Below are 288358 nucleotides of genomic sequence, written 5' to 3' on the forward strand. Positions count from 1 at the left end.
CTATGATGCGTAAGGATCAACGCAAGTGGGAGTATGCTATGCAATCAGAGATGAGTTCACTTATGAAGAATAAGACTTGGGACTTGGTTTCTTTGCCACATGGAAAGAAAGCATTGCCATGTAAATGGGTCTACAAAATGAAGGTCACAGGTGATGATGTGCCTAGGTACAAGGCCCGTTTGGTTGCTAAAGGGTTCAAGGGTGTGGACTTTGATGAGATATTCTCTTCGGTTGTGAAGATGACCACACTTAGATGCATGCTTGGACTAGTGGCATCAGACGATATGGAGCTTATGCAAATGGATGTCAAGACAGCTTTCTTGCATGGGGATTTGCATGAGGAAATTTACATGGTGCAGCCGGAAGGCTTTGAAGAAAAGGGCAAAGAGCATTTAGTTTGCAAGTTGAAGAAGAGTCTCTATGGTCTTAAGCAAGCACCTAGAGAATGGTATCAGAAGTTTGACGCTTTCATTCAGTCCCAGGGTTTTAGAAGGAGTGAAATTGATCACTGCCTCTACACTAAAAGGGCTAAGGATAATAGCCTGATAATCTTGGCACTATATGTGGATGATATGCTATTGGCTAGCAAGAATACTTATGAGCTAGATGCATTAAAGGCCAAGTTGCATGAGGCCTTTGATATGAAGGATTTGGGACTTGCAGGTCATATTCTTGGTATGCGCATCACGCGTGATCGGAGTAGGAAACTCCTTTGGCTTTCACAAAAAGAGTATGTTACAAAAGTATTGCAGCGTTTCAATATGGAGGGGGGGAAGGTAGTGAGTACTCCATTGCCTCCATATGTGAAACTGAGTCATACAGATAGTCCCAAATCAGATGAGGAGAGGGCCATGATGGCCAAGGTTCCTTATGCATCAGCAGTTGGGAGTCTTATGTATGCTATGATAGCTACTAGACCAGACATTGCATTTGCAGTGGGAGTTGTTAGCCGGTATATGGCTAATCCAGGAAAGAGGCATTGGGAGGCAGTTAAGTGCATCATGAGGTACATGAAGGGTACCAAGGAGATGTGCATTTGCTTTGGTAAAGGAGACATGCGTGTACTTGGGTACATAGATTCAGACTATGCAGGGCATGTGGATAGTAGGAGATCCACTTCTGGTTATGTGTTCACCTTTGTAGGTGGTGCAGTGTCGTGGATGTCTCGCGCACAGAAGTGCATTGCTTTGTCTACCACAGAGGCTGAGTATGTTGTAGCCACAGAGGGTTGCAAGGAGGCTATATGGCTTGATCGGCTAGTGGGAGATTTGGGGATTCATATAGGTGTACTGACATTGCATAGTGATTCCATGAGTGCTATTCAGCTAGCACGGAATCCGGTCTTTCATGCAAAGACCAAACACATTGAGGTCAGGTACCATTTCATCAGGGAGGTACTTGAGGACAAGCGCATAGAGCTTGTCAAGGTTCATACAGATGATAACCCTACATATATGCTGACGAAGAGTCTACCTAGTCAGCGGTTTGAGTATTGTCGTGTATTGATGGGCATTGGATAGTATGCTCACTAGTTGTTCTCTCTTAAAGGCACATTGTCCTTTAAGTGGGAGGTTGTGGGGGTTAAAGGTCACTGTGCCTTAACCCCGGTTATGTACAATACTCAAACACACATATAAATGAATGAAAAAGAAGATTAGGGTGGTTCTGCACCCACCAAAACTTGTGTGGCTCTCTGTCTCTCTCTCTCCTTCTTCCGTTCTTGCTTCCGTTGAGAGCACTCTCACCTTTGATGCAGCCATAGCAATGGTTGCTCTTACGGTTGCCATCCTTGCAACCGGGCTGAAAGTTTCTTCATAATCAATGCCATATGTCTGTGCATACCCCTTGACAACTAATCTTGCCTTGTATCTATTCACAGAACCATCTACATTGTGCTTGATCTTATAAACCCACTTACAGCCAATTGCATTCTTGTCTTTAGGCAAAGGCACCAATTCCCATGTAGCATTAGTATCCAAGGCATCCATTTCTTCATCCATGGCTTTCTCCCATTTTTCATTTCCCATGGCTTGCTCAAAAGAAGTGGGTTCTGGTTCCTGTATCACTTTGACCATATAGGCATAGTGAATGGCTGTAAATCCATCATATTTCAGCCTATCCACAGGATACCTAACCCTGGTAGACCTGCGCAAAATAGGCTCACTTCCAGATGCTCTCAAAACATCCCTAGTCTTCCTTACTCCAGGTGTAACAACAGAAGGAATACCCAACTCATCATCAATGCTCTGTTCTGAGCCACTAGATTCACCATCCACATAAGAGTGACCTGCATTCATATCAAACATGGGTTGATCTACCTTATCTTTTCCTTTTCGTGATACCTTCATACCACTCTGTGCATTGCTTTGAGGAGATTCTCCTGATCTCAATCTACTTGTCCATGGCGAAGTATGTGAACCACTGCTAGAGGACACTATAGGTCCACTGATATTTTGTGATTGCTGCTGTGAATTTTGTGCAGCATTACCATTTTGTGCATCTACATCAATCATCACATTTATTGGTTTATACCAGCTGCTCATCTCATCAAAAACAACATCTCTGCTCACTGTGAACTTACGTGTAGAAGGGATATAGCATCTATACCCTTTCTGCTGCAGAGAATAACCAATAAAGACGCACTTCTCAGCTTTTGGATCCAACTTGGACCTCAACTCATCTGGCACATGAACATAGGCAATGCAACAAAAAATTTTCAAATGAGAAATGTCTGGTTTCCTACCAGTATACATCTCCTCTGGTGTCATGCCATGTATTGCTGCAGTGGGAGTCCTGTTCATTATATAAACTACTGTAGCAACTACTTCAGTCCAATAATAATCTGGTAGATCTTTTTCATTTAGCATGGCTCGAGATACCTCTCCAATATGCCTGTTTTTCCTTTCTGCAATTCCATTTTGCTGTGGGGTATGACTGCATGAATATTGCTGCTTTATACCATGCTCCTGCAAGAACCTTGCAAACTCATTTGAGAGGTACTCTCCCCCTCCATCTGACCTTAGGCATTTTATTTGCAGGCCTGTTTCTTTTTCAACCATAGCTTTGAAAGCTTTGAAGTGCCCAAACACTTCACTTTTCTTTTTCATAAAATACACCCAAAGTTTTCTGCTGAAGTCATCAATAAATGTGACAAAATAGTGACAGCCTCCACTAGATGCAACTTTAGTAGTCCACACATCAGAGTGGATTAATTCCAATGGCTTTTTACTCTCTTGAACATGCCTAGGAAAAGGTTTCCTTGCCTATTTCCCAAATTGACAGGCTTCACAAACCTTGTGCATTTCTGCAACCTTGAATTTAGGCAATCCTGCAACAATATTTTGGGCTTGCATTGATTTAAGTCATTGTATATTAACATGACCAATGCGTTTGTGCTAGATATCAATATCTGCAACTATACCGGTCCCATGTGCAAACATTGCTGCACTCAATTCAGGCATGTCCGCATCCAACGTAAACATCCTGCCCTTCTTCTTTCCTTTTGCTATCAAGCGACCATTATTTTTCATATCCTCAACAAAGCATCCATGAGGATTGAATTTGACCTGCAAGCCCTGCTCAACCATTTGACCAACAGAAACCAGGTTCTTGGTGATGTTCGGGACATGAAATACATCAGACAAGTATTTCTTTTTCCCATCCTGCATAGACAAAGGAATTTTGCCAATTTGCACAATAGGATGTGCAGTATCATCACTAGTCTCCACAAATCCTGGTTTTTCCATTTTCCTTGCATCTTGCATCCATTCAGCATGACCTGTCATGTGGTTTGATGCACTTGAGTCAACATACCACACATCATTGCTTTCTTTTGCACTTGTCACAGAATTTGTCATATGCTGTACCATAAACAAATGTTCATTTCTGTCATCACCCTGTCTACTAGAGGATGCATAATTGCCTTGCTGCAATTTTCCATTCATAATGTCATTCTGCTTTTTGTAGCAGTCTTTAGCCATATGCCCCATTTTACCACAATAGTAGCATTCAACATTGCTGTTTGCATTTTGGCCTCTCTGCCATCCACCACGACCTCTTTGGCTCCCCCTGCCTCTAGAATTACCACGTCCTCCTGCATAGGACTGGTTTTCTTGAGTTTGCTGCATATTCTGATTTCTACCATGGCCTCCAGATCAGCCTCCTCTACCTCTGCCTCTACCCCTTCCAGCATTTGAGTAGAAGACAGTTTCTTTTGAGGTTCCTCCTGAAGAAGATGCACCACCATTTCTCTACTCTTCAGAAATTAGAAGAGCAATCAACTCCTCAAAATCAAGAAATTCTTCACGGATGGCAATGGATGTCCGGAACTGTGCATAATCCTTTCCTAGACCATTCTGTTAGAGTTAGCTCAAATGTCCACCTCTCATGTAACCCACCAATATTCTGTGTACCCAATGTTGTAAGGCCCCCATATGAGGAGAAGCCATGATGGGTATCGGATATTGGGAGGGATCCCCAGTTTAGACACTGGAAGGGGTCTTAGAGTAGACCAGATGGTTATGAGACGGCTTAGGAGCCAAGAGTAGATACCCGTCTGCACAAAGGGGGGGTTCGGGGGGGCGATAGCCCCCCCGATAGCAGGGGGTCCGGGGGGCGCAGGCCCCCGGTGGGGGTCTGGGGGCAAAGCCCCCAGCGGCAGGGTCCGGGGGCTGCCGGTAGCCCCAGGCCCGACGGTATGACCTATGTGCGATCCTTCATCTGCCCGACGGCATGTTTTCTGAAGGGTCGGTGGTCTTCCAGGCCGACTGTCTATTAGGCCGACTGCCTATTACAGGGCCGACCGTCAACCACTTACACTATATAAGTGGCCACCCCCTATCATCAGATCACCAGTTCTTCATGCTCATAGTCCTCCGTCCAGCATCTGTCTAGATCACCATCGAAGCTCTGTCTGTAGAGCGCACGGGTGGACAGCCAACCATCAGTTGTATCAGCAGTTTGGTATATCAGAATTTTTGTATTCTCTCTAGCTTTCCATCGTGTACTTGCGTTTTGTTGTTATCTTCCGCTGCGTACTATTTTCTTACATGGTATCAGAGCTCAGGCTATCTAAGTAACGACTTTATTGCAAGTTCAACGAGCTTTGTTAGCAAAGGCTACTAGGAGTGATGGCTGCACCAACCCCGTTGCGAATTCGTCCACTTGCCTTCAATGAAGGCAAGCTCGATGGGACGAATTATACTTTGTGGAAATTCAAGATCAGCGCGATCTTGGATTCATATGAGCTTCTGGATACTGTTCTGGGATTGGATCCAGAACCGGTTGGATCACCGAATCCAGACAACCCCAACGTCATAACGCCACCGAATGCAGATCTTCTTCGGGCATGGAAACGAAGGAACGCAGATGCACTCTGTGCTCTTGTTACCAGTTCAAGTGATTCTGTTTTGACTCTGATTCAGCATATAGACAAGGCAAGTGAGGCTTGGAACATACTGAAAGGTCAGTATGAAACGCGGAATCAGACCAGAATTCAAAATCTGGAGAATATGCTTGCTGCAGAGAGGTGCTCTGATGGAGAATCAGCTGAGACATTCATCACACGGATCAAGAATCTACGTGATCAGATGGCGGCGGTTGGGATTACAAAGACCAGCGAAGAGTTGGCCAGAAGGTGCATTCGGATCCTTCCACAAAAGTACGATGCGTTGGTTACGACACTCAACACGCAGGTAAGAAATCCACCCCTCACTTTTGAAGAGTTCAGTGCGATGCTTCTAGAGGAGGAGATGCGAATGAAGACCCGCGATGGCGGAAGTGATGCAGCATTCTCAACCACATCCAAAGGGAAGGGTGGAGAGAAGAAGAATGGTAAGAAGAAGAAGTTTTCAGGTAAGTGCCACTACTGCAACAAAAGCGGTCACATGATCAAGGATTGCAGAAAGAAGCAGCAGGACGAAAAGAATGGCACTACACAGTCTTCTTCGAAAGGCAAGGAATCTGCCAACACAGTTGAAACTGAGTTGGAGCTATGGGTTGCAATTGAAGAAATATGCTCCTCAACAGAAGTTTCAACAACGAATGATTCGTGGCTCCTTGATAGTGGAGCGTCCCGTCACATGACCAGAAAGAAGGACTGGTATAGCTCTTTCAAGCCTCTACAAGAGCCCATGAACGTGACGGTTGGTAATAATGCAAAATGCCCTGTGGAAGGTACAGGTACTATCTCTCTTTCCATTCAAGAGGGTGAAACTAAAGAGCTTTCTGATGTATTACTAGTTCCTCAGCTAAAGAAGAACTTGCTTTCGGTTGCTGCGATAACTGATCGCAACTTGGAGGTGCGTTTCAAGAGGACCGGAGCAGAAATCCTTAATGCAGTGGGCAAGGTGGTCGGCAAGGCAGTAAGGAAGAACAATCTCTACGAGCTGACGGCACTAACAGTCTCTTCAGGAGTGGGCATCAGTAAGGTATGGCATGAAAGATTTGGTCATCTTAGTTATCCTATTCTTTTGGAAATGCAGAAAACAGGGATGGTTGCACACTTGCCTGCACTCTCAAAGGTGCAGGAACCTTGTGAAGCTTGTATGATGGGCAAGCAACAAAGGAAGGCTTTTCCACATGAGAGCGGCTATCGGGCAAAGGCTCCTCTACAATTGGTTCATGCTGATCTCAGTGGGAAAGCTCCAACTCAAGCTTTGGGGGGATGTAACTACTATATGCTTATCGTCGACGACTACAGTAGATACATGTGGGTGTATTTTTTACGAGATAAGGCTGAAGCTCTTGGAAAATTCAAACAGTGGCAAAAGATGGTGGAAAACGAAAGCGGGCTGAAGGTAAAGAAGCTTCGCACGGATCGAGGAGGAGAGTTCCTGTCAAAAGAGTTCGACACATACTTGCACGAGAATGGCATTAAGCGCCAACTCACGACTGCACATACTCCGCAACAAAATGGTGTTGTAGAGCGTCGCAATCGTACTACCATGGAGATGGCACGATGCATGGCACTAGGTAAAGGATTGCCTAAGTCTTTTTGGGCTGAGGCAGTCAATACAGCAGTCTACATCCTCAATCGAAGCTTCACAAAGGCCTTGACGGGCAAAACACCTTTGGAGGCTTACTCACGTAAAAAGCCTTCCGCTTCTCATTTCAGAACATTTGGATGTGAGTGCTTTGTTCATGTTCCAGATAGCACCAGAAAGAAATTAGATCCAAAGAGCAGAAAGTGTATCTTCATGGGCTATAGCCATGAGTCAAAGGCGTACCGGCTATATGATCCAGAGGCAAAGAAGATCGTGGTCAGTCGTGATGTGGTGTTTTGGGAACAGCCACATACAGTGGAGGAGGAGGTATGCCCTTCCACTTTATCATCAGCCGTAAAAGTAACTCACCTTGTGCCCGTATCTAAAGCAGAGTTGCAGAATGAGGAGGAGTACTTCGAGGAACAAACTCCACCAACACCACAACATGCCTTGGCTCCACAAGGTAAGCCACTTCCAAAGTGGGCAAGGCAGCTCTTTGATGAGAAGAATCCGGTTCCAGACTTGGCGGAGTCATCTGCAGATGGACTTCGACGATCAAAGAGGATAGAGGAGCAGAAAAGGGCTTCTGAACACATAGTCAATATGGCCTTGATGGCTGAGATTATGAAAGTTCAAGAGCCTACGAATTTGGATGAGGCAATGGCGGATCCAAATTGGAAAGCTGCCATGCAAGAGGAGTATGACAGCATCATGAAGAATCAGACTTGGGACTTGGTTGATCGTCCAGAAAAAAGGAAGATCATTGGTACCAAATGGGTATGGAAGGCCAAGTACAAATCTAATGGATCTTTGGAAAAGTACAAGGCTAGGCTTGTTGCACAAGGATACTCTCAAGTTGAAGGCTTTGATTTTGAGGATTCCTTTGCTCCTACAGCAAGGATGACAACTATTCGGGTGGTACTTGCCTTGGCTGCTCATAAGCAGTGGCCGGTGTTTCAAATGGACGTGAAATCTGCGTTCTTGAATGGACATCTCAAGGAGGAGGTATATGTGTTCCAGCCACCAGGATTTGAGGTGCCCAATTCAGAGAACAAGGTTTGCAAACTAAAGAAGGCATTGTACGGGCTGAAATAGGCCCCAAGGGCATGGTACCAACGGATTGATAGCTTTCTCATATCTATTGGTTTCTCAAAAAGTGCTTCTGATGCTAACCTGTATGTTTGTAAGCAGGATGGCAAGTATGTGGTAATAGTCCTTTACGTGGATGACTTGATCATCACAGGAGATCATGAGAAGATGCTGCAACAGTTGAGGGAGTCGTTGAGTTCCGAGTTTGAGATGACAGATTTGGGGCTCATGCACTTTTGCCTCGGCATTGAGGTTTGGCAAAAACCTGGCAGGATTTTCATCTCTCAGCAGAGATATGCTCGCGAGATCTTGAAGGCATTCGGTATGACCGAGTGTAAGGACATGGTCTCTCCCATGGAGGTGAATGGTAAGCTCTCAGTGGAGGATGCATCACCACTTGTCGACATCAAGGAGTATAGGAAACTTGTGGGGAGTCTCATTTTTCTGTGCAACACTAGACCTGATATCAGCTTTGCAGTTGGTGTACTTAGTAGGTTCTCAAATCAACCTCGAGAGAACCATTGGAAAGCAGGGATGCGTGTGCTAAAGTACGTGAAAGGTACACTGGAGTATGGCATTACCTACAGAGCAGGGAAGACCTTGGCGGGTTACTGTGACTCAGATTGGGCGGGAGATTGTGATTCTAGAAAGTCAGTTTCTGGATATTGTTTCTCACTTGGTTCAGGAGTGTTCTCTTGGATTAGCAAGAAGCAACCAACAGTGGCACTATCTTCGACGAAAGCTGAGTACAAGGCAGCATGCATTGCTGCTTGTGAAGCAGTTTGGCTAAGGAGTTCCAATCGAAGATGCGACGGTTCTAAAATGCGACAATCAGAGTTGCATGGCCATTGCAAAGAATCCTGTGTTCCATGCTCGTACAAAGCACATAGAGATCCAGTATCACTACGTACGAGAGCTCATCGAGGATGGAGTCATAGAGCTGGAGTATTGTCCCACAGAGGACAATTGCGCAGACATCTTCACGAAGGCTCTTGGGAGTGATTTATTGTTGCGGCATCTACATCGACTCGGCATTGGTCCGAACACGTAGTTCATCTTCGGGTGAACATTGAGGGGGGGTGTTAGAGTTAGCTCAAATGTCCACCTCTCATGTAACCCACCAATATTCTGTGTACCCAATGTTGTAAGGCCCCCATATGAGGAGAAGCCATGATGGGTATCGGATATTGGGAGGGATCCCCAGTTTAGACACTGGAAGGGGTCTTAGAGTAGACCAGATGGTTATGAGACGGCTTAGGAGCCAAGAGTAGATACCCGTCTGCACAAAGGGGGGGGTTCGGGGGGGCGATAGCCCCCCCGATAGTAGGGGGTCCGGGGGGCGCAGGCCCCCGGTGGGGGTCTGGGGGCAAAGCCCCCAGCGGCAGGGTCCGGGGGCTGCCGGTAGCCCCAGGCCCGACGGTATGACCTATGTGCGATCCTTCATCTGCCCGACGGCATGTTTTCTGAAGGGTCGGTGGTCTTCCAGGCCGACTGTCTATTAGGCCGACTGCCTATTACAGGGCCGACCGTCAACCACTTACACTATATAAGTGGCCACCCCCTATCATCAGATCACCAGTTCTTCACGCTCATAGTCCTCCGTCCAGCATCTGTCTAGATCACCATCGAAGCTCTGTCTGTAGAGCGCACGGGTGGACAGCCAACCATCAGTTGTATCAGCAGTTTGGTATATCAGAATTTTTGTATTCTCTCCAGCTTTCCATCATGTACTTGCGTTTTGTTGTTATCTTCCGCTGCGTACTATTTTCTTACACATTCAAGGTCACAGAAACTAAATCGTCATCATCCATTGGTGACCCAATGGAAGCAAGTGCATCCGCAATTTTCTTCACCTTCATGTGGTAGTCATTGATGCTCATATTTTCTCTCTGCACATTGTGCAGCTCCTGTTTGAGCTGCATTTTCCTGGCATGCGTATTTGTGCTGTACATTTTAGCCAAAGTATCCCATGCCACATTTGGCGTACTTGCATCCTGAATATGCACAATCATTGAATCTGAAATACTGATAGACAACCAGTACATAAATTTTCTGGCTCTCTCATGCTATCCTTTAAATGCTTGCATTTCCTGTTGATTGGGAACATTAGGAAGAACTGGTTCTTCTTCATTTCCTGTAATGAACTCCCAGTAGCCTTTTCCCATAAGGAAATTCGTCATTCTAAACTTCCATGCTTGGAAGTTGTTCTTGTCAAGCTTTTCAGTGACAATCTGTGAAAGAGAATCAGATGCCATTACAGAACACTGCAAAATATTCTGTCACTGCAAAAAACACAGCTTTTGCCTCCCAAGGGCAAATCTGCAAACCTGACGAAAGTGGTTTTTTGACCACACAGTCACTTCCTAGTGACGATTTTGCATCAACAGGCAATAAGGATGATTCTGCAACTCCCAATATCTCTGCGCACAGGCATACGATGCAATTTCTGCGGCAACTTTTCACCGACCTATAGAACAGTGGTCGCACAGCAAAAACAGGGCCTTTTTCTGAGTGCTTGCGGAGAACTTCCGCCTCCAAAACGGGCCCCGAAATGACCTCGAATCCAAGAAATAAAGTCAGCAAGGGCTTTGCCCTATCCCGCAGCATATAATGCCCTCTCACCACACCACCAAGGGCGTCTCAATCTGAGACAGTGCACTCTTGCACTTTCGGCTGTGCTACCTGCAGAGATTTACTCCCAAACTCGAAAAGGAAAAGCAACACTGGTCCTCTTACCAGGACACTGCGAACTTGGTTTGCTTTCTTGAGCTCCTTACCATAAACAAGGCTCTGATACCATGTGAAGATAGTGGGAGAGAGGGAAGGAGTCTCACTTGAGGCTTTCTCACAAGCACAATGGGGGAATACACACAAAGGTGGAGGCTGAAAACAGTTTTCCTCTTCTTAGTTGTGAAAGCCAAAAGAAATCTAGTACAAAGAAATAGAAGAACCCTATATGTGGGTCTCAAACCAAACTCAACTAACTAAGGTGGCATACTAACTGAGCCACGAACTAGTGTAGATAAGGATAGCTGTCATCCAGCTATTATTCGTGGGCGGTGTACCAACCGCATCTGTAGCTAACAAGTCGGTGACATAAATGCACAACGGTCACTCTGACATATCGCGAGTGGAGCTTGATATCTCAACAATATAAAGTACTAGAACGTGACTCATAATTTTTGTACCTTATAAATGTTGGTGCCGAATGTTGAAACCATTGAAACTAGGCTCTCATGACCAAACAAGTCCATCTTCTTTAACTACCATGGTGATTGAATTCCTAGGATGAACTCACTCAAACCATCTACCCTTTGTACTTTGTATGCAAAGACATTTTTCTTGTTTTCCATGACCCACATGGAACACCTATTTCATTAATTTTGGACTTTTTCTGTTGTTTTTGGACGAAGCCCAAAAATCCTTCCCAAATGAAAAGTTTACTTTGTGAAAATATCCTTTCCAAATCAAAATTTTACTTTATGAAAATATTTTTCTCAAATCAAAAGTTCACATTGTGGCACTATCATATTCACATAAAAATCTTGTTTTTTCAATCTATACTTTTGTACCAACATGCAAGAATTTGAAATAATCCTATTTTAGAAATTCTAGCTATACCTAAGTTATTTGTTAATTTAATTATTTTTAATATTTTTCCTTGACGTGATAAATTTATAAATCCATGAAAGGAGACTTGAATATTTCATGTAAATAACATTGTCACTCGCAATATACACAAAATTTTTAAAACTTTTAATAAATAGAAAAAAGACATGATGCCATAAGACCCAAGTTTTGTATTGAACCAAAGAATTATAATAACAATTATAGCTATCATTATATGTTTACATTGAGAGACATTGCTCTCAGCTGGAGTCTTTGTATAAAATGATATAGATTGACCATATGTTTACAATTTTAATTGTTGCTCTTAAAGAGCCTCAATTCATGCCATCTGCATAATTTGACTCCCGATTGTCTTATTGCTCAATGTGACAGTCCCTTGCCAGGTGCCATCTGCATTAGCTCCCACTTGTCTTGCCAAGCCTTGCCCCTTGGGTGCATTGACTCCCCATTGTCTTATTGCTCAATATGATAGTCCCTTGCCAGGTGCCATCTGCATTAACTCCCTATTGTCTTGCCAAGCCTTGACCCTTGGGTGACATCCAGTGCATATTTTGACTCTCATTTGACATAGGAGGTGATGACTTTGATTATAATTGTCAATTGGCTTCTTGCCTAGTACCCAAATAAAATCCTTCAATGGACTTCAATACAAAGCTTTAATCATGGACATTCTTCATTTGCGCTATCTCCTTCTCCTTCCTCCATGGCGAGCATCCTTAAAAATTCGTGTATATGCAAAATACTTTGCTGTGGTATTTTTATTTTTCCTTCTACCTCATATCCCATGCGCTTCTTTGATTTCTTTGCCCTTGAATGCCAAGACACTATGATTGTCTCTGTTGAAACTTGTGAGACCGCTTCATCATTTAGGACCCACTCCTTCATTATACAATTAGTATACAATGTGTTGTTATCCATATTCTCCTTCCTGCCCTTTGGCTCATACCATACCGCTGTAAATATTGTAGCTCTCCCTTGATCATCTCTTTTCACATCAACTACTTTTACAACCCAAAACTTCACATTCTCATATTCATCATGCAATGGCCGAACCACAACAAAACAATTGACCTCTATATCTACTTATGGCATAAATTCTCTCTTCTTCAGTCCACATTATGGACGTGGGAGTAATGATACAAATTCATTTTCAAAGACTGGAGCTGGGCGCAAATCGTTATGAACATTTGGCCAAAACATATTGCATTCTTCCTTGACATCCTTTGAGCCTTGCATTCTCTCAAGGTCCTTTATTAATTTTCGTGTCTTGTTAATTACAGTGGTAGTGTGTTCTCTCCAAGTAGGCTTCGAATCAGGATATCTCCGGAGCATTTCCTCTTTATATGTAATAAATGCTTTTAATCCTTCTATTTCACAGTTAGACCTCTCATTGAATTCTTGTATAGGAGCCCATGTTGGATACCTTTCCTTGCTAGGAATTGAAGTTAAGAGATTGTGAGGTTCTTTAGGTTCCCATTTTGTATCATGAGAATACTGTTGCCATTGCATTACAAGTTTTTCATCTTAAAAAAAAAAAAAGAAAGTAGTGTGGATTGGTATGACCTGTCAATGCATCACCACCCATTTGTATGAAAGGTAGAATGAAGCTCTTCTAATCATACATTCTTTCGAGCCTCTTACATACTGTACTTTCCTTACGACCACCAACTTGCCTGCCACATCTTCTTACCAAGTCATCTATTGTCTCCACATCCTTGCATTTAAGCTCTCTTGAGATTGTGCTAAAAGCCTGATCAATATCCTCATGTGTATGCCCAACATACAAAAATCCACATTCGACCTCATTGAAGATTCGATGAGCAACTAGCATGGAGCAGAATGCAAACATGAGTACATTCTTATTGTCTCACCAGCAATTATTAGCTTGTATTCTCAAAGTCGGTGGTAGGCGACCTTTTTCTGCATGTACATTGCGAATTGCCTTCATAATAGATGTTACAACTTGATTGCTATCATGCAGATGCAAGGAATCAATCCCTATATCTACAAAGAACTTAATTCCATGCACTAACACTCCACATAGATGTGTCTTTAGAAAGTGCTTTCCTTGTAATTTAGGTGGAGTGGCAACAAAACGAGGCAATGTTGTTGTATTCTGATCCATGCCATCTACAATAAGGCACATGTAGTCATCGGGATGTGAAATAGCTTGCTCCTTCCAAAATGCATATTTTTGTCTGGAATGTCGAATAAGGTCATAATGAGATTTTTGGTTTTTTTTGTATAATTCCCTTTGATTTGAACATGTTGCACTCTCAATCGCTCGCTTTAAATCATCATAGACATTGCACTTTGACATTTTTTGCCTCCTTGGGATTTTAACATATCCAAAGTTCTTCTTCCAAAGAGTATACAAAGTATGAGAAGAACCTATGGCATCCCCTCTTTGCCTTTGCTTTTCTGCAATAGAGTCAAATACTTCGAGCTTCGTCAAGCCCATTGGAAGGTGCATTTCAGTGATCGCATCACCGTTAGGGAGTTTGGTAGATATATGGGGTTGAGGTAAAGCATTTTCATGTATGAAGTCTTGCAAAATTGCTGCTGCCTTGACAGTTGAGATTCTTGATTTGGACCTTCCTCTATTACCACGAATGCTAAATTTGTTGCCGCCCTTTGCCTTGGTGACTAAATCCCAATATGTACCATGGGATAATCTAGTAATATTGTGATATGCCTTATTGCAAATCTTTTTTCCATTTATGAGAGGTTTTACCTTTTGTCTTGAACTTAGCCTTTTATTGCCATTCTGAAGAAAGCAAGAGAGACTTGTGAGAAGGTATTCATTTCTTTCGCTTTCTCTTCTTTGCCACATGTGTCCTCTACATTCCTTGATGTCTGCAAGATTAATGAAGTGCATACATTTTCGCTTGCAACATAGATATCCCAATGCATTTAACATGTTCTCCTCCTTCATTACTCTCTTCCTCTTTGGTTGCTTTTGTGAATCTGCCTGGATTCGCTTTCTCTTCATGCATATGTATGATCATTTTCATTCCTCGTGCACGTTGTTATTTGTATTTATGCACTTCTTCTCCTCACATTTGTTTGTAACCAAGCATCCATGATTGGTTGCTACATCCTTGGCCATATCGCAATCAAAGTTAAATACTGAATAATCCTTTGTTGATCTCATCCTCGTTTTTAACATACTCTTAGGACCATTCAATGAATTCAATATTCTAAGAGAGTATCGAGAACCTTGAAACTCTTCCAATCCTGAGAGAACATCGCTCATTGGGACATCTTGCATGGCTTTCACAAATCCACAAGCTTGATTGACACCAGGTTTGTTAATATGCATGAACTCATCCACACTTGACAAGACATTGCCATTGAAACCTTTGCCCTTCTCACTGTGCAAGAATTCATCCACCCCAGATAAGGCTTCTAAAATAATTTTGTTTCTCGGAACCAATGAACTCATCCACTCTAGATAATATGTCACTTCTATAATTGAGTACATTGAAATCATCCACATTTGAAGTGATAGAGCCTGGCACATGGGCACGCTTTTTAGGTCCTTTGATATTGTATTATACCTTGTCTTTATCATTGAAAACCATGTGCCTCTTTCTCATGTTTAAAAATTACATGCTCCATCTCATATTCTTGCCTCCTCATAGAAGGGATCACATAAGGATGTTATGTTATCAACCATACCATCATCAGTGACTTTTAGAATCCTCATCTGTGCAAATGACCATTGCTCCACTTGTTCAAATCCCAATACTTCACCTTCTGCTACAGTCTTATTTGCAAATGATCTCATTTGTAAAATGTCCCCTATAGTAAAATCCAAGGTGGTGCACTTTGTATTCTTGATAATGTCTGTTGCATAAGTCTCATCTTTGTCCCATGCTATAAATGATTTGTTGGATGTATTGTAGGGCATAACATCTCCAAGTGTTTCCATATCTCCACATTTATACTTTAGCTCAACATGTGCGCTAAGAATCTTTGATACAGTAACTGCCACCTTATCTTCACCAAGTCTTCGAAAGTGGCAAACTGAATTGGGATCACTATCATGGATTGTAGCAAATGCAACTAGTTCTCTTTTGCTACATACAATCACATCCATCCCTGGAACGAAATCTATAGCCATCTCCTTTGTGAGAGTCCTTTGCAAGCAAGCCATAGTAGTAACAATTACATAAATATTAGTCTCTTTTTAATAATCTACTCATTTATTATAATTTTTAATGAGTACTTAATTTATTGGTGGGAGAAGTTATCCGATCAAGTACTCATCAGATGGACATGCCACTTTTCATGCAACTCAATAACACCTACGTTGAGGTGCGTGCAAAGTATTGTGCCCATCGTCAATGCTTTGCATGGTATATCATGCATTAAACACCATTTGTGCCTCAGTGTCATACACAACCATAAAAAACACGGTCCTAGGTGTGTTATTAAAACAAGCACTTATTGAATGGGGGCTCCACTTTGCACGCAAGTCAGATATGCTTCGCATGGTCGATCACGCATTATACACAGTTTCCCCCCTAATGATATGCACATCTATAAAAAACACGCCCTTAAAACAAGTCAATACCACCAAGGTTGAGGCATAGGAAAAGTATTGTGACCATCGGATATGCTTTGCATGGTCGATCGAACATTAAATACCATTTTTGCCTTAGTGTCATGCACATTCATAAAAAAACATGCTGCTAGTTATGTTATCCGATCAAGTACTTATGGGATGGGCATGCCACTTTGCATGTAAGTCAATCCCACCTAGCTTAAGGTGTGTGCAAAGTATTGTACCCATCGAATATGCTTTGCATTGTCGATCAAGCATAAAATACCATTTTTGCCTTAGTGTCATGCACAACCATAAAAAAACACGGTCCTAGGTGTGTTATTCAAACAAGTACTTCTCAGATGGGGGATCCACTTTGCATGCAAGTCCATTTTAACTAGGTTGAGGTGCTGCAAAGTATTGTGACCATCGGATATGCTTTGCTGGTCGATCACGCATTATACACCATTTTTCCCCTAGTGATATGCACATCCGTTAAAAAGCACGCCCTTAGGTGTGTTATCTCACCAAGTACTTATCAGATGGGTGTGCCTCTTTGAGAACATGTCAATACCACCTAGGTTGAGGCATAGGAAAAGTATTGTTCCCATCAGATATCCTTTGCATTGTTGATCGAGCATTAAATACCGTTTTTGCTCTGGTGTCATGCAAAAATACACTGCTAGGTATGTTATCTGATCAAGTACTTATGGAATGGGTGCGCCACTTTGCATGTAAAATGATTCCACCTAGTTTAAGTTGTGTGCAAAGTATCTTACCCATCGGATATGCTTTGCATTGTCGATCAAGCATAAAACACCGTTTTTGCCTTAGTGTCATGCACAACCATAAAAAAACCGGTCCCAGGTGTGTTATTCAAACAAGTACTTCTCAGATGGGTGTTCCACTTTGCATGCAAGTCTGTTTCAACTAGGTTGAGGTGCATGCAAAGTATTGTGACCATCGGATATGCTTTGCATGGTCTATCACGCATTATACACCATTTTTTCCCTAGTGATATGCACATCCATAAAAAAACACGCCCTTAGGTGTGTTATCCAACCAAGTGCTTATCTGATGGGTGTGCCTCTTTGAGAACATGTCAATACCACCTAGGTTGAGGCAAAGGAAAATTATTGTGCCCATCGGATATCCTTTTCATTGTCGATCGAGCATTAAATACCGTTTTTGCTCGTGTCATGCACATCCGAAAAAAACACGCTGCTAGGTATGTTATTTGATCAAGTACTTATGGGATGGTCATGCAACTTTGCATGTAAGTTAATTCCACCTAGTTGAAGGTGTGTGCAAAGTATTGTGCCCATCGGATATGCTTTGCATTGTCGATCAAGCATAAAACACCTTTTTGACCTTAGTGTCATGCACATCCGTAAAAAAACACTTTGCTAGGTATGTTATTCGATCAAGTACTTATGGGATGGACGCTCCACTTTGCAAAAAAGTTTGTTTCAACTATATTGAGGTGCATGCAAAGTATTGTGACCATCGGATATGCTTTGCATGGTCGATCACACATTATCCACCGTTTTTCCCGTAGTGATATGCATATCCGCAAAAAAACACGCCCTTAGGTATGTTATCTGACCAAGGACTTATTGGATGGGTGTGTCTCTTTGAAAACATTTCAAAACTTCCTAGTTTGAGGTATAGGAAAAGTCTTGTGCCCATCGTATATCCTTTGCATGGTCGATCGAGCATTAAATACTATTTTTGCTCTAGTGTCATGCAGATCCGTAAAAAAACACGCTACTAGGTATGTTATCCAATCAAGTACTTATGGGATGGGCGTGCCAGTTTGCATGTAAGTCAATTCCACCTAGTTGAAGGTGTGTGCAAAGTATTGTGCCCATCGGATATGCTTTGCATTGTTAATCAAGCATAAAACTCCGTTTTTGCCTTAGTGTAATGCACAACCATAAAAAAACATGGTCCTAGGTGTGTTATTTAAACAAGTACTTATCGGATGGGGGCTCCACTTTTCACACAAGTATGTTTCAACTAGTTTGAGGTGTGTGCAAAGTATTGTGACCATCACATATGCTTTGCATGCTCGATCATGCATTATACACCATTTTTCCTGTAGTGATATGCACATCTGCAAAAAAACACGCCCTTAGGTGTGTTATCTGACCTCTATCTGACCAAGTACTTATCGGATGGGTGTGCCTGTTTGAAAACATGTCAAACCCACCTAGGTTAAGGTGTAGAAAGAGTATTGTGCCCATCAGATATGCTTTGCATGGTCGATCGAGCATTAAATACCATTTTTGCCTTAGTGTCATGCACATCCGTAAAAAAACACGCTGCTAGGTATGTTATCCGATTAAGTACTTATGGGATGCGCATGCCACTTTGCATGTAAGTCAATTCCACCTAGTTGCATGTAAGTCAATTCCACCTAGTTTAAGATGTGTGCAAAGTGTTATGCCCATCGGATATGCTTGGCATTGTCGATCAAGCATAAAACACCATTTTTGCTCTAGTGTAATGCACAACCATAAAAAAACATGGTCCTAGGTGTGTTATTCAAACAAGTACTTATTAGATGGGGGCTACACTTTCCATGCAAGTATCTTTTAACTAGGTTGAGGTGCGTGCAAAGTATTGTGACCATTGGATATGCTTTGCATGGTCGATCACGCATTATACACCGTTTTTCCCCTAGTAATATGCACATCCGCAAAAAAACACGCCCTTAGGTGTGTTATTGAGAGTGCTCTCAACGGAAGCAAGAACGGAAGAAGGAGAGAGAGGGACAGAGAGCCACACAAGTTTGGTGGGTGTAGAACCACCCTAATCTTCTTTTTTCATTCATTTATATATGTGTTTGAGTATTGTACATAACCAGGGTTAAGGCACAGTGACCTTTAACCCCCACAACCTCCCACTTAAAGGACAATGTGCCTTTAAGGGAGAATAACTAGTGAGCATACTATCCAATGCCCATCAATACATGACAATACTCAAACTGCTGACTAGGTAGACTCTTCGTCAGCATATCTGCAGGGTTATCATTTGTATGAACCTTGACAAGCTCTATGCGCTTGTCCTAAAGTACCTCCCTGATGAAATGGTACCTGACCTCAATGTGTTTGGTCTTTGCATGAAAGACCGGATTCTGTGCTAGCTGAATAGCACTCATGGAATCACTATGCAATATCGGTACACCTGTATGAATCCCCAAATCTCCCACTAGCCGATCAAGCCATATAGCCTCCTTGCAACCCTCTGTGGCTACAACATACTCAGCCTCTGTGGTAGACAAAGCAACGCACTTTTGTGTGCGAGACATCCACGACACTGCACCACCTGCAAAGGTGAACACATAACCAGAAGTGGATCTCCTACTATCCACATGCCCTGCATAGTCTGAATCTGTGTACCCAAGTACACGCATGTCTCCTTTACCAAAGCAGATGCACATCTCCTTGGTACCCTTCATGTACCTCATAATGCACTTAACTGCCTCCCAATGCCTCTTTCCTGGATTAGCCATATACCGGCTAACAATGCCCACTGCAAATGCAATGTCTGGTCTAGTAGCTATCATAGCATACATAAGACTCCCAACTGCTAATGCATAAGGAACCTTGGCCATCATGGCTCTCTCCTCATCTGATTTGGGACTATCTGTATGACTCAGTTTCACATATGGAGGCAATGGAGTACTCACTGCCTTCCCCCCCTCCATATTGAAACGCTGTAATACTTTTGTAACATACTCTTTTTGTGAAAGCCAAAGGAGTTTCCTACTCCGATCATGCGTGATGCACATACCAAGAATATGACCTGCAAATCCCAAATCCTTCATATCAAAGGCCTCATGCAACTTGGCCTTTAATGCATCTAGCTCATAAGTATTCTTGCTAGCCAATAGCATATCATCCACATATAGTGCCAGGATTATCAGGCTATTATCCTTAGCCCTTTTAGTGTAGAGGCAGTGATCAATTTCACTCCTTCTAAAACCCTGGGACCGAATGAAAGCATCAAACTTCTGATACCATTCTCTAGGTGCTTGCTTAAGACCATAGAGACTCTTCTTCAGCTTGCAAACTAAATGCTCTTTGCCCTTTTCTTCAAAGCCTTTCGGCTGCACCATGTAAATTTCCTCATGCAAATCCCCATGCAAGAAAGCTGTCTTGACATCCATTTGCATAAGCTCCATATCCTCTAATGCCACTAGTCCAAGCATGCATCTAAGTGTGGTCATCTTCACAACCGAAGAGAATATCTCATCAAAGTCCACACCCTTCTCTTGCTTGAACCCTTTAGCAACCAAACGGGCCTTGTACCTAGGCACATCATCACCTGTGACCTTCATTTTGTAGACCCATTTACATGGCAATGCTTTCTTTCCATGTGTCAAAGAAACCAAGTCCCAAGTCTTATTCTTCATAAGTGAACTCATCTCTGATTGCATAGCATACTCCCACTTGCGTTGATCCTCACGCATCATAGCCTCTTTGTAGCAAGAAGGCTCCCGGCAATCAGTAAGCATCACATAGTCTACCCCTGGAACAAACCTATCAGGCGGTCTAGACACTCTAGATGATCTTCTCAAGGGCATTTCAGCTTGTTGTCCCACTTGCATATCAGCCACATTTGGCTCATCATTTCCACCAATAGATGATCCATCATCTACCCTTGATTGTATACCTGTGGGAGTACTTGGTTGTACCATTTCTTGCACATTTGGTGCATGGACAGCTTGCTGTCTATCAACATATGCAGGTGGATTCACATCCTGGAAAGTGATTCTCCTCATTTCCACATTCCTCATGGGTGCCTTATGCATCTTCTTCTCATTGAAGACCACATCATGGCTGCATATGATCTTCTTTGCTTCTGGATCCCAGAGACGATAGCCCATCTCTCCACTTTCACCATAACCCAGAAAGATGCATTTCCTAGACTTAGGATCTAGCTTCTTTCGAAGCTCTTTTGGCACATGTGCATATGCCTCACACCCAAATATATGCAAATGAGAGTAAGAGGGCTTCTTGCCACTCCATGCCTCTTCAGGAATACCACCATCCAAACTCTTACTAGGTGATCTATTGATCACATGCACTGCAGTCTTCATTGCCTCAGCCCAAAAACCACCAGAAAGACTTGCATTGGAAAGCATGCATTGCAACTTTCTTCAATGGTACGGTTCATCTTTTCTGCAACTGGATTTTGCTCTAGAGTATGAGGGGATGTGAGCTCCCTCTTAATCCCACGTGTATCACAAAAATGCTGAAAGTCATGAGAGAGATACTCTCCACCATTGTCAGTCCATAGGCATTTAAGCGTTCTACCTGACTGATTCTCAACCAAGGCCAGCCATTTCTGAAATACCTCGAACACATCACTCTTTCGAGCTATAGCATAAGCCCACACTTTCCTAGTTGCATCATCAATGAATGTCACATAGTATTCAGCCCCGCCTAATGACCGTGTAGGCATGGGACCACATACATCTGAATGCACCAAATCAAGCTTTTCAAACTCTTTCTTTCCCCTTCTTTTATGGGCTGATTTAGTCTGCTTCCCATAGAGACAATGCTCACAAAATTCAAAATCAGAGAAGCTCAAATGCGATACATAACCCAAACGGCATAAGAGTTTCATTCCATTCTAGCTCATGTGCCCCAACCTGCAATGCCACAAAGAAGTGCTTGGCTGCTCGGTTATTGCAACAATATGATCAAATACCCCTGATACATGTAAGGGATACAAAGTCCCACACTTGGCACCCCTGGCCAAAAGCATGGCGCCCTTCTGAATTTTCCAACTCTGAAAGCCAAAAGTGGTGTGAAAACCAGCATCATCTAGCTGACCCACTGAAAGAAGACTCTTGGTCAGCTTAGGCACATGTCTCACATGTTTCAAAACAAATGCAGACCCATTTGCAAAAGAAAACTTTATGTCACCTGCTCCCACTATGTCACATGCATAGTCATTTCCAAGATGCACACAACCTGTCTTTCCACTATCATAAGTGGAGAACCATTCCCTATGGGGAGTAACATGGAATGAAGCACCAGAATCCAAAATCCAATCCTGGGAATATGCATCATCTGAAGTGGTAAGCAACTCTGCAGATAAAGTAGACATGAAGAGAACATCATTGTCACTATCATGTGTGACTGCATTGATCTCCTCGATCTTCACTTTTCCTTTGTCCTCCCTTGGACTCTCTTCCTTTTGATTTGCACCCCAATTTGCATTCTTTTTCTTATCCTTTTGCTCTCTTTTCAGCTTGTAGCAATCCTTTTTCATATGGCCCTTCTTGCCACAATGGTAACACTCAATGTTCTGTGCCCTGGATTTGCTACGAGACTTTCCTCTTTCTTGGGACTTCCCCCTGAATTGTGATCTGCCCCTTTGCACATTTAAGGCTACATCCTGCTTGTTGCCATCCATAGACTTCCGTCTAATCTCCTCGGCCAACAAGCTACCCACAACATCATCAAATTTCAATACTCCACTAGGTGCAGAGTTACTAACAGCTGTACGGAAGGTATCCCATGAGGATGGCAATGAACATGAGAGAAATATTGCCTTAGTCTCCGCGTCAAAATTCATCTTCTGAGCCTGAAGCTAGCTGAAAATAATATTGAATTCATTCAAGTGAGAAGCAATGGAGACCCCTTCCTTCATCTGCAGCTCAAACAACCTCTTCATGAGGTGAACTTTATTAGAGGCAGTTTCCTTCTCATAAGTGGCACACAGTTTCTTCCACAAATCTTCCATAGTCTGCTCATTTACTACTGTGAAATAAACTGACTCTGCAAGATGAAGTCTAATAGTAGACTTTGCTAATGCATCCAACTCATTCCAATCGTCCTCAGACATATTTGCAGGCTTAGCTTCAATCCCTACCAAGGGTTTAATCTGCTTCTTTTGAATAAGCACATCCCTTATTTGTTCTTTCCACAAAGAAAAGTTTGTCCCATCAAACTTTTTAATGCTGAAAAACTCCTTTTCAGACGTGGAAGAGGATGCCATGATGCAAATGAAACAAAATCCCAAATGCTAGTGCCTGCAAGAGAGAATCACACCAAATACTAGGTGCACCCAAATGTGTATGCCACAATAGAGTGAAATATCACCAAAATTCAAAGCTCAAAGCATCAAAAAGATGCATCTGACTCATGTGCATATACTATGCATCCATATGAGCAAATCTGACCCAAAAGAAAATGCTAATAAGTGCCAAATGACTCAAGCATAAACACTGTCCACTGGCATATGCATCAATAATGTCTCATCCAAGAGAGCATAGCACTATCAGTGCATCAAAGCTGTACCTCAGCATAAAATAGCATCCATGTGCAAAGCGTCCATAAAAAATAGCATCCCACAAGGCAATTTGGGCCTATCAGCGCATCCAACAAGGACCGCAATGCATCCAAATGGCCTATAAATCATCCATTGCAACCCAATGCATACCACGAATGAGCGCACACTGCTCAAACCTGCAACCAGAGTGATCTGCATAAGGTATGCTCAAGAAATCATAGGCCCACGGAAATGAGCGCTACTGAAAATAGAACCTGAGATGCTTCAAAACATGGGCGCCATTGCATAATCGGACTCAGCAAGAAAATTTGCAAATATCTCTCTTCTGCCAGAACTCCAAAATCCCAACCGATGAGTGAGAAATGGGAGTCAACACTTATCCACTGCCATGTGGCATAAATCTAAGGTTTCAAAACCTTAGTATGAAAAATGCATAACAGAGAGACGAAATCGAATACACAGAGATTTATAACTCTGAAAATCCTTCACCGAATCGCGCAAGAACTGATAGGTAGGGGTTTTTGGGCGTCCGGAACGCAATGGGACAGACGGTTTTGGAAACCGTGGTCTCAATCATTGGGTCCAACACACGGACTGAAAAACGTTTTTTGAAACAGAGCTATCTGTAAACTCCACCGGAGTGCGAATGATGAGCAACATAGAAGTTTTAGGACCTCCTGAGTCCACCGGAACTGACAGATCTGCAAATGGTTGCTCCAAACTTGAGTTCCAACACCCGGGCAAAAAACGCAGGAACTGACACAGTGACTCAGAAATCCAATGAAATGATCCCAGATTCAGGAATGAAGGTGTTTCCAGGCTCCTGAAGTAATGTGGACACCAAAAGCAAGCAATAGTTGCCTCTACAAGTCAATACAGAGTCTCTGTCATCGAACGGAACAGGGAAAAGCTCAAAAAACGACTTTTTCTTTGAAAGCTCTCAAAACCACTTCGCAAAGCCAAAGTGACTTTTCCAAAGGTTCCTCCAAGGTCTCTGCACACTCGGATACAAGTAAAGTCACCCACAAAGCTTCCCACAAAGCTTCTCCTTCCTCCCACAGAGCTGTTGAGCTTGTAAGCATTCACGCACGCTCAGCTAGATCATCCGGGCTCTGATACCAGTTGAGAGTGCTCTCAATGGAAGCAAGAACGGAAGAAGGAGAGAGAGAGACAGAGAGCCACACAAGTTTGGTGGGTGCAGAACCACCCTAATCTTCTTTTTTCATTCATTTATATATGTGTTTGAGTATTGTACATAACCAGGGTTAAGGCACAGTGACCTTTAACCCCCACAGTTATCTGACCAAGTACTTATCGAATGGGTGTGCCTCTTTGAAAACATGTCAATACCATCTAGGTTGAGGTGTAGGAAAAGTATTGTGCCCATCGGATATGCTTTGCATGGTCGATCGAGCATTAAATACCATTTTTGCCTTGGTGTCATGCACATCCGTAAAAAAACACGCTGCTAGGTATGTTATCCGATCAAGTACCTATGGGATGGGCATGCCACTTTGCATGTAAGTCAATTCCACCTAGTTTAAGGTGTGTGCAAAGTATTATGACCATCGGATATGTTTTGCATTGTCGATCAAGCATAAAACACCGTTTTTGCCTTTGTAATGCACAACCATAAAAAAACACGGTCCTGGGTGTGTTATTCAAACAAGTACATATCGGATGGGGGCTCTACTTTGTATGCTAGTTTGTTTCATCTAGATTGAGGTGCATGCAAAGTATTGTGACCATCGGATATGCTTTGCATGGTCGATCACACATTATACAATGTTTTTCCTGTAGTGATATGCACATCCGCGAAAAAACACGCCCTTAGGTGTGTTATCTGACCAAGTACTTATTGGATAAGTGTGCCTATTTGAAGACAGGACAATACCACCTAGCTTGAGATGTAAGAAAAGTATTGCACCCATCGGATATGCTTTGCATGGTCGATCGAGCATTAAATGCCATTTTTGCCTTGGTGTCATGCACATTTGTAAAAAAACATGCTGCTAGGTATGTTATCCGATCAAGTACTTATGGGATGGGCATGCCACTTTGCATGTAAGTCAATTACACCTAGTTTAAGGTGTGTGCAAAGTATTGTACTCATCGGATATACTTTGCATTGTCGATCAAGCATAAAACACCGATTTTGCCTTAGTGTCATGCACAACCATAAAAAAACACGGTCCTAGTTGTGTTATTCAAACGAGTACTTCTCAGATGGGGGCTCCACTTTGCATGCAAGTCCGTTTCAACTAGTTGGAGGTGCATGCAAAGTATTGTGACCATAGGATATGCTTTGCATGGTTGAGCACACATTATACACCGTTTTTCCCCTAGTGAAATGCACATCCGTAAAAAAACACACCCTTAGGTGTGTTATCCAACCAAGTACTTATGTGATCGATGTGCCTGTTTGAAAACATGTAAATACCACATAGGTTGAGGCATAGAAAATGTATTGTGCCCATCGGATATCCTTTGCATTGTCGATCGAGCATTAAATACCATTTTTGCTCTAGTGTCATGCACATCCGTAAAAAAACACGCTGCTAGGTATGTTATCCGATCAAGTACTTATGGGATGGGCACGCCACTTTGCATGTAAGTTAATTCCATCTAGTTGAAGGTGTGTGCAAAGTATTGTGCCCATCGGATATGCTTTGCATTGTTGATCAAGCATAAAACACCGTTTTTGCCTTAGTGTCATGCACAACCATAAAAAAACATCGTCCTAGGTGTGTTATTCAAACAAGTACTTCTCAGATGGGGGCTCCACTTTGCATGCAAGTATCTTTCAACTAGGTTAAGGTTCATGCAAAGTATTGTGACAATCAGATATGATTTGCATGGTCGATCACGCATTATCCATCGTTTTTCCCGTAGTGATATGCACATCTGCAAAAAAACACGCCCTTACGTATGTTATTTGACCAACTACTTATCAGATGGGTGTGCCTCTTTGAGAACATTTCAATACCACCTATGTTGAGATGTAGGAAAAGTGTTGTGCCCATCGGATATCCTTTGCATGGTCGATCGAGCATTAAATACTATTTTTGCTCATGTCATGCACATCTGTCAAAAAAACACGATGCTAGGTATGTTATCTGATCAAGTACTTATGGGATGAGCATGCCACTTTGCATATAAGTCAATTTCACTTAGTTGAAGGTGTGTGCAAAGTATTGTGCCCATCGGATATGCTTTGCATTGTCGATCAAGCATAAAACACCGTTTTTGCCTTAGTCTCATGTACAACCATAAAAAAACATGGTCCTAGGTGTGTTATTCAAACAAGTACTTATCAGATGGGGGTTCCACTTTGCACGCAAGTATCTTTCAACTAGGTTGAGGTGTGTGCAAAGTATTGTGACCATTGGATATGCTTTGCATGGTCGATCACACATTATACACCGTTTTTCCCCTAGTGATATGCACATCCGCAAAAAAACATGCCCTTAGGTGTGTTATCTGACCAAGTACTTATTGGATGGGTGTGCCTATTTGAAAAAATGTCAATACCACCTAGGTTGACGTGTAGGAAAAGTATTGTGCCCATCGGATATGCTTTGCATGGTCGATCGAGCATTAAATACCATTTTTGCCTTGGTGTCATGCACATCCATAAAAAGACACACTGCTAGGTATGTTATCCGATCAAGTACTTATGGGATGGGCATGCCACTTTGAATGTAAGTCAATTCCACCTAGTTTAAGGTGTGTGCAAAGTGTTTTACTCATTGGATATGCTTTGCATTATCGATCAAGCATAAAACACCGTTTTTGCCTTAGTGTCATGCACAACCATAAAAAAACACGGTCCTAGGTGTGTTATTTAAACAAGTACTTCTCAGATGGGGGCTCCACTTTGCACGCAAGTCTGTTTCAACTAGGTTGAGGTTCATACAAAGTATTGTTACCATCGGATATGCTTTGCATGGTCGATCATGCATTATCCACCGTTTTTCCTGTAGTGATATGCACATACGTAAAAAAACACGCCCTTAGGTATGCTATCTGACCAAGTACTTATCGGATGGGTGTGCCTCTTTGAGAACATTTCAATACCACCTAGGTTGAGGAATAGGAAAAGTATTGTGCCCATAGGATATTTGTTGCATGGTTGGTCAAGCATTAAGTACTATTTTTGCTCTAGTGTCATGCACATCCGTAAAAACACACGCTGCTAGGTATGTTATCCGATCAAGTACTTATGGGATGGGTGCTCCACTTTGGATGTAAGTCAATTTCTTCTAGTTTAAGATGTGTGAAAAGTATTATGTGCATCGGATATGCTTTGCATTGTCGATCAAGCATAAAACACCGTTTTGCCTTAGTGTCATGCACATCCATAAAAAAACACGCTGCTAGGTATGTTATTCGATCAAGTACTTATGGGATGGGCAGTCCACTTTGCATGCAAGTCAATTTCAACTAGGTTGAGGTGCGTGCAAAGTATTGTGACCATCAGATATGCTTTGCATGGTCGATCATGCATTATCCACCGTTTTTGCCGTAGTGATATGCACATCTGTAAAAAAACACGCCCTTAGGAATGTTATCTGACCAAGTACTTATTGGATGGGTATGCCGCTTTGAGAACATTTCAATAGCACCTAGGTTGAGGCATAGGAAAAGTATTGTGCCCATCATATATCCTTTGCATGGTCGATTGAGCATTAAATACCATTTTTGCTCTAGTGTCATGCACATCCATAAAAAAACACGCTGCTAGGTATGTTATTCGATCAAGTACTTATGGGATGGGCGGTCCACTTTGCATGTAAGTAAATTTCACCTAGTTTAAGGTGTGTGAAAAGTATTATGCCCATCAAATATGCTTTGCATTGTCGATTAAGCATAAAACACCGTTTTTGCCTTAGTGTAATGCACAACCATAAAAAAACACGGTCCTAGGCGTGTTATTCAAACAAGTACTTATCGGATGGGGGCTCCACTTTGCACCCAAGTCAAGTTAAACTAGGCTGAGGTGCATGAAAGGTATTGTGACCATTGGATGTGCTTTGCATGGTCGATCATGCATTATTTACCGTTTTCCCCCTAGTGATATGCACATCTGTAAAAAAACATGCCCTTAGGTGTGTTATCCAACCAAGTACTTATCTGATGGCTGTGCCTTTTTTCAAACAAGTCAATACCACCTAGGTTGAGGTGCAAGTAAAGTATTGTGCCGATCGGATATGCATTGCATGGTTGAATGAGCATTAAATACCGTTTTTGCCTTAGTGTCAAGCCCATTTGTAAAGAAACACGATCCTAGGTGTGTTATCGGATCAAGTACTTATCTAACTGACACGCCGCTTTTCATGCAACTCAACAACACCTAGGTTGAGGTGGGTGCAAATTATTGTGCCCATCGGATGTACTTTGCATGCTATATCACGTATTAAACTCCGTTTGTGCCTCAATGTCATGCACAACCATTAAAAAACACGCTTTTAGGTGTGTTATCCAACCAACTGCTTATCAGATGGGTGTACCACTTTGCATGCAATGCAATACCACAATTGTTGAGGCTCATGCAAAGTATTGTGCCCATCGAATATACTTTGCATTGTCGATCGAGCATTAAACACCGTTTTGGCCTTAGTGTCATGCACAACCGTCAAAAAACGCAGTCCTAGATGTGTTATTTGACTAAGTACTTATGGGATGGGCATGCCACTTTGTATGTAAGTCAATAACACCTAGGTTGAGATGTGTGCAAAGTATTGTGACGATCGGATATGCGTTGCATTATCGATCAAGCATAAAAGAGCGTTTTTGGCTTAGTGTCATGGACAACCAATAAAAAACATGGTCCTAGGTGTGATATTCAAAAAAGTACTTGTTGGATGGGGGAGCCACTTTGCAAGAAAGTCAATTTCAACTAGGTTGATGTGCGTGCATAGTATTGTGTCTATTGGTTATGCTTTGCATGGAGGATCACACATTATACACCGTTTTTCCCCTAGTGTTATGCACATCCGTCAAAGAACACACTTTTAGGTGTATTATCATACCAAGTACTTATTAAATGGGCATTCCACTTTGCATGGAACACCATACCACTAGATTGAGTATGAAATACCGTTTTTGCCTTGGTGTCATGTAGAACCATAAAAAAACACGATCCTAGGTGTGTTTTCCCAACAAGTACTTATCGGATGGGGATGCCACTTTGCACACAAGTCAATACTGCCTAGGTTGAGGAATGTGCAAAGTCTTGTGTCCATTGGATATGCTTTGCATAGTCGATCGCACATTATATAGCATTTTGTTCCTAGTGTTATGCACAATCGTCATAAAATACGTTTGTAGGTGTGTTATCTGAACAAGTACTCATGGGATGGTTGCACCACTTTGTATGCAAGTCAATACGACCTAGGTTGAGGTGTACAAAGTTTTGTGCCCATCGAAGAAATGTAGATGCGATAATATTAGCGAATTCTCAGTATGTGTATATGTGTGTGTGTGTGGCAAACAATTTTGATACAACAAAGTAAACACCTAGTGCACAAATTATGCACTTCATACCTTGAGTATTGTGTCAAAATAAAAGCTGAAATAAGCTTGTTGATGAGGATAAATACGCCCTTGAATAAAACCACAGTTGTTGTATGACCATGATAGGATTGCTTTGACACCTATGATTTTGCCCACATGTAAGTTTGCAAACAGTATAAAAAATCGTATAATAATATATTAATAGTTTGCAAATGTGTATAGCAAGTGAGTAATGGGAAGTGGAAGTGGGAGTGAGGAGGGAGGAGTGGAATGGGAGAGGGGAGGTAATAGGGGTGTATGATAATAAGTATAAAAAATAGTATAAGAATATATTAATAGTTTGCAAATGGCAAGTGAGTAATGGGAAGTGGAAGTGAGAGTGGGGAGGGAGGAATGAAATGGGAGAGGGGGAGGTAATAGGGGAGTCGGATAATAAGGGAGTGAAATGAGAGGGGAGTTAATAGGGGATGAAAAAGAGGAGGGTGAGATGGGGAAATATGGGATTTTAGGAAATGGGAGGAGTATGGGACGTGGTGGAAATGTGGGATGGGAGTGGTGGCAATGGGGGAGGAAGAAGAAATGGATGGGGGGAGGGCCAATGGAAGATTGGGATGAGGGATGGGGGTCCAATGGGAAAGGGGGAGTAATGGGAGCCAATGGGAGAGGGGAGGAATGGAAAGCCAATAGGAGAGGAGGAGGAAAACCTAGTTTTTCTTATATATAGTCTTCCTTCTTCATTCATACTCCCCTCATTTCATTCATTGAAGCAAGAAAGCATGGACGAGCAAGAAAGCAAGGAAGGAAGAGCAAGAAAGCAAGAAAGAGCAAAGTTACAAACTTTTTCTAGGTACTTGTAAAATTTTTTGATTAATTCTTTATCTGAGTTTTGTAGATTTATTTTTTTTAATTTGAAGAGAGAGAAAAAAAGAAAGAGAGAAAGGAACTAGAGAGAGAGAGAAAGTTAAGAGAGAAGGAGAGGAGCCTTGGGGGCCGCGGCCTCCAAGAGGAAGAGGGAAGTGGAGGGGGGAGAGAGAGGGAAGAAAGGAGGGAGGGAGGAGCGACGGAAGAGGGAGGGAGGGAGGGAGCGGCGGAAGAGGGAGGGAGGGAGGAGCGGCGGAAGAGGGGAGGGAGCGACAGAAGAGGGAGGGAGGAGCGACGGAAGAGGCAAAGGTAGGGAGGCAGGAGCGACGGAAGAGGGGAGGGAGCGGGGGTAGGGGGAGGCGGCAGGAGGGGGGAGCGGGGGTAGGGAGGCAGGAGATAGGAGCGGGGGTAGGGGGCGGCAGGGTAGGGGGAGGTGGGAGGTGGGAGCAGTGGTAGGGAGGCGGGAGGGTGGGAGGCAAGAGGGGGGAGTGGGAGTGGGGAGGTAGGAGGGGGGAGCGGGGGTAGGGGGAGGCAGGGTAGGGGGCAGTGGGGTAGGGGGAGGCGGGAGGGGGAGCAGGATAAGGGAGGCACGAGGGGGGGAGGCGGGGTAGGGAGGCAGGAGGGGGGAGTGGGGGTAGGGGGAGGCGAGGTAGGGGGCGCAGGGGTAGGGAGGCAGGAGGGGGGGGAGGCAAGGTAGGGGGCGGCAGGGTAGGGAGCGGGGGTAGGGGGAGGCAGGAGGGGGGAGCGAGGGTAGGGAGGCAGGAGGGGGGAGTGGGGGTAGGGGGAGGCCGGGTAGGGGGAGGCAACGGGAGGGTGAGGGGGCAGCGAGAGGAGTGAGGGGAGGGAGGGGAGGGAGAGAGAGAGAGAGAGAGAGGGGGGGGGGTCCTGGTGGCTGTGGCCCCCAGGGTGAGAGGGAGGGGAGGGAGCGAGGGTAGGGGGAGGCGAGGGAGGTAGGGTAGGGGGAGGCCAGAGGGGGGAGCAGGGGTAGGGAGGCAGGAGGGCAGAGCGGGGGTAGGGGGAGGCGGCAAGAGGGTGAGGGGGCGGTGAGAGGAGTGAGGGGAGTGGGAGAGAGAGAGAGAGAGTGCGAGAGAGAGAGGGGGTTCGTGGCAGCCGCGGCCCCTAGGGAGGGGAGCGAGAGAGAGAGAGAGAGAGAGAGAGAGAGAGAGAGAGAGGGAGAGAGAGGGGGGGGGTCCTGGTGGCTGCGGCCCCCAAGGTGAGAGGGAGGGGAGGGAGGGGATGGAGAGAGAGAGAGGAGTGAGGGGAGGGAGGGGAGGGAGAGAGAGAGCGAGAGAGAGAGAGAGGAGGGTGAGAGGAGTGAGGGGAGGGAGGGAAGGGAGGGGAGGGAGGGAGGGAGGGGGCGAGAGAGAGAGAGAGAGAGAGAGAGAGAGAGAGAGGGGGGGTCTTGGCGTCCGCGGCCCCCAGGGTGAGAGGAGTGAGGAAAAGGGAGGGGAGAGAGAGAGAAGAGTGAGGGGAGGGAGGGGAGGGGGAGAGAGAGAGAGAGAGAGAGAGAGAGAGAGAGAGAGGGGGGGGGGGGTACTAGCGACTGCGGCCCCCAGGGTGAGAGGAGTGAGGAAAGGGAGAGGAGAGAGAGAGAGAATCAGGGAAGGGAGAGAGAAAGAAGGGGGAGGCAGCATAGAGAGGGAGGGCAAAGAGAGAGAGGAGTGAGGGGAGGGAGGGGAGAGAGAGAGAGAGAGAGAGAGAGAGAGAGAGAGAGAGAGAGAGAGAGAGAGAGAGAGAGAGGGGTCCTGGCGGCCGCGGCCCCCAGGGTGAGAGGAGTGAGGAAAAGGGAGGGGGGAGAGAGAGAGAGGAGTGAGGGGAGGGAGGGGAGGGAGAGAGAGAGAGAGAGAGAGCGAGACAGAGAGAGGGGGGGTACTAGCGACTGCGGCCCCCAGGGTGAGAGGAGTGAGAAAAGGGAGAGGAGAGAGAGAGAATGAGGGGAGGGAGAGGAGGGACAGAGAAAGAGAAGTGAGGAGGAATACGGGGAGGAGAGAGAGAGAGGAAGTGAGGGGAGGAGAGGAGAGAGAGATAGAAGCCTTGGCAACCGCGGCCCCTAGCAATGAGAGGAGAGTGAGAGGAGTAAGGGAGGGAGAGGAATGAGGGCGAGGAGGGAAGGGGAGGGGAGGAGAGAGAGAGAGAACGAAGAGAGAGAGAGAGGACTCCTGGGGGCCACGGCCCCCAGGGATGAGAGGAGAGTGAGAGGAGTAAGGGAGGGAGAGGAGTGAGGGAGGGAGAGGGGTGAGAAGACGTGATGGAGAGGGAAACACTAGTAGAGAGAGGAGAGATGATAAGACTTTAGGGAGAGGGGAAGATAAGCGACTAGAGAGAGAAGAGAGATGAGAAGACTTGAGGGAGAGAGGAAGGTATGCGACTAGAGGAAGGTTGGGAAGGTATGCAACTAGAGAGAGAGAGAGATATATGCGACTAGAGAAGGAGCTCCATTAGAGAGAGAGAGCCCACTACATAGAGAAGAGGAGAGAAGTAGAGGGAGAGGGTCGAATTCTTACAACTAAGAGTAGAACGACCACGAGCAAGAGCGACAAATAAGAAGAGACTTATGAGAAGAATGAAGAGGGACATACGAGAAGAAAGTATCAAGAAGAATGTTGAACACAAATTTGAATTTAATTTTATCTACAAGAATGAATTCAAATTTCCCTCTCTTTTTTAAAAATTCAAATTTATTCATGAGTGGGAAGAGTGGGCTAGTTTTTCTTACATATACTCTTCTTTCCATTCATTCATTCTCATTCTCTCCTCATTTCATTGAAGCAACCAAGAGCAGAAGAGAAAGGATAAGTAGAGCCTTACTTTTTTCACTTTTTCATGGTACTTGCAATTCTTTTTCTTTACTCGCAATTCTACAATTTGTCTTGTAATTCTTTCTTTACTTACAATTCTTTTTTAATTAGTTTCTTGTTAGAGTTTTTGAGTTCTATTTCAATTCATTTCTTATTGAAATTTGTGTTCTAAATTTGAAAAGAGAGATAGAGAGAAAGAGAGCTAGAGAGAGAGAGAAGATAGAGAGAGAGTGAGAGAGAGAGAGTAGGAGATTAAGAGAGAAAAGAAAGGAGGGAGAGAAAGTAGGAGAGAGAGAGACAGAGAGAGAGAAAGAGAGTGAGAGAGAGAGAGAGAGAGAGAGAGAGAGAGAGAGAGAGAGAGAGAGAGAGAGAGAGAGAGAGAGAGAGAGAGAGAGAGAGAGAGAGAGAGAGAGAGAGAAGAGAGAGAGAGAGATTAAGAGAGAGAAGAGGGGTGGAGGGAGAGAGAGAGAGAATGAAAACTCAAAGAGTAAAAGAGAGAGAATGAAAACTTCTGGCGACCGTGGCAGCTAGAGGAGGGGGTTTTTTTAGTAGACATTACAATTCTTTTTAAATTAGTTTCTTATTTGAGTTTTTGAGTTCTATTTCAGTTAGTTTCTTATTGAAATTTGAGTTTGTAAATTTGAAAAGAGAGAAAGCGAGAGAGAGAGAGAGAGAGAGAGAGAGAGAGAGAGAGAGAGAGAGAGAGAGAGAGAGAGAGAGAGAGAGAGAGAGAGAAGAGGAGAGGGGAGGTAGAGAAGGAGAGAGAGGGAGGGAGATTAGGAGAGAGGGAGGGAGAGAGAGAGAGAGAGAAAGAGAGAGAAAGAAAGAAAGAAAGAAAGAAAGAGAAGGAGGGAGAGAGAGTGATTAAGAGAGAGATGAGGGGAGGAAGAGAGAGTGAAAGAGAGTAGGGAGAGAGAGAGATTAAGAGATAGAAGAGGGAGGAGGGAGAGAAAGAGAGAGAATGAAAAGCCTTGCCGCCAGAGGAGAGAGTAGAGCGTAGGGAGGGAGCTAGAGAGTAGAGAGTAGGGAGGGAGCTCCTGAGGAGGGGAGAGAGAGAGAGAGAGAGATAGAGAATGAGAAATGAGAGAGAGAGAGAGAGAGAGAGAGAGAGAGAGAATGAGAAATGAGAGAGAATAGGGAGGGAGAGAAAGAGAGAGGAGAGAGGGAAAGAAAGAAATTAAGAGAGAGAAGAGGGGCTCTTGGCAGTCGTGGCCACCAAAGGGAGAGAGAGAATGAGAAATGAGAGAGAAGAGTAGGGAGGGAGAGAAAGAGAGAGCGGAGAGAGGGAGAGAGAGAGAGAGAGATTCAGAGAGAGAGGAGGGCTCCTTAAATGAGAGAGAAGAGTAGGGAGGGAAAAAAAGAGAGAGAGAAGAGAGGGAGAGAGAGATCAAGAGAGAGAAGAGGGTCTCCTGGCAGCCGTGGTTGCTAGTGTTGAGATATCGAGCTCCACTCATGATATGCCAAGTGACTGTTGTGAATTTATGTCACCGACTTGTTAGCTGCAGATGCGGTTGGTACACCACCCACGAATAATAGCTGGATGACAGCTATCCTTATCTACTCTAGTTCGTGGCTCAGTTAGTATGCCACCTTAGTTAGTTGAGTTTGGTTTGAGACCCACATATAGGGTTCTTCTATTTCTTTGTACGAGTTGTTTTGGCTTTCACAACTAAGAAGAGGAAAACTATTTTCAGCCTCCACCTATGTGTGTATTCCCCCATTGTGCATGTGAGAAAGCTACAAGTGAGACTCCTTCCCTCTCTCCCACTATCTTCACATGGTATCAGAGCCTTGTTCGTGGTAAGGAGCTCAAGAAAGCAAACCAAGTTCGTGGTGTCCTGGTCAGAGGACCAGTGTTGCTTTCCTATTTCGAGTTTGGGAGCAAATCTCTACAGGTAGCACAGCCAGAAGTGCAAGAGTGCACTGTCTCAGATTGAGATGCCCTTCGCGGTGTGGCGAGAGGGCAGTATATGGTGCGGGTGTGGGCAGAGCCCTCAGTGACTTTATTTTTCTGATTTGAGGCCATTTCGGGGCCCGTTTTAAAAGTGGAAGTTCTTTGCAGGCACTCAAAAAAAGGCCCTGTTTTTGCTGTGCGACCACTACTCGGCTGGTTGGTGAAAAGTTGCCGCAGAAATTGCATCGTATGCCTGTGTGCAGAGATATTGGGAGTTGCAGAATCATGCTTGTTGCCTGTTGATGCAAAATCGTCACTAGGAAGTGACTATGTGGTCAAATACCACTTTCGTCAGTTTTGCAGATTTGCCCGTGTGAGGCAAAAGCTGTGTTTTTCATAGTGATAGAATATTTTGCAGTGTTCTGTAATGGCGTCTGATTCTCTTTCACAGATTGTCACAGAAAAGCTTGACAAGAACAACTTCCAGGCATGGAAGTTTAGAATGACGAATTTCCTTATGGGAAAAGGCCATTGGGAATTCATTACAGGAAATGAAGAAGAACTAGTTCTTCCTAATGTTCCCAATCAATAGGAAATGCAGGCATTTAAAGGATGGCATGAGAGAGCCAGAAAAGTTATATACTGGCTGTCTATCAGTATTTTGGATTCTATGATTGTGCATATTCAGGATGCAAGTACGCCAAAGGAGGCATGGGATACTTTGGCAAAAATGTACAGCACAAATACACAAGCCAGGAAAATGCAGCTCAAATAGGAGTTGCACAATGGGCAGAGAGAAAATTTGAGCATAAATGACTACCACATGAAGGTGAAGAAAATTGCAGATGCACTTGCTTCCATTGGGTCGCCAATGGAAGATGATGATCTAGTTTCTGTGACCTTGAATGGTCTAGGAAAGGATTATGCATAGTTCCAGACATCCATTGCCATCCGTGAAAAATTTCCTGATTTTGAAGAGTTAATTGCTCTTCTAATTTCTGAAGAGCAGAGAAATGGGGGTGCATCTTCTTTAGGAGAAACTTCAAAAGAAACTGTCTTCTACTCAAATGCTAGAAGAGGTAGAAGCAGAGGTAGAGGAGGCCAATCTACAGGCCGTGGTAGAAATCAGAATATGCAGCAAACTCAAGAAAACTAGTCCTATGGAAGAGGATGTGGTAACTCTAGAGAAAGGGGGAGCCAAAGAGGCCATGGTGGATGGCAGAGAGGCCAAAATGCAAACAACAATGTTGAATGCTACTACTGTGGTAAAATGGGTCATATGGCTAAGGACTACTACAAAAAGCAGAATGACATTATGAATGGAAAATTGCAGAGCAAGGTAATTATGCATCTTCTAGTAGACAGGGTGATGATAGAAATGAGCATCTATTTATGGTGCAGCACATGACCAATTTTGTGACAAGTGCAGAAGAACGAAATGATGTGTGGTATGTTGACTCAGGTGCATCAAACCACATGACAAGTCATGCAGAGTGGATGCAAGATGCAAGGAAAATGGAAAAACTAGGATTTGTGGAGACTGGTGATGATACTGCACATCCTATTGTGCAGATTGGTAAAATTTCTTTGTCTATCCAAGATGGGAAAAAGAAATACCTGTTTGATGTATTTCATGTCCCGAACATCACCAAGAACCTGGTTTCTATTGGTCAAATGGTTGAGCAAGGCTTTTAATCCTCATGGATGCTTTGTTGAGGATATGAATAATAACGGTCGCTTGATAGCAAAAGGAAAGAAGAAGGGCAGGATGTTTACATTGGATGCGGACATGCCTGAATTGAGTGCAGCAATGTTTGCACATGGGACTGGTGTAGTTGCAGATATTGATATCTTGCATAAATGCATTGGTCATGTTAATATACAGCGACTTAAATCAATGCAAACCCAAAATATTGTTGCAGGATTGCCTAAATTCAAGGTTGCAGAAATGCATAAGGTTTGTGAAGCCTATCAATTTGGAAAACACGTAAAGAAACCATTTCCTAGGCATGTTCAAGAGAGTAAAAAGCCATTGGAATTAATCCACTCTGATGTGTGGACTACTAAAGCTGCATCTATTGGAGGCTGTCACTATTTTGTCACTTTTATTGATGACTTCAGCAGAAAAGTTTGGGTGTATTTTATGAAAAAGAAAAGTGAAGTGTTTGGGCACTTCAAAGCTTTTAAAGCTATGGTTGAAAAAGAAACAGGCCTGCAAATAAAATGCCTAAGGTCAGATGGAGGGGGAGAGTACCTCTCAAATGAGTTTGCAAGGTTCTGCAGGAGCATGGCATAAAGCAGCAATATTCATGCAGTCATACCCCACAAAAAAATGGACTTGCAGAAAGGAAAAACAGGCATATTGGAGAGGTATCTTGGGCCATGCTAAATGAGAAAGATCTACCAGATAATTATTGGGCTGAAGCAGTTGCTACAGCAGTTTACATAATGAACAGGACTCTCACTGTAGCAATACATGGCATGACGCCAGAGGAGATGTATACTGGTAGGAAACCAGACATTTCTCATTTGAAAATTTTTGGTTGCATTGCCTATGTTCATGTGCCAGATGAGTTGAGGTCCAAGTTGGATCCAAAAGCTGAGAAGTGCATCTTTATTGGTTATTCTCTGCAGTAGAAAGGGTATAGATGCTATAACCCTTCTACTCATAAGTTTATAGTGAGCAGAGATGTTTTTGATGAGATGAGGAGCTGGTATAAACCAGTAAATGTGATGATTGATGTAGATGCACAAAATGGTAATGCTGCACAAAATTCACAGCAGCAATCACAAAATATCAATGGACCTGTAGTGTCCTCTAGTAGTGGTTCACATACTTTGCCATGGACAGGTAGATTGAGATCATGAGAATCTCCTCAAAGCAATGCAGATAGTGGTACGTAGGTATCACGAAAAGGAAAAAGGAAGGTAGATCAGCCCATGTTTGATGTGAATGCAGGTCACTCTTGTTGAGAGTTCATGCTCAACATCATGTGATCATGTGTGCATAGCACCATCACGTGATCATATGTGCATAGCACTAACCTTATAGAGTGCTATAAAGGAAAGGGTTAGCTTCCCTAACCCTAACCCTAAAAGGGTTTGTATATATTCTATTTTTTCAACTAATTCTAGTGTACAGTTAGTCATTTGTGGTGTGCTCTCTAGCTGTGCCCTCTCTCCTCATCTCCACTCTTCTCCTCTCCCCTCTTCATATTTTGTCATGGTATCAGAGCTCCCTTGTCTTCCGTTGAGACATTGCGATTCTTGAGAGTGTGAGAGAGTGATTGAGAGGTTTCTATCTTTCATTCCGTTGATGAAAGATTTTCGTTCATGTGAGAGGAATTTCCGTCCATTCATTTTGTGAGAGTTTCATTGAGAGATTCATTCTCTCTATTCCGTTCATTCTTCCGTGAGAGTGAGTAGCTCTTCTTGTGAGAGATTTGTGAGTTTGTTCTTCTACTCTACCTTCCGAGAGAGAGAGAGAGATTTGATTCTTCTCCTGTAGGGAGAGAAAGAGATAGCTTCCTTCCATGTTGAGAGTTTTTTGAGTGAAAGGTTTGTATTAAAAGAGAAGAAGGGAAAGCCGAGACTTCTCCAAGGAGCCCTTGAGCACGGGGACTGTCTAAGGTAGCAAACATGCAACACAACACTTCCAACAAAGACTTCGAGTGTTCCAGAGAACCTACAGCTCAGGCTTCTACGATCGAGTCGAGGCAAGCCTATCTCCTTGAAAGACTTCTTTGTGATGTCTCCATAGACTCAGCAATCAACGCGAGCCGCCAGCCCATCTAAAGCCTTCAAACAGTCATAACATCGAAGGTGAAGGAGATGGGGAGGATGACGAAGATGACCAGGATCCATCGAAACTTGACCAGGTAGTCGACGTAGGTTGTCTTGCGCTTGGGGCGGAGAGGCTAGCGAAGCTCGTCCGACATGGTTGCGACTCAACTTGTTTTTCGGAAAAACTTCGACGGGTTTCCCTCGCTCCGCACCTCAGACCTCAGTTTTGCGACTAGTTTCGACCTCAAACCGACGGAAGCTTCGACCGAAACCTCAGATCTAAACTAACAGCTGCAAGTCCAATTGAGCTCCTTTCAACACCATCTACTGCGAGCTCCTTCTCGGACTCCTACCTCCCAGCGGCCGTCGACCCAGCTCAACAACAAACTCAACGCAACGACCGCCGACAACAAGCTCTACACAAGCTACGCCTTCAACCTCCAGCCACGGACTTCAGACGGGCTCCCGGCTCCTGCCAGTCCACCGACGGCTCCATCGCCAGCGCCACAGCCCTACGAGCTCCTTGGCCTGCTCCAGCAAAAAGCGTGCCTCCCCCAGACATCGGCTCCACGAAACAACGTCGCAACGAATCTCAACCGCAAACTCGACTCGACAAGGTAGTCATCTATGAGCTCACGGGTGACATCTATGCTCCCGACGACCTTCAACGAAGAGCGACACACACAGTACAGGTAAGTGGTATTGTAGGCACCAACTCAAGCGAAGAGCCTCCAGCAGCCTGCAACAACAGCTGCCTACGGGCACGCCTCCACGAAACAACGTCGCAACGAATCTCATCGCAAGGCGCCATCTCCATCGCATAATCCCGTCATCGTCGTCGTCGACCATCGACCTCCAGAGTCTCCTTCTCTGAGAGAGAACCTGCCACGTGGCAGATAAGGCCACGTGGCACTCTTCAAACCACACCCACCTTGGGTTCAGATTAACCCAGGTGCAGTTAGGAAAGGATAGGGTTGATCCACGTGGCATCTTATCATGCCACGTCAGCAGACTCCAGCATCTGCCACGTCACCACCTTATCCATCTGCCACGTCATCAGTGACACGTCATCTGTGCCACGTCATCTGCCACGTCACTTGTGCCACGTCATCATTGCCACGTCATTAGTGACACCTCAGCACTGCCACCTCAGCACAGAGCTTCACTGGCACACCTCTTGCTAAGCACAGTGCCACATCATCACTGCATGTGACTCACAGTGACACATCATCATTGAGCACCATTTGCACTCCTTTTGCCCCTCCACCTAGATCAAGTCATATCTCTTGATCCAGGAAGAATTTGAGGGTGCTCCAAAAAGGAAAGTCGCTCGATTTTTTGTGCTCTACGCGCTCGTTACATCACGCGCACATTTCGGCGCAAGTTACACTCACATTTAAGCCTCGCCAACAAAACCACTTCCTTCACGCACATTTGCCTCTACATCGACGCATCTGACCCAGCACTTAAAAAGAACAAAGGAAAAGGAATTATTTGCTGCTCTTTCATCGATCGACGGTTGGTTTAGATCTAGATCAGAGTAGACTAGATCGCCATAGAGGGGACGCTTTGAATTCCCCAAGTTGCCAATCTAAGCCATGCCCGAAATTCCCGACTAGTACCTACTCGGAGTCAGTCCATACGCTCACATCCGATTTCACATCATTACATTACCTGAAATCTTACGTTCATCAGTTCAGTGAGCAGACTTCAGAGTTCAGAGGCATTGCAGATTGATTCAGTGGGCAGATAGCACTTGATTTCACACACACATGCCACCATTGTAAAGCCTATTTGGCTATCTCACGGCATAGTGCACATCATTTTTCAGCCTTGTAAAGCCTCTTGGCTATTCCCGGCATCATTGCCACAAGCCTTGTAACACAGGTCAGATCTTATTTACTGCAGTTCTATCTTCACCGACGGTACAGAGATTTCACTTGGCATCTTCAGTGTATTTGCAGTTGATTCATACAGAGTTTTTTCAGGACACTTTTGAGTACATTGTTTGCACCATGTCGACTAGCAACCTCAATCTGGAGGCATCTGCTAAGTTAGACAACTCCAATTACGGTACATGGAAATACCGAATGGAGACCATTCTTGTGCTTCAGGACAAATGGGAGTATGTTGATGGATCCATACCTAGACCATTGGCCGATCCAGCCACCAGTAGCTCTACTCCATCTGTTGTCACAGCACCAGCAACGGGATCTACATCGGGATCTACATCTACACAAACAGTTTCCGCACCAGTAGCAGATCCTGCCATTGCCCGAGCTCAAGCAGAATGGGATAAGAAAGACAAGTATGCCTATCACCTGATCAAGCAGAATGTGCAAGATGTCATGCTAGCACAGCTCAACACAGTCAAGACATCAAAAGAAGCATGGGATATGTTCGCAGCTCTTTACGAGTCCAAGAACACATCCAGGATTCTCACCCTGAGAAACCAGATCAACCAGAGTTTCCGCAATAGCAATGAAACTGGTCATGCTTATGTACTCCGCATCAAAGACTACAACAATCAACTTGCAGCAGTAGGAGAGACTATGAATCCCGCAGAAATGGTTCAAGTAATCCTGAATGGACTAGGAGAAGGATATGAGAATCTGGTCCAGAGTATTGCCATCCAACGGCAAATTCCAACACTGGAAGAACTTCAGTCAGTTCTACTTGGTGAAGAACTCAGGACTCAGGCCATTCAAGCACGTAAAGGTCATTCTAATGATCAAGCATTCACAGCTTCAGACAGAAGCCGAGGCAAAGGCAGAAACAGAGGTAGATCATATCAGAAAAGTGGTCAAAATCAAAGTCAGAATCAGCATCAGCATCAGCAGCATCCTCAGCAACATCAAAATCAGCAAAGAGGAAATCATTCCAACAGAGGAAGATTCCAAGGACGAGGGAATGCATCCACCAATGTGTCAAACATTCAATGCAACTATTGTCATAAGTTTGGACACTATGAAAGAGATTGCCGCAAGAAGCAGTATGACCAAGGCGGTCAATCCAGCAGTAATCGAGGGAATTCCCGAGGAAGAGGAAATCATCGTGGTGGACATTCTAGTCACAGCCATTTTGCAAATGAACATGGCAATATGTTTCTTGCAAGCGAGGAATTGCATCAGACTGATACAATGCACCAAGACACTGATTTCAATCCCAAAGAGGATTTCAGCTATCAAGTCGACCAAGTGGAACAGGATCCTTGGTACATTGACAGCGGTGCATCATCTCATATGACAAATCATCAGGAATGGTTCACAGAAATGAAGCCATTAGAAGGTCAAAAGAATGTCATCTACACAGCAGACAATACACCGAATCCGGTTCAAGGGACAGGGGTTATCCCTATGAACAATTTCACTGGTACAAAAGGATTAGTCAAAGATGTGCTCTATGTTCCGAAGCTCAGCAAGAACCTTTTGTCAGTAGGTCAAATGACGGAACACAACTACAAAGTCATCTTCGACGGTGATGAATGCACTATCAGAGACAAATCCAAAAGAGGTCAGCTAGTAGCAAAAGGTGTCAAGGAAGGACGCTTATACAGGATGCTAGCTACAGTACCAGATCAACATGCCATGTCAGCCCAAATGCAACAGATGCCACTATCTGCAAAATGGCACAAGAGATATGGTCATGTGAACTTCAAGTACTTGTTAGATCTAAGGAATCAAAATATGGCAATTGGGATTCCGAAGCTACAGTTTCTTGGAAAAGTTTGTGAAGCATGCTGCTTCGGCAAACAAAAGCGAACCAACTTTGTCAGAAGTACCTCTCGTGCACGAGGTATTCTTGATTTAATTCATACAGATGTATGGGGTTATGCCCAGACCCGCAGCATCAATGGTTCACTTTATTACTTGACCTTCATCGACGACTACAGCAGATATTGTTGGGTCTACTTTCTGAAAGAAAAATCTGAAGTGTTTGCCAGATTTCAAGAATTTAAAGCCATGGTAGAAAACCAAACAGGCAGAAAGATCAAGGTCATGAGATCAGACAGAGGAGGTGAATACATGTCTTCAGCCTTCATGAACTTTTGCAAAACTCACGGCATTCGAAGACAATTCACATGTGCAGATACTCCTCAGCAAAATGCAATAGCTGAAAGGAAGAATGGGACTTTAGCAGACAGTGCTAGAGCAATGCTTAGTGAAAAGCATCTTCCGAATCAGTATTGGGCAGAAGCAATAGCTACAGCTAACTACTTGCTTAATCGGCTCCCTACTGAACCGCTACAAGGTATGACTCCTTATGAAGCATTCACTGGACACAAGCCACGCATTGGGCATCTCCGCATATTTGGTTGCATAGCATATGCCCACATACATGATGATCATCGCAGGAAATTGGATGCGAAGTCACGCAAATGCATCATGGTTGGCTACAGTGAAGAAAGTAAAGCATACAAATTGTATGATCCCATCAACCGCAAAGTCATTATCTCCAGAGATGTAATCTTCGATGAGGAATCAGAATGGAAAACCTCACCTACACAGGAGATAGAAGCATCGACTTCACAGTCATCTACAGAACAGGTTGATGAAGAAGAGCAAGAATTGCCAGCAACACCCCAATCAGCGTCACAGCAGCTCAGACGGTCTACTAGGGAAAGCAGACCACCAGCCAGATTGACATATGCTCAGAAAGGCAAAGCAATTCAGGTGGAAACCACCAACTATGCTCTTATGACTACCATTATGGCTACAGAAGAGCCAGTGTACTTCGAAGACGCAGTAAATAAGCCAGAATGGCAAACTGCAATGAATGAAGAAATGGATGCTTTGTATAAAAATAACACTTGGGTATTATGCGATCTTCCACCAGGAAAGAAGGCCATAGCCAACAAATGGGTATACAAAGTGAAGTACAATCCAGATGGCAGTATTCAAAGATACAAAGCCAGATTAGTTGCAAAAGGATTTGCACAACAATATGGCCAAGATTATGATGAGACTTATGCTCCAGTAGCAAAGATGGATTCCATACGGTTCTTGATATCACTAGCGACACTCAGTAAATGGAATGTGTATCAGCTCGATGTCAAGAATGCATTTCTCAATGGTTATCTAGACGAGGAAGTCTACATGCAACAACCAGCCGGTTATGTTGAACCAGGACAGGAGAACAAGGTTTGCCATCTCAAGAAAAGTCTCTATGGCTTAAAGCAAGCACCCAGAAGTTGGTACAGCAGAATTGACAAGTATTTTGCTGATCTGGGATACTTGAAGTCAAATGCAGATCATACTCTCTACTACAAAGTTCAAGGGGAGGATATTACTATTGCACTTTTGTACGTAGATGATCTGATTGTGACAGGAAGCAAGGATAGCTTCATCAGAAAGCTAAAACAAGACTTATCTGCAGAGTTCGACATGAAAGATCTTGGACTTATGCACTATTGTCTTGGAATTGATTTCTGGAGAGATTCAGATAGCACATTCATGAGTCAGCTCAAATATGTTGACAGTCTCCTGAAGAAGTTTCATATGGCAGATTGCAAGATTGCAGCCACTCCCATGGAACAGAGTTTGAAACTTACTAAAGATTCAGAAAAGCCTACAGTCAATGACAGATACTACAGGCAACTCATTGGATCTCTTATATATCTGACAATCACACGGCCAGATATTTGTTATGCAGTAAGCTCACTAGCACAGTTTATGGCAAATCCAAAACAGTCTCACTGGAATGCAGCCAAAAGAGTCTTGAGATACATCAGAGGTACAAGACAGTTTGGGATAGAATACAGAGGAAGTCATCCACGGTTGCATGGATACTGTGACAGTGACTATGCTGGAGATCATGAGACCAGGAGATCGACACAGGGATATGCATTTTTCCTTGGTCACGGTGCTATATCATGGTTGTCAAACAAACAGCCAACTGTTTCTTTGTCTTCGACTGAAGCAGAATATAGAGCACTCACTACAGGTGCATGTGAGGCTATATGGCTCAGAAGACTATTGTCAGAAACAGATTACTTTGATGAGTCAAAGCCAACAACAATATACTGTGATAATCAATCGGCTCAAGCATTGGCCAAAAATCCAGTATATCACTCCAGGACAAAGCACATTGATGTCAGAGAGCACTTCATCAGAGAAAGAGTGTTACTTGGTGACATCACACTGCAGCATTGTGATAGCAAAGAAAATGTTGCAGACATCTTTACCAAACCACTCGGTAAAGAGCTATTCGAGAAACACCGACTAGCTCTTGGTTTGATGCAGAGGAAGGACATTCCCATTAAAGGGGTGTGATGGAATGTAATGCTCAGTCCTTCTTCGATTCCCCAGAATCATCATCTTGAGGGAAGGCCTACTTCATGATGTTGATCTTGAGGGAAGGTGTTGAGAGTTCATGCTCAACATCATGTGATCATGTGTGCATAGCACCATCACGTGATCATATGTGCATAGCACTAACCTTATAGAGTGCTATAAAGGAAAGGGTTAGCTTCCCTAACCCTAACCCTAAAAGGGTTTGTATATATTCTATTTTTTCAACTAATTCTAGTGTACAGTTAGTCATTTGTGGTGTGCTCTTTAGCTGTGCCCTCTCTCCTCATCTCCACTCTTCTCCTCTCCCCTCTTCATATTTTGTCAACTCTTATGTGGATGGTGAATCCAGTGGCTCAGAACAGAGCATTAATGATGAGTTGGGTATTCCTTCTGTTGTTACACCTGGAGTAAGGAAGACCAGGGATGTTTTGAGAGCACCTGGAAGTGAGCCTATTTTGCGTAGGTCTACCAGAGCTAGATATCCTGTGGATAGGCTGAAATATGATGGATTTACAGCCATTCACTATGCCTATATGGTCAAAGTGATACAGGAACCAGAACCCACTTCTTTTGAGCAAGCCATGGGAAATGAAAAATGGGAGAAAGCCATGGATGAAGAAATGGATGCCTTGGAAGCCAATGCTACATGGGAATTGGTGCCTTTGCCTAAAAACAAGAATGCAATTGGCTGTAAGTGGGTTTATAAGATCAAGCACAATGCAGGTGGTTCTGTGAATAGATACAAGGCAAGATTAGTTGTCAAGGGGTATGCACAGACATATGGCATTGATTATGAAGAAACATTCAGTCCGGTTGCAAGGATGGCAACTGTAAGAGCAGTCATTGCTATGGCTGCATCAAAGGGATGGTCTTTACATCAGATGGATGTAAAGAATTCCTTCTTGCATGGTGATTTGCAAGAAGAGGTCTTTATGGAGCAGCCAGCAGGTTATGTTCATGCTATTCATCTTGAGTTTGTCTATAGGTTGAAGAAAGCCTTGTATGGCTTGAAGCAAGCACCTAGAGCATGGTCTGACAAGATAGGACAGTATCTTGTCACTATTGGCTTTCAGATTTCCAAGGCAGATTTCTCACTCTATGTGAGAAAAACAGAGAAAGGGATTATGCTGCTTGTCATTTATGTTGATGATTTGATCATCACAGGTGATAGTGATGAAGATATCCTTCATGTGAAAATGCTATTGAAGTAGAAGTTTGAGATGAAGGATTTGGGAGAGCTACGTTATTTCTTGGGCATTGAGGTGATTAGATCACCAAGTGGGATACAGCTCTTGCAGAGGCAGTATGGATTGGACATGCTGTCCAAATATGGGATGACAGGCTGTAAGCCTCTTTCAGCTCCTTTGGAGTAGAATGTGAAGCTGAGCACAGATGTAGGTGAGCTTCTGGAAGACCCTACTATGTACAGACGCATAGTAGGAAGTTTGATTTATATGACTATTACCAGGCCAGATTTAAGCTATGCTATTGGATTGGTAAGTCAGTTTATGCAGGCTCCAAGGAAACCGCATTTGGATGTGGCTAGACGCATACTCATGTATGTGAAGTCCACATTGCAGTATGGACTATTTTATGATGCTGGGGTTCAGATACAGTTGCATGGATACACTGATGCTAGTTGGGTTGGTAGTACTTCTGATAGACGATCTACCAATGGATATGTGTTCTCTTTTGGGAGTGCTACAGTCACTTGGAGCAGCAAGAAACAGCCTACAGTTGCCTTGTCGAGCACAGAGGCTGAGTACAGGGGTGCAGCAATGGCTGCATGTGAGGTAGCTTGGTTGCATAAGCTACTTTATGATATGCATCAGTCTACAGATGGGCCAGTTGTCATTTATTGTGACAACATGAGCAGTATACACTTGGCAAATAACCCAGTCTATCATGCTAGAACAAAGCACATTGAGGTGCATTATCACTATGTGTGGGAGAAGGTTTTACTAGGTCTTATTGATCTAGTTTATGTCAGCACAGAAGATCAGGTGTAGCTGACATATTCATGAAGGCATTGGGCACAGAGAAGCTGCGCAAGTTCAGAGACCTGCTTGGTGTGCAAGAATTGGGATTGAGCTCGAGGGGGAGTGTTGAGATATCGAGCTCCACTCATGATATGCCAGGGTGACTGTTGTGAATTTATGTCACCGACTTGTTAGCTGCAGATGCGGTTGGTACACTGCCCACGAATAATAGCTGGATGACAGCTATCCTTATCTACTCTAGTTCGTGGCTCAGTTAGTATGCCACCTTAGTTAGTTGAGTTTGGTTTGAGACCCACATATAGGGTTCTTCTATTTCTTTGTACTTGAGTTCTTTTGGCTTTCACAACTAAGAAGAGGAAAACTGTTTTCAGCCTCCACCTGTGTGTATTCTCCCATTATGCATGTGAGAAAGCCGCAAGTGAGACTCCTTCCCTCTCTCCCACTATCTTCACAGCTAGAGGGAGGCAGAGAGAAGGGAGGGAGAGGGGGAGAGAGAGAGAGAAAGATGAGAGAGATGAGAGGAGGGAGACTGAGGGAGAGAGAAAGGGAGAGAGAGAGAGAAAGAGAGAGAGGGAGAGAGAGGGAGAGAGAGAGAAAGAGAGAGAGGGAGAGAGAAGGAGAGAGAGAGAAGTTTCAAAGAATGAAACTTTTGGCAGAGAGAAGAGAGGGAAAGAGAGAAATTAAGAGAGAGAAGAGGGGCTCTTGGCAACCGTGGCCGCCAAAGGGAGAGAGAGAATGACAAATGAGAGAGAAGAGTAGGGAGGGAGAGAAAGAGAGAGAGGGAGAGAGACAGAGAGATTCAGAGAGAGAAGAGGGGCTCGTTAAATGAGAGAGAAGAGTAGGGAGGGAAAGAAAGAGAGAGAGGAGAGAGGGAGAGAGAGAGTAAGAGAGAGAAAAGGGTCTCTTGGCGGCCGTGGCTGCTAGAGGGAGGGAGAGAGTAGGGAGGGAGAGGGAGAGAGAGAGAGAGAGAAAAATGAGAGAGAAGAGAGGAGGGAGAGTGAGGGAGAGAGAAAGGGAGAGAGAGAGAAAGAGAGAGAGGGAGAGAGAGGGAGAGAGAGAGAGGGAGAGAGAGGGAGAGAGAGAGAAGTTTCAGAGAATGAAACTTCTGGCGGAGAGGAGAGAGGGAAAGGGAAAAATTAAGAGAGAGAAGAGGGGCTCTTGGCAGCCATGGCCACCAAAGGGAGAGAGAGAATGAGAAATGAGAGAGAAGAGTAAGGAGGGAGAGAAAGAGAGAGAGGGAGAGAGATAGAGAGATTCAGAGAGAGAAGGGGGGCTCCTTAAATGAGAGAGAAGAGTAGGGAGGGAAAGAAAGAGAGCGAGGAGAGAGGGAGAGAGAGATTAAGAGAGAGAAGAGGGTCTCCTGGCGGCAGTGGATGCTAGAGGGAGGGAGAGGGAGAGAGAGAGAGAGAGAGAAAAAAATGAGAGAGAAGAGAGGAGGGAGACTGAGGGAGAGAGAAAGAGAGAGAGGGAGAGAGAGGGAGAGAGAGACAAAGAGAGAGAGGGAGAGAGAGGGAGAGAGAGAGAGAATGAAACTTCTGGCGACCGTGGCTGCCAGAGGGAGGAGAGAGTAGGGAGGGAGAGAGAGAGAGAAAGAGAGAGAGAGAGAGAGAGAGAGAGAGAGAGATGAGAAAAAAGAGAGGAGGGAGACTGAGGGAGAGAGAGAGAAAGAGAGAGAGGGAGAGAGAGAGAATGAAACTTCTAGCGGCCGTGGCCGCCAAGAGAGGGAGGTAGAGAGAGAGAGAGAGAAATGAGAGAGAGGGAGAGAGAGAGAATGAAACTTCTGGCGGCCGTGGCCGCCAAGGGAGGGAGGGAGGGAGAGAGAGAGAGAGAGAGAACGAGAAATGAGAGAGAAGAGGGGAGGGAGAGAAAGAGAGATTAAGAGTGAGAAGAGGGACAGAGGAGAGAGAGAAAGGGAGAGGGGGAGGGAGGGAGAGAGAGGGAGGGAGGGAGGAAGGGAGGGAGAGATTAAGAGAGAGAATTCAGAGAGAGAGAGAGAGACATAGAGAGAGAAAGAATGACAAATCCTAGACGCCAAGAGGATAGAGGGAGGGAGGTAGAGAGGGTAAGAGAGAGAGAGAGAGAGAGAGAGAGAGAGAGAGAGAGAGATGAAGAGAGAGAATGATAAATCCTAGGTAGAGAGAGAAGAGGAGAGAGAGAGAATTACAAATCCTAGAGAGAGATCAAGAGAGAGAGTAATAAATCTCTAGAGAGAGATGGAGAGAGAGAGAAATAATTACAAATCCTAGGGGGAGAGAGAGAGAGAGATGAAGAGAGAGAATGATAAATCCTAGTGGCCATGGGAGGGAGAGAAAGAGAGACTTGAGATAAACTAAGAGAGAGAATGAGTGGGATGAGGAGAGAGAGGGAAAGACATAAGAGTTGTCAGAGAGAGAGAGAGAGAGATTAAGAGAGAGAATGAGGTGTCTTGACTATGGCTACAGAGAGAATTAGGAGTCGAGAGAGAGAGAGAGAGAGAGAAAGTTCAAAGGAAAGAGAGAAAGTTTTATATATTTACATGTTTTATATTATACTTTTAAACAATTATAAACGAATGAATTTATGGTTTGTTTTGAAGGTGAGATAATATATATATATATATTCATCTTTTAAATTGAAAAATGTTAACTTTTCTTTAGATACTTGCTCTTCATTTCTCTCGCATGCAGGTTTAGCCTCTATATCAAAACCCCTTCTTTTGCATATTTAAGCCTCTTAAACCCCAACACATTAAAATGAACACAGAAAAAGAAATTATTTATTGCTTTTCTTCGCTTCGACGGTTGGTTTAGCATAGATTAGATTGCCTTAGAGGAGAGACAATTCTCCAAGTTGCCAATCAAAGCCATGCTCAAATTTTTCTAACTAGTTCCTAATCGTTGTTAGTCCCTTCGCTCACATGTGGTTTCACACTCATAACATGCTATTAAATAAGACCTTTTACCATTTACCAAGAAGTTTATCAGTGGGCAGATTGCATGAGTAGATAGCAGATATCAGTTGACAGATTACATATAGCAGTGGATAGATTACATGTCATGGGGCATATTGGAGCTTGATGATTATAGTGGTCATTTTATTTCATTGTAAATCTTTATTGGTTATTTTTATTGCATTTGTACAAATATTTAAGCTCATTTATTGTCATAAAAAAACTTGTAAAGCCTTCTAGGCTATTTGTCACATTTATTGCCATATGAAGCGCCTTGTAATAAACTCGACGATTCACTATTTAACGAGTATCAGTGGGCTGCATAAGTGGATATCAGTGGAACAGTCTTTAGTGGGTAGATTGCATTAGTTGGGTATCAGTGCACAGATATCAATGGATGGACAGGTTACATGTCATCACGAAGATTGAAGCTTTATCACTAGAGGGCATTTTATTTCATTGTAAAGCTTTATTGGCTAATTTTCTTACATTTGTACAAATATTTAAGCCTTCTAGGCCATTTTCCACATTTATTGCTATAAAATACTTTGTAAAGCCCTCTCTGCTATTGGTCACATTTATTGCCATATGAAGCCTTGTAAAGCCTTTTGGGCTATTTTCCACATTTATTGTATCAAGCGTTGTATATTGTACTTTACTTGTATGTATCTAAATTCTTCATTATCTTTTCTTGTATGATAATGGAGCAATCAACTAATGTGGGGGCTAGCCTAAATGACTCTGAGACTAGAGCATGGGCCTCTGATGTCACTTTGAATTTGAAAGGAAAGGAATATAGCCCCAACGGCTTTGGTAGGTGGACTCAATATCACATGGGCAGAAGAGCTTGGTTTCTTCATCAAAAGGAAAAGAGACTCTTTCTACTTATGTCAAAAAGGGAGTTCAATGATGTTGACGATCCATGGAATGCTACATTCTTCAAAAAAGATATGACTTCAAGCCTTGTAGTAGGCATAATGATAGAGTTAAAAGAGACTTTTATGGATATTTTCATAAAGAGTTCAGATCCTAAAGTTGGCGGTCTTCATTTTGTTGTGTCAAGGAGAGACTCAAAGACATTTGCGATGCCTCATCCTCAACATCAAAGTTTCCAGAGCGGCAAAGTGCATTGGAGGCTCTTGCATATACTTGGGAGCGATTTCCTAGTGTGGTGGCAAAAAGGATCATGCAAAGATTATGTTTGAGTACTTTTAGGATGCACAATATGCTCCTCAGATTCAAGGATCTTCACATGAAGGAGATCAAGCACAAACTTCGATGCAGGGGCAAGAAGAACATGCACACTATCACAAACATGTAGAACATGAGCGCAAACTTCTAGAGCAAGAAATGGTGGATGTCACTAAGGATGATGAAACACAATCCTTAAGTGCATGGGAATTAAAAAACATTGAAGAAGATGAAGGTTGATCCACTGCAGTTATGCAAGAAGCTCTTGCTAGCAAACCATGACGTGAAATGCAAAAGGCTAGTACTACAAGAGCCACGGTTCCAAGTAGTAGAAAAAGGCATCGTCCCACTGTAAAGAAAGATCATGTGGATGAAAAACGGTTAAAAGAAGAGAAAGATGAAGAAGACTTAGAACCCGAAGCTGAAGATGATCAGGATGAACTCACATCAATCAAAAATCTCAATCTGCGTCTTAATGAAGCAGTAACAGAGGATGATGTGGGATATATCTGGGGTCAAAGGACGTGGTTTGTGAATGCCAAAGATGTGGAAGCTGCAGCTGTCTTTACTAATAGCTGAAACCTTGATATATCCTATGCACTGCAAATATATGAGGCTTTGAGAGATGGAAAGAAACCTGTGGCAAGCAACGTGGTCCTGCATCCAATAATGTTTTGTCCAATCAAAAATAGCTTTTTGGATCAAATTACATTTACAGGGCCTACACATTTTGAGGAAACCTTCACTCAATTCTTTAAAGACAATCTTAAAAATATTCCACATGAACAAGGCCAAGAGGCACAAGGTGAGAATATGTTAAAGGAAGCAAAGAAGGAATTCCTCCTTAATTGCAGATTCCATCCCATTGATGGTCAACATTGGGCTTATGCTTGTCATGAGATCGCCAAAGAAGCAAAGGAGGTCAAAAGACTCACTTCATAATAATTTGCAAAGATAACTTCATTTTATTGTTATCCTACGACCATCTATATATTCAAGCATGAGATCAAGTATTTGATTGAGTCCAAAAGACTTAATCATTATGTCCATGGAAAGCGTAAGATATCCTCAACATCAGAGGTTTTACAGAAGGCAAGGGTTGTATGGACAACATTTGGTTCTCCAAATCGTGATTTGAAGAGAAAGGTCACAAAAGCAGATGCCGACACACTCACAAACTTCTATACTTCTTTGAGTGCAGTTATGCTTAGGGGAACTCAAGAGCGAGAAGAAAATATGACAAGCCTCAAGGTGGTGAGAGACAGATATGCCGACTACACTTCGATCATTTTTCGTCCTGTTGAAGTGTTCAATGAGATGCTTGAAGCATCCATTGCATGTGAGCATGGAGAGTTGACTTATGAAGCTCCTTTGTTTGTCTCTGGAAAGTCAAAGGTAATGGATAAGAAGGAGTTGACGGTAAGGATGTGGAGGCCTATAAAGTACTTACCTGACAAGTATGCATCCATGGTAGCACAAAAACTTTTAAAGAAAGAATGGTTTTTTGAAAAGAAAGACAAAGACCACTGCTTGGAAGAATGCATCAATGTACAGGTGAGGCATGATGCAGTGCATAGTGCCATTAAGTATTTGCTGTCAGAGAAACAAATCCCACTTAGTCATTGTAATATTGACTATAATGTGGTCAAGCATATAGCTTCTTTGTCAACACCCAAGGTAAAGATATGGGCAAATAGGTGGATTAAAAAGGATGAAGATGGGTTAGAAATAGTAACCTCTTACATGAGAAAAGAAATCCCACAATAGGTGGTTGCATATGTGGAAAGATTAATCAGCGAGATAAGGATGCTAACAGCAAAGCTTTCAATTCAATGTAGAGGTTACGTCAGAGTTGGAAAGCTTGCTTTAGGGGAGTTTCATAAGATGACTTCATCAAGAATGAGTCAGCATGGGACAAGCCACAACTATTCTTCATCAATGAAGTTTCTAGCAATGATATCCATAACTTCATTGATAGAATAGTATATACCACCATTAGCAAAGTGGCAATTTGCAACATTGTCATTTTTGTTGATAAACAAGACAAAGAAGCCATGCAGGTTACTCTAGAGCGAGCATATTCATCAGATTTGAAGATCTATAGTGGTGTTTATGTAGCAAAGAGAGGCAAGAGAGAATGTGGCATAGCGATTCAATCTCTTGAATCATTCTTCTTGTGTATGCAGAGTCCCAATCCTGATCACTCCTTACAAAAGAACCTAAGAGGGAATTCAAATAATTTGAGATTGATGCTAGAAGAGCAAGATATTCCCAGGTCCATACATTATCAAAAAAACAACTATGGAAGTCCCGCAAAAAGTGGGAGTCTCTTGCTTACCATGGTGGAGAATTTGCTACCGGCAGGTTGGGAGGTCACCTTGTGCAGGATGGGATATTTATTTGAGGATCTCCTCAGAAAAGGGAACTCCACAAATATTATTGAAAATAAGCATTTCATGGCCTATTTTCAGCTTCAAGCAGATCTAACCATAGGCTATGAAAAAGAGGTAGAGCACAAGGAGACTGATGACATGGATGATGACCTTGAAGATCATAATGTCCCAGTTGATGATGATGAAAAGATGGACTTACATGACCCGTTCAGAGAGAGGTTGGTGGATGAAGAGAAAGATGATGATGCCTTCTTTGATAATTATGGCTTGCAGGGTTATGTAAAAAGGCCACTACGACAATACTTAGCAGTATGAACTCTCTATTTCTCAACTAAATACCATTTTTTAAATAAGATTTAAATTTAAAGATAATGAATCTAATCTCTCATATTTGTTTACAGGCAATAGAGGGAGAAGAAATGGATGAAGTCAATATGGAGGCACTCCCTTCTACTTCAGCAATGCAACCACCTCTAAATTTGGTTGAAGAATCCCATGAGCACAAGAGCTTTAAAGACACCATGGAAAAGCATAATGACCGCAAACATAGAATACAAGCTATGATAGAGACCCGTTTTGCAAATTTAGCTGCATTGGATAAAATGGAAAGCTCATTTGAAGTTAGGATCATTTTGAAACGAGAACCTTAGTATTTGAGCTTTGGTAGAGAGGAGGTTTCAATCCTCTTCAATCCTTTAAAAGAGGTTAATAACAATGTTATCCTAGCCATTCTTAGGTAATGTTTGTTTATTTGTTGCTACTTCAATGAGCTAACATTTGTTTATTTGTTTACAGTGTAGTTATATCATCTCAGTTTCCTAGTGCAAAATGCAAATCAATTCTATGAGCTAACGTTTGTTTATTTCTTGGTGCAGTGTAGTTATTTCTTAGCTTCCTAGTGTAGTGTAGAATCGTGTCTACATGCTCGATGCTCTCCTTTCTTCTATTCTTAGCTCTCCTCAAAAGACTATAGAAGATGTTTGTACCTGGTTAAGCCCTTTGAATTTAGATGGGGTGTGAGTCATCTCTATGCCTTATCATGAGGAGTAAGTATCAACTCCAACCTTATTTTTACTATTTCTTTGGCAAGTTTGTGTAAAACAATAATCATTTTTGATCTGCTCGTGTACTCACATTGGAGTCTGATCGCTTGGGACCTTGAAGTCAACCGTTTGTGGTTTGAATTCAATGGAAGGTTATCATGCCAACTCCCCAAGGTAATTATTCTCTTAATATTTTTGTTACTTTCTTATTTTGTTTCTTATGATCATGACATATTAATATATTTCATATGTCATGATGGACAGTGCTACATATCGGCTAGTATCTGCTGTCAGAGGGAGCAACAAGACCAAGTAGAATTCAAACGACATCTACTAGTGAAGTAAAAAGATGGGCACAGCTGTGGGTGGAGAGTTACCTACAACTGCATGTTGTTGTTTCTTAGAGAGATTTTTGATTTGGAGTTACCAGTCAAAATGGAATCATGTACAGAAGCCGATTTACTAGTGTTTCAGGCTAAGAGTATTCAGCATCTAATTGCTACCATTGGGAAACAACCTGAAAATATGACTACATTATAGCATGTATAAAACCTTATCTTTATACTTGTATGCTTGTTCAAGCCTTTAATTGGGATGTGTAAATCTCATAACTTTTTTATATTTTCCTCCAAGAGGAGAAGAGACCGAGTCTAATGAAAGCATGCTATCTTTATACTTCTATGATTGTTTAAACCTTTATTTTTATGTGTAAATCTCATAACTTTTTAAAATTTTCCTCCAAGAGGAGGAGAGACTCACTCTAATGAAAGCATGTATGAAACCTTACTTTTTAAATTTTTGCTCCAAGAGGAGGAGAGACTCACTCTAATGAAAGCATGTATGAAACCTTATCTGTATACTTCTATGCAGTCTAATGAAAAAACCATTATTAATGTTGGGGAACAACCTAAAAATATGACTACATTGCAACATGTATGAAATCTTCTCTTTATATTTCTATGCTTGTTTAAGCCTTTATTTGGGATGTGTACAGCTCATAACTTTTTTATATTTTTATAGCATAAGGAGGATGTAGAAGACATAGAAGTGAAGAAGAATACGATGTAGACTACTCTCTCAACAAGATGAGTCATGAAAATATGACTCTATTGCAGCAGATTGGAAGTTCATTCACCACTATGTTGTTAATTCGACAACAACCTCATTTTTTTGAATTTGGTAAAGAAGAGATTTTAATCATCTTGAATCCTAAGAAAGAGGTTAATGTCAAAGTCATTACAACCATCCTCAGGTTTGATGCAACCTTTTCCTTGGCTTTATACTTGCGTATTTTGATTAAACCCAAGAAGCGAATTATACTTTTTTTTAAAAATATAGTAATGTTATAGCAGATTTTCCTCAAAATATACAAAGAGTTTCATATATGCTCGATCCTCTTATTTCTGAAGTGCTTAGCAACAAAAAAGAAACCATAGAGGATGTTTGCAAGTGGTTGAAGCATGTTCCTATGAATGAGGCATGAGTTATCTTTACAACATATTATGAGAAGTAAGCATCAAACCCTACTTGTTTTTTCTATTGCATTGCTAGAATTGTCTCAAACACAGTAATTATTCTTTATTGATAATGCAGCTTAGATTGGAGTTTGGTGGTCATGGACATCTTTGCTAAGAAGTGCTTCTTTGCCAACTCAATGACATCCGTCCATGGCACTGTGTTAGAGTAAGTATAGACTACACTTGTTGTCACTTCTTGACATGTAGATTGATATGTAATGCACATATTCACTGTTGTTATATGTTTTGATGTGCAGATCGGCTCAAAAGTTGGTAGGTACTATCGACATAGTAATGCGGCAACATGACTTGGCACAACAAATAGAGTATATAACATGTTAGGTATCACATCAAGAGGATAGCCACATCTACAATTGTGGATGGAGGGTGGGCTACAATTGCTTTTTGGTACTTGGTCAAATTTTTGAGATACAAAATGACATGACACTATCAACATATACAGACTTGCATCTCTATGCATTTATAACATGTACCATTTGAGCAATCATTAAGGGCAACATTATGGACCCTAATGGCTCAGAGGAGTGCAAAATGAACGCCATCAAAGAGTCAAAGGGGATAGAAGACCTCAACTCTACAAACATGCCTTCATTGGAAGAATTGGGAAGCTCTTTTAATGTTAGGGTTATGATTCAACATAGACCTCAGTATCTTGAATTTGGTGGAGAGGAGATTTCAATCCTCTCTAGAGCTTCAAATGAGGTCAATAACAACATTATGATGGCCATTCTTAGGTTTGATACAAACTTTTTCTCTGCTTGATAATTCAATATTTTGATTAAATCTAATAAGCTAATATTCATTTATTTGTTGGTGCAGTATAGTCATCTCACGATTTTGTAGAGCCGTACAAAACCATGTGTATATGTTGGATTCCCTCCTTTCTCCTATACTTAGCGATAGCAGAAAGATAATAGCTGATGTTTGTAAATGGTTATAGCCTTTACATTTACATGGTGTGCGAGTCCTATTTATGGCATATCACAAGATGTAAGTAGATCATGGCAACTTCATTTTCATCTTATACTAGCAACATTGTGTTAAATAATAATCGTTCTTAATTATTCGTGTAGGGAACATTGGATTCTGGTGGTTTGGGACCTTGAAGACAACTATTGTTGGTTTGTCAACTCGATTGCAGGCTTTCATGGCTCAGTGCAAATGTAAGGATTCTATTAATCTATTGTTACTTCTATATTATGTACCTTATGTAATAGACACACTAAGTTTTTTTAATATGTCATGATGAGCAGGTCAGTTGAGAAGTTGGTATCTGCTATTAGAGAAACAGGACAATACAAAGACTCACTAGACTTCCAAAAGCATTTAGTAGTAGAGCAAGAAGATGGGCATAGTTGTGGGTGGAGAGTTGCCTATAACTGCATGTTGATTTTCAAAGAAATTTTCTCACTTAAGCCACTGGTCTCATCGGAAGACTCTTTGGAGCTCAAATATTCAGAGGAGGATATATAATTGTTTAGGGCTGAAATCATTTGAGACCTAATTGCTGCCATTAGAATACAATGTGCAACTGAAGCAATATCAGAGCTTGCATTTAAGGAAGAGGAGACTGAGTCTACTATGAAAGCACTGCACACTACAGAAGAAGTAGAGACTCAGTGTACACCTACAGCACCACAGCCTCCACTAGAAGCATCAAAAGAGTTGCCACAGCCTCCACTTGCATTTAAGGAAGAGGATACTGAGTCTACTCCGAAAGCACTACATACTACAGAAGAAGTAGAGACTAAGTGTACATCTAGAGCACCACAGCCTCCATTGGAAGCATCAGAAGAGTTGCCATAGTCTCCATTAGAAGCATCAGAAGAGTTGTGATGCATGTATGATGTTGTGTTTGTATATAAGCATGAGGAACATATTCTCATGATGTTGTTTATTCCATGAATATTATGGTTGACATTTATTTGTTGCAATGTATGAATCATGATGTTGTTTTTGTTGATTATACACCAATTTGTGACTTATTACTTAAGTGGCATTTAGTCATGATATTTATATATTTATTTCATGCACACAATTTTATGATATGAATGTGTGATGATGTGACTATTTGGAAATATAACCTTGTGTGATGAGAATTTTGATATGAATATGTGATGATGTAATATTTCTAATATATTTCACTCCAAAGTATCATATCCCAATGCTCCACTCACTTAAAGTACAACATTCCCAATGCTCTGCAAAATTTTATTCAGTTGGACAGTCTCCACTCACTTAAAGTAGAGCATTCCCAATGCTTCTCTCACTTTATTCCAACCCTTATCCTTATCATAGCGAACACATCGTGCCTTAGTGCACTTGTATTCTTCCATCCTAGTCCTTCCACAAACACTCTCTTATTTCTTACATCCTAGTCCTTCTAATTAACTTGTATTCGTCTTTCACTTTATGTCTTCCCTCACTTTCTATCACTCTTGAAGGAGGGGCAGCTCACTGTGCATCCCTTGCTATCACTCCCTCACTCTCCTTCTCCCACTTTCCGTCTAAGACAATGACTAGTTACTACGCGACTTCATTTACTGAACTCAAATTCTATCTTAGATCCCTTTTGTATGGACCAATGAAGGGAAAATCATTTGAGGAGGATATGTTACGCACATGGCTGCTTGATTTGAACTCAGCATAAGAGGTGAATATCCCTAGCTTTCTTTTTTGCTTCTTTTAATCACGTACTTCTTATGCTAAAGAGTTAAATTTTTGTACAGGATATGGCGGTGGCTAGAAGCTGTATTGAAAAAAATGGTGAAGATGAGGAAAGCCAAGAGAGAAAAGAAGAGTTGTTGAATGCTTACAAGTCGGTATAAGATTCGAAACAGGTTGTGAGGAGAGTCTGTGAGGAGATTTGCAATGCCAACCGTGGTTACGCATGGCTTGCAGGTTTAAAGTCTGCTTGTTTTCATGAAGCCAATGCCATAGTAGGCACTTTCGAGGACATATGCTCTCTCTAATGACTTAATAGTCAAGTGATGGAAATTTAATTCCATAGAGACATGTGTTTTCTAAAGTAACTGTGATAGACAAGAAATGAAACTACAGTTCCACAAAGACTTTTAGTTCTCTAATGTAAAGTTATAATAGACAAGAGAGACAAATGTGAGATCTTCTAGGCTGAGCTAATGGAAGGTGTTTTTTGACACCATATGGCTTTGAGTTATATGATCTACTTCTTGTACAAATGTATCATGCTTTTTTTAAAATGTACTCTAGTTTTAATAACATGTCATGCCATTTTTTCTAATTTGATTTTTTAAAATCTTACTTTTTGTCTCTTTTAACAATGTGATGTCCTCTTTTTTTAATGTACTCTAGTTTTAATAACATGTCACGTCATTTTTTCTAATTTGATTTTTTAAAATCTTACTTTTTGACTCAAAGTTTTGTTTTATAAAAGCCTCTTTTTTTTAAATGCTTTATCCAAAATTATCTCACAAAACGAATTTGGATAGTGCACCAGTCCAAAATTAATGAAATAGGTGTTATGGGGATGCTTTGGGCATCATTACAATGTAGTTGATATGCATCCAATGCAAGGCGCTTTGCAGTATTCAATATATCTCACTACTACACACGGGTCCTATTTCGATGCTTAAGGATCGACGATTAGTGCGCACGGGGTGCTAATCATTGATAATTAAAGCGGAATTCGTTAAGGGTCACTATATAGTGACTTTAGGCAAACATCACTATATAGCAACGTTTAAAGAGCATCGCTATATAGTGACCTTTATTAGACTTGTAAATGGTTGCTATATAGAGACACTTATTAGACTTGTGAATGGTTGCTATATAGTGACATTGAGATAGTTTCCTATAGCGATGTTTTACAGAGAGTGTTTTTTCTCATACTGACCTTAAAAGATAGTTTTTCCCAATGATAAATTCTTTTCCTTTTCATACATGTTTGATTCTTTGAGAGAATAAAAGTACAAGAGCATGTACATCAAGCCTTTGAAGCTCATATATTCATGTCTAAGTTTGAGATGAAAAAAATCAATAGAGAGCATTTACATCAATGGCTTCATCCTAAGCCAAGTCTAATTCACCAAACAAGTCTATCTCTAACTTTGTACCGAGTTGATCTCCTATATCGTCATCATACTCTAGCATCGTATGTTTGCCTAAGAGTACTTGATCATCTTCTTCAATAAAGTGTGGTGATTCTTGATGATCGTCATCTTCTTCCTCAATATCATGATCTTCATCTTCCTCCCGTACGATGTCATTATGCACATCTTCCTCTTGGCTCATATTGTGATCTTCATCTTCTTCGCTAGATCCATCTGGATCAATTGGATCCGGCATTGGTAGTGGCATCTCCATATCCACATCTCTATCTTCAAAAATTTTCATACTTCGTGGTGCGACTTGGATCATGTACTACCATCTTCGATCAGAACGATCTGGATGAAAAACCACCTATATTGAGGATGGGTGCCAAATGCCATCAATTACATATATGAAATTATGCTTAAGTACATGTATCAATGGATCTTTGAAAATGAAAGCTTCGATTAATTAAATCATTAGTATGCACTTGCTCACAATGCTCGAGAAGAACAAAAGTATCACTTTCATCGGTCCAAAGTTTGGTGGAGTTTATTGCAAAGAAACCGCTACTGTCTTTTCTCACTGTCGCATGGGGACCATTGTAAATATTTCTAAACCATTTTACATAAAAAATGAATATAGGGAAATAGAAAAATAGGGAAAATAGGGAGCATAAGGAAATAGAAAAATAGAAAAAAATAGGAAAATAGAACAAGATACATATAGGATTCCCATGCCTGAAATAGAGAAATAGGAAAAATAGGGAAATTAGAAAAATAAGAAATTAGGGAGGCTAGGGAAATAGGAAAATAGGGGAAAATAGATAAATAGGGTAATTAGAAAAATAGAAAAGATAGGAAAATAGGAAAATAGGGAAGAATTGATAGGGGTTAGGAAATTAGGAGAAATTTAGGGGGAAATAGGGAAATTAGGGAGTGATTGAGAGTGTAAATGTAAGGGGGGAGAGGAATTTAGAAAAAAGGAAGAAGGAAAAAGAAGGGGGGGGGGGGGTAGAGGAAAAAATGTAAAGTAACTATATAGGAGAAAATGAATAGGAAGAAGTGTGTGTGTGTGTGTGTGTGTGTGTGTATTTTTCTATGAGCTCAGCATTGCCATGACTATGAAGGGTAAATGACTCTAGAAACAAACAAGTTCCAAGAGGATTTACACAACCCTTATATGACTATCATCGATCAAGATAGTGTTTGTCTGGTCATATTGTCCTTTCCACAATTCCCACATGCTATAAAGTGGCTTGAATAATGCTTCTACATTTTGCTTGTCTGGTCTAAACAATGGAGGATTTTGCCTTTTTTAACATTCCTCTTGTCCCCATACTACCATGAAGAAAGGAAACTTTTTCTTTGTTACCTCTTCTTATCCCCATACCATGAAAAAAGGAAACTTTTTATTTGCTACTTCTTCTAGTAATTCAATTCTCTGCCCATTCCATAGCAATATCTTCTCTCTCCCAATGTTATAACATATATTATCAAAGAAGATCTTATCAACCTTGCATAGCAACAATCCATTTGAGTTTAGAATGATGGCTCATTTATGAATTCTATGAGTCTCCTTTGTGTGGGATGAACCCTCCATGCATTCTCGCATTGAATAATTTGTTTTGGAGGACCATTCTATAGTTTCTCTTGAATCCTATTTAGAAATGTCCATCTCAATGTCCTCTTGTACTAGTAGAGTATTTGCATCATCCACATCATGGTTAAATAAATCATGTGAGCAATCACTAAATATACACAGATTCCCTTTCACTTAATGTGCAATATCCTACACTATGGGATTCTTCTAATGTCGAATAAGCCACAATCCTATGGGGATTGTTAATATCTAAGTTTTCATGCACATGAACACTTCTATAAGGATCTTGTATATCTTTATCTTCTTGAACATTTTTCTTGACAGTAGTTATTAATTGAGAAGAGCCTGTCAAGTACCCAAATGAAAAACAATATAACTTGTGTCATTTATATATTAAACAAACTTTCAAATAGATTGTGCCAATTAAAATAAAGCAATCTAGGGGTGCAAGGATTATGTGTCTTACTTAGTGCTCTTCATATGATTGCAAATTGCATTTACATATATTTTGAACACATAAGAAAAGTTTGACATTCGATATATAAAGATGCTAAAAAATTAAATGACAACTAATATCAAACTAATGAAGAGAAAATACAAATCATCAGATGTACCAAAAATAAATGTCAAATATTTCATATATCATCACTATCTTGTATCATTACGTCTAGTATGCTCTTCATCATCTGAACTACTTGGAGATGTTGGATGAGGTTTGTTTACTTCATTGTATATTTGTTTTGGAATCTCAACACTTGTTATTGGAGTTTCCTGAATGGATGCCTTGCCTTTAGGAGTGTCTATTCCCATCCACACCTTCAGAGACTCATCAACCTCAATAAGCTATGCACACATTGCCTCCAAATCTCCCATATCACCTTCTGATTTTGTGAGGGCTGGACATTTTCTTTTCTTCAAGACAGCTTTTCAAGTGACAATCCCACTTGTGAATACATCCACAACATGTTGTTCATCATGACAGTATGAATCAATTAAATGATCAACATGTTTTGAATTCCATCTTTCTTCTACATTCTCTATTTCTATCCCCAAGAGAGATTAGGTTCACAGTTTGATGGCATGAGTTGGCCACAATTATAATCATCTCCTTTGTAAAAGTAGATGCAGAGCACCATGTATTGGTGTGATGTTGAATTGGCACTTGTATCATATGAACCCCATGCAAGATGATTTTCTAGTTTTGTTGCTTTTGCACATTCAATTAACTTCCAAATGACTTCTTAGTCCTTAACAAATGCAATAAGGACAAATTGATCATGCTTATTAATAGAATCCAAGAGTGTGAAGCGGGAAAAATCCTCTTGACTACATTGATGTGATTCTTCTTCATACACCGTGTTGAGGACAACAAGGCCCAAAACAATATCGCATGGCAACTTATTTAAAACATCTGTGGTTTCAAAATGTGCTCCTACTACAGATACTATCCATGGCATCTTTTTATCTAATGGTCCTTTAAATCCAACATGTCGCTTATAGCATGAGGTGATCATATATGTAACTAGAGCAGGCAATGTTGTAGGTCTCTTCATCTTGCTTAATGCATTCTTAATCCACTCTTCAACATGGATGTTTTTATTGAAGCTATCCTTATATATTAATATAAAATATTGGTGAAAGTTTTCAAGCTCATCTTTTTAGTTTCACAATATTTGTAGAATGTAGTACTTTTTAATATATTTTCTTTTCAATTTTGAAGAAAAAAATGTAAATCCTGGTGAAACTTTCAATTTTCTTGCATAAAAGTTTCACATTTTGGTGAATTTTCAAACATTTATTTTTATTACGGCATGCAAACTTTCGATGCCAATATAAAAGTTTAGCTTCTTAACAAAACTAACTTGATAAAATCATCCATGCTCTTCAAACTATCTACTTATTTTGTTATATTCATCATCTATAATTGCACAAGTATATACCACAACATCCCATCTTTGCTTCTTATTACCTCTAACAAGCGTACTGAAATGTGCTGCAACTGCTCCTTGGTGAAGTTCTTCCATACCTACCAAATTGCTCTGCCTTCTTTGACTTTCTTAAGACAATGGTATGCTTCATTATCTTATCTTGTAATTCTCAAATGTTGTCCTCAGATAGTCTCTCCAAACAACGAAACAAGGTTCCATAAACATGAACTGTATGTGGTGCTTGCCTGACCTTTGCAAAGTCCTATCCCTCTTTGATCACATCTTTTGCTTTTTTTTCTTCTTTCAGTGGTTCAATTTTCCCCAGTGTGTTAGGGAGTTGGCCAGCTATGTATATTTTTGATATTGTCATCCACTTTTTGAAGATATCTTCTGAGGATGTGATCATGTGGATGTTGTGTTAAAATGTGAGCTTGGCAAGGCTCATCTTTGTCATCTCAATGAATTTGTGTTATCATCACATGACAAGATTATTGAGAATTCTTGATGCATTAGAATATTTAACATAAAATCAAGCCATAAACATATATATATCTTAACAAATTATAAATACTCACATCCCATAGATCACTATGTTCACGTCCTTCTGTTGGCCTTGCTGGCTTTTTGAAAGCTTCCCATTGTTGCCTAGCATGTGCCAGCTGATCCAAGTATGGGGACCTTCTCATAGTCTTAGCATGTACAATGTTTGTTGGCTGCCGCGAGCATTGAACTAGCTCTATATTTGGACAGTTCATAATTATGAGAAGGACACACACCTCTGGAAATGAAGCAAGAAGAGGATGAGGAAAAAGGAAATGGAAAAGGTAAAGTGGAGGCAAAAACAAGAGGAAAAAAGAAGAAAGACAAAGTAGAGTCAAGCAAGAGAGGCAAAAAGAGCTCTAAAAAGTAGCACTTTTGATTGTATTTGAAACATGTAAAAGAGAATGTATTTCCTATTACTATTTCCCATCAATAATTGACATCTACGGGCATGTAGCTAGTATACTTTCTTTATGATTTTCATAAAAATAACTTTGAACAATGTTGTAAATATTTTAATGGACTATGCATTATGATATTTTGTATAATATGCATTGACTTAGCTTTTCTTCTCATTAAGCCAATGATAAATCAAATGATATGGGAATCATAATTTTATTGTTGGTGCTTCATTTAGATTGTGGAGAGAGATAGTAAATTGCTTTTTATAACTTGTATTTTATAACTTTATTGAAATTGCTTTTTGATTGAAGATAGTAAATTTAAAGGGATAGTTCAATTTTTGGTGCAAGGGCTATCAGAACAATCACCAATTTTGTTGATGAAAAGGAGGTTGTAGGGACATTCTTTCCCTTGTCAGGGAGAGGGAAGTTCAAGCAAGAAAGAGAGAAATGATAAATTGAGCTAGCAAGTGTTCAAGGCATGTATTTTGTAAAAACAATAGTCTCGTTCAAGAGGAAGACATTAAAAGCAGTGCAAAAGCTTGCAGGTTTATTACTTTTTGATTTTCTCGAGAAGTGTGATGCTTAGCAGGATTACCATCTATTTTATGAGATGTGGAATAAAGAGCTCGATTATGCTGCCATTTTGGAGACCCACAAAGATTTTTTAGCAGACGAGCTAGCAGAATTTTATAAGATTTTTGAGAAACAGAAAGTAAAAAGGGAGGTCATTGGGAGAGGAGTGGATAAGAGGGAAGAAAAAATATAAGAAAATGTGGAAGGAAGGGAATGTGAAAAGATTTTTAAAAGTTAAGAAATGGAATTGTACCTCTTTTGAAGAGAAGTGAGCCATAAGAAGTTGAGGAGTGAGTCATATGAAGTCATATGAAGTAAGAATGAAAATGAGGAGAAGTGAGTTGTAAATAGGAGGAATGAAATCACAAGAACCTAAAAATTCAAAATTTAAATTCCTCTCCCTCATCTTGCCATGTGCACCTCCCTTCCCGTTTCCCCTGCCCCTCCCTCATCCTGCCATGCTCACACCTCCACCCATCATGTGCACACCCCCTCCTCCCCAACCCTCCTTCATTTTTTGAAACAACCTATTTAAACATTTAAACCCCAGCCCCCTTCTTTATCCCACCATGCTCACACCCCCTTGCCATGTGCACACCCCTCCCCCCCAACCCTCATTTTTTGAAACAACCTTTTTTAACATTTAAAATCCTAGAGAGAAGAGTATCTTAAATTTTAAAATCTAAAATTTGAAACAACGTTTAAGAACCGAGTATTATTAAAAATGAAATGAAAATAATAGAAAATTTAAATTTAAAAATAATTTTTAAAAAGTTAAGATCTTATTTTATTAAAATTTTGAATTTAATAGCTAGATAATTACAATGTAAAAATCTAAGTTTTCCGTACTTTTTAAAACTAGCAACGCATGACCATATTTGCCCCTAACATGTTTTATATTGCTAAATAGAAATAAAAAATCATCAATACTACTGTAATCAATATATGTATATATATATATTTAATTACACTCCTTTCATTTCTGCTTTCAACTATGTTTTGTGATTGTTTGGTACTATGCTCCTTCTATAGGTAATGCTACCTGCAAGGCAATGAGAACACATGAAATAAGTTTAAAATAGGGAATTAGATTCATATATGATTTCATTGCTTTTGTAAAGAAATTCATAATACCTCGAGCGTAAATAAAATATTAGTCTTATGTTCATTTGCATTGTGTTTGTTGAACATGGCATGAACATTGATAAACTTGATGTGTATCATTCCATGAACCACAAGAACATGTTCAACTCATCAGTTTTTCTCATAATATGATTGGCCTCTATCTTGGTTGGATTTCCATTGATGAAATTGGGAATGATTATCATAGATGGTAGGACTCCCAATCATATTAATGCATGTGATATGCTCAAGCTAAAGAGAGGAATTGTATATTTATGGTTTCTCAAATTGAATGATCCATGACTACATTTAAGATATTGATGTTTCCTAATATATTTAAGAGCTTCTATTTATCAAAGAGCAATTTCTTGTAAAACAAAATTTAAATGAGAGAATCATTGAGAAATAGTGCTAACAGGATACTCTTCTAGTTTTTAACTTACATGAATTAATTTATATGAGATTGCGGCATTTCAAATAGTAGTATCTCTTTTGATATGGAGGGTAGCCTTTGAGGTTGTTGTATCCTTGTTTTGCTGTTGTATGAAATTGTGATATGTGTTTTTATTCTAGTGTAACTGCCTTGTCTATATTATTTGATTCGGCCAATATATCTATAGTAAAATTTTCCTCAAAAGGACTAAAATTTTCAATGTTGGATTTCATCTTATGTGGAGGGTATTTATCGTGGCCTCCTATACGCCTTGCTAACTTGTTGGTATGCCTGATGTATTTCTTTCCATTTTTGGTGCATGTTATGGAATATATCAAATGATTGTCTTTCCTTTTGCTTGGCACTTTGTTGGACAGCCATCGGTGTCTTTGATTCTTAATAGATCTACTTTCTAGACTGGCAATAATACAATTAATATAATTATGTTTATGCCTCCATTTTTTAACTTTTAAACATATAAATTGGTATAATTATGAAGCAGGAATAGAACGCATTGACATGGTATCTGGATTTTTACATTCATTTGGTTTTGCAAATAGGTTAACTCCTTGTTCGTATAGCTCAATTGCTACATTTGAAGCTGATTTTACTGTTACCTTTTCTATTGTTAGTAGAGTGTTTTGTCCAATGTGTTGATACCCATAGTAATCCATAAATTTTTTTAATATAGTTGATCCCATCGTACGGTCCAAACTTGTAAGGAAATCTAATGAGATGTTGAAGCCATAATGTAGAAGCTCAATACACTAACAAGAAATTCCATTTACTTTTTGTCTAGCAACTCTTGAGATTTGTTATGTATCATGAATTCGTGGTGATTACCGAATTCTATATCTAACTCCCTTAGTATAGTTTTTATAAGTCCTAGATATCAATTTATATGGAACTCACCAGAGAAAAATCATTATTACTATACTGTTGATTTTTCTTTTGGGATAGTTTTACTACAATTTGCTAACTGGTCAGTCTTCTCATTGTTCAAGAATCATTTCTGAAATTCTTTAAGAAAACTAAATTGAAGTAACTTTTAACAATATTGTAATCCAAAAATTTGGTATGAAAAAACAAGAGGAATGGCAATATAATTTTTCTTTATATTGAGTTTGCAAACTTAAGCAAAGAATAAGTACAACAGTGTCAAATCCATCAAGTAGTCTACACTTGGAGGTCAGGGTCTACTTACCTGTACCACCATCCAAACCAACCAATTGTTAGAACAATGAAGTTGAATTTGGGTAGATAGGTAATGACTGTATCCCCTGGCTTGTTATTGCTTTACCAAAGAACATGAACATACCTTTCAAAATTCTAAAGAAAATGAGCTTTAAAGGAATCTAAGAAAATAGCGGGGGTTTACATTCTAAATAGTTACGAGAAAGTGAAAAAAAACAACTTAAGGGGGGTAATCCTCCATGTCCTTGAGAGGGCTAGCTAATTTAATAGATTAAAGTTTAGGGCGGTAATCCACTCCCATGAAAGTTTAATTTAGGGAAAAAGTTAAAGTAGAGAGGTTAAAAATTGGAAGCTTTCATTACAAAGAGAATCCACAAGGGGTACCCTTCATTAATACTGGGGGGTAATGAGGACCCATGGGAAATCACCAACAAAATTAAAACCCATGTTTAAAAGCATCTAAGAAATAAGGGTGTTAGTAAGAAAAAAAGAAACCAAGATCCTTTTAAAAAAAAAGAGAATAATAGAAATTTTTAACGAGGTAAGCTACCACCATGATACAAAATCATGGACATAAGAAAAGTCATAAAGGGACAAAGAAAAAATAGCTAAGTAAATAATTAATTGGAAAAGTTTCGAATGATTAAACGAGTTTAAACATTACGACTTAGTTAAGGAAAAACTCTTAAAGGATTGGGGCATAAAATTAATGAAAGAAAAAGGTGGGAGAGATGTTAAATAAAAATATATATTCATAAAAGCATATGTAAGTATAAACATATATGTCTCCGTAAATATATATTCATGGAGCCGTAAGGTTGAAATGTAAAAATACAACCACACCACCATGTAGCATTCAATAAACAAACATGTTAAATGGCATACGTAAATCAGTGTCAAGGCGATGTACCAAGGATCCTGTTCCACTTGGTCGACTTCATAGCTGTAATCCTCTTTGGGATTGAAATCAGTGTCTAGGTACACTGTATCAGTCTGATGCAATTTCTCGCTTGCAAGAAACATATTTCCATCTTCATTTGCAAAATGATTGTGACTAGAATGTCCACCACGATGATTTCCTCTACCTCGGGAAGCAACTTTCATGCCAATAATAATAGCAAATAATCTCATTATTCCAATGGACTAAATAAATTTAAAAAAGACAGAGTCTAAATAAATCAAGGCAAAAGATATTATAAAGTGAATTTGAGGATACTTTACATGTGTGTGTGTGTGTGTAATTTCAAGACAAACATTATCCATATTAGACTTATCAATCAAGACAATTTGTGATAAGATAATCTCTACAAAGAAAGTTTATTAAAAAATAATGTAATTTTGCTCAATTATAAATACCAAATGATATTGAAGGAGCTCCACTCACCTGCATCCATCCACAATAAGGACAAGTTAGAACAAGAACCCTCAAATGTGGGACTATAGGCTTCAATGCACAGCTCCACTTGTTATCGATGTCAGAACATCATACGTTATTTATAGCACTAGTTTTATCGACCTTGGTTGGTGGTACACCATGTGGTACCCCATCATTCGACTCACATGCCTCCAAATGCTCCATGTATATAGTGGAAGTATTACCACTATTTTTTGAAACATAATCTCACATAATGGATCTGACAAATTATTCAAGTTGTAATCTTTTTGTAATGTAAGTCAATAATAGCTCAAAAGAATTAAACCCTCTCATATATATCAAGATCATGATAGCATTGACTTATATAGAGGGATCTAAGACCCTTTGTTAGAGTAGAGAAAAGTTATTTTATTTAAGTATCCTAGATCACATGCTCTTATATCCCCCAAAAAAGGAGAAGGATCCATGCCCTCCTATATAAGTAGAGATTTGTGGTAGCTTAAGGAGGGTAGATCAAAGGAAGGTATTTATGAAAATACCTAATGTCTTTGCTATTTCTCTCAATTACACACATTATGCGAGGTCTTCTCTTGCAAACAATCCATAGCCAAGGTGGCTAAAACACGTTGCATCATGCTAATATAGTATCACGTATGGAAGTGTTTTTTAAACAAAGGGGTGCATATGTATAGTGTTACATACCCAAACTTGGCTCGATTGAAGAACAGTCCTAAGGCTATTTACAAGTCATTTGCCCTAGTATCCAGTCGACTGCTCTTTTGAAGATTTGGCGACTTTGATCGGCTTCACGAGTACTGATTGACTTAGCATATGAACACATGGATAATCCTCAGTGTAGAGGCATGACGATCAAATCACTTGCCTTCCTTTAATAGCATTTTATATGTGCATATTAATGTAATACTCAGGACACATTGCTGTAAATAATCTCAACATCAATTGAAGATAGAACTACCCATGCCAGTTAGCTTCGGAATAAGTCGCTCTATACCTGCCCGTAGTTTTCCTTAGGTCTTTCAGTGAGTAAATGATCTCACATGTGATATGCTGACTGAGGATTCAAGAGAAAGGTGTTCGCATATGATCTTTTGCCTCATACATAGCTTTAGCAACATCCAACTAAATGTAGAGGCTCTTGATCAATGGAATAGATAGTTGAACAACCAAGTGGTTAGTTGCGATCATAGCGTACAACATCATGTAGAATTTGAGCCAAATAGAGAAGCTTCCTCTCTACCTCTACCATCTTGTTTGTGAATCTGCGTGAAGTACAGACATAACAATGTAAGCAACTATTAGCTTACCATATCATTCCTTATGTCCTCCATACTAGCATATGTAGAAGTGAAAGATGAAGGTGATAAGCATGAGCATATGGAAAGCATAGGTGGACTGCGATCAGAAACTCTTGCTAGATCGGAATGTTCATGATGAAGGTGATAAGCATGAGAGTAGAGAAGCCTAAGGTCGATTGTGATCAGAAGCTCTTGCTAGATCGAGATGTTCACAAAAGAGAGCTAAGGGAGTTTATATAGTTTTAGGGGCTATAGGCCCGACTTAGTCAGTTACTTTGTGAAGATCATGAGTCGGTTTATAGTTTGTTATACGAATCATCATGCAACCTTGTTTCAAGGTATTTTACTTTGAATATTGAATGCATTCTTTATATATAGAGCAAACTCCATTTAATTAAGTGGATGTTTAGCACCCCATTTAATAGAGCATAACTACACTCCAAGATTTAGTTCACCCATTAATATGCTATTCATCCATATAGTTCACACCATCTTTAGTCAAGTGGGTGTTTCTATCATGTACCACTGGAATAAAGAATTTATGTATTTTGATCAAATACTGTATTGGACTACCCATTTCAAGAATTTAGAGCCCACATATGCAAGCCTTTTATACATATATACGATTCCTTTTATCACAAGTTCTTATGGGTGACCGATAGTTTGAAAACCATGTTTGACAAGGTCCAATCATAGGTATAGTTGTAAATGTAAGTCCAATATGGACCATAAAATTTGTTTTAACCAATATAACGTATTGTCGATGTATACCCATGCTTAGCTAGGAATAGATTTGGAATCAATTCTCCATCAGATGTATATCATGAGGAAACAACATGGCCTAGCAAAGATAAGCTTGCCAACCCACATCTTGTATACATCGGCATAAGTGTGTGTGTGTGTGTGCGCGCCCAACCATCTGCCCATACAATCACAATCCCACACTCTACGAGGGTCACCATGCCCCTCATAGAGAGGGGTCATGGTGCCCACCTTTTGAAGAGAGAGAACTTAAACAAAAGTTACTAGCTTATGAGCATTGTTTTGAGTGATATCAAATAAATTTTATTAGATCTTGAGTATTGATTGAAGTCCCAAAAAAATCAATGTTAAGGAAGTTAGAAACCCTAAGCCTCAAGCTATTACAACCATTTTCAAAAAAGTATCTAAAAAGTTTATCGATAAAATAAGCCGCCTGTTTGTCATTGTTACAAATGTAAATGATAGGCATAATGTGAGAGCATATACCCATATAGAAAAGTTTTGATGGTCTATTGCTGTCCACCTTGATGAATCTTGAAACCTTAAAAGGGAGATAATCCCTTTTGTCATATTTTAGGATGACGAAGGCTCCATCATGTACTGATGTGATAATCATCTTTGTGCTAAGAAAGTTAGCACTAGTTCCAATTATACAACCATTCTCTAGTCGGCAAAAAGTTATGGTATTAGCAATAATCTCCACGAACTCAAGAGGGTAAATACAATTATCTCCAAGGGAACAAAATATCATAGGGTTAGGTATATTGACCAGGAAAATGTCATCGATGTATCTAAAGGGATATTGAAACCATTTCAAAATATTCCATCTGCCTTGTCTAGCCAAATTGATGCAGAATTTGTACTCAAAGTAAAACATGTAAATATTGCACCAAATGGGTGAGCAAGATAAGCCCATAGGAATTCCCTTCTTTTGCCTCTAGGTCATGTTCTTAAGTTGAACGTACATGTTGGGAATGAGCCATGAATTAATTCTAATGATTGCCTACATATCATAGTTTAGCTCAAGTCCACCTGTTAAAGTCCATATACCTTCAATTGGATAGTGAGGCTTTTTTTGAAAAGAGATAAAATTGAAGCTACTATCCTTGAATGTCATTATGATTACCTTCCTTATGATATTAACTAGACCAAGTTCCCCTTCTAGGGGAATGCTTTCACAGCATTGTGCTATGTCAGCGGTGGAAAAAATACTAAATATTTTGTTGGGAAGATTTGGAGTATAGTCGTAGAGGGATTCAATCCCCCACCAACAAGACCAATTGACTCCACCTCTGAGAAAGAGCTCATGCTGCATTTTAGTGCATTTACTTTTAAGTTGTGAAATGCATGTTTTTAATATGCATGTATTGATAAGTCCAATTTCATTCATAAGTGCAACCAGTAGCATTGGTAATCCATCTAAAAGTGTTCTTATGGGCTTTGTATATACCCATAATAAATGGTAAGTTAGTGGATAGAGGTGTTACAGAAAATGCCTAAAGTTTGGTTTCAATTTTCACTTCTAAATTTAATGTATTTACTAATTCAAAATCTCCATCATTAAGTCTTTCAAAGGTCGAGTCACAAGCAAATTTTCGACACATCAATGCAATGTTATTAGAAGCCTTGTCAATATGATGCATGAAAAATGGTCCTTGAGAGTTCTCAAATTCTCCCAAAAATATTTATCACCCCATACATCTTTCATAAATTTCTTATGGTTGGGTAACTTTCTGTATTGGTTCCATAGCCAATCAGAAGAGAATTTTCTGAAAGATTTTAAAGTAGCCCATAGGGAAATGTCAAGTATATGGCACAAAATTTTCGAAGCTTCAAGTGCTTTATGAGCATCACGTATACAAGGCCTTTTAACCGGTATGTGGTTAAGTCCTTTTTTGAGCTCATGTCTTAATGGTTCATAATCAATTATACTCAAATCACAAGTAACCACATGATCCCATTTTTAATCAATAAATTTACCAAATTTGTGGCATGAGCATTGTAACTCAATATTATTGCAAAAGGTCTCTTATGGAGAATAAATGTAGCCTAGTAGATTTTTGTGGTGTTTCCAACTAAATTTTTTTTTTCAAAGATAGTATTCTCCACTATCACTTTGCAAAAATTACAAGCATTTAGAAAAAATTCTCTCAAAATTATGCCTTCAAGTAAGGGGTTATAAAAAAGAACGTGGACAAAGTGTGAAAAGTCATTTTCTCTTGTACTTTCCAACATCTTCCTCTCGTGAACCAAAAAAGAGATATATCTATGAACTTGTGTCAAAAAAAAATCCTTTTAGTAGGATCCCCATCCTCTACTAGAGATATTCTGGAAGAGTTTTTACTACCCTCCTCTGCATCATATCCTGTGTTACTACGTCTTGAGCTGTCCATCACACTGATGATCCACTAGGGGAGAAATCACTAGTATCTTGTTCTTCTCCCAGCATCACTGCCCCTATTGAATCCATAGGAGTCCACTGAATGTTGCCCTCTGCCTCTACCCATGGGAGGGTGGTAGCCTCCTCTTCTTGGCACACTACCATGTCTCCCACCATGTGTCAAGTTGTTTCCACCTCTAGAGCTTCTGAGTTGCCTTTCATCCATAACTCTAGCCCGTTTTGGGTTAAGAGACCTGACCAAAAAGTTAATGCCTTTTCCACCATTAAGCCCATGAAATGGATCAATGTATGGATCACTTACTATGGCTCTGACACCTTCATTGACTAAATCTCAGTAGCAAGAAAAAATCATGGCTTGCTTAACTGAGAATTGAAGAAAAGAAGAGCACCATTGTATGAAGGCATACATTTTGACTGTAAGGGTGTTGCCATGCATAAATTGGTGTACATGATTGAGTATGTACCATATAGCATGGTCAAACCACATTACCTTGTTGGGGCACTGCAACCCTATATTGTTACAGTTGCATTTTAAGTAGAGTCACATATAATTCCAAATATCCAACACTTTTTTTGTAGGTAATAAAGTTTTGTGGCTTTAAAAAATTCCTTGTTTTGATGTGCAAAATGACTCTTCTAAATCATTTAGTGCAAAGAGCTCCGGTACGATAAATAGGCAATCTTGACCCCCCCCCAAAAAAAAAACTATTAGGAATCCTTGATTTGTTGGGGACCAGTATTTAGGGCATGGAGAGACATTCCCCCAATAGAAATTTGGAAAAAAATGGCCAGATGGCCCCAGGTGTGAGCAGGCATGACTTTGGGCTAGACGAGGTCCATTGCGCCTACTTACACCTAGGGCCGTCTGGCCATTTTTTTTCAAAATTTTTTTGGGGGAATGTCTCTCCATGCCCCAAATACTGGTCCCCAATTTTTTTTGGGGGAATGTCTTTCCATTTTTTTCCAATAGTATTTGGGGCATAGAGAGACATTCCCAAACAAAAAATAATAATAATAATGGCCAAATGGCCCCAAGTGTGAGCAGGTGCGACTTTGGGCCAAACGAGGACCTTGGTTTTAAGGGAATGTCTCTCCATGCCCCAAATATTGGTCCTCAATAGTATTTGGGGCATGGAGAGACATTCCCCCAAAAATATTTATAAAAAAAATGACCAGATGGCCCCAAGTGTGAGCAAGCACAACTTTGGGCTAGGCAGGGACCCCGTCTGGCCCAAACTCGTACCTGCTCACACTTAGGGCCATCTGACCATTTTTTTTCAAGTTTTTTTGGGCGAATGTCTCTCCATGCGCCAAATACTAGTCCCCAACAGTATTTGCAAGTGCAATTGATTTGATCTAGCAAGTTCTGTTTGGAGGCCCATATCTTCTAAATGGTGCAAGATATAAAAATAATTCATAGTATAACTTTTAATAGTCTTTTGATTCCCTATAACATTTATCATCATCTCTTTCTAGCCAAACTCGCCATCTAAGGCTTCAAATTTGCATTTAGAATTGGGCACACAAATCCAAGCCAAGAAAACACTTTAGAGTGCCTTTTTTACATCTTCGGGCCATTATTTGCCCATTTGAATGGTTGAACCATGTAAATCACAAAGTATCAAAGTAGTAGCTTGGTGTAAAATCTACAAATCTCTCTTATAAAATTTTCCCAAAATCAATCATCTTCGTAGACATATTTGCCTTTCCAAAGTGCTCACTCTCAATATGTTGATGAAATTGTGAAAATGAATCATGGAAGCAAAAATACAGTGCAATGACCTATGGCCTCACAATGGGTACTCACAAAAAGTACACATATTATACTCTACAAGGTTGATCTACAAATTCTATTCATGGTTTATATATGTCCCATGTGCATCCCTTTCACTTTTTCATGCATATGCATATTATACTCCAAGATTGATCTATTACATAAATTCAATCATATTTATTTCTTATGTATTATGTCCTCTAGTTATTGTTTTAGTGTTTACACTAAAACCAATAAGAACAAATGTCACTCTTAAACTTTTAGAGACAATTTGTCATTACAGTTAATTGTTACCTTATACAAGTTTCATCTATATTATACATATGTATGTGCCTAATAATCTCATTGTACCTCAATTCAATAGCATGGATATGCATGGACATGTTCTATGCTTATGGTACAATTGATCGAAAGGTGTTGCTTCTTTTAGATGCTCAAATACTTTTACTTTTGGATGCCAAACATTAGGATATGATATGGATATCATTCATTGGGTCTTGATGGATATGTTAACTTTGAACTTTCAAAAGCTTTCCACTTCTTTTAATAAAGGAAATTGAACATTTTTTTCCCACCCTTGTCATGTCCTGTCTTCTTGCTAAATCTTTGCATGCTGAATTTCCACATAATTTAAATTTAAAAATGATGTATTGTGTTTATTACATCCAAAATTTTGGTACATTTAAAGATCTTTCTAAAAATATTATATAATTGACAAAAATTATAAAAGCAAAGTTTTTAAATACATATTCAATTATAATATGCCCTCTAACTTATATTATTCATGAGTCAATGTTAATAATTGAATTAAAAAATAAATCTAGCTCTAAATATAAGCAATACCTAAGAGTAAAACCTTCCCAAAATGTTACTTGGAGTATTCCATCAAAGCATGTATTACTTGGGGGTTCAAGTTGCCAACTCCCATTCTATGTAAATAATAAGTATAAGTGATCATATGCAATTATGTCTGATTGTTTTCAAATGTGATGTAATGCCCAAGAAGTAAATATAACTTCCAAATAGCTACATACATATTTCATATACACAACATAATACATATTAATTTGTCTCATCCATGCATGAGGTCATGTATTTTGGCACCATTGGGATTTATTAAGTAAATAAAGACTGATATCTAACTGAACCTACATAATCTTTAAAAGTAGTACATTTTCAAAGACCATATACCCGTTGATTTAAAATCCCAAACACAACACGTACATCTATATCTCATCCACAGGATCCCAAAGACAACCTACTACCTAATAAAGGAATCCATTCTAAAGGAATCCATGCCCCATCAGTTGTTTTCAAGACTTACATCTACATCTCATCGACAAAATCTCACAAACAACCTAGCTACTCTCATCCATGCACAACCTATTGTTCTTCATTCATTTATTCATGTAGTAATTCAAAGTTTTCATGGCTAACTAAATACAACAATTAACCTAAAGTAATACACTTTGAAAGAATTAATATGATAATTTACAGACCAAAATATAGATATCCAATGTGGTATAAAACATTTCTTGGTATATTTAATCAAATCATTTTTAGCCAATGTACATGAATAGTATTACATCCATGTGCCTTTCCAAAAAACTTCTTGATCTTTAACTTTTTGATCTATAAAAGAAAATAATAATCATTGTAAGGCATGCCCCATTGTGGTTGTACTTCTCATAGATATTGTAGTAGTGGTGCTTGGCACGTCCCTAAATGATCAATTTTTATGCATCCTAACAATTGCAATAAGTAAATCATTAGAGAGCATTAACTTAGTAATAGAAATCAGAATATCTACAAAATAACTTCAAATCAAACAAAGCCTAGGAATCAAATCAAATCTTTATTGTGTCCACTACATCATGATCCATAGGAATCCATTTGCTTCTCTCTCTCTCTCTCTCTCTCTCTCACACACACACACACACACACACACACACACACACACACACACACACACACACACACACACACACACACACACACTATTAGCCAGAAAACAAGAGGCTAGAGGATAGGTATGGCAATGCTCAAGGGGCATAAAGGAATAGGGAACGTGAGGGGAGAAGTGTCAACATGGGTGGGGAAAAGGGATTAAGAGGGGAGGGAAAGAAGAGGGAGACTGTGGCACAAGGGGAGAGGGAGAGGGGAAAGAGGAGTATGTACATGGGTGGAGGAGGAATGTAGAGATGGAGACATCAAGGGAAGAGGGCCATGATTTATTTGAAAGGAAGGATGAGGGGGAAATATCAAAGTACAGCTAGGTGGCTTTACAAGAATGAGCGTATCCCCTCAAGGAATAGCCCCCTCCTTTTATAGCCAAGAGAGGGGGTCTCTCCCAATAAATGCATCCTCCCACATGCATGGTGTGTGTGGAAGAGTCTCAAATGTGGGCTAGGCAATTACGCACTCTCAATTGTGTGTGATAATGCTTGGCCACATTTTTCCACATATACCAACTCCCATATCCCAAGTCTATGATATTCCCTTGGTCTCTTCCCAATTTTTATAATACATTCAAGCATCTAGGAGGACAAGTGGAGGTTCGAACAAGGAATCTTGCCACCTCATCCTACTTTCCCCATTATTTAACTTGCATTCTTGGACCTTCTATACCTCCCCCACATGGGCCTATCCTATATGGAGGGAATAACCCAATATAATATCCATCTCCACCTATTTTATATTACTTCTCCCATGGACTTCGGGCCATATCTCACTAAATGCAGGCATGGGACCACCTAGATGGAGGGGTGGCACATGGAGGAACCATGCCACCTTTTATTTTATAATATTACTACCATGGATTATGTACATCACACCTTATGGGTCCTCTTACATGGAAGGGTGGCACATGGTCATGCCCTGCCACCTCAACCCTGGGCCCTATGCACACCATATTTTATTATACTATTGCCACACATACAAACACACATACATATTTATGCCTTTTTCCTTAGACAAATTTATCCATAACAGTTCCACCCCCCAGGTAGGGAATGCACAGCATTTCCATGCCTGGGCCCATCACGCACAAAGAAGGGCTTGAGGTAACGCTTGTTGATCACCTTCTTGCCATATGGCTCATGCAGCTCCTAAACTTGTACAGACCCATTGCTACATTCCTTGATGACTTTGTATGGACCGGTACACAGTGGCAGAAGCTTCTTATCCATTTGGTGGTCCAATCTGTTATCAAAGCATAGCACAACATCCCCCTCAACAAAGTGTCTTTCCCATCCCTTGCGAATCTTATCATCCAAGCAGGCCTTTTGTCGATTCTTTTGGATCTCTGTTTGGTGTAGTGCAAGGCATCGGGTTTCATCTAACTTCTCAAGTTGTACCAATCTGGCCTCTACATATTCATCTTCTGTCATCCTCTATTCTTGTGCCAATCTCAAGGTATCTCTAGTGGTAAAATTGCCTCAGTACCATACACTAACTCAAAAGGAGTGTGACTTGTAGATGTTTTATTGGTGATGTTGTAAGCCCACACGGCTTCAGTGACCTTTTGATCCCACTGGCTCCTGTTCCCCGTGGCCATTTTCCCCATGGTTTTACAAAGGAGGCCGTTGGTATGCTCCATTTGTCCCATGGATGCTGGATGATAGATGCTAGAAGTGTGGTGATCAATACCCATGCGATCCATGAGAAATTCCATTGCTTCATTTAAGAATGGACTCCCATGGTCAGATACTATTTCCATGGGTGTCCCAAACCTTGTGCAAATACGTTCAAATATGAAATTTGAAACTGCCTTACCATTTGCAGTGGGGAGGGCGATAGCTTCAGCCCACTTAGTGACATACTGAGTGGCTACCAAAAGATACTTCTTTTTGTGGGCAATCATGGGCAAGGGCTTGACAAAATCTATTCCCCACTTCTGAAATGGATGGATGGGCATCACTGGGTGATGTTGCCCAGGACGGAAATCCTTCCTACCAAAGAATTGGCATGGTTCATAGGTTTTGCAATACAAAGTGACATCCTTGAACAAGGTCGACCAATAGTATCCAGCATGTAAAATCTTCTTAGTTGTATAGTCACTGGCATAGTGGCCTCCACAAAATCCATCATGATAATGCTTCAATACCTTAGGCACTTCATCTGCATCAATGGCCCGTCTTAGTACCCCATCCATGCCTTGATGGTATAAGACCCCATCAAAGAGAGTGTAGCGCCTACTATCTCTTCGGATCTTCTTTCTCTCATAGCTAGTACTTTTCGAAGGAAAGGAAAAAGCAGTCAGGAACCTATAGATACCACCATACCATGGATCCCCAACTTCTATGGCTGCTACAAGGGCCACATTGAGGCACTCCTCTAGATCAATCAAAGCGTTCTTCAAGTTGGAACAACTCCCTTTCACAATTTTGAAATAAAAATCATATTCTTGTAGAACTGCCAACCATTTGGCCAACTGACCCATGGGATTTGGTGATTGAAGAACCTGTTTTGCAAGACCATTATAATGAAGGACTTTCCAATCACATAATGCTTAAATTTCTCAATGCAGAACACCAAAGACAAGGCATGCTTGTTAGCCTCAGAGTAGCGTCATTCAGTTTCGAGCAATTGTCGAGAAGCAAATCGGACAGGATACATGAACCGATCCTCCCCTTGTTGGAGAAGAATACCCACCAGAGTGTTCATACCAAACCCAGGATTGATATAAAAAGTATTTGACCAATCAGGATTGCGTAGAATGGGTTCTGAAGCTAGAGAATTCTTGATTTGTGCAAACCCATGATCACAATCCTCATCCCAAGAGAAATCAACTCCATCTTTTAATAGCATAGTCATGGGTTGTGTCAAAGCAACATATTGATCAATGAAGCGGCGATAGTATCCTACTAGATTGACAAATGAGCATACCTTATGTTTGGTTGTTGGTGGGGAGAGCTTGAGGATGGCTTCTACCTTCTCAAGGTCAGGCTTGACACCCTTGGATGAGACAATATGTCCCAGTAACCTCCCTTCAGTGGCTCCAATGGTGCATTTCTCAGGGTTGAGACTGCCATTCACATCATTGACCCTTTGGAAGGCCAACCTAACCTTCATGATGTGCTCCTTATGTGACGAGAATATACAGAAATCATCTAAAAACACCTCCAAGAAATCCCCCAAATAAGGAGCAAACACCATCTGCATAAATCTTTGAAAGATAGCAGGAGCATTGGTAAGGCCAAATGGCATTACTTTGAATGCAAATGTCCCCCAAGGTGTGGCAAATGTGGTTTTAAGCACATCTTCTTTGGCAATTTTGATTTGATAAAACCCGGAGTAACCATCACAGAAAGTATACATCTCATGACCACTTACCTTCTCAAGAATGAGGTCTTGAAAGGGAAGAGGATGATGGTCCCTCTTGGTGGCCGCATTGAGTTTCTTATAGTCGATGCAGACCCGCCACTTGTTTCTCTTCGGGGTGACTACCATTGGTGAAACCCATTCAGTATTGTGAACTGGAACAATAAACCTAGCTTCTACAAGTTTGTGCAACTGTGAGCACAAAGCATCGGTTTGTAGGGGCCCTAATATCCGATACTTCTGAGCCACAGGCTTCACATCAGGCTTCAGCTCTATCTTGTGCTCTATGGCAGTCACATGGCAAAGCTGGCGGTAGCTAGTTGCGAAAAGGTTAAGGAAATCTTTGAACATTTCTAGGAATTTGTAAGGTTAGGGAAATCTTTGAACATTTCTAGGAATTTGTCTTTCTCACTTGGAGTGAGGTCTAGGGAAAGCATAGATTCAAGCTGTTGAGGACTAGCTGTTACCTTTTCTGCAGGTGGCGAGGTTGGAGACACCCCATCCTGTAAAATTCCTTCTCTGAGAACTCCTCCCCCCCGTCTGATTCTTCCATTGATTCATACACCGAGGATGAGAGAGTATCACTGTCTTGCTCCTCTTCTTCTTCTGGTTCTATGGCACCTGGTTGCACCGGGATCTTCTCCTTAGAAGCACCAAAAGACATGTGTCCTATCTTCCAATAACTGACTGCATCACTCTTTCTCAACCATGGTCTCCTGAGTATGGCTGGGTAACTCTTGCCTGTATCTTCAATATCCACTACATAGAAATTCACGGTGGTGGTCAACCAATTGACAGTGATGGGCAAATCCTCAATGACTCCCAGGGTGGCGAGTCGTCGACCATCTACTGCCTTGATTCGAGTGGATGAATGCCTTGTACATTTTAAATTCAATTTCTTCATGATTCGGGGCACCATGATATTACATGCGGCTCCCCCATCAACACACACACTTTTGACATGGCAATTATCTATGATAACATCTACTGTATGTGGGTGTCGATCAATTTCTTTAGAGATAGAAGAGACTTCTCGTACCTTTCCCTTTTTCTTGCCCCTCCTTGTTGAGATCCCTTGCTGTAGCTCACACCTCACCTTAGGGCTTAATGCTATTAGTTGAGGGAGCGTGATGCTCAAAGATCGATGAGCAAGGTCCTAAATGACCGAATAGTCCTCTTGGCCTGAGCTAATGGGAAAATCCAAGGGCGACCACTTACTCCTGCGAGATCTTTTAGTCTTCTCTATTGGTGGGTCTACCATCTCAGCATCTGAGGGCTCTGAAGGACACCTTCTTCCTAGGGCAGCCCAGACCACAGTTTGGAGAGGGGTCCAAGGTGGTATGACTTCTTTTCTTGAGGTCAAGGATCTCTACGTCAGAATCCTCAGTGCCTGATTCACTTAGAAGATTCACCCTTGGAATATTGGGACATTCCATGCTATAATGACCCTTCTGGTGGCACTCGTAGCACATAACATTGTCACGTTCTCTTGGAGGGCGATTGGATTGATTTCTAATGCCCACCATCTCAAGCCAAAGATCATTCAGGGCCTTGGCTAGGTCATTGACTCTAGGTTCCTTAGCAGGAGGGGCCAGGGGAGTAGGAAGGATGGGGGCTCATGGGCAAGGCTGGGGAAATCTTCCAGGCAGAGGTTGAGGATATACTCCTTGTCGAGGGTAAGCATCTAAGGGAGGGCCATACATTTGAGGTGGAGGTGGTGGATACATCCCTGATGAGGGGTGGGGGTATGCCCCTGAGTTAGACCCCCCAAGTTGTTGTTGCAAGAATTGAGGGGGTTGCAGAGGGACAATCGTCTTCTTTGAAGCGGGGTCAGACTGAACTTTATCAAACTTTTGAGCAATCTCATGTGCTAGCACCATAGTTTCTGGATTCTCCCATTTAAGCTTGAGGCGGAATTTGTCACTTGCTCCTACTACAAGGTAGCCCAACACATGCTGAGTCATTCTAGCTCAAAATCTGGAATTGTCCTCCTGTGTGGCAATTAGACGGTCCAGGAGCACGGCTGCTCGATCCACGTATCGACGTGCCATCTCACCTTCTAACTGCTTCAAGTTTGCCACCTATAGGTACACATTCTTTGGCTCCTCTTCTTTGTTAAAATACTGAATCATCACTACTGTCAACCTTGGCTAGCTTTGGCGAACGTCTTCAGCCTGCTTCTCATGCCACACTTGAGCAAAACGCTCTAGAAATGTGGGAAGAACCCATAGCCATCTATCTTCAGTAAGAAAGTTGAGAGAAACACAACGGTGCTTGAAGGCCACAAGATACTCATTTGGATTTTCTTCAACCCAACCACAAAACACGAGAATGTCAGCCATGCTTGGAAGATGGAAAAGAGAGAGGCGAAATGAGGCTTATCTATGGGTAAACAATCGAAAGAGATAGCTTGAACTAAAAATTAGGTGAAGATACATCCACAAAACACACATAGGCAGGGTAGGATGTGACTAGTGTATTGTGAAATACTACACGGGAAGAATCTTCAGCATAGAATAGCTCATAGACAATCTTAAAAGGACCAAACCTCATGATATCGCATCCATCTTTACAAGCGAGGGTTAGAGACACGGCGCTGCACGAGGTTGTTCATCAAGGCAAACAAGAATGCCATGACAAATGTCAACAGTTGGAGAGCTTGCACATCACCTTTAGCTTGAAATACTACACGGGAAGAATCTTTAGCATAGAATAGCTCATAGACAATCTTAAAAGGACCAAACCTCATGATATCGCATCCATCTTTACAAGCGAGGGTTAGAGACACGGCGCTGCACGAGGTTGTTCATCAAGGCAAACAAGAATGCCATGACAAATGTCAACAGTTGGAGAGCTTGCACATCATCTTTAGCTTCTTCCAGTTCTTATAATCGCCATGCTATTTCTTCAAGGGGTGTGTGCTCTGGCATCCTTCTTTTGAGGAATGTCCTTGAGGACCTTTCTGATGATCTTCTGAAGTCGGTAAACTCGTATCAAATATGCCCAACACTTAGTTTCATGATGACCACAACCTTTGCATTCCTTACAAATGATCACCCTCCGTCGTGGCTTGCAGCTTTGTTGGGGTGGTGCTTCCACTCGCGTCATGCATGATTGAAGTACAAGCTTCACGTGCCAAGAAATCAGCAATTATATTTTGAGCTCGAGGGATATGCTGAATTTTTACCTCTTCAAATTGTTGGCACAGTTCCAATGCTTGTTGATGTTGTGGAACCAAGCCTTCTCTCCGCACCTTCCACCTTCCACTAACTTGTTCACACACAAGTTGAGAATCTCCTTGCACCTCAAGTTGCTTGATGCGATGTTCTTGCATCTTTTGTAGCCCAAAAATGAGTGCCGAGTACTCAGCTTGGTTGCAAGTACTTGCGGGTGCGGACTTGCTATAATAATACACCTCACCCCCTGGTGAAGCGAGCTTCACACCCACACCAGTAGCCTTGGTTGAAGGTTTGTATGCGTCGTCAAATTGGAGGAGCCAAGGTGCCATCACACCAAGACTAAAATCCAAACATCCCAACTTTCTCGGTAGTCCAAGATAGGTAGAAGGAGAGGGTGGGGAGAATTCAATACTTGAGCCAAACATTTAGCACCAAATAAACTTGCAATCCTTTGTTGATAGTTTATCTTTAGACCAAAAAGAATTACAACTTGAAGCTCAAAATGAGGCACAAAAGGTTGATTAGGTACAAATGGATTCCTTGGTCGAAACATTACCAACCATAGCCGAGCCCTAGAAACCTTTGTAGTGAGATTGAGAATAAACCATTCAAGACAAGCTTATCCACAGGAATTAATAAGCAGATGCACCAAATCTCCCCCCAAGCTTGGGGAGCATTCCACCCTTCGAAGAAGGATACCCTTTTAATTACCTCCAAAGCAGCAAGTAGCTCGATCACCACAATGAGTAGAATTGAAATCAAAGTCCTACCAGTGTATCACTAGTTCTTCACCTTGAATCATCCACGGTGTATCATCCCACCCATCGTCTCCTTGAGCAATGCATTGTACAATCAGTTGTTGAAGATCGACATGAAGTTCAAGAAAGAGATCTTGCCCAGTGGTAGCCGTAAGGCACAGAGGACCAGACACCAAATCCTTAAACTCGTCGAGAAATGACATAAATATCCACCCTCCTCATGTGGTGTGTGTCCGTGAAGTGAACTTGAAAAGGTTTAGAATCTACAATCTAGTAGGAGATATGAGTAGAGCACATGAAGTGAAGTACTTTAGATTTTTATAGCATGTGAAAACTCCCCACGGTTAGAGAGTAACAGTTCATGGGATTTCAATATATAAGTAATATCAATACATTTTCATCACTTCTTATCTGCTCGCCCAATGATAAGTCTCCCTTTTGTGAAGAGGGAGGTCTTGGGTTCAAATTTGACTCTTTAATAAAAAGAGAGGAGAGGAGAGGAGAAGGAGAAGAGAAAGAGAAAGAGATGGAGCAGAAGAAGAAGAGAAGAGAGGGGGGACACGGGATCTGTTACAGTTTTGCAGAAGCCCAGAAAAACTGTCCGCGACCAGAAGACGTAGGAGCCCAGAAAACTATCGCGATCTGTCCGCGATGCATGTGGGTGTACACAATAGATGCACAAATGCGCACACAGGAACTCAGAGGGAGCATGGATGTTATAGTTCTGCAGATGTGATCGGTACGAGCAGAAGATTCGCCAGCCAGAATATGTAAGAAAATAATACGTCGTCTGTGCTCAACAGATAATAGGATCTTGTACGCAAGAGAGAAAACAAGATAGTATGGAGAATCAAAAATTTGATTATTGTAGAACTGATACAATAGATGGCATTGCCTCCCAACCATGCGCTCCTGTGAAAGAAGCTTCGATGGCATGCTGGAAACAGTAGAAGATGGAGGCTAGATGCTAAGGAATCCGGGTTGCTGTAGCCAGTGATAAAATGGGCTTCACGGGCTTGCTCTTATATAGCCACCAGTCATAGTCGACGATTAGGCTCGATTGGGTGACCGAACCAGTCCACCCAAAACGATCGACTGGGGGTCGGTCCCGAAATAGGCCACCGACCATACAATAGAACTAGTGCGCAAAATAGAGCAACTAGCCTACAGTCCTCGTTCGGCCCAAAGTCATCCGGGATCATCTGATGCTCCAAACGGGACTCGAGAGTGGGCTGCCTCGGGAAATGATCCATCTACCCTCAATGCGGTCAATCAAGGGATGCCTTCCCACACTTGCATGTAGCCTAGTTGGCGGTGTTCCAACTCTATCTGAAGTCGTCTAGCCATCAGGCCACACATGGCCCCCATTTGGTGTCCAAACCAGGACCTACCGGATGACCGAGCTACTCAAATGCCTTCTCCTCATATGGGGGGCTTATAAGTAGAGTTAGCTAGTTCCCACGTAGTTACACAAGAGTGGAGCATTGATATATAACAGAATACATGTAGGAGCCGTGAGTAAAAAGCAGGCCAAACTGAAAGCATAGAAACAGGGAGGTTTTGTAGCTGTAGACACAATGAACACACAATTTAGAGGTGGAAAAAGTAGAGAACTACGCATGGAAGAGGCCACAGAGCCACACCCAGTCGTAGGAGTAACACATTTTACACCACTAGCCATGGAGATTTCGATCCCAGCAGCCACACCATTTCTATTAGCCGGAAAAGAAATCAAGACAAGAGGCTAGAGGATAGGTATGGCGACGCTCGAGGGCCATAGAGGAATAGGGAATGTGAGGGGAGGAGTGTCAACATGGGTGGGGAAAAGGGATTAAGAGGGGAGGGAAAGAAGAGGGAGACTGTGGCACAAGGGGAGAGGGAGAGGGGAAAGAGGAGTATGTACATGGGTGGAGGAGGAATGTAGAGATGGACACATCAAGGGAAGAGGGCCATGCTTTATTTGAAAGGAAGGATGAGGGGGAAATATCAAAGTACTAGCTAGGTGGCTTTACAAGAATGAGCGTGTCCCCTCAAGGAATAGCCCCCTCCTTTTATAGCCAAGAGAGGGGGTCTCTCCCAATAAATGCATCCTCCCACATGCATGGTGTGTGTGGAAGAGTCTCCCATGTGGGCTAGGCGGTTACGTACTCTCAATTGTGTGCGATAATGCTTGGCCACATTTTTCCACATATATCAACTCCCATATCCCAAGTCTATGATACTCCCTTGGTCTCTTCCCAATTTTTATAATACGTTCAAGCATCTAGGAGGACAAGTGGAGGTTGGCACAAGGAATCTTGCCACCTCATCCTACTTTCCCCATTATTTAACTTGCATTCTTGGACCTTCTATACCTCCCCCATGTGGGCCTATCCTATATGGAGGGAATAACCCAATATAATATCCATCTCCACCTATTTTATATTACTTCTCCCATGGACTTTGGGCCATATCTCACTAAATGCAGGCATGGGACCACCTAGGTGGAGGGGTGGCACATGGAGGAACCATGCCACCTTATATTTTATAATATTACTACCATGGATTATGTACATCACACCTTATGGGTCTGCTTACATGGAAGGGTGGCACATGGTCATGCCCTACCACCTCCAAAACCCTGGGCCCTATGCACACCATATTTTATTATACTATTGCCACACATACAAACACACACACATATTTATGCCTTTTTCCTCAGACAAATTTATCCATAACAACACATGCACACACATGGCATGGGAATCCATCTCTCTCTCTCTCTCTCCACAACATAGTCCTCTTACCCTCGCTTGACAAAACATGTGTGCCTCAGGATCTATGGAGCACTCTAAGGTGGATGGAACCTGTGTGGAAACATGATGAAGAGAGTGCTCATGACATGTATCTCAAGTCAATTAGGTTCCAAGATAGATTAGCTTGGACTCATAAAGAGAATCTTGAGATAGTGCAAAGTGCTTGATTGATATTACTTCAAATGAGCCTCCCTTTTATAGGTGAGGGTACTTACATCCATTTGCTTGCTCACATGTGGGATATGTCCTCCATGCCATGTGGCAGCTTGCCCTTTACTCATACCTTTGCTCTACAAGTGCTCATGGCACCACAACTCTCAACACCTCCCCTTGGTGCCATGATCCTTTGGCTACTGCAAGGTGGTCAGATGTGAGTTACATTCCATCACCTCCCCTTAGTGCTTGCATTGCTACTTAAGGTGGTCAAGTGTGGCTTTTACATGTCAATACCTCCCTTGGGTGCTTTCATAGCTACTCTCAGGTGGTTAGGCTTGATTTCAAACATATGGGCAAGGTTGGCAAGGATTTTACTTTTCAATGCTTCATGTCGATGTTGTTGTCTTCTTTTCTTAACGTAGCTTGATGCATGATGCTTTGTTCTTCCATGTGCCTTAATGCTTTATGTGTGGATGCCATGTTTTGTGCTATGGTCATCTCATACACTTGCACTTATGGCATGCTTTTTGCATTCATGCATCGCTTTTCCATTTGTTGCAAAGGTCTTACTAATTGATTTCTTTCAATATTGGCAGTGTCCAATTGCATTCTGATCTGATAAGCGTGTAGAGCTTGAAAAGATGATCACTTTTCCCTTTTGGAGTGTGTCCAAATTCTTCCTAGATTGCAAGTTATGGCTTGTCAAAGATTCTGTGAAGAAGAGGGCCTTTGATGATGTGGCACAGGGATTCACATGTTGAATTCCATACTGTGCTTAGCAAGGGACTCTGTGCTTAGGTGGCACTTAATTAATCCTACCCTAGCCATGGTTATTTTTGGTGAGTTAACTTAACCATGGTTTCTTTGGGTTGCTTGACCATTGACCAAGGTTGAACTAACCCTAGTGACTGGAAACTCAACCAAGGTTCACTGTAGTTAGATTAACTTAACCACGATTAGTTCTTATCCTGCCACGTGTCTTTTGGTAAAGAACCTTGGAATCTTTGGGAAAGAAATCTGACTAGAGAAGGCGATGACAGTCACGATTTTTGCGTGCTGGAAGGTCACAGGGAGATCGATGGAGACGCTGGAGATGTAGCCTCGTAGGAGCTTGTTGCCCGATGTGGATGCACAGTTGGAGTCACTGAGGAAGCCGTCGACTGATAGTCGTTTGTCGCTGTGTTCTCTCAGAGTTTGAGAGTTGATGTTGGAGTGAAGATTGTTGTTCAGTCGAGGATGGTCGGTGCAGCCTATTGCAGGTGGTTGAACCGTCCGTGGCGACTGGCTATTGAAGGATTCGCTTGTACTTCTGTGTCGCGGCACCTTGCAGGGTCCATTGATGAAGAGCCTCCACAGGGCAAATACTTTGCATGGGCAACAAACTTTTCGTTTGCCTTTTCTACACCCCCCCGCCTCTATGCTGTTTTGCTTGGAGGAGGCGTGGCTGTCAGAGGAGTCGTCGAGGCATGGCTTGGAGGTAGATGCCATTTTGCGATGAGGATAGCTGATTGTTCTCTGGCTTTGTAGGAGTGTTGTGCATTGGCCAATGGCTGGTCAATAGAGCTTTTGCTGAAGGTGTTGCAGCCCATGTGGTCATTGCTCATTAGCATCTGGATCCCTCGGTGCATCAGAGGCTATTGAAGGCTAGCCTTCACGTAGGACTTGTCGTTCGCTAGAGGGCGCAGTAGAGTCGCATCTGCCCTTGGCACTCTGCTAGACTGCAGAAGTGGTACTTCGTGACTCAGGGTCACTGGGAGCTATGGAGGCCGTAGCTAGTCATTGAAGTGGTTTGGAGGTAGAGCTTTGGGCTGAGGCTTTGGAGCAACTGAACAATGTAGCCATGCCACTCCCCGATGCCATTGCTGCAATCCAAATGCTTTGCTATAATGGACAAGCTCCATTAATCGTCGTTGCGGTAGAAAACTCCATGGATTGGACATGGAAATATATACTCCTTCATCAACAACACTGAATCATTTCGGTCAAACTCACCGTGAATTCTATCTCCCTCTCTATCTTGATCCTAAGACATTTTCTTCTCTCAATATCGTCTCCTTGAGCTCATGATCTATTTCAGGATATTAGCTTCCTTTCAATCTCACAGATACATATCCTCTCTTTTAAAGAACCTCACTCATGAATTTCTCACAAGAAGAATCGAAAAGAGCAGAAGCCTACGGACGGAATTTTCTCTCACAAAGATCACTCAAGAAAAAACTCACTCTAAAACTGAAACTAACCTAGGAGAAAAACATGAGCTCCTAAGACATGCCTACAACTAATCTAGGAATGGAAGCAATCCTAGTGAGCTACTAATGAGCTAAACTAGGAGAACTAAACCTATGCTCTGATACCATGACAAAACATGTGTGCCTTAGGATCTATGGAGCACTCTAAGGTGGATGGAACCTATGTGGAAACATGATGAAGAGAGTGCTCATGACATGTATCTCAAGTCAATTAGGTTCCAAGATAGATTAGCTTGGACTCATAAAGAGAATCTTGAGATAGTGCAAAGTGCTTGATTGATATTACTTCAAATGAGCCTCCCTTTTATAGGTGAGGGTACTTACATCCATTTGCTTACTCACATGTGGGATATGTCCTCCATGCCATGTGGCAGCTTGCCCTTCACTCATACCTTTGCTCTACAAGTGCTCATGGCACCACAACTCTCAACATCGCTCCCATACAAGCCCCTTTTAAGCAATCCCAAAATGAAGTACTCCTTCAAAATGTGTCTTACATATGGTCTAGGGGAAGAGGAGTGCTTCATAACTATGGAAAGAATGGGAGAAAGAAAAGAGGAAGAGATTGAGAGGACGAGGCTAAGAGCAAGAAGAGGTTGTGAGGATGTTGAGAGGGGGCTAAGGATATTGAGAGGGGGAGGATGAGTGGAGGTTCAGAGGAGGAACCTGAGAGTAGGATGAAAGGAGGAAGAGGTTGAGAGGAGGAGGTTGAGGGGAGGTTGAGAGGAGAATACCTAAAAACTCAATGACATATCAAAGAGCACACATTATATTCTAGTGTTGCATAAGCACAATCTTCTTATTCAAAACTTTAAGAATATTATCAAAGAGAGAGATTGACAAAGCAACGACATCATTTTCGTACCTTGTGCTTCAATATTATGATCAACAAAGCTTCTGTAAAACTAGGACCAGTTATTGTGTTGTCATCCCATGAAAAACTTCCAAAAGTTATATTCCATTATACAACATCTTTACAAATACACTCTTGTTCACTAAAAATTGAAAGAATATAATCCAACTTAACACTTTCACTTCTAAAATCTCAAAAAAAGAGATTGAAAAAGAAAAGAGCTCGCTGGTGTACCTTGCTCCTCGTCGATATTTTGATAAAGAAAGCTTCTCAAAGAGTGAGGTCCTGTCAATGGTTTGCCGTACCCATGAAAAACTTGCAAAAGTTATATTCTAGTCTTCAAAATTCTGATAAACACATCGTTTTGCAAAAGCATAGACTAAATTCAAAGAGAGAGATTGACAAAGCAAAGAGCTCACTGTTGTACCTTGCTCCTAGAGGTACTTCAAGTTACTAGTTTGCCATCGCCACCCAAAACTCACGAAAGGCAACCCAATCTACAAGTTGAAGGAACGCATACAAGGAAGCAACTGAGAGAGAGAGAGAGAGAGAGAGAGAGAGAGAGAGAGAGAGAGAGAGAGAGAGAGAGAAGAGTAATTTGGGAGGGGAGAGTAGCTTGGGAGGAAAAGCATATTTTAGTTGGTGATGTATTTTGAATGAGACAGTGTCAGATAGTAGAATCATGTAAGTAGCTCAATAAATTTTTTATTTGTTATTGATATTAATAAAATATTATTTCTTTCTCTCAGACAATCCAGATACAATTCAAAATTTTTAAAATTTCCCCACGTTACATTGGCCCTATGGCCATTGGTTGAGAGCTATTTTTCACTTTAACCAAAAGGCCCCAAAATGAGCTCCCTTTTTTCCTAATGAGTCTCGTACATTCAAAATAGGTCCACAAATAGGACAAGCATGGTACCCTTGTGTTTCAAGTCCTACATATATGCATGGACGCATAAAGCATTAGACATGCATAGATCACACCACAATAGAAACATAAAGGTATCAATAGGCATGCAAAAGTATGTACCTATGCACTCCCCAAATCTTGGATAGTCATGCATGGTCCACATCAAAATTCCCCAGATGCGCATGTCTGCAACTCACCTCATGGTTCTAGAAATATCAAAGGCACGTATGCCCCTCCATAGGGTTTGCAACTCCTCGATCAAGGGTGCCATGCATGCGTCCATATTTTTGGCCTTGTACTTCCTCAACACAAGTAGGGCAGGCATTAGGTTTCCCTTCTTTATTGTTAGCCATGGCAGGATATTGTAGTTCACCAAGACTATGGACCATGTCGACCAAGATTTGTCGAGTGTAACCTGAAAGAGTTCACGCCATCCATTGCAAGCTCGAGATGTAAATTGTGTGGCTCCCTCATCACAAAGTCCGGCCACATGTTGTCTACCTACTTCCAAGTAGCACAATTTGTTGGGATTCTCAAGGTGTCATCGCTAGACCGGTGTGTAGCATGTCACATCATCAGTTGCACGATGGAGTTGCATCTGAACATGTGATGTATTCTGGGGATGATGGAAAAATGTCTTAGGACCTTCACTGGGATCATCTCCTCCCCCAACAAGTCCTATCTATAGCATTGTGCTCCACACTCCAGGAAACTAACCAAATCACCATACTCACGATGAAACAAAATACAATCATTAGGGCAAGTATGCTTGGTGTCATAATCCATCCCAACCATCATCAACATCTTCTTTGCTTTTTTTCTGGAATTGGGCATGGTATTTGGGACAAGCAACATCTCCCAGAGCAACCTATTACAATTTGCATATCCAAGAAATTTGTGAATGAGATACTAACTAATTAAAACAATAAGGAATGAGATACTAAGATCAAGGCTCCAAATCTCATCAAGGCTGAGACACTTGTGTATGACCATCCATACTTTGCTTGCAAATTCATGATCAAGAGGCAAGCTCCTAGTTTTGACATCCTCGCACCATCACACAATAGTGTTGATGCCAAATCTTGCATCATGGTCTCATGCTCAGACATCTCACCCCCATCTCCCGTGGTGCCTCCAAAAAAAGAATCCATCATGTTTGCCACACCTCATCCTCCTCTAGAGGATCATCCTCAAGATCATCTTGATCAAACTGTAGTGGTGGTGCACGTGCTCCCTCGCTGCTTTCCTCATCTTGCATAATATAATGATGAGGTTAGTGCGTGCAACAAGGAGAAGCAATATAAATATCCATCAATCATTTAAATATCATTGGTTTACCGATGATGCACTAGCATATCAATACATCCTCTTTTGGTGGCGCCTCTCCATACATTTGCACAAGCGGCACATGATAGTATGATGCTGACCCCTCGCCTACAATGCGTGCAAGGATAAGAAAATCTCTCATGATACCACTCCAAACTCTTGTGAGGTGGCCTCATATCAGATGAGTTGTCACTATGCATCCTCTCCACCTACACATATCCACAACCATCCCCCCAAGTCAAGTCAAACACCCAAACACCCAAATCCCACAAATTCCCTTAAACACATGTATCCCTTCTCTTTCACCAAACACCCATGGGCCTAAGTCCCTTTAAACACCCACTTACCCCCCAAAATCGCCCCCACTCCCCAGTCCCCCCAAAAATCCTACACCCTAAACCCCCAGAAAATCGTATTTCATCGAGATTTGGTATATACTGACGACCATATCGATGTCCATACTGACACTCTACTTTTATATACCCAGAGTAATACGGACACCTGTACCGATATTTTTTGAAACCAAAAACCTAGTGTTGTTTGTCATGCGATGCCATTCATTTTTTCATGCATTCTACTCCCTCACTTTTGCTTTCAGCTCACGATCGCCCACAACCCTTGCCTCCTCACTCCTCCCTCCTCCCTCTGCCTCCCACCTCTCCATCCTCTCCTACATTATCCCTCTGCACCTACAAGACTTGCTGCAGCTCCCTCCATCTCAAGGTACGAATTCCTATTTTCCCCTTCTATTTCAAGTTTCTTTGGTTTCTTTGGCTTTCTTTCTACCTCTCCTTTCATTTCCCTTTCTCTACTTTCACTTTCTCTTCCTTTCTCTAAAGTTTCTTTCCTCCTTTCCATTTCTTTCTCTAAAGGAAGAAACAATACACAAAAAACAATCATGAACTGAGAAGAGTATGAAAGCTCTACCTATTGTTTTTGTGCTTTCTCCTTGTTTGTCGGCTTCTCTTTGTCTCCCCAATCCAATCCCTTTAGAATGTTGTTTCTCCAAACTCCCCTTTCACTAATTAGTTTTCTTAAAATTGTATGTTTCCTCTCTTTTATAGGGCCAAGACACAAAACACCTCCTCTTACAAGCATGATTATCCAATGCCAAGACACATCATTTCTAGGTAAGAATATGCTCTCTCTCTTTTCCTATTTTTCTTTTCGTGATTGCATTGGCCCACAACTAGTGCCTTAAGTGCTAGCTGCAGTGATGGGCGTAGGAACTCTTGTCCTCTCTACTCTTATTTCCTCTATTCTCTTTCTTCTTATTTCCTCTATTCTCTTTTTTCTCCTTCTCGTCTCTTTTCATTTTCCCCTCTCAATCTTCTCTCCTCTTCTCTTTTCCTATCTTTCCCCCCCTTCCCATCTCTTCTCTTATTTCCTCTCTTCCCCTCTCTTCTCTTCTCTCTTTTTCTCTCTTCTCCTCTTCTCTCTTTTCCTCTCTTTTCCTCTCTTTCCTTATCTCTTTTCCTTCCTCTTCTCTCCCCTCTTCTCCTTCCTCTCTTTTCTCCTATCTCTTTTCTTATTTCCTCTCTTTCCCGAGTCCCTTCTCTTCTCTGTTTTCCTCTCTTCTCCACTTCTCTTATTTCCTCTCTTTGCCTTCTCTCTTTTCCTCTCTTTCCTTCTCTCTTTTTCTCTCTTTTCCTTCCTCTTCTCTCCCCTCTCCTATTTCCTCTCTTCCCCTCTCTTGTCTCCCCTCTTTTCCTCTCTTTCCTTCTCTCTTTTCCCCTCTTTCCCCTCTCCTCTTTTCTCTTTTTCTCTCTTCTCCTATTCTCTCTTTTCCTTCTCTCTTTTCCCCTCTCTTCTCTTCTCGCTTTTTCTCTCTTTTGCTTCTTTCTTTTCCTCTCTTTTCCCCTCTCTTCTCTTCTCTCTTTTCCTCTCTTTTTCTTCTCTGTTTTCCTCCTCTACTCTTTTCCTTCTCTCTTTCCTCTCTTTCCTTCTCTCTTTTCCTCCTCTTCTCTTTTCCTTCTCTCTTTTCCTTCTCCCTTTTCCTCTCTTTTCCTTCTCTCTTTTCCTCCTCTTCTCTTCTCCTTCTCTCTTTTCCTCTCTTTTCCTCTCTTTCCTTCTCTCTTTGCCTCTCTTTCCTTCACTCTTTTCCTTCTCCCTTTTCCTCTCTTTTCCCCTCTCTTTTGTTCTCTCTTTCTCTCTTCTCTCTTTTCCTAGGCTTTTTCTCTCTTTTCCCCTCTCTTCTCTTCTCTTTTTCTCTCTTATCCTCACTTTTTCTTCTCTCTTTTCCTACTCTTCTCTTTTCCTCTCTTTTCCTTCTCTCTTTTCCTCTCTTTCCTTCTCTCTTTTCCTCTCTTTTCCTCTCTTTTCCCCTCTCTTCTTTTCCTCCTCTCTTTTCCTCTCTTTCCTTCTCTCTTTTCCTCCCTTCCCCTCTCCTTGAGGTCCCACCCATGTGAACCTTCAACAGCCTGACATTGAGCAAGCATATGCAGACTTGTGTCATTGTGCCCCTCTCCAAATCTTTCTTTGAATTCTTGAGAGTCTCAATTGTCTCAAATGCATTTCACACTTTTGTTTTCTCTGTCATGGCAACTAGAGACCAAGATTCGAGACATTCAAAGAATGATCAAGTTTGTAAATGCTTGCTAAATCCTAGACTGCACCATTGCGAGGAGCCTATCTTTTTCTCTCTCTTAAAAAAAAATCCCCTATTTTTTCTCTCTTTTAAAAAACATACAGTATAACAAATAACAAAGAGATGGATACAACATAATCTCATTATATATCATAACAAATATCCAAGAGGGGTTACAACAAATATCTAAGAGAGGGCTCCCTCTCATACACCAGAAACTGTAGCCCTAATTCTCAAATCATAGTACTTTATAAACTGTAAAGACATTATTCATCATTTCTTCAATGAAGTGCTACGCTTTGTTGTGTCATGTCTCTTCTTCTTCTTATCGTGCACCTCTTTTTTCTTTTGCTCCTTAGCCCAAGGAGCTTCCTTGGGCATATGGCCTTCCTCATGAATCAAGCTCTACATCTCGTCAATAGAATCCTCTAGGATCTTCTAATCCTTCTTGTACATGTCCTCATCGGCTAGATCCTTGCCCTCAGTGTGTGCTTTTGGACACAAATGGGCACCAAGGAGTGATGGCATATCTACCTCCCCACCGTTTATATCATAGTATTGATTGTACCAATCCTACAAGTATGCTACCATAAATTTTTCACTAGGGGCCATGGAGAGAGAGAGAGAGTGAAGAGAAGGGAGCAACTAGCAGTGAGCAATGAGAGAGAGACTAGAAGTAGTAGAGTGGAAGGAGTGGAAGGAGGGGAATGATGAGACGGGAGTGGTTTCAGACAAAGAAGAGAGGAGGGAGACTTTAAAGATTGTGGGATGCTGAAACAAACAAGGGAAAGGCAAAGAATTAAATGTTTGAAAGTTAAGGACGATAAAGTATATAGGGAGATAAGGAACGTGATTGGCACAGATTGTGAAATAAAGGTGAGTGGATGCAGTAAAGTTTCCAAGAATTATCTTTTTGAAATATATTGGCTTATGCGATATATATGTTTTGTTGAATAGAAGTGAATGTGAATGTATCTTGTTAGTACCTTGACTTCTTTTACATATCTTGAATGAGTGCCCTGATATGATTTGTAATGTGTTTTATATGCCCATATTTGGTTCTTTTTTTTCAAATAGATTAAAAATGGAATGCCCTCCTCCACGATAGTCTTCCGAAAATCCCAACCCAGTTCTCCATGTTGCTATCATTTGGGACATCTAGACTGTACTACTATCATATGTAGCATAAAAAATTGTGCATGATAAAGATTGGGTAAAGTATAACGTCGAAGTGCATGCATGTGGGTCGGGTCCTGACTGATCGCACGTGGAGCAGCATGGATTGAGGGAGGCACAAAACAACCTACAGGATCTCCGTAAGCTTTGGATGAACCGCCGATCGACTTTCTAGCAAGGATGACACTATAAAAGACATAATGGTTTGTGTAGATGTCTTCTTGAATCGCGAGTACATAGTCCAAGAAGAGTATAATAATATATTAGAAGAAGTGGAAGATGAGGTCCTGAGTGACCCATCTAGTAGTGAGGAGGAGGAAAGTACCTCGGATATTAATGCAGAGCAGTAGACCTCCTCCTCTCTTTTGTCATTTTTGGAGAATGTCTCTTTTGGAGACAAATTTTGTTTAAAAATTCTATTTTGGTGAGAATTTTTGTATATAAAAACACTTTTGGATATAAATTTTGTACCTAAACACTCTTTTGGACCCAAATTTGGTATATAAATACTCTTTTGGATACGTATGGTAATGTAACTTATGAAGATATATGATAATATACAATGAAATTTTAAGTAAATAATTGTCTTTTCATAGTTTTAGTAAATCAAATTTGAGTTTTAAGTTATAAATTATCTTTTAAGTAAAGTGTAAGTATTGTCTTTTAAGTGAATTGTCTTTCTGCTTCTTACTCGCGCGCTCTTATGCTTGTGTTTGTGTTTGTGTTTGTTTTTGTGTTTGTGTCTGTGTTTGTCCAATCTCCCCAAATTAGACGTCGCACGTCCGAAGAGTACGGAGCCCCTCATAGGAGGAGACATCATGATCTATACTCTCTAGAGGACAAACATTTATTTATATTGACATACAAACTTTCGACACCAATATAAAAGTTTCATTTCCTAACGAAACTAACATGAAAAAATCACCCCATCGATGAACCAAAGGCATGTCCGTGCCATGCATGCATGTGCAACATCTTTTAATGCCATATGTTCTAGGTTTTAGAGTTTTGAACTATAAAAAAGTGTTTATCAATACCGTTATGATATCTTGAAGACTTTAGAGGACTCTTATGGTAAATTAATGTCATGCATGGTCCAGACACACACACACACAAACACACACGTATACATAAACATATACATATACATATGCACATGCATATACATATATACATACGTACGTACGTGCATACATACATCCATACACACACACACACACACACACACACACACACACACACACACACGCATGCACATACACATACACACACACACACACACACACACACACATACATACATACATACATACATACATACATACATACATACATATATATATATATATATGTATGTATGTATGTATGTATGTATGTATGTATGTATGTATGTATGTATGTATGTATTTTAAATTATAAAAATTAATTTAAATTGTTAATAAGTTAAGAAAAAATTAGATCTTATTATCTATAACATGTTACAGTGAATTTTACAATTTTCATTTTTTGTTCTTTCAGAAACTTACAAAATTATCTTACTTTCTTGTTTTGACTTGTTTCTTTAAGAGTGGATATTTTAAAAAATTACATCTTAAAGTACTCCAAAATATGTATACAAATGATTTTGGAGAGTACACTTTTCAAAAGTACTTTTACAAAAATTGTTTTAGAAGGTGCACAGTACAAAATTAACTCAGGGGGTCAGTCATCATATGTAACCCTATCACGTGAGTTCAAAAGAAGGATATTTTTAATATCTAAATTTACATAAATTTATTTACATAAGGGAGTTTTTAAATGGATTTTGGAAAAAAATTATAGATTTGTATAGAAAAAGGGTACATTTTATTAATGTAAAAATTACATATAAGGGATTTTACAAATAAGCCTTGAACGCACGTGATATAGAGGGTTTATACATAGTAACCCCCCCAAGAAAAATAATGAAATGTGTGTTTAAGGTGTTTTCTCGGTGTTTTATGAGAGACATGACTCTTTCGCATTGATGACATTTGGTCTACTCATGTTCTCTAGTTAACATTCCTGCCTCTCCATATGGACCTATGCATGCCTCTATCCATACTTCATGGAAGATTTTGGGAAGCACATCAGCATGGGACATTTGGAGATCCAAATGCACAAAGGCTTTGGATGTGGTTCCCAGACCCACCCTAGAACATTGCCTAATATTTCGATAGATACAATACACACCTTAGTGGCCATTTGGGGGAGCATGCAGGGGTTCTTGCGCAATCTCTACTATGACTTTTTTCTTTAGGGGATGGGGCAGCTCCCTATTCTTCTTGGAGTCCCTAACGTGTTGAGATGACAATTTTAGCCTCAACCTTGCATTTTCTCTAGTTCTCTCAAAAGAGTTTGATTTTGCCCTATCATAGTATTTGTTTTTTCATGCCTTGCTCTTCAAGTTTCTTTGATACTTAATAGAAGCCAATTCTTTGAAAAAAAGAAAGATTCTCTATCTATTATAAATGTACTTAATAGTATTTGTTTTTTCATGCCTTGCTCTTCAAGTTTCTTTGATACTTAATAGAAGCCAAGTCTTTGAAAAAAAGAAAGATTCTCTATCTATTATAAATGTATTTAAAACCACCTGTTCTTTAACCTTCACACCCTAATAGTGAATAATATGTAGATTACTAATCAAATTCTAAGTTCTGAACGAAAGGACTAATCCTTTCCTTACACCGCCCTCTATAGACCTCAAACCTCCCCTAATGGTTGTATTCGATATAGTTTAAGATACATACTTTACATACAAAAAAGCTCTTGCAATGGTTTAATGATCTCATTCTAGAAGGAGATTCCATTATAATTTGGCCTCATATTCAAGTTTTGAATGAGAGTAAGTTTGCAAATGATCATGTTGAGTAACCCATAAGTTATGAATTGAGCATATTATCCATATGCAATTCCGTGAACCTCACAAAAAATAACTAATTTATGCGTTTATGCTTTTGGATTAATGCTCATGAATCACAATTGTTGCTTACTGCTAGGCACTGACTTAGTTGAGTCCTAGATTTCAGTCTATATAAGTGCTCCCACCGGTTTCTTGTTCGTATCATGGGGATTGTGTTTGAGATGGTGTTCGTATGAGCATGCAACAAATTTTGCAATGACAAAGGCTTTACAACTAAAGAGGTAGGAAAACAAGAGAGAGACTAGCGAGAGAGATTATGGAATGATTTAGTGCTGCATAGATCACAAACAGTAGGGGAAGATGAGGGTCTGGTGCTGCGGAGGAGCTTCAGTAGTAGGAAGAGTGTTAACTTGCACTGGTTGTGAAAGGAGACGGTACTCGATGCCGAATTCTTGAAAGAGTCTCAGCCAGTGCTCGACCTTAACTAAAATATGTAGCACTAAATATGTAAATGCTGGTCCTTAAAATTGAAGGCAGCCGTCAACTCCAACCGGGATTTTTCAATTTGAACCGGGAATTTTATATGCTCAACCGGGTTTGGTGAGCAATGGTCTCAGCAGCTCCAAGAGTAGTTCTGACCTGCCACTGAGCCTGACCCCCTCATAATGGAAGCTTATGGTCTGTTGCACAGTTATGGAGATGCTCAGACTGTTGAGATCCTCTAGCTCTTTCACTATAAGAGTCAGACCTGGCCGCCAGTGCTCGCTCCTATGCTTCACATACCTGTGTACATGGAAGAAGGAAAAAGACCCCCGAGTCAATAAACAAATGAAAGCGCTCGCATCAACAGCGACAATGGGCAGGATTGGACGTTCTGTCACAGCGAGAAGTACTTGTTGTAACAAGGATTTTATGTCGGGGACAGCTAAAGCCAGCATTAGAACACAGGCAGCAAGGATTATTGATTGATGAGATGTCTGTAATGTGATTGATCTCCTTACACTGAGATTTTAAGCTTGAGCTTGTAAATCTTGTCCGTGGGGGTAGAGATATGGACTGCGAAATTGAGAGTGTCTTTCATCTCGGGACTGCGTCTGAAGTTGCTGATAGGCTTGGTGGCAAGAATGGCATTGGGGTAGTACACCTTCTCGTTGTCCGGTCTTAAGAAGACAGTCGATCAGCTGCAAGTGCAACCATTCAAATTGCGCACAGTTCAAAATCATGATTCAAGAGCGCAATTTGCTATTCGCAATCCGAGCATGTATTGTTCCAAGAACTTTTTCAGACCTTTGCATCAAACTCAAAACCTTTGTAAATAAGTATGCATCCTGGCGACAGATCTTTTACCTGAAGCCCGTCAATGGCACATTTGTCACTCACATCGTCGTACAGGAAGATGATGCCCTCGAACACTTGCTTCACGGTGTTGCCGAACATGAAGGTCACCAACAGCAACTGCGATATGCCCACCAGCACCAACCGCGTCCATGCGATCCCCAGCACTACCAGCCACACGATGATGATGACCAACCCCACCACCACACTCGCCACCCTCTGCATCTCGTCCACCGATGTCTTTGCATCGTTCAACATATGCGCTAACAATCGTCTTTCCTCGTAAACTTTCACCAGAGCCACAATCATCCACACCATTATACATATATGCGTACGAATCACTTCTCCTCAGGAGTCGTTTCACTCTTTGCTTGCATACCACGACATCACGGCAAAGTTTCATCCAATTCTTATCATATAATTCAACAATATCACTACCAGAACTCTAGTCTCTAAAATTGCATGGCCTAAGACGGTCAAATGCATCTCATTTGCAGAGATACTTCTTCCTAATTCGCTATCTTGATGGCATCGGCCTAGAAAAATGCATCATTATAAGTTCTCAACTCGTAAGTAGCGAGGGGGCTCTTTGCCTACCACCCAGTTCTTGAGGGCCGCCTTTGTTATTTCCCCTGTCTCTTTGGCACCTTCGAAACAAGGGAATACCTTGTGAACATCCTCCTTGTTCATGAACCGTCGCAGATCGTCCTCTGTGATACAACTGCAGTATAGCGTTAACGACAACCAATGTGGCTTCACTTCAGTATATTGAAATCCTAATTGACATATCAAAGCTTGAGAACAACTTGCTCGTTTTCCATTGAAAAGAGGATCACAATTTTCTAGCCACACCACCAAAACCAGCAGAACCCATCTCCAGAGTTGCAAACCCCAGAGCAGCCGATGCTTAAGAAGGGGAATACTCACGCTGCACACCAGGCGCACCATGATGATGAAAAACGCAGCCTATTGCAGCAGTGTGGTGAACTTGCAGTTGCCCCGCCTGAAATGGTCAGGATAATCGGCGTCCTTAAAAGGATCATCTTCTTCGTCTATGACCTCTGGTATGTACTTTGTGGGATACCGAGACAGCCTTGAAGGACTTCGAGCGCGAGGAGTTTTGTCAACACGGCGAGATGATCTCGTCTTGCCGATGCGAAGTGTCAAAGACGCGCTGCTCGTTTCGCTTCTAGAGGTGCACTTCCGCGCTGGAAGCTCCAGACTGGCGGCGTCACTAACGGCCTTCTGCTCAGAAACATTTACTGCAGCGGGTTGCTTCTTTGATTCTTCGTCTCTCTTCCTGCTCCCTGATGTGCCATGAGCAGGCACCTTGGTTACGGCCTCATTTCTATCCTCTACTATTACCACAACCTCATCCCCTTGGCGTTTCATATCTTTCTAATGGAATTGCCGCTAGCTCTCTCCTTACGGGCCGACTTGCGAATTGTTTCTTGGGTTGTATATATGAGATCTATAACGCAGAGAGAATGCTGTAATGTTGAAAATGCACTTGCTGCTAGCTTGCTTAGCCGGCTCGTCAATGTTTCTCACGAATGCGAAATTGCACTAATTGCTGGTAGCTCTCTTCTTAGCCGGCCTGCCAATATTTCTCACGAGCTTTGGGTTGCGCATGTGAGATTTTTATAATACCAAAGAATAGTGTAGTGTCGACGCTATTACTTTGACAGAAACAGAATTCGGAAAGTTTGAACTTCTCACTCCTGAGTCGTTCAAAGACTCCTTTGTGGCGTAGGCTACGGCTCGTAGCTTGACATATAGCATGAATCTTTGTGCACCACGAAACACACTCCAATATACACAAGCTCTGATGCAATCACAATCACGTTACGCAACATGTCCCAAACGTGAACAATGCGATTGATTCGTGATCGTAAACAAGCACATCACGCGAACAACAGAAGCTTAAAAGGAATAACACCCGCGTATATATACAATCACCGACCTTCCCCTGTTTTCTCACTCACTCATGTACTACTAACGGCCTCGAGATACTTTCCATCGACCCACGTTTGGACTATGCACAGAGTGGATCGTGGAAAGTCGAGGGTACCCTCAACCTGAATGGAACACCTATTTCATTAATTTTGGACTCTTGCACTGTCCAAATTCATTTTGTGAGATAATTCTGGATAAAACATTTCAAAAAAAGAGGCTCTTATAAAACAAAACATTGAGTCAAAAATGAAGATTTAAAAAAATCAAATTAGAAAAAATGACGTGAGATGTTAAAAATAGAGTACATCACATTGTTAAAAGAGACAAAAAAGTAAGATTTTAAAAAATCAAATTAGAAAAAATGGCATGACATGTTATGAAAACTAGAGTACATTTCAAAAAAGAGCACATCACATTTGTAAAGAAGTAGATCATATTACTCAAAGCCATATGGTGTCAAAAAACACCTTAATACAGTCTCTCTTAACATCATCTTAACATCACATTTGTACAAGAAGTAGATCATATTACTCAAAGCCATATGGTGTCAAAAAACACCTTAATACAAAGCCATATGGTGTCAAAAAACACCTTAATACACCTTAATACAAAGCCATATGGTGTCAAAAAACACCTTAATACAGTCTCTCTTATCTAAGTCTAGAAGATCTCATCATTGGTCTCTCTTATCTTCTCAACAACCCAATCCTTCACTGCCCCCACAGCTGTATCCTCAACATAATTACATGTGAAGAAGAAGTTTAAGCAATCACAAATTGTTTCTTTATAATTTCTCTGAGAGGCTCTTATTGTTCTCTCAGCATCCGCATCAAATCGCCCATGACGAGAGCTGCGATAACGCAGGTTACTTAAGAAGTCTAATAGATCTTGTCGTGCTTTTATCATACGTCTTAGAAGTCTTTCACTGTCTGCTATCTTGAGAGTCTCCTCCCTCTCTGCGTGCCTTTGTGCAGCAAATTCCTCTCTCTCCATGTGTGTCAAAGGAGAACCTTGTCGAATTCTGGCCTCTCTCTGTGCTCCTTGGTCAGCAATCCATTCTTTGAGATTGTTAATTCCGAACTCCACGTCTTCGACAATGCCAAGGACATCCATGGGTGGGGAGATGATAAAGAAAGGGAGATGGACTACGGTGCAAGAAAGAAGAGAGTGTCTGCGGAAGAACTAGGATAGAAGAATACTTGGTTATCAAGATGGATGAAAGAAGACTCTGAGAGTGTTTGCGGAAGGACTAGGATAGAAGAATACAAGTTAATGAGAAGCACTAGGATGCAAGAAAGAAGAGAGTGTCCGCAGGAGGATAGAAGAATACTTGGTTATCAGGATGGATGAAAGAAGACTCTGAGAGTGTTTGCGGAAGGACTAGGATAGAAGAATACAAGAAGAATACAAGTTAATGAGAAGCACTAGGATGGATGAAAGAAGAGAGTGTTTGTGGAAGAACTAGGATAGAAGAATACTTGGTTATCAGGATGGATGAAAGAAGACTCTGAGAGTGTTTGCGGAAGGACTAGGATAGAAGAATACAAGTTACTCAGAAGGACTAGGATGTAAGAAATAAGAGAGTGTTTGTGGAAGGACTAGGATGGAAGAATACAAGTGCACTAAGGCACGATGTATGTGTTCACTACGATAAGGATAAGGGTTGGAATAAAGTGAGTGGCACGATGTGTTCACTATGATAAGGGTTGGAATAAAGCGAGTGGAGATTGAATGCTCTACTTTAAGTGAGTGGAGATGATAAGGATAAGGGTTGGAATAAAGTGAGAGAAGCATTGCGAATGCTCTACTTTAAGTGAGTGGAGACTGTCCAACTGAATAAAATTCTCATCACACAAGGATTTATTTCCAAATAATCACATCATCACACATTCATATCATAAAATTGTGTGCATGAAGAAATATATTACAAATATTACATCATCACATATTCATATCAAAATTCTCATCACACAAGGATTTATTTTCAAATAATCACATCATCACACATTCATATCATAAAATTGTGTGCATGAAATAAATATATTACAAATATTACATCATCACATATTCATATCAAAATTCTCATCACACAAGGATTTATTTCCAAATAATCATATCATCACACATTCATATCATAAAATTGTGTGCATAAAGAAATTATATAAATATCATGATTATGCCACTTAAGTAATAAGTCACAAATTGGTGTATAATCAACAAAAACTACAAACACAACATCATACATGCATCACAACTCTTGTGATGCTTCTAGTGGAGACTCTGGCAACTCTTCGGATGCTTCCAATGGAGGCTGTGGTGCTGTAGATGTACACTCGGTCTCTACTTCTTTTGTAGTATGTAGTGCTTTCGGAGTAGACTCAGTATCCTCTTCCTTAAATGCAAGAAGCGGAGGCGGTGGCAACTCTTCTGATGCTTCCAGTGGACGCTGTGGTGCTGTAGGTGTACATTGGGTCTCTACTTCTTCTGTAGTATGCAGTGCTTTCATAGTAGACTCAGTCTCCTCTTCCTTAAAGGGAAGCTCTGGTATTGCTTTAGTTGCACGTTGTATTCTAATGGCAGCAATTAGGTCTCGAATGATTTCAGCCCTAAACAATTGTATATCCTCCTCTGAATATTTGAGCTCCAAAGAGTCTTCCAATGAGATCTGTGGCATAAGTGAGAAAATTTCTTTGAAAATCAACATGCAGTTGTAGGCAACTCTCCACCCACAACTATGCCCATCTTCCTACTCTACTACTAAACGCTTTTGGAAGTCTACCGAGTCTTTGTACTGTCCTATTTCTCTGATAGCAGATACCAACTTCTCAATCGACCTGCTCATCGTGACATATTAAAAAAACTTAGTGTATCTATCACATAAGGTACATAATATAGAAGTAACAACAGATTAATAGAATACTTACGTTTGCACTGAGCCATGAAAGCCTGCAATGGAGTTAACAAACCAACAATAGTTGTCTTCAAGGTTCCAAACCACTAGACTCCAATGTTCCCTACACAAATAATTAAGAACCATTATTATTTAACACAATGTTGCCAGTACAAGATGAAAATAAAGGTTGCCATGATACTTACATCTCATGATATGCCATAAATAGGACTCGCACGCCATGTAAATGTAAAGGCTATAATAATTTACAAACATCGGCTATTGTCTTTCTGCTATCGCTAAGTATAGGAGAAAGGAGGGAATCCAACATATACGCACGATTTTGTATGACTCTACCAAATCGTGAGATAACTATACTGTACCAACAAATAAATGAATATTAGCTTATTAGATTTAATCAAAATAAATGAATATTAGCTTATTAGCATATTAGATTAAATCAAAATATTGAATTATCAAGTAGAGAAAAAGTTTGTATCAAACCTGAGAATGGCCATCATAACGTTGTTATTGACCTCATTTGAAGCTCTAGAGAGAATTGAAATCTCTTCTCCCCCAAATTCAAGATACTGAGGTCTATGTTGAATCATAACCCTAACATTAAAAGAGCTTCCCAATTCTTTTAATGAAGCCATGTTTGTAGAGTTGAGGTCATCTATCCTCTTTGACTCTTTGATGGCATTCATTTCGCAATCAATGATTGCTCGAATGGTACATGTTATAAATGCATAGAGATGCAAATCCGTATATGTTGATAGTGTGGTGTCATTTTGCATCTCAAAAATTTGACCAAGTACCAAAAAGCAATTGTAGCCCACCCTCCATCCACAATTATAGATGTGGCTATTATCTTGATGTGATACCTGACATGTTATATACTCTATTTGTTGTGCCAAGTCACATTGCCGCATTACTATGTCGATAGCATCTACTAATTTTCGAGCTGATCTGCATATCAAAACATATAACAACAGTGAATATGTGTATTGCATATCAATCTACATGTCAAGAAGTGACAACAAGTGTAGTCTATACTTACTCTAACACATTGCCATGGATGGATGTCATTGAGTTTGCAAAGAAGCACTTCTTCGCAAGGATGTCCACGACTACCAGACTCCAATGTGAGCTGCATTATCAATAAAGAATAATTACTGTGTTTGAGACAATTCTAGCAATGCAATAGAAAAAACAAGTAGGGTTTGATGCTTACTTCTCATAATATGCTGTAAAAATAACTCGTGCGTCATTCATAGGAATGTGCTTCAACCACTTGCAAACATTCTCTATGGTTTCCTCTTTGTTGCTAAGCACTTCCGAAATACGAGGATCGAGCATATATGAAACGCTTTGTATATTTTGCGGAAAATTTGCTATAACATTACTATATTAAAAAAAAAAGTATTAGCTTCTTGGGTTTAATCAAAATAAGCAAAGTATGAAGCCAAGGAAAAGGCTGCATCAAACCTGAGGATGGTTGTAATGACTTTGACATTAACCTCATTCTTAGGATTCAAGAGGATTGAAATCTCTTCTTCACCAAATTCAAAAAAATGAGGTTGTTGTCGAATTAACAACATAGCAGTGAATGAACTTCCAATCTGCTCCAATAGATTCATATTTTTATGACTCATCTTATTGAGGGAGTAGTCTACATCGTATTCTTCTTCACTTGCTATGTCCTCCACATCCTCCTTCTGCCATAAAAATATAAAAAAGTTATGCGATGTACACATCCCAAATAAAGGCTTAAACAAGCAGATAAGGTTTCATACATGCTTTCATTAGTGTAAGTCTCTCCTCTGCTTGGAGCAAAAATTTAAAAAGGTTTCATACACGCTTTCATTAGAGTGAGTCTCTCCTTCTCTTGGATGAAAAATTTAAAAAGTTATGAGATTTACACATCCCAAATAAAAATAATGGTTTAAATAATCATAGAAGTATAAAGATAGCATGCTTTCATTAGACAAGTTATGAGATTTATACATCCCAAATAAAATTAATGGTTTAAATAATTATAAAAGTATAAAGATAGCATGTTTTCATTAAACTCATTCTCTTCTCCTTTTGGAAGAAAATATAAAAAAGTTATGAGATTTATACATCCCAATTAAAGGCTGGAACAAGTATACAAGTATAAAGATAAGGTTTTATACATGCTGCAATGTAGTCATTTTGACTGGTAACTCCAGATCAAAAATCTCTCTAAGAAACAACATGTAGTTGTAGGCGACTCTCCACCCACAGCTGTGTCCATCTTTTTGCTCCACTGGCAGACGTCTTTTGAATTCTACTTGATCTTGTTGCTCTGTGGTTGTTCTGACAGCAGATACTAGCCGATATGCAGCACTGTCCAGCATGACATATGAAATATATTAATATGTCATGATCATAAGATACAAAATAAGAAAGTATCAAAAATATTAAGAGAATAATTACCTTGGGGAGTTGGCATGATAGCCTTCTATTGAATTCACAAACCATAAATGGTTGAGTTCAAGGTCCCAGAAGATCAGACTCCAATGTGAGCTACACGACCAGAATAAAAATGATTATTGTTTTACACAAACTTGCCAAAGAAATAGTAAAAATAAGGTTAGAGTTGATACTTACGCCTCATGATAAGGCATTAAGATGACTCGCACCCCATCTAAATTCAAAGGGCTTAACCAGGTACAAACATCTTCTATAGTCTTTTGAGGAGAGCTAAGAATAGAAGAAAGGAGAGCATCGAGCATGTAGACACGATGCTGCACTGTACTAGGAAGTTGAGAAATAACTACACTGCACCAAGAAATAAACAAACATTAGCTCATAGAATTGATTTGCATTCTGCACTAGGAAACTGATATATAACTGAACTGTGAATAAATAAACAAATGTTAGCTTATTGAAGTAGCAATAAATAAATAAACATTACCTGAGAATGGCCAAGATAACATTGTCATTAACCTCTTTTAAAGGATTGGAGAGGATTGAAACCTCCTCTCTACCAAAGCTTAAATACTGAGGTTCTCGTTTCAAAACGATCTTAACTTGAAATGAGCTCTCCATTTTATCTAATGCAGCTAAATTTGATTTTTCAATCAAATTTAGAGGTGGTTGCATTGTTGAAGTAGAAGGGAGTGCCTCCGTGTTGACTTCATCCATTTCTTCTCCCTCTATTGCCTGTAAACAAATATGAGAGATTAGATTCATTATCTTTAAATTTAAATCTTATTTAAAAAATTGTATTTAGTTGAGAAATAGAAAGTTCATACCGCTAAGTATTGTCGTAGTGGCCTTTTTTCATAACCCTGCGAGCCATAATTATCAAAGAGGGCATCATCATATTTGTCTTCATCCACCAACCTCTCTGTGAATGGGTCATGTAAGTCCATCTTTTCATCATCAACAACTGGGACATTATGATCTTCAAGGTAATCATCCATGTCATCGGTGTCCTTGTGGTCTATCTCTTTTTCATAGCCTGTGGTTAGATCTGCTTGAAGCTGGAAATAGGCCATGAAATGCTTATTTTCAATAATATTGGTGGAGTTGCCTTTTCTTAGGAGATCCTTAAATAAATATCCCATCCTGCACAAGGTGACCTCCCAACCTGCCGGCAGCAAATTCTCCATCATGGTAAGCAAGAGACTCCCACTTTTTGCAGGACTTCCATAGTTGTTTTTTTGATAATGTATGGACCTGGGAATATCTTGCTCTTCTAGCATCAATCTCAAATTATTTGAATTTCCTCTTATGTTCTTTTGTAAAGAGTGATCAGGGTTGGGACTCCGCATACACAGAAAGAATGATTCAAGAGTTTGAATCGCTATGCCACATTCTCTCTTGCCTCTCTTTGTTGCATAAACACCACTATAGATCTTCAAATCTGATGAATATGCTCGCTCTAGAGTAACCTGCATGGCTTCTTTGTCTTTTTTATCAACAAATATGACAATGTTACAAATCGCCACTTTGCTAATGGTGGTATATACTACTCTATCAATGAAGTTATGGATATCATCGCTAGAAACTTCATTGATAAAGAATAGTTGTGGCTTATCCCATGCTGACTCATTCTTAAAGAAGTCATCTTCTGAGACTCCCCTGAAGTTGACAAGCTTTCCAGACTCTGCCGTAACCTCTACATTGAATTGAAAGCTTTGGTGCATATCTGTTGGCATTCTTATCTCGCTGATTAATCTTTCCACATATGCAACCACCTGTTGTGGGATCTCTTTTCTCATATAAGAGGTTACTATTTCCGACCCATCTTCATCCTTTTTAATCCACCTGTTTGCCCATAGCTTTACCTTGGGTGTTGACAAAGAAGCTATATGCTTCACCACATTATAGTCAAGGTTACAATGAGTAAGTGGAATTTGTTTCTCTGACAGCAAATACTTGATGGCACTATGCACTGCATCACGCCTCACCTGTACATTGATGCATTCTTCCATGCAGTGGTCTTTGTCTTTTTTTCCAAAAAACCATTCTTTCTTTAAAATTCTTTGTGCTGCCATGGATGCATACTTATCAGGTAAGTACTTTACAGGCCTCCACATCCTTGCCGTCAACTCCTTCTTATCCATTACCTTTGACTTGCCGGAGATAAACAAAGGAGCTTCATAGGTCAGCTATCCACGCTCACAAGCAATGCACGTTTCAAGCATCTCATTGAACACTTCAACAGGACGAAATATGATAGAAGTATAGTCGGCATCTGTCCCTCACCACCTTGAGGCTTGTCATACTTTCTTCCCGCTCTTGGGTTCCCCTAGGCACAACTGCACTCAAAGAAGTATAAAAGTTTGTGAGTGTGTCGGCGTCTGCTTTTGTGACCTTTCGCTTCAAATCAGGATTTGGGGAACCAAATGTTGTCCATATCACCCTTGCCTTCTGTAAGACCTCTGATGTTGAGGATATCTTACGCTTTCCATGGACATAATGATTAAGTCTTTCGGACTCAATCAAATACTTAATCTCATGCTTGAATATACAGATCGTTGCAGGATAATAATGGAATGAGCTTATCTTTACAAATTGTTTTGGAGTGAGTCTTTTGCCCTCCTTTGCTTCCCTTGCGATCTGATTACAAGCATAAGCCCAATGTTGACCATCAATGGGCTGGAATCTGCAATGAAGGAGAAATTCCTTCTTGACTTCCTTTAGCATACTCTCTCCTTGTGCCTCTTCGCCTTGTTCATGTGGAATATTTTTTAGAGTGTTTTTAAAGAATTGACTGAAGATCTCCTCGAAATGTGTAGGCCCTGTAAATGTTATTTGATCCAGAAAACTATTTTTGGTTGGACAAAACATTATTGGGCGCAAGACCACATTACTTGCCACAGGTTTCTTACCATCTCTCAAAGCCTCGTATATTTGCATTGCATAGGATATATCAAGGCTTCGGCTATTAGTAAACAGAGCTGCAGCTTCCACATCTTTGGCATTCACAAACCACGTCCTTTGACCCTAGATATATCCCACATCATCATCTGTAACTGCTTCATTAAGACGCAGATTAAGATTTTTAATTGATGTGAGTTCATCTTGATCATCTTCAGCCTCGGATTCTGAGTCTTCTTCATCTTTCTCTTTTTTTGACCGTTTTTCATCCACATTATCTTTCTCTACAGTGGGACGATGTCTTTTCTTACTGCTTGGAACCGTGGCTCTTGCAGTACTAGCCTTTTGCATTTCACGTCGTGGTTTGCTAGCAAGAGCTTCTAGCATAACTGCAGTGGATCGACCTTGATCTTCTTCAATTTTTGCTAATTCCCGTGCACTCAAGGCTTGTTTTTCATCATCCTTAGTTACATTCACCATTTCTGGCTCTAGAAGTTTGCGCTCATGTTCTACAGGTTTGTGACAGTGTGCCTGTTCTTCTTGTCCCTGCATTGAAGTCTGAGCTTTTTGATCTCCTTCATGTGATGATTCTTGCATATGGAGAGCATATTCTGCATCCTAAAAGTATTCAAACATTATCTTTGCATGCATCCTTTTTGCCACCACACTAGGAAATTGCTCCCAAGTATATGAAAGAGTCTCCAATGCCCTTTGCAACTCTGGAAACTTTGATGGTTGAGGAGGAGGCATCACAAAGGTCTTTGCGTCTCTCCTTGACACAATAAAATGCATACCGCCAACTTCAGGATCTGAACTCTATTAAAATATCCACAAAGGTGTCTTTTCGTTGAATTATTATGCCTACTACAAGGCTTGAAGTCATATCTTTTTTGAAGAAAGTAGCATCCCATGGATCTTCAACACCATTGAACTCCCTTTTTGACATAAGTAGAAAGAGTCTCTTTTCCTTTTGATGAAGAAACCAAGCTCTTCTACCCATGTGATATCGAGTCCACCTACCAAAGCCATTGGGGCTATATTCCTTTCCTTTGAAATTCAAAGTGACATCAAAAACCCATTCTCTGATCTCAGAGTCATCTAGCATAGCCATCACATTAGCTGATTGCTCCATAATCCTACAAGAAAAGATAATGAAGAATTTAGATACATACAAGTAAAGTACAATATACAACCCTTGATACAATAAATGTGGAAAATAGCCCAAAAGGCTTTACAAGGCTTCATATGGCAATAAATGTGGGAAATAGCCTAAAAGGCTTTACAAGGCTTAAATATTTGTACAAATGTAAAAGAATTAGCCAATAAAGCTTTACAAGTAATATAAAATGTCGTCTAGTGATAAAGCTTCAATCTTCATGAAGATTCATGTAATCTGTCCATCCATTGATATCTGAGCACTGATACCCAACTGGTGCAATCTATCCACTAAAAACTGTTCCACTGATATCCACTTATGCAGCCCACATGATATCCACTTATGCATCCTACTGATACTCGTTAATTAGTGAATGGTCGGGATGGTCGGGTTTATTACAAGGTGCTTCATATGACAATAAATGTAAAAAATAGCATAAAAGGCTTTACAAGGATTTTTATGACAATAAATGAGCTTAAATATTTATACAAATGCAATAAAAATAACCAATAATCATCAAGCTCCAATATGTCCCATGACATGTAATCTGTCCACTGATATATGCAATCTGTCCACTAATATCTGCTCATGCAATCTGTCCACTGATATCTGCTCATGCAATCTGCCCACTGATAAACTTCTTGGTAAATGGTAAAAGGTCTTATTTAGTAGCATGTTATGAGTGTTAAACCGCATGTGAGCGAAGGGACTGACAACGATTAGGAACTAGTTAGAAAAATTTGAGCATGGCTTCGATTGGCAACTTGGAGAATTGTCTCTCCTCTAAGGCAATCTAATCTATGCTAAACTATGCTAAACCAACCGTCGAAGCGAAGAAAAGCAATAAATAATTTCTTTTTCTGTGTTCATTTTAATGTGCTGGGGTTTAAGAGGCTTAAATATGCAAAAGAAGGGGTTGTGATGTAGAGGCTAAACCTGCATGTGATATAAATAAAGAACAAGTATCTAAAGAAAAGTTAACATTTTTCAATTTAAAAGATGAATATATATAAAAACATTATCTCACCTTCAAAACAAACCATAAATTCACTCTTTTATAATTTTTTAAAAGTATAATATAAAAGATGTAAATATATAAAACTCTCTTTACTTTCTCTCTCTCTCTCTCTCTCTCTACTCCTAAATCTCTTTGTAGCCATAGTCAAGACACCTCATTCTCTCTCTTAATCTCTCTCTCTCTCTCTATAACTCTTAAGTATTTTTCATTCCTCTCTCTCTGTCCCTCTCTCTCCCTCTCTCTCTTTCTCTCTCCCTCTCTCTCTTTCTCTCTCTCTCCCTCTCTCTCCCTACTCTCTCCCTCCCTCAAGGAGCCACGGTCCCCAAGAGAAGCCACGGTCCCCAAGAGACCCGCTTCTCTCTCTTAATCTCTCTCCCTCTCTCTCCTCTCTCTTTCTTTCCCTCCCTACTCTTCTCTCTCATTTAAAAATATAATATAAAAGATGTAAATATATAAAACTCTCTTTACTTTCTCTCTCTCTCTCTCTCTCCTCCTAAATCTCCTTGTAGCCATAGTCAAGACACCTCATTCTCTCTCTTAATCTCTCTCTCTCTCTCTTTGAGAACTCTTAAGTATTTTTCTCTCTATCCTCATCCCACTTATTCTCTCTCTCCCTCTCCCTCCCTCTAGCACAGAAGGTTCATTCCTCTCTCTCTCTCTCTCTCTCTCTCCCTCTCTCTCTCTCTCTCTCTCTCTCCCTCTCTCTCCCTAAGTCTCCCTCTTCTCTTCTCTCTCTCTCTCTCTTTTCCTCTCTCCTCTCGCCACGTTTCATTCCCATAAACATCTCTCTCTCTCTCCCTCTCTCTCTTTCTCTCTCTCCCTCTCTCTCTTTCTCTCTCCCTCTCTCTCCCTACTCTCTCCCTCCCTCAAGTAGCCACGGCCCCCAAGAGACCCGCTTCTCTCTCTTAATCTCTCTCCCCCTCTCTCCTCTCTCTTTACCAGCTTCTCTCTCTTAATCTCTCTCCGCCTCTCTCCTCTCTCTTTCTTTCCCTCCCTACTCTTCTCTCTCATTTAAGGAGCCCCTCTTCTCTGTGTGAATCTCTCTCTCTCTCTCCCTCTCTCCCTCTCCTCTCTCATTTAAGGAGCCCCTCTTCTCTCTCTTAATTTCTCTCTTTCCCTCCCTCCCTATTCTCCCATTTCTCAAATTTACAAACTCAAATATAAATAAAAAACTAATTAAAATAGAACTCAAAAACTCAAATAAGAAACTAATTTAAAAAGAATTGTAATGCCTTCTAAAAGACCACCCTCCTCAAAAACTTTAAGAATAAACTAATTGAAAAAGAATTATAAGTAAAGAAAAAGAATTACAATACGAATTTTAAGAAATAGAACTCAAAAACCTTAACAAGAAACTAATTGAAAAGAATTGTAAGTAAAGAAATAGAATTACAAGACGAATAAAAAAGAATGCAAGTACCTGGAAAAAGTGAAAAAAGTAAGGCTCGGCTTATCCTTTCTCTTCCGCTCTTGGTTGCTTCAATGAAATGAGGAGAGAGTTAAAACTAGTCCACTCCTACACATAAATTTGAATTTTCAAAAAAGAGAGGGAAATTTGAATTCAAATTTGTGTTCAACATTCTTCTTATACTTTCTTCTCATACATTCCTTTTGAATTCAAATTTATGTTCAACATTCTTCTTGATACTTTCTTCAACATTCTTCTCGATTCTCGTAAGTCCTTTTCATTCTCGTAAGTCCTTTTCATGTAAGTCCTTTTCATTCTCGTAAGTCCTTTTCATTCTTCTCGTAAGTCAAATCTTATTTTTCGTTCTTGCTCGTGATAGTAAGTCAAATCCTCCTCTCCCATCTCTCTCCTTCTGCTCCCTCCTCTCCTCTCCCTCTCTCTCTCTCCTCTCTCTCCTCTCCTTCCCTCCATCCATCCCTCGACCCAATCCTCTCCTCCAACCTCCTTCCCTCCCCTCCCTCTGCCGCCAAAACTCCTCCCTCGACCCCTCCCTTCCCCTCGCCCCCCCTCCTTCCCCAAAATCCCCCTCCCCCTCCCCCCTCCCCTCCCGCTACCCTTCTCCCTCTCCCGTCGCCTAACCTCTTCCTCCCCTACCCCTTTTTCCCCCTACCCCCTTTTAACCTTCCCCCCTTTTCCCCACCCCCCTTGGCGACCCCCCCAACCCTTCCACCCTCTTCCCCACTCTCCCTTTGGCCCCCTCTCAACCCTCCCTCCCTCCTTGGCGACACCCCCCTCCTCTCACCCAACCCCCCCTCCGTAACCCCTCCCTCGGGCTCGCGGCCGCGGCCGCCAGCCCCCCCCCCTCCTCTCACCCAGCCCCCCCCTCTTCACCCTCCCCCCCCCCTTCGCAACCCACCCATCCCTCCCCCCTTCACCCTCCCTGGCTGGCGGCCGCGACCGCCAGCCCCCCCCCTCCTCTCACCCAGCCCCCCCCCTCTCCTCTCACCCAGCCCCTTCGCAACCCACCCTCTCCTCTCTCCCTGGGCTGGCGGCCGCCAGCCCCCTCCCTCCTCTCACCCATCCCCCCCCCCTTCACCCTCCCTGGGCTCGCGGCCGCGGCCGCCAGCCCCCCCCCCCTCCTCTCACCCAGCCCCCCCCTCTTCACCCTCCCCCCCCCTTCGCAACCCACCCATCCCCCCCCTTCACCCTCCCTGGCTGGCGGCCGCGGCCGCCAGCCCCCCCCCCTCTCACCCAGCCCCCCCCTCTCCTCTCACCCAGCCCCTTCGCAACCCCCTCTCCTCTCTCCCTGGGCTGGCGGCCGCGGCCGCCAGCCCCCCCCCTCCTCTCACCCAGCCCCCCCCTCTTCACCCTCCCGCCCCCCCTTCGCAACCCACCCATCCCCCCCCCCTTCACCCTCCCTGGCTGGCGGCTGCGGCCGCCAGCCCCCCCCCTCTCCTCTCTCCCCCCTCCTCTCACCCAGCCCCCCCCCTCTCCTCTCTCCCTAGGCTGGCGGCCGCGGCCGCCAGCCCCCCCCCCTCCTCTTACCCAGCCCCCCCCTCTTCACCCTCCCCCCCCCCCTTCGCAACCCACCCATCCCCCCCCCTTCACCCTCCCTAGTTGGCGGCCGCGGCCGCCAGCCCCCCCCCCCTCCTCTCACCCAGCCCCCCCCCTCTCCTCTCACCCAGCCCCTTCGCAACCCACCCAGCCCCCTCTCCTCTCTCCCTGGCCGCGGCCGCCAGCCCCCCCCCCTCCTCTCACCCAGCCCCCCCCTCTTCACCCTCCCGCCCCCCCTTCGCAACCCACCCATCCCCCCCCTTCACCCTCCCTGGCTGGCGGCCGCGGCCGCCAGCCCCCCCCCCTCCTCTCACCCAGCCCCCCCCTCTTCACCCTCCCCCCCCCCCCTTTCGCAACCCACCCATCCCCCCCCTTCACCCTCCCTGGCTGGCGGCTGTGGCCGCCAGCCCCCCCCCCCTCCTCTCACCCAGCCCCCCCCTCTCCTCTCACCCAGCCCCTTCGCAACCCCCTCTCCTCTCTCCCTGGGCTGGCGGCCGCGGCCGCCAACCCCCCCACCTCCTCTCACCCAGCCCCCCTCTCTTCACCCTCCCCCCCCCCTTCGCAACCCACCCTCCCCCCCCCCCTTCACCCTCCCTGGCTGGCGGCCGCGGCCGCCAGCCCCCCCCCCTCCCTCTCACCCAGCCCCCCCCCTCTTCACCCTGCCCCCCCCCCCTTCGCAACCCCTCCCCCTCCCTGGGCTGGCGGCCGCGGCCGCCAGCCCCCCCTCTTCACCCTCCCCCCCCTCCCCCCCTCAGCCGCGCCCCCCCCCCCTCTCAGCCGCTCCCCCCTCCTCTCAGCCGCTCCCCCACCTCTTCACCCTCACCCCCCCTCCCCCCCCTCAGCCACTCCCCCACCCTCCCGGGCTGGCAGCCGCCGCCGCCAGCCCCCCCTCTTCACCCTCCCCCCCCTCCCCCCCTCAGCCGCGCCCCCCCCCCTCCCCCTCTCAGCCGCTCCCCCCTCCTCTCAGCCGCCCTCCCCACCCCCCTCTCAGCCGCGCCCCCCCCTCCCCCTCTCAGCCGCTCCCCCCTCCTCCTCTCAGCCGCCCTCCCCACCCCCCTCTCAGCCGCCAGCAGCCCCCCTCCCACCCGCTTCCCTCCCACCCGCCGCGCCAGCCTCCCCTCCCACCCACCTCCCTCTTCGCCCCTTCTTCCCCTCCCTTCCTCCTCCCTCCCCTCCCACCCTCTTCCTCCCCTCCCTTCCTCCTCCCTCCCCTCCCCTGAACCTTTCTCTCTCTAGTTTCTCTCTCTTCAAATTTTAAAAAAGAAACTAGAAAAAAAAGTTTGCAAGTACCTGGAAACAGTTTGTAAGTTTGCTCTTTCTTGCTTTCTTGCTCTTCCTTCCTTGCTCTCTTGATCGTCCTTGCTTTCTTGCTTGAATGAAATGAGGGGAGAATGAATGAATGAAGGAAGACTATATATAAGAAAAATTAGGTTTTCCTCCTCCTCTCCTATTGGCTTTCCATTCCTCCCCTCTCTCCTATTGGCTTTTCATTTATCTCCTCTCCCATTGGCTCCCATTACTCCCCCTCTCCTATTGAACCCCCATCCCTCATCCATTAGCCCTCCTCCCATCCATCCATTTCTTCTTCCTCCCCATTGCCACCACTCCCATCCCACATTTCCACCACGTCCCATACTCCTCCCATTTTCCAAAATCCCATATTTCCCCATCTCACCCTCCTCTTTTTCATCCCCTATTAACTTCCTCACTCATTTCACTCCCTTATTAGCCTACTCCCCTATTACCTTCCCCTCTCCCATTCCATTCTTCCCTCCCCACTCTCACTTCCACTTCCCATTACTCACTTGCCATTTAAAAACTATTAATATATTATTATACTATTTTTTATACTTATTATCATACACCCTTATTACTTCCCTATCCTATTCCACTCCTCCCTCCTCATTCCCACTTCCACTTCCCATTACTCACTTGCTATACACATTTGCAAACTATTAATATATTATTACATGATTTTTTATACTATTTGTAAACTTACATATGGGCAAAATCACAGGTGTCAAAGCGATCCTATTGTGGTCATACAACAACTGTGCTTTTATTCAAGGGCATATTTATCCTCATCAACAAGCTTATTTACTCAAGGTATGAAGTGCATAATTTGTGCACTAGGTGTTTACTTTGTGCCAAAATTGTTTGCCACACACACACACACATATACATATACCGAGAATTTTCTAATATTATCGCATCTACATTTCTCCAATGGGCACAAAACTTTGTACACTCCTCAACCTAGGTCTTATTGACTTGCATACAAACTGGTGCACCCATCTCATAAGTACTTGTTCGGATAACACACCTCCTATGTATTTTATGACGATTGTGCATAACACTAGCAACAAAATGGTGTATCATGTGAGACAGACTATGCAAAGCATATCCAATGGACACAAGACTTTACACGTTCCTCAACCTAGGCAGTATTGACTTGTGTGCAAAGTGGCATCCCCATCCGATAAGTACTTGTTTGAAAAATACACCTACGATCGTGTTTTTTGACGATTGTGCATGACACTAACGCAACAATGGTGTTTTATGCTTGATCGACAATGCAAAGCATATCCGATGGGCACAATACTTTGCACACACCTTCAACTAGGTAGAATCGACTTACATGCAAAGTGGCATGCCCATCCCATAAGTGCTTGATCCTATAACATACCTAGAAACGTGTTTTTTGACGGATGTGCATGACACCAGAGTAAAAATCGTATTTAATGCTCGATAGACCATGCAAAGGATATCCGATGGGCACAAAACTTTTCGTACGCCTCAACCTAGGTGGTATTGAAATGTTCTCAGTGAGGCACACCCATCCGATAAGTACTTGGTCAGATAACACACCTAATGGCGTGTTTTTTTGCGAATGTGCATGTCATTAGGAAAAAAATGATGTATAATGCGTGATCGACCATGCAAATCATATCCGATGGTGACAATACTTTGCACGCACCTCAACGTAGTTAAAACGGACTTGTGTGCAAAGTGGAGCCCCCATATGATAAATATTTATTTGAATAACACACCTATGGCCGTGTTTTTATATGGTTGTGCATGACACTAAGGCAAAAACAGTGTGTTATGCTTGATCGACAATGCAAAGCATATCCGATGGGCACGATACTTTGCACACACCTTCAACTAGGTGGAATTAACTTACATGCAAAGTGGCACGCCCATCGCATAAGTGCTTGATCAGATAACACACCTAGCAGTGTGTTTTTTTACGAATGTGCATGGCACTAAGGCAAAAATGGAACTTAATGCTCGATCGACCATGCAAAGCATATCCGATGGGCACGATACTTTGCACACACCTTCAAATAGGTGTAATTGACTTACATGCAAAGTGGCATTCCCATCGCATAAGTGCTTGATCGGATAACACACCTAGCAGCGTGTTTTTTTACGGATGTGCATGGCACTAAGGCAAAAATGGTATTTAATGCTCGATCGACCATGCAAAGCATATCCGATGGGCATAATACTTTTCCTTTACCTCAACCTAGTTGTTATTAAAATGTTGTCAAAGAGGCACATCCATCCGATAAGTACTTGGTCAGATAACATACCCAAGGGCGTGTTTTTTTGCGGATGTGCATACCACTAGGGAAAAAACGGTGTATAATGCGTGATCGACCATGCAAATCATATCCGATGGTGACAATACTTTGCACGCACCTCAATGTAGTTAAAACGGACTTGTGTGCAAAGTGGAGCCCCCATCTGATAAGTACTTATTTGAATAACACACCTATGGCCGTGTTTTTATATGGTTGTGCATGACACTAAGGCAAAAACGGTGTGTTATGCTTGATCAACCATGCAAATCATATCTGAAGGTGACAATACTTTGCACACACCTCAACCTAGTTGAAACGGACTTGCGTACGAACTAGAGCCCCCATCCGATAAGTACTAGTTTGAATAACACATCTAGGACTGCGTTTTTTTATGAATGTGCATGACACTAAGATAAAAACGGTGTTTTATGCTTGATCGACAATGCAAAGCATATCCGATGGGCACAATACTTTGCACACACCTTCAACTAGGTAGAATCGACTTACATGCAAAGTGGCATGCCCATCCGATAAGTGCTTGATCCTATAACATACCTAGAAACGTGTTTTTTGACGGATGTGCATGACACTAGAGTAAAAATAGTATTTAATGCTCGATCGACCATGCAAAGGATATCCGATGGGCACAAAACTTTTCGTACGCCTCAACCTAGGTGGTATTGAAATGTTCTCAATGAGGCACACCCATCCGATAAGTACTTGGTCAGATAACACACCTAATGGCGTGCTTTTTTGCGAAGGTGCATGTCATTAGGAAAAAAATGATGTATAATGCGTGATCGACCATGCAAATCATATCTGATGGTCACAATACTTTGCACGCACCTCAACGTACTTAAAACGGACTTGCGTGCAAAGTGGAGCCCCCATATGATAAATATTTATTTGAATAACACACCTATGGCCGTGTTTTTATATGGTTGTGCATGACACTAAGGCAAAAACAGTGTGTTATGCTTGATCGACAATGCAAAGCATATCCGATGGGCACGATACTTTGCACACACCTTCAACTAGGTAGAATCAACTTACATGCAAAGTGGCACGCCCATCCCATAAGTGCTTGATTGGATAACATACCTAGCAGCGTGTTTTTTGACGGAAGTGCATGACACTAGAGTAAAAATAGTATTTAATACTCGATTGACCATGCAAAGGATATCTGATGGGCACAATACTTTGCACACACTTTCAACTAGGTGGAATTGACTTACATGCAAAGTGGCATTCCCATCGCATAAGTGCTTGATCGGATAACACACCTAGGAGCGTGTTTTTTTACGGATGTGCATGGCACTAAGGCAAAAATGGTATTTACTGCTCGATCGACCATGCAAAGCATATCCGATGGGCATAATACTTTTCTCATACCTCAACCTAGGTGGTATTAAAATGTTTTCAAAGAGGCACACCCATCCGATAAGTACTTGGTCAGATAACATACCTAAGGGCGTGTTTTTTGCGGATGTGCATACCACTAGGAAAAAAACGGTGTATAATGCGTGATCAACCATGCAAATCAGATCCGATGATGACAATACTTTGCACACACCTCAACCTAGTGGAAACGGACTTGTGTGCAAATTGGAGCCCTTATCCGATAAGTACTAGTTTGAATAATACACCGAGGACCGTGTTTTTTCATGGTTGTCATGACACCAAGGCAAAAACGGTGTTTTATGCTTGATCGACAATGCAAAGCATATCCGATGGGCACAATACTTTGCACACACCTTCAACTAGGTGGAATTGACTTACATGCAAAGTGGCACGCCCATCCCATAAGTTCTTGATCGGATAACATACCTAGAAGCGTGTTTTTTGACGGATGTGCATGACACTAGAGCAAAAATAGTATTTAATGCTCGATTGACCATGCAAAGAATATCCGATGGGCACAAAACTTTTCTTATGCCTCAACCTAGGTGGTATTGAAATGTTCGCAATGAGGCACACCCATCCGATAAGTAATTGGTCAGATAACACACCTAGCAGCGTGTTTTTTTACGGATGTGCATGGCACTAAGGCAAAAATGGTATTTAATGCTCGATCCACCATGCAAAGCATATCCGATGGGCACGATACTTTGCACACACCTTCAACTAGGTGGAATAGACTTATATGCAAAGCGGCACGCGCATCCCATAAGTGCTTGATTGGATTACATACCTAGCAACGTGTTTTTTGACGGATGTGCATGACACTAGAGCAAAAATAGTATTTAATGCTCGATCGACCATGCAAAAGCATATCCGATGGGCACAAAACTTTTTTTATGCCTTAACCTAGGTGGTATTGAAATGTTCTCAATGAGGCACAACCCATTCGATAAGTACTTGGTCAGATAACACACCTAATGGCGTGTTTTTTTGTGGATGTGCATATCATTAGGAAAAAAATGGTGTATAATGCGTGATCGACCATGCAAATCATATCCGATGGTGACAATACTTTGCACACACCTCAATGTAGTTAAAACGAACTTGCGTGCAAAGTGGAGCCCCCATCTGATAAGTACTTATTTGAATAACACACCTATGGCCGTGTTTTTATATGGTTGTGCATGACACTAAGGCAAAAACGGTGTGTTATGCTTGATCGACAATGCAAAGCATATCCGATGAACACAATACTTTGCACACACCTTCAACTAGGTGTAGTTGACTTACATGCAAAGTGGCACGCCCATCGCATAAGTGCTTGATCAAATATCACACCTAGCAGCGTGTTTTTTTACGGATGTGCATGGCACTAAGGCAAAAATGGTATTTAATGCTCGATCGACCATGCAAAGCATATCCGATGGGCACGATACTTTGCACACACCTTCAAACTTGTGGAATAGACTTACATGCAAATTGGCACGCCCATCCCATAAGTGCTTGATCGGATAACATACCTAGCAGCGTGTTTTTTGACGGATGTGCATGACACTAGAGTAAAAAAAGTATTTAATGCTCGATCGACCATGCAAATGATATCCGATGGGCACAAAACTTTTTGTATGCCTCAACCTAGGTGGTATTGAAATGTTCTCAATGAGGCACACCCATCCGATAAGTACTTGGTCAAATAACACACCTAATGGCGTGTTTTTTTGTGGATGTGCATATCATTAGGAAAAAAATGGTGTATAATGCGTGATCGACCATGCAAATCATATCCGATGGTGACAATATGTTGCATCCACCTCAACGTAGTTGAAACAAACTTGCGTGCAAAGTGGATCCCCCATCTGATAAGTGCTTATTTGAATATCACACCTATGGCCGTATTTTTATATGGTTGTGCATGACACTAAGGCAGAAACGGTGTGTTATGCTTGATCGACAATACAAAGCATATCCGATGAACACAATACTTTGCACACACCTTCAACTAGGTGTAATTGACTTACATGCAAAGTGGCACGCCCATCGCATAATTGCTTGATCAAATAACACACCTAGCAGCGTGTTTTTTTACGGATGTGCATGGCACTAAGGCAAAAATGGTATTTAATGCTCGATCAACCATGCAAAGCATATCGGATGGGCACGATACTCTGCACACATCTTCAACTAGGTGTAATTGACTCACATGCAAAGTGGCATTCCCATCGCATAAGTTCTTGATCGGCGGATAACACACCTAGCAGCGTGTTTTTTTACGGATGTGCATGGCACTAAGGCAAAAATGGTATTTAATGCTCGATCGACCATGCAAAGCATATCCGATGGGCATAATACTTTTCTTATACCTCAACCTAGGTGGTATAAAAATGTTGTCAAAGAGGTACACCCATCCGATAAGTACTTGGTCAGATAACAAACCTAAGGGCGTGTTTTTTTGCGGATGTGCATACCACTAGGGAAAAAACGGTGTATAATGCGTGATCGACCATGCAAATCATATCCGATGGTGACAATACTTTGCACACACCTCAACCTAGTTGAAACAGACTTGCGTGCAAACTGGAGCCCCCATCCGATAAGTACTAGTCTAAATAACACATCTAGGACTGCGTTTTTTGACAAATGTGCATGACACTAAGACAAAAACGGTGTTTTATGCTTGATCGACAATGCAAAGCATATCCGATGGGCACAATACTTTGCACACACCTTCAACTAGGTAGAATCAACTTACATGCAAAGTGGCACGCCCATCCCATAAGTGCTTGATCATATAACATACCTAGCAGCGTGTTTTTTGACGGATGTGCATGACACTAGAGTAAAAATAGTATTTGATGCTCGATTGACCATGCAAAGGATATCCAATGGGCACAAAACTTTTTTTACGCCTCAACCTAGGTGGTATTGAAATGTTCTCAATGAGGCACACCCATCCGATAAGTACTTGGTCAGATAACACACCTAATGGCGTGTTTTTGTGCGAATGTGCATATCATTAGGGAAAAAATGGTGTATAATGCGTGATCGACCATGCAAATCATATCCGATGGTGACAATACTTTGCACGCACCTCAACGTAGTTAAAAAGGACTTGCGTGCAAAGTGGAGCCCCCATCTTATAAGTACTTATTTGAATAACACACCTATGGCCGTGTTTTTATATGGTTGTGCATGACAGTAAGGCAGAAATAGTGTGTTATGCTTGATCGACAATGCAAAGCATATTGGATGGGCACAATACTTTGCACACACCTTTAACTAGGTGGAATTGACTTACATGCAAAGTGGCATTCCCATCACATAAGTACTTGATCGGATAACACACCTAGCAGCATGTTTTTTTTATGGATGTGCATGACAGGAGCAAAAATAGTATTTAATGCTCGATGGACCATGCAAAGCATATCCGATGGGCACAACACTTTTTGTACACCTCAACTAGGTGGAATTGACTTACATGCAAAGTGGCACCCGCATCCCATTAGTGCTTGATTGGATAACGTACCTAGTAGGCTCATGTTTTTTTACGGATGTGCATGACACTAGAGCAAAAATAGTATTTAATGCTTGATTGACCATGCAAAGGATAACTTGGCATGTCCATCTGATGAGTACTTGATCGGATAACTTCTCCCACTAATAAATTAAGTACTAATTAAAAATTATAATAAATAAGTAGATTATTAAAAAGAGACTAATATTTATGTAATTGTTGCCACTGCAGCTTGCTTGCGAAGGACTCTCACAAAGGAGATGGCTATAGATTTTGTTCCAGGGATGGATGTGATTTTATGTAGCAAAAGAGAAGTAGTTGCATTTGCTACAATCCATGATAGTGATCCCAATTCACTTTGCCACTTTCGAAGACTTGGCGAAGATAAGGTAGCAGTTACTGTATCAAAGATTCTTAGCGCACATGTTGAGCTAAAGTATAAATGTGGAGATATGGAAACACTTGGAGATGTTATGCCCTACAATACATCCAACAAATCATTTATAGCATGGGACAAAGATGAGACTTATGCAACAGACATTATCAAGAATACAAAGTGCACCACCTTGGATTTTACTATAGGGGACATTTTACAAATGAGATCATTTGCAAATAAGATTGTAGCAGAAGGTGAAGTATTGGGATTTGAACAAGTGGAGCAATGGTCATTTGCGCAGATGAGGATTCTAAAAGTCACTGATGATGGTATGGTTGATAACATAACATCCTTATGTGATCCCTACTATGAGGTAGGCAAGAATATGAGATGGAGCATGCAATTTTTAAACATGAGAAAGAGGCACGTGGTTTTCAATGATAAAGACAACGCATACTACAATATCAAAGGACCTAAAAAGCGTGCCCATGTGCCAGGCTCTATCACTTCAAATGTGGATGATTTCAATATACTCAATTATAGAAGTGACATCTTATCTGGAGTGGATGAGTTCATTGGTTCCAAGAAACAAAATGATTTTAGAAGCGAAGCCTTATCTGGGGTGGATGAATTCTTGCACAGTGAGAAGGGCAAAGGTTTCAATAGCGATGTCTTGTCAAGTGTGGATGGGTTCATGCATATTAACAAACTTGGTGTCAATCAAGGTTGTGCATTTGTGAAAGCCATGCAAGATGTCCCAATGAGTGATATTCTCTCAGGAGTGGAAGAGTTTTCAAGGTTCTCAAATACTCTCGTAGAATATTGAATTCATTGAATGGTCCTAAGAGTATGTAAAAATGAGGATGAGATCAACAGAGGATTATTCAGTATTTAACTTTGATTGTGATATGAACAAGGATGCAACGACCAATCATGGATGCTTGGTTACAAACAAATGTGAGGAGAAGAAGTGCATAAATACAGATAACAATGTGCACGAGGAACGAAAACGGTCATACATATGCATGAAGAGAAAGAGAATCCAGGCAGATCCACAAAAGCAACCAAAGAGGAAGAGAGTAATGAAGGAGGAGAACATGTTAAATGCATTGGGATATCTATGTTGCCAGCGAAGATGTATGCGCTTCATTGATCTTGCAGACATCAGGGAATGTAGAGGACATGTGTGGCAAAGAAGGGGAAGCGAAAGAAATGAATACCTTCTCACAAGTCTCTCTTGCTTTCTTCAGAATGGCAATAAAAGGCTAAGTTCAAGACAAAAGGTAAAACCTCTCGTAAATGGAAAAAGGATTTGCAATAAGGCATATCGCACTATTACTGGATTATCCCATGGTACATATTGGGATTTAGTCACCAAGGCAAAGGGCGGCAACAAATTTAGCATTCACGGTAATAGAGGAAGGTCCAAATCAAGAATCTCAACTGTCAGGGCAACAAACAATTTTACAAGACTTCATACATGAAAATGCTTTGCCTCAACCCCATATATCTACCAAACTCCTTAACGGCGACGCGATCACTGAAATGCACCTTCCAATGGGCTTGACAAAGCTCGAAGTATTTGACTCTATTGCAGAAAAGCAAAGGCAAAGAGGGGATGCTGTAGCTTCTTCTCATACTTTGTATACTCTTTGGAAGAAGAACTTTGGATATGTTAAAATCCCAAGGAGGCAAAAAATGTCAAAGTGCAATGTCTGTGATGATTTAAGCGAGCGATTGAGAGTGCAACATGTCCAAATCAAAGGGAATTATACAAAAAAACCGAAAATTCTCATCATGACCTTATTCGACATTCCAGACAAAAATATGCATTTTGGAAGGAGCAAGCTATTTCGCATCCTGATGACTACATGTGCCTTATTGTAGATGGCATGGATCAGAATACACAACTTGCCTTGTTTGTTGCCACTCCACCTAAATTACAAGGAAAGCACTTTCTAAGACACATCTATGTGGAGTGTTAGTGCATGGAATTAAGTTCTTTGCAGATATATGGATTGATTCCTTGCATCTACATGATAGCAATCAAGTTGTAACATCTATTATGAAGGCAATTCGCAATGTACATGCAGAAAAAAGGTCGCCTGCCACCGACTTTGAGAATACAAGCTGATAATTGCTGGCGAGAAAATAAGAATGTACTTATGTTTGCCTTCTGCTCCATGCTAGTTGCTCCATCGAATCTTCAATGAGGTCGAATGTGGATTTTTGTATGTTGGGCATACACATGAGGATATCGATCAGGTTTTTAGCACAGTCTCAAGGGAGCTTAATGCAAGGATGTGGAGACAATAGATGACTTGGTAAGAAGATGTGGCAGGCAAGTTGGTGGTCGTAAGGAAAGTATAGTATGTGAGAGGCTCGAAAGAATGTATGATTGGAAGAGCTTCATTCTACCTTTCATACAAACGGGTGGTGATGCATTGACAGGTCATACCAATCCACACTACTTTCGTTTTTTTTAAAAAGATGAAACACCCGTAATGCAATGGCAATAGTATTCTCATGATACAAAATGGGAACCTGAAGAACCTTACAGTCTCTTAACTTCAATTCCCAGCAAGGAAAGGTATCCAACATGGGCTCCTATACAAGAATTTAATGAGAGGTCTAATTGTGAAATAGATGGATTAAAAGCATTTATTACATACAAAGAGGAAATGCTCCAGAGATATCCTGATTCGAAGCCTACTTGGAGAGAACACACTACCACTGTAATTAACAAGACACGAAATTTAATAAAGGACCTTGAGAGAATGCGAGGCTCAAAGGATGTCCAGGAAGAATCCAATATGTTTTGGCCAAATGTTCATAACGATTTGCGCCCAGCTTCAGTCTTTGAAAATGAATTCGTATCATTACTCCCACGTCCATATTGTGGACCAAAGAAGAGAGAGTTTATGCCACAAGTAGATATAGAGGTCGATTGTTTTGTTGTGGTTCGGCCATTGGATGATGAATATGAGAATGTGAAGTTTTGGGTTGCAAAAGTAGTTGATGTGCAAAGAGATGACCAATTGAGAGCTACAACATTTACAGCGGTATGGTATGAGCCAAAGGGCAGGAAGGAGAATATGGATAACAACACATTGTATACTAATTTTATAATGAAGGAGTGGGTCCTAAATAATGAAGCGGTCTCTCAAGTTTCGACGGAGACAATCATAGTGTCTTGGCATTCAAGGGCAAAGAAATTAAAGAAGCGCATGGGATATGAGGTAGAAGGAAAAATAAAAATACCACAGCAAACTATTTTGCATATACACGAATTTTTAAGGATGCTCGCCATGGAGGAAGTAGAAGGAGATAGCGCAAATGAAGAATGTCCATGATTAAAGCTTTGTATTGAAGTCCATTGATTCAGAAGGATTTTATTTGGGTACTAGGCAAGGAGCCAATCCAAGACAATTATAATCAGAGTCATCACCTCGTATGTCAAATGAGAGTCAAAATATGCACTGGATGTCACCCAAGGGTCAAGGCTTGCCAAGACAATAGGGAGTTAATGCAGATGGCACCTGGCAAGGGACTATCACATTGAGCAATAAGACAATGGGGAGTCAATGCACCCAAGGGGCAAGGCTTGGCAAGATAACTTGTGGGAGTTAATGCAGATGGCACCTGTATTTTGCACTGGTGGATGTCACCCAAGGGTCAAGGCTTGGCAAGACAATAGGGAGTTAATGCAGATGGCACCTGGCAAGGGACTATCGCATTGAGCAATAAGACAATGGGGAGTCAATGCACCCAAGGGGCAAGGCTTGGCAAGACGAGCCTAGGTCAAATTATGCAGATGGCAACTGGCAAGGGACTGTCGTGACATTGAGCAATAAGACAATGGGGTGTCAAATTATGCAGATGGCACGAATTGAGGCTCTTTAAGAGCAACAATTTAAATTGTAAACATATGTTCAATCTATATCATTTTGGATATAAAGACTCTAGCTAAGAGCAACGTCTCTCAATGTAATCATATACATAAAGCTACAATTGCTATTATCCCTCTTTGGTCTTATGGCATCATGTCTTCTTTCTATTTATTAAAAGTTTTGTTAAATTTTGTGCATATTGCCGAGTGACAATGTTATTTTCATGAAATATTTAAGTCTCCTTTCATGGATTTATAAATTTATCACGTCAACGAAAAACGTCAAGGAAAAATATTTAAAATAATTAAATTAACAAATAACTTAGATATAGCTAGAATTTCTAATATAGGATTATTTCAAATTCTTGCATGTTGGTGCAAAAGTATAGATTGAAAAAACAATATTTGTATGTGAATATGATAGAGCCACAAAGTGAACTTTTGATTTGGGAAGGAAAAACGTCAAGGAAAAATATTAAAAATAATTAAATTAACAAATAACTTAGATATAGCTAGAATTTCTAATATAGGATTATTTCAAATTCTTGCATGTTGGTGCAAAAGTATAGATTGAAAAAACAATATTTTTATGTGAATATGACAGTGCCACAAAGTGAACTTTTGATTTGGGAAGAAACTTTTTAGAAAGTAAAATTTTGATTTGGAAAGGATATTTTCATAAAGTAAAGTTTTCATTTGGGAAGGATTTTTGGGCTTCGTCCAAAAACAACACAAAAAGTCCAAAATTAATGAAATAGGTGTTATGGAGAGTTTGCTCACATGATATCCACGTTTGAGTTTGGACAAGCATATGGGCTTGGACTCAATCCGTGCAAGTCTATTTGCAAAGGCAAATGTATGTGAAAGAGTGTCAACTAACATCCAAGAGTCCATAGAGAAAAAAGCTTGGATTTTTAACATGTTGTGCAAAGGTTTCACTCCATTGCAAGTCCTTGATAACCATATTGTAGTGCATGTAAGGCACTCAACAAACGAAACAAACGAATCAAGACTATGCCTTTGTAAGGGATGACTTTCTATCAATTAGAGACACTACAAGGCATAGGTCATTTTCCAACGAAAATATCGACCTTTACTCTAAAAAGGTTTTTTCTGACAAACGTAAAGGTCATTATTTACGTCGCGATAAACGTCGAAAAAAAATGGTTGCTATATAAGCGTCGCTATATAGCGACACTAATAAATATCGCTATATAGCAACGTTGGTAAACGTCACTATATAGTGACGATTAACAAAAGCTTAAAAAAGACATTAGTGGGAACAAGCAGGGCCACAGTAAGCCCTATTTTGCCCCACTAATGTTTTTTATTTAGTAATTACAAAAGAATGTTTTTATTACAAAATTTCCCTTGTGGAAAGGGTGATACAAAATCGCTCAAATGAACCGAGCGACAGAAGCATATACATGTCGAAGATATACAACAGTATTTGTTACAAAATTACCCTTTCGAAAAGGGTGATACAAAATCGCTCAAACGAGCCGATATACAAAAGCATATATATGGCGAAGTATATGCAAACTACTACTACTACTACTACTACTACTGCTGCTGCTCATCCGATCAATCATCATCGTCGCATGGCCTGATCCTTGGCTCTCGTGAGCTGCGTCTACTCCCTAACCCTCATGACCTGCGCCTGATCCCTCGCTCTCATCGAAGCTATGTAAGCCTAATCCCTCATCATCACCACTCACCTCCGCTGATGGGACGTTCGAGCTTTGATTCTAAGAGTGAAACCATATTAATTGGAAATTAGATTGGAACTTAAAGAATAAAACAATTTAAAAAGTGAGATTACAAGTAGGAGTAGACTTATACCGTGCGAGCAACCGCCTTAGCCCAATCGATCGTCGCTCCCAGTGCCTCCTACTCAATAAACCACGGCTTTGTTCCTACGCGAAATGCGCATCTCATCTCTGTGTCTGTAGGAAGGCTACCCATTGCAGCTTGCTGTGGGTCCAATTTACGAGAGTTACATAAAGTGCATGCAATATGTAGTAAAACAAATAGAACAATACATTAAATGAGAAGAAGTAGACTTACCACGGTTGCCTCGAACACCAACCATCCGCCTGCACCAAAGTGCGAAGTACCTACAGAGTCCAGCCGTCTCCTCGTAGCCCTCCTCTGACCCTCGAACATTTCAGGATGATCCCTGTTCTGCTTCTTGAAAAACTTCAAATCAACTTTGTCTACCCAGCTGGGTTTAGCTTTTCCCAAGCTTTTCCCTTTGCGATGGAAGTACGCAAGGTTGACCTACAATGCTTCAAGACCAAACCCATGTACTCTCGCATGTAATTCTCATTGAACTCCCAATTTAGGGAGTTAAGGTATTTTCTTTTCAATTCATTGATGACTGCCTGCTTCTTTTGGTCATCTTGGTACCACCAGTCAGTAGCTATGCCGCTCCTGAAGTGGTGGCTCATCAATTGCCTCATGGTCGCCATCACTACTGCATCCTTTTTATCTTCTATTATCTCTCCACAACAACCGTGATTTGATAGGACAAGTCCTCGATCGGGTAAGGAGGACTCATGGTAGTGGCAGAGTCAGAGCGAGTGGTTTGTGTCAGCACTTTCTGAGCGAGGAGTAGCAGTGGGAGTAGAAGAGGACAAGGGACACGACTGGTACTAGGTCTCGGGACCAAGTGGAGACTTGTAGGGATGTGAGTGTGCTAACTCATCTACATCTCCCGAGTTAGCACAACATAAGCGACCCCTCCTACTCTTCCTTCCCTTACGATGGGCATGCCCATGTGATGACCCCTCAGTCAAAGGGGCTAGAGGGGACGGTTGGATAGTAGGTCCAACCTCCGTGTAGAAGAGAGAGTCGCTAAGGTTCTCTAGGAAAACAAGAGCAAGTAAGAAGCGAAAAGCATATGAGAAAAAGCATAAGACGCAAAAGAGAAGGAGAAGCATAAGAGAAGGAGAGGGAAAAAGAAGAGAAAGAAAAGGGGAAAAGAGATTGAAAGAGGGGAAAAGAACCAAATATGCATAAGAGAAAAAAGAGAGAAAGCATATGCATAAGAGAAAAAGAGAGAAAGCATATGCTTATAAGCATATGAGCATATGCTCATGCATAAGCATAAGCATAAGCATAGGCATAGGCATAGGCATATGCTTATGAAAAGAAGAGAAAAAGAGAGGAAAAAAGAAGAGAAGGAAAGGAGAAGGAGAAGGAGAAGGAGAAGGAGAAGGAGACATACGCTCATGCATAAGCATAAGTATAAGATAAGAAAAAACATATGCTCATGAAAGAGGGGAAAAAGAAGAGGGGAAAAGAAGAGAAGGAAGAGGGGAAAAAGAAGAGGGGAAAAGAAGAGAAAAGTCAAATCTTATTTATTGCTCTTGTAAGAATTCGACCTCTCTCCCTCTACTCCTTGTTTCTCTCTCTCTCACTCTCTCTCTCTCTCCCATACCTTCCCCCCTCACTCTCTCTCTCTCTTTCTCTCTCCCTCCCCTCACTCTCTCTCTCACTCCCCTCCCTCCTCTCCCCTCTCTCTCCTTTGGCTCCCTCCTCTCCTCTCCCTCTCTCTCTCTCTCCCTCTCTCCTTTTGCTCCCCTCCCTCCCTCCCTCCCTCCCTCCCTCCCTCGACCCCGCCCTCCCCTCCTCCCCTCCCCTCCCCTCCCTCCGCTGCCAGAACCCCTCCCCCCCCTCTACGCCCCCCCTCCCTCCCGCCTGCCCCCCCTTCCCTCCATCCCCCCTCCCCCTTTCCCCCCTCAGTCGCCAGCCCCCGCCCCCCTTCCCCCCCTTCGCCCCCCCTCCCCCCTTCCCCCTACTGGCGGGCGCGGCCGCCAGCCCCCCCTTCCCCCTACTGGCGGGCGCAGCCGCCAGCCCCCCCTTCCCCCTTCCCCCACTTCCCCCTCCCCTTGCCCCCCTTCCCCCCCCTTTCCCCTGCTGGCGGCTGCCAGCCCCCCCTTCCCCCCCTCTTCCCCCCCCCCCCCCCTTCCCCCCACTGGTGGCCGCGGCTGCCAGCCCCCCCTTCCCGCCCTCCCCCCCCACCCGCCCTTCCTCCTGCTGGCGGCTGCGGCCGCTAGCCCCCCCTTCCCACCCCCCCTTCCCCCTGCTAGTGGCCGCGGCCACCAGCCCCCCTTCCCCCGCCCTCTTCCCCCCCACCCCCCTTCCCCCTGCTGGCGGCCGCGGCTGCTAGCCCCCCCTTCTCGCCCTTCCCCCCCTCGGGGGGGTCACTATGTATAAACCCTCTATATCACGTGCGTTCAAGGCCTATATTTAAAATCCCTTATCTGTAAAAGATTTTGTTAATAAAATGTACCCCTTTTCTATACAAATCTGTAAATTTTTCCCAAAACTATTTTAAATAGTCCCTTATGTATATTTATTTCTGTAAATTTTAGAAATAAAAAATATCCTTCTGTTGAACTCACGTGATAGGGTTACATATGATGAGTGACCCCCCTGAGTTCCCCCCCACCCCCCTTCCCCCCCACCCGCCCTTCCCCTGCTGGTGGCCGTGGCCGCCAGCCCCCCCCCTTTCCCCCCCCCTTTCGCCCTGCTAGTGGCCCCCCCTTCCCAGCCCCCCCTTCCCCCCCTTCCCCCTACCCTCCACCCCCCCTTCCCCCTGCCCCCCTTCCCCCCACCCGCCCTTCTGCCCTGCTGGCGGCCGTGGCCGCCAGGCCCCCCTTCCCCCCCTTCCCCCCTCCCCCCCCCTTCCCCTGCTGGCGGCCATGGTCGCCAGCCCCCCCTTCCCCCTTCCCCCTGCCTTCCACCCCCCCCTTCCCCTTCCCCCCCCTTCCCCCCCTGCTGGCGGCTGCCAGCCCCCCCTTCCCCCCCTTCTCCCTTCCCTCTGCCCTCCACCCCCCCCTTCCCCCCCCCCCTTCCCCTGCTGGCGGCCGCGGCTGCCAGCCCCCCCTTCCCCCCCTTCCCCCTTCCCCCTGCCTTCCACCCCCCCTTCCCCTTCCCTCCCCTTGCTGGCGGCCGTGGCCGCCAGCCCCCCCTTCCCCCCCTTCCCCCTTCCCCCTGCGCTCGACCCCCCCCCTTCCCCCCCCCCTTCCCCCCCACCCACCCTTCCCCCTGCTGGCGGCCGCGGCCGCTAGCCCCCCCTTCCCCTTCACCCGCCCTTCCCCTTGCTGGCGGCCGTGGCCGCCAGCCCCCCCCCCCCTTTTCGCCCCCCCCTTCCCCTTCCCCTTCCCCTTCCCCCCCTCCAAGGGAGGCTGCCCCAGCCCCGCTCCTTCCCCCCCCTGCCCCCCTTTCCCCCTCCTTTCCCCCCTCCCCCTCTCAACCTCGTCCCCGCCTCTCCCTCCCCTCCTCCTCCCTTCCCTCCCGCCCCTCCATCCTCTGCTTCTCCTCCCCTCCTGGTAGGAACCTTTCTCTCTCTAGCTCCTCTCTCTTCAAATTTTTTTAATCCTCTCCTTCTCCTCCCCTCCTGGCAGGAACCTTTCTCTCTCTAGTTTCTCTCTCTTCAAAAATTTTAAAAAAAATCTAGATAAAGAATTAATCAAAAAAATTTGCTCTTTCTCGCTCTTCCTTCCTTGCTTTCTTGATCGTCCTTGCTTTCTTGCTTCAATGAATGGAATGAGGGGAGAATGAATGAAGAAGGAAGACTACATATAAGAAAAATTAGGTTTTCCTCCTCTCCTATTGGCTTTCCATTCCTCCCCTCTCTCCTATTGGCTTTTCATTTATCCCCTCTCCCATTGGATCCCATTACTCCCCCTCTCCCATTGGACCCCCATCCCTCATCCCAATCTTTCATTAGCCCTCCCCCCATCCATTTCTTCTTCCTCCCCCATTGCCACCACTCCCATCCCACATTTCCACCACATCCCATACTCCTCCCATTTCCCAAAATCCCATATTTCCCCATCTCACCCTCCTCTTTTTCATCCCCTATTAACTCCCCTCACTCATTTCACTCCCTTATTATCCTACTCCCCTATTACCTTCCCCTCTCCCATTCCATTCTTCCCTCCCCACTCTCACTTCCACTTCCCATTACTCACTTGCCATTTGAAAACTATTAATATATTATTATACTATTTTTTATACTTATTATCATACACCCCTATTACTTCCCTCTCCCATTCCACTCCTCCCTCCTCACTCCCACTTCCACTTCCCATTACTCACTTGCTATACACATCTGCAAACTATTAATATATTATTATATGATTTTTTATACTATTTGCAAACTTACATGTGGGCAAAATCACAGGTGTCAAAGCGATCCTATTGTGGTCATACAACAACTGTGCTTTTATTCAAGGGCATATTTATCCTCATCAACAAGCTTATTTACTCAAGGTATGAAGTGCATAATTTGTGCACTAGGTGTTTACTTTGTTGTATCAAAATTGTTTACCACAAACACACACATATACACATACCGAGAATTTTTTAATATCATCACATCTACATTTCTCCGATGGGCATAAAACTTTGTACATGCCTCAACCTAGGTTGTATTGACTTGCATACAAAGTGGTGCACCCATCCCATGAGTAGGTATTGGAATATTCTCAAAGAGGCACACCCATCCGATAAGTACTTGGTCAGATAACACACCTAAAGGCGTGTTTTTTTACGGATGTGCATATCACTCGAGAGAAAATGGTGTATAATGCGTGATCGACCATGCAAACCATATCCGATGGTGACAATACTTTGCACGCACATCAATGTAGTTGAACCGGACTTGCGTGCAAAGTGGAGCCCCAATCCGATAAGTACTTGTTTGAATAACACACCTAGGACTGTGTTTTTTCATGGTTGTGCATGACACTAAGGCAAAAACAGTGTTTTATGCTTGATCGACAATGCAAAGCATATCCGATGGGCACAATACTTTGCACACACCTTCAACTAGGTGGAATTGACTTACATGCAAAGTGGCACACCCATCCCATAAGTGCTTGATCAGATAACATACCTAGCAGCATGTTTTTTAACGGATGTGCATGACACTAGAGCAAAAATAGTATTTAATGCTCAATCGACCATGCAAAGGATATCCGATGGGCACAACACTTTTTGTACGCCTCAACCTAGGTGGGTATTGGAATGTTCTAAAGAAGGCACACCCATCCGATAAGTACTTGGTCAGATAACACACCTAATGGCGTGTTTTTTTGCGGATGTGCATATCACTCGGGAAAAAATGGTGTACAATGCGTGATCGACCATGCAAAGCATATCCGATGGTGACAATCCTTTGCACGCACCTCAACATAGTTGAAACGGACTTGCGTGCAAAGTGGAGCCCCCATCCGATAAGTACTTGTTTGAATAACACACCTACGGCCATGTTTTTTCATGGTTGTGCATGACACTAAGGCAAAAACAAAGTTTTATGCTTGATCGACTATGCAAAGCATATCTGATGGGCACAATACTTTGCACACACCTTCAACTAGGTGGAATTGACTTAATGCAAAGTGGCATTCCCATCGCATAAGTACTTGATCAGATAACACACCTAGCAGCATGGTTTTTTACGGATGTGCATGACACTAAGGCAAAAATGGTATTTAATGCTCGATCGACCATGCAGAGCATATCCCATGGGCACAATACTTTTCCTACACCTTAACCTACGTGGTATTGAAATGTTCTCAAAGAGGCACACCCATCCGATAAGTACTTGGTCAGATAACATACCTAAGGGCATGTTTTTTTGCGGATGTGCATATCACTATGGGAAAAACGTTGTATAATGTGCAATCGACCATGCAGAGCATATACGACGGTGAAAATCCTTTGCACACATCTCAACCTAGTTGAAACGGACTTGCGTGCAAATTGGAGCCCCCATCCGTACTTGTTTGATTAACACACTTAGAACTGTGTTTTTTCATGGTTGTGCATGACACTAAGGCAAAAACAGTGTTTTATGCTTGATTGACAATGCAAAGCATATCCGATGGGCACAATACTTTGCACACACCTTCAACTAGGTGGAATTGACTTACATGCAAAGTGGCACACCCATCCCATAAGTGCTTGATCAGATAACATACCTAGCAGTGTGTTTTTTAACGGATGTGCATGACACTAGAGCAAAAATAGTATTTAATGCTCAATCGACCATGCAAAGGATATCCGATGGGCACAACACTTTTTGTACGCCTCAACCTAGGTGGGTATTGGAATGTTCTCAAAGAGGCACACCCATCCGATAAGTACTTGGTCAGATAACACACCTAAGGGCGTGTTTTTTTGCGGATGTGCATATCACTCGGGAAAAAATGGTGTATAATGTGTGATCGACCATGCAAAGCATATCTGATGGTGACAATACTTTGCACACACCTCAACGTAGTTGAAACGGACTTGCGTGCAAAGTGGAGCCCCCATCCGATAAGTACTTTTTTGAATAACACACCTAGGGCTGTGTTTTTATATGGTTGTGCGTGACACTAAGGCAAAAACGGTGTTTTATGCTTGATTGACAATGCAAAGCATATCCGATGGGCACAATACTTTAAACACACCTTCAACCAGGTGGACCATAGTAGATCCCTTAGGTCAGTCTCCAGTGATACTAGGTCATCCCTTGTATGGATACATTGAGAGTCTTATCAAGCATTTTTAGAACTTATGTAGTTGTATTCTGTTAGATATGCTCAATGCCCCACCCTCCTGGTAACCACTAGTCATCCAAGGTGCTCAAGTTGTAAGGCCCCCATATGAGGAGAAGCCATGTGTGAGCCCAGGACACTGGATGGATCCTGACTTGCATGTCAGATGAGGCCTATCAATGAGACCGTTGATGGTAGAAAGATGATTGTATGGGAGCCCCTTATTCTTGGTGGGACCTGGGGGGTCCCAAGGGGGCCAGCGGCCCCTCCGGTGAGGGTTTGGATGCAAGAGCCATCGAGGCGACGGTATACAGAATATTCCTTGAATATTCCATGGATGACTAGTCGGTTCCACTGACTAGGTTGACTGGTTGGCTCCACCAACTAGGTCGACTGGTCGACTCCACCAACTACATTGATCCGACTACCGCGGCCCTCATAGCTATAAAGAGGCAACCTCCCCAGTCCATTGCATCAGATCAATTCAAATCAGATTAGATCTTCCAACTAGTAGCTCTTCACCTAGTATCTATCTAGATCGGCATCTAAGCTCCACTGTGGGAGTGCATGGGTGGACGGAGCCATCATTTGTACTACATCAGTATTGAAGGAAAAGTTTGTTCCTCTCCAGTTTACTGTGTACTCTCTATTCTTTATTTAGTTTTTGTTCTGCTACGCCATGTAATTTAACATATTCCTCCTCCAAAAATATTTTGGGAAGAAAGTTACTCTTCCTTAGAAGCAGTTAATGGGAAAACAAGCACCACTAAGGAAATTGTCTCTAGAAAAACTTGACATATTACAATCAATGCACAATATGGATTCAATGAGTGACGTGAAGGCAATCTTAAGGGCTCAATAACTTGGATTCTCGGGTCGATATATTACAAGCAAAATTGCAAGAATTTATCTTCAGCCTTTCAAAGATTGGAAAAGACAACATGGCAATAAGAGAAGTAAGAAATTCAACCTCATTTGAAAAACTCAAGTACATATCTGGTTTCTCTATAAGTGGTGCTACTTTTATTGTTTCCTATTACTCAAAAGAATTAGCATCAAGTTTTGTTTTAAATTAGTGTGGTAGTGAAAATAACACAATGTTTATAAGCTTTAAAGAATTGTACTAACTCTAATGCTTTACTAACAACATTCATATCATTAAAGGATGTGATACCAAATTTTTTTGAAGTTAAGGCAATAGTATAATTTCTCCAAGTTTTGGACAATTGATTTAGATGAAGCAGTAAGTTGGCCACTTTTTGGTCGGTTGCAAGCACAAATGAGTTGAAGATGCATGAAGAGAGGATGTTGGCCATTACAGAGATCGATTCAGCAAATGTAGTTGCACTAAAGGAATTTGGAGGCTCATTTAATGTTAGGGTTATCATTCGACAGCAACCTGAGTACATGACATTTGGTACAGAGGAGATTTCCATCCTCTTAAATCCTAACAAAGAGGTTAATCAGAAAGTAGTGATCGCTATTCTCAGGTCTCATACAAACTTTTTCTTAGCTTGATACTTCAGTATTTTGATTGAATCTAATGATCTTACCTTTTTTAATTTGTGGGTATAGTATGGTTATATCACAACTTCCTAGATCAGCACAAAATCGTGTATATATGCTAGATTATCTCTTCTTTCTTCTATACTTAGTGGATAAGACAAAGACCATAGACGATGTTTGTGCATGGTTGGAACCTCTACATTTGGATGGCATGCGAGTCATCTTTATGGCATATCATGAGGCATAAGTAAAAATTCAAAATTATATTTACTTTTTCATTGATAAGATTGTGTCAAATAATAATTATTCTTAATTAATTATGTAGCTCACATTGGAGTTTGATGGTTTGGGACCTTGAAGAAGAAGAATTTTGGTTTGTCAATTCAATTGTAGGCTTTCATGGCTCGATGCTAATGTAAGTGTTCTCTTAATATGTATCACTTCCATGTTATGTATCCTATGCAATACACACACTCATTTCTTTTATATGTTACAATGGGTAGGTTGGCACATAAGCTGGTATCTGCTATTGGCAAAATCAAGCAGCACCAAGGTAACTTAGTAGAAAAGCAAATTCCAAAAAAAGCTTGGCGGTGTTGCAAAAGGATGCACACATTGGTGTATGGAAAGTGGGCTACAACTGCATGTTCATCCTCAATGAAATTTTTTAACAGAACTCGCATCTCTCAATGGAAGCATATACAAAGATTGATCTATAGGAATTAATGGCTAAGACCATTGAAGATCTAATTGCTACAATTGGAATACCACATGCAATTGAAGTAGGCGAGATTCAATTTACACCCAAAGCAATGCAGTAGACAATTGAGTCTCCAAAAGCATCACAACTACCATCAGAGTTGGAGATACAGTCTACACCCAAAGCATCTATACCAAAAGCATCCCAACTTGGAGGGAAAGAAGAGATTGAGTCCCTACTAAAGGAATGATAGCCTGTAGAGGAATTAGAGATCCATTCTAAGTCCAAAGCATCATAGCCTTGAAAGGAAGCATCACAAGAGTCTATAGACTCCATTGTGAAGAATGTAAATGACATTATTCTAGAGTAGTCCAAATTTCTTATAACAAAAACAATCTGAATTGAGTCATTATGTTGTTTTTGTTAATCATGTTCAATGTCTGAGAGCATGAGGGACATTTACTCACGATGTAAATTTATTCCATGTGTATTATATAATTATATGGATGCCCAATGATGTGGCTCTTTAGAAATATTAAATGTGGTGATAAAAATATAATAATTATTATAGTTTAGATTGTTGAGAATGAAGCAAAGCGAGAGGCAAAATAACATTTGAAGAAAAAAGCACTCTCCTTTTCTTGCAAAAAAAAACACATTAAAATCATCCACATAATATCAAAATGCAATACGTACAAAAAACATGCAAATGTAAGTGAATTATTAAAATTCAAAATAAATGCAATGATAAAGGATTTGAAGCCAAATCTTCAAGCATGTAGGCGATATATCTACAATGCAATTCGCACACTAAAAAAAGATTTGGAGCCAAATATTCCACTGACTTTTGGTGATATGTTGTACCTAATGATTATACTAACTTTGATAATGAATTCTTGTTTCAAAGTTAAGGCCATGCATGTTTGTTTCATAATTCATGCTTTAAACAAATTCATGCCATGCATGTTTGTTTCGAAATTCATCTTTTTTAGACCCCAAAATTGTGAGTGCGAAAAAAAGTGGGACTTGGGATTTTTTTATTTTTCCTAATACATTCTTATAAATATTAAAAAAACCATCATTAGTTTACACAAACAAGGAAAAAATATTCAAGGACTCATGTTTCTTAGGTCATCTACATGCTTTGCAAATGGAAGAGCAATGGAATAGAGTCCTATGAATGCTCTTAAGGAAAAAATATTCAAGGACTCATGTTTCTTAGGTCATTTGCATGCTTTATAATGAAATAGAGTCTGATGAATCCTCTTGAGGTCATGCTATAAGAGAACATTGATTCTCTACTTCTTGTGCAAACAGTGTCCACTAAGTTTCTACTTCTAGTGCAATCTTTAATAATTTTGAGATAGAGTCAATCTCTTCTTCCTTTGCATATTGAGTCTCTACTTCTTGTGTACAATGAGTTTGTACTTCTGGTGCAAGATGTAATAATTTTGGGATACACTCAATCTCTTCTTCCTTTGCAAGATGTGATGTTGTCGATGCACATTGAGTCTCTACTTCTTGTGTAGGAAGAATGCATTGAGTCTCTGAATCAAGTGGAGAGAGTAATACTTTTGCTATAGACTCATCCTATTCTTCCTTTGTAGGTTGCAACTCTGCTTGAGGTTGTGATGCGTTAGGATATTAAACCATCCCTTGTTTTTCTTTGGGTGACTGAATGGACTCTACTCAAGTTCTTCATTGACATCATGTTGTTTCCCAATGGTAGCAATTAGGTCGTGACTCATCTTAGCCATAAAATCTTGTAGCTCAAGCTCTATATATGCTTCTATTGAGACATGTGAGGCCCATTCAAAAATTTCATCGAGAAACAAAATGAAGTTGTAGGCAACTTTCCACCCACTTCTATACCCCTCTTTTTGCTCCACTATGATACGTGTCTAGAAATTTGGTTGGTCTGGATGTTGCCTAATTTTTCTAATAGTAGATACTAACTTGTTTGCAGAGTTGCCCATCATGACATATGAAAAATTGAATTTGTGTAGTAAATAGTAAGATGCATGTTCATAATGATATGTTAAAATAACAATTACTTAAACACCAATCCATGAAATCCTATAAAGGAATTGACAAACCAACAATGGTCATCAAGATCCCATAATACCAGGCTCCAATGTAATCTACATGACAATAAAGAACAAAATATTAATTGACACAATATTACAAATAAAAGAGTAAAATAAAGGTTGCGATGATACTTCTCGTAATATGCCATAAAGACGACTAGCATGCCATCTAAATCTAAAGGTTGTAACCATGTACAAACATCATCTATCGTCTTCTTGCTATGACTAAGTTTAGGTGAAAGGAGGCAATATAGAATATATACACGATTCTATACTGATCTAGGAAAGTGAGATGTAACCATATTGCAACAATAAATTAACAAAAGTTAGTAGATTGAATCAAGTATCAAGCCAAGAGAAGTTCATATCAAACCTGAGAATGGCCATCATGACTTTGTCATTAACCTCTTTTAAACGTTTTGACAAGATTGTAACTTCCTCATTGCGACCAAATGTCAAAACCTTTTTGAAGATATATATATTTGACTCTTTCATATTCATATAAACCCGCATTATTAAAAAAAAAGACTCAAAACCTGAGGTGGCTGACCAATGATAACCCTGACATCAAAAGAGCTACCCATTTCATCCAATATGGTAGCTACATTAGGGTAACTTATGGGTGTAGCAGCCAATGTTCTCTCTAGATGCTCTGTAATGTTATCAATAAATGCTTTAATGGTAGATACCATAAATGCATGTAGATGCAAGTTTGTATATTTTGACAATGAGATTTCACCTCCACTCAAATTAAAAATTTAAGCAACGAGTGATAAGTAGTCATACCCGACTCTTCACCCACAACTGTGGCCATCATTTTGCTTCGCTACTACCGAGCATGTTACATACTTTGTTCGATCATCTAAGTCACCTTTCAAATGTATGATTGTGTCTATCGCACCTACCAACTTTTGAGCCGACTTGCACATCAACTTTTGAGCCAACTTATACATCATAATAGATAACATAAATGAATGTGCATTGCATATGATGCATCTCATGGAAGTAATTGTAGCAGAGGTAGGTTTTACTTACTTTAACACACTACCATGGACAGATGCTATTGAATTGACAAAGAAACATTGCTTGGATAATATGTCAACAGTCACCAAGCTCCAATGCGAGCTACATTATCAATTAAGAATAATTATTATTGTACTTTATCCTCCACAATGTAAGAGAAAAGCTAAGTAAGGATTGATACTCACTCCTTGTAATATGCAATAAAGATAACTTGTGCCTCAATCAAATCAATAGGTTGCAACCACTTGCAAACATCATCTATGGTCTTTTGCTTGTTTTGCTAAGTACAGTAGAAACAAGAGGATTGACCATATATGCACGTCTTTGTATATATAGAGGAAGTTGTACTAAAATGATACTGCAATAAAAAGAAAAGAATATTAGTTCACTTGATCCAATCAAAATACAAAAGCATAAAGTCAAGAAAAAGTTTGTGTCAAACCTGAGGATGGCTATTATGACTTTGTCATTAACCTCTTTCTTGGGGTTTAAGAGAATTAGAATTTCCTCTTCATTAAATAGAAAAGTAAGAGGTTGTTGTCGAAGTTGAAACCTAACATGAAATGACTTTCCCATCTACTGCAAGGTATGATTATTTTCTAGACTCATCCGACGGATAGCGAGAGCAGCTTTATTTTCTTGAGATGAGCTTTCTACATTCTCTACTGCAGCTATCCTCCTCATCCTCCTCCTTTTCCTCCCCCTATAAATTTATGAGATTTAAAAATTTGTATTACATCACTTTGTATTTCCCACATTGAATAGTTGACAGCCTACTCTATGATGCTAAGATCAACCTCTCTATTTTTCAAGGCCTCTACCATCGCATTGTGATGCGCGGCTTGGGGGTTTTCTTCAACTTGGACTTTAGGTTTGACACATGTAGATGGTGAGGTGATTTGACCTCAAGAGCTCTCCTACTAGTGTTTGGGTTCGTAAGAGGCCTAAATTTTTTCCTTGTTTGAATAAGGAATGTCCCGGAACCCCAACAAGATTTTTATACTTTATCTCCTCCCTTAAACATATCAAGTATGCTTGAAGTATATTGCATGCCATGAACACTAATGTCAACCTCTACATCCTTTGCACTTGTTTTTGAGTTAGAATGCTGCTTGATTCCTTCCATTGTACAACTTATAAAACACTTTCCCTTGCAAGTTTTTGAGTTGAGCTATCCCATTTTCAAACACTTTAGCTAGTTGATAGGGAACGTTACATCCCAATTTGAAATTTGTTTTGAGAGGCACAAACTTAGCATTGTAGAGTAACACAAGCATACCCTTCTTCAAATTCGTATGCACAATGTGCCTATCATGCAATGTCCCTCTCCTACACTATATTACCAACTGTGACCAAGCTACTCAAAGATGTAACTCATCTAGTTGGCTTAGCTGATGCAATCACCCATGATTTCTTCTGACTCATCCAAGTGATGCTCGGTAGCAATTAAAATAATAAGAATAATAAACTCTAAGGGAACCATTGCTTTCAAGACAAAGGCCATACAAAAAGGTGTAAGATTGGTAACCACCTTGTAAGCAGTACTATAGGCCCATAGATTAGAATGCAATTTTGTATCCCATTCACCTTTAGCCTACTGCATTGATTAGGTGAGAATGAGTTTAAGTGTCTTGTTTGTTGACTCAACTTCACCATTCCCATGAGGATAGTAAGTAGTGGAAACTGTATGCATGATTTCAAATTCTTTCTTAAGAGACTATACCACGTCATTTTTGGGGAAATGTGTACCTTAGTATTTGACAAGCTACAAAGGGTGTCCATATTTGCAAATGATATTTTCAAACATGAACTTAGCTATGCTTTGACCCAAGTTGTCTTGGAGTGCCTTAGCTTCTACCGACTTAGTAGCATAGTCAATAGCTACAATGATGTATTTATTCTAAGTAAACTTGGTTGGCTTGAAGGACCAACAAAGTCCAAACCCCATCTTTGAAAGGCTTCCCATGGACGAGTGGGTTGTAAGGGCATAGGTTGATTAGCCAATAACCATCTAGTGTGTTGACAGATGTCACATTGGATGCACTTATTCTGAGCATCTTTGAACAAGGTTTTCCACCACCACAAACTTGCCTACAAGACTTTTTTGGCGGTTAACTTCCCTTGAAAATGTCCTCTTAATGGACCCAAGTGATCTTCAATGGCTCAGTCATGTGCAAATCCCATCTCCGAAGAACACCATCTTCACACTGTTGATACAATTGTCCATAATCGAGGGAGAATCAAGGTCTATTTCCAAGCCTTCAAGGCCAATTGTTAATGCTTATCTTGAGGCATTGTATCAAGAAATGTACCCTTAGACAAATAATCCATCAACTTAGTAAATTCATTCTCACAATAGTCCAATGTAAAGAGTTTAGCATCTGGTAATTACATAGTCACTCCTTGGGTATCCTTAGGTGTAGGTAACCTTGACAAACAATTAGTTCCTACATGGCCCTTTCCAGGTTTAGGAATGATTTTAAATTTGAACTTCTAAAGTAGAAGCATCCAATGAACAAGAAGTCCTTGAATTATAGTCTTATTGATAAGATAAAGCAAAGCTTGATGGTCAACATAGAAGACAAAAGGATTACCAAGTAGATAATGCCTTAGTTTTTGCACACTAAATATCATTCCCAAAGATTCTTGCTTAGTAGTACTATAATTAGACTCATTAGGTGCTAATAATTGGCTGGCATAATATACTGGATAATCTAATCGACCATTCAATTGGCTGGCATAATATACTGGATAGTCTAATATACTAGATAATCTAATTGACCATTCAATTGAGCCCAAATAATGCCTAAGGCATATCCAAAAGCATCTACATGCACATGGAAGATGACATCTCACCTTGTTTTCCTTAGAATAGTAGTAGCCATTGCTCGACTCTTTAATTCATGGAAAACCACAGCTAACTCAGCATTCCACTCAAACTTGGCATCTTTCTTTGTCAATTCATACAAAGGAGCTACAATCTTGGCAAAGTCTTTGATAAACCTTTGATAGAAATTGATAATCCCACAAAATAACACAATTGAGTTAGATTCTTGGGTTCAAGAATCTGTTATATAGCTTTGATCTTACGTGGCTCAATTCTTATGCCATCTCAAGAAATAACGTATCCCTACTCAAACATAGAATACACTCTTGGCTGGGTTCAATGAGATACCCTCTTGTCTACATCTCAGAAAGACCTTTTCTAGGTAACCAAGATGAACTTTGCCTCAAGAATAAACACAAAAATCATCCAAGTAAATGGCAATGATTGTTGCGATAAGATAGCCTTGGAAAGTTTCTACCATATACTTTTAAAAGGTTTATTATGTCATAAAGGAAATCTTAGAATGATCTTTTGGAGCCATAGTGATTTGGTTATAGCCACTATAACCATCCTTAAATGAGTTATAGATCTCATGTCTTGCAACTTGATCCAATATTCCATCAGTGAAGGGTATTAGGGACCCCCCTCATCTAGGCATTTAACTTCCTATGGTACACACAGACTCAAAGTTTGCCATTTTTCTTAGGCACAACCACAATAGGAAAAATCCAATCACTAAGGTCAATGGCACCAAGCATGCAAGAGTTGATCCAACTTGGCTTTGTTACCAACATTTGGCCAAAATAAAGGCCGTTCTACCTTAATATCTTCTTCTCGCATTTTTGCAAGGTCCTTTATCAATTGGTAGATCTTGCTAATTAAAATAGCAATGTGTTCCTTCCAAGAGGTCTTTCACTCAAGAAATCTCTAGAGCATTTCCTCTTTGTATGTATTAAAAGCTTTTAAGCCTTCTATTTCACCTTTGGATTTCTCACTGGGACTCCAATTATCATATTCAATTGCATTCTCAGTATATCACTACTCTTAACTCTTTGTCATCATCTACAATAGCTTCAGACTTTCCACCACCCTCCATACTCTCTCTATTTCTATTGTGCCAACTTATTTTCTTTGCTACCTAGCCTTTTCTTATGTCATCCTCTTTGTTGCTTAGTTCTTACATTGTATTCATGATAATGGAGAGGAGATAACATGGTGATCACTAGAGAAGGAGGAAAACTTCATCGCATTTGTTTCCTCCACGCCCTATTGAGAATTTCAACAATGATATTTTCACAGGGATCTTGTAGGCCAACCATCTATTAAAATTTGCAAGCTTGACATGGAAAGATGTTTGGGATGAAGCACTGGAAGAAGAGCTCCTAGACTCTTACAATGAGAAGGACCATAGCCTCATCATAAACAACATGCATGTCTGGATTAGCTTAGAGTTACTAATAAAGAAGGCTTGCAAGCTTAATCAGTGAAAAGTTTTTTGATGCCAACAAGCGGTGCAGTGTCTACTTTGGAGATGATATCTACTCATCTTCTCAATGGTATCTTATCACCAAAGTATCTCATGAGAGTCTAAGGACAACTTGTAGGTTCTTGTCAATGTTTATTGGGTTGAATAAGATTGCGAGTACATTCCACTATAGTACGTGGCATGGGTTGTTACAACGATGGAGGATCATTTGCCTATGTACTAGTTCACTATCTTTGAGAAGGCATTCAAGACTCATCTAAGGGTAGTGAGTAGCAGCCAAACACATTGTAAACTTGGACTATACTTGTGCATGTTGTACCACTACTTAATATGGGGTGGGGTGCCATGGCTGAATGCATTGATTCTACCAGGTGGAGCTAGGCCATTAGGGGCTTAAAACAATGAAGACTCTAAAGGTGGTGCATAGGCAACAAAGATATAGAAGAGCAGGGTCAAGAATAACACCAGCAAGAGCTGTGAAACAAGGAAGATATTGAACAAGACAAAGGTACTGAGGAGAAGGCATAAGAACAAGAGCAGTAGGATGATAAAGGTGCTAAGTAGAAGGCATAGGAGGAAGCACAAGAACATAGGGCATAGGACAGAGGTGCCTAGTAGGAAGGTGCCAAAGGGGCACAAAGCAAAATTCCAAGGGGGAATAACAATGAAGGCACCTTTGAGCAACAAAACCAGGACCACCAAGAGGGGAAAAACAACAAGGGCACCTCTGATGGGGCCAAAAGAAGGGACTTTGGAGGGAAACAGCCAAAAGGGAACCTCCAAGATTGTAGAGCATGAATCTTATAAGGGGGAAGGAGACAGGGGGATGGAGCATAGAAGGGCAATCCTGATCCCTCACAGAAAGCCGAGCAAAAGAGGGGTGATACCACCTCGGCCATCATCACTTTGCCCACACTTCCCTTGCATCTATAGAGTCTATCCCATGCCAAGAGCCATTTCCTTTAGATGCAATGATGTGACTGAATATAATCATTAGGATTGGGCTTCCACCATGAGCCGGTGGCAAGCCCTTAGTGAGAATATGGTGCACATGGCTCAGGACTCAAATTTTCTTGTCAAACATTGGATCCCTCCCCAAGAACTCAAGAATAATCTTTGCCTTTAGACACAGTACTGGAAGGGATGTCCAAGTTCTTCAAGGAGCAAACTGTAAGCCTACGATGGGCTAAGGATGATTTAATGGTGGAGTGCAAGTCTCTTCAGGAGCATCTCAACAACAAAAATAAAGTCTATGATGAGATTCTCCAAAGCTACTCCCAACTATAGCATGCCCATGCCAAGCTCAGGATGGACTTTTGTAACTTGCAATGTGAAGAGAATAGAGTGAAAGCACTTGCTACCAAGTTTAGGAGTAAGGTGGTGGCTCTTGTTTGAAAGAACATGCGATTACAGCATGCCTTGTAGTGCATGCAACAAAAGGCCACCAAATCCCAACATCACCAGGTAACCCAAACCTAGATCAAGGGCCTTAAAAAAGAGAATTCTTGATTAAGAAAGGATACTCTACAGAGAATGAGGAAATCAAGGAGAATGCATGCTTACCACACACACACACACACACACACACACACACACACACACACACATTTTTAGGATCCATGGACCAAGGGATTGCTTTTTGATTCCCTGGTCCACCCACCAGGGATGTATGGTTTGTAGATGGTCGATCTTCATGGGGATATAGTGGAAATAGCAATGGATAAAATTTTTCTAAAACAATATGTCAAGATATAAGGAGATTCAACATAGTTCGTAATTGTGGGATTAAATAAAACAGGTGGAATTTGTTGGACTTAGGTGAATGAAGAGTCGTACAAGTGGGCATTTCAAATATGCTACTTTAGTGTGCATGTCAATCAAAGCCACCACCAATTTTTATTGTTGCAGGGAGTTCTTTTTGCAAAATTTTTCCTTTAACTTCCATGAATCGGGGACGAGCATTTTACGAGCAAAATCTTCCAAGTGTCCGAGCGAAGGAAAAAAAAGCCTTCCAACTATGTAAAAATATGGCAAACATGGATCGGAAGTAAACATAGTTTCACTTAGAAATATGCAAAGTATTATAGCAATGCCTATTTTATACACAAATCTTTACGTGAATCTTTGGGAATGGTGAGAACAGAATAGGATGCCTTTTGAAGAAACCCACATGTAGAGTAGACTTCTCCATGAAAATTCCCTTATGATCCTTCTTTAAAACTTTTACTTAATAGGGGGTGACATTGAAAAACCTCTCTCAACCTATCTTCATGAAAGGGATTCTCCAAAGAAAACTCATTGAAGCAAGACATCAAGGTAGTTTCGCTAGCGAAACCCCTTTGAAGTAGTCTTCCAAGGTAGTTTCGTTGGACAGTACTTTTAAAAGTGACATAACTTTCACATCCAATGTCCAAATATAGTCATTCAGCCACTCAAATTGATCAGAAAGCCCCATTTGAGCACAACTATGGGTTTATATTTTGGAAAATCTTGCATATATAGTATTAAATATTACATCTATTTTATGAAAGTGATATTTAATCCCAAGTTAATACTTGTTTATAGTAATTTAAACTTCTTTAAAAACATGTCCATAAATATCTTGTTATTAATACTATAAAAACACTAGAAAGATATTTCCATATGATATAAATGTGTTTAATAAGTAATTATTTATGTATAATATTATTACATTGAGAGTGAGTATGAGGGATGTTTCTTTAAAAAATTATTTTTCAACACTTTTTTAAGGTTATAACAAGGGTACAAATGGATGTCTATGAATAAGAAGATTTATGTTATGTAAAAATGAATGAGTGACTAGTCTATATAAAATAAAAGTGAAAATACCATGTTTCCTAAAGAAATACTATTTTTTAAATCTCTTGAAAAACATGCTTGGATAAACCTGCTCATAGGTTTTTGCTCATAAAATTGACACATCCCCATGAATCAAACATGCATAGTCCAATGAAACTATCACTAGTTGTCAAGTTCTTGGACAAAGCAGCTACAGGAAGCATGCCTTTCAAATTCAGTATGCTTCCCAATGGGAAAGAATACTCCAAATGATATGGAGATGCAAGTTTATGTTCTCATATCATAAAATTCATTACAAAAAAAGTGATTAGGTGCAAAACAAAGAACAAAATGGAGTTGAGTTGGCAAAACGATCGTCGAAGAGATAGATTGGCACACCGTGTTGCCTTACAATGTCAAGACATTAAGCAAGACCATATTAGGAAAAATGGGAAAATCCCAAGTCCCATTTTTTTTCACACTAACAATTTTGGGGTCTAAAAAAGAGGAATTTTGAAACAAACATGCATGGCATGAATTTCTGAAAAACATGAATTTGTTGAAAGCATGAATTCTAAAACAAACATGCATGGCCTTAATTTTGAAACAAGCATTCATGATTAAAGTTAGTATAATCATTAGGTACAACATATCACCAAAAGTCAATGGAATATTTGGCTCCAAATATTGTTTTACTGTGCAAATTGCATTGTAGATATTGCCTACATGCTTGAAGATTTGGCTTCAAATCCTTTATCAGTGCATTTATTTCAAACTTTTAATACTAAAATTCACTTACATTTTATGTTTTTTGTACATGTTGCATTTTTTATATTATGTGGATGCTTTTAATGTGTTTTTTTTTGCAACAAAAAAGGAGAATGCTTTTTTCTTTAAATGTTTTTTAAATACTCTTTCTTGCCTCTTGCTTTGCTTCATTCTCAGTAGTCCAAATTATTATTCATCACCACATTTAATATTTCTAAAGATCCACATCATTAGGCATCCATATAATTATATAATACACATGGAATAAATTTACATCGTGAGTAAATCTCCCTCATGCTCTTACACATTGAACATAATTGACATAAACAACATAATGACTTAATTCAATTGTTTTTGTTACAAGAATTTTTCACTATTTTAAAATAATGTCAGTTACATTCTTCACAATGGAGTCTATATACTCTTGTGATGCTTCCTCTCAAGGCTATGATGATTTGGAGTTACAATGGCTCTCTAATTCCTCTACAGGCTATCATTCCTTCAATAGGGATTCAATCTCTTCTTTCCCTCCAAGTTCGGATGCTTTTGGTGTAGATGCTTTGGGTGTAGACTGTATCTCCAACTCTGATGGAAGTTGTGATGCTTTTGGAGACTCAATCACTTGATGTGTTGCATTGGGTGTAAATTGAATCTCACCTACTTCAATTTCATGTTGTATCACAATTGTGGCAATCAGATCTCGAATGGTCTCAGCCTTAAATTCCTATAGATTGATCTCTGTATATGCTTCCATTGAGAGATGTGACTTCCGTTCAAAATTTTCATTGAAGATGAACATGTAGTTGTAGCCCACTCTCCATCCACAATGTGTGCATCCTTTTGCAACACCACCAAGCATCTTTTGAAATCTTTTTTGTCTACTAAGTTACCTGGGTGCTACTTGATTTTGCCAATAGTAGATACCAGCTTATGTGCCGACCTACCCATCATAACATATAAAAGAATTGAGTGTGTGTATTGCATAAGATACATAACATGGAAGTGATACATATTAAGATAACACTTACATTAACACCGAGCCATGAAATCCTACAATTGAATTCACAAACGAAAATTGTTCTTCTTCAAGGTCCCAAACTATCAAACTCCAATGTGAGCTACATAATTAATTAAGAATAATTATTATTTAACACAATGTCATCAATGAAAGAGTAAACATAATTTTTGAATTTTACTTATGCCTCATGATATGCCATAAAGATGACTCACACACCATTCAAATGTAGAGGTTCCAACCAAGCACAAACATCATCTATGGTCTTTGTCTTATCCACTAAGTATAGAAGAAAGAAGAGAATCCAGTATATATACATGATTTTGTGCAGATCTAGGAAGCTGTGATATAACATACTATACCCACAAATAAACAAAATTTATCTCATTGGATTCAATGAAAATACTAAAGTATCAAGCTAAGAAAAAGTTGTATCAAACCTGAGGATGGCCATCAGTACTTTGTCATTAACCGCTTTGTTAGGATTTGAGAGGATTGAAATCTCCTCTATACCAAATGTCACGTATTTAGGTTGTTGTCGAATGATAACCCTAAATGAGCTTCCAAATTCCTTCAGTGTAGCTACATTTGTAGAATTGATCTCTGTAATAGCCAACATCCTCTCTTCATGCATCTTCAACTCATCTATGCTTCCAACTGACCAAAAAGTGGCCAACTTACTACTTCATCTAAATCAACTGTCCAAAACTTGGAGAAATTATATTATTTCCTTATCTTCAAAACAATTTGGCAGTGTGTGAGTGATCATCAACATCAACCCAAGGTCTATTTGCACAGCTTTCCAATAATGTTTGAAACCCTATTTCTCATTTTTGTGTTTGACCTAAGGTTCCTTTTTGTGTTGTAATTGAGAAAGTGACACCACCTTCAGGTTTTTGGGAATGCACATACTAACAACCATTTTTGTATTGTAGAATGTGTGTGTGTGTGTGTGTGTGTGTGTGTGTGTGTGTGTGTGTGTGTGTGCATGTGTGCATGCATGTGCATGTCTATGTGCATGTGTGTGTGTGTGTGTGTGTGTGTGTGTGTGTGTGTGTGTGTGTGAGTGAGAGAGAGAGAGAGAGAGAGAGAGAGATCACCAACATCCATAAAGTGGAGTGTTTACATCATATATGCTAGCATGTTCTAGTAAGTGGTGAGGGACCCCTCCCCCCTAAACATTTTACCCAAAGAGAGAGAGAGAGAGAGAGAGAGAGAGAGAGAGATTTTGGAAAAATATCCATTATTTGGATTTGGGTTTTGTCATTTATAGGCATGGCACAATATGAACCAGATGGCAAAGTTGTTCTATTAAATGATGGATTGAAGGTAGCGTAAGGGACAATTATTTCAATAGATCCAAATGGTTCTTGCCATTTTCAACCGTTAGTAACCGTTAGGGAATGGGGTGATATCAATTTCTATTTATGTCTTCTGTGCAACTTTTGATGTTGAGCTTCCGTACCATAACATGGGTGCATCCCATGTCAAAGAGGCACTTGGTAGTATCGTGTGTTGGCACTCTAATGCAATGCAACCCTTATCAATGGTAAGCTCGAGCAATAGCACACATATACCAAAGGTTGTACTTGAGAAAGTGACACCACTTTCAGGTTTGTGGGCATGCACATACTTTCATTATAAAGGATTGGATTATGTATTAACTGTTTCTTATCACAATTGGTTAGCTTCAATGGCTAATTTTTTAATCATTTATCTTGTTTAAGGGCCTATGGGGGGCCTATGCAAGGACATGCTTGTAACATTATACTAGAGGAAGGGCATATGCAAAATAGAGATGGTTGGGTGGGGAGAAAAGTATTGTTGTGGTCACAGCATTTGGAAACAAAGTTAGGGGAGGGTCATATACTTCTTGTCCATCCATATGAAGCAATTGATTTTAAAGAGTTACACTTGGGGATAGACACTTCTCAAGTGTTTATGCAAGATGGTGCTAGTAATTACTCTATAGAGGATGGTCTTCAAGCGAAGTTGCTAAAATGGCCAATTAAACAACTTACATTGGGGATGGGAGTAGGTTGTTGCTAAGTGAACCTTCTAAAAATGAGGAAAATTTTGCAAACTGTTTCCCTTCTACTGATGACTTACATGGGGCATACATCAAATGTCTAAAAAAGAAACAACCATAAAGGATGATAAATAGGAAAACGAAGGAAAATAATGAAAGCGGAACTAGGTTGGCCATGAAGATGACACAATGGGCTATCCAAAGGGTTGCAAGTATTGATTGTTGTAAGGAACATTGTTGTCAAGTTACTGATTGAGAAATGGTTTTGAATGTGCGACAAGATTACTGGGGTCAATGTTTTGCTGATCGCATGAATCACATTTACAACAACCTACAAACATCCAAGAGGGTTGAGGCCCATATGAGTGGATTGACGTTCTTCATAGGAAAAGTTGCAAGGCTTGGTACACAATACAGGGAATCCCAAAGACTACTTTCTATAGGTATAAGAAAAAACATGATCTTGGAGCGAAAAAAGCTATGCATGGAAATAAGGAGATAATACAAAATCAAATGAGGCATGTGGAGATTGGGAAAGCTGCAATTCAACTCTTTGTTGAGCGTAAGATAGATAAAATGCCCCATAAAAGTCGTACAATGATGACAGGGGAACGTGAGATGCAAATGGTCATCCCGTCCATATACAAGCAAGTGGATATTTGGCGAGAAGTCAACAAAACAATGGAGAGGTTTAAGTGCAAGCCTTTTTCAAGGTCAACATTCAGCAAATTATGGGAAATTGTATTCAAACAAGTTAGTGTATCAAAGACAAGTACATTCTCCAAGTGCAACATTTGCTTTAAAGTTAAAATAAAGCTAGAAAGAACGAAGATAGAAAGTGAGAGGGAATGGCTACTACTAAAGAGACGAGCACACTTGTAGAAGCCTATATTATGCATGGAGGTTGTCTTCAGAGTTAGACTCAAAGCAGAATCTTTGCATCATACATGATAAAATGGATCAAATGAAGACTTGCATAACAAGGCTACAACCTATACCAAAATCATTGAATCGTATCATGCAATTTCCTATAGCCATAATAGGGATGCTCACTCATGGACATGGGCAATTGGCATATGGAAACTTCTCTTTATAGTATTGGAAGAGTGACCCTAATTTCACCATTGCTTCATTGTCACTATGTTTGCAAAACCTTGAGAGGTTCGACAAGCACATGTATGGTGATCTTTCAAATAAGCACGGTAGCAGAAGGCAAGATTTATTATCTGCATTGATGTCAAGAGATGCATTAGATTGCCACATGCATGAAGATGGAATTTCAAAACAAGAACTAAATAAATATGACATTGAGGCTACAACAATTTCAAGGATAACTTCATCCAGTAGAGAGTACAAGCAGCTTCCACTAGTACTACTCTTACAGGTAGACAACTGTGGTTCTGAGAATAAAAATAGATACTTGTTTGCATTCTTGTCCTTGCTTGTTGCACATGGAGTCTTTCAAATGATCCAACTAGGTTTCTTGATGGTGGGATGTATACACATGAGGATATTGATGCATTGTTTAGTAGATTCTCAGAGAAACGAAGAACGAGTTGTACTTTCACATTTCCTCATCTGATGCGATCCTTCAATGGATGCCCAAATTCTCATCCATCTCCATTTGTAATTCAAGAGGTTCCTGATTTCAAAACATTTGTCAAGGGGTACTTGTGCGAAGGAAAAGAGGCTTCAGTGGGACATTCAAAACCATTGCACTTTTGGTTTTTCATGCGTGATGGTGATCCAGTGTTTCAATATATGATGCATCCAAAATTAGGTCAATGGAAGCCACTAGAAGTTATTCAATTATGGAAACGTGATGGTTTGTGTGTTGATGATTTCTTGGATGATTAGCGAAAGATAAAGTCCGATTGAGAAAAATACCAAAGTATGCAAGGCAAAGACAAATTGTAAAGATAGGATGATCTTCTCTCATGAATGTTAATTGTACTCAACCATTGCAATCTACTTCTTTGTACTTGGTTGTATTTTATGAAGCCATTTATAATTTTAGCCTCATTTTTGTACTTACTCATTGAAACTCATTCTTGTGTTATGAACGTTAATTAGACTCAATCTTTATATTCCACGTTTCTATATTCACTCATTCAAACTTGGTCTTGTTTTATAAAGCTATTTTTTAGTAAGAATCGTATTTAAATAAAAAATATTATTTATTATGTTAATTAATAATAATTAATTTAATGAATAATGATTATTCTTAATTATCTTGATATTAACAAAATCAATATATAACAACTTTGTAGTCAACTACGTTAATGAAGTTGCTTAGAGATTTAAAAAGCTACAAGTCATTGTAGTCATCACATGGAAATAATTGCATGCATGTGCAATGTTTTGTAATGGATGTACCCATCATAAACACATTGAACATATAGCACATCATAAACATGGAAAGCATGCAAAACAAATTGACCTTAACTCATATATTGGCCACAAAATCCTTTAATTCAATTTGATTGTAAACATTCCACAAATCATGAGAAAACATGCAAGAAGGCACTAACTCAAAAACAAAACTTGAACAAAAAAGAACACATTTTCATATTTAAAAACCAAATTGGAGATAGATTGGACCAAACAAATCGGATTCCTCCTCTTCCTCTCTCTCTCACTCTATACCCTTAGGTATGAATAGGTTCTCTAAGCTCATAAATCATGATCTTATCTACACACCTAGCTGGGGCTTCATTTGGAGCATTAGAGTGCAAGGGAAACTTGAAAATTGGCCATGAGATCAATTGAATTATGATAGGCATATTAGGTGTGACTTTAGAGCTCCACCAATGTCACTTGCCTTGGAACTTTCATGGGAGTAGCCCATCCGAGATCCTATTTCGCTGAATTGTACTCGATCATGGGTGTGATCTAGCTTGCAAAGATGCTCCAAGAGAGGCACAACAGAAGCTGAATTGCTCTAATTTGTTGGAGCACGATGCCTTGATTTTGAATGGTGGGACACCTTTACATCCAAAGTCACGTAGGGAGAGGCACGTTAGAGGCAATATAGGGAGAGGTGCGTAGGGATTATGATAACGTAGGGAGAGTGTGAGAGAGCTATAGGGAGAGACGGAGAGAGTTGTAGGGAGAGGCATAGCATGAGAGAAAGCATAGGGAGAGGTAGCTTTGAGAGGCAAAGTGAGAGTGAGAGACAGAGCTATAGGGAGAGACGGAGAGAACTGTAGGGAGAGCGTGAGAGAGAGAGTTGTAGGAAGAGTGTGAGAGAGAGACAGAGAGAGCATGAGGCAGCACAGTGGCATAGGGAGAGCATGAGCAAGGGAGAGAAATCACAGGTATGAAAAGCTACAAAAAAACTACCCCCCTCTAAAATCTATCTTTGCCTTTACCCCCTTTCAACAATTAAAATCCCCTTACCCCCTTGCCCTCAAAATTACATCCACCCCAAAAAATTTTTGAAGGACAAATTGATGTATGTGTGTGTGTGCCTATGGGCTAGGAGTCCTATGCTAGAAGTGTGTGAGTGTAGGTGTGCTAGAAGCTTCTAGTGTGATTGAGAGAATCAGGGAGTGACTATAGCATCTAAGGATTCCATCCTGAGATCATTGATGATGTCATAGATGTATGCTCTCTTGCCTAATATATTGGGCTTTCTCCATGAATAAAGTTGAGTTCATTGTTCATTGGTGCTCCAACATTTGGTATCAGAGCTAGCTTATAAGCCTCCATGAGCCTAGTCTAGAACTCTACCTTTAGGACCCTAGATTCTCCTAGATTCCTCAAGATTCCTCATCTTTCCCAAATGGAGGTTTCTCTTCTACCTTCCTTCCTAAAATGCCTTAAGCTTGTTCTCCACCTTCAAGCCACCATTTCTTGTGCCCTCTCTATTGTAGCTTCCCCTCGTTAGGGCGCACTTCCACCCCAAAGGAATTTTGAAAGTAGAGCTTCTACAACCCATGCTGCCTTCTTCTTCAGCCCATGCCATTTCTGCAAATTGTGCCTGTTGAGCCACCATTCATCAAATGCTCTGAGGAGAGGTTAGGCGACTTATGAGCCAGTGATTGGTGAATTTTGAAGGCAAATGGTCAAGTAACTGAGGCGTATCAATGGAAAAATTGACTATTTGAAGCTTCTGGCTATGGCGACCTGACGTGTTTTTTGGCTCAAGCTTGGTATTGGCTATTCTCCATCAGTATACCCTTCATTGCACATTAAATTCTCTTTAAGAGCTGCTCTCATCTATGTTAAATTCATCCTCCAAGGTTGCTCTCTTTTTTGCAACATTTTTTATAGTTCTTGAAGTTTAATGATAAAGAAAATTCTAAGTTGATGCTTGAGGTATGAAGTGAGGTTAAAGTACAGAATCAGAGAATGCTTTTTTAGTCTAAAGTTCAGTTGACATTGATTGCTTGTCAAAATTCCAAGTTCTCAATGCCCAATGCTAAGCACTTGAAGAAGACTACAAGAAGGACAAAGTGCAAGGTAAAGAAGATCCCAGTTAAGAGGATGTGGGAGAAGCCAACTGGTTATGCATATGCCAAACAACTAGGTTTTTTTGAATTTTTATCTAGCAATTTGCATCTATATGGTGAAAGTGATTTCTTTGTTTAGAAACACTGATCTTTTGTAAAGGGATTAGACATTGCCATTAAATTGGTAAGACCTTCCCAAATGGCCTCCAAAATCAAGATAAATAAGTTTGAGGGAGATGGTTTTCATACTTGGCAGACCAAACTACAATTTATCCTCATGAAAAAGGGGATTTGAAAGGTGGCTAATGGAAAAGAAAATAAAACAACAACTAGGGAAGGAGAAGCTTTATGGCTCCCTAAGGATAAAAAAGCACTAGCCATAATTGCTCTTGGATTGAATGATTCTTTTATCCACCACATTGATGGCTGTGAGAATGCTCATGCTGCATGGACTCATCTTGAGCATGTTTTTGGAGTGCAGGGAAGATGTTCCAAGTTTAGCTTGCTCATCAAATTATTTGATCTGAAATTGGATAGAGGAGAATCCATCTCTTCACATTTAAATTCCATGAAGAGCATATTGAGTCAGTTATCTAGCAAGACATTGTAATTGCTATCTTACTTAGAAGCCTAACTGAGGAATATGGCAACATGGGGCATACTTGGCCAAAAGCAACTTTAAGGGCAAGAGCAAAATGAAGTGCAACTTTTGTGGAAAACCTGGACATTTTGAAAAAGAATGCTATGCAGAGAAGAGATGTTCAAAAACCTTGTGGAAGAAGCAGAGATAGAAGAAGAAGAAGAACTAGAGGAGGTCAAAGCTCTCACTGCTTACACCACCCAAGTCAATTTTGACAAGGGTGATGACCCATATGTTTTCCAAGTTATTTGTGTGTGAGGTCAATAATGGTTCTCTCCCATGGATAGTCCATCCTTAAATGATTTTTAGTCTTTTGTTTGATATTTTTCCTTGTTGGACTCATGGGGATTTCCATACATGAGTCATTGTCTATCTCCCAATTTTGTAAACCAAGAGTCCTAGGAGTGAGTCATAGGTTGGAGCCATGTGTGTTGCCACATGATGGTGGCCAAGCCATGGAGCATCCCATGTACTACTACTGAGGGAAGAGGTCATCAATTTGTGGGGGGGAATGAAGGACAAATTGATGTATGTGAGTGTGTGCCTATGGGCTAGGAGTCCTATGCTAGAAGTGTGTGAGTGTAGGTGTGCTAGAAGGTTCTAGTGTGATTGAGAGAATCAGGGAGTGATTATTAAATTACATGGCACAATGGAACAAAAACTGAACAAAGAATAGAGAGTACACAACAAACTGGAGAGGAACAAACTTTTCCTTTAATACTGATGTAGTACAGATGATGGCTCCGTCCACCCGTGCGCTCCCACAGTGGATCTTAGATGGCAATCTAGACAAAACTAGGTAAAGAACCACTAGCTGGAAGATCTGATTTGATCTGAACTGATCTGATGCAATGGACTGGGGAGGCCGCCTCTTTATAGCTATGAGGGCGGTAGTTAGATCAACGTAGTCGGGGGAGTTGACCAGTCGACTTTGTCGGTGGAGCCAACCAGTCAACCTAGTCGGTGGAACCGACTAGTCGTCCATGGAATATTCAAGGAATATTCCCTATACCGTTGCCTCGTGGGCTCCCACCCCCGAACCCCCACTAGGGGGGCCCTAGCAAGAATAAGGGCCTCCCACACAATCACCTTTCTACCATCAATGGTCTCATTAATAGATCTCATCTGACATGCAAGTCAAGATCCACATCCAATGTCCCGAGATCACACATGGTTTCTCCTCATATGGGGGCCTTATAACTTGAGCACCTTGGACCACTGGTGGTTACTAGGCGGGTGGGGCATTGAGCATATCTAACAGGATTTTGCATAAAGAAACATAATGTGCATTAAAGATTTGAAAAAACCAACTTTAATACCTCTTATAATATTTAAAGAGCCATAGAATGAGACATTTATTTAATCAAATAATAATACAAATGGAAGAAATATCGTAAGTAAAATTCCTCATGAATTGTAACATTTAACATAAAAAACCATATTAGGAGAAATGGGAAAATACCATGAAATTGGAACTCTCTAATTTGGTTTTCAAAGATGAAAATGTTCTCTTTTTTGTTCAATGGAGCTCGCTTAAAATTCTCAAGTTTTTTAAAATGTTAGTTGTTTCTTGCATGTTTAATTATCATGATTTGTGGAATATTTACAATCGAATTGGACTAAAGGATTTTGTGGCCAATATATGAGCTAAGGTCGATTTGTTTTGCATGTTTTCCATGTTTATGATGTGCGATGTGTTCCATGTGTTTATGATTTTGGGTAATTCTATTACAAAACATTGCACATGCATGTACTTATTTCCATGTGATGGCTACAATGAGTCGTAGCTTTTTAAATCTCTAAGCAACTTCATTAACATAGTTGTTGAGAGTTCACGCTCAACATCATGTGATCATGTGTGCATAGCACCATCACGTGATCATATGTGCATAGCACTAACCTTATAGAGTGCTATAAAGGAAAGGGTTAGATCCCCTAACCCTAACCCTAAAAGGGTTTGTATATATTCTATTTTTTCAACTAATTCTAGTGTACAGTTAGTCATTTGTGGTGTGCTCTCTAGCTGTGCCCTCTCTCCTCATCTCCACTCTTCTCCTCTGCACTCTTCATATTTTGTCATGGTATCAGAGCTTCCGTTGAGACATTGTGATTCTTGAGAGTGTGAGAGAGATTGTGAGATTTAGAGTTCTCTTGAGTGATTGTGAGATCCTTCCCTTCACTTCCGTTGAGAGAAAATTCCGTCCATTAACTTTCTTGAGAGTTCTTTGAGAGATTGAGTATTCATTCTTCTAGAGAAAGAGAGAAAGATTTCAGTTGTTGTGAGTCTTGAGAGTTCATCTCTTTTGAGTGATTCTGAGATATTCAGCACCTTGCGAGATCTTGCGAGATCTGTTTTTTGGAGAGCGAGAGAGAGAGTTCTTCTTCATGCTACAACGGCCAACGTCCAATAACGCCCTGAACGGACGGCGGCCTTCCCCAGCCTCCACATTGTAATCTTCGCCGGTGGCCTCTTCATTCCCAACATACTCCTGATCGAGCTCAAACTGTTTCAAGACCCTGCAGGCCAAAAGGAGCCCCGTGCAGTAGGCTGCAGCATAGTTTGTAAGGCCAGCCTTAAGCCCGTAACGAGGAAGCTCATGCGCGTACGACGCAGCGTCTCCAACAATCAGCGCACGACGAGCCGCCTCCGTCTTCCAAGCGATCCTGTTCCAAGGCTCGGGCTTGAAGCCATGTCAACGAGGCATACGCATCCTCGTGTGCAGCCGGAAGCCGATGCTCTGGTGCGAGTCTGTATTCCACTGCCACAACAATAACGCTTCCGGTTTTGCAAAGTCTATGCAAAAACTTGTGGTAAGCTTTAAAGGCAACGCCCATCATAACAAATCCTCCGCCGTGGAAGTAGAGGACCAGGGGAAACGACTCTCGTTGCCGCTGAGGCTGCGGGACGAAGATGCGAGCCCAGATGCCCGTGGAAGGCTGGAACACCGTAACCGGAAGACGACCGAGTCAGATCCCGTGCCTGTTCAATGGTTGCCCACGAAAGGCCTTCTCCCGTACAACGCTTTTGCCCAGATGCCGCTCCATTTGCTCGATCGACAGTTACGCTCTCCCGGAAACTCCGAATGCTATGTTTCCTCCGCCCACCTCTAAACGCCATCGATGGAAATCCGATGGAGACGGAATCTCAAAGATTCCGTCGAAATCTTTCTAAGATTCCGGTCCTCCAGAAATCGACACGTGGCGGATAACATATAACTACGGTTAGGTTCAGATAACCATGCTAGGTTGGTACAGTCAAGTTTACTTGGGTTAGGTTTGGTTGGCCAAATTTGTGCCACATGGCAACATCATCTTATCTGCCATGTCAGCACTACCACGTCATCTGCCACGTCAGCACTACCACATCATCTGCCACGTCATCTGCCACATCAGCATGGCCACGTCATCAGGCCACATCATCTGCCACATCAGGACAGCCACATCATCAGTGCCATGTCATCAGTGCCACGTCACCCTGCTGACATCATCTGTGCCACCTCAGCAGAGTCCAGTCAGCACCACTGACCCTCTGCAGGCACAGTCCCTTGCCAGACACACTGTGCACACACTGCATGTGCACACTCCTGCCACCTCAGCACAGAGCTTTACTGGCACACCTCTTGCTAAGCACAGTGCCACATCATCACTGCATGTGACTCACAGTGACACATCATCATTGAGCACCATTTGCACTCCTTTTGCCCCTCCACCTAGATCAAGTCGTATCTCTTGATCCAGGAAGAATTTGAGGGTGCTCCAAAAAGGAAAGTCGCTTGATTTTTTGTGCTCTACGTGCTCGTTACATCACGCGCACATTTCGGCACAAGTTACACTCACATTTGAGCTTCGCCGACAAAACCACTCCATTCACGCACATTTGCCTCTACATCGACGCATCTGACCCAGCACTTAAAAAGAACAAAGGAAAAGGAATTATTTGCTGCTCTTTCATCGATCGACGGTTGGTTTAGATCTACATCAGAGTAGACTAGATCGCCATAGAGGGGACGCTTTGAATTCCCCAAGTTGCCAATCTAAGCCATGCCCGAAATTCCCGACTAGTACCTACTCGGAGTCAGTCCATACGCTCACATCCGATTTCACATCATTACATTACCTGAAACCTTACGTTCATCAGTTCAGTGAGCAGACTTCAGAGTTCAGAGGCATTGTAGATTGATTCAGTGGGCAGATAGCACTTGATATCACACACACATGCCACCATTGTAAAGCCTATTTGGCTATCTCACGGCATCGTGCACATCATTTTTCAGCCTTGTAAAGCCTCTTGGCTATTCCCGGCATCATTGCCACAAGCCTTGTAACATAGGTCAGATCTTATTTACTGCAGTTCTATCTTCACTGACGGTACAGAGATTTCACTTGGCATCTTCAATGTATTTGCAGTTGATTCATACAGAGTTTTTTCAGGACACTTTTGAGTACATTGTTTGCACCATGTCGACTAGCAACCTCAATCTGGAGGCATCTGTTAAGTTAGACAACTCCAATTACAGTACATGGAAATACCGAATGGAGACCATTCTTGTGCTTCAGGACAAATGGGAGTATGTCGATGGATCCATACCTAGACCATTGGCCGAGTAGCTCTACTCCATCTGTTGTCACAGCACCAGCAACGGGATCTACATCGGAATCTACATCTACACAAACAGTTTCCGCACCAGTAGCAGATCCTGCCATTGCCCGAGCTCAAGCAGAATGGGATAAGAAAGACAAGTATGCCTATCACCTGATCAAGCAGAATGTGCAAGATGTCATGCTAGGACAGCTCAACACAGTCAAGACATCAAAAGAAGCATGGGATATGTTCGCAGCTCTCTACGAGTCCAAGAACACATCCAGGATTCTCACCCTGAGAAACCAGATCAACCAGAGTTTCCGCAACAGCAGTGAAACCGGTCATGCTTATGTACTCCGCATCAAAGACTATAACAATCAACTTGCAGCAGCAGGAGAGACTATGAATCCCGCAGAAATGGTTCAAGTAATCCTGAATGGACTAGGAGAAGGATATGAGAATCTAGTCCAGAGTATTGCCATCCACGGCAAATTCCAACACTAGAAGAACTTCAGTCAGTTCTACTTGGTGAAGAACTCAGGACTCAGGCCATTCAAGCACGTAAAGGTCATTCTAATGATCAGGCATTCACAGCTTCAGACAGAAGCAGAGGCAAAGGCAAAAACAGAGGTAGATCATATCAGAAAAGTGGTCATCATCAACAAAGTCAAAATCAGCATCAGCATCAGCAGCATTCTCAGCAACATCAAAATCAGCAAAAAAGAGGAAATCATTCCAACCGAGGAAGATTCCAAGGACGAGGGAATGCATCCACCAATGTGTCAAACATTCAATGCAACTATTGTCACAAGTTTGGACACTATGAAAGAGATTGCCGCAAGAAGCAGTATGACCAAGGCGGTCAATCCCGAGGGAATTCCCGAGGAAGAGGAAATCATCGTGGTGGACATTCTAGTCACAGTCATTTTGCAAATGAACATGGAAATATGTTTCTTGCAAGTGAGGAATTGCATCAGACTGATACAATGCACCTAGACACTGATTTCAATCCCAAAGAGGATTTCAGCTATCAAGTCGACCAAGTGGAACAGGATCCTTGGTACATCGATAGTGGTGCATCATCTCATATGACAAATCATCAGGAATGGTTCACAGAAATAAAGCCATTAGAAGGTCAAAAGAATGTCATCTACACAGCAGACAATACACCGAATCCGGTTCAAGGGATAGGTGTTATCCCTATGAATAATTTCACTGGTACAAAAGGATTGGTCAAAGATGTGCTCTATGTTCCGAAGCTCAGCAAGAACCTTTTGTCAGTAGGTCAAATGACGGAACACAACTACAAAGTCATCTTCGACGGTGATGAATGCACTATCAGAGACAAATCCAAAAGAGGTCAGCTAGTAGCAAAAGGTGTCAAGGAAGGACGCTTATACAGGATGCTAGCTATAGTACCAGATAAGCATGCCATGTCAGCTCAAATGCAACAGATGCCACTATCTGCAAAATGGCATAAGAGATATGGTCATGTCAACTTCAAGTACTTGTTAGATCTAAGGAATCAAAATATGGCAATTGGGATTCCAAAGCTACAGTTTCTTGGAAAGGTTTGTGAAGCATGTTGCTTCGGCAAACAAAAGCGAACCAACTTTGTCAGAAGTACCTCTCGTGCACGAGGTATTCTTGATTTGATTCATACAGATGTATGGGGTTATGCCCAGACCCGCAGCATCAATGGTTCACTTTATTACTTGACCTTCATCGAGGACTACAGCAGATATTGTTGGGTCTACTTCCTGAAAGAGAAATCTGAAGTGTTTGCCAGATTTCAAGAATTCAAAGCCATGGTAGAAAACTAGACAGGAAGAAAGATCAAGGTCATGAGATCAGACAGAGGAGGTGAATACATGTCTTCAGCATTCATGAACTTTTGCAAAACTCACGGCATTTGAAGACAATTCACATGTGCAGATACTCCTCAGTAGAATGCACGAGCTGAAAGGAAGAATGTGACTTTAGCAGACAGTGCTAGAGCAATGCTTAGTGAAAAGCATCTTCCAAATCAGTATTGGGCAGAAGCAATAGCTACAGCTAACTACTTTCTTAATCGGCTTCCTACCGAATCGATACAAGGTATGACTCCTTATGAAGCATTCACTGGACACAAGCCACACATTGGGCATCTCCGCATATTTGGTTGCATAGCATATGCCTACATACATGATGATCATCGCAGGAAATTGGATGCAAAGTCACGCAAATGCATCATGGTTGGCTACAGTGAAGAAAGCAAAGCATACAAATTGTATGATCCCATCAACCGCAAAGTCATTATCTCCAGAGATGTAATCTTCGATGAGGATTCAGAATGGAAAACCTCACCTACACCGGAGATAGAAGCATCGACTTCACAGTCATCTACAGAACAGGTTGATGAAGAAGAGCAAGAATTGCCAGCAACACCCCAAGCAGTGCCACAGCAGCTCAGACGGTCTACTAGGGAAAGCAGACCACCAACAAGATTGACATGTGCTCAGAAAGGCAAAGCAATTCAGGTGGAAACCACCAACTATGCTCTTATGACTACCATCATGGCTACAGAAGAGCCAGTGTACTTCGACGAAGACGCAGTAGATAAGCCAGAATGGCAAACTGCTATGAATGAAGAAATGGATGCTTTGTATAAAAATAACACTTGGGAATTATGCGACCTTCCACCAGGCAAGAAGGCCATAGCCAACAAATGGGTATACAAAGTGAAGTACAATCCAGATGGCACTATTCAGCGATACAAAGCCAGATTAGTTGCAAAAGGATTTGCACAACAATATGGCCAAGATTATGATGAGACTTATGCTCCAGTAGCAAAGATGGATTCCATACGGTTCTTGATATCACTAGCGACACTCAGTAAATGGAATGTGTATCAGCTCGATGTCAAGAATGCATTTCTCAATGGTTATCTAGACGAGGATGTCTACATGCAACAACCAGCCGGTTATGTTAAACTAGGAAAAGAGAACAAGGTTTGCCATCTCAAGAAAAGTCTCTACGGCTTAAAGCAAGCCCTCAGAAGTTGGTACAGCAGAATTGACAAATATTTTTCTGATCTGGGATACATGAAGTCCAATGCAGATCATACTCTCTCCTACAAAGTTCAAGGGGAAGATATTACTATTGCACTTTTGTACATAGATGATCTGATTGTGACAGGAAGCAAGGATAGCTTCATCAAAAAACTAAAACAAGACTTATCTGCAGAGTTCGACATGAAAGATCTTGGACTTATGCACTATTGTCTTGGAATTGAGTTCTAGAGAGATTCAGATAGCACATTCATGAGTCAGCTCAAATATGTTGACAGTCTCCTGAAGAAGTTTCATATGGCAGATTGCAAGATTGCAGCCACTCCCATGGAACAGAGTTTGAAACTTACTAAAGATTCAGAAAAGCCTACAGTCAATGACAGATACTATAGGCAACTCATTGGATCTCTTATATATCTGACAATCACACGGCCAGATATTTGTTATGCAGTAAGCTCACTAGCACAGTTTATGGCAAATCCAAAACAGTCTCACTGGAATGCAGCCAAACGAGTCTTGAGATACATCAGAGGTACAAGACAATTTGGGATAGAATACAGAGGTAGTCATCCACGGTTGCATGGATACTGTGACAGTGACTATGCTGGAGATCATGAGACCAGGAGATCGACACAGGGATATGCATTTTTCCTTGGTCAAGGTGCTATATCATGGTTGTCAAACAAACAGCCAACTGTTTCTTTGTCTTCGACTGAAGCAGAATATAGAGCACTCACTACAGGTGCATGTGAGGCTATATGGCTCAGAAGACTATTGTCAAAAACAGATTACTTTGATGGGTCAAAGCCAACAACAATATACTGTGATAATCAATCAGCTCAAGCATTGGCCAAAAATCCAGTATATCACTCCAGGACAAAGCACATTGATGTCAGAGAGCACTTCATCAGAGAAAGAGTGTTACTTGGTGACATCACACTGCAGCATTGTGATAGCAAAGAAAATGTTGCAGACATCTTTACCAAACCACTCGGTAAAGAGCTATTCGAGAAACACCGACTAGCTCTTGGTTTGATGCAGAGGAAGGACATTCCCATTAAAGGGGTGTGATGGAATGTAATGCTCAGTCCTTCTTCGATTCCCCAGAATCATCATCTTGAGGGAAGGCCTACTTCATGATGTTGATCTTGAGGGAAGGTGTTGAGAGTTCACGCTCAACATCATGTGATCATGTGTGCATAGCACCATCACGTGATCATATGTGCATAGCACTAACCTTATAGAGTGCTATAAAGGAAAGGGTTAGATCCCCTAACCCTAACCCTAAAAGGGTTTGTTATTCAATTTTTTCAACTAATTCTAGTGTACAGTTAGTCATTTGTGGTGTGCTCTCTAGCTGTGCCCTCTCTCCTCATCTCCACTCTTCTCCTCTCCACTCTTCATATTTTGTCAATAGTTGACTACAAAGTTGTTATATATTGATTTTGTTAATCAAGATAATTAAGAATAATCATTATTAATTGACTTAATTATTGTTAATTAACATAATAAATAACAATTTTTAATTAAATACAATTCTTAGTAAAAAATGGCTTTATAACACAAGAGCATATTTTAATGAGTGAATATAGAAGTGTGGAATACAAAGATTGAGTTTAATTAACGTTCATAACACAAGATTAGTTTCAATGACCAAGCACAAAAAAAGAGCACAAAAATGAGGCTAAATTCATCTTTGCCATGCATACATTGGTATTTTCCCCTTTTTGGGTGTGATTTTTTGGTGAGCTTTTTGTCATGAGCTTTTTTTCAATTTTCATGAATATTGCGAGCTTTTCATTCACTTGAGAGAGAGAGAGAGAGAGGGGGGGGGGGGTTCATGGAGTAGGGTGGGTTGAAAATTTGGGTTGTGGTTGCAGCTAAGACGAGAGAGGGGGCGGAGGGGAGATAAAGGAAAGGGGGAGGGATGGGCACATGGATAAGGTGGCATGGAGAAGGGAGGGGAGGGGAGTTGGAACATATATTCATTATCATAGTGGAGAACGTAGAGGGGGAACTTATAAGGTATGCAAAGAGGAGTGTAAGGAGGAGAGAGAGGATGAGGAATGTGAAAGTTATGTTCATCTACTAAATGCAAAGGGGAAGGGAGAGCATGTGGGAAATTTGTTCATTTTCAAAGTGTATAATTTGACAGGTTTGACCTCATATTTGGATTCCTCGTCGAATTCCGGTCATTTTGAGTACCAACATGACCATATTCCGATAAAAATTGAAAAAATGGTGTCTAGCGCCGCAGACTCAAAATAGGCCCAAAACAGGCTAAAATGACAAAAACACCATTTTTTCAATTTTTATCGGAATATGGTCATGTTGGTACTGAAAATGACCGGAATTCGACGAGGAATCCAAATATGAGGTCAAAAGTTTCAAATTATACACTTTAAAAATGAACATATCTCCCATAGTTCCTCCCTTCTACTTTGAATATGGACATATCTTCCATAATTTTTTGCCTCCTACTACCATTCATATTCGCCCCCCCTTGTGCATAGTATACACTCTTCCACCCCTCCCACATGCTATGAAAATGAACATATCCTATATCCTCTCCCCCTCTTTCTAACCTCCCCATCTTTCTTATAACAAAAACACATATGGATTTCTAAGAAAAGCTCGCAAAATCAAAGGAAATGGTAGAAAAGCTCACATTAAAAAGCTCACCAAAACATTTTTCCCTTTTTCTCAAAGGGACTTTATCTTTCTCTAATCATCCAAGAAATCATCAACATACAAACCATCCTTTCCACTATTGTTCTCAAGCATTTGAAGATTTTGTTGTGCTTTCAAGATTGCATTTTGTGGTATTTAGACCTTCTTTTATTTGGAACTTTTGTTGTGCTCCAACTCCATACTATCAAATCCACATGCTCCCAATGGTCCTCATCCCCCATATATTTCCACTCTTTGTTCCAGCAATTAGCATATTGTACTACACTACATCTTTCTCTATGGATAAGACTCCAATATTGCACAAATAGCATCATATAATTTGTAAATGCCTTTGCTATGTCCACATTTGACAATGCAACGCTAAGACAAATGGGACATATATCGTCACTCGGCCTAACCAAAATAAAATCATTTTTTTTCACATCCACCTCTAGTTTAAATTGTTATATTCTATTATTACATGTAGGGCCATAGAAATGCCGGTCCTCTAGGTCTTCCAAACCCATAGTCTCAGCATCTTCTACATCCACTCCATCATTAACCAAGCTATCTTTCCATTGGCCCTTTGGCCAAAAGTCATGACTAAGTTTCTCATGCTATATAGTGGGCTTCTCCATGCAAGAAATTAATGTCTCCCAATTTTGAATGATAGGTGATGTCCACTTTTAGTATGAATCCTCTCCTATGTTGTTACCAAGATGAGATCTCCAATATTCCTCATGCCTCTTAATTCCCAAAATTATAAAATCTTTATCATTCAAGTATGTTCGTATAGGAACAACATTGGCTACAGAGATGGTTTGTAGAGCATGAGTTGACAATGGATGCACTCCCACCCTTTCAATACAGTTTGGATTGTCCCAAGTTAGATCATTAGAGCTAATATTGTCAAGTTGGAGATTGAGAGAACCTAGACTAGACCACATGAGCCCCTAGGGAAGAAGATGGAACACTACCAGAGCCATTTTCTTCATTTATCTCCAGATGAACTTATAGCCAGGCCAACTTACATGGACACACATCTATCTCATGGGCTACGTAGTATTATTGGCTAGATTCAAACCTCATCACATCAGTTGAGGATAGAGATAGGGAGATACACCCACACAACCCCTCAAGATTGGATATGGCAGTTATGCCAGCAGGAGGAGGAGATAGAGGAGCATTACATATGTAGATGCACGATATATTATGAAATCCGAGGAAGATACCACTGTCTATTCAGAGAGGGATTTGGCCTGTGCTCCGTAGGGTGATGGAGTATGAAGATAAAAAATGCTTGGGTTTGCTTTTATCAAAGCAGCTCAAGCGACATAGAGAGACTTTGTTGGGAGACAAACAGTCGAGACCCCAGCCCCACCTAGACAAAGTACACTCAGAGACTTCTTCACTGCCAGCACCTCAGCTAGTTGTATGCTGTCCCTGCCATCAAAAACCCCTGGTGCCACCACCACCTTATCACACACAGGCAGATTTCCACACTCTAGTGGTGTGATTTTGGACCGAGCCATCGCCATATCTAGGTCACAAAGCCTAGGCCCCCAAGACCCCATGCCTGGCACCCATATCTTCATCGGATCTGTGCCATCATTGCCAAACACCGAAAACATGTGGCACCGAGTTATACGCTGAAAACGTGTGGCATCGAGTTATGAGATCCTAAAGCTACCCATGATTGGGATTTTTGACATGAGAAGAGTGCAACCTTTCTATTCATTATCTTTTTGGCTATGCTGATCGATTGGTACTGTTTAGTAATACTTGCTTGGTATTTCATTAGTTTTGGGTCACTTGTAGTCCCTCTAATTGTAAGAACCTTTAGTAGCTCTCAGCTTTTAGCTTATTTATTTTGTTGTTCTCTTTGATGAGACAACACTAGCAGATGTATCAACTGTTTTAGTCTCATAGGCCGTTTGGCCTTTTAGAGATGTTAATATATATATATCTATCTCTCTCTCTCTCTCTCTCTCACACACACACACACACACACACTCTCTCTAAGATAAAAAAGTGGACCTTAGTATGTGCATGCCCACAAACCCGAAGGTGGTGTCACTTGCTCAAGTAGAACACAAAAATGGACCTTAGGTCAAACACAAAAATGAGAAGTAGGGTTTCAAACATAATTGGAAAGCTTTGCAAATCGACCTTGGGTCAATTTTGATGATCACTCACACACACAAACACATTTTGAAGATGTTTTGAGTTTTTAAATAATGCCTCCTCCAAACTTGCAGGGTCCTTTACTTCTACAATAATCTCAGCCATCAAGGCCATATTGACTATGTGAATAGAAGCCCTCCTTTGCTCCTCGATTCTCTGAGACCACCACCTTGGTCCATCTCCATGCTGCTCAATAGACATATAGGCATCTAGTTATCATGGTCGTAGATCTGCCTTACCCATCTCGGCAATGGCTTTTCCGATGGTGTAACAAGAGGTTGGTGACTTATATCTTCATCTTCTGATATTTCCTCCTTCTTTATAGCTCTTCGGACATGTCCATAGTGAATTACCTCTTCACTTGATGATAAAGTGGAAGAGTTCTTCTCTTCCTCCATTGCATGTGGCTGCTCCCTGAACACCACATCACGGCTCGCTATGATCTTCTTTGCCTCTCGGTCATACAACTTATAGGCTTTCTTCTCATCACAATAGCCTAAGAAGATACATTTGGTGCTTTTTCGTTGTAGCTTGTTTCTCTCTTTGTCTGGTACATGCGCATAGCATTCACACCCAAATGTTTTGAAATGGGAGATAAATGGCTTCTTACTGCTGTAAGCCTCATGTGGTGTTTTACCTTTGAGTGTCTTTGTATAGCTACAATTAAGGATGTAAACCACAATATTGACAGCCTTAGCCCAAAAGTGGTTTGGCAGTCCAGCACCTTTCAAAATACACCTCCCCATCTCCACAGTGGTCCAAGTTCGGTGTTCAATAACCGAATTTTGGTGAGGCATATGTGGTGTCATCATTTGTCGCTTGATCCCTTCGCTCTTGCAAAAATCTCCAAACTCTATAGAAATAAACTCACCACCACCATCCAATCTAATTTTCTTTACTTTTCTCCCTGTTTCATTTTCAACAAGCTGTAGAAATTCTTTCAATTTACTAAAAGATTGAGAGCCTTTTTGCCAAGAAAGTACACCTACATCTTCCTACTATAGTCATCGACAATCAATAAAAAATAGGAAGATCCCCCCAAGGCCTATGTAGGCATCTTACCGCACAAGTCAACATGCACCAACTCTAGAGGAGCGTTTGCTCTATTCTTGGTTTCTTGTGGGAATGCCTTTCTTTGTTGCTTGCCCATCATGCAAGCTTCACATGGTTCTTTGATTTCTGCTATGGCTAGGTAAGTGAGCAACCAGACCTTGCTTTTGCATCTCCTTCAGCACTGTAAATCTGATGTGGCCAAATCTTTCGTGCCAAATTCTGCTTATGCCCACTCCAACGGTGGCTATAAGAGCACTTAGCTCATACAGGTTCTTCCTCCTTACTCCTATTCCAACAAGATTGCCAGCACTATCCAGAATTTTTGCTCCTGTCTTGTTGAACCTCACCTCATGGTCAAGATCAGTTATGGAAGCAATTGATAGTAGAAAATTTCTCTTGATTTGTGGAACATACAGCACATTAGATAGTTTTGTAACATCTCCATTTACAAAAACAAATGAAACCATACCTATACCCTCAATAGGGCATTTTGTGTTATTTCCAACCGTCATGGTAATGGGCTCCTGTAGAGGTTGCATGGAACAATATAGACCATTCTTGCAGGTCATGTGACGGGAGGCACCACTATCCAACACCCATGAATCAATGGTTGACGCTTCTTGAACTGAGAAACACTCTTCCTCAATGGCCAAAAATAGATCCAACTCTGCTTCCACTGTGTTAGCTATCTCTTTCCCCTTATCTATCTTCTTCAAGGTACCATTCTTTTCATCTGCTTTCTTGACCCGGCAATCTGCAATCACATGGCCCTTCTTCTTGCAGTAGAAGCATTCTCCCTTAAACTTCTTCTTGCCGCCCTTCTTCTTTTTGTCACCACTAGTAGAGGACTCACCTTTGGTGGAGGAACCACCTTTGCCTTTTGCAGTGGTAGAGAATGCAACATCCGCATTGCTGCCTCCATCTTGAGCTTGAAGCCTCAATTCCTCCTCCATAAGTAAAGCACAGAACTCCTCAAATGACAATGGTTGGGCCTCACCTGATTGTTAAGCACTGTTACTAGTCCATCAAACCTTGGTGGACATATTCGAAGACACTCCCGAGCTAGCTCTTCACTAGTCTTTTGTATCCCAGCACCAGCCATCTACTCATGCAGATTTTTGATTCGGGTTATGAATGCCTCCACTGTCTCTCCTTCATTAAACTTCTCAGCTATGAGCTGATTCTCCAGGTTCTGGATCCTTGTCTAATTTCGCATGTCATACTGACTCATCAATATGTTCCAGGCCACACTTGCCTTAGATGTATGCTGAATCAAGGTCAAAACACTATCAGTAGTACTTGTAACCAAAGCACACACAACATCTATGTTCCTGTGTTTTGAAGCTCGTAGAAGGTTGACATTAGGAGGTATCATACTCCTCGAATTTGTTGGGTCAGGGGTTCCTTGTGATTTTGGGTCAACATTCCCTAGTACTGTGTCCAGAAGCTCATATGAATCCTGAATAGTAGTAATTTTAAACTTCCACAGAGTGTAGTTCGTACCATCTAGCTTGCCTTCAGTGAAGGTTGGTGGGCGAAACCTCAACGCCTAGATTGTTTGGCGCAACAGTAGCACAACAAGACAAAGCACCTACAGATCCACACACAGATGCGCTTCCTTAATTTTAAAAAAAACTTACAGGTGCATCTATTTGCATGTCTATTTGTGCATCTATTGGCACGTCTACAGATCCACATCTATATAACAGACAGACATGCCTATAGACACTCCCGAGCTAGCTCTTCACTAGTCTTTTGTATCCCAGCACCAGCCATCTACTCATGCAGATTTTTGATTCGGGTTATGAATGCCTCCACTGTCTCTCCTTCATTAAACTTCTCAGCTATGAGCTGATTCTCCAGGTTCTAGATCCTTGTCTAATTTCGCATGTCATACTGACTCATCAATATGTTCCAGGCCACACTTGCCTTAGATGTATGCTGAATCAAGGTCAAAACACTATCAGTAGTACTTGTAACCAAAGCACACACAACATCTATGTTCCTGTGTTTTGAAGCTCGTAGAAGGTTGACATTAGGAGGTATCATACTCCTCGAATTTGTTGGGTCGGGGGTTCCTTGTGATTTTGGGTCAACATTCCCTAGTACTGTGTCCAGAAGCTCATATGAATCCTGAATAGTAGTAATTTTAAACTTCCACAGAGTGTAGTTCGTACCATCTAGCTTGCCTTCAGTGAAGGTTGGTGGGCGAAACCTCAACGCCTAGATTGTTTGGCGCAACAGTAGCACAACAAGACAAAGCACCTACAGATGCACACACAGATGCGCTTCCTTAATTTTAAAAAAAACTTACAGGTGCATCTATTTGCACATCTATTTGTGCATCTATTGGCACGTCTACAGATCCACATCTATATAACAGACAGACATGCCTATAGACGTGCAAATAGATGCCCTACTAGAAATTAAAAAAAAACATATATACATGTATATAGACGTGTCTATAGATGTGCAAATAGATTCTCTACTAGAAAATTTAGAGACACGTATATAAATGCATTTATAGACGTGCTTATAGATGCTCTATAGAATCTTTTTTTAAAATAAAAGCAAAATTTTGTGTGGTTGAACAGAATGATGTGTATGCTATGTAGTTACAAGAATCCCATTTCCACATTGTGCAATTCAATTCTTACAATCAACCTCATTTTAATTCTTATAGCCAACCGTATTTTAATTAGCACGATTGCAAGCACGTCTATAGCCGATGATTACAATTCTGAATAAAACATTACAACTCCAAAACATTTAGTTCACAAGACATTCATTGATAGAACGTTGCACAAGGAAATTGAAAGCCAAAAAAATAAAAGGAGTCTATATTAATTCATAGCTCAAAAAGTGCTTATATGTACATATAGCACGAAGCCAAGCTATGTCCTGTGGGTTCAAGTACAAAAAATAAGAGGAGTGTATATACAAGAGAGGCATGAAGCCAAGCCAGTGGTTCCAAGTACAAAAGAGAGTAGCTAGCACTACTTCTATGACTAATCTATGTTCTCTACATCCTCGCTCCCTTCTTCACCCCCTTCTTCCTCATCTTCTCCCTCCTGATTAGTTGCAAGGTCCTGTAAATGAGGAACAACATGTATCAATGTATGAAAAATCAAATCTTTACTTACAATATTGACATTATTTAATTACTTTCAAATACTTAACGGGTGCTCCAGTAGCCTGGATATACTACTCCTCAGTAATCAACCCGTACTTAAGAGGCAGGCACTAGCCGAGATTGCCAGGATTGAGGGAGGTCAACCACCAAGGTGCTAGCCCCACACCACTCACAAGCATGAGTGTAAGAAAGCAATGAAGGTAGCGAAGGCGGCAGACCCCAGTCTGCAGCACGTGGAGGCACAAAGGATCCAAATGGAGCAATATGGAAGCGTGCATTTTGGAGCAAGGGGTGTTGAATCATGGGAGGCTCAATTTGTAAGTATCGATCTCAATTTATATTGTTTATGTAGTTTATTAGGAGGTTGTTTCTTTGTACTAACCCCTCCACAAATTGTGTCATCTTGCAGCTTGATATCATGGGCAAGTACCCTACTCCTGTCAAGATAGCCTACCACTACCACCATCGTAGAGGAGATACATGGAGGCACTTCTATGATCCTATTTTTCCCCGAATTTTCAAAGGGACAAGTTTGCATCTAAAATGTTCACCTCTCTACACAACAAACTTGGAGGTGGTGTATTCAATACTCTACAATTCAAAGCAACATTACCTTATATTGAATTAACAACACATTCAAAATTTCAATCATGACTCAATCAAAATTATTGCATGGTATCTTGCAAGGAAAAGAATGTGATAAAATGTACATTTTTGTATTATAATCTCTCCATTCAAATACAAAGACTCTTCATAGCCTATACCTCCTCTTTGCTACCTCTAATACATAGAAAAAGGAGGCTTTTGAAATCCCCAAGAAAGATCCTAATACTAATACCATTAAGGCTCTCCTCTCAGGGTAGCCAAGCACAAAGTTTTTTACACCATTGCCAATGGGATACAATGCAATAGGGGAAGCCATGTGATGTGGATCATAATGATCAAGCTGTCAATACTTTGATGCACTTTAGTAGTTAAGTAGGCCATTCTAAAAATTGGATGTGAAAGACCGCAATGTATCCTCCTACTTGACTAATATAGTGCACCAATGAGTGATCTCAAATGCCTCCTGCAACAATTCAACAACCATTACATTAGTAGACCTAACAAAGCACATTACATTAAAAGACCATAAAATATAAATCAATACATAGGATGCTTACCATCATGGCATTGTCTCCTTTAATGATGCAAGCAAGGCAAATAGGTATAAGTTACTGTAAACTTTAGACATGAAAACTTTATACATATTACCTAAAAATTTTGGACACGAAACCACAAAATAAAACCATCAATGCTTTTTAATGTCCTCCAAGTCATGAAGAAAATCTACGCAAATTCCAAAATGCCCAACCTATAATTTATGGATAGCTTGTACTAGTCAAACACATTGTTTGATGTTGCACGAGGGATAAAATGGACATTTTCATGCATTTCTCTAGATTCTTGCCTGCTATTTCACCATTTCAAGTCAAGTTGAAGGACTATACATTTTGTTCCATGACTAAAAGGTATTCCTGCACATAACTTATAGATAGTCCATTGTCAGTTATATCAAAGATTCCACTACTTCCCACTTCTATGTTAAAATAGGATCTTGTAAAGAAGATAGGCAAGGAAGGTACATAGTCTAAGAAATACATCCTTCCTCTTACAGAGGCTTATGTAGACCCTTGGCAAAACCTTCCATGACTATCTAGTTAGTCAAACTATAAGTTCAAGTCATCCAATGCATTTTTCATGTTTCAGAACACACTAGTACTCACAATATTGTCAACTTCTATCACTTTCTTCCTAACCAAGCCTCTAGAACACACTAGGGCTCACAATATTGCCATCTTTGGCCACATTGGTCACTTTGTTCCTGACCATGCCTCTACAACACACTAGAGCTCACAATATTGCTAGCTTGTGTCACTTTCTTCCTGACCATGCCTCTAGAACACACGAGCTCATAGCATAATCACCTTGTGTCAATGTGTTCCAGACCATGCCCATTGGGAAAACAATAGCTATAGGAGAGGAAAGAGCAGTTGTATCCTGTATGAGAAGGAAAAGAAAGAGGGAAAAAGCTCCTGTAGGAGAGCAAAGAGTTGCTATAGCAGAAGGAAAAGTGCCTGTAGGAGGGAAAAGAGCACCTATACCAGAAGGAGAAGTGCCTGCCAAATGGAAAGAGAACCTATAGGATATGGCGGCTAAGCAAGAGGCCATAGAGCAAGAGAGGGCAGATCAAGAGAGGAAAGAGAAGGCAGAGGTAGAGCATGAGGAGATAGAGCAAGAGGAGGCACAAAAATAGTGAGAAGAGTAGGAGAGAGAAGACCAGCTGTAGGACATGTTGCAACCCAAATTTTGAAAAATGGAGAGAGAGAGCAGTTGGACCAGAGCAAAGGAGAAGAGAGAGAGGGGGCAGGCCTGCAGTAGGCTAGAGGACAAAAGAAATTCATCCAAAAGGTCCCACAATGGAGGGAGAGGGAAGTTGGATGAGAGCAGAGGAGCAGAGAAAGGGGGCAGACTACAGTAGGCTAGAGGACAAAAGAAATTCGTCCAAAAGGTCCCACAATGGAGGGAGAGGACAGTTGGACCAGAGCAGAGGAGCAGAGAAAGGGGGGGCAGACTTGCAACACACCTAGGGAGAAGAGAAATTTGCCCACAAGGGCCCACAAAGACATAAAAGAGATTTGGGGATGATCTGAGATGGGTGCACATGGGAGGGTGGTCAAGCATGGGTTAAGGGGGGGGAGGATGGTTTGGGTGGTCCCCAATGTAAGAGGAATAGCCAATAGGGGATCTCTACATGCTTTCCATCCCTCCACCTCAACATACCATTGCCCCACACAAAGGAGCACTCTCGTTGGTACACCTCAAATCCCTCTCTAATCCCTTGAAATTAGGAAACACTAATTGAAGGCCCTTTTGAGACCCCATTTCTCCCCTAATGGCATTACTCAAGTAAGATTTAAAGTCTAATTTGCAAACATGGTGAATTATGCTAGTGGGTCAATTACTCGAATGCTTTTGCTCATTTATGGTCTTCACGTGTAGGCTATTGTGTCAAATGCTTCCAAGGGAGAATAAATTACCGACCTCAAGAGATATGGCAAGGCAACATGTGACCTCTCTTAGAGGATTAGATTACAAGTGCATCCATGCATGTGTCAATGATTATGTTCTATTTTGTGGACCATATAAGGATGCAAGAGAGTGTCCTACTTGTGGAGAGGCAAGATATAGAGCAGATTTCAAAACTCTGGATGTGCCTCGTAAGGTTCTACTACATTTTCCCATAATCCCTTGCATCCAACATATGTTCAAGTGCAAATCCATTGTAGAGCTCATGTCATGGCATTCCTCCCATCGATCAACTGATGGCAAGTGGAGAACTCCTGCAAACACTCCTGCATGGAAGCATATTAAAGACACAGGGCCAAGCTTCAAGGAAGAACCTAGGAGCTTGAGACTTGGATTGGGTATCGATGGTGTGAACCCATTTGGTCTCACTATGGTGATTAAAAAAGGACATGTTATGTTATCCCTTTTAATTCCAAGGAAACATAAAGTTAAAAATCTTGATGTTTATTTGGAGCCTTTGATTAATGAGCTAGAGATATTTTGGAGAGGTAGCAAGGTGCATGATGTAAGTAGGACTCCCTCATCTCACGAGACTTCAATTGCAAAGCAGTCTTGATGTGGATGATGCATGACTTCCAAGGCTATGGCGAGTGTTCAGGTAAGCATTACACTTTTAATTATGAGTAGGCAATCAATGTGGCACCCTAAACCCACCTTGAACTCTTAATTGCGTCTATTGTTCAGGTATCACTACATCAGGTTACCATGCATGTCCTGTTTGTGGTCCTTTTCTAGTTGCCTCACGGGCAGATGCATTGAATAAGGTCATCTATGAGAATCACCATCGATTTCTCCCACCTGATCATCTTAGATATGTCGCCCCTTGGAATGAAGTCCCCCCACAGTCACTCACTATAGGAGATCAGATGAGAATTTGGGACCTATCTATGACTCCTACACCACTTGGCATGAGTCGATAAGGCTTTGTAACTATTATGTGCTATATTGAGTGGAAATAAAGATTGCCCACCGCTAACACTCGCTTTTGTTTAGATACTCCATCTTTTATCATTTACCATATTGGTCCCACCTCAAGATCAATCACCTGCTTGATCCCATGCATATCTTCAAGAATGTGGCCTCTACCATTTGGGAACATTTGAATGGGACACAAGATTCCGCAGGCATGAGGAAGCATCTACGCACCATAGGGAGGATGCGTGAAGCTTGGCCACAAGAGAGGCCAAATGGGCGTTTCTTTTTACCTCGAGGGGTCCACTAGGGTTTATGGTATGGTACCATGTGAGTGTAAGGGAGGGGGGTTATATAAGGGAAGGAAGGTACATTTTATAAGGTAAGGTCCCATAAATAGGGGGTAGATAAGGGGAATTTTCATATACTTATTGCACGCACGTGACATCTCCTTATTAGTACTAGTGAATCCCTTGTGATTTTTACCTCATGCACCGTGGAGGTTATCAAAGCTAGAGATGGTGGCGGTGAAGCAAGCTATCACTACCATTCGTACTCCCACTGGATGCATGAGGTGTTTGAAGGGGGCCTTCTCACAAAGAGCAAGAAAAGAGGTGTAGAGCAATTATATGGCTTGAAATCTCATGATTGCCACAAGATGCTCCAAGTAAGTATTTTATGTGCATAATATCTTTTTCCTTCCAAATTTCTGAGTGAATTAGAACTAATCAACTATTCCTCATGTGTTTCGTTCATACTACCTACTAGCATTTCTCATAGTGCATCGAAAGATGTGAAGGATTGTATTTACAAGATGGGAAAGCTTGTGAGATACTTTATAGGATACAAAATGTGAAGCGTATCAATGCTCCATGCAAGATATTCATATTGCTAATATGACATACTTTTTCCTTTCTAGGTATGTGAGCTCAAAGGAAATAGATCCCACCATGCTTGAGAATGCTTGAGTTATGTTAGTGGAGGTGGTTTATTTAGTGGAGGAGACATTTCCACGTTCTATTCTCACAAGCCAACTACATCTCATAGTGCATTTGGTGGATGAGATTGCTATATGTGGTACTATACATGCACGATGGTTGTTCTTCCTCGAGCGCTTCATGAAGACCCATGTCCGGCTCTTTCTTAAGTAAGCATCTATCTATACTATGATCATTTGCATCATCTTGCTCTGTATGCGAATGTCGATATTTAAGACACACCAGTGCAGTAGCTAGCAATATCTACATTTGCACTTAATAAATTTTTTTGTTTGAAACTACGAAGTGAAGGGCACTATGTAGGTTGGAAAATATCTAACGTAAGTCTAGACATCCATTTCATACCTATATAATATCAACTAATTATTCTGAGATGATGTAGGACTTTTCTCTCATTCCTCTTACAAGCAAACTTAGTCTACAATGATCTCCAACGTATAATGTGCAGGTTGACACAAGCTGGCAATTGCGAGCTACACAACCGGCTAGACTTTCATCAAGTTGTTATCAGCTGGCAAATGCAAGCCACAATTGGTGAAAGCCAAGTATTTTCTTATAACTTATAAGTAGATGTAAACCATAATATAAAATTTTCCATGTGCGAGTGGTTACCTATCAACATTTGTGGATCACCCACCACTGGCACATGGTTCAAAGGTATTTTATACCCATATGTGAGTGGTTACAAGTCGGCGTAAGCGGACTCTCCACTGGCACATACATATTTCCAATTATTGTCATATATTTTTTACTAGTTTTTTGATATCTAAATATATAGGTTACTATTAAAAGTGTGTTATTGCACTACATTTTAAAAGCTAATGTCTATGAAAAAGAAACTTTTCTCCTTTTCTTTTTGTGAAAAAAACTTTAAATATATTTACATGAAATCAATTTTGGAAAAATAAACAAAAAAGAGACTTTTTTCCTTTCTTTTTGTGAAAAAAACTTTAAATATATTTACATGAAATCAATTTTGGAAAAATAAACAAAAAAGAGACTTTTTTCCTTTCTTTTTGTGAAAAAAACTTTAAATATATTTACATGAAAACATTCTTGGAAAATGAACTTTCAAGTTAACAACCATAAGTTATAAAATTTAAGCTACACATTTATCCATTTCGCATCCAAGTATGGGTGGATATCAGCTAGCCTAAGCGAGCCCACCACCAACACTGGACACTTTTTAAAAGGATATGAAAACTCACAAAGTATTTTGGAACCTTTCTTAATCCTTTCTTCCTTGTCCTTCTTTGTTTTTATGGAGACTCTAGCAAAGCCAAATTCTCAAGAATGTGAATAGTACCAGGTCAGTGCAGCATATATAAGAAAATGCACTGTGCATTATGTTTCTATTACCGCACGGTATATACCAGAAGACCGTGCGGTATAGTCTGGAACCGTGCGGTGTATATAAGACCCGTGCAGTATGCGTTAACATTGGGCAGTATAATAGCAATGATACCACATGGTAGTGTGGCTTTACCGTGCGATAATAGGCTATAGCCGATTTGGATTAAAAATCGTGGCAAGGGCAGATTAAAACACTCGGGGGGGTTAAAAAACATTTAAAACGTTTTAATTTGGGGAATTAAAATGCCCATTTTAATTCCCCCGCAAATCCTTGCAAGTAGCATGTGTAGGATGGTAGAACTATGAAGGGAAAGCAAGTGAAAAAAAAAGAATGGCATTGAATCGATCTACATTTCTCAAGCAAAGACCAACTTTCTATTTGTAGGATTGTGAAACATGTCCCAAGGCTGTACCTTAGCCAAGGTTGAGCAATACACTAATAGAGGAGTTGTTGAACTTAAAAGTATGTGCTTTCCATTGGCTCCATGATCTACTCATTTAGCATGCCTAAACTTATCTGTTGCATGGATATGAAATGTGTAGGCTTCACAAAGAAGAAGGGGAGGCAGTCGTTGTTGCATGGATATGAAATGCATAGGCTTCACAAAGAAGAAGGGGAGGCAGTCGTTGATTGAAGAGACTAATATAGATATTCAAAAAAAAAAGGATCAGAATTAAACTTAGCAAACCATGTGAGAAGCAGGTTGCTAGGATACAGAACCATGTTCAAGCGCTTCTCCGATTTCATCGTAGAGATCTCTTGTTTGATCTGCTACAAAATAACTAAAAGGTGAAGCAAAAATTAGTGGTATAGTATGATGGTTTGACACCTTCCATGTAGCCATTCTACACATGATGGGATCATTGGTCCCAAACCATAATACTTGAAGGCAAGTTATTGGCTAAAAGCATGCAGAGATAATGGAGAGCATCCCCCACCCAAGATGAAGAGTTTTTCAATTTCTAGAGCTACCTTATTGGTTTTATTATATAGATGAGACACACTAAGGTAAATGTGACATGTCTTTGATGACAAAAGGTCAAGGAAGAGATGCAAAATGTCTTCAAAGATGAGATGGAAAGCACTTCCAAGGCTCTTGTCATATCATATGACCTTGTAAATGAGAGTGCTCTCAATGGAAGCAGAATAGAAGAGAGAGAGAGAGAAATAGAGAGCCACACAAGTTTTTGGTGGGTGCAGAACACCCTAATCTTCTTTTTCATTCATTTATATGTGTTTGAGTATTGTACATAACTGGGGTAAAGGCACAATGACCTTTAACCCCCACAACCTCCCACTTAAAGGACAATGTGCCTTTAAGGGATAACAACCAGTGAGCATACTATCCAATGCCCATCAATACACAACAATACTCAAACCATTGACTAGGTAAACTCTTCATCAGCATATCTGCAGGGTTATCATCTATATGAACCTTGACAAGCTCTATGTGCTTGTCCTCAAGTACCTCCCTGATGAAATGGTACTTGACCTCAATGTGTTTGGTCTTTGCATGAAAGACCGGATTTTGTGCTAGCTGAATAGTACTCATGGAATCACTATGCAATGTTGGTACACCTGTATGAATCCCCAAATCTCCCACTAGCTGATCAAGCCGTATAGCCTCCTTGCAACCCTCTATGGTTGCAACATACTCAGCCTCTGTGGTAGACAAAGCAATGCACTTCTATGTGTGAGACATCCACGACACTACACCTGCCAAGGTGAACACATAACCAGAAGTGGATCTCCTACTATCCACATGCCTTGCATAGTCTGAATTTGTGTACCCAAGTACACGCATGTTTCCTCTACCAAAGTAGATGCACATCTCCTTGGTACCCTTCATGTACCTCATGATGCACTTAACTGCCTCCCAATGCCTCTTTCCTGGATTAGCCATATACCAGCTAACAACTCCCACTGCAAATGCAATGTCTGGTCTAGTGGTTATCATAGCATACATAAGACTCCCAACCTTTGATGCATAAGGAACCTTGGCCATCATGGCCCTCTCCTCATCTGATCTGGGACTATCAGTATGACTCAATTTCACATATGGAGGCAATGGAGTACTCACTGCCTTCCCCCCCTCCATATTGAAATGCTGCAATACTTTTGTAACATACTCCTTCTGTGAAAGGCAAAGGAGTTTCCTACTCCGATCACGTGTGATGCACATACCAAGAATATGACCTGCAAGTCCCAAATCCTTCATATGAAAGGCCTCATGCAACTTGTCCTTTAATTCATCTAGCTCATAAGTATTCTTGCTAGCCAATAGCATATCATCTGCATATAGTGCCAGGAGTATCAAGCTATTATCCTTAGCCCTTTTAGTGTAGAAGCAGTGATCAATTTCACTCCTTCTAAAACCTTGGGATCGAATGAAAGCGTCAAACTTCTAATACCATTCTCTAGGTGCTTGCTTAAGACCATAGACACTCTTCTTTAGCTTGTAAACTAAATGCTCTTTGCCCTTTTCTTCAAAGCCTTCCGGCTGCACCATGTAAATTTCCTCATCCAAATCCCCATGCAAGAAAGCTATCTTGACATCCATCTGCATAAGCTCCATATCCTCTGTTGCCACTAGTCCAAGCATGCATCTAAGTGTGGTCATCTTCACAACCAGAGAGAATATCTCATCAAATTCCACACCTTTCTCTTGCTTGAACCCTTTAGCAACCAAACAGGCCTTGTACTTAGGCACATCATCACCTATGACATTCATCTTGTAGACCCATTTACATGGCAATGCTTTCTTTCCATGTGGCAAAGAAACCAAGTCCCAAGTCTTATTCTTCATAAGTGAACTCATCTCTGATTGCATAGCATACTCCCACTTGCGTTGATCCTTGTGCATCATAGCCTCTCTATAGCAAGAAGGCTCCCCGCAATCAGTAAGCATCACATAGTCTACCCCTAGAACAAACCTATCAGGTGGTCTAGACACTCTAGATGATCTTCTCAAGGGCATTTCAGCTTGCTGTCCCACCTGCATATCAGCCACATTTGGCTCATCATTTCCACCGATAGATGATCCATCATCTACCCTTAATTCTATAACTGTCAATGCTCCATGCCCTGGACTTGCTAGGGGACTTTCCTCTTTCTTGAAACTTCCCCCTGGAGTGTGATCTACCCCTTTGCACATTTAAGGCTGCATCCTACTTGTTGCCTTCCATTGACTTCCATCTAATCTCCTTGGCCAACAAGCTACCAACCACATCATCAAAGTTCAATACTCCACCAAGTGCAGAGCTACCGATAGCTATACGGAAAGTATCCCATGAGGATGGTAATGAGCGTAAGAGAAATATTGCCCTCATTTCCGCATCAAAATTCAGCTTTTGAGCTTGAAGCTGACTGAAAATTATATTAAATTCATTCAAGTGCAAAGCTATGGATACTCCCTCCTTCATGTGCAGCTGCAACAATCTCTTCATGAGATAGACTTTGTTTGAGGTAGTCTCTTTCTCATATGTAGCACACAGCTTTTTCCATAAAGCTTCCGTAGTCTTTTCAGTGACTACTGTGAAATAGATTGTCTCCCCAAGATGAAGTCTAATGGTAGACTTTGCCAATGCATCCAATTCATTCCATTCATCTGTGGACATAGCTGTAGGCTTAGCTGCAATCCCTTACAAGGGTTTTATCTGCTTCTTTTGAATAAGCACATCCCTTATTTGTTCTTTCCACAAAGAAAAGTTTGTCCCATCAAACTTTTTAATGCTGAAAAACTCCTTTTCAGACATGGAAGAGGATTCTGTGATGCAAGTAAAGCAAAATCCCAAATGGTAGTGCCTGCAAGAGAGAATCACACCAAATACTAGGTGCAGCCAAATATATATGTCACAATAGAGTGAAATATCACCAAAACTCAAAGCTCAAGGCAACAAAAGATACAGCTGACTCATGTGCATGTACTATGCATCCATATGAGCAAACTTGGCCGGGATTGGAGCACGTTGCTTTAGCCACTTAAACTATATAGTATATGATAAGATTGCACATTGTATTTTGACTGAGTTGAATGAGTTGGGGACACAACTTACTCCAACATGGACTTATCAAGGTAGTTCCATTAACAAGCACATTCTTTATAAATTTAGTACATAAATGAATGATGAGGGAAACCCTTGCATCTTAAGTCACAAAGGTAGTGGCATGCTTGAACTTAGATTGTAAGATAAATAGTGGAGGACTTAATAAAGGTACATTATTGCAAATAGATGCTTAAGCGTGGACGGACTTTACCCGAGTCATGAATGATAAAATGGAAGTTCTTGATACATTTACAAGAAAGCTCAATTGACAAGGATTTGCCCACTTGAGTGATTGCGGGTGTTTGATTCTCCGTGGGAATATTCTATGGCATTAGGTGTAAGTGTGAGTGTGGTTGAGCATGGGTGCATGAAAAGAGAAAAGACACGAAGCTTTGGATACATGCAATGCACAGTTCATGATCACTTACTACCTCAGACCTACTTAGTAAGTCCCAACTTTCACTCTATATAAGTACTCCCATCACTTTCTTGTCCCTACATGATTTGTGTTTGATATGGTGTATATTTAACTCATAAAACATTCAGGAATTATGAAGTCTTTACAACCAAAGAGGTAGGTAAATGGGAAAGGAGAGAGAGAGAGACAAGGAACTTTAGACTAATGTCTATATAGGAAAAAAAGGCAATTTACTAGATGATTTCCTAGATTGAAACGAACATATCTAGGAAAAGTGCAAACTAGGTAAAATGGTTGATTATCTAGATTGGCAGACTAGGAAATTTTAGTCTCATAAGTATACTATATAGTGAAATTTCCTAGGCTATTCTCTACATAGAAAATTTATACCATATAGTGAAAATTTCTAGCCTATTCTCTACATAGAAAATTTATCCATAAGTATCTATATAGTGAAATTTCCTAGGCTATTCTCTACATAGAAAATTTATCCACAATGTTTTCCTATATAGAGAAACTCCTCGTGAACTTTTTATATAGGGAGATTTCCTAGTCCATTCTCTACATAGGAAAATTATCCATAATGGTTTACTATCTAGAAAAATTCCCTAGGACGTTTTTATAAACGAAATTTTCTTAAGCCATTCTCTACATTTAAAATTGTCCATAGTGGATTTCCGATAGAGGCTGTAACCAGGTTTTTTTTTTTATATTGAATTTATTAATTGAGGTATTTGTTCAATTTTTAAGCTTCTTCCCTCTCAAGTAATTGCTTAGTCCTAAGATGGGGTATTATGGTTGCATGTTATGCTTTCAAAGCCATTTTTGACATTGAGATTCACTGATGCTCTCCACTTGACATTAAAATCAAAGAAGGCCCACCCATTTTCCCTAGTGAAATTGTAAAATGTATGCACAATGTCAATCAATAAAAGACCAAGATCATGTAAGTGCAATGGTATGCCTTCCACCACACACAAGATATAAGGTAGGCACCATTGTACAAACTTTTGATTTTCTTCTTCCTTAAAACTTCCAAAATATTTACTATGAAATCGAGGCCAACGTCCATATCGAATGGTATGAGGAATCTTTTTTGTGATTTTAAGTATTGTAGCATTAATAGACCTCTTCATATCATTGGAGGCAATCTTCATGAGGGAGAAACGTACTTCTAAAATAGATTTAGTGCCAAGATATGCATTGTATCATAAACAAGGTCCTTGGAAAGGTCAAAGCCATATAGATCATCTAGTGTCCATAAGCTAGATTCTCCTGATAGGCCGGCGTTCTTAAGTATCTCATCTCTATCACTTTGTAGAAAGGCTCTCTTTGACTCCTGCAAAGCCCTACCATTTTAGTAATAGATCTCTTCATAGGAGGATATCTAGCTTGGTATCGGTTTTTATCATACACATACCGTCGTGCAAAGCCCAAGTTATTGGAGATCAAGGTGGAAATGGCTTTGTCCCTACGACAAAATGCTTGCCCTCCATCTTTCAATAACCCAATATTGCACTGTGGTGGATGATCTCCTATAACCATCATGAGCATGGCTCGAGCTATGAAGCTTTTGGAAAGATAATTGCCTTGAGATATGACATCAAGCATTGGATATTCATATACCAAGTCGATGCCATTCACGAATAAGCTTTCTATCTCTTCTACCATGGGCTTTAGAAATGTTTGAAAGACAATATTTGATCTCTCAATTTTTTTTTTTGAGCTAAAAGGGATGAACAATATTGGCAAGACATCTATCGAAGAATTCTTTCTGACACTTAAAACTTTTATATCAACAACCCCACAATCCTTTTGAGTTGTTCGACTTGCTTAGAAGCCATCCCAATGTAAAATAAGTGCAAAATTTATAGGATCTCCCTTACACATCATCTTTGTCGACTGAATGGTATGACGACAAGACATGCATAGAAACGTATACATTTGTAGTTCTTCGCTCCAACCATTTTGTAAAACTTGAGATGCATTTGCACTAGGCCATGATCTATATGCCTTCTTACAACATGGATTATGACAAATTACAGGTAACTCATAAAAAGAATCTGGATCCCAAAACTCTTTCACTTCTTTGCATTTAGAACCATCCCAAAAATCAAATATTTGTTGCATACCATTGTCTCCACTTTGTAATAACCATCTACTTTTATTTCTCCACATTGTCAAGAGCTCATGGCAAACAGTCCTACTCTAATTAGCTAGCAATCTCAATTGTGAGACTATGGGAACATATTCAAAAGATAGCATGTCCTTTTTGCATTGAGAACATTGTGTGCATTTCTCACAACAAGATAAGCAATCACATTTGAGTTTCCTCTTATTTTTACTAACTCCATTGCAATTACAAAATTCGACATTTCCCTCATAGTTGTATTCTTTATTGGGTGCATACAAAATAAGATAATGTGCTCTTGCTTCAATCCCCATGCATATTCTATATCGCTTTGACTCAACCATGCCAAGACATGAAAATAAGTTATTAAGTTGAGTCCAACATGTTGGCACTTGAATCCCATTTAGATTTCCATCCTAGCTCTCTAGTAATTGAACCAAAAGCTTACTTGAACTGGGCTTTCTTAGTTTCTCACTATTTCTAGATCCACCCATATCTCCAAAAAGGATATGCAACATTTTATCTTGTAATTCTATAAATACCTGGTGCTTATCCCACAACAATTGTAGCTCAATGACTCTCTTTATTATTACATCCTCTATAGAAAGTCCAGGATCTACATTTTCATCTGCGGGATCATTAATCATTGCAGCGAATTCATCCTCTCCATCCAAGTCATGAAAATCTTCTAATACTTGTGTATCTATGCACTCATACATCTTCTGGCTATCTAACCGAATTGGCCTGGAACATTGCTCCTTGAACGAGGGCATATAATATTTTCTTTTGGGTGAATAAGTCCCAAGTTTATGGCAATTTTATTAAATCTTTGATCTAATTTTTGATGCCTTTTAAAAGTTGATATGCCAACATTTCGTCCACCATGGCAATATGTTTCACAAGTGCACCAAACTTTTTTCCCTCATGCCTAGTTCTTATGCCATCCGATGATATCGATTCTTGTGGGACAAGTTCTATAGGTTTCGTTTGTCTATTACCTGACACATTTTCTGAATTATTAATGCCCATAGAATTATGCTCATTTATATTTGTTCCAACTGATGGATGTACATTTCTGATGGAATCTTGTTGACAATGTGCATGATATGTTCTTCAACTAATATCCTGATAACAAAGCGGTGCATGCCTACACTTGTAATTGCATCTACATCTTCGTAGACTAGCAATTGTTGCCATCTATAATAATTCACATGGAAGTATAAGTGACAAGTCCTAGAGGACACACAAGTATGCAAGTAGGATAAGAAAAATGCATATGAAGCATAAAATAAGCGCATAAGAGAAATCGATTGTAATTGAGTTCTTATGAACACAAGTTCAACTCCATCTCTACCATGGGTCTCATGGCAAGTTCTCCCTTAGTATGGAGAAGCCACAAAGGGGTCCAAAAGCTCTAGGGCAAGCCACTTGTGAGCTTGGTAAGATTTCTTTTTCTTCTTGACACGAGCCTTAAAATCATCCTCTGGTTCTACCAATCCCTTGGCCCAAATCATAGGAGGTCTTTTCTCATTGAAGAGAAGAGCACGGCCCCAATCAATAATACCTATTCAAACCTGTCCTTTGGGAGCCCAATCCAAAACAACATTGCAAAGATGCAAATCAGCATGGATCCAACCATGCTGATGCAATGCTGCATGACTCAACGCCAAAGCATGGGCCATATCAACAACAATAGCATTGGTAAAATTTGTAATTCTTTTGAGCATTTCAACCTTTGGATCCCATTCTTTACTCCTCTTATGCTTCTATCCCTCAAAGTGCTTATCCATTTACTCTACATATCTCCCAATAGATGTGGGAAGTTGCTTCAAGAAGTCATCTAATGTACCACCATTGAAATATGGTGTTATAACCCAATTGGGAGTCTTTCTAGTGTCAGCCAATGCACACACCAATACTGGGTGCTTAACTACAGCTGCTAGCTCTCCTACCCTTTCTCGCATAATGCTTTCATCACTCCCATGAAAAAGCTTGCCCACGAAGTGAAGATGCTCAGCCAACCCTAGGACACCTTTTACCCTGACCTTATATGTGGTTCCAAAAGCCCCACTACCAATTTTATCACCTTGTTCTATAAATTCGTCACTAAACCTACAAAAATATGTGACCTCATGCACATTACGTGTTTCCATATTAGGCACAGCTTGTGTATCTTCGGGAAATTGGTGTGCAGCAACAAGGGACTTTTGGGCAAAAGATCTTCGAGCCTTATTTGTCAATTCACCTATTTTAGCCTCATTGCTAGCCATCGCACATATTCTAGTCCTCTTGTTCAACCAAAGTGTATGCCAATGTACTATCTAGGCCCTATCTATTTGTTGTTGGGAAAGAGGTGAAACATTTTTATCATAAGCATCTAGAAGCCCACCAATGTTTGCGGTCAATCTCTTTGGTCCCTCTTTCTCCCAATTTGAAGTGACCAAAATATCTGATCTTTGCATATCATTCAACTTCTTTTCAACCTCTATGGCAATGTCTAGCTTTATCTGGAATACTGCGAGATCACTATGTGTAATTCTGTCCATTTTCTTTTGAGATAAGGCACTGATGAACACTAACATACATTCCTCAATGACCTTATTGAGCAATGATTTATCTTGGCCTTTTAACCTACTCATGAGCTTGGTCTCTTCTTTCTTCTAACCGACGAGGTCACTTGTACAATCCATCCAAGTATATACTCTTCTACAACAATTTGAACATGATTCATAACAAAAAAATATGATTCAAAAAAAGCCATAGTTACATTCTAAATACACATGCACAACAAATTTCTTCCAACTAGCACAATGGCATATATATGCATCGAATGAAAAGACAAGCCACAATATTATGGAAACCTCAAACAACACTAACGAAATATTTATTGCCATTTTAAATTGTCGATTAAAAAATGTTTAGAGATGCAGTCACGACGCTTTTCATACCCCACCGCATCCAAAGATCCAAAAGAGTGATGGCACCATGATTACATTCTAAAGACACGCTCACCATCAAATTTGAAGAGACTACCACAACGATGCTTTCCTACCCCACCCAACCATGCTAGTTGGAAAGAGCAGCCACATCATTATGGAAGCCTCGAACGACACTATGGAAAGATTTGTTGTCATTTTAAATTGTTGATTAAAAAACGTTTAGAGATGCAATCACGATGCTTTTCATACCCCATGGCATTCGAAGATCCAAAAGAGCAATGGCACCATGATTACATTCTAAAGACACGCTGACCATCAAATTCAGAGTTTTTCTAGCTTGTCATAAACCATGGTGCCATACTTAAAATTTGTGCAATAAGGTCCACATACCTTAGGGTGGGCATCTTCCCTTACAGGTATCGTGTGTACTACCACATCTAGTGAAATTCCTTTCATCTCTTTGTATGACCATGCTAGGCAGTCATAGTATTCCATTAGGAGTGCTTTGAGTTTGGTTTCATCTTCTTGTTGAAGCTGTTTCCCAATGAAATCCAGTTTTTCTTCCTCCCCTTCAAGGGCGAGGTTTATTGTGTGTGTTTTTGTCGGTCCCTCGATCATAGATTGGAGTTTCTCTAATGCTATCAGTTTCTTGAACTTCATATTTTCTTAGTGGTCTTGGCATTGCTATTGGCACATTGCCACTTGTGTAATTATTGAAGTACTCCGGCACTTCTCGAAGATCAGCCTCTGATGGTGTTGAACTAGCCTAACATGTGCCATGTGTACTCGGTGGCATAGTTTCATTTACCAATTTGTTGGGCTCTTTTTGACTTTCTTTTTCAGAAGTCTCTTGATCGATCTTCATCTGCACATGTGGCTTATATTTCCGAAACTTCTTACGTTGGGAACTATGGGGTAACTTTTCCACTGGTAAGGTGTTTCTAGGTAAGGGTTCATTTGCTATGCATACTCCTTCTAGTCCCTCAGGGGACCATTCAAGAGGTGGTGGTTTTGATTTTGAGGGAGCTAGCTTTGCAAGATACAATTCGACGATGGACTCGTTTGAATTCATTGAAGTGTGCAGCCTTGGCTTTTCTGCGATTTCCTCCTTCAGCTTTCTTGCGGGATCTTCTGCTATTATTCAACTTTCGAGGTTCAACTTTTGGGAGCTCAACCACCATTAGGGCATGCAGAATGGTGGCTAAGTCATTATCAAGGATTTGTTCTTCAATTTCAACATTCTCAGCCTCAGTTTCAAGGTCCCAAGGAAAATTTGAGTCATCATTGGTATGGGTACCTTCTTCAGTTTCATAATCCACCTCGAGGTCAGCCATGAAGAATGGCACCTCTAGATCGATTGGTTCTTCATGTGTGAGTGGAGGATCTACCGGTAGCATCTTAGCATCTATCTATGAGAAGATGTGGTCCAATGAATGGCAATTGTCGATGATTTCCAATGTTTGTATCCAATTATTGACATTGCTTTGTCAATCGCCCGCTATGGCATAGTGTTACAAGGGAGCTGATTTGCTTGAGATTATTGTTGAAGATGTGTCCTCCAATGCTCTAGGCACAATTGGTTTTATAGCTCCTATCCCCACATTCACCTTGACTGTGGTGTCGTGATTCCAAATTGTCAATCTATCAGTTCCCTAGTCATGGAGGCTTGACGCTTCTCGTAACCAAGGACGTCCTGGTAAGATTTGATAGGATTTTTTGGGAAGATCCAAGATTGTGAATTGATGGGAAAAGTGGACTCCTGCAACCTTTGTGGACATGCCATTCACTATTCCCAAGGGTTTAGCTCGTGAATCATCGGCAAGGTGTATGTTCAAATCAACCTTTTGCATTGGTGGGAGACCCCATTCATCGTAGAGCTCCTTCGATAAGGCATTTACACTTGCTCCACCATCCACTATGGCTTGGACTTCATTATATGCCTTGTGGATCAAAGGCACAGTAATGTTGTGTATGTCATCTCTCTCACCCATCTGCATAGGGATATCTTTGATGTCGTTCATAGGTGGAGGGGGATTTGCGAGTTCAATCCATCCTTTGAAACTCTCCCAGAGATTGGGACAATTTCGTAGGAGGATTCCAATGGGAATCGACACAGGGCAACTCAGGATGCTTGAGAGTGCGGTTCCTTCAAGTTGATGTGGCGGTACATTATGTTGTGGAGTCTATTGTTGGAATAGAGGCTCGAGTACAGTATCAATACTTTGTGGGGCCAAGTCATGGATTGGATCTTGAGCTTGTTTCTTAGCATCAAATTGAGCTTGTTTCTTTTGTACCCATTGTTGAACTGCCTAAAAACGAGCCTTCTCCACTTCTATATTTGGGTATGGACCTTCTTTTATTTGAGGCTTAGGAGCTGATGTGGATGAGCTTGGCTGCTCATTGCTTGGCAGAAGTGGACGCACTTGTGCTTTCCCTTTAAGAAGTCGCTTTGTATGGATTGGAATGTTAGGGTCCTTGGTGGCCTCTTTCTGCTGGCATGTAATTACATTCACAGGTATGCTTGCCGGCCCTAGGCTTTGATGGTCTACCCCAATGATGCCGATTGGGATGTCAGGCTTAACCTCTAATTGTTGTGGGACCTTATTTTTCATGGGACAATCCATACAGGCATGTCCTATGCCACAATCTCTACAGAGTGGTTGGAAAGTAGCAAGGCTAACATGATGAGGGCACTCTACGATCCGGTGATTTTCTCCACAACCGTAGCACTTGATTGGTGCTCGATATGTGTTGGGACGTACTTGATTTGCATAAATTGGTATTAGTCCCTTTGCACCTTCTACATAGTACATTGGGTACTGTGCTTCATACTCAAATGGCGAGTCTACTTCCTCAGCTTGTAATTGATGTATTGGAACTTCCTGAGGAGCTGGATTTGGTACTCTTGGATATGGTCGTGGATTTGGATTCCTGAGTAATTGTGGAACTTGTGTTCAAACAGGAACAGGATTTAGCCTCAGAGCTGGGGGCACTTGTGCAAGTGTTAGTTGCCTGTACACTGGCATGGGGGTGCCGCTTGGTATTGTTGAGGTCGAGGCGGGTTATTGTGCATGTTGAAGATGCAATTGTGTTCATCATGGTCGCCAACGATGCAGATATGGCACCACAACCTTGGCGGTGGATTTTCTTGTGTAGTGATCTTGACTCTTAGTATTGGGCACTCATTTACTATATGATTGGCCATGCAGTGTGGACACCAGACATTTTCTCACCGTGGATAAGTCTGAGGTGGTGGCGGTTGAGACAAGTGAAGCTTTTGTTCGATGCCCTGCATCATGTCTTCTTTCAGCTTCATGGTCATGGCCTCTAGGCAATCTTCATTTGATGTTTCGGCAGTTGACTTGGATTTGCCCTTTTTAGAGAACTTATCTCGTGCACTGGATCTGCCATCATCACTGCTAGTGTCAGAGTCAGTCATGCCATCCTCGATGTCAATGGCTGCTGCATGAGCAACACTGAATCTTTCATAGCTACAAATCTTTTTCATGTCCTTACAGAATTTTTTCCTTAGTCCTGCAATGAACCAAGCCATGAGGTACTTTGCATCAAGGCATGGGTCACATTTGGCAATTAATCTTTTCATCTTGCCCAGGTACATGTGTATATCTTCTCGATAGCCTTATTCGATCTTGCTTAGTTGGAGAGCAGGATCATCTTGTAGCCTCTCCGTTTGAAAGCATCTTTTAAATTCTATTTGAATCAGGTCTCATGTGGCTCGTTCTTCTACTAGAACATCTAGGTACCATTTAGACACTTCATCAGTTAAGGCCATGGGAAACCAGGCCACCTTGGTTGCATGGGATTGATCTCCGCCTGCTCAACATGTGGCATCAAAATGTTGGAGGAAACAGGATGGATCTCCCCTACCATTATATTTGGGAAGTTCTAGTTTTCCCAAGGAGCGACTGCCTTGATTGTTATTATTTTTGCAATTAAAGAAATTGTGAGCCTCCGCATCGAGGTCAATATCCCCATCATCATCAGGCAACGACATCTAGCCATGTTGTGGCATGGAAGAGTTAAAGGGATTTCTTGAATTTTAGGGGGGGAATCAGGGTAGAGGATTGTTGGAGGTGGTGGTTACAGTGAAGTTGTATGCATATTTAGCGAGCGTAGGAGTCAGGGGCATTGGCTAGAGCGTACCTGCATGCAGTTTGGGCGAGAGTTGAAAGGGTGTCTCTATCGCAAGTGCGGGTGTTGATGGGAGGGTTAGAGTTGTGTTAGTGTTGTGGGGACCTTCGTGTTAATAATGTGCCTAAGATTGTCCCACGTGTGTAGGGAAATGTGCTAGTGTAGACGGATTGTCAATCGGAGGTCACGGCATAAAGAAACGAGCGAATTAATGTGAAACGAGGCCCACACGAGGGTGCAAATGAGAGAGTGCTAGGGATGTCAAAATGGTGTGCAATGGGCTGCAAAAATGGCCCGTAGCGTGGTGTTTTTGTGTGTGAAATTTTGGTTCAAACAAGGTCCAATTTGGGTCCCAAACGGGCGTGATACAAAGTGTTGAAGTAGGGGTAAAATTGGCCTTTTGGGAGGGGGGGCTTGGTCTTAAGGTTGGTGTGAATGGACTTTAAGTATAACTGAGGGGTTTGAACCAAGTTAATTCCAGTTAGTCTAACTAGCCTATAACCCTAACTACCTACTTACTATAACTAGGCAGTTACTTTAACTAACCTAACTACTTTCACAACTAGAGTTAGTCTACTAAACTGAAGGTTAGTTAAGCTAACCTAACTATTAGTAACTAACCTAGAGTTAACCCAACTAGCCTAAGTAAAATATAATCTAACCTAAGTTAAACTAACCTAAGTTAATACTAACCTAACTATAGTTAGTTGGATGATTGTTAGGTTAGGGTTTTTTTTTTAATAAAATTTTAAAAAAATTTGGGGAGGGGGACATTGCGCGGGTAGCGGCAGTGTCAGAGAGGGGGGGGTTTCGTAGAGCCGAGGGGGAGGTGTGGAGAGGAGGGGAGGGGGATAGTGAGTGGAGTTTGGAGGGAGGTGGGTCGGGCGCTGAGCAGAGGGTTGGCGGAGGAGTCGGAGGTGCCCGAGCATGGATGGAGCAGGTAGGGGTGGGGCAGGGCGAGCGCTACTGCCTGTTTGGGTGGTTTTGCCTCGAGCGGACTGCCGATGGCATGCCACCATCAACGGGCTAGTGGTGCCACTACTATGGTGGGCATTGTCGTGTCGCATGCGGCTGGTTGTGCCGCCCTTGGTGGGCGCTACATGTAGGCACCACGTGAGCCTACAGTAAGGGCTTATAAGCCCTTAATTTAAAGATGGGCTAAAGAGCCCTTGGTTAGATTTAGGGTAGGGAGTGGAGCGGCCGTCGAGGGGGGTAGAGAGAGGAGAGGGGGGAAATAGAGAGAGAGAGAAAGAGAGAGAGAGGGGTGGCTATTTTTAGGATCTTAAGAGATTTCCTTGCAACTCATGTTGCGATTTTGGAGGTGTGCAAATGGAAGGGACAAGTGGAAGCTCATCAGATGATGCGCCAATTCCCGAGAGCGCAGAGTGGCTTATGGAGGGGTTGTATTGTCATTGCACTCATTGCAAGCGAGAAGTATGACATCAACATCATACTGTCATGCGCCACTTGCGGATGTATGGGGAGGGGCCCGAACCAATACCCACCATTGGTGTTGCATGTGGTGATGGATCATCACAGTAAGTCAATGCTATTTTAGTTCATGATTAATATTGCATACGTACACGACACAAAACCTTGAGACAAGATCTTATATTTACACGAAATCTTGAGACAAGATGAGGAGTGCACATATATCTTGACACTTTGAGCAAGACTATAGTCTACCGAATGTGCCAGATGATGATGAGGGTATGATGGACATGATGGATTCTATTTTTAGGGATACTACATCACATGTACACGTGATGTCTGAGTCTGAGGTCAATATGTGAGAGTTGCAATCAACACAATTGTACGAGGGTGCTAGGATGTCTAAACTATGGGCTTGTCTCTCAATCTTGAATCTGCAAGCAAAGTATGGGTGGTCGAATACAAGTGTCTTGGTCTTAATGAGGTTAGCTCCCACATTAATTTGACTCATTATTTGGATATTGTTTGTTTAGAATCATCATGTATGCTTGAGAATCATCATTATTCGAAGCCTATGTATGTTTGAATTGTTATAGGTTGCTCCAGAAGATGTTGCCTGCACCAAATACTACGCCTGCATCAAGAGATCAAGCGAAGAAGATGCAAACAATTGTGGGTATCAATTATGCTACCATCCATACTTGCCGTAATGATTGTATTCTCTTTCATCGTGAGCATGGAGATTTGGCCAGTTGTCCGGAGTGTGGGGAACAATGATATAGAGATAACTTGTAGGATGAGTAGATACTAGTAAAGGTCTTGAGACACTTTCCCAGCATTGCAAGAATACAGCACATGTTCCGATGCAAATCCATAGCAGAGTTGATGACTTGGCATGCATCTCATCGGTCCACTGATGACACATTGAGGATTCTCGTAGATTGTGCACCTTGGTAGCACATAGACAATCAGTGGCCAAAGTTTGTGAGGGAGCCAACTTACATCTTGGGCTCCCCATGGATGGCGTGAATCCTTTTGAGTTACACTCGACATCTTGGTCGACATGGCCCATAGTCTTGGTGAATTACAATATCCCACCATGGCTAACAATAAAGAAGGGACACCTCATGCTTGCACTACTTGTGCCATGGAAGTACAAGGCCAAAAATATGGACATGTACATGGCACCTTTGATAGAGGAGTTATAGATCTTATGGAGAGGAGTGCGGGTCTTTGATATTTCTAGAGCTCCTAGACATACCAATGATATTTTGGTCAAGGGTATCTTGATGTGGACCATGCATGACTACCCAAGATATGGAGAGTGTGTAGGTACATGGTTGTGTCTTTACATGTATAATATAGAATTAGGCTTTTATGACTCTCTTTCATGCGCATGTCTTATACTAACACATTCACGCACGTGTGCACGACTTGTTACAAGTGGGTACCATGCTTGTCCTATTTGTGGACCGGGTTTGAAACCGCTTGCATGATACTCCAAACATATGAGGAAAAATGTTTATGGTCATGCTCGATACCCTCCGCTGGACCATCTCGCACGTGGAGGTCAGCTTGATCCACCACCACCATATTTGAAGGCAAGTGACTAGATTCAGGCTTGGAGGGTGAATGGAGAGGAACCTCCTCATGGTATGAAGAGGCTATTCATCTTTCATGAGCTTCCTTAATGGGGTCAGTTCTCTTGGATCCCATGCATATCTTCAAGAATGTGGGGGCTAATATTTGGGCATACTTGGTTGGTTCCAAAGACTTGAGAGGAGTGTGAGAAGACTTGTGTGCTATGAATCATTTGTGGCCCCAAGTGTGTGCTTTAGGAAAAGTTGTCCTCCCAAAGGCAACATGGATCCTCTCCAAGAGAGAGGAGGCAGCAGGGTCAAGGCGGACATTGCAAACACCCACAAGGTACATGAGTTGCTTGAAAGGAGCATTTTCAAAGGACAATAAGCTTAGTGGGCTCAAGTTCCATGATTTGCACAAGGTCTTACAAGTATTCTAAGCTGTAGGATTAGTGTACCAATAATCGTGATGCGTTAGTGTAATTATGATTATGTTATATTATTGACATGACTTCTTTGTTGCTTTGATAGTTCATCCTCCCAATTACAGTGAAAGGGTGCTTACAAGAAGATGTTAGAAATGCTATATTCAAGATCAGTGGTATTGTGAGGTATGCTTACTATCAAATCGCATTGATTGCATTTTCTTCAATTTAAGCTGAATAATCTATAGACTGATTATGAATATATCTTACATGGGCATGTGAAATAGGTGGATATCTCAAAAAGAGATCTCCATATCGAGCATCTAGAAGGCTAGGGTGTACTCCATCGAAGCCGTATGCTTTGCTTGAGAAGTACTTTCCCTCCATCATTATGACAACTCAAGTGCACTTACTTGTGCACATATTTGATGAGGTGGCCATTGCAGGTACTGTTCATAGTCGGTAGATGTTTTTTCTCGATCGGTTTATGAAAACTTTGAAGGGATTTGTAAGGCAAAGAGCAATACCGGAAGCAAGAATGGCAAAGGGATGGCTTGTGCAAGAGTCATTAGTATATATCATGGAGTTTCTTGCATCCATGGATCTTGATATGCCGTAGGCTTGGCATAACAAGGATGATGATCGCATCATTGGCGAGGTTCCCCAAGGAAAAGGGATTGAAAGAAAGATGTGCAAAGAGAAAATGGAGAAATTCAATAAGTTTGTATCCTCAATAGCAAGGAGATGCAGAAGTGGATTGAGAGATATGAAGCGACCAAAGCAAAAAGAATAGTTGCAAGGAAGAGATTCATAGTAATTTACAGGTGATCGCAACCATATCCATAGGATCTCACCCTTCTCCCCACTCACATGTCACTTGATTGGCTACAACTGGCCCTACGTAAAGCCAAATGCGATGGAGAGACAATAAATGAGCACGAGCAAGAGTTATCATCTGGATGTATGATGCATGTAAGTTTCTTACCTCTTGACGTAATCAAGTAATTATTTGTGGCAATATACACTATAAAATAGATGCATCCTCATTGTTTTAATGATGCTCTTTTGCAGTACAAAAAGTACAGTGCATTATGGTCATATGGACAACATTTTCGCGTGGAATGCATCAATTCAAAGAGAGTCACGTATGATTGTGGAGTCATGGCTAACTTCACACAAGATAGCCGAGCAAGTGCTTTGGATACCAATCTTTCCTCCTCGCAGTTGGATTATTGTGGGACCATACGCAAAATCTATGAAATTGATTTTAGACGATTTAGTATTATCATTCTTGATGTAAAATGTTTGGAACTATTTACAATGGTCCCCATGCAACATTGAGAAAAGATAGTAGTGATTTCTTTGCAATAGACTCCACCAACCAATGAAAGTGATACCTTGTTAATTAATCGAAGCTTTTGTTTTTAAAGATCCATTGATACATGTACTTACACATAATTTCATATATATAATTGATGGCATTTGGCACCCATCTTCAATATAGGTGGTTTTTCATCCAGATCGTTCTGATCCAAGATGGTGGTACGTGATCCAAGTTGCACCACGAAGCAAGCAAAGATGTGGTATGGAGATGCCACTACCAATGCCGGATCCAATTGATCTAGATTTACAAGTCTAGTAAGTGTCACTATATAGCAACTCTCTTTAAATGTCGCTATATAGTAACACTTGCCTAAAGTCGCTATATAGTGACACTTGACTAATCTTGCTTTGGTTATCAACGATTAGCACCCCATGTATGTTAAACGTCGGTGCTTAAGCATTAGAATAGGGCCCATGTGTAGTAGTGCTTAACCCCTCATCTCTTTAACCCCTCTCCCAACCTTAACCCCTCATCCCTTGCCTTAGCCTAGTCCTCAATTAACCCCTCTCCCTTTAACCCTCTCCCAACCTTAACCCCTCATCCCTTTAACCCCTCTCCCAAACTTAACCCCTCATCCCTTCCCTTAGCCTAGTCCTCAATTAATAAGCCCTAGATCTAACAAGGCAACATAGGCCTAAGAAAAGCTTCGACCGATTTTGCAAGCTCATGAATGAGCATGAGAACAAGAATGTTAGGTTCTCTTCCATAAGATGTCCTTTGAGCCTTGAAGGGCTGTAAGACATTTCGGGACATTTTAAATGGGAATTAAAATGCCAATTTTAACTATGCCATAACATGCACAACAAGACAAAGCACCCATAGACACGCACACAAACGCATTTGCTGAACTAAATAAAAAAACTTACAGGCACATCTATTTGCGTGTTTGGAGACCCGCATCTAATAGCGCGTCTATATAGGACACACACGCACATATAAATGCTAAAATAGATGCTCTTATAAATGCATTTGTAGACACAAAAATAGATGCTTGTCGACAGACAGACGCGTATATAGATGCATTTATAGACGCACTGATAGACGCGCTTTATAATATTTTTTTTAAATTTACAGAATGCTGTGTATGTTGTGTATGCTATATAGTTCCAAGAATCCCATTTCCACATTGTGTGATTCAATTCTTACAGCCAACCGCATTTTAATTACAATTCCAAATAAAACATTACAAGTCCAAAACGCAATAAAATTGAAAGCTCAAAAAGTGCTTGTATGTACATATAGCATGAAGCTAAGCCACGTCATGTGGCTTCAAGTACAAAAAATAAGAGGAGTGTATATACAAGAGGCACGAAGCCAAGCCAGTGGCTTTAAGTACAAAAAAGAGTAGCTAGCACTACTTCTACGACTAATCCTCGCTCCCTTCCACGCTCCCTTCCACGCTCCCTTCTACGCTCCCTTCTACGCCTCCTTCCTTGTCTTCCTCGTCGTCTTGTGCACAGGCTTGTAAACAAGGGATAACATATATCAATGTATGAAAAATCAGATCTTTACTTATAATATTGGCATTATTTAATTACTTTCAAATACCTCGAGGGCCGCTCCAGTAGCCCAGATATACTGCTCCTCAGTAATCAACCCATCATCATAGAAGTGCCTCCATGTATCTCCTCTGTGATGGTGGTGGTGGTAGGCTGTCTCCACAGGAGTAGGGTATCTGCCCACGATCTCAAGCTGCAAGACGACACAATTTGTAGAGGGATTAGTACAAAGAAACAACCTCATAATAAACTACATAAGCAATATAATTTGAGATCAATACTTACAAATTGGGCCTCCCATGATTCAACACCCCCTGCTCCAAAATGTGCGCTTCCATATTCCTCCATCCGGATCCTTCGTGCCTCCACGTGCTACAGACTGGGGTCCTCCCTCGCTGATTTCATTGCTTTCTTCCACTCATGCTTGTGAGCGGTGTGGGGCGGGCCCCTTGGTGGTTGACCTCCCTCAATCCTGGCAAGCTCCGCTAGTGCCTGCCTCTTAAGCAAAGATCTTTTATTGCCAAGTATCGTAACAATCTTTGACTTGGCCCATTTATCTGTGAACTGGCGATTGGAGGGGTTAGGATACCTAGAGCGAACAGCAGCGAGGGTCTCATCAACCAACCTCTTTGGCTGGTCTTTGAAGTGGATAAAGCAATCTCTGTAATTGTTAGCAATTACAGAGCGCATGAAGGCCATGATGTCCTTCCCCCGCGCATCCATCAAGATGCCTCCTATCTGAGTGATGTCATAGAATATCATACCATCACCTGGAGGCACATCTAAATCATCTGAATCATCATCGTCCCCATCGCCACCCCTCCCAAAGCACTGTGCCATGCATCCCCCACTGCTCTCCTTGCTACTACGCCTACTACCGTGTCGTGTCGAGCTAGTACGCTGGACACTCGTAGCTGGAGATTGCACGGGACTACGCTGACCAATCGTAGCTGGAGAACTGAGTCTCGACTACACAGGAGTACGTCGACGGCTCTGTGAGACAAACGGTCCTCCTGATGGCATGGGGGAAGGGGCATAAAACGGAATGGCAGAAGGGGCATAAGACGGCATGGGGGAAGAGGCATAAGATGGCATGGGAGATGGGCCTACACTGTGTAGCCGGCTGGGTTGTGCTGACTCCGCTGGGGTGATCTCAGCTGGTGTGGGGTGGTTTGGAGTCTGTAGTGCCGACTCCTGGGGGTTGTTTAGGGTACCCATCATATACCCGTATAACTCCACAGGACTAGGAGGACTAGGAGGGTGCCCTAAAAGGTTATATAAGTCCCTAAAAATAGACTCCCAAGGATCAGGTGAGTTGGAAGCACTTCTTGGCCACATGATGAACTAAAAAAAAGAAAAAAAATCTATTACTGATGAGCTGAGAAGAAAGGGGAAGGATTACTGTCGGAGTGCATCTATAGATGTGTCTGATTAGCACGTCTATTTTCGTGTGTAACGGTGTGTCTATAGACGTGGCTACCTGTGTCTGCAAATAGAGACTAGACGCGCGTTTAGACGTGCCTATAGACGCGTGTTTAGATGCACTCAGGGATGCGCCTATAAACGCGCTCCGACAGACGGACTTTTCCAAAAAGTAGAAAAGGACATTGCGGCTGACACACAAACGTGACACTAATACCCAGATCATGCGTTGATACCCAGATCATGCGTTTTTTGGATACGAGAAAGTACAAATCCAAAGAGAGCAAACTTCCAAAAAAGATCAACTGCAAAAAGACTTACCTTGGATAGAGGTATGGAAGGTTCTTCTCCTTTTTCAAAGTTGCTTCTCCTCCTTGTTCGCCCTCCTCTCCCTCCTTTAAGCTTGGAAGTAAGTGTGGGTGCCTTCCTCTTAAGCATCGAAACTATGGATCTGCTAATAAGGAAACAAGCAAGCCACGCGAAGTATAAGTAATGTTAAGAAAAGCAAAGCGAGCGTGAAAAAAGCAGGTTTAAAAGCCACGTCTATAGGCGCATCTAAAAGCGCATCTATTTACGCATGTAAAGATACAAAGTAGATGCGGTTTTAGACGCGCTTTTAGACGCACACCATAGAATAAGCAAATGTGCTTTTAGACGCGCCATAGAGTTTAAAATTAAACATTTGAAGAAGAGCAAATTTTTTTGGGTTGCGATGTTTATTTGGAGCCTTTGATTGACGAGCTAGAGATACTTTGGAGAGGTATCGAGGTGCATGATGTGAGCAGGCCTCCGTCGTCACGAGACTTCAACTGCAAAGCAGTCTTGATGTGGCCAATGCATGACTTCCCAGGCTATGGCCAGTGTTCAGGTAAGCATTGCACTTCTAATTATGAATAGGCAAAGGATGGGGCATCCTAACCCAACTTCAACTCTTAATTGCGTCTATTGTTCAAGTCTCACTACATCGGGTTACCATGCATGTCCTGTTTATGGTCCTTCGCTAGTTGCCTCACAGGCAGACACATTGAATAAGGTCATCTATGAGAATCACCATCGATTTCTCCCAGCTGATCATCCTAGATATGTTGCCCCTTGGAATGAAGTCCTCCCACAATCACTCACCACGGGAGATTGGATGAGAATTTGGGATGGTTCCATGACTCCTCCGCCACTTGGCATGATCAGGTAAGGGTTTGTAACTATTGTGTGCTATATTGGCTGGAAATAAATATTACTCGCTAACACTTTATTTTGTTTAGATACTCCATATTTTATCGTTTACCATATTGGTCCCACCTCAAGATCAATCACCCGCTTGATCCCATGCATATCTTCAAGAATGTGGCATCTACCATTTGGGAGCATTTGAATGGGACACGAGATTCCGTAGGCATAAGGGAGGATCTACGTACCATAGGGAGGATGCGTGAAGCTTGGCCACAAGAGAGACCAAATGGGCGTGTTTTTTTACCTCGTGCACCGTGGATGTTATCAAAGCTAGAGATGGTGACGGTGAAGCGCACTATTACTACAATTCATACTCCCACTGGATGCATGAGGTGTTTGAAGGGAGCCTTTACAAAGAGCAAGAAAAGAGGTGTAGAGCAATTATATGGCCTGAAATCTCATGATTGGCACAAGAAGCTCCAAGTAAGTATTTTATGTGCATAAAATCTTTTTCCTCTCAAATTTGTGAGTGAATAATTATAAACAACTAATCAACCACCTCCTCGTGGGTTCAGTTCATACTACCTACTAGCATTTCACATAGTGCATCGAAGGGCATGAAATATTTTATTTACAAGATGGGCGAGCTTGTGAGGTACTTTACATGATACAAAATATGATGCGTATCAATGCTCCATGCAAGTTTGAATGCATATTGCTAATATGCTGTACTTTTTCATTTCTAGGTATGTGAGCTCAAAGGAAATAGATCCCACCACGCTTGAGAATGCTCGAGTTATGTCAGTGGAGGCGGTTTGTTTAGTGAAGGAGACATTTCCACGTTCTATTCTCACACAAGCCAACTACATCTTATAGTGCATTTGGTAGATGAGATTGCTATATGCAGTACTATACATGCACGATGGTTGTTCTTCCTCGAGTGCTTCATGAAGACCTTGAAGGGCTTCGTGCGACAAAATGCAAGACCCGAAGGTAGCATGGCCGAGGGTTGGTTGGTACAAGAGTCAGTTGTATATATTTCTGAGTTTCTTGTTGATGTGGATAGCTCTCTCCCACGACTATGGAGAGATGATGGACCTAAGGATGACCTCTATTGTGCCTCAAGGGAAAAGACGCAACAAAGTAATAGACACGAAGTTGCATAATAGTATCAACCTCCTTTGTGTGCTTAATAGTGATGTGATGAAAAGATGGGTGACAAGATACGAGGATGCAAAGGCAAGAAGACAAGAAGAAAGGGCCCTCTTTCGTACACACCACGGATCTCGTGTGCCATACCCTTAGTATCTAAGAGCACTTCCAAAGGATATTCATGTGGATTGGCTACTTGATGAAATGGAGAAAGCAGAGAAAGATGAGGGGATTCATATCACAATGGAAGAATGGGAGTATGCTAGGGGATACATGAGCAAGGTCGGTATATAGAATGTTATGCATAAGTTAGGAGCTTTCGATAATTTAGATTGCTTATTTAATTGATTTTTTCTTGGTGTAGTGTACTATGTTCAATGCTATATGGTGTGAGGGCAAGCATTTTCGAACACAACAGATTGATGATAAGAGAAACACACAAGATTGCAGCATCATTGCTAGCTTTGAGGGAGCCAATGGAGCCATGGATGATTATTGTGGCATAATCCAAGATATTATTAAGCTTGACTTTCGATGCTTCTTTGTGTATGTTTTGGATGTAAAGTGGTTTAAGGACGTGGTGGAAAGAGGCCCTAATGCAACAATCAAACACTATGCAAGTGGCTTTGTAACTATTGACTCCACAAAGTTTTGGCAAAGTAGGAAGGACACACTAGTACTACCGCAACAATGTGAACAGGTACTGTGCACATATATAAAAATACTCACTTTTAAATATTTGATGCAAGAAAAATAACATGATTGTATTTGTGTTTAAATTAGGTTGTCTATCAACCAATGGTGGATAATACCCGATGGTCGCATGTCATACCAGTTATGTATAGTACATTTTCTAATATGGAGCGTATGGAGGATGATCATGGCCATGGACATGATGATGACCGTGATACAAGAGAGGAGGATGATCATGAGATAGGAGATACAGATATTGAGGCCATTACCCGTGAGGACGAGCCTACCATTAGTGATGCTGATTTTGATGAGCACATGAGTAGCACAAGTAGTAGTGGGTTGAATGTATTTGTAGATCTAAGCACTTGTTTGGATTTTGAAGTAGATAGTTTGGCAAGGGTTGATCTCATTGAGGATGAGATTGAACCGTAGCCCATCATTGATATTGGCAAAACTATTTTACAGATTGTCTCATTCTCCTCACCTCACTTAATTCTTGTATATGTGGGCTTGCAAAAAAGCATTGATGTTTTTGTTAAAATTATGTGCTTTGGTAATCATGGGCAATGTTTGGAAAGCAATGATGTACACCAAAATCTCGCTTTCTATATTCTCTGGTTTGTGTCTATATACGCGTCTGATTCCCAGTGTAAATGTGCATATAAACGCGCTAGTACACGTGGAAATAGACGCGTTGATAAACGCTACGTTAGACGGGCCAATATTTTCTCAGTTTAGATGCACAAATAGGCGTGTCAATACATGCACAAATAGACGCGCTGATAAACACAATGGTAGACGGGCCCGTATTTTCTCAGTTTAAACGCACAAATAGATGTACAATTTAAACGCGCAAGTAGACGAGTTTTTAGACGCGCTTTTAGATGCACCTGTAATTCCTCTACTCAAGCAACGCATATAGATGCGCCCGCTATTTTGCGCATCTACCATGTTGTTGTGATGTCGCCTCCCGCCTCCTTAGGAAAACCTCCCCCTTCGGCCCTCCCTCCCCTTGGTAAAACCTAACCTCCATGCTGCTTCCATCTCGCCTATGTTCCATAGTTCCGTCTCAGCTTGCCAATCATGTGTTCCAATAGCTGGTCACTTAGTTGTAGGAGGGCAATGGGGAGAGGCACCTAGTGCAAGGGTGAACCATGGGAACCTTATTGGGGAAAGGAACCTAGTAGAAGGGTGAACCATGGGAACCTTAGGCTAGTGGGGTAGCTAGGTTAGGGTTGCATTAGGGCAGGGTAATGTTGCATTGTTGTTAATCTAGTACCTTAAGGAATGTGATTTAAACTGAATTAATGTCAACTTTCAAGTTTTAGATTGATTTTATTTTTTGGCTTTTTGTTTTTTATATGCATTAAAAACAAATTGCAGCTTTGAAATTATGAAAGACATGCAAAGAAGACAAGGTCTAATGTGACGATTGATGCTACTCTGACGACGATGAAGGGTTCTTGGAAGATTGTGGGATGGAAGGGGAAGGCCGCCACTTGCATGAATGATGCTCCTGGTTGGATTGGGCATGCTAAATATGCTCCTCTATCCATCCATCAAGATCCATAGCAAGCGAACACTCTTGGTGATTCTCAGCATGTCTCAAATGAAGGAAGTATGATAAAGAAACAAATAGTTAGTCGGCTAGAGAAACTTAGTCCTTAGAGTCTCGAGCTTACTTTGAAGTTTCTGCAAAGATAACGGAGGTGGATTTCATAGTGCCTTTCGTAATTGGTCGCTCTTTGGATGTACCATTTAAATTTAACAAGAAGCATTTGTCTTCTTCAAAGTTTTGTAGACTTATCTAGTGGAGACAAGAAAGATCTAGGATCTTAGATCCTTGTGATGGATTGGATGCTATAGCTCATCCAATAATGATGGAAACTAGATATGGGTTTAGAGGGACCATCAAGAAAAAATTATGTTAGATGATGTACTATAGATTTGGATGGTGCTAAAGTGTGACCCGGATCAAAGGCCAAATGATATCTATGCTACCACTCTACTAATGGAGAGTGAGGTTGTTATCTAACATAGGCAGCTTGAGGAGGCTGAGCTAGGAAGACTTAGAAGTAGACAACTGTGGATGTCGGTGGGGTTTGTCCCTCCAAAGTATGAACTTTTAGGTTGTGAAGTGCAAGCATCCAAGGGAAATAGTGGATAGAGTGCCAGACTCCCACAGAAATGTGGTCACTGAATTTTGGCATATTGGGGAAGTTTTTCATGAACCATTTACATGCATTGGTTGGTATGCCGGGTCAGCAAGATGATGCATGGAGAGATGCTATCATTGAAGTTATACATGGCCTGCAAGCCAGGTTTTGAAAAGCTATGCTAGCTAAGCCATTCACTTTTGATGAATTATGGGATCCCTTAAAGGTCATGTGAAGAAAGACCACTCCCTAGGACCTTAGAATTTTTTGATGAGTTCATGTAAACCAAAGAGTCATATCATTTTAGTGGTTTGTGTGCAATGGAAAGGGCGAGATCATTTGATAAGTTCATGTTAGTGGCTTATGTGTGCAAACCCACCGAAATGTGGGATCATTTGGTAAGTTCATGCATGGTTTCATTTGATAAGTCCCTTGCATACACCCAACAAAACGTGTGTCCCTTGCATAGAACACCAAAATTCGGGATCATTTGAAAAGTTCGTGCAATACTTACCTACATGTCACCAAACCATACACCCAGCCTTCCCATGTGTAGACCCACCAAAATGTGGGATCATTTGATAAGTTCATGTATCCCTTCCTTGCATGCATCCACCATAGTGTGATCATTTTGATAAGTTCATGCAAGACTTACTTTAGGGTCAACGATCGCTACACACACATTTCCCATGCATAGACCAACCAAAATGTGAGATCATTTGATAATTTCATGTAATATCTAGCTTCCTTGCATGCATCCACCATAGTGGGATCATTTGATAAGTTCATGTAGGACTTTCCTTAGGGTCAACGATCCATACACCCATAGTTGGATCATTTGATAAGTTTATGCATTCACAAAACATGACAAAGTATCTCAAAGTGGCATTACAAGTTTCAATGTAGTGCCACAACATACCGAGCAAGAGCATCTCATTATGTGCTTGCTAGAGCTGCTTATAGCCCTGTGAGAATGAGCAATAGGTTCAACTAATCAATGTGATACATCCTCATCATGTGGTTTGTCAAAGCAATCTTCATGTTATGGCACATCCCCAGCTGCGAGAGTAGCGTATTGTGCAAATATGCAACACGCCACTATCCTTGCGACCAACTTGGGCTTTGGGTTTAGGAACTTCTAATTATTAAGGTATTGCCAATCGACAAAATGCATGCTCCACAACATTGCAGGTGGAGGATAGATAAAAGTTGAACTTGCATTGCAGGTTCATGCTAGGGGTCTCATACAACCTGATGAACCATGGCGTAAGTGCATATACACCATCTCCAAGGATATTATACTCTCGAATGCAAAAAGCACCATCAACAAAAGCAATACTTTGTACAGATATGGAAACTACTCATCAAGACCTATGCAAAGTTTATTACCAATAAGATGATTGTGGGATGATTGGAGGTATCACTGTTGAATATGATTGTTACAAAGTTTATTACCAATAAGATGATTTCAGTGTCTGATGAACATTGAAACTTTGCAAGGACATGAAACCTTGCAAGTACATGCAAGATTGGTGCATCATTTTATTCACTACTCCCTCATGGAGCCATGTGTCAAAATTTCATTCCACATATGTATAATAAAAGTAGAAGTTAATCAACCGAAAGGTTCTAAAGTATATTCCCTCTAGAAATGCAATGATTGCATCGAATCGTAACAACTATTTTGGAATTCTCATATCATCCTTTGGCCTCTTAGATAAAGACTAAGGTCGACATATACTTTGAAAATAAACTTATATTATAAAATTCTAGTAGTATTTGATAAAAGAATTTAGTTACTACTTAGGAATTAACTTTTATCTCTAATATAGAAAGCACACACAATTGCAATAAATTACAGAATTGCTATGATAGACATCTAATGAGAAAAATTAATCCCTAAGAACAACAATATAGTACACATCATAGTACAATAATTAACGAAGGTTAAACTTGACTAGGAACCCGTGAACTTTGACTTGTAATATAAAGGAAGGCCATGCTGAGGCCATGCATTTGTGATTTATAAAATAATTCCACTAGATCATATAGTACAGTTTCTTTGGTCTTTGAACAATAATATGTGCAGTTCAAGAGCAAGGACATACATCTAAAGACCTATTCATTCTATTGCATGATCATGAGAAGTTTTTTTTGGGATTGCACATGTCTCATTAAAAGTAGCCGAAGGTAGATTTGAGCAGACTAAAAATTGAATTCTTTATAAATGCCAACATAGCATAGCATAGTTATATTAGAGTGGAAGAAATGATTCATGGGGAATTCAACATCAATTACGAGTAGAGTAATAATATACGAATGGGAATTCGTGATGGCAATGGGAATACTTTTCCTTTAGTAGTTTGAATCTAAACTATGCATCTAAGAATGTATTTCTATTGTCAATAGATTTATCTTATGTCAATTGCATGTGCTAACATTTTTTGTTACTATTACATCACCTAAACCATATTTTTGGTTCTTATTCAACATTTTCAATCTTTGTTTCTTTTGATTCATACATAATTTCTTCAACGTGCATCATCTTTTTATGAAAACTACGTCTATCTAGTAGAGGGTTGTTGGATATTCTACCATTATTGCACTACAAAAGGAGAATGTATATGTGTAGAATACAGAGATGTAAAGGGAAAATGGGAGTGAAGCAAATTGCGTTAGTCTAGATGGCTTCCTTTTGGATTGATAATATAGCAAGCAACGTACACATCTATTTGGATTTATTTTCAAATGTATCTGGATGAAGGGCATCAAAAAGTTCATGGAGTGATGATGCATTAACATCACAATATAATAATACAAAATGTATAATGTGTATGCGCTGAATATGATAATATAAGGGAAAAATACAATGGGAGGGAAGAAAATTAGGTAAATATTAGATGAAAGACTTTTATATGGTCAGTAAGTCACTCAACCTAGCGGCTTATTTTGGACTTATTTACAAACGGTACATGGATCTTTAGGGTACCAAAATATGAATGTAGTTGACGACGAAAGGACACCCCGTTGACATCACAACTCAATAGTTTTGCATACCTAACTGAAAAGATGTGCACTACTACAAGAAATAAACATCTCATTCATGATTAGTTTAATCAGCTTCATATATTTATTGGTAAACAATATTTATCTTATGTTAGAGAGCATTTATTTTGAGTTATAATTTTATCATTGGGAGCATGAGATAGTTGATTTTTACACCAAAATATTACATTTGACATCACATGACATTGTGTATTTCATGGCTAAAGGAATTATTCACCCTCTATTGGCAAAAATTTCCCTTGAGATATACTTTTACCTCAGAAAACGTGAGACGATAGTGCCTTATCGACTTAACATCGCACATGTACTTCTCATTTGGAACATTAATTTTGAATTACATAGCATATTATAATTATCTATGCATTTGACAATTTGGATTAACATTATTTTATTTTTCAATTACAAAATGGAGAAACCTTCATTTCAAATTCTCATGAATTTTTTTGGAAGAAAAATAAGCGCATGTACTTCTCATTGTCACTTTTATTTGGACTCCATATAGAAGAAATATAATGTCTAAAATTAAAGAATATGTAATTAGGCTACATTAGATATCTTATTAAAATTATAATGATCCACACTTGTTCCGTATATGCTCATATTTAGTATAGAAATGTTTTTTTATATGGAATATTCAATAGTCTTTCTTACACAAAAAACTCCTCGTATGTAGGTAATTGCAATACATAAGATACATACTTGCTCATCTCCAATATACGAAACAGAGAATCCCCTTAATTATCCATATAAAAATACATATTTCCTAGAAGAGACCATATTTCCTATATAGAAAATAGAAAATTCATTTGATTCTTCATATGGGATGTCACATTTCCTAGATAGGATTGAGTGATCTATATAGGAAATACAATTTGATGTGAAAAAAAGAGGTCATTTCCTAGATACAAAACATAGAATCCACTTGATTCTCCATATTACATGACAAATTTCCTAGATGGCATTGGGTGTCTATATAGGACAAATAATTTTCTAGATAAGAGGAGAAAATCCCTCTTTGTATGTAAGAAATATGCTCAAATTTCCTAGTTCAACACTAAATTCCTATATAAGCATTAGTCTAAAGGTCCTTGTGAGAGAGAGAGAGAGAGAGAGAGAGAGGGGGGCGGGGGCTGGTGAATGGGATGCACTAGTGCAGAGATCATAAACAGTAGGGAAATATAAGTGTCTGTTGCTGAGCAGCAACACTAGTAGGGGGATTGTTAAATTGAGTGATTTGTACTGGCTGTGAAAGGAGACGGTACTCAATGCCCAGCTCTTGGAAGAGCCTCCTCATGTCCAACAGTAGATCTGACCTTCGACTGAGCCTGTCCCCTTGATAATGGAAGTTTATGGTGTGTTGCACGGTTAGGGAGATGCTCAGACTGTTGAGATCCTCTAGCTCTTTCACTATTAGGTTCGGACCCGGGCGCCAGTGCTCGCTCCTATGCTTCACATACCTGTATGCGTGCAAGAAGAAAAAACACCATATACTCAATCTGTTGGCTTTTGCAACAACAAATGTAAGATGGGAAGAATTGGATATCGCCGTGGTAACAAGAAGAATTATGAAATCCTTCAAAGCAAGACATAGCAATTGTGGCACTAAGGATCGTACGCGGGGGAGAGCTCAAGCAAGCATCAGAAAGAAGGCTGTGAATGGTAGTATTGACGTTGCTTAAATAGAGAATTTACAGCAAGTTACTGATATGTCTGCAAAGTGAGTTTGCTCCGCTTACTCTGAGATTTTATGTTTGAGCTTCTCAATCTTGTCAGTGGGCGTAGAGATATGGATGGAAAAATTGAGAGTCTCTCTCATCTCCGGACTGCGTCTGAGGTTGCTGATGGGCTTGGTGGCAAGCACGGCGTTGGGGTAATACACCTTCTCATTGTCCGGTTTTAAGAAGACAGTGGACAGGATGTTCATCTCATCCACGATCATCTGCAACCAAACAAAATTGAGAGTCACGACCACTACATTTATAATGTGCCCTCGACGTATATCATCGTTGCAAAATGCATGTTGTTTCTTTTCCATTGTCATCGTTGCATGAACCTTCGCAAAGATTGTGTAGCCATCGATATTCTTGTATACAGCTCAAAGACTTTGGATGCTCCACAGATCTTTACCTGAAGCCCATCGATGACACATCTGTCTCCCACATCGTAAGGGTGTATGACGAACAGGAAGACGATGCCCTCGAACACTTGTTTCACGGAGTTGCCGAACATGAAGGTCACCAACAGCAATTGCGAAAAGCCCACCAACACTAAGCGCGTCCATTCGATTCCCAGCACTATCAACCACACGATGATGATGATCAACCCCACCACCACACTTGCCACCATGTGCACCTCGTCTACCGAAGTCTTTGTATCGTTCAACATGTGCGCTAACAATCGTCTTTCCTCATAAACTTTCACCTGAGCCACAACAAGCTCTACTATCAGTGCAAAGTTTCCTATTGTTATCAGCCAATTCAACAGGCGGGAATCTCATTTCAAGCCATTCTACTCTATAATTGCCTGCGCTTGCGCATAGACAGCCAAATGCATCTCATTTTCAGCGATTCATCTTCCAGATTTGCTATCTCGACGCAATATCCTAGGAGCTATGAAGGCAGGAAAGTGCATCAAGAATTAAACTGTTGTCGCTCCTATCGTCATCTTATGTTCTCTACTTAGTAGCACAGGAGTTTGTCTTGCCTACCACCCAGTTCTTGAGAGCCGCCTTCGTTATTTTCCCGGTCTCTTTGGCACCTTTAAAACAAGGGAAAACTTTCTGAACATCCTCCTCGTTCATGAACCGCCGGAGATCTTCCTCAGTAATACAACTACAACAACAACCAGTCTGAGTTCACTTAAGTATATTGAAATCCTTGACATATGGAACAACTTGCTCGTTTTTCATCCAAACAGCCGAAAATTTTTCTAGCCAGTCGTTGGGTAATATATCTTCGCTTTTAGGCATGCCGAAGCGAATGCCTAATAGTTTGTTGTGCCTTTATCGATGGGGATTGTGCAAGGGCTTTAAATGAGAAGGATAAGGTAGCAGGGGATTTAAGGGCTGTTTCCATGCCACCTGGTGCACGCACTTAGGTGCGTGAAAACGACAGGCTGCCACCGGTGGCCAAAGGGGGCCGGGGCTGTTTCTACGCCACCTGGGTGCACGTGCGTGAAAATGACAGGCTGCCACCGGTGGCCAAACAAATCCACGCCGGCAGCAGCCTGTCGTTTTCACGCGCTCATCTAGGTCGCATGGAAACAGGCCTTTAAAGGTTCTTTAAATAAGAAGGAAAATGTAAGAGAGATTTAGGGCCTATTTCCACGCCATGAAGGTGCGGGCACCCAACAGTTTGACAATGATTGCTGGGTGAATGGCCAAGAAGACCACTAGAGCCTTAGAGCTGTGGACTCTATTGGCCCCCGGTGGCGGAATCTGCTGCCACCGCCACCACACCCCATGGCGGGGAAAGAGGCCCTTAAAGGTTGTCCTATAACTTGAGCTGAGGGGATTTAAAGGTTTCCTAATCTAAAGGTGAGGTTGTCCCATCCCTTTTGGCACCCTACTGAAATTCACTTCTTGTTACAGTCTACACAGTGTTACCAATCGTTTGAAGCATCCAGATGAAATTTACTAAAACAACAGTTCTTCCGAAGTAAGCAGGGGTGGAATACCGCACGTGGAATTTCGCTGCGCCACCTTGTTGAAAATCATCTTTCCGACTTGCTTGGCCTCCTTCTCACTGTTGATTCCGATCTCCTGCGGACCCTCGTCCAAACAAACCGACTCGTCATATGTCGTAACCAATCGAACAAGTCCTGGCTGATTTACCAAAGACATCAACCTGTTCATCAGTCCAGCTGACACGTGTTCAGACTTCAACTTCTGCACATCATGGGCGCGGATGCCTGGCTTCCTTTCGTTATCCTCTTTCATTGCCATCGCCATGGTCATTCTGCCACTCTGTTCTAGCCTGGGAGATCCATCATCTGAAGCAAAGTCTAGAAGAGGGGGACACAGGAGAGTTTCCAGGACATGCTGATCCCAGATGGATTCTTGAATCCTATCAAAGAAGGCCTTAGTTTGAAAAGAGGACGCTAACGCTTTGACGAGGAAAATCTTCAACAGCCAGATTCCAGCTGCGATCAGGAAGCAGTACAAGAGCTTGGTGACGACGGAAAGAATATGATAGCCCTCGAATGAGCGCTGATTGTGGTCGAAGATCTGGCTCCACGCGACGATGACGAGGGCAAGCCAGAGGCAATTCTGCACTCCCTTCCGCAAACCATAGACGAAGTAGAGGACCTTCTTCTTGAGCAGAAAATTCATCTCGCAGATAATCACGACCACTCGTATCAGCCATCCTGACACCAACCTTCCGCTGAAGACCACCAAAACCAGCAGAACCCATCTCCAGATTTCCAAACCCCAGAGGAGCCGATCCTTGATAACAGGAACAATCAGGCTGCACATCATGGTCGCCAAGATGATGAAAAATGCAGCCCATTGCAGCAGTGTGGTAAACTTGCAGTTGCCGCGCCTGAACTGGTCAGGGTAATCGGCGTCCTTAAAAGGATCATCCTCTTCATCTATAACGTCTGGTGTGCGCTTTGCGGAACGCACAGAGAGACTTGGAGGACTGCGAAGGCGAGAAGGCGTTTTGTCAAGTCGGCGAGAGCAAGAGGGGTCTGTCCGCCTTGATCTCGTCTTGCCAATGTGAAGTGTCAAAGCCCCGCTGCCTGTTTCACTTCTGGAGGTGCTCTTCATGTGCGCTGGAAGCTCCAAATTGGCGACGTCATTGACAGCCTTATGCTCAAAAACATTTAGTGCAGCGGGCTGCTTCTTCAATTCTTCTTCTCTCTTCCTGCTTTCTGATGTGCCATGAACAGGCACCTCACTAATTACAGCCTCAGTTCCACCCTCCACGATTACCACAACATCATCCCGATGGCGTTTCATCTCTTTCTAATTGCGCAAATGCAATTGCCGCTTGCTCTCTTCTTACTACTGACCGGCTTGTCAATGTGTCTCACGGACTACGTCGAAACTTATAATACCGGAACGTCGGTGCTGTTGCTGTGACGGCTCGTGCCTAGCTTACAAAATCAGAATTTTCAAAGCCTCCTTCGTACGTAGATGGACATGTTGCATGAACTTTTGTGCGCAAAAGAAACTAGATACCAGAAGCTGTCACGCAAATTGCGACCTTCTATCCAACGTGAACAATGCGGCCGAACATAAAAGCACCGGGAAACATTTATCAATTACACGTAAACATCCCTGTCGATGCAGTGTAAGTCGCCCACTCCCTCTCTCATTTCTGTTCAGTCAACTTTTACACATCACGTCCGTAGTATAGCAGGAAAAAATAATGAAATAAACAATCACCAATTCACCGACCCATGTGTCACAATTCATTCATTGATTCAGTCAGTGTACTTCGTTCTACCTACTCTTAGTTTCAACAAATTATTTCATACACATAGCCCAAACCTATATACCGGGCCCTAACTTAATAGATTTCCCATCTTCTAAAATTTATAACTCTCAATTCAATCCGATTGAAAATCCCAATTCAATCCAAACAACTTGACCCTAATCCTATCTTCTAAAATTTATAACGCTCCATTGAAAATCCCAATTCAATCCGAACAACTTTCAAACAACGTCTAATTTTGAGAACAAAATTCACAAACCATTGCATTACATATCTTGGGTTCAAAGCACCCTTGTTACAAAAAAAATTACATAGGCTTGGGCTCAAAGCGCCCTCTCATTACATATGTAAGACATTGCATAATCGGGGGCCTTACATGGGTGTGGTAGTAGCCACCGTTGTGCAACATCTTAAAGGGCATCCCTAGATGGCAATTGAGCTTGTATTTTCATGATAAGAAAGACCTGTCGAACATGTTCGAGCTACTCAAACACACCCTCTTCATCAATTCGTCTACTCCTTGTTGCAAATCTTCCACACTAATGTTCTTTGACGCTTTCTCAAAGTGTGGCTCTCGTCCTTCATACAATAACTAAGATACCATGATAGGTATGTAGGTTCTTCTCCATGAGGGCCCTGTACATAATTATCCCTCTTGGGGCCGTCTTCTTGTCCCATCCAATAAACTTGGCTATCGGTTTGTTCACTGACTGAACACTTGTAGTAGGATTCGACAATCCATCTGCAGGTGAAGATGAAACAACCACCCCCCCTCTCAACCGAACACAAGTCTAGAAGACAAAACTGATGCAAAAACTTCTCCATATCTGCAAGCAAGGATTTAAAAAGTATGTTTTTTAAAATAAAAATATTTACCTCAACTGGCTAACTGTCAATAGGCTATTTGAGAGAGGGAAAGAGAGGGATTGAACCAGAGAGAGGAAAGAGAGTGAGAGTAAAAGGGAGAGAGGAAAATAGAGAGAGGGAGAGTAAAACAGAGAGAGGAGAGATGTTTGTTTATGTCTCAGTCAGGCCAGAAGATGATCCGCTTCAACCGATCGTATTCACCTCGCCTCGACTAATGTATATAATAGTAAAGATCAAAGGAGGGTGATGGCTCGCATCTGCCTGCAATTAGTTCCCCCCGCTTCGATCTTCTTATATATCATATCTATTTATGTGCATAAGTGTCAATAAAGCTAAGTTTTATCCGGATGATGGCCCGCTTTTGTCGGCTGGTTCCTCCCAATAAAACTCTTCCCAACCGGATGTGTGATTGGCAAAGCTGATCTAGATCATCTTGGTTATGTGATGTTGTTTTATGTTTTCTATTCTTACCTCCACTAGTTGATAGATTGACACTCGATAGTGACTTTATAGAATTCGCTCTATAATAGTAGAAGATCGTGTAGTGATTGCTATAGTAGTAGATTATGCTGCAAGATCATGAATTACTTGACGTAATATACCATTACCTCAGAAAGTTAGTAATTTATTTCTAAGGATCGGAAGTCTTTCAGAAACGTTCATGATGTTGCATGTTGCTTTTGAGTGAAATTTAGTTTACACCTACATTGTGTATTTTGAATGTTCTTTATTTTGCATGTGTATTTTGAATGTTCTTTATTTTGAAGTTTGAGCGCTTACAAAACATGAATTGTTGCATGCACTAGATCACTACACTGTCTACACACCCATCTTTGATGGCAATGCCAGAGTAGTTAAAGACTAAGATTTAGATGCTTGCCCATAAGACAACGATCGAGCACTTGATAAGATTGAGTGACAAAGAAATCCAAGCCCATGCAAGCTCAAAATTTCTATGCGATCAAATGATATCCCGAATACTTGACCTTCTTTACGCAAGCTGGCCCAATCGCAGTCGAATGACATGGTCGGAGGTGAAAGTGATACTTGATCAATTTATCCCTTGAGTGTTTGGAGATCCAGTAGGACAATGGGGATTATACGAGAAGGTGAGCAATGTGGCCTTGCCCGACAATGGAGAGGTGAAGCTTGCACTGTGGATGACTGAATGGAAGGTGTCGCAAATATCTAAATTTAGAAAAAACCAGAAGGAGATTAAAGGGCCCATCGAAAAGGCAACAGCTAGTGCCCTGGTCCATATGACTAAGATGGCTAGTGGTCGAGAAGCAAATGCTGACCCAGGCCAAGTTGAAGGGAGAGCATAGATAGAACTATGTATTGCATTTGCCGACATGTGCTCCCACACAGTACACTTTCCATTGCAAGCGTTGACCTTGCATGAACCGGTGGGCAAGGGAGGAGAAGGGAAGGTATTCAAGATACAAATTGTGGGTGTCCCAGGTCTTAGGCCAACAGAGTGGTATGCTAGCAAGAGGAGTAATAGAGACGATGCCCATGCTCATTGGCACTAAAGAATGATCTAGCGATGACAGTTGTCCATTGAGTTGTCTGTCAAGTATTGGGGTACTCACACACCCAAGAGTTATGGGTCGTCACTCCCTTTTTTAATGGTGGAAGTGTGCACGATATGTTGATGTGTCTCCCACAACGATGTGGGACATATGTGCAATGGGTTAAGACCACACATCCCAAAGAAGAACCTTGCTTTGACTGGAAATCTCCACTCACCAGGTTGCGTCGAGCAAGGTTATTTTATCATCATGCGTTGTCCATTGCTACTGCTGTAATTGCCAGAGGTTTGAAAGCAGTTCACGAACAAAGATATGCGCACACTAATCTGCAAGCAACCAACTACATGCTGGACTTCATGACGGATGACATGTCTGTTCGAGTGGGGATTATTGATTGGGGAAGAAGCCTCCATTGGACCAAAAGTCGATATCCACAAGACTTGGGTTTTGCTCCTCCCTGGGCATTTCCATGACTAGCACCGAAATTATATGCTGGTACTACTACCCGAGCAAATTCGAAGGGTGCATGGGCATCGTAGTCAAATTGCTTTGCCGTTGGATGGCTATTTTGACAAATTGCCAACTTTCTCATAGATGCTACAAACGCTCTCAGTGACAACTCCATGAAGGGCGATGTTGCAATCAAACTCTTGGTTGATTGTGGGATGTGGCAATGCGACCCATTGAGGAAATGAAGACATGTTGAATAAAAGCTACATCTGCTTTGAGATTGACCTGTATGATCGCAGTGGCACGCACTATGATTGCCAAAGTTTAATGTCTTTGAAAAATGTTAATGTGGGTTTAAAAATGTGACAACTTGTCATAGTTTGCCGTTTTTATTCGTACAATTTAATCGATCGTGGTCAATCCATAATTATGTTAGTTAGATAAATTCTTATATGGTATGGTTGGCATAAGCATGTTATAATTAAATGTTTCAATAACAAGTCACTCACTCAATCTCACATGGTTGTTGTTAGATCTTCTCTTGCTCCCTCACTCATGGGTCACCATGGCATCTGCATCGCAACGATCAACACAAGCTGCATATGCATCTCAAGATCCAAGCGTGAGGGGAAAGCAAGCCATGAAGCACATGATGGAAGTGGCTTATGCTACCCTCCTACCAACAAGAAGAGATGAGGCGTGTGCAATTGCCAATGCAAGCATTTTTCATGATCCAAACGGTTGGAATTACAACCGCATCAACGCATTCGTCTCCAACGATGACATTGAAATGGTATGGGGTTGCACCAATGTCACACATGGACGGTGGCCCATCAAGAATTGCCACCACCCCGCTATGAGGGATAACGCATACTATATTCACTGCATGATCAAGTCTAAAAAGCCTCATAGCGGGGCTATGCCACTTTACTTTGCAAAGATGTTATATGCAAAGTTTGTGTTGGACGTGCCTGTAGATTTTGCTGACAAACCTAGGACACGGGGAAAAAGGTGAGCACAACCACAAGCCACTGCTATTCCTGTCGTTGCAACACTGCCTGCTAATGTGGGAAGCCCGATTTTAGGTAAGTGAAGTAAATGCCATTTTGTTACATGTCCATTGTTGTAGTTGTTATATTATATAGAGTATACTCATTAGCCATATTGTGCGCTTGTGTAGTTTCTGAATTATTTATGCACGTGTGTGAAGTCGTGGAAGATGAAGGTGTAGAGGGCCCACATGCTGAGCATTCACATGCTGCAATGCAAAGTGTTGCATGGGAAGATCTCAACTTTCCAAGCATCATAGTGCATGATGCAATGTCTAAGTATCGACGGGTGATGAGCGAGAATGAGCACCTGCAAGCTGAAGTCAGTCGCCTAAATGCCATTCTCCAATAAGCCAACCAAAGGCAAGACCTTAAAAATGCCTACAAGGAGCAATGCCACATCTCGGCTACATATTCTCAGCAAGCACGAGATGCACAAACCGCCCTCCAACACATTGAAGATGGCAGCCGTGTTCGCAACTTGGATCCAAATTTTGTGGGCCTGGCAACCATAAAACCATCCACCCTTCTGTCGCGTATCACTTTTGTGGATGATGGGCCTTTATGTCCAATATGCCAAGATTGTTTTGATATGACAACTGGATATTATGCACTATCGTGTCATCATCGGTTTCACCTGGTTTGCCTGGCAAATACATTGAAAGTTAGGAGTGCCTGCCCAACTTGTAATGCTCCCCAAGCTAAGCAATTGTACGATGTTCTTGGCATTGGTTCAACATTTTCAGCAGATCCTCGATTGAGAAGATTATGATCTCATATATTGTACTACCTTGTAAAGACATATACCAATTTTGTTAATGGAGTTAATGCAATGGCTACCCTCCTAGCATGTTTTAAATTTATCTCGTCATGAAATATTCTTTTTTGCATGTCTTTTTAATTATTTTGAAATATATAAGTAAATGTTGAGCGAGTGCTGGGTCTTTTTTAATCGATTATCCTTAAGGGTGTATTTTAATTGTCTTAAAATACTTAAGTAAATGACGTGCAATTTTAATGTTGGGTTTATTTAAATCAATTTTCTTTAGAGGTGTATTTTAATTGTTTTAAAATACTTAAATAAATGATGTGTGATTTTTTCTTTAGACCTCCGCAATCAATACTTAATAATTATTTTTCTTCAAAACTCTGCAAATCTGCCCACCATGATGATCATTCAGCTCTCTATCTTGTCCACCTTGGTGTTGATGGTGTTGTTGTGCGGTTTATTCATCATTTTGTTGAACAATTGCACACGATGCAATTGTTCATGTGGACCACAAAATAAGAAACAGGATATGGACCTGACATGCACTAGCAATCTTTTGATGCTCACAATTTTTGAAAAATGGGCTTCTCAGTATAATTTTTTGGCCACTTAATCTGTAACTATAAATTTTGGAAACTAAGCATATGTATACTTTTCTCCTAGCGACTGTGGCTTGAAATGTAAACTATGATCAAACTCTACAACTGTCAATCACTAATGTGTACAATGTGTACTTTTATAATATGATAACAAGCCGTTATTATGTTTGTTGATGTGAAAATTGGCATGTTTGAAAATTATCATAGATTAGCTCTACCATTGAAAGTATAAATCTTTCACAAACACTTTGATATCAAATTAAACTGCATATCAAATACTTTACATATCAAATAAATTGCATTTTAAGAGAATTGCATTTTAAATTGCATTTTAAATAAATTACAATTCAAAAGGATTGCATGTTAAAAGAATTGCAATTGCAACATTTACCATATATAACCAACCATCAAACAAACATCTCTTCTTCTGAGTCACTAGAATTTGGCTTAGGGTGAGTCAGTACAGGGGTATCATCATGCAAGGGACCTGGAAGATCAGTATGTACCCACTTTGGCATATCACCGTCATTGCATACCCTTTCACATCGTCCAAAACTCTACCGTTTGCATAGAGGTAAACTAGCTGCTTTTCTTATCTTTTCGATGTCAAGCGGTTTCTTGTGATGGAATGCATGAACTTATAGTTACTCCAGTTGCACTCGCTAGAGGAGTTGCTACAAGGTTGCGAGAACACCTTCATGGCCAAGGCTTGCAAATGAGGTGTGGATGCTCCACTCTCTTCCCACCATCTCCATGATGGCATGTCTTTTGCTAGTTCTTTGATTCTTGGATATACAAACAGTCCTCTATTTCAAAAAGTTGACAACTCCCTAACAACAGAGGCATACTCTATCCTATCCTCAAAGAAATGTCCAAGAAGATCATGCCACGACTGCATTATCTGAACATCAGTCTTTGTGCGATATTCCCACCATTGCGGATCTAATATATGGGTGGCATAGTGCAAAGAGTTGTGAGCTTGATTCCATCATTTTTCGGCCACCATCTTTTGCAACGTAGTTCGTTTAGTCATGCTATACCCACCTTCGCCGGGCCTCACATCTTCCTTCAAAACATCCCTCTTAGCAGTCCACCATGCCATATAAGCACTTCCCATGCTTGGCCCTTTCACATCCAACCTATGGATTTCAAACCAAATTGGCTTCATAGCTAATTCCACTGCATCGGATACCCTCTTCTAAAATGCTGGGTTATTAACCAATGCCTTTAGGTCTCCAAATTTGTTACGAGAGTTTTTTGAGCACGCCTTGGCTATCCACTCTATCGCTTCTCTGCTAAATAGTGTCTCTGTTACAAGGGCCTACTACTTCAACAACCACTCCATCATTATATAGTTTGTGCCAAAGCGCATTTCACTTGGCTTTAGAAACTCTAGCGGGTGACTCGCAGGCTGATGATTCCTGAATATGCCTAGTAATCGCTCATGGTTAAGAAAGTACAACACGACCTTTCATGCCTCATCCACAACTTTGAAGAAGTTTGTCTCAGGTGTTTTGTACCAATCCTCCAAGACTAAATCCAGACAGTGGCACGAGCATGGCGATGCCCAAATACGTCGATATCTGCAATTTATAATTTTCCCAACCTTTTGAAAAATCTTGGCATTATCAATAATCAACTGAATAATATTGTCAAGACCAATATCTTTAATGCATCTACTTAACTGCTCTGCAATGAATTCTCCCATCTTAGCCTCACCGCTTGTATCAATTGAGAGTCGAAAAGCCTCCCCTTTGAATGTCTCAACCATGATGTTAATCAAGGGCCACTTGCCAATATTCTTCCATCCATCTGATACGATGGTGCAAGTAGTTTTCTCAATGCCATCATAAACCACTTGTTGCATCTCCTCTTTCATCCTACTGTAGTAAGCATCCAATATCCTGTTACGGACAACATCGTAACTAGGCATTGTAAAACCCGGGCCACCAACTTTAATGATAGAGGCCATGGCTTTTTCTCAATGTGGGCTTTGCACCATGCTCAATGGATATCCCATGCGACATATAGCTTCAAACACATCTTGTTGCACTTTCTTGATATGTTGTGCTTTGAAGGAAGCTTTGAGGGATTGTTGTTGCACACGTGCACAGACATTCGAATCAGGCACATTACTGCATTGTCCTCTTTCCATTTGCACATTCGAGAAGCTTTCCAACGACTGTGCAAGGGATCGATCACCACTACAATGTGCAGTTGCACTTTGCGAACAACTTTCCATAGTCACCGATTGCTCGCCCGGGGTTTTAAGACCCATGGCTCTTTCTTCATTTATAAGTTGAGAATGGTGATGTGCAACTATTTCTACCAACTGTCTGACCACCCAAGACAGCAATCACCCTTTCCACTCCCAAACCCTTACACCTTCCAATTTGTCTTTGAGGGTCACCTAGGAAATGTTTGCGCATACGAGTTCCTGAACCTGTGTACTCTTGATGGCAGATGTTACATCTTCACTTTGTGGAAATTCCAAGTGTAACATAGTCTCAGGCTTTTGCAGGGTTTCGGCCTCATTTTTTTGGAGCCATGCTCACGGACTCTATATGCACATTTGTTAGCCCTCTCTACTCTGAAGACTAACTCGAAACGCACTACTGCGACAGATTTACATGCGTAATCGAACTTCAGAACTGCGTATGAAAATTCATAGAGTAGAACAGTGATCGACAGAATCATTCATGATAAAACAATAAGGTAGATGCAATAGAATATCTGTATTACACTTCTCCGAGCAGTACAACACCGTACTCTCTGATACATAACAATGTTCCTCTTCTGATCACACTGATCCTTGCTCCGATCCTCATCAATGAGCCCCCTGAATGATCGCTCTCTTCTCTTTTATCTAACCGGCACACATAACTCCTTCACGGTTGCCGTGACGGTTGCCGTGATGGTTGCCGTGATGGTTACCGTGACTCTTCAGTTCTCCGCCTGGTCCTAGAACTTCCGTCTTTTCATATCTCACTATAAACTAGATACAACGTATTAATGATAATGATCTAAGGACTCCCCCCCTAGTTCCTCTTTACTGTTGCTGCTTTTGCCCTTAACACTTGGCACTCCCGGTGAATCGGATTCCGGATCCGCATCCGAACCCACCGGTTCTCCGCTACGGTTCATCCTCGACGTCGCCACCGTCATCGTCCGCCGCCGCCGCTGCTGCCGCTGTCGCCGCCGGAACTGCTGGAGCCGCCGGCGCCGGTACTTGTACTGCCGGAGCCGCTTGCGCCGGTCGAAGTAAAGGTAGCTGCTGCCGAGCAAATCTGTGTAGTCCCAGGCGAACACATCTTTGAATGATTTCAGCAATGTCTCCAATTTTCCCCGAAATCCTTTATCGAGCTTCGCACTGACACGGACGTTCTTTGGCTCCTCCTCCGTCCCGAGGTTAAGATCCAGCAGCTCGTCTTCTTTGACCCTCCGCGAGCGACGGAGTTCCTGCTCGAAAACTCTTTCCGCCTCCGCCACTCCCGCTTCGTTCGGCATGTCTCCTGTGCCTTCCGGTAGACTCCCTTCGACTGGTTCTTTCGTGGAACTGGATGACTCCTGCGTAGCCGAGGGAATCTGATGCTGATATTGCTTTAAAACGGCAACCACATCGACCTCGAACAAGCTTACCAGCTCCGTATTCCTACTGAAGTAGTCATCCTCCTCTTCGACCCCCATTCCGTCCATCATATGGATACCTTCCGCCATCGTCGGTCGAAATGGTGTCCTCAGCCCTTGTTTGGTATGTACCGAGAGCTTCAGCTTCTTTTTTCCTTTCCGAATGGTGATGCGGTCTGATTGCCAGTCTTGTTTCACACGGGCCTGCCGCAACCACGGTCTTCCGAGCAATAACGGGTATGACCCGCTAATATCCTCCATCCGGAGAATCACCGCAGCGATTTTGAACTTCACGCCGCAAACCTCCATTTTCAATCCACGGAGCAATCCTAACGGCTGCACTCTCCGTTGGTCTGCCATCCGAACGGCGAAGGGTGCTGATTCCCATTTTGTGATACCCAATGGCACCAGCATTTGTTCGGACAGGATGTTGACCCCAGACCCTCCGTCCAGCAACACCCCTCCCACACGGCTGTTCTCCAGTGTTACGGAAATTACCGGGACCGCTTCGTCAAAAACAGGAGGCTGTACTTCCGCTTCAGGCTTTGCAGATCCGTCTGACGACACTTCCATTGTTACCGCTTCCATCTCCGACTCCATCGCCCTGACTGGTTCCGTCAATTGTTTGATGAGAGAACTCCGGAAATTGGGTACCAATGCTAACAATTGCTCCATTGTCATGTGTATTTGCTGTTTCCGCAAATCCTGCCATAAATCATATGGTTCAACACCCTCCTCGCCGGTCATCAGGCTGTCCTTCTGACTGGTAGGTAGACAAGTCGCTTCTGGCTGCTCTCCTTGCAGGCGCCTTGCCACCTTCGCACCATTCTCCGTCACCGAGACTGCCTTTTCCGCGCTCGGCCTAGGTAACACCGTTGGGGTTTTCTGGACCCATTCACCGACCGTCGACCGCACCTTTTGTTGTGCCTGCCAGTCCAACGCCGTAGGTCTCCCCTTCTCTTGCTGGGCCTTGTATTCCCGCACCTTTTCCTGGGATCGTGTGACCACGAGCACATCTCCGCTCGCACTTCCTCCCACTTTGCCTTCAACAGGGACACCCGCCGGTACTTCCGGTACTTCTTCGGACTTCGGACTAGGCTCCTTGCTATCCTGTTGCTGACTGGCATCATCGCATTCGATAATCAGAACCGCATTCACTGCTGGTGCGGACTTGCCTTCTCCGGATCCCCGGGTTGCTTCCCTTTCCGCCTTGTGGCGCTTAAATAATTCGCAATCTACCTTTCGATGTCCGGGTTGATTGCAATAAAAACATAGGAACGTCCGTTCCCCTGCTGGTTCATCTGCACCTGTTCCAGCCGTTCTCGGCCGCCAAGGTCTTTTCGCCGGTGCGGCTGGTACCGCGGCTGGTGCTGCGGCTGGTGCCGCAACTACCGCCGCCACCGCTGGTGTCGGGGCTATTCGTGCGTTATAGCGGCAGATCTCCATGGTATGCGTCGCTGTTTGGCAAATCGCACACCACCGCTCATTCAAACCGCATTCCTCTGCTAAGTGTCCTGCATTCCGGCACCGATTACACCAAGTATCCTTGCGAACTTTTGAAGAGGACCCTATTCCACTATCCCGGCTTTTGGCTCCGGCAGCAGATCCTTCCGAAAATGACTTCCCTGCTGTTTTTCCAGCCTTCCGCCTCATGGAACGTTTGTCCTCCTCCTCATCCGACTGATCCGACTCCTCCTCATTATCGGTATCGGAGTCTCCCTCAGCCTCCTCATACTTCACTTTTCCTTTCCTTCCCTTGGAAGTAAACAGAACTTGTTCCGCCCTCACCGCTGCTTGGACGACTTCTTCCAATGAAAGAGCTTCCAGATCCAACGATGCCAGGGACCTTTTCAATCCTTTATTCAGCCCCTCCATGAAGTAAGCATTTTGGATGGGGACTGCCGGGGTAGTTGCTGCATCGAGGCGGCGGATCAACGACCGAAACCTGGCCGCATACGCCTCCACTTCTTGGTTCTTCTGTTCCAGTTTTCCCAGTTTGGCCAGGACATGAACACGGGTCTTGTCCTCCCGAAACCGGAGCAAAAAAGCATCCCGCAGTAGATCAAACGTGGCGAAATGGGTAGCTCCATATTGCGCGATCCATACTGCCGCCTGCTTCTGCAGTGTCGGGATGAAAGTCGCCATCTTCATAAGATCTGTCGCCTGCACTGGTGGAGCCGTATTCACCATCCATGCCATCTCAAATGACAGTATATGTGCATCCGCATCCTCCTTATCCCGTCCCGAAAACTTGGGGTACTTCACCGTCATCCTGGGTACCAGTGGTGGAATAGCCGCGCTACTTACCGCCGGAACTCCACCCCCGCCTCCACCGCCTCCACCTCCCCTACCGGGATCTGGTGACGGACCTGGGGCTCCGCTTCCTGCAGGCACACCACCCCTCCGTCTCCTGGGACTCGGTGGTGGGGAATTCCGCAACGGTGACGCTTCGTCTTCCGGAGGAGTACTTGTTAAATCGAACGGGCTACTGCGTCCGGAGGCTTCGCCTTCCTCCTGAACACCGGAAACGACTGGACCTTCCTCTCCTGGGATCAGCGGAGGTGTGTCAGAGCGGCTACTACTCTCACTATCCGTGAAGAAGCCGAAGAGAAGATCACGTTGAGCCACATATCTGTCATGCCGTTCCTCGCGGGTTGTACGTGCCGATACTGGAGTTACAGGCTCCCGAGGCCGTTTCGGAGAGCGCGATGTTCCCCCTGGCTCACTCCCAGCGTCATTCATGCGCTAGTCCACGCACCAAGGAATCAGAGTATTACAGATGGGGAGCATCCAACCTCTCCGGGGTATCCACCGCGACGAACATGGAAATCTTCCGTGGTCGCCAAAGTGTTAGCCCTCTCTACTCTGAAGACTAACTCGAAACGCACTACTGCGACAGATTTACATGCGTAATCGAACTTCAGAACTGCGTATGAAAATTCATAGAGTAGAACAGTGATCGACAGAATCATTCATGATAAAACAATAAGGTAGATGCAATAGAATATCTGTATTACACTTCTCCGAGCAGTACAACACCGTACTCTCTGATACATAACAATGTTCCTCTTCTGATCACACTGATCCTTGCTCCGATCCTCATCAATGAGCCCCCTGAATGATCGCTCTCTTCTCTTTTATCTAACCGGCACACATAACTCCTTCACGGTTGCCGTGACGGTTGCCGTGATGGTTGCCGTGATGGTTACCGTGCCTCTTCAGTTCTCCGCCTGGTCCTAGAACTTCCGTCTTTTCATATCTCACTATAAACTAGATACAACGTATTAATGATAATGATCTAAGGACTCCCCCCCTAGTTCCTCTTTGCTGTTGCTGCTTTTGCCCTTAACAACATTTCAATAGATCAATAATGTGACATTGTCAATTGCCATGTATTAAAACATTTCTCTAACCTTAAACTTTTATTTCCCGACTATGTGTTGCATGGAGAAATCATTTCCCTCATTCTTATTCTGCCAATGTTTAGTAAGTGTGAGAGACCTCCAGACAGAGCAACCATCCAATCGTGGCCCCTCCCGACATAATTGGATGGTTATAGACGTGGTAATCTGCCTAGGGACCTAGGCGTGGGATGGCATATTGCATTTTCCCACATCTCGCTCTTTCTCAACTAAGCATCTATCTGCACTATCATCTTTTGTAAAATCACGCTCTATTTACGAAAGTCAGTATTTCACACACGCTAGTGCAGTAGCTAGCATTGCTTACATGCATGTGGCAGCTTGTGGTTTTCTCTCTCTCGCCTTCTAGTTTTCAATCTTAATTATTCAACACAATTCTTCAAAGGATGTAAATGCATTCATTCATGCTACAAGAAATCTAAAACATCAAGACTCAAATAAATACACAAGGAACCAGAAATTGATCGATTAAGAACATCCATGGTGTAAATCATTCTCAAATTTCATTACAATAGTTGCACACATTCAATATTCACTCATTTACATATTCAATTCGTACACAAGTGATTCGACTTTCCGCATTGTTAATGCCTTGCAAGATGCCAGCAATGGATTCAACATTTGGTCCATCATGTTTTCATCGCCAATCATATGTTTTCTTATCCTCATGGCCGATCCTGTAAAGACTTGGTTGCAAAAGTTGCACTTCCACTTTTGCCGCTCTAACATTGTAACAAGACCTTGCAATTTTGAAACACTTTGGCCTTCTCCTTGAGTCTCATTTGGTGGTTGACATTGGCCTACCCTAACTTCTCTATCCGCCATGGTTGCTGTATATGTAAAAGAGAAAGAACATCTCAATTATTAATATGTTTTCTGTAACTTAAGACAATGTCACTAACATGTCATCGAAAACAAATGTATGTTTGCTAGACCTCAGGGGAGAGCAACCATCCAATCATCTTGCCCCCTCCCAACATAAATGGATGGTTATAGATGTGGTAATATGCCTGTAGAGATAGGCATGGGATGGCAAGTTGCCTTTTTTCCATCTCCCACTCTTTCTCAAGTAAGCATCTATTTGCACTATGATCATTCACATCATCATGCTCTGTATGCGAATGTTGGTATTTCACATACACTAGTGCAGTAGCCAGCAATACCTACATTTGCACTTATCAAAATCCTTTGTTTGAATCTATGAAGTGAAGGATGCTACCTAGGTTGGAAAATATCTAACGTAAGTTTAGACATACATTTCATACCTATATAAGATCAACTAATTGTTATGAGATAAGATAGTACTTTTCTTTGCACATAAATGTACAATATATAATGCCACTAATTTCCTCTTACATGCAAACTAGTATAGTCTATAATGATCTCTAATATATAATGTGCGGGTTGATACAAGCTGGCAATTGCAAGCTACACAACCAGCTAGACTTTCAACAAGTTGTTATCAGCTGGAAAATGCGAGCCACAATTGCCGAAAGCCAAGTATTTTCTTATTCCTAATAAGTACATATAAACTATAATATAACATTTTCAATTTCACATCCACGTGCGAGGAGTTACCGATCGGCATATGCGGATCACCCACTGGCACATGGTTCAAAGGTATTTTGTATCTATATGCGAGTAGTTACAAGTTGGCATAAGCAGACTCCCCATTGGCACATAAATACTTACAGTTATTGTCATATATTTTTTACTAGTTTTTTATAATCTATATATAGGCTATACAGCTAGTAAACTATTAAAAATGTGAGATTTCACTACATTTTAAAAGCTAATGTCTACGAAAAAAAATTTTCTCTTTTTTTTTGTGTGAAAATAACTTCAAATATATTTACATGAAAACATTCTTGGAAAAATAAACTTTCAAATCAGAAACGATAATCTATCAAATTTGAGGTATGCATTTATCCACTTTGCATCTTGGTGTGGGTGGATATCAGCTAGCCTAAGCGAGCCCACCACCGACACTGGACATTTTTCAAAGGATATGAAAACTCACAAAGTATTTTGGAAGCTTTCTTTATCCTTTTTTCCTTGTCCTTCTTTGTTTTTTTTGAGACTCCAGCAAAGCTAGATTCTCAGGAATGTGAATAGTCCGAGGTCGACGCAAAGCATACATAAGAAATTGCACCACGCAGTATGTTTCTAATACCGCTTGGTATATACCACAAACCCACGCGATATATGCTGGGACCGTGCGGTGTATACAATCCCCATGCGGTATATGTGAACACCGAGCAGTATACCAGCCATGATATTGCATGGTAGGTGGTTTTACCGTGCGGTAATAAGCTAGAGCCGATGATCCCGGTTAAAAATCCTAGCGGGGGCGATTTAAAACGCTCCTAGGGGGGTCAAAAAATGTTTAAAACATTTTAATTTGGCAAATAAAAACGCTTGTTTTAATTCCCCAGCAAATCCTTAGCTGCAAGTAACCCCACATCGATGTTTGCACCCCCTACACTAATGGTGACACTTACTTCTAATACTTTCGGACCTATAGCAAGCTTGTTTCCCATCGTTGGCCTGCCTCTACCCCTCTTTGTGACTTGCATCTCACATTTGCAACAAAACCCATTGTGAGAAGTGACGTCACCAAACAAACACAAAGCAATGACAAAATGAACACAAACCCCTCTCGTGCTCCTGCTTCTCGGCTCTTCTCCCCTGTCCCAACTCCATTGATACATTAGAAATCCCCTGCACCAGATGCACCTCGAGCGAGATGGTCAAAATCCCCTTTCACACATCGTGCCACACTCTTGAGATTCATAACAACATCCCATCTCCCCTCTTCTTACCATTCCAAGCTATAACACCTCATCGCAATGCTCCACATCTCCAACACGGTATACCCCCTACTCGATCCTTGCACTCCCATGCAAACGATCAACCACTTCATCCCAGTATGCTCCAGTCCATCAAAGAGAAGATGTCATGAGAGGAGCTTAAGTGTCAAACATGACCTAGCAAAAAGGATAAAAGACGTGGCAAGGGTTGCAAACTCTAGTACCGAAGGGAAGAGGTTCAAATTCCTTTAGTATGCGTACAAAGATCTTGCTCACTAATCGATTGCAGGAGAGAAATGACCACCCAAAAGTGAAAAGGGTCTCATTTGTTTCGTGGAACTTAATAGGAGTTTGTGATTGCACTAAGCAAATATGAATTATTAGAGGTCTTCACTCAGTCTTCGGGAGGGCCAAGCCCTAATTAATACTTCCACTTAAGTGCAAGGCTAATGATCACCTTTGGTTCACTTGTAGTCAAACTGAGTATGTGGTGTTTGCAATTGCTCGAGTAGGAGAAAAGGAGGGTAACGGTTTTGCTCTATAACTCACTATGGCCTAAGTTTCTATTCAAGGATGTGGAGGGGACCGTGGTTCTAACTATAGTTTGGTTTGAGGGTTTGAATTAAAGGTGGCAAACATTTATGCACCAAATGGATCAAATGATAGAAAAACATGCTAGAAATTCTCAAATCCAAGTGGGTCAAATATCACTAGCTATTGGGAGGAGATTGGAATTTTAAGGAAAGAAGAAAGAAGACTCCTTACAGAGCAGTAGTAGCAAGAAGCGGTTGCAGATGCACGCATTAGATCATTGGCATCGGAGCGAAGAACATGAGATGTGGTGTCAACATTAGGCCATTCAGATGATTACTAGTCTCGAGTTTTCACAAGCTTTAGCTTACACCCTAAAGTTCGTAGAGTAACAACCCTATTAACACCTCGAGAGATGCATGCCCAAGAGGCGATGCTCTCTAACCTAAGAAATGGCCTACAAAAAGTGAAAGGGGTGCACATATTAGATCAACTAGCTGCAAATTAGAGGGCAACATTAGCTATGTTGGTGTCCCCTGAAATAAAGGAGAAACGGCTTGGGCGCACAATGTCGTAGATGTTGTTAATCAAAAGGACCAACGTGGCTCTAGCGATTTAACGTAGAGCAGAAGAAATGCACGAACATCCCAATTCGAGAAGTTTGTGGACTTCAACAAAATGCAAGAAAAGGAGAGACAACCTAAGTGCGAAAGTCATTGCTACAATGACGACGTTTTGGCATGAAAATATGAGAGTTTCTCCAAATAGAAAGGACATCTATAAGAAGCGGACGGGACACAAAGTGTTTGAGGATCACATCATACACATGCTAGATACAACGTAGGTCAGTGGTACCTAAACCATCCCGGTGGTTGTTTGTGATTGAGCTTTGGGATAGTTTACTTGTTTCATTTCTTAAACTTGGCTTGGACTAAATGTGATTGTCCTAAACCAGCCCGGTGGTTGGAACATCATACAACTGTAGGCTGGTTCAGCTCAATCACCAATTATGTGATTGTCCTAAACCAACGTGGTTGAACAGTTGTCCAACCCGGTGGCATGGTTGATCAAAAATTAACAGCAATATATTTCACAATATATTGTTATTTTACTAAACCAGCCCGATGGTTGGAACATCATGCAACTGTGGCTGCTTCAGCTCAATCACCAGTTATGTGATTGTCCTAAACCAGCGTGGTTGAACAGACATTAGTTATTGACGATCCCGGTGGTTGAAATTATTGTGTTTCTTAGTACTTAAATTCGTTAGATTTAATTTCCTACTATTCGGGTCATATATCACTGTTAAATTATGGAATTCAGAAATGAAAAGCAATATATTATTATTTTCTAATGGTGAAATTCAGAAATGAAAAGTAACATACTTGTTATTGTCTAATATGTGAAGTCACTACAAGGCATAGGCCATTTTCCGACGAAAATACCGACGCTTTTTATATTAAAATTTTTTTTTTTCATGGGTGCAAACATCGCTATAAGTGTCGCTAAAAGTGTCGAAAAAGGACCGTCACTATAAAGCGTCGCTATATAGCAACACTGGCAAACGTCGCTATATAGCAACGATAAAAACGTCGCTATATAGCGACACTGTTAATCGTCGCTATATAGCGACACTGGTAAACGTCGCTATACAGCGACGATTAATAGAACTTTAAAAAAAGGGTTAGTGGGGCTAAACAGGGCTTCCTATGGCCCTGTTTAGCCCCACTAATCCTTTTTTTTTTTTGTAATTACAAAACAAAGTTTTTTTATAACAAAATTTCCCTTGCGAAAAGGGTGATACAAAATCGCTCTTGTGAAATGATGAGCAACAAAAGCATATACATGTCGAACATATACAACATTGTTTGTAATAAAATTACCCTTTCGAAAGGGCGATACAAAATTTCTCAAACGAGGGGATATACAAAATGACATACAGGGCGAAGAAAATGCTACTACCACTACTACTCATCCGAATCCGAATCATACTCGTCTTGTTGGCCTGTTCCTTGGTCCTCGTCACCTGCATCTTCTCACTCGTCCTCGTCACCTGCGTCTGATCCTTGGCCCTGTTGATCGCTCGCCTCCGATGATGGGACGCTTGAGCTTTGACCCTAAGAGTGAACCATATAAATCGAAAATTAGATTGGAACTTAAATTAAAAAGTGAGATTACAAGTAGGAGTAAACTTATACCGTGCGAGCAGCCACCTCAGCCCAATTGATCGTCGCTCCCATTGCCTCTTGCTCAATGAACCACAGCTTTGTTCCTATCTGAAATGCGCATTGCGTCTCTACATCTGTAGGAAGACGACCCATCGCAGCTTGCTGTGGATCCAATTTACGAGAGTTAGAGTTAGCTAAAGTGCATGTAATATGTAGTAAAACAAATAGAACAATACATTAAATGAGAAGAAGTAGACTTACCACGGTTGCCTCAAACGCATACCGTCCGCCTGCACCAAAGTGCAAAGTACCTATGATGTCCAGCCGTCTCTTCGCAGCCCTCCTCTGACCCTCGAACAATTCAGGATGGTTCCTATGTTGCTTCTTGAAGTACTTCCAATCAGCTTTGTCTGCCCAGCTGGGTTTAGCCAACCCCTTTGTGATGGAAGTATGCAAGGTTGATCTACGATGCTTCAAGACCAAACCCATGCGCTCTTACATATAATCCTCATTAAACTCCACATTTGGCGGATTAGGGTATCTTTGTTTTAACTCATCGATGACCGCCTGCTTCTTTTGGGCATCTTGATACCGCCAATCGGTATTTATGCCGCTCTTGAAGTGATGACTCATCAACCTCCTCATGGTGGCCATCACTGCTTTGCCCTTTCTATCTTCTATTATCTCTCCGGCAGTTGTGATTTGATAGGAGAGATCCCCTGATGAGTAAGGAGGACTGACGGTAGCAGAGTCAGAAGGAGTGGAAGCTACGCGAGTGCTTTTAGAGCGAGGAGTAGCAGTGGGAGTAGGAGAGGGAAAGGGACCTAACTGATACTGTGTCTCTAGACCAAGTGGAGACCTATAGGAGCGTGAGTGTGCTGACTCGTCTACATCTCCTGAGTTAGCACAACATGAGCCGCCCTTCCTACTCTTCCTTCCCTTACGAGAGGCATGCGCAGGTGATGACCCCGCGGTCGAAGGGGCACGAGGGGACGGCTGGGCAGTATGTCCACCCGTCGGTATAGGGGAGGGAATTGTTGAGTCCTCTGAGATAGCAGAGAGAAGAATCTCGCTGCATCCTCATTGCTCATCTGTGCTACAAACTCGTCGGGACTCCTGACAAAGCCATACGCGGCTAGCAAAGGAGTTCCCCGAGGGATAGTCGCAGTGCTACGTGGAAGAGGAGTCAGACCAGGGGTAGTCGTAGTGCTAGGTCCGAGAGGAGTCAAACCAGGGGTAGTCCTCGGGGTAGTTGCCTGAGAGGAATCAAAGTCCTCTGAAGCATAAAGATCATGAGCTCTTCTCCTGCGAGGCTGTCCGTACTCATCGGATGAGCGACGTGATCCCATGTCTAACATAGACACAAACACGAAAACAAAAAACAAAAAAACAAACATAAGCATAGGCATAGGCATAGGCATAGGCAAAGAGAAAGAAGAGGGAAAGGAAAGAAGAGGGAAAGGAAAGAGGGAAAGAAGAGGGAAAGGAAAGAGAAGAGGAAGAAGAGGGAAATAGAGAATAAGAGTTAGAGAGAATAAGCTCATGCTTATGCTTATGCATGAGCATGAGCTTATGTGGAAATAGAGAATGAGCTTATGCGGAAATAGAGAATGAGAGAAGGGGGAAATAGAGAAGGGGGAAAGAGAGAAGCATAAGCATGAGCTTATGCGGAAATAGAGAATGAGAGAAAGGGGAAATAGAGAAGGGGGAAAGAGAGAAGCATAAGCATGAGCATAAGCATAAGCTCATGCTTATGCTTATGTATGAGCATGAGCTTATGCGGAAATAGAGAATGAGAGAAGGGGGAAATAGAGAAGGGGGAAAGAGAGAAGCATAAGCATGAGCTTATGTGGAAATAGAGAATGAGCTTATGCTTCTCTCATTCTCTATTTCTGCATAAGCTCATTCTCTATTTCCGCATAAGCTCATGCATAAGCATAAGCTTATGCGGAAATAGAGAATGAGAGAAGGGGGAAATAGAGAAGGGGGAAAGAGAGAAGCATAAGCATGAGCTGATGCGGAAATAGAGAATGAGAGAAGGGGGAAATAGAGAAGGGGGAAAGAGAGAAGCATAAGCATGCATGAGCATGAGCTTATGTGGAAATAGAGAATGAGAGAAGGGGGAAATAGAGAAGGGGGAAAGAGAGAAGCATAAGCATGAGCTTATGCGAAAATAGAGAATGAGCTTATGCAGAAATAGAGCATGAGCAGAAGCATGAGCTTATGCTTCTCTCATTCTCTATTTCCACATAATCTCATGCATAAGCATAAGCTTATGCGGAAATAGAGAATGAGAGAAGGGGGAAAGAGAGAAGCATAAGCATGAGCTTATGCAGAAATAGAGAATGAGAGAAGGGGGAAATAGAGAAGGGGGAAAGAGAGAAGCATAAGCATGAGCATAAGCTCATGCTCATGCATGAGTATAAGCATGAGCTTATGCGGAAATAGAGAAAGAGCTTATGCGGAAATAGAGAATGATGAGCTTATGCTTCTCTCATTCTCTATTTCCGCATAAGCTCATGCATAAGCATAAGCTTATGCGGAAATAGAGAATGAGAGAAGGGGGAAATAGAGAAGGGGGAAAGAGAGAAGCATAAGCATGAGCTTATGCGGAAATAGAGATGGAGAGAAGGGGGAAATAGAGAAGGGGGAAAGAGAGAAGCATAAGCATGAGCATAAGCTCATGCTCATGCATGAGCTTATGGTTAAGCATAAGCTCATGCTTATGCTTATGCATGAGCATGAGCTTATGCAGATAAGCATGAGCATAAGCTCATGCTCATGCATGAGCAAGCATAAGCATAAGCTCATGCTTATGCTTATGCATGAGCATGAACTTATGCGGAAATAGAGAATGAGAGAAGGGGGAAAATAGAGAAGGGGGAAAGAGAGAAGCATAAGCATGAGCATAAGCTCATGCTCATGCATGAGCATAAGCATGAGCTTATGCTTAAGCATAAGCATAAGCATAAGCTCATGCTTATGCTTATGCATGAGCATGAGCTTATGCGGAAATAGAGAATGAGAGAAGGGGGAAATTTGAGAAGGGGGAAAGAGAGAAGCATAAGCATGAGCTTATGCTTCTCTCATTCTCTATTTCCGCATATGCTCATGCATAAGCATAAGCATGAGCTTATGTGGAAATAGAGAATGAGCTTATGCGAAAATAGAGAATGAGAGAAGCATAAGCATGAGCTTATGCTTCTCCCATTCTCTATTTCCGCATAAGCTCATGCATAAGCATAAGCTTATGCGGAAATAGAGAATGAGAGAAGGGGGAAATAGAGAAGGGGGAAAGAGAGAAGCATAAGCATGAGCTTATGCGAAAATAGAGAATGAGAGAAGGGGGAAATAGAGAAGGGCGAAAGAGAGAAGCATAAGCATGAGCATAAGCTCATGCTTATGCTTATGCATGAGCATGAGCTTATGCGGATGAGCTTATGCGAAAATAGAGAATGAGAGAAGGGGGAAACAGAAAAGCATAAGCATGAGCATAAGCATGAGCTTATGCTTATGCTTATGCTTCTCTCATTCTCTATTTCCGATAAGCTCATGCATAAGCATAAGCATGAGCTCATGCTTATGCTTATGCATGAGCTTATGCAAAAATAGAGAATGAGAAAAGGGGGAAACTTAAGCATAAGCATAAGCATAAGCTCATGCTTATGCTTATGCATGAGCTTATGCAGAAATAGAGAATGAGAGAAGGGGGAAATAGAGAAGGGGGAAAGAGAGAAGCATAAGCTCATGCTCATGCTCATGCTATGCGAAAATAGAGAATAAGAGGGAAAGGAAAGAGAGAAGGGGAAAAGAGAGAAGGGGGAAATAGAGAAGGGGGAAAGAGAGAATAAGAGAAGAGGGAAAAAAGAGAAGGGAGAAAAAAGAGAATAAGAGAAGGGGGAAGAAGGAAAGAGTTTGAGGGGAAGAGAGGGTTCCTATGCCCATCACTATAGCTAGCGCCTTAGCTGCACGCCAATGCAAATAACAAAAATAATAAATGGAAAAAAGAGGAAGCACTTACCTGAAATAGTATGTCCCGCTCGGTGTAGTGGACTGGCCCTACAAAAGAGAGAAAACAACCCATTTTTTCAAATAAGATGTTAGAGGAAGGAGGAGATTACAAAAGCAACTTCTTGAAAGGAGGAGATTGAGGAGACAAGGAAAGGAGGAGATTGAGGAGACAAGGAGAAAGAGAAGGAAGAGAAATACAAAAAAAAGAGGTGAGTCTTCTTTCTTTCTTGAAATCTTGTTTTTTGTTTCAATCCTTTCAAAACAAGCATGAAAACTAGTTTACAGGTTTAGCAATACAAGAAGAAACATTCACAAAACTAAAGCTAACAAACAAACAACCTACATTGTTGAAACAAACTCACCTCTTGAAGAACTTCCTTTCAAGAAACCAAAGAGGGAAAAGGGTAGAGAGGGAGTACAAGAGCTAGGAGAAGGGTGAGGAGTGGAAAATAGAGTGGGAGGTTGCTTGAAATAGGTGGGAGGTTGTCGAAAATAGGTGGGAGGAGATATTGGCTTGCTATCTTGAGAGATTAGAGAATAGTATGAAGAAAACGCCGTGCGGCGAAAGTATCGGGTTTTAACCCACAGCGTCGCTATATAGCGACGTAACAGAGTAAAAAGGTCGCTATATAGCGACGCTTACAATCACTTTTTGTTGTAACATGAAAAGAAGCTCAAACATGCTATTTTATAACTGTTAATATCTCTTCTTCATGCTTATGTTGTGATTTTATAAGTGTAGATGGAAGGGACGAGTGGAAGCTCGTCCGATGATGCGCTAATGCCCGGGAGCACGAAGTGGCTTAGGAGAGGTTATACTGTCATTGCACTCATTGCAAGCGAGAAGTACGACATCAACGTCGTATTATCATGCGCCACTTGCGGATGTATGGGGAGGAGCCAGAACCAGTACCCACCATTGGTGTTGCACATGTTGATGGACCATCGGTAAGTCAAAGCTATTTAAGTTCGCAATCTTATTGTATACCAGGAAATAGAAGATCTTATATTTACACGAAATCTTAAAACAGGATGAGGAGGGTGATGAGGGTACGCATATACCTTCTCACTTTCAGCAAGACTATAGTCTCCCGGATGATGACGAGGGTATGGTCGACATGATGGATTCCATTTTTAGGGACACTACATCCCACGTACACGTGATGTCAGAGTCTGAGGTCAAAATGCGAGAGTTGCAATCAACACAATTGTACGAGGGTGCTAGGATGTCTAAACTACGTGCTTGTCTCTCAATCTTGAATCTACAAGTAAAGTATGGGTGGTCGGATACAAGTGTCTTGGCCTTAATGAGGTTAGCTCTTGCATTAATTTGACTCATTATTTGGATATTGTTTGTTTTGAGAATCATCATTTGGATAGTGTCTTTGTCATAGGTTGCTCCAGAAGATGTTGCAAATACCATGCCTGCATCAAGAGATGAAGCGAAAAAGATGCTAACAATGGTGGGTATGGATTATGATACCATCCATGCTTGCCGTAATGATTGTATTCTCTTTCGTCGTGAGCATGGAGATTTGGTTAGTTGTCCAAAGTGTGGGGAACAACGATATAGAGATGACTTGCAGGGTGAGCGGATACCGGTAAAGGTCTTGAGACACTTTCCCATCATTGCAAGAATACAACACATGTTCCGATGCAAATCCATAGCAGAGTTGATGACATGGCATGCATCTCATCGGTCCACTAATGACACATTGAGGATTCCCACAAATTGTGCAGCTTGGAAGCACATAGATAATCAGTGGCCGGACTTTGCGAGGGAGCCACGCAACTTACATCTTGGGCTAGCCATGGAGTCCGACGGCGTGAATCCTTTCGGGTTACGCTCGACATCTTGGTCGACATGGCCCATAGTCATGGTGAATTACAATATCCCACCATGGCTAACAATAAAAAAGGGACACCTCATGCTTGCACTACTTGTGCCAGGAAAGTCCAAGGCAAAAAACATGGACGTGTACATGGCACCTTTGATAGAGGAGTTACAGATATTATGGAGAGGAGTGCAAGTCTTTGATATTTCCAGAGCTCCTAGACATACCAATGATATTTTGGTCAGGGGTATCTTGATGTGGACCATGCATGACTACCCACGATATGGAGAGTGCGCATGTACGTGGTTGTGTCTTTACATGTACAATGAGGGATTATGCTTTTTTGACTCTCTTTTGCACGCATGTCTTGTACTAACACATTCATGCACGCGTGCAGGACTTGTTACAAGTGGGTACCATGCTTGTCCTATTTGTGGACCGGCTCTGAAATCGCTTGCACGCTACTCCAAACATATGAGGAAAAATGTTTATGAAGGTCATGCTCGATACCTTCCGCTCGACCATCTCGCACGTGGAGGTCAGCTTGATCCACCACCATCATATTTGAAGGCAAGTGACTGGATTCAAGCTTGGAGGGCGAATGGAGAGGAATCTACTCCTGGTATGAAGAGGCTATCGATCTTTCACGAGCTTCCTTATTGGGGTCAGTTACAAATCAATCATCTCTTAGATCCCATGCATATCTTCAAGAATGTGGGGGCTACTATTTGGGCACACTTGGTTGGTTCCAAGGACTCGAGAGGAGTGCGAGAAGACTTGCGTGCTATGAATAGGATGTCTCGTTTGTGGCCCCAAGTGCATGCTTCGGGAAAAGTTGTCCTCCTAAAAGCAACGTGGATCCTCTCTACGAGGGAGGAGGCAGCAGTCAAGGCAGACATTGCCTCTTTTCAAACACCGACAAGGTACATGCGTTGCTTGAAAGGAGCATTTTCAAAGGACAATAAGCTTAGTGGGCTCAAGTCCCATGATTGGCACAAGGTCTTACAGGTATTCTAAGTAGAATTAGTGTACTGATAATCGTGATGCGTTAGCATAATTATTATTATGTTATATTGTTGACATGACTTCATTGTTGCTTTGATAGTTCATCCTCCCAATTACAATAAAAGGGTGCTTACAAGAATATGTTAGAAATGCTATATTCAATATCTGTGGTATTGTGAGGTATGCTCACTATCAAATCGCATTATGTATTTTCTTCATGGACATGTGAAATAGGTAAATATCTCAAATATCTTACATATGCATGGACATGTGAAATAGGTGGATATCTCAAAAAGAGATCTCTATATCGAGCATCGAGAAGGCTAGGGTGGAATTCATCGAAGCCGTATGCTTGCTTGAGAAGCACTTTCCCTCGAGCATTATGACAACTCAAGTCCACTTGCTTGTGCACATAGTTGATGAGGTGGCTATAGTAGGTACCATTCATAGTCGATGGATGTTTTTTCTCGAGCGGTTTATGAAAACTTTAAAGGGATTTGTAAGACAAAGAGCAAGACCAGAAGCAAGCATGGCAGAGGGATGGCTTGTGCAAGAGTCATTAGTATATATCACAGAGTTTCTTGCATCCACAGATCCCGATATGCCGCAAGCTTAGCACAACAAGGATGATGATCGCATCGTTGGCGAGGTTCCCCAAGGAAAAGGGATTGAAAGAAAGATGAGCGAAGAGCAAATGGAGAAATTCAATAAGTTTTGTATCCTCAATAGCCCTGAGATGCAGAAGTGGATTGAGAGATATGAAGTGGCCAAAGCAAAAAGAATAAATGCAAGGACGAGATTCAGAGTAATGTACAGGCGATCACAACCATATCCACGGGATCTGGCTCTTCTCCCTACTCACATGTCACTTGATTGGCTACAACTGGCTCTACGTAAAGCCGAACGTGATGGAGAGACAATAAACGAGCGCGAGCGAGAGTTATCATCTGGATGTATGGTGCATGTAAGTTTCTTACCTCTTGATGTAATTAAGTAATTATTTGTGCCAATATATGCTATAAAATAGATGCATCTTCATTGTTTTAATGATGCTCTTTTACAGTACAAAAAGTACAGTGCATTATGGTCATATGGATGACATTTTCACATGGAACGCATCGATTCAAAGAGAGTCACATATGATTGTGGAGTCATGGCTAACTTCACACAAGATAGCCGAGCAAGTGCTTCAGATACCAATCTTCTCTCCTCACAGTTCGATTATTGTGTGGAACCATACGTGACATCTATGAAATTGATTTCAGACGATTTACTATTTTCATTCTTGATGTAAAATGGTTTAGAACTACTTACAACGGTCCCCATGCGACAGTGAGAAAAGATAGAAGCGGTCTCTTTGCAATAGACCCCACCAAACATTGGACCGATGAAAGTGATACTTTTGTTCTTCCCGAGCACTGTGAGCAGGTGCATACTAATGATTTAATTAGTCGAAGCTTTCGTTTTTAAAGTCCATTGATACATGTACTTGAGCATAATTTCATATATATAATTGACGACATTTGGCACCCATCTTCAATATAGGTGGTTTTTCATCCGGATCGTTCTGATCCAAGATGGTGGTACATGATCCAAGTTGCACCACAAAGTTGTTGAGATATCAAGCTCTACCCCCGATATATCTCCTGGATGACTATCATTTATGTCACCGCCTATGTTAGTTGTACTCGTGGTGTAGTTAGACTACCACGTATGTTTTTGGTTTGGGTTCACATATGAACCACGTATTCTAGGGTTTGACATATAGGGTATTTCCCTCTTCTATTGTATTGTTGTTGTGTGCAAAAGTGAAGAAAGGCTTCACCCCCTAACCTTGTGTCCTCTCTCTTTTGTGTGTTGTGAAGAAAGCTGAACTTGAGTCTCCTATCTCTCTCCCTTATTCTTTACATGGTATCAGAGCCTTGTTCGTGGTAAGGAGCTCAAGAAAGCAAGCCAAGTTTGTGGTGTCCTGGTAAGAGGACCAGTGTTGCTTTTCTATTTCGAGATTGGGAGCAAATCTCTGCAGGTAGCACAGCCAGAAGTGCAGGAGTGCACTGTTTCAGATTGAGAGGCCCTTCGCGGTGTGGCGAGAGCGCAGTTTATTTTTTTGATTTGAGGCCGTTTCGGGGCCCGTTTTGAAGGCGGAAGTTCTTCACAGGCACTCAGAAAAAGGCCCTGTGTTTCGCTGTGCGACCACTGCGCGGCTAGTCGGTGGAAAGGTGCCACAGAAATTGCATCGTATGCCTGTGTAGAGATATTGGGAGTTACAGATTCATGCCTGTTGCCTGTTGATGCAAAATCATCACTAGGAAGTGACTGTGTGGTGAAATACCACTTTCGTCAGTGTTGCAGATCTGCCCCTGTGAGGCTTTTTGCAGAAGTTTTGCTATTTGTCCTTGTGAGGCATTTGCTGTGTTTACAGGTTGCTATTGCAATTCGTGATTTGTAAAATGTCTAAGAATCTGTCTACCATTGTCAGTGAGAAGCTTGACAAGAACAACTTCCAAGCATGGAAGTTTAGGATGACAAACTTCCTTATGGGAAAGGGAGTTTGGGAGTACATCAGTGGTGAAACTGCAGAACCAGTTTTGGGTGCTGCTCCCACTCCTGCTGAATTGAAGGCCTTTAAAGAATGGCATGAAAAAGCTAGAAAATGTCTGTATTGGCTGTCTGTTAGCATTTCAGATTCTATGATTGTGCATAAACAGGATCTAGAGACGCCTAAGGAGGCATGGGATACATTGGTGAAGCTGTATAGCACAAATACCAAAGCACGAAAGATGCAGCTAAAGCAGGAGTTGCACAATGTGCAAAGGAAAAATCTAAATATAAATGAGTATTCCTTTTAAGGTGAAAGGCCTTGCAGATTCTCTTGCCTCCATTGGAGCACCTGTTGATGATGAGGACTTAGTGTCCGTGACCTTGAATGGTCTTGGGAAAGATTATGCACAGTTTCGGACATCCATTGGAGTCCGTGAAACATTTCCTGATTTTTAGGAACTTATTGCTCTCTTGCTGAGTGAAGAGCAAAGGAATGGTGGTTCAGCCACCTCAACTTCTCAAGAGACTGCTTTCTACTCGAATACAGGTAGAGGCAGAGGTAGAGGAAGAGGCCGTTTTGGTGGCCGTGCAGGAAATCAGAACCAACAGCAACAACAGGAAAACCAGTCCTATGGAGGAGGACGTGGTAGTTCTAGAGGCAGGGGGAGCCAAAGAGGCCGTGGTTCATGGCAAAGGAACCAGCAAGTAAATAGCAGCACAGAATGCTATTATTGTGGAAAGCCTGGACACAAGGAGAATACATGCTATAAAAAGCAGAATGACATCAAAAGTGGGAAGTTGCAGCAAAGCAACTATGCATCATCAAGTGGGCATGGTGACGACAGAAATGAGCACCTTTTTGTGATGCAGCATATGGTTAACTCCATGTCAGGAGATGCTGCAGCTTACAATGATGTTTGGTATGTTGATTCAGGTGCCTCTAACCACATGACCAGTCATGGTGAGTGGTTTCATGATGTTAGAAATTTGGATAAGCCAGGTTATGTTGAAACAGGTGATGATACTGCGCACCCAATTATGCAGGTTGGTAAAGTGCCATTGGCTATGCAGGATGGCAAAACGAAGTACTTGGCAGATGTACTTCATGTTCCAAAAATCACTAAGAACCTCGTTTCAGTTGGCCAGATGGTTGAGCAAGGTCTGCAGGTTAGATTTAATCCTGATGGATGCTTTGTTGAGGACTTGAAAAATAAGTGCCGCTTGGTTGCGAAAGGCAACAAAAATGGCAGAATGTTCACCTTGGATGTTGATATGCCTGAGGTGAAAGCTGCTATGTTTGCGCATGGGAGAGGTGTCATTGCAGATATTGAGATATGGCACAAGCGCATTGGGCACGTGAATATACAAAGGCTGAAATCTATGCAAACGAAAAACATTGTTGCAGGTTTGCCTAAATTCAGAGTTGAGGGAATGCAAAAGGTATGTGAAGCATGCCAAATGGGTAAGCAGGCCAGACATGCATTTCCCAAAAATGCTAAGGTGAGCAGAAGACCTTTGGAAGTGATCCATTCAGATGTTTGGACAACCAAAGCTGCTTCTATTGGTGGATGCCATTATTATGTGACGTTTATTGATGACTACACTAGGAAGGTGTGGATTTATTTTATGAAGCACAAAAGTGAAGTGTTCAGCCATTTCAAGGCTTTTAAGGCCATGGTTGAAAAAGAGAAAGGTGTGCATATTAAAGTGCTAAGATCTGATGGAGGGGGAGAGTACTTTTCAGAAGAATTTTGTGAATATCTGAAAGAACAGGGAATTCAAAGGAAGTACTCATGCAGGTCTACCCCTCAGCAGAATGGGGTTGCAGAAAGGAAGAATAGGCATATTGCAGAAGTAGGACGGGTGATCATAAATGAGAAAAACATGCCTGATTATTTTTGGGCTGAAGCAGTAGCAACTGCTGTTTATATTATGAACAGAACCCCCACTGCAGCTGTCCATGGCATGACGCCTGAAGAAATGTATACAGGCCAAAAACCAGATATTTCTCACTTGAAGGTATTTGGTTGCATAGCTTATGTTCATGTTCCTGATGAGAAGAGAACAAAGCTGGATCCAAAGGCAGAAAAATGCATCTTTATTGGATATGCTCTGCACCAGAAAGGGTATCGCTGTTATAACCCTTCCACCCGCAAAATGCAAGTGAGCAGAGATGTTGTTTTTGATGAAATGAGCAGCTGGTCTGCACCAACGGTTATGGTAGGAGATGCAGATGCAGGAAATGGGAATGCTACAATAAATGCAGAGCAGCAATCTCAAGCCTTGAGTGGACCCAGAGAGTCCTCTACTAGTGGATCTAATGCATGGACAGGGAGATTGAGATCTAGTGAATCGTCACATGGCAGCCCTGATAGTGTTGTGCAGGTATCACATAAGGGAAAAGAAAAAGTAGACCATGCTCCAGTGTTTGATGTGTCTGCTGGTAGCTCTCATGTTGATGGAGAGTCAAGCGGCTCTGAAATGAGCCTTGATGAGGAACTTGGGATTCGTGCAAGGAAAAGCAGGCATGATTTAAAGACTCCTGCAACTGATCCAGTTGTACGGAGGTCCACTCGTATTAAGTATCCAGTTGACAGGCTGAGATATGATGGGTATACAGCACATCACTATGCTTATATGGTCAAGGTTCTAGAGGAGCCAGAGCCCACATGTTTTGAGGATGCAGCAGGGCATAAAAATTGGGAAGCAGCTATGGATGAAGAGATGGCTGCCTTGGATGCAAACCACACTTGGGATTTGATGCCTTTGCCTCATGATAAGAAGGCTATTGGCTGCAAGTGGGTTTACAAAGTAAAGCACAATGCTGATGGGTCTGTTAGCAGGTACAAGGCAAGATTGGTTGCCAAAGGTTTTGCGCAGACATATGGAATTGACTATGAGGAAACTTTCAGCCCAGTTGCAAGGATGGCAACCGTGAGAGCAGTAATTGCTATGGCTGCTGCAAAGGGATGGTCTTTGCATCATATGGATGTGAAAAATGCCTTCTTGCATGGTGATTTGCAGGAAGAGGTTTATATGATGCAGCCAGAAGGTTATGAGGATAATTCACACCCCGATTTTGTATGCAGGTTGCGCAAAGCCTTGTATGGCTTAAAACAGGCGCCGAGGGCATGGTCAGACAAGATAGGGCAATATCTTGTCACTATTGGATTTCAGATTTCCAATTCAGATTTTTCACTTTATGTGAAAAGGACAAACAGAGGGATTGTGCTTATAGTCATCTATGTTGATGACTTGATTATTACAAGTGATAGTGATGCAGACATTAATGAAGTGAAGCTGCTGTTGAAGCAGAAATTTGAGATGAAGGATTTGGGAGAGCTGCGTTACTTCTTGGGCATTGAGGTTATTAGATCCCCGAGTGGGATATGGCTGTTGCAAAGGCAATACGGTTTGGACATGCTATCCAAATATGGGATGATAGGCTGTAAGCCTATCTCTGTTCCATTGGAGCAGAATGTGAAGCTCAATGCAGAGACAGGTGAGCTTCTTGAAGATATTACTATGTACAGGCGCATAGTAGGTAGCTTGATTTACATGACTATAACCAGACTAGATTTGAGCTATGCTGTGGGGCTGGTGAGTCAGTTTATGCAGGCACCGAGGAAGCCACATTTGGATGCGGCTAGGCGCATACTGCGGTATGTGAAGTCCACATTGCATTATGGACTGTTTTATGAAGCTGGGTGTGCATTACAGGTACATGGATACACAGATGCTGACTGGGCTGGTAGTGTCTCAGACAGGAGATCTACTAGTGGTTTTATGTTTTCCCTTGGGAGTGGTGCCATCAGTTGGAGCAGCAAGAAGCAGCCAACAGTTGCCTTGTCGAGCACAGAGGCTGAGTACAGGGGTGCAGCAATGGCTGCATGTGAGGTAGCTTGGTTACGGAAGCTACTTGCAGATATGGGACAGTCAATTCATGCAGCAGTTGTCATTCATTGTGACAACATTAGCAGCATCATGCTTGCTAATAACCCAATTTATCATGCTAGAACGAAGCACATTGAGGTGCATTATCACTTTGTGAGAGAGAAGGTTCTAGCTGGTGAGATTGATCTTGTCTATGTCAGCACTGAGGAGCAGGTGGCTGATATTTTTACGAAGGCATTGGGTACGGAGAAGCTTCGCAGATTTAGGAGCTTGCTTGGTGTACGTGAGATGGATTTGAGCTTGAGGGGGAGTGTTGAGATATCAAGCTCTACCCCCGATATATCTCCTGGATGACTATCATTTATGTCATCGCCTATGTTAGTTGTACTCGTGGTGTAGTTAGACTACCACGTATGTTTTTGGTTTGGGTTCACATATGAACCACGTATTCTAGGGTTTGACATATAGGGTATTTCCCTCTTCTATTGTATTGTTGTTGTGTGCAAAAGTGAAGAAAGGCTTCACCCCCTAACCTTGTGTCCTCTCTCTTTTGTGTGTTGTGAAGAAAGCTGAACTTGAGTCTCCTATCTCTCTCCCTTATTCTTTACAAAAGTAAGCAAATTTTTGAAGATCGAGATGTGGATATGAAGATGCCACTACCAATGCCGGATCCAATTGATGAATCTAGCGAAGAAGATGTAGATCACCATATGAGCCAAGAGGAAGATGCGCATAATGACATCGCATGGGAGGAGGATGGAGATCACGATATTGAGGAAGAAGACAACAATCATCAAGAATCACCACACTTTATTGAAGAAGATGATCAAATACTTTTAGGTGAACGTACGATGCTAGAGTACGATGATGATATAGGAGATCAACTCGGTATAGAGTTGGAGATAGACTTGTTTGGTGCCTTAGATTTCGCTCAAGATGAAACAGTTGATGTAAATGCTCTTATTTGATTTTTCTCATCTCAAACTTGGACATGAATATATGAGCTTCAAAGGCTTGATGTACATGCTCTCATTTTTTTATTCTCTATGAGCTCAAACATGTATGAAAATTTAAAAAAATTTGTCATTGGAAAAAACTAACTTTTAAGGCCTATTAAAAAAAAAAACCTCTCTGGAAAAACATCGCTATAAATTTGTATATCAGTGTCGCTATATAGAGACACTTAAAAGTCGCTATATAGCGACTTTTAGCAACAGTCGCTATATAGCAACGATTTAGGAAACCTGCTTTTCATACCGACGATTAACGCTAAGCGGGCGCTAAATGTCGGTACGTAAACGTCGCAATAGGATCCATGTGTAGTAGTGAGTTGAGACTTGAGACCTTCAAGCTAAACCATCCTGATAGTCGAAACTGTGACAGTGTCCTCAACCATCCCGGTGGTTGAAATTATGACTGTCCTAAATGTGTCCTAAACTAACCCGATGGTTGATTGTCCTAAACATGTCCTACACCAGCCCGGTGATTGAAATTGTGACTATCCTAAACAAGCGCGGTGGTTGAAAATTGTTTTACTTCATTATATACTTTAATTAGACTGTGTTTTGTATTCTTTTAGTAGTAGAAAAAAGGGGGCTCATTGTTCTGTTGTTCCCACATGTTGGGTTAGCAGACGGATTTGTATCTCAAGTTTGTGGATTAGAATCCGAACATTTCAATTGGGCAGAGAAGCTTTGAGCATTGTCAGCCCTAGTACATCAGAAAACTCAAAGACATGAATGTTTATTGTTGCAAAACACACAGAATTTGACTCAGCAAGCTATGAATAACTTGAGATCTGGTCGTGTTGGAGCATTGCTCCATGGGGATCGATGCCCATCCTTCCCCAATGAATGCGCAGTCTGTAGGCCACCTAGATCCTCATCATGTGTTGCAAGGGAGGGCAGGTTTTGTGGGCTAAGGTCTCTGTGGGAGCCAGTGGTTTGTCCAAAGGGAGACCGTGAGTGGCACAGGATTGAATGCATTCATGGCACATGCAAGCATTGCAGTTTGAAGCTAAAGAAAGAGACATTCAATGTCTATCCAAATGAAATCAAGGAAGACAACCACATTGCTCTAAAATGGAGGAGATTTGAAAATGTTAATGTTGAAGGATCGGACAAAAAGAGATGGCTACTGTCATATAAGAGCACCCAGCCAAGGGAGCTTGTAGGTCACGTGGTTCAATCCATCCCAAAATATGTTCTTCACAATTTCACGGCCAACTGGCACGTTAAGCAATTTAGGACGTGCCTTGCCAATTTTCCCCGTGACACTATTGTATCTGTCATAGATTTTGCAAAAAATTATTATTTTTAAGAACAAGATGAGATACAAAGTGGTACAACAAGCAGATAACAATTCTTGTGCATATCACGTACAGTCATTTGCTTGATTCTTCCATGCCTGATGCCAATCTTCTTGTTGACTCACAGGAGTCCAGGCAGTGCAACACACTTACCATTTCTACATTTCAGATGATAGGGAACATGACACCCTATTTGTGCCGCATGCTTTTCTACTGCATTGGGAATGGCTGAAAAAGGAAAATTCCCATGCAAAAAATATAAAACAACATTGGATGTGGTCAGATGGTGCTACCTCTCAATTTAAATCAGCACTTGGATTCTACTTTGTCTCAAGGTTCAAATCCCTGATCGGTCTAGACATGATGTGGAATTTCTTCAGGTCTAGCCATGGCAAGGGTGAATATGATGGATGCGGTGTTGTTATTAAGCAAGCTATGTTTAAACACCAATTAGCATGCCCTCAAGAAAAACTCAATGATACCCATGATGCTGTAGCATGACTTACAACCAACCTCTCCACAGGCACGCATTCAACATACAGTAAACAAAGCCTTAAGAATACTATAGTATGCATATTGTTCCATGAAGTGAAAGTGGATGAAGTGCAAAGGAGAAGCCAACACGATTGGGAGAAAACTAAAGGAGTTCATGGTCTGCACAGCATATGGGTCTTTTCAAACAACCAGCTAATTAGAACAAGAAAACTTTTTTGTTTCTATAGTGTGTGCATCATAGGGGATCATGACGATTTTGAGAACATTGCAACTGTGAAGACATGGGAGCGAGTTCAAGTTTTCCCTCTATGTTCAGATGGAGTTACAAATAATGGAAAGACAAACAACTCGCCACAACTTGGGGAGAGTTTTGATGACCTCACTGACTGTCTTGAAGAGGGGGATAACTTTGCAGTTGTCACAAATTCTGGGGAGAACGAGGAAGATGACCCATACTTTCTATTGTAGTGCACAAAACCTAAGTACAAGGTTGAGGAAACATTTAAAGATAATTAGGGAACAACCTATGAGAAGTGGGATGTAGTAGTCGGAGCTTTTTGGTACAAAATTTAACATCCAAGAGAGGTCGCAATTACGAACTGCTACACAAGACTCCATAAACATGTGTGTACTCTCATCTAGTAAGAGTTATTAAGTTCCAGATGCAACCTATGCCACAATGAAAGAAGAGCAAGAGTGTCTTCAAATTGGATTTAGACACACATGAGCACATCTTGGGGTGTCTTGGAGCGGTGGACGAGGACGACTGAGATAGTACTAAAAAAATGTATGGTCTCATTACAAGGAAACAATATGTCCACTTGTCCTACAAAATGGAACGTGTATTGAGACTGCTTCTTTTTAGTATATCCCAAACAACCATCGTGCTGGTTTTATTAAATTATTTCTAGTAAATCCCAAATGATAAAGCCCATGCTTGTTTTTAGTATATCCCAACAACCACTGTGCTGGTTTCCCATAATGAATCCACACATCCCAGAAATCCATTCATCTTGTAATAATCGAAGCAAACCACTACGCTAGTGGCAGTTCATATCCTAGTGTAAACCAACCATTGCACTGTGGCGACAACTTATCCTGCACTAATCCTACACTATGACCATGCTATCCCTACACTACTGCTATGCTATCCTAAAATTTATTGCACATTGCTACACTAAAACAGTACCCTTTAGGCTGTTTATCATTTCATTAACCGTTAGATTTCATCCCATGCTTGCTTTTAGTATATCCCAACAACCACCGCGCTGGTTTCCCATAACGAATCCATTCATCTTAAAATAATAGAAGCAAACCACCACGCCGGTGGGGTTGTTCATATCCTAGTGCAACCAACCACTGTGGCTTCTTCTCCGGGTCTAGTTCTGCGAGGATGCCATCCAACCTTGTTTTCAAATAGAACAAAAGCATTCCAAAGTCTTTTGGGTATGCTATAGATTCGCAGTAGGTGGATCGATGTACAGAGTTTTGTGGATAGATTTCGTAATGGGCTCTTAGTTGTGTCTGCACTCTGCGCTTAAATAGGGAGAGAGTTAATTGAGCCTGACCTTCTCATTCTTCAGTCTCATGTTAGTTGTCTAATCTAAATCTTTTGTCTCACATTAGTTGTCTAATCAAAATCTTTCGTCTCACATTAGTTCACTAATCAAAATATTTCAGTCTCACATTAGTGATCTAATCAAAATCTTTCAATCTCACATTACTTATCAAATCAAAATCTTTCATCTCATTATTATCACCACACTGGCATGGATCAAAGGACACTATCTAGTCACAGAGCTGAGAAAACATTGCCCAAGTAAACTCTGGAGAAGATTAACAATTCAATAGATTACACACAGATTACATAGATTACAATCTCAAAGACTCCTTTACTTTATATTACATCTCAAGGACTCCTTGTTGAGCTCCCTAATTGCAGGCTCATCCCTCCTTGCTCCTTTCCAAATGGGGCTGGTTCCTTCCTATAGGGGCCCAACCCTTCCCTTCATGCCACTTCCTCTTTCCTTGATTTGAGCTTCCTGGTTGCGGGATCGGCCCTTCTTGCTCTCCTGAAGGGGGCTGGTTCCTTCCTTCAGGCTCCTTTTCCTCGCAGTCAGGTTTGGTCTGACCTTCTTCAATTTGAGCTCCTTATCTTTAAGACCATTTGCCCAAATGGCAAATTGAGGTACAACATCTACTTTCTCATCATAGATAGGTGTAGCAGGCAGGCACATTTGATCTGTCCATGACGGACAATGGCAAATGGCATTCTTTACATAATGATTTTGTATGCATAAACACTCCAAAGCAAAAAACATGCATAGGGTGGTAGCATGCAGGCCATCGGATGCATCAATCATCTATCATGGGGGTATGGTAGACCATGCATTTCGGACCCTGCTGCATAGCAAGATAGGCATACAATTTAACTATTGCAGCCATTAATACCACACTCTTGCTCTGTACATGATGAAGTTTCTTCTTCATTCCTTCCTCCCTCATCCTAAGGCTACAAATGTTGTGTCCATGTCCTCCACTTTTTGCTCACTCTGTGCAATAGCTTCATCTGAATCCCTCAGCATCTATTCAAGCTGCATAAATTGCTGAAAAACATCTTCCCTCCTTTTTGGCCATATGTCACGATTTCAAGATTAGGGGAGGAGGGGCTCTCGCATTGTGCTATAGAGGGGGAGGAAAGATTGTGTGAGGAGCTCCCAGACTGTGTAGGGTCCATTACGAGAGAAGATAGAAGTTGCAGGAAGAGTGCAAGGGAGATAGAAATGGTCGATAGGGATAGAAGATGAAATAGTGAAGGAAATGGAATAGTCGAGGCTTGATTTTACAATCCGATTGCAAGGGAGAAAGAAATGGTCGAGAGGGATAGAAGATGAAGCTTGTAGTGAAGGAAATGGAAAGGTGGAGGCTTAAGATTGCAAGGGAGAACAAAACGTTCAAGAGGGATAGAAGAGGAAAGGCACTACTACATGGATCCTATTGTGATGTTTTAAGTACCGACATTTAGCACACGCAGGGTGCTAATCGTCAGTATTGGAAGCGTGCCTCATGAAGCGTCACTATATAGCGACTTTAAGCAAACGTCGCTATATAGTGACGTTTATCAGAATTGTAAGTGTCGCTATATAGCGTCATTGAGATACTTTTTTATAGCAATGTTTTATAGAGAGCTTTTTTTCTCATATCAACCTTAAAAGTTAGTTTTCTCCAATGGCAATTTTTTTTTAATTTTCATACATGTTTGATCTTTTGAGAGAATAAAAGTATGAGAGCATGTACATCAAGTCTTTGAAGCTCATATATTCATGTCCAAGTTTGAGATGAAAAAAATCAATGAAGAGCATTTACATCAACGGTTTCATCTTGAGCCAAGTCTAACATGCCAATCTCTAACTCTATACCGAGTTGATCTCCTATATCATCATCATACTCTAGCATCGTACGTTCACCTAAAAGTACTTGATCATCTTCTTCAATAAAGTGTGGTGATTCTTGATGATTGTTGTCTTCTTCCTCAATATCATGATCTCCATCTTCCTCCCGTGCGATGTCATTATGCGCATCTTCCTCTTGGCTCATATTGTGATCTTTATCTTCTTCGCTAGATTCATCTGGATCAATTGGATCCGGCATTGGTAGTGGCATCTCCATATCCACATCGCTATCTTCAAAATTTTGCTTACATCATGGTGCAACTTGGATCACGTACCACCATTTGCCAAGTGTATACTACTCATGTTGTCACAATAAATGACAACTGGCCCATCTGTAGACTGATGCATATCATAAAGTAGCTTATGCAATCAAGCTACCTCACATGCAGCCATTGCTGTACCCGTGTACTCAGCCTCTATGCTTGACAAGGCAATTGTAGGTTGTTTCTTACTCCTCCAAGTGACTGCAGCACTCCCAAAAGAGAACATATATCCACTTGTAGATCGTCTATTAGAAATACTACCAGCCCAATCAGCATCAGTGTATCCATGCAACTATATCTGAACCCCAATCTCATAAAATAGTCCATACTACAATGTGGACTTCACATGCCTCATTATGCATCTAGCTGCATCCAAATGCAGTTTCCTTGGAGCCTGCATAAACTAACTTACCAACCCAATAGCATAGCTCAAATCTAGCTTGGTAATAGTCATATAAATCAAACTTCCTACTATGCATCTATACATAGTAGGGTCTTCTAGAAGCTCACCAGCATCTGCGCTCAGCTTCACATTCTGCTCCAAAGGAACTGAATTAGGCTTATAGCCTGTTATCCCATATTTGGATAGCATGTCCAATCCATACTACCTCTGCAAGAGCCATATCCCACTTGTGGATCTAATCACCTCAATGCCCAAGAAGTAACGCAGCTCTCCCAAATCCTTCATCTCAAACTTTTGCTTCAATAGCATTTTCACATGAAGGATATCTTCATCACTATCACCTGTGATGATCAAATCATCAACATAAATGACAAGTAGCATAATGCCTTTCTCTGTTTTTCTCACATAAAGTGAGAAATCTACCTTGGAAATCTGAAAGCCAATAGTGACAAGATATTGTCCTATCTTGTTAGACCATGCTCTGGGTGCTTACTTCAAGCCATACAAGGCTTTCTTCAACCTGCAAACAAACTCAAGATGAACAGCATGAACATAACTTGGTGGCTACTCCATATAGACCTCTTCTTTCAAATCACCATATGCAAGAAAGCATTCTTTACATCCATCTGATGTAAAGACCATCCCTTGATGCAGCCATAGCAATGACTGCTCTTATGGTTGCCATCCTTGCAACCGGACTGAATGTTTCTTCATAATCAATAACATATGTATGTGCATACCCCTTGACAACTAATGTTGCCTTGTATCTGTTCATAGAACCATCTGCATTGTGCTTCACCTTATAAACCCACTTGCAGCCAATTGCATTCTTGTCTTTAGGCAAAGGCACCAATTCCCATGTAGCATTTGCTTCCAAGGCATCCATTTCTTCATCCATGGCTTTCTCCCATTTTTCTTTTCCCATGGCTTGCTCAAAAGAAGTGGGTTCTGGTTCATGTATCACTTTGACCATATAGGCATAGTGAATGGATGTAAATCCATCATATTTCAGCCTATCCACAGGATGCCTAGCTCTAGTAGACCTGCACAAAATAGGCTCACTACCAGGTGCTCTCAAAACATCCCTTGTCTTCCTTACTCCAAGTGTACCAACAAAAGGAATACCCACCTCATCATCAAGGCTCTATTCTGAGCCACTGAATTCACCATCCACATAAGAGTGACCTGCATTCACATCAACCATGGGCTGATCTACTTTCTCTTTTCCTTTTTGGGATACTTGCATACCACTATCTGCATTGCTTTGAGGAGATCCTCTTGATCTCAATCTACCTGTCCATGGCAAAGTATGTGAACCACTACTAGAGGACACTACAAGTCCACTAATATTTTGTGATTGCTGCTATGAATTCTGTGCAGCATTACCATTTTGTGCATCTACATCATCAATCACATTTACTGGTTTATACCAGCTGCTCATCTCATAAAAAACAACATCTCTGCTCACTGTAAACTTACGAGTAGAAGGGTTATAGCATCTATACCCTTTCTGCTACAAAGAATAACCAATAAAAATGCACTTCTCAGCTTTTGGATACAACTTGGATCTCAACTCATCTGGCACATGAACATAGGCGATGCAACCAAAAACTTTTCAATGAGAAATATATGGTTTCCTACTAGCATACCTCTCCTCTGGCATCATGCCATGTATTGCTACAGTGGGAGTCTTGTTCATTATGTAGACTATTGTAGCAACTGCTTCAGCCCAATAATAATCTGACAGGTCTTTTTCATTGAGCATGGCACGAGATACCTCTCCAATATGCTTGTTTTTCCTCTTTGCAAGTCCATTTTGCTGTGGGGTATGACTGCATGAATATTGCTGCTTTATGCCATGCTCCTGCAAGAAACTTGCAAACTCATTTGAGAGGTACTCTCCCCCTCCATCTGACCTTAGGCATTTTATTTGCAGCCTATCTCTTTTTCAACCATAGCTTTAAAAGCTTTGAAATGCCCAAACACTTCACTTTTGTTTTTCATAAAATACACCCAAACTTTTCTACTATAGTCATCAATAAAAGTGACAAAATAATGATAGCCTCCAATAGATGCAGCTTTAGTAGTCCACACATCAGAGTGGATTAATTCCAATGGCCTCTTACTCTCTTGAACATGTCTAGGAAATGGTTTCCTTGCCTGTTTTCCAAATTGCTAGGCTTCACATACCTTATGCATTTCTGTAACCTTGAACTTAGGCAATCCTGCAACAATATTTTGGTCTTGCATTAATTTAAGTCGTTGTACATTAACATGACCAATGTATTTATGCCAGATATCAATATCTACAACTACACCGATCCCATGTGCAAACATTGCTGCACTTAATTCAGGCATGTCCACATCCAACGTAAACATCCTGCCCTTCTTCTTCCTTTTTGCTATCAAGTGACCTTTATTTTTCATATCCTCAACAAAGTATCCATGAGGATTAAATCTGACCTGCAAGCCTTGCTCAACCATTTGACCAATAGAAACCAGGTTCATGGTGATATTCGGGACATGAAATACATCAGACAGGTATTTCTTTTTTCCATCCTGCATAGACAAAGGAATTTTACCAATCTACACAATAGGATGTGCAGTATATCACTAGTCTCCAAAATCCTAGTCTTTCCATTTTCCTTGCATCCTCTGCATCCATATCCTGCATCCATTCTGCATGACCTGTCATGTGGTTTGATGCACTTGAGTCAACATACCATACATCATTGCTTTCTTCTGCACTTGTCACAGAATTGGTCATGTGTTGCACCATAAACAAATGCTCATTTCTGTCATCACCCTCTCTACTAGAGGATGCATAATTGCCTTGCTACAATTTTCCAGTCATAATGTCATTCTAGATTTTATAGCAGTCTTTAACCATATGACCCATTTTACCACAGTAGTAGCATTCAACATTGTTGTTTGCATTTTGGTCTCTATGCCATCCACCACGACCTCTTTGGCTCCTCCTGCGTCCTCCTCCATAGGACTGGTTTTCTTGAATTTGCTGCATATTCTGATTTCTGCCACGACCTCCAAATTGGCCTGCTCTACCTCTGCCTCTACCTCTTCCAGCATTTGAGTAGAAGACAGCTTCTTTTGAAGTTCCTCCTGAAGAAGATGCACCACCATTTCTCTGCTCTTCATAAATTAGAAGAGCAATCAACTCCTCAAATTCAGGATAATTCTCACGAATGGCAATGGATGTCTGGAATTGTGCATAATCCTTTCCTAGACCATTCAAGGTCACAGAAACTAAATCATCATCTTCCACTGGCGACCCAATAGAAGCAAGTGCATCTGCAATCTTCTACACCTTCATGTGGTAGTCATTGATGCTCATATTTTCTCTTTGCACATTATGCAACTCTTGCTTGAGCTGCATTTTCCTGGCTTGTGTATTTGTGCTATACATTTTTGTCAAAGTATCCCATGCCTCCTTCGGCGTGCTTGCATCCTGAATATGCACAATCATAGAATCTGAAATACTGATAGATAACTAGTACATAACTTTTCTGGCTCTCTCATGCTAGCCTTTAAATGCCTGCAACTCCTCTTGATTGGGAACAATAGGAATAACTGGTTCTTGTTTAGCTCCAGTAATGAACTCCCAATAGCCTTTTCCCTTAAGGAAATTCGTCATTCTAAACTTCCATGCTTGGAAGTTATTCTTGTCAAGCTTTTCAGTGACAATCTATGAAAGAGCATCAGACGCCATTACAAAACACTGCAAAATATTCTGTCACTGCAAAAAAACCACAACTTTTGTCTCACAAGGGCAAATCTACAAAACTGACGAGAGTGGTATTTGACCACATAGTCACTTCCTAGTGACGATTATGCATCAATAGGCAATAAGAGTCATTCTGTCACTCCCAATATCTCTGCACACAAGCATATGATGTAATTTCTGCGATAACTTTTCACCGACTTACAGAACAGTGGTCGCACAGCAAAAACAAGGCACTTTCCTAAGTGCTTGCGAAAAACTTCTGCCACCAAAATAGGCCCCGAATTGGCCTCGAATCAAAAAATATACTCACACCGTAGCATATACTGCCCTCTTGCCACACCGCGAAGGGCATCCCAATCTAAGACAGTGCATTCTTGCACTTTTTGACTGTGCTACCTACAGAGATTTGCTCCCAAACTCGAAAAAAAAGGAAAGCAACACTGATCCTCTTACTAGGACACCGCGAACTTGGTTTGCTTTCTTGAGCTCCTTACCATGAACCGAGCTCTGATACCATGTGAAGAGAGTGGGAGAGAAGGAAGGAGTCTCTGAAGGCACAAGAACGGAATGAAATGGAAATGAAATGACAATACAAGTGCAAAGCAATGATAACCAAGAGTACTCACATGTAGGCCAAGAGAGCTTGATGTTGATTGATGTAACAAAACTAGAAAGTACAATGCCTTTATAGAATAGGCACACACACTCTAGGAGTCACATGTATATGGGATAAGTCCCATAGTGACACATGGCACTCTAGGATATAAAGTAGTCTAGCACTACTCTAGAACACTAGAAAACACTCACTTTGGCTTCATGTTCCAACACCCCCCCATGAAGGCAAGGTGAGAGATTACTAGAATGGAGCCAAGAACAGGACATGACATGATGAATCTACTAATCTGTAAATCCCAAATAGCTCAGAGGCTCAAAAGAGAAGCATGGCTACTTGACCCAACAAAACAGTCTAGGGAGTGCACCAACATCCTGGAACTCGGCCAGGCCTAATAACAAAATCCATCAATGCCAATAATAGGACTCTCATAGTACATCCCCCCCTGGCTTCATAACATGAAGTGGTAGGAACCCACACACAAATAAAGTAAAAGAGAATAACATCATTTTAGGAGGACTATCCACCAAGGCTGAGAACCTTTATTGACTCAACACACATGATTTATTTGCATTCATTTTAGGGGAACTCCCAAGGCAGAGTACCTTCGACACACTCAAAAAACAAAGTCAAGATCATCTGGTGCATAGACCTTTTCATCTAGAGAGAGATCTTGGATGTGAGCAGTGAGAGCATGAATTGGAGTAGAGCTGTCTGCATCGTCTTCGTCTTCCTTGGATATAGTCCCAACCAAGTTGGCATGGTCTTTAGATTGTTGTTTGGCCAGCTTCTGGAAGCAACGATCTTCGGTGTGACCAAGCTTCCCACAATAAGTGCACTTGATAGGTTTGAAGTTACCTTTTCCTTTAGGAAACCTCCCTTTAGAAAATAGTGCATTGGCATTAGGAGTATCAATATGCCTTCTTTCATGATCAAGAAGCATAGCAACCATGTCATGGTAGCTCATGCTTGCCACTCTTAATGCTGGTATAATCTCCCGATACTTAGGAATGTCTTCAATGCTTGTGAGGAGCACCGCGACCTGGTCATCATCCCCAACTGGGGCCTTCAACGCAGCAAGTTGAGTGATGAGAGACTCCATATGATTCAGATGGGCGAGAAGAGAGTCCTCATGCTTCATCTGGAGTTTGAAGAATTCTTGGCGGAGAAAGACCTTAGAATTGATTACCTTATTGCCGAAAAGACCTTCAAACTTCTCCCATAATTTTTGAGCAGTGGAATCAAAGTCAAGATGATGAATAACTTCATCACCCAAACCCAAATCAATGACAGAAAGGGCTTTGTCATTTAAATTCTCCCAGTGTAGAATTTTCTTCTCATCCAATTGTGGCTTTTTATCCTTGCCACAAACCACGTTCCACACCCCGTCTTTCATAAGGATAAGACATAGCTTTGTTTGCCATGTCGGAAAGTTCTTACCCGTGAACTTTTCAGTAAAGGCACTTGACTTCGAGGACTCCATGGCAATCAACTTGCAAGTAGCAAATTCAGAGGTACGTTAGGGATTGAAGGGTCATGCGCAAGGGGCTAGAAAGAAACGAATAGGAGCAGGGCAGAATTCAGCAACTCTTCTTTGTAGATATCAGAGATCTCCCCACGCAGGTGGTAATCAACACTCCTCCATGATAGCATTCAGCAGCTTCTCCACAAACTAGGTGGCCAACCAAAGCTTCACGCAGGCAAAAGCTACGTAGGAGAGGCAGCAACTTCAAAAATTCGTGGGCAGCTCCTTCAGCATCACGAACAGATCAGCATCAATGCAGGACAGCAACGTGCGGCAGCTCTTCCATTGTCTCAAATAAAAAAAAATTTCGGGCAGAGTGGCGGGCTATTCGCTGTGGCAATGGGCAGAACTGAAGCGGCCTTTGGAGCAGAAAAACGGGCAGCCTCAGGAGGTCTCAAACAGCAGCAAATAGCACGGGTAGATCTACAGCAGGAATGTCGAAGAAGAGGTTCACGGGTAGCATCAAATAATGCGGGCAGATCTGCAGTAGGAACAAGAGCGTGGCAGCCTAAACAGGAGCAGAATCTGGAGCAAAAAATCGGGGCAGCAACTGGAGATGGCCTTGTCTTCAAGATGGAGGAGAGCATACTCTCTTGCACTTAGAGAAAGAGAAAGAGGGCATGGCTTCTCTTTTTGGCCTCCCTCTCCTCAATCTCTAGGAGCAAAAGAGCAGTGGCTCTGATACCACATGAAGGCACAGGAACGGAATGAAATGGAAATGAAATGACAATACAAGTGCAAAGCAATGATAACCAAGAGTACTCACATGTAGGCCAAGAGAGCTTGATGTTGATTGATGTAACAAAACTAGAAAGTACAATGCCTTTATAGAATAGGCACACACACTCTAGGAGTCACATGTATATGGGATAAGTCCCATAGTGACACATGGCACTCTAGGATATAAAGTAGTCTAGTACTACTCTAGAACACTAGAAAACACTCACTTTGGCTTCATGTTCCAACAGTCTCACTTGCAGCTTTCTCACATACACAATGGGGGAATATACACAAAGGTGGAGGCTGAAAACAGTTTTCCTCTTCTTAGTTGTGAAAGCCAAAAGAACTCTAAGTACAAAAGAATAGGTGAACATCCAACTTGCATGTTCTATATACGATTCGTACGTGCAACATGCAAGTTCTACATATGATTCCTATATGGAACATGCGAGTTCTACATGCAACTCCTACAAGCAACATGCATGTTCAACATGCAACTCCTACGTGCATGTTCTACATGTGAATTCTACATGCAACTCCTACATGCAACATGCAACTCCTACATAAAACATGCGAGTTCTACATGCAACTCCTACATGCAAATTCTATATGCAAGTTCTACATGTAGAGGGAGAATGTCTTACAATTCCTACATACAGAGAGAGAAGCTCTCCAACTTGTATAAATACCCCATAATGAAATGAAGCCCATGCTCTTTGGGGCATTATGTTGAGTTCTACTTTGGTATTCCAAGCAATTGTCTCAAGTGTCCATGCTTCCTTGCACTCCATGTCCAAAAGCATGTCCTAACCTTGCAACTCCTCCTCCCCTCTCCTCTAACCTTGCAACCCATCCTCTCCCTCTCCTCCTCCCCCCTCCTCCTCCCTCCTCCTCCTCCCTTCTCCTCCTGCTCCTCCTCCTCCTCCTCCCTTGTCCTCTCTTCTCCTCTCTCTTCTTTCCCCCCATGCTCTTACACCTTCTTCCTCTCCCCCTCCTATACTCCCTCTAAACCCTTAGTTCCTCAACCCTTGACCTCCATGATCTACAAGGGAGATAAGTTCTCCACCATGAACCTTGGATCCTCCTAACCCTTGAACCTCTTCTAAACTCTAGAACCTCCCTCTAAACCTTGGAACCTTCTTCTAAACCCTGATCCTCCTTCTAACCCGTGAACCTCTTCTAAACTCTAGAACCTCCCTCTAAACCTTGGAACCTCCTTCTAAACCCGGAACCTCCCGCTAACCCATAAACTCCTCCTGAACCATTCAAACCCAAATGAAGGCAAAAGCCTTCATTACTCCAACCATGATGATGCACATTCCTTTCACACATGCATGCACTATGTTTGGTTATCACACTTAAGCCTATGTCTCTCACCAGAATATGACTTGAGGTCCTAAGCTACACTTATACTACAAATGACAACACCAATATATTAGTAGGTGACAAAAAGCCTCGGAACCTTGCATACTAAGAATACCCTGCTCTTCCTATGAAAGCCATGGGAATGAGCCAACAACTACCCTATGGTGGTGATGACTCTCATCACCCAGATCTATCGTGGCTAAGATTCCACTGGGCTAGCAATTAATTACCAGCCACCTCAGTGGCTTGCGATCACTCAACTACTAGTTACCACCATCAACATCATCTGCTTCATGATTACCAGCCACATTGTAATTAATTGCCATTGTTCGTTTGAGGTGGCGCCTAAGATTCCACTGGGCTAGAAGTTACTTATCAGCCATTGTGGTGGCCTGCAATTAATATAGAGTACTAGAGTGCATGGTAATGAGTGATTAGAGGTGATTAGGCTTCATAATTTATGTTTATTATGATTACTACCCTATGGTGATGACTCTCATCAGCCACCGCAGTGGCCTACAATTAATATGGATGGAACACTAGGCCTCAAGGCCTCCAACCATTATGGTGGCTTGAACTTAACAATATATAAGATCCGTGGCATTTGGCATTTTGCTACATTTCTCTCATCCGCCCTTGCTCTGCTACTTTTCTCCACACACCCTCCTCCATCTCTCTTCTTCCCTGCTTGACTTTGCTACATGATCCCTCCTCTAAATCTCATCACTAATCTTCTCCCCTGATCATCCATTCCATTTCTCATCCACTCATCGTCACCATGCCTATTGTAACTAATACCACCCCTCGATGCAGTTGCATGGATACACTGATGCTAATTGGGCTGGTAGTATTTCTCTTTTGGGAGTGCTGCAGTCACCATGATCCTAATGTTACATGCTTTCTCATATTACATTACACTCAATAGGACTAGAAATGCTGGCTCTTTTGGACACCCTTCGTCCCCTCAATCGATTCCCCCAACATCTGCATGTCACCAGCTTGGATGACATGCTCATAGAGGGCCTCTCTATCACTGTGCTATATGGGTTCCCCTAAACGTCGACAAAGCCCTCGGGAGTTTCATAGCAAAGTACTTTCATCTTGTTGGGGGGGCTATAATCTGAGTCCTGGCAATGTGCATGGTCTTTGGCCTCTCCATCATCTCCTCCCTTGGTTACCTACTATAAAATTTGAATGCAACAAGTTGGGTTGATGGCAATACTAAGTTGTACAAATTTCCTCTTACTGAATGATGCTCATAACCACTCAACAATGGCTGGATGTAATCTTTTGGCCTCTAAGGCTCTGTGCAATCTTTTGGCTCGCTGGATGTAATCTTTTGGTCTCTAAGGCTCTCAACAATTGTTGAGTTTTTACATTTATGTAATCTCTTTTGTTCAATTTTAGGATCTTCAGTATGCATTATTGTTAATTTTTATATTTGAGTGGTCATGATAAGGCTGTCAACAATTGCTGAGTTTTTATAAGTGTAAGGTCTTTTGTTCAATTTTTGCTTAGTGTAAGAAGTTGTTATTTTTATATAACCTGTTATTGGATGTAGATGTAATCTCTTTTGCTCAATTTTTACTCGATGAATTGTGGTTGATTATCTGGATGGCACCAGTGGGCCTCCAGTCACCACAGTGGCTCGAAATACTTTTGACCTCATTTGGGATTTATTGCAAGAACAACTAAAATACCAGTAAAGTAGGACTACAATTTCCTTGGTTTAGGACCAAAATAGCGCTAAAATAGCTCTAACAACCCACCGTTGTGGCTGCATTGAGATACATCTAGTAAAATACAATTAAATTCTTAGGAAATGCAATTGACAATATGGCCTTTGGGGGGTCTCCTATAGAGGCAAGGGCCATATTGACATGTATTATACAATATCTAAGATGCCATTGGACAGATATGGCATATCAATATGGCCCTTTCTCCTAAATGGGACCCCTCAAGGGCCATATCAGCAATTGCATTTTTCTTGGTTGCACAAGGAAATACATTTATCTTGGTTCACTATTATATAACTCTAAGAATCATCACGATGGTTGACATAGATCTCCTTCTATTTGCTAGCGTGCTAGTCAGCAATATGTGAAAATAGGTAACGAAGACATAATTCCAAGAACCAGTGCAGTGGTCACTCCAAGACAACCTTGAATTTTCCTTATCTCCATGAGCGCGCTTCCCAGTGATAGGTGGCAAAGCTACTGCAACAACGTAGAGACGGTAATGCATTGGTGTTTAGAATGATCGATTGTGTCTCATTATTATGCCAAGAACCAATGCAATGGTCTCTCCAAGCCAACACTTTCATTATCTGCATGGGCGTGCTGCCTAGTGATAGGTGGCAAAGCTATGGCAAAAGGTTGCAGGATGACAAGTGGTCAGGCCAGAGATTGTGTTGTGGCAGTGTCCAAAATGATAGATTGTGTCTCATTATTACGCTAAGGACCAGTGTGGTGGTCTCTCCAAGGCAACCTTGAATTTTCATGATCTGCATGGGCGCACTGCCCAGTGATAGGTGGCAAAGCTGTGACCAAAGGCTACATGATGACAGGTGGTCATGCCATGTGTCAAGCTATGCAGTGTTCCAAATAAATAAATTGTGTCTCATTATTGCGCTAGTGCAGCATCATGACATTGGGAAAATTTTCGACGAGAGCATGGGTCTGCACAAAATTCAAAATCTCACCAAGGAGCACGTCGCGTTGTGGCCCCGAAAATAATTCTGCAATTGGCTACACCTAAGCAAAATTTGACCTGCCAATTATCAAAATTTTAGCCACTATAAGATATGATATCAACCCTCAATGTGGAACTTACCTACAACTTCGCGGCTCTCTACTTGCATCAAGATAAGTGCGGATGCCCCTACAAAGCAAGAGTATATTCAAGTTGCAATTAGGGGAAAATCAAATAAATAAATTACATAGAAAGCCAATCAAGACAAAAAATTAAAATAGAAAGGATTACTAACATAAATCAGCTCAATGAGCATTCCATCCAACTCTCATATGTCCATTGTTCAAGAATGATTGAACTCTGTGGTGTGATACTTTTAAAAACAAGGATCCAAACATATATTATTTTTTGCATCTCTCACAAGCCAAACAATATGTGAGGGATTTTCTACATGTATTGGCTTGCCATGTGAGGGCATATCTACTCTTTCCATGAGGATCCTTACCAAGATGCAACATGTATTGTCTTGCCATGTGAGGGCATATCTACTCTATCCATGAGGAGCCTTACCAAGATGCAACATATCCTTCTTTGGGAATTGCTTTCAATTGCTCATGAATGTTCTTGTCCCACTTTCAGCTTCATTCCTTAAATGCTCTAACAATTTGGTCATCGTAGAAGCTATAATGAAGATGACTTTCAGTTCTTCACATTTGGTAAGGACAACATAACCAAAGAAATGCAAAGGCAACTCGTTCAAGCACTCATTGAAGGTAACATGTGGGATGTATGGCAAAGCAATCAATGCTTCCCATGTGGAGGGGGTGTGCAAAACAAAAACCATGGGGGGACATCCCATACTTATGTGATTATGGATCTTTGTCATGATGAGTGTGATAGGATGGATTACCCACATGACCCTAGAGGTGCCTCAACACCCAAGGATGAGGAATACATCACAGTTCCTTTTGAACCTATTGGCATGCATGATGGAATATTCATACTAACACACATAGCCCATGCTCACATTAATTTTTCTTGCAATCACGTGTGACAACAGCCATAGATGTGTCTGCAAGCCAATACACATATAGTGCATCCAAGAAAAATATAAAAGCAACAATGATATATTTCCATCTGTCCACACAATACGAAAGAGATATGGCCCTCCCACCAAATTGTGGTCCTCTGATCTTACCAAAAGTCATAGGTAGAAGGATAGATTTGGTTTGGTATGTCCAAGAGGTGCTCACAAGTAGGTGGGAGCAGAATGCGAAGGAGTTCCAGCATGGAAGGGGCCATCAACAACAGCAGCAGCAATGGAATTTGCAAGAAGTGTACAGATGGATGTGCCAGGGTAAACGCTATTGCAAGTAGTAGTACAAGCCTATATGGAGATCTGGGTCAAGGCATAAGGAGCCAAACCAAATGATCCAAGGCAAGAAAAGTCCCTAAATAGTCAAAACAATAGGGCAAGGATTGGCCTCTTTTGGAGTAGATTTAGATGTTTGAATTGGCTTGTTTGGAAGAGGTCAATGTAGGAACAAGAAAGCCTACACCAGTGGTGGCTGCCTACCATGTGGCCAAACAAGAGCATTTCCCTCAAGTTAGTTTTATGAACCAAGGGGTGTGGTTGGTTACTTTGGTCCAACTAGCACCCCCCCTCGAGAAGTTTGTTTGGGGGGGGGGGAAGCTCCTATAAAAAAGAGAGCCATTGGGGTCTCACAATTTATCCATCACAGAAAGTCTTCAAGGATCCAAATCTAACTCGTGATGTAGAGGCCTTTGCCATTATCATTAACATTAATACAGATGCGGTGCTTCCTTAGATTTGGAAGGTGGACACTTCCTTGAGGCGTGGACCATGCTAACAGATGTGTACAAGTTGAACAATGAAGGCGATATAACTATAGTCAAATGAAGGTGATACAAGTTGAACAATGAAGGTGATATAACTATAGCCAAATGTTAAATGCTAACTACCTTTGGCAGACATAGACAACAAAATACCAAAAGCATGACTCTCTACCTACATGGCTTGAACAACATGCCACTATAATCAAATGAATAGCATGGAAATCGTCCAACATAGAAGACAAAATATATAGAGCCAATGATTGGAATTTCAGCCACTATAAGATATGACATCAACCCTCAATGTGGCACTTACCTAAAACTTCGTGGCTCTCTACCTGCATCAAGACAAGTCTGGATGCTCTTACAAAAAGCAAGAGTAAATTCAAGTTGTAATTAGAGGAAAAAAGCAAGAGTAAATTCAAGTTGTAATTAGAGGAAAATCAAATAGATAAATTACATAGAAATCCAATCAAGCCAAAAAAATTGAAATAGAAAGATTTACTAACATAAAGTAGCTCAATGAGCATGTTCCATCCAACTCTCATATGTCCATTGTTCAAGAATATTGATTGAACTCCCTATGTATGATACTTTTTAAAACAAGGCTACACACATATATTATTTTTTGCATCTCTCACAACCGCAAACAATACATGAGGGATTTTCTACGTGTATTGGCTTGCCACGTGAGGGCATATCAACTCTTTCCATGAGGAGCCTTACCAAGATGCAACATGTATTGGCTTGCCACGTGAGGGAGTATCTACTCTATCATGAGGAACCTTACCAAGATGCAACATGTCCTTCTTTGGGAAATTCTTTAGATTGCTCATGAGTGTTCCTATCCCACTTTGACCTTCATTCCTCAAACACTCTAATAGTTTGGTAATTATAGATGCTATAATGAAGATGATTTTCAGTTCTTCACATTTGGTAAGGACAACATAACCAAAGAAATTCAAAGACATCTCATTCAAGCGCTCATTGAAGGTAACATGTGGGGTGTATGGCAAAGCAATCAATGACTCCCATGTGGAGAAAAGTGGACTAAAAAGCACAATGGGGTGTGCAAAACAAAAACCATGGGGAAATCCCATACTTATGTGATTATGGATCTTTTTCATGATGAGTGAGATAGGATGGATTACCCACATGACCTTGGATGTCCCTCAACACCCAAGGCTAAGAAATACATCACATTTCCCTTTGAAACTGTTGGCATGCATGATGGAATATTCATACTAAAACTCATAGCCCATGCTCATATTGATTTGGCTTGTAATCATATGTGACAATAGCCATAGATGTGTGTGCAAGCCAATACATAGATAGTTCATCCAAGACAAATATAAACAACAATGATATATTTCCATCTATCCACACAATACAAAAGACACGTGGAGTCCCACCAAATTGTGTACCTTCGATTTTACCAAAAGTCACAAGTAGAAGGATAGAATTGGTTCAGGATGTCCAAGAGGTGTTCATAGGTGGGTGGGAGTAGAATTCGAAGGAGTTCCAGCCTGGAAGGGCCATCGGCATAGCAAGGGAAATTGCAAGAAGTGTACAAATGGCTCTGTGGGACACGCTATTGTAGGTAGTAGTACAAGTGTATATGGATATCTGGAGCAAGTCATAAGGAGCCAAACTAAAGAATCTAGGGCAATAAAATTCCCTAATAGAGTCAAATTGATAGCGAGATGATTGGCCTCTTTTGGAGCAAATTTAGACATTGGAATTGTCTTGGAAGAGATTAGGGTAGGAACAAGAAAGCCTAGGCCAGTGGCTGCCTGCCACATGGACAACAAGCATGAGCAAGCCCCTTAGGTCAGTTTTATGGACCAAGGGGTTTGGTTTGTTAGCTCTGTCCAACTAGCACACTCAATCGGGCATTTTGGGGGGGGCAGCTCCTGTAAAAGAGAGCCATTGAGGACTCCCAATTTATCCATAAGAGAAAGTCTTCAAGGGTTCAAATTTGACTTGTGATGTAGAGCCCTTGGCCATTATCATTAGCACCACTACAGATGCATTGCTTCCTTAGATTTGGAAGGTGGACACTTCCTCAAGGCATAGACCATGCTTTAAGATGTGTATAAGGTGAATAATGAAAAGAGGATTTTTGACCTCAAGACGCAGAGCTCTATGGCATAAGCATGGATGAGAGTGATTCAATACAACAATGCTATTTGTTCTGTGAATTGTTGATGCCCCCATGGTAGCCAAGGTGTTGCCCATGTGACCACTCTCGACTTTTCTTTTTTGTGTTTGTATGCTATCCACATGGCAACCCATATGTTGCACATGTGGAAGCCTCAATTTCATAATTAGTTTAGCCATGTGGCAAGCTTCCACAATGCCCACATGCTGACCGATAGATCCATGTCCACAGCTCCCCCATGCTCTCCTCATATGGGGGCTTACAAATGGGGTACCTCCAACACAAGTGTGATTCTCAAAGAGTTGAGATGAGTCTAAGTGATTGTTAAAGGCTACAAAGTGCATTTTCCCTAAAACCCCTTCCGTTGATCGCACGTGTTATCTTACATATTTCATAATGACCCCCTCCTGGGTGGGGGATAACTTTGCAGTTATCATTGCCTCTAGGGAGAATGCAAGGAAGATGACACATACTTTCTATTGCATGCACAAAACCTAAGCACTAGGTTGAGCTATCATTTAAGGATAATTGGGGAACAACCTATTAGAAGTGGGATGTAGTAGTCGGAGCTTTTTGGTACAAAAAAACATCCAAGAGAGGGCACAATTATGAACTGCTACATAAGAGTCCACAAACATTTGTGTAATCTCATCTAGTAAGAGCTAACAAGTTCTAGATGCAACCTGTGCCACAAAGAAAGAACAGAAAGAGTGTCTTCAAATTGGATTTAGACATGCATGAGCACATCTTGGGGTGTCTTGGAACAGTGGTGAATGAGGACAACTAAGATAGTACTAAGAAAATATAGGCATTCTGCATGTTGTAGAGCTGTTTGTAAAGTCCCTCCTTTTTGGCTCTCTGATCTTCAAGCTCCTTTTGCATCATTGCTAGCTCCTTGTCCACAATGTCCCCATCACTTCCAATTTCTTCAAGCCTATCTCGAAGCTCCTTGATGCACTTCTCTGCTTCTTCTCTTCTATGCCTTTCCATGTCAACCATTTTGTAGCGGCCTCAACTTGCTCTTGTGCCTACAAGGCACTCATTTATGCTTCCTCTACCTTGGATTCTCCACCCTCCCTAAGAATTTTCTCAAGTTGTGCCACCTTTGCTTCATTGATGGCTTTCTCTTGTAAAAAAGTCACTTTGTGAGACTTCTTCTTATCATATTGCTCAAAAATCCCTTCCACAGTAGATGTCATCAGGTGCATTGCAACTCTAGCAGACTGAGATGACAATTCGGATTTGCCATCCATGCAATTCTTGAGGTTGGTTATCACACTCTTGGAGATTTCCCTAGAAAAATATACATTGCATCCTTTCAATTGCTCTACTACTACTTGAACCTACTAGAACTTCATGGTTCCTCTCATATCTTCCTCGTATCAGGAAAGAAAATCATTGTCTGCTTCATCACATGTTCGAGGTATGTTGGCAAGTTAGAAAGCTTGACTCCACCATCTTTACTAATCTGAGCATTGGGGTATACATCTAGAATATCCTCCCTTCCACTCCTTCTCAAAGAATTGTGCTTGCAAATTGCCTCCAAGAATGCCTAATGCATTTTCAATCACACTTTCAGTGATGGTAATCTTTTGACCTTGACTGACTATTTGTCCCTCCTTCACGTTCACCTCCTATACCAACCTGGTGAAGTTGATGAGAGCATCCATATTGGGCTTTTGAAGAGCAAGTGAGGAGCTCCTAGATGTTATGATTTCAAGATCAGGGGAGGAGAGGCTCTCGCATTATGCTGGAGAGGGGGAGGAAAGATTGTGTGAGGAGCTCCCGAACTGTACAGGGACCATTACAAAGGGGATAGAAGTTACACGAAGAGTGCAAGGGAGATAGAAACGGTTAAGAGGGATAGAAGATGAAACAGTGAAAGAAATGGAATAGCGGAGGCTTAAGTTTGTAGTCCGAGTGCAAGGGAAGAAGAAATGGTCGAGAGGGATAGAAGACAAAATAGTTAAGGGAATGGAATAGCGGAGGCTTAGGTTTGAAGCCCGACTACTTGAATTGTAAAAGTGAGAGCTACCGCGGTGGTTGGCTCAATTTTTGATTAATTCAAGGCGGTAGTACTACCTTGCATGGTAATGAGTGATTAGAGGTGATTAGGCTTCATGTTTTACATCTATGGTAATTACTGCCATCTTCCATTGGCGGTGGCGACTAAGATTAAGCCACGTCTATGGTGGGGTTAAGATTCCAATGAGCTCGTAGTTAATTATCAGTCACACTATGCCCGCAATTACTCACCTGCCAGTTACCACCATTAGGCTTGCATGCATGATTAATATGAGTGCAATAAATTACCAATCACTAGCTTGCATGCTTAGTATAGTACTAGAGTGCATGGTAATGAGTGATTAGAGGTGATTAGGCTTCACGATTAAATAGTTTTGTGGTAATTAGTGCCTGTTCATGGTGGCTCTCATCAACCATGTCTTGGTGGGGGCTAAGATGCCACTGGGCTGGCAATTAATTACCAACAACTACTGTAGTGTCTGCCAAGCATTTGCGATAGCGCATGGGACACAGACTGCTATTCTAAAAATAGATATCAATCGAAAGTGCCGCAAAAGACCAAACATCACAAGCAAGGAGTTAATGAGAGACATATTAAAGTTTGAAATCCCAGTGACAATCACCCTCTTGGCACCGCAAGAATTTGAAGGATCTAATGACAATGGTTGATGAGTGGGGCCTGCCTCACATATTCTTAACGCTAATAGTTTATGAGGTTACGAACACACAATGGTTAGAGTTTGATAACCTTGAACAACTCGCCAAGCAATATAATCCACAATTCACTTGGCAAGATTGTCTCGTCAAGTGCGATGATTTTCCACCTTAGGTTTCAAAGGTTTCTATAGCAATACATCTTAAGTGATAATGACTTGTTGGGAAGCATAAATCATTACTTAGTCAGATATGAAGTGTTGTTAACCATTGGTTAACAATATGCCACCACTGGTTAGTGTTGAGAGTTGTGGTGCCATGAGCACATGTAGAGCAAAGGTATGAGCAAAGGGTAAGCTGCCACATGGCATGGAGGAGATATCCCACATGTGAGCAAGCATATGTGTAGACATATACAAAGATATGACCTTGTAGGCTAGTCTAGTACTTGGTTTATTTTTATGTTCTACTTGGTCACTATATATGCCAAGTACTTTGTATTCTTATCTATTGAACATCTGTTGGAGCTTTCGTGTGTGAGCACATCCATTCACTGGTGTTCACTTTTTGTCTCCATTTGTGTTCCTTCAAGTGGTATCAGAGCCTCAGTCACTTGAACCGAGATTCAGCCTTGCCTTCCGTCTTGTGGCAAGTTCTCTCATGTCCTCGTGTTGCTCTCAATCCTACATTCAGCCCACTTCAGTTTCCAGCTCGTTTTTCAGTCAGTTGTCGTGAAGAACTTGAGTTTTTTTGCTGCCCCGGGAAGTCTTCTTTAGGTCGCCTCTCTCCAGGACTTGGTCAACAACCAATGCTGCTGATTTTCAGCTCGTTTTCACTCAGACTTTAGCCCGAACAGCTTTAGATCAGATCGCCCTCACTTCGCCCCTCTTTTTGATCATTTTTCCCTGCTCCTGACCCAAAAATCAGGTCGCCCTTGAGCCCGGGGGCTTCTACTTCAGGTCGCCCTGATTTCCAGCACTTTCCGGCATCTCCTCTTGCTATTTTTTACTGCCTAAAGCAGTCTCCTATAGTTGCATTGATGCTCTTCTCAGCAGCAGCAGCCATCTTCTTCAATACGAGTTCATCTACTGCTACATTGGTGCTCTTCTCAGCAATTTCCAGCCCCGAATCAAACTGACATCCACCTCGGAAGCTCCTACTTCAAATCGATTTGCTTCAACACTCTTTTCTTGCTTCTTGGACAGAGCCTGTTTGCTCTTGAGTGCTTGGTTATATTTGCAGTCAGTTATTTGTCAAGGAAAAATGTCTCTTTCTGAAAGCTTTGGCACTATCACTGAAGGGGATAAATTGGAAGGATCAAACTATGCCTTGTGGTCATTTATGCTCCACAATATTTTGGTTGGCAAGGGCTTGTGGGACATTGTGAGTGGTGATGAAACTAGGCCAGCTACTGCTGCAACTAGTTCATCTTCATCCATCACATCTACATCCACAGCTCCTACTCCTACTCTATTGGAGGAGCAAAGGAGGTTTGATAGAAGAAATGCCCAGGCTTTATCTTTGATATCCCTCTCAGTGAAGAGGCACATTATGTCTACTATCAAGTCCTGCAGGTATGCTAAAGATGCTTGGGATAAACTGGCATCTATGTATCATGTCCAAAATGAAGCTAGAGTGCTAGCTTTGACAAATCAACTCAAGGAGTTGAAGATGGAAGAAGGGCAAACAATTGCAGAGCATATTGCTAAGATTACTGATCTTAGAGATCAATTAGCAGGCGTTGATGAGGAGATAGAAGACAGAAAGTTGGTCACTATCACTCTCAAGAGCCTGGCTCCGCCATCATTTGGCACTTTTGTTACCTCTTTGTCTATCATGCTTAGAGCTGCACCTGTCTCATTTGATGAGTTGGTAGGGCTGCTCCTGCAAGAAGAGGAAAGAACCTCTAATTTTGCTCATTCATCTCGCCAAGGTGAGCAAGCTCTTGCTATGCAGGGAAAGGGCAAATTTCAATCAAAAGGAGGATACTTTCACAAAAAAAACAGCAATGGATTTCAGCCCAAAAGTGAGGCAAATGCAAGTTCTCAGGCAAGTCCTGCCTCTAAGAAAAAGGGTAAATGTAACTATTGCAAAAAGCCTGGTCATTACATTGCCGAGGGTCAAAAGAGGATTGCTAATGAGAAAAAGAGGGGGACTACAAACAGTAATTTTGTGGCACCTGCTGAAAATTCAAATGCCTCTTCTCATGCACATTATGCCCAGGATGACAAGGACTTTGCCTTTGGTGTTGTGGATCATGAGATCATTGACACAGGGGGGGAGCCCAGTATGTCACATGCTACACATGCTCATGCTCTTATTGAGCCAGTGTCAGAGGGTATTGATGCATCTTTGGCCACCATTGATCCTTGGTACTTGGATAGTGGTGCTTCTAAGCATATGAATCATCACAGAGATTGGTTTGAGGACATTATACCGGTCCATGGCAGACATGTTGTTTGTGCTAATGATGCCACTCAGGATATCACGGGAGTGGGACATGTTCCTATTCTCTTGGATGGGTCAGGAAAGAAACAATACATCTGTGATGTTTGGTATGTTCCACATTTGAAGAAGAATCTGATTTCAGTTTCCTCCATTGCTCATGATCAACATATGTTGGTAGAGTTTCAAGGCAACCAATGCAGGATTAAGGATCCTAAAAAGGGTTATGCTATTGTGGCTATAGGCACTTATGAAAAAGGGCTGTACAAGCTTGATGCTCAGCCTTATAATCAGCATGCTATGGCTGTATCATCATGTGTATCTCAGGGTGATTTATGGCATGCCAGGTTTGGCCATATCCATCACAGGGCTTTGACCTATTTGTTTAACAACAACATGGTTATTGGAATGCCAAAATTACAGCAGCCAGTTAATGAAGTATGTGAAGGGTGTGCCCTTGGCAAATTGCACCGCTTACCTTTCAAAAAGGATGGGAAAGGTGATGTGAAAGCAATAAGAGCATTGCAAATAGTGCACAGTGATGTTTGTGGCCCCATGAATGTTACTACTCATAGAGGGGCAAGGTACTTTGTTACCTTCATTGATGACTACTCCAGATTTACATGGCTCTTCCTCATGAAGAACAAATCCGAAGTGTTTTATTGGTTCAAGATATTCAAGGCTATGGCTGAGAATCAGACCAATTCCAAGATACAAACATTCAACACAGATAGAGGGGGAGAGTATACTTCAGAGGTATTTGCAAGCTATTTGCAAGAACATGGCATCAAACATCATTTAACTATGCCATACACACCCCAGCACAATCCTATTGCTGAAAGGAAGAATAGGACTCTTGTAGAAATGACCAGATGCATGCTGAAATTCAAGAAAATCTCAAAAGGATTTTGGGGAGAAGCCATTACTACAGCCACATACATCTTGAACAGATGCCCAACAAAAGCTTTGGTTAATAGGACACCATTTGAGGCATACTATGGGTACAAGCCCAAGGTAAATCACTTCAAAATTTTTGGGTTAGTTGCTTATGCTCTAATTCCTGCTCAACATAGAACTAAACTTGATGACAAGAGTGTCAAATGCATATTTGTGGGGTATAGTATTGAGAGTAAAGGTTTTCGTTTGTATGATCCTGTTACTCGGAGGATTATTATCAGTAGAGATGTTGTCTTTGCTGAAAATGAAACCATGCAACCGGTCAATGTTGATTTGCCACCATATGATGATGTGCCTCTTGATATTGTTCAGTTTGATAGTAATGAGATGGAATCTTTATCCTCCTCACCCAGTTCAAATTTGTTGGTGCCATATGTTGAGGGGGGATTTCCCTCAAATGTTCCAGAAGGGCAGCCAGCTAGTGGGGCAGGACAGCCACATGTTTGGAATCCTTTACCTCACCATACCAACAGTGGTCCAGCCAGTGGTGGTGCTGCAAATTCAGTCCCAAAATGGGCACGGTTGACCCTCAGAGAGGCTAATGTTCAGCCAACTTTAGGGAGGACCAGGACAGCCACAAGGAATGCATCATCACAGGTGAATTATGCTTTAATGGCTTCAGTTATGGCAGCTCAAACTGAACCTCAAAGATTTGAGGATGCCATGAAACATCCCGCACGGCAGGAAGCCATGAAATCTGAAATTAGTTCCATTGAAAGGAATGCCACATGGGATTTGGTTGATAAGCCCATTGGGAAGAATGTGGTTGGTACCAAATGGATCTATAAAGTTAAGTACCATGCAAATGGCACTAATGAAAAACACAAGGCCCGGCTAGTTGCCAAGGGGTATGCACAAGAGGAGGGAGTGGATTATGAGGAAACATTTGCTCCGGTAGCCAAGATGACTACCATTTGGTCTGTCATCTCTCTTGCTGCAAGTTATGGCTGGCCCGTCTTTCAGATGGATGTCAAGACTGCCTTCTTGAACAGTGATTTACAAGAGGAAGTTTATGTGCAGCAACCCCAAGGATTTGAAATTACAGGACAAGAACACAAGGTTTGCAGGCTACGCAAGGCATTGTATGGGCTAAAACAAGCACCCCGTGCTTGGTATCATAAGATACATCAGTATTTGCTGTCCCAAGGCTTTATGAACACACATACAGAGTCCAACCTCTATGTTCTGCAAGAAAAATCAGATTTGCTGATTTTAGTTCTTTATGTGGATGATATACTACTCACAGGCAGTAGTAATCAGCAAATTGCAGCCATCAAAATAGCATTGTGTTAGACATTTGATATGACAGATTTGGGTCTCTTGCACTATTGTCTTGGTATTGAGTTTTGGCAAACCCAAGAAGGGATATGTATGTCCCAAACGAAGTATGCAAAGAGTCTCTTGCAGAAATTTAAGATGGAAAATTGCAAACCTGTGGCCACTCCATTGACCAAAGGACTCAAGCTTTCAAAGCATGACACAGCAGAGAAGTTTGATGGCACACTTTACAGACAGTTGGTGTGTAGTCTTATCTATCTGTGTTCTACCAGGGCTGATATTGCACATGCCACTGGGTTGCTAAGTCAGTTTATGCATTGTCCTACAGTCACACACTGGCAAGAAGCCAAGAGGGTTCTCAGATATCTGCAGGGCACTCTTACTCATGGATTGCACTATGCTGCAAATTGTGACATTTCTCTGAGTGGTTTCACAGACTCAGATTGGTCAGGGGATATGGATGATAGAAAATCCACCACTGGTTATTGTTTTTCATTGGGTTCAGCTTGCATTTCTTGGCTCAGTAAAAAGCAAGACCGTGTTTCTCTTTCCTCTAGTGAAGCAGAGTATAGAGCAACAAACGCAGCCACTATAGAAGCAATGTGGTTAAGGAAGCTTATGTTTGATTTGCATCATGCACAACATGGTGAGGCCACCTCCATTTTGTGTGACAGTGTGAGTTGCATTGCCATTGGGAAAAATCCTGTCTTTCATGCCCGCATGAAACATATTGAGAATCATTATCATTATGTTTGGGATTGTATACAGGATGGCTTCATTGATCTTATCTATTGTCCTACTGAGGATAATGTGGCGGATATCTTCACTAAAATCCTGTCAGCTCCACTTTTTACTCGTCACCGACACGGCTTGGGGATACGAGATATAACAACGATGTCAAGGGGGGTTATAAAATGACATTGTTATTCATGTGTTACCCCATAGGTTGCTATATCCTGATGGATGAATTTGTGCAACCATGGTACTTTAGGTGCCCTAGGTACTTCTGACACGTTTCCAGAGTACTTCAGTCATATCTTTGAGGGGGGATTTGTAGACATATACAAACATATGACCTTGTAGGCTAGTCTAGTACTTGGTTTATTTTTATGTTCTACTTGGTCACTATATATGCCAAGTACTTTGTATTCTTATCTATTGAACATCTGTTGGAGCTTTCGTGTGTGAGCACATCCATTCACTGGTGTTCACTTTTTGTCTCCATTTGTGTTCCTTCAATATGGATGTAAGTACCCTCACCTATAAAAGGGAGGTTCATTTGAAGTAATATCAATCAAGCACTTTGCACTTTCTCAAGATTCTCTTTATGAGTCCAAGCTAATCTATCTTGGAACCTAATTGACTTGAGGTACATGTCATGAGCACTCTCTTCATCATGTTTCCGCATAGGTTCCATCCACCTTAGAGTGCTCCATAGATCCTGAGGCACACATGTTTTGTCAGTTAGTGATGTGATTTGATGGACAGTGGCAACAATTCCATAGAGCCAGGTTTGTGTCTTGGAGCTATATGGGCTTAAGAGGATGGTAAATGAATGAGAAGAGAGAGCGGTATAAAGAGATTAGGGTTGGCCCTCCCTTCTAAATATGACATGTATAAAAGGCCAAGTTGTTGACTTTGGTCTTCATTGTTGTATGCACAAGTTTGGAATACAAACTCCCTCTTCTCTTCAAGAGTGTCTTTGGGTGTTCTCTTGTTTCCCTTGTAGTGCCTTTGTGTTTGCCACTCCATCCCCCTTCACTCTCTCCTTCCCTCCTCCTTCTCCCTCCCTTCTCCCCTCTCTTGTCCCCTTCTTCCTCTCTTTCCCTTCTCCCCCTTCCCTATTTCTCTCATGGAAACACATTGCAACAATCCAGGAGCTACTTGAGTGACACATGCGGATGGCTCATGCTTTGCATTGCTCTCACAAGGAGTAGCTTGGAGTGGATGCTCCATTGGCATTCCTTCAAGATCTCAAAGATATGTAGTCTCAATGGTGACTCACGTGTTGTGGGGATCGTGAAGGAATGCCAATGAAGTCTCCACTCCAAGCTAGTCCTTGTGAGAGCAATGCAAAGCACGAGCCATCCACATGTGTCACTCAAGTGGCTCCAGGACTGTTGCAATGTGTTTCCATGAGAGAAATAGGGAAGGGGGAGAAGGGAGAAGAGAGGGGACAAGGGAGGGAGAAGGAGAAGGGAGGAAGAGAGTGAAGGGGATGGAGTGGCAAACACAAAGTCACTACAAGGGAAACAAGAGAACACCAAAGACACTCTTGGAAGAGAAGAGGGAGCTTGTATTCCAAACTTTTGCATACAACAATGAAGACCAAAGTCAACAACTTGGCCTTTTATACATGTCACCTTTTGAAGTGAGGGCCAACCCTAATCTCTTTATACCACTCTCTCTTCTCATTCTTTTACCATCCTCTCGGGCCCATCTAGCTCCAAGACACAAACCTAGCTCTATGGACTTGCCAGTATCCATCAAATCACATCACTAACCAATTGTAGCATATTGTTAACCAATCGATTAACAAGTGCATAGTCGTGGATCGCTACATGCACACATTATGCTATAGTTACATGATGATGATGTTGAGCAACGAGTAACAAATGAAATAGATGCTCATGTCCCATTCAAAGAAGATTGGGCTTCACAAATTCCACACTATTTGTTAGAGATGAAGTTGCACAAACTTGTGCAAAGAAAGAAGATGCATAGATGTAGCAGCACTTGTGAGATCAATCCACAACCTTCTAGCAAGTGCACCTTTCAACAACTAGGCATCGTTAGATCCTCAAACACATCGATGGATGTACTATCAACCTAGCCAACAACACTGAAATGTTGTCCCATACCATAACTACATCGTTTACTATTGTGGCAAGGCCACATGAACATTCAAAGAATCACAAACACTGGCCTATCATACTACTTGCTAAAGTACACCATGAAGACAAAGCCTATAGGAAAACTAAACTTGAATATGGAAGATGCCAAATGACTGGGCCTTGAGACACTCGACCCATTAAAGTCAAATATGATTGCCGCATATGTGCTATCCAAGTCAACGTCACCAACCGAGGCAACATTGACGTGTTTACAAGTACTCACTATTCATCACAGCGAGGCTATATACTCATTCTACTCCTCACCACCCGAGCTTCGACAAAGGTACTTATGAAACTATTGTATCACAATAATCTATCCTATCGATACATATTGTGGGTGTCCAAGTGTACTTGAGCAGCTCACGTTTTATGAAAATTGGAGGTCATTCACACCTCCAAAAAGAAAGAAGGTGCAATACAATGCAAGGTACAATGATGGATGCATTCAACAACTATGTATATCTAAGCACACGACTCATGCGTTTCATTGACTACCATCTAGCTCACCACTTTCAGGACTTCTTCTTCAATGAGCTACTAAAAAGGATTCCTTTCAGAAATGAGCATGAATTAATCTCTCCATGCAATTGAACAGGATCATACTTTCTCGAATGTCACATCCATGGAATCATCCAAATAGAGTAGGACATCGAAACGCTCGTCTCATCTTACTATAAGATTCATATGCTAGTTGATTAAAAATGACAACAATTGACTAACATGATATTGCACAAGAATCCTTTATGAGCGCTCAACGATACTCCTCTCGCTATTTGTGAAGATGCAAGTGACAACACGCTAGAAATCAGATGCATAATAATCGTGCAACTACTAGATGAGTTCAGGGAGATGAGCTTGACCTTGACTGAGGATCAAATAGCTATTTACAATAACATTTTTGAGATAGCAACGGGACTCCATATTGTTTGTGGCACACCTAGGTCAGGAAAGACGTTCATGATCAAGTACATAGCTTATAATCATGTCCTAAATGGGAAGTCCATAGTTTTGTCAGTGAGACAATTGGTGTTGCAGCATTGTGCTTGAGCCGCCTTGTGACAGTAGTCCATCATCAATTCACACTTCTGAAGAAGAACTAGATGTTTTGTAGCACACTTTCCACATCAAATGATCACTATTCTACATTGCTCGATGCAGACACCATCCTCATCAATGATATATCCATGATGACATGCCAAATGATGAACCATGTTAGTCCGATAGTTGTGTGAGATCTGCAACAGCAATACTCTAGATCCATTCCACTCGAAGAAGCTAATTCTTTTCAGTGACATGCAGTAGCTCCCACCAGTATGCAAATGTAGAGTTGCTCCAAAAGACTATTGTCATAAATGTCACATTAGCAACTCACCTTTCTAGGCCTCAATTTGGCACTTAGAAGATCTAGATTTCAATAGCTTCTTAAACATCATTTGCACTACAGCACCAACAGAAGATCAGATCCATGAATACCTCGGTGGGATAATCTCATAGACGGGGATGCACAAAGCTTCATCACATTGAGACCAATGTTTTGTGCACACACAGGGAGGATGCGCAACGATATAGCAACAATATCTTGAGATCACAATTTCTAGCAAACTGACATCATGCCAGTACAGGTTGCATAGAATACACATAACATTCCAAAATTACAAGATTGGATAATGAACCTAGATTTCCACGAGCTTCATCATGTAGAGATTGGTGCTAGGATCATGCTAATCGAAAATATCAATTTGACAATAGGAGCTACCAATGGGGCAGTAACAACTATTCATAGCCTGGAGTGGCATGAAGCAATAGGCCCTTGTTGTTGACAAAGATTCATTCCATCATCTCTTCGATGTGCAAGCCTATTGCACTCAGACGCTCAAAGCATACATGTAAGGTCCTGAATGGGACTTGGTGGCACAAGACAACATTTCCAATCATGCTTGCATATGCAATAATTGGACACAAGTTGCAAGGCTTGACACTACATGGAAAGACATTGATTGTCATACATCAATCATTTGCTCTAGGATTGACAAATGTCATGTTGTCTCGAGTGACAAGCTGGTGACACCTTCGTATTTTGCATCAGGGATGATTTTTTCGCGTTAGTTTCGTTAATAAGCGAAAGTTTTATATGCCTTGTGAAAGTTTATATGCTTTTATAAAAATAAAAGGTTAGTATATTCGCCACAATTTGAAACTAAAATTAAAAAAAGAGCTAGGTTTAGCCTTTAAGATTATAAAATTATAAATAAAGTCCATGAAAATTCGCCAAAGTTTTATATAATAAATAAATATATTTGGAAACTTTCGCCAACATATTATATATACAATTTAAAATTTTGGCTAGATCTATATAATTAAGCACCAAAAGAAGACTTATGCCCTTATATGCAACGCACATTTGGCTAACTTAAGCCTATGGTAGGCCCATCATTAGTAGTATGTCTACCCCTCATCAAGTCATATAGTAGGGATATATCTCGTCATGCTTCTATCTTCAACAAGAACATGAAAGGACACTACATACATAGGTAAATAGAAACAACAAGTAGATTCTTAGCAAGAAGAATCAAATGATTAAAATGACACAAAATTGAAGAATGAAATTTTCTATAATGGCCTGGTAGAAGGTGTCTTGTTAGATATTTTAAGTGTTTCTTTAGTCTCAGTTTATGATCGCAAAAAGTAGGTAAAAATTCAACTAAATTAATGAATAGAGCTAGAGTAGTGAATACACAGTAAGTCACATATTTAGTTGTGTGTGTGTGTGTGTGTGTGTGTGTGTGTGAAAATCTAACTTTAATTTCATCATGTACTTCTATACATTTATATATTTAGAAATTTATCAAAATGCAAAGAACTTGCCAATCAATAGAGGCTTTAAATATAAATCTACCCCTCAAGCATTCTCATACATTTAGTACACTTAAGCCATCTATCCAGTCTCACAATCTTGTATAGTGGAAGATTCTATAGATTTATGACAACAAATAAGAAGAAATGAACTAAACTAAAATGCCACATGCAAATACTTAAATGTATGTATCAATGTATAGGGGGACATACTCTCTTTCTATTTTTACACACACACACACATGTTGTTGGTCTTGGCATTGAAGTCCCATATGAGCAAGACCTCTCCTAGCTACTTGCACCTCTAGATGTCCTCGTGGAGTGCTAAGGAAGGTAAGATATGTCCCTAGAGATTGTCCTAATATAATCCAATGTCTGTGGGGATACATAATTTAGGGATGCACATTGATGAATGAGCAAAGGGTGACAGTGGAAGAAAGGAAGAATCAAGAAACCCCCTCTTCTGCCATGTCTATATTAGCCCACCCACGTTCCCAACCCAATCCCATACCCACATTAGCCATCCAGCCCCGTGTGGGCATCATTTTGTCCTATCAAGATGTGTGCTTTAGCTTTTTATTAGCCTTTCTCTCTTGATCTCTATATCCATAATTTTCATGGAAATGCCACCCTTTTGAACCCTTTGGATCATCAGTCATTGCTAATGCACCAATGCACATCGTTTTTGCTGATGGGCAAGGAAGCCTTTGCTAATGCGCCAATGCACATTGTTTTTGTTCAATAGCTTTTATAGCAGGTTACATTGACAACATTGATGCACAATGGGCAAAGGATATTAAGTAATCTCCTACAATACTCGCCAACAATGCACGTCGTTTTTGTTCCTAGGTTTGTAGTAGGTTTGAGTCACAATATTGATGTACAATGCTCAAAGGGTATTTACTTTGTCTTTAAACATGCCTCTATTTAATGTATGCCAAATGGCCACGTGCAGACACTTGAGTTTAGGGGTCAACCAACTCCACATGTCTCTTATGCACATGGCAACATCATCCCTTACAATACTTGATTCCATTTGATTGGTCCCACTAGATGAGACCCCATTCCACAATTATCATGCTGCTAGTTAACTTTTAGGTCCTACATTTTAGGTTGGCTTCCATTCTATACCCACCAACTTTGTGGGTCTTCAAAACAAGGGCAAATGCCCTCCATACTCTTGCAAGGCCTGCCGCCTAGCCCCTCCTGCCTTCCCTGATCCTAGCTTGGTAGGTTGTCTTTGATGTTGCTACTCTATAGTCGCCTCTTGCTAGGCTAGATATAGGGCTTCATGCCCTCACCATCTTACACCCACAAAGAGGAGGTGATGTCGATGAGTTCGCTTCCTTCGGCGACCCTCTCACAACTGCCAATGTGTTAATAGAAGTTGCTGGCTGCAGATTTCCTCTCGACCACGAGATCAATTCTAAGTTGTACTTATGGCATGGGCATCCCTGGAATCTTGAAGTCGATGCCGTCGTCAATTCTTCCAACGAGGTAATTTTATCACGTTGCATTACTGCCTTGACTTAGGATAGTGTCCAGCAGCAAATCAATCCGGCTGCTCTAAAGTTAAAAGATCAAATATTTTCCTGTGCTTTGAGCATGTAACACCAGATTTCACGAACTTGACATCTTTCTTTTGCCGATCAAGCGTTTGTTAAAGAAGCTTGGCTCTTCTCTTTTGTGTGGTAAAAAACGTGGTGCCGCCCAAGCTCCGTTCCAAGCTTGGAATCTTTAAACCGAGTAAGAGCCAGTCATTGAGTTCCCTTTTCCTTTGTCCTGGAGCGTCCAGCCTACATGCATTGCCACGGAGTTATGCATTGCCACTAAATGGTGTTGCCATGGATTAGGCTAACTTTACCATGGTGTTGAAGAATTGTTTGTAATAAAGCACAAAGCATAAGAAGAAATTAGAGTTAGCTAATCCCTTAATTATGAAACTCTCTATCTGTAAGTGGCTTGGTAAGCCATAACATAGATGCCCAAAGTGGTATCATTACGTCGAAGGACCTTTCCCTTCAATTGATGTTCATGATGAACACCGTCAGCTATCCGGTATTCTGTTCCTTCCATAATGTACTTGTTGTCTCATCAAATTCAGGAGTTGGTTAGCTTAAGTAGATGCACGGAGTGATATTTATTGTGACTTTGTTAAAGGCCAGATTTACTCTAATTTTGATGTAAGGCAAGGCATCAGTATTGCACCTTGCCTGGGGATAGAATAGCAGAGTTGCTTCAGAATCTTTTATTTTAAGTACCTGAAGAAACAAACTGTAGTGCATGCAAGGAAGAAAGAAACTTGTCTGAATTTTGGACTTAAGAACAGTGTGACGTTGCCCAAACTCAGCATGTTCATGCTGGATCATAGGTCAGGACTTTTCTCGGATAGAGGTGTTTTAGGGACTTGATGAAGAGTAGATAAACCTTGCTAATGCAACTCTAGGCAGCTTTCATTTGTATTTGAAGCATGTACAGAATGCAAAAATAAGAAAAGCCCTTAATTGTGAAATTCATTACACATGGAATGGGTTTACCTCAGTAACCTCAGGGATTCTTATTAAACCATGCAGTGGGTCTTCTGATCAATGCACATACCCTTCGGCGGGCTCATGTGGGTCCTCTTGTACTAATACAGTAATTGGCCAATTGACATACAACGTTCACATATTAATTAGACACTATTTCATCAGACCATAAAAGAACTCTGTAATTAGTAAATGACAATTCTGGCATTCTAGCCATTTTATGAACTATGGCATTAGAATTTAACTTGATACTATGTTCTCTGCTTCAGTACACTCCATCCTGCAGTTCCAGTTCAAGAAAGATAGTACAGGTCTGGAGTTGCAGACAAAGTGCACACACTCTCATATGTGACTTAAGTGGGATGGGTTTGCCTTTATGCACAACGGTTTCTGTGGAAGTTGGAGCTTCATTTGAGGACTTGGTGACAACCATTGGCATGGGTGCAGGGCTGAAAACTTCTCGCCCCAATGATTCCTGTGCTGTAGATTGAGAGGTGGTGAGAGAATGACAGTCGGTATCAAGTAGGAGATTTTATGGTCCAAAATTAATGAAGGGTAAAATAAAAGTAGAAAGTCTTGTTTTGGTTTTGGTTCAAGGTGAATCAGCTATGGAGATCGCAACTTATGCTTGGGTACTGATGAGAATATAAGCATAGCTGTGCTTTCTAAGTTATTAAAATTTCTAGTTTTCTCTTTTACTCTTTACAAACCCCCTTCTTGCTTCTCTTTTCTGTAGAAAAGAGGGCAGTGCAGGATAGCGGGGAGAGAGAGAGAGAGAGAGAGAGATTTTTTTTAATGTTGAAAGGCCGAAATGACATGAGACCAAAATCTGAATACATCGTTAGATACACCCCATGATGGGGAACATGTTGATTCCAGTAGAAGGATGCTTGGTGATGTGGCAACATCTGCAAGTGCAAGGCACTTATCCAACGACCTGGGTACCATGGAAAGCATGGCGCAGATATTCCTCCACCATTTGTTCACCTTCTATACTAACGATCAGTCACAGGATGGCATGCTGTGCTAGGGGTGAGTTAAGTACCTGCTGCTGTAAATAATTCCTACCAGAAATGACCCATAAATTTTGCAGTTGGGTCTTGGTAGGTATGAAATGGGCAACTTATGCTTGGGTACTGATGAGGACATAAGCGTAGCTTTGCATACTAAGTTATCATTCTTTCATTTACTCATATTTTTTCTATAGTTTCTTACGAACTCCCTTCTTTCCTTTGTTCTTTTGCTTGTTCTATAAAAAATGTATATGAAATGTATAGATGGTTTCCCATCCTCTATCTATAGAAGGAAGCCCCATGATGAAATCCATAGCTATGTATATGTCCATGTGCCCTCTCGAATGAGTAATGGTGGCAACAAACCAGCTGGTAGTTTGCCGTCCACTTTATTTTGCTGACATGGCAAACATTCAGCAACATATTTTACTACATCTCTTCACAAACTTTCCCAGAAGAAACTCTGCCTTATCCTCTCATGTCTTTGTGACACTTGTATGACCTGCCATAGGACAAGAATGCATTTTCCTCAACACCAGCTACCTATACAGTGAGTCTGGAACCAAATAGATTTTGTTCTGGAACCACAAGAAGGCATTATGCAATTTACATCCTGACATGAGGGCTCCTGCAATCTGAAAAGATGGCTGTTGTCTTAGAATGCTGCATGCACTCTTCTTGAATGCCATGTATACAATCCTGGTAAATTGTAGAGACTGCAGACTTGGTCAAGTTTTGTGTAGATGTGTTAGTGTTTAAGTTAGTGTTAGTTGTTAATGAGGGACCTTAGTTAACCTTATCTTCTTCTCTTGCATTCTGCTCTATGCTTAACCTGACAAGCATTCTGCTCTATGCTTCATGACGCACATTTTCTGAAGGCATTTATTAAGCAACTAACAATCCCCAATTTCTAGAGCAATCTAACAGCTCACAGGCCAGCCACCTCAACCAAACAAGTGGCCAGAAAGACCAGCTGGTCTGGCGGACCAGCTGGCAGGCCCACCGACCAGCTGGCCGACCAGCTAGGTCT

The 288358-nt window shown here is 41.5% G+C and overlaps 1 protein-coding gene across 1 annotated transcript; it reads right to left on the reverse strand.

The window, feature by feature from the left end:
* Positions 1-213649: 213649 nt before the first annotated feature.
* LOC147897157 (mechanosensitive ion channel protein 4-like) lies at positions 213650-217540 on the reverse strand. Its single transcript, XM_087382038.1, has 5 exons — positions 216222-217540; positions 215249-215372; positions 214669-214962; positions 214278-214480; positions 213650-213998 (listed from the first exon to the last, which is right to left on the reverse strand). The coding sequence occupies exons 1-5, from the start codon at positions 217499-217501 to the stop codon at positions 213701-213703; spliced, it is 2199 nt and encodes a 732-aa protein (XP_087238164.1). The 5' UTR covers positions 217502-217540; the 3' UTR covers positions 213650-213700.
* Between the last annotated feature and the right edge of the window lie 70818 nt (positions 217541-288358).

The sequence above is a fragment of the Dipteris shenzhenensis genome, chromosome 11, assembly GCF_047967505.1.
Source record: "Dipteris shenzhenensis isolate YYH24624 ecotype China chromosome 11, Dip_SZ_1.0, whole genome shotgun sequence".
NCBI lineage: Eukaryota > Viridiplantae > Streptophyta > Polypodiopsida > Gleicheniales > Dipteridaceae > Dipteris > Dipteris shenzhenensis.

Coding starts and splice junctions, on each gene's coding strand:
- LOC147897157 (XM_087382038.1), bottom strand. CDS start 217,501: ATGAAACGCCATCGGGATGATGTTGTGGTAATCGTGGAGGGTGGAACT. Junction 215,373..216,221: donor GTGGCGCAGCGAAATTCCAC/GTGCGGTATTCC, acceptor TTGTTGTTGTAG/TTGTATTACTGAGGAAGATC. Junction 213,999..214,277: donor CTCAAACATAAAATCTCAGA/GTAAGCGGAGCA, acceptor GCACGCATACAG/GTATGTGAAGCATAGGAGCG.